This window comes from Macaca nemestrina, chromosome 20 (assembly GCF_043159975.1).
Source record: "Macaca nemestrina isolate mMacNem1 chromosome 20, mMacNem.hap1, whole genome shotgun sequence".
NCBI lineage: Eukaryota > Metazoa > Chordata > Mammalia > Primates > Cercopithecidae > Macaca > Macaca nemestrina.
The window spans coordinates 45,043,679-45,313,847 of NC_092144.1; the positions used below are offsets into that span (position 1 = coordinate 45,043,679).

General features: G+C 53.3%; 17 protein-coding genes and 1 pseudogene across 67 annotated transcripts; 10 read left to right on the top strand and 8 right to left on the bottom strand.

Annotated features, from left to right (window-relative positions):
• The first annotated feature begins 8,995 nt into the window (after positions 1 to 8,995).
• On the top strand, positions 8,996 to 22,213 carry LOC105495509 (zinc finger and BTB domain containing 32). Of its 10 annotated transcripts, XM_071086357.1 has the most exons (8): positions 8,996 to 9,146; positions 18,098 to 18,214; positions 19,696 to 20,367; positions 20,635 to 20,679; positions 20,929 to 21,002; positions 21,111 to 21,179; positions 21,305 to 21,469; positions 21,659 to 22,213. In XM_071086357.1, exons 3-8 carry the CDS (start codon positions 19,799 to 19,801, stop codon positions 21,931 to 21,933), a joined length of 1,197 nt encoding a protein of 398 aa, XP_070942458.1. In that variant the 5' UTR covers positions 8,996 to 9,146; positions 18,098 to 18,214; positions 19,696 to 19,798; the 3' UTR covers positions 21,934 to 22,213. The 10 variants fall into 10 exon arrangements, with proteins under 10 accessions (XP_070942458.1, XP_011763462.2, XP_024652958.1 ...); XM_011765160.3 differs by having other exon boundaries at positions 19,696 to 20,679; XM_024797190.2 differs by lacking the exon at positions 19,696 to 20,367 and having other exon boundaries at positions 8,997 to 9,146; positions 20,505 to 20,679; positions 21,083 to 21,179.
• Positions 22,214 to 23,182: 969 nt separating this feature from the next.
• Positions 23,183 to 44,671, top strand: LOC105495504 (lysine methyltransferase 2B). Of its 4 annotated transcripts, none has more exons than XM_011765152.2 (37): positions 23,183 to 23,562; positions 24,649 to 24,721; positions 24,961 to 26,984; positions 27,526 to 27,639; positions 27,742 to 27,892; positions 28,170 to 28,449; positions 28,622 to 28,677; positions 28,907 to 29,182; positions 29,807 to 29,901; positions 30,159 to 30,257; positions 30,390 to 30,503; positions 30,622 to 30,768; positions 30,866 to 30,961; positions 31,383 to 31,500; positions 32,280 to 32,393; positions 32,562 to 32,746; positions 32,822 to 32,911; positions 32,999 to 33,103; positions 33,216 to 33,289; positions 33,891 to 34,006; positions 34,102 to 34,193; positions 34,275 to 34,412; positions 35,085 to 35,243; positions 35,475 to 35,595; positions 35,671 to 35,749; positions 35,840 to 36,000; positions 37,043 to 37,270; positions 37,350 to 38,643; positions 38,732 to 38,821; positions 38,898 to 39,007; positions 42,126 to 42,263; positions 42,348 to 42,422; positions 42,522 to 42,699; positions 43,429 to 43,536; positions 43,652 to 43,735; positions 43,855 to 43,984; positions 44,075 to 44,671. In XM_011765152.2, the coding sequence occupies exons 1-37, from the start codon at positions 23,200 to 23,202 to the stop codon at positions 44,348 to 44,350; spliced, it is 8,151 nt and encodes a 2,716-aa protein (XP_011763454.2). In that variant the 5' UTR covers positions 23,183 to 23,199; the 3' UTR covers positions 44,351 to 44,671. The 4 variants fall into 4 exon arrangements, with proteins under 4 accessions (XP_011763454.2, XP_011763453.2, XP_011763456.2 ...); XM_011765151.2 differs by having other exon boundaries at positions 23,185 to 23,562; positions 27,499 to 27,639; XM_011765154.3 differs by having other exon boundaries at positions 23,185 to 23,562; positions 25,027 to 26,984; positions 27,499 to 27,639.
• Positions 44,672 to 44,820: 149 nt separating this feature from the next.
• Positions 44,821 to 51,890, bottom strand: LOC105495505 (splicing factor U2AF 26 kDa subunit). 16 transcript variants are annotated; one of them, XM_071086366.1, is made up of 10 exons: positions 51,811 to 51,890; positions 51,509 to 51,571; positions 51,041 to 51,153; positions 50,744 to 50,842; positions 50,445 to 50,566; positions 50,237 to 50,332; positions 46,809 to 47,013; positions 46,172 to 46,356; positions 45,505 to 45,880; positions 44,821 to 45,421 (listed from the first exon to the last, which is right to left on the bottom strand). In XM_071086366.1, exons 5-10 carry the CDS (start codon positions 50,454 to 50,456, stop codon positions 45,096 to 45,098), a joined length of 1,200 nt encoding a protein of 399 aa, XP_070942467.1. In that variant the 5' UTR covers positions 50,457 to 50,566; positions 50,744 to 50,842; positions 51,041 to 51,153; positions 51,509 to 51,571; positions 51,811 to 51,890; the 3' UTR covers positions 44,821 to 45,095. The 16 variants fall into 16 exon arrangements, with proteins under 16 accessions (XP_070942467.1, XP_070942466.1, XP_070942465.1 ...); XM_071086365.1 differs by having other exon boundaries at positions 51,041 to 51,365; XM_071086364.1 differs by having other exon boundaries at positions 51,732 to 51,821.
• Positions 51,891 to 51,913: 23 nt separating this feature from the next.
• LOC105495508 (presenilin enhancer, gamma-secretase subunit) lies at positions 51,914 to 53,374 on the top strand. Of its 3 annotated transcripts, XM_071086376.1 has the most exons (5): positions 51,914 to 52,072; positions 52,207 to 52,363; positions 52,790 to 52,894; positions 53,080 to 53,242; positions 53,284 to 53,374. In XM_071086376.1, exons 2-4 carry the CDS (start codon positions 52,303 to 52,305, stop codon positions 53,217 to 53,219), a joined length of 306 nt encoding a protein of 101 aa, XP_070942477.1. In that variant the 5' UTR covers positions 51,914 to 52,072; positions 52,207 to 52,302; the 3' UTR covers positions 53,220 to 53,242; positions 53,284 to 53,374. The 3 variants fall into 3 exon arrangements, with proteins under 3 accessions (XP_070942477.1, XP_011763460.1, XP_011763461.1); XM_011765158.3 differs by having other exon boundaries at positions 53,080 to 53,374; XM_011765159.3 differs by having other exon boundaries at positions 51,917 to 52,072; positions 52,245 to 52,363; positions 53,080 to 53,374.
• Positions 53,375 to 54,809: 1,435 nt separating this feature from the next.
• LOC105495502 (lin-37 DREAM MuvB core complex component) lies at positions 54,810 to 61,363 on the top strand. The gene is made up of 9 exons (XM_011765150.2): positions 54,810 to 55,130; positions 59,029 to 59,104; positions 59,287 to 59,337; positions 59,657 to 59,686; positions 59,767 to 59,852; positions 59,940 to 60,106; positions 60,863 to 61,003; positions 61,092 to 61,165; positions 61,239 to 61,363. The coding sequence occupies exons 1-9, from the start codon at positions 54,881 to 54,883 to the stop codon at positions 61,318 to 61,320; spliced, it is 957 nt and encodes a 318-aa protein (XP_011763452.2). The 5' UTR covers positions 54,810 to 54,880; the 3' UTR covers positions 61,321 to 61,363.
• A 48-nt stretch (positions 61,364 to 61,411) lies between these two features.
• Positions 61,412 to 64,932, bottom strand: LOC105495500 (heat shock protein family B (small) member 6). Of its 2 annotated transcripts, none has more exons than XM_011765146.3 (4): positions 64,778 to 64,932; positions 63,676 to 64,551; positions 62,626 to 62,748; positions 61,412 to 62,538 (listed from the first exon to the last, which is right to left on the bottom strand). In XM_011765146.3, exons 2-4 carry the CDS (start codon positions 63,871 to 63,873, stop codon positions 62,377 to 62,379), a joined length of 483 nt encoding a protein of 160 aa, XP_011763448.1. In that variant the 5' UTR covers positions 63,874 to 64,551; positions 64,778 to 64,932; the 3' UTR covers positions 61,412 to 62,376. The 2 variants fall into 2 exon arrangements, with proteins under 2 accessions (XP_011763448.1, XP_011763449.1); XM_011765147.3 differs by having other exon boundaries at positions 64,770 to 64,925.
• Positions 64,933 to 64,990: 58 nt separating this feature from the next.
• Positions 64,991 to 78,053, top strand: LOC105495501 (proline and serine rich 3). 2 transcript variants are annotated; one of them, XM_011765149.3, is made up of 11 exons: positions 64,991 to 65,088; positions 66,238 to 66,334; positions 66,619 to 66,821; positions 68,826 to 68,953; positions 69,061 to 69,164; positions 71,678 to 71,760; positions 71,850 to 71,989; positions 73,582 to 73,769; positions 73,887 to 74,880; positions 74,970 to 75,051; positions 75,213 to 78,053. In XM_011765149.3, the coding sequence occupies exons 1-11, from the start codon at positions 65,078 to 65,080 to the stop codon at positions 75,352 to 75,354; spliced, it is 2,172 nt and encodes a 723-aa protein (XP_011763451.2). In that variant the 5' UTR covers positions 64,991 to 65,077; the 3' UTR covers positions 75,355 to 78,053. The 2 variants fall into 2 exon arrangements, with proteins under 2 accessions (XP_011763451.2, XP_011763450.2); XM_011765148.2 differs by having other exon boundaries at positions 69,064 to 69,164.
• Positions 78,054 to 82,071: 4,018 nt separating this feature from the next.
• Positions 82,072 to 95,311, top strand: LOC105495498 (Rho GTPase activating protein 33). 9 transcript variants are annotated; one of them, XM_011765138.3, is made up of 22 exons: positions 82,110 to 82,229; positions 83,814 to 83,896; positions 84,213 to 84,310; positions 84,392 to 84,476; positions 84,849 to 84,929; positions 85,033 to 85,170; positions 85,603 to 85,695; positions 86,789 to 86,911; positions 86,999 to 87,076; positions 87,160 to 87,226; positions 87,332 to 87,394; positions 87,491 to 87,643; positions 87,721 to 87,823; positions 88,926 to 89,070; positions 89,150 to 89,232; positions 89,316 to 89,423; positions 90,672 to 90,817; positions 91,455 to 91,608; positions 91,691 to 91,836; positions 91,911 to 91,985; positions 92,905 to 93,564; positions 93,663 to 95,311. In XM_011765138.3, the coding sequence occupies exons 2-22, from the start codon at positions 83,870 to 83,872 to the stop codon at positions 94,922 to 94,924; spliced, it is 3,888 nt and encodes a 1,295-aa protein (XP_011763440.2). In that variant the 5' UTR covers positions 82,110 to 82,229; positions 83,814 to 83,869; the 3' UTR covers positions 94,925 to 95,311. The 9 variants fall into 9 exon arrangements, with proteins under 9 accessions (XP_011763441.2, XP_011763440.2, XP_070942485.1 ...); XM_071086384.1 differs by lacking the exon at positions 82,110 to 82,229 and having other exon boundaries at positions 93,663 to 94,054; positions 94,139 to 95,311; XM_071086388.1 differs by lacking the exon at positions 82,110 to 82,229 and having other exon boundaries at positions 93,663 to 94,054; positions 95,194 to 95,311.
• Positions 95,312 to 95,400: 89 nt separating this feature from the next.
• On the bottom strand, positions 95,401 to 98,158 carry LOC112429149 (uncharacterized). The gene is made up of 6 exons (XM_071086193.1): positions 98,147 to 98,158; positions 97,778 to 97,977; positions 96,787 to 96,993; positions 95,912 to 96,047; positions 95,656 to 95,705; positions 95,401 to 95,559 (listed from the first exon to the last, which is right to left on the bottom strand). Exons 1-6 carry the CDS (start codon positions 98,156 to 98,158, stop codon positions 95,427 to 95,429), a joined length of 738 nt encoding a protein of 245 aa, XP_070942294.1. The 3' UTR covers positions 95,401 to 95,426.
• A 2,098-nt stretch (positions 98,159 to 100,256) lies between these two features.
• On the bottom strand, positions 100,257 to 115,347 carry LOC105495496 (proline dehydrogenase 2). Of its 2 annotated transcripts, XM_011765133.3 has the most exons (10): positions 114,687 to 115,334; positions 114,415 to 114,611; positions 114,189 to 114,327; positions 114,017 to 114,103; positions 107,691 to 107,771; positions 107,455 to 107,610; positions 107,210 to 107,376; positions 103,498 to 103,608; positions 102,397 to 102,482; positions 100,257 to 100,491 (listed from the first exon to the last, which is right to left on the bottom strand). In XM_011765133.3, exons 1-10 carry the CDS (start codon positions 114,858 to 114,860, stop codon positions 100,307 to 100,309), a joined length of 1,383 nt encoding a protein of 460 aa, XP_011763435.1. In that variant the 5' UTR covers positions 114,861 to 115,334; the 3' UTR covers positions 100,257 to 100,306. The 2 variants fall into 2 exon arrangements, with proteins under 2 accessions (XP_011763435.1, XP_011763436.1); XM_011765134.3 differs by lacking the exon at positions 103,498 to 103,608 and having other exon boundaries at positions 114,687 to 115,347.
• LOC105495497 (NPHS1 adhesion molecule, nephrin) lies at positions 114,497 to 156,010 on the bottom strand. The gene is made up of 31 exons (XM_071086390.1): positions 155,289 to 156,010; positions 154,966 to 155,181; positions 154,771 to 154,893; positions 154,472 to 154,600; positions 153,876 to 153,957; positions 153,053 to 153,156; positions 152,739 to 152,866; positions 152,479 to 152,650; positions 152,137 to 152,294; positions 151,753 to 151,897; positions 151,546 to 151,670; positions 150,141 to 150,327; positions 149,784 to 149,913; positions 149,488 to 149,660; positions 148,047 to 148,187; positions 147,831 to 147,971; positions 147,193 to 147,314; positions 145,774 to 145,945; positions 145,519 to 145,675; positions 145,098 to 145,249; positions 143,259 to 143,370; positions 142,986 to 143,167; positions 139,520 to 139,576; positions 135,477 to 135,596; positions 135,338 to 135,362; positions 135,158 to 135,230; positions 134,915 to 135,008; positions 134,720 to 134,832; positions 128,895 to 129,214; positions 119,453 to 119,630; positions 114,497 to 114,611 (listed from the first exon to the last, which is right to left on the bottom strand). The coding sequence occupies exons 1-29, from the start codon at positions 155,467 to 155,469 to the stop codon at positions 129,083 to 129,085; spliced, it is 3,846 nt and encodes a 1,281-aa protein (XP_070942491.1). The 5' UTR covers positions 155,470 to 156,010; the 3' UTR covers positions 114,497 to 114,611; positions 119,453 to 119,630; positions 128,895 to 129,082.
• Positions 156,011 to 160,675: 4,665 nt separating this feature from the next.
• On the top strand, positions 160,676 to 172,619 carry LOC105495495 (kirre like nephrin family adhesion molecule 2). 2 transcript variants are annotated; one of them, XM_071085949.1, is made up of 16 exons: positions 160,676 to 161,012; positions 161,178 to 161,327; positions 162,231 to 162,380; positions 162,527 to 162,687; positions 163,628 to 163,778; positions 164,427 to 164,532; positions 164,647 to 164,795; positions 165,026 to 165,153; positions 165,239 to 165,371; positions 165,657 to 165,757; positions 165,921 to 166,140; positions 166,604 to 166,708; positions 167,038 to 167,147; positions 169,104 to 169,169; positions 171,620 to 171,658; positions 171,928 to 172,619. In XM_071085949.1, exons 1-16 carry the CDS (start codon positions 160,784 to 160,786, stop codon positions 171,997 to 171,999), a joined length of 2,070 nt encoding a protein of 689 aa, XP_070942050.1. In that variant the 5' UTR covers positions 160,676 to 160,783; the 3' UTR covers positions 172,000 to 172,619. The 2 variants fall into 2 exon arrangements, with proteins under 2 accessions (XP_070942050.1, XP_070942049.1); XM_071085948.1 differs by having other exon boundaries at positions 171,620 to 172,619.
• A 1,420-nt stretch (positions 172,620 to 174,039) lies between these two features.
• On the top strand, positions 174,040 to 186,260 carry LOC105495643 (amyloid beta precursor like protein 1). Of its 2 annotated transcripts, none has more exons than XM_071086393.1 (17): positions 174,040 to 174,250; positions 175,136 to 175,279; positions 176,342 to 176,474; positions 176,682 to 176,794; positions 177,054 to 177,187; positions 177,300 to 177,484; positions 177,935 to 178,065; positions 179,099 to 179,173; positions 179,962 to 180,120; positions 180,206 to 180,334; positions 182,660 to 182,759; positions 183,870 to 183,977; positions 184,235 to 184,261; positions 184,737 to 184,807; positions 185,360 to 185,422; positions 185,544 to 185,687; positions 185,810 to 186,260. In XM_071086393.1, the coding sequence occupies exons 1-17, from the start codon at positions 174,104 to 174,106 to the stop codon at positions 185,906 to 185,908; spliced, it is 1,962 nt and encodes a 653-aa protein (XP_070942494.1). In that variant the 5' UTR covers positions 174,040 to 174,103; the 3' UTR covers positions 185,909 to 186,260. The 2 variants fall into 2 exon arrangements, with proteins under 2 accessions (XP_070942494.1, XP_070942495.1); XM_071086394.1 differs by having other exon boundaries at positions 184,238 to 184,261.
• An 8,853-nt stretch (positions 186,261 to 195,113) lies between these two features.
• Positions 195,114 to 210,587, bottom strand: LOC105495492 (NFKB inhibitor delta). Of its 6 annotated transcripts, none has more exons than XM_024797186.2 (12): positions 210,245 to 210,587; positions 206,580 to 206,683; positions 206,334 to 206,394; positions 205,498 to 205,712; positions 204,760 to 204,905; positions 204,573 to 204,678; positions 204,239 to 204,385; positions 204,065 to 204,116; positions 203,824 to 203,972; positions 198,163 to 198,279; positions 197,680 to 197,844; positions 195,114 to 196,099 (listed from the first exon to the last, which is right to left on the bottom strand). In XM_024797186.2, the coding sequence occupies exons 1-12, from the start codon at positions 210,339 to 210,341 to the stop codon at positions 196,046 to 196,048; spliced, it is 1,413 nt and encodes a 470-aa protein (XP_024652954.2). In that variant the 5' UTR covers positions 210,342 to 210,587; the 3' UTR covers positions 195,114 to 196,045. The 6 variants fall into 6 exon arrangements, with proteins under 6 accessions (XP_024652954.2, XP_011763429.2, XP_011763428.2 ...); XM_011765127.3 differs by lacking the exon at positions 210,245 to 210,587 and adding an exon at positions 208,606 to 208,707; XM_011765126.3 differs by lacking the exon at positions 210,245 to 210,587 and adding an exon at positions 208,606 to 208,706 and having other exon boundaries at positions 204,760 to 204,950.
• LOC105495494 (hematopoietic cell signal transducer) lies at positions 207,972 to 212,319 on the top strand. Of its 3 annotated transcripts, none has more exons than XM_011765131.2 (6): positions 207,972 to 208,074; positions 209,655 to 209,778; positions 210,580 to 210,683; positions 211,399 to 211,422; positions 211,816 to 211,947; positions 212,166 to 212,319. In XM_011765131.2, the coding sequence occupies exons 2-6, from the start codon at positions 209,771 to 209,773 to the stop codon at positions 212,201 to 212,203; spliced, it is 306 nt and encodes a 101-aa protein (XP_011763433.2). In that variant the 5' UTR covers positions 207,972 to 208,074; positions 209,655 to 209,770; the 3' UTR covers positions 212,204 to 212,319. The 3 variants fall into 3 exon arrangements, with proteins under 3 accessions (XP_011763433.2, XP_011763432.2, XP_070942493.1); XM_011765130.3 differs by having other exon boundaries at positions 207,982 to 208,074; positions 212,163 to 212,319; XM_071086392.1 differs by lacking the exon at positions 207,972 to 208,074 and adding an exon at positions 208,606 to 208,712 and having other exon boundaries at positions 212,163 to 212,319.
• Positions 212,320 to 212,449: 130 nt separating this feature from the next.
• On the bottom strand, positions 212,450 to 216,712 carry TYROB (transmembrane immune signaling adaptor TYROBP). Of its 2 annotated transcripts, none has more exons than XM_011765122.2 (5): positions 216,558 to 216,712; positions 216,119 to 216,151; positions 215,836 to 215,970; positions 215,607 to 215,650; positions 212,450 to 212,683 (listed from the first exon to the last, which is right to left on the bottom strand). In XM_011765122.2, the coding sequence occupies exons 1-5, from the start codon at positions 216,616 to 216,618 to the stop codon at positions 212,618 to 212,620; spliced, it is 339 nt and encodes a 112-aa protein (XP_011763424.1). In that variant the 5' UTR covers positions 216,619 to 216,712; the 3' UTR covers positions 212,450 to 212,617. The 2 variants fall into 2 exon arrangements, with proteins under 2 accessions (XP_011763424.1, XP_011763423.1); XM_011765121.2 differs by having other exon boundaries at positions 215,607 to 215,653; positions 216,558 to 216,711.
• A 31,060-nt stretch (positions 216,713 to 247,772) lies between these two features.
• LOC105495490 (leucine rich repeat and fibronectin type III domain containing 3) lies at positions 247,773 to 259,209 on the top strand. Its single transcript, XM_011765120.3, has 3 exons — positions 247,773 to 249,765; positions 251,827 to 253,257; positions 257,140 to 259,209. Exons 2-3 carry the CDS (start codon positions 251,843 to 251,845, stop codon positions 257,609 to 257,611), a joined length of 1,887 nt encoding a protein of 628 aa, XP_011763422.1. The 5' UTR covers positions 247,773 to 249,765; positions 251,827 to 251,842; the 3' UTR covers positions 257,612 to 259,209.
• Positions 259,210 to 269,860: 10,651 nt separating this feature from the next.
• LOC105495489 (LYR motif-containing protein 2 pseudogene) overlaps positions 269,861 to 270,169 on the bottom strand; it is a 1,184-nt pseudogene continuing 875 nt past the window's right edge.

Sequence of the window (270,169 nt, forward strand, 5' to 3'; positions counted from 1 at the left end):
AATTCCTCACTTTGGGAGACCAAGACAGGAGGATCACTTGAGTCCAGGAGTTCGACACTGCAGTGAGCTATGGTAGCACCACTGGACTCCAGCTTGGGCAACAGAGGGAGACTCTGTCTCAGAGAGAGAGAGAGAGACAGAGAGAGAGAGAGAGACAGAGAGAGAGAGAGACAGAGAGAGAGAGAGAGAGACGGGATTGCACCTTGTCGCCTAGGCTGGAGTGCAGTGGCAGGACCATAGCTCTCCAGTGTCTTCTTGAGCCTAGCTAGGGACTTGCCACTTAACCCAAGAGATCTATTTAAAACATGAAGTGGAATCATTGTTTCTCACAGAATCAGCTGCCTTCTCAGATCCTCTGCAAACGGAAACAGAATCATGCAAAATGGGCAAAGTAAAGGGACAAGAAAATGGTCTTTTTGAAGAGCTGCTCCCAGCCCTGCTGGACAAAATGACCAAAATAGGATCCCTGGTATTAAAGTTCGTCTCATAAAAATCCATTCAGAAAATTGAGGACACTTTGGGAGGCTGAGATGTGAGGACTGTTTGAGGCCAGGAGCCTGGGCAACAGAACAAGGCCCTGTCTCAAAAAAAAAAAAAAAAAAAAAAAAAAAGATAGATACATATGTCTGTACCCAGAGTCAAGACAAGCGATATTTGTTGTCTAAAAACAACTTTGGTTCAGGGTACATCAGTTAGCTTTTTTTTTTTTTTTTGAGACGGAGTCTCGCTCTGTCGCCCAGGGTGGAGTGTAGTGACTCGATCTCGGCTCACTGCCAGCTCCGCCTCCCGGGTTCACGCCATTCTCCTTCCTCAGCCTCCCGAGTAGCTGGGACTACAGGCGCCCGCCACCACGCCCGGCTAATTTTTTGTATTTTTAGTAGGGACAGGGTTTCACGTGTTAGCCAGGATGGTCTCGATCTCCTGACCTCGTGATCTGCCTGCCTTGGCCTCCCAAAGTGCCAAAGTGCTGGGATTACAGGCGTGAGCCACCATGCCCGATCTTTTCTTTTCCTTTTTTTTTTTTTTTTGGACAGAGTCTTGCTCTGTTGCCCAGTCTGGAGTGCAGTGGTGCAATCTCAGCTTACTACAACCTCCACCTCCCGGTTTTAAGTGATTCTCTGCCTCAGCTTCCCAAGTAGCTGGGATTACAGGCTTGCACCACCACACCTGGCTAATTTTTCCATTTTTTGTAGATACGGGGTTTCACCATGATGGACAGGCTGGTCTCAAGCTCCTAGCCTCAAGTGATTCTCCCACTTCAGCCTCCCAAAGTGCTGGGATTCTAGGTGTGAGGTGCCCAGCCCAAGACAGATACTTTATTTTAAGAAAGTAAACTGGCCAGGCACAGTGGCTCACACCTGTAATCCCAGCACTTTGGGAGGCCAAAGCGGGCAAATCACTTGAGGTCAGGAGTTCAAGACCAGCCTGGCCAACATGGTGAAACCCCGCCTCTACTAAAAATACAAAACTTAGATAGGAGTGGTAGCAGGCGCCTATAAATCCAGCTACTTGGAAGGCCAAAACAGCATCATTTGAACCCAGGAGATGGAGGTTGCAGTGAGCTGAGATCCCGCCACTGCACTGCAGCCTGGGTGACAAAGCAAGGCTCTGTCTCAAAAATAAAATAAAATAAAGGAAAAGAAAATAAAGAAGGGAACTTAGGTTCAGTGAGGTCATAAGGGTGGGACCCTGATCCAATAGGACTGATGTCCTTATAGAAAGAGAGACACCAGGAGTGCACACACACACACGGAGGGAAGGCCATATGAGGTCACAGTGAAAAGGTGGCCTTCTACAAACCAAGGAGAAATGCCTCAGGACAAACCAACCCTGCTGGCACCTTGACCTTGGACTTCTAGTCTCCAGAACTGTGAGAAATACATGTCTGTTGTTTGAGCCACCCAGTCTGTGATATTTTGTTACACAGCCCTAGCAGACCATTACATTCAGTCTCTTCTTTGCTTCCCACTGTGTCCTTTCTACCAAGCACCATGCCTAGCACATAGTAAGTACCCCCAAAAAGATGTGCAAACATCATTGCCTCCTGTGGGAAGCTGTCCCTCACCCTTCTCCACTCCTTCTGCCCTTAGCTTAAGTGCCTCTTCTCAGCTTCAGTTCCTACACTTTCCACTTGGCTCTCGAAGAATATGTTTTGAGGTCTAATTCCTCTTTAGAAGGTGAAATGTTTGAAGGCAGGGGCTGGGTCTTCCCCAGGGCTCAGCACCAATGGCATGCACCATCAGAATTTTGTTTTGATTTGTTTTTTTGAGATGGAGTTTCCCTCTTGTCACCCAGGCTGGAGTGCAGTGGCCCAATTTTCAGCTCACTACAACCTCTGCCCTCCGGGTTCAAGCGATTCTTGTGCCTCAGCCTCCTGAGTAGCTGGGATTACAGGAGCCTGCCACCATGCCCGGCTAATTTTTGTATTTTTAGTAGAGACGGGGTTTTGCCACGCTGGCCAGTCTTGTCTGCAACTCCTGACCTCAAGTGATTAGCCAACCTTGGCCTCCCAAAGTCCTGGGATTACAGGTGTGAGCCACCGCGCCTGGCCAGGAGTTTAATAAATATTTGAGTGAATGTAAGTTTCTTGACCTTGATGCATGGGCCCTGGAGAGCTAGAAGACCTGAATTCTAAGCTTCATCCCTGTGCAGCTGTGGACACTGAGCCTCAAATGTAATCATGGTCTGGGGTTTTTCCAGAGATCAAAGCTTGGGGAAAGTCCTTTATTCTCTGAAAGGTACAGGGTTATTTTCACATCTGTTATGAACACTTGTGCCGTTGAGCTGAGCTCCTGAGTCTTAGTCAGCTGTCTGGCTCCAGTTGGACTTCCTGCTGTACCTCAGATACACTAAGCTCACTCCTGCCTTGGGGCTTTTGCGCTTGCTACTGCTTCTGGGAACACACTGCCCCCAGGCTCTCCCAAGGCCCCTTACTTTTCAGGGTCTATGCCAGGGCAGATGATACTGATTGCAAGGAAACAACTTGGTTGCAGGGCATTCGGGAACAGAAGAAATACCACTGTTCGGCCGGGCGCGGTGGCTCACGCCTGTAATCCCAACACTTTGGGAGGCCGAGGCAGGTGGATCACGAGGTCAAGAGATCAAGACTATCCTGGCCAACATGGTGAAACCCCGTCTCTACTAAAAATACCAAAAAAAAAAAAAAAAAAGCCAAGTGTGGTGGCGGGCGCCTGTAATTCCAGCTACTCGGGAGGCTGAGGCAGGAGAATTGCTTGAACCCAGGAGGCAGAGGTTGCAGTGAGCCAAGATCGCGCCACTGCACTCCAGCCTGTAGTCTCAAAAGAAAAGAAAAGAAGGCCGGGCGTGGTGGCTCATGCCTGTAATCCCAGCACTTTGGGAGGCCGAGGCAGGCGAATCATGAGGTCAGGAGATCAAGACCATCCTAACACGTTGAAACCCTGTGTCTACTAAAAATACAAAAACAAAATTAGCCAGGTATGGTGGCGGAGGCCTGTAGTTCCAGCTACTCTGGAGGCTGAGGTGGGAGAATGGCGTGAACCCAGGAAGTGGCAGGAGGATCACTGAGGCTAGGAGTTTGAGGCCACAGTGTGTTATGATTGCACCTGTGAATAGCCACTGCACTCCAGCCTGGGCAACACAGCAAGACCCTATCTCCAGAAAAAAGCAAAACAAAACACAGGAAACCCATACTGTAGACCAGTTTATTAAAATAGAAAGAAAATAACCAGGTGTGGTGGCGCATGCCTGTAGTCCCAGCTACTCAGGAGACTGAGACAGGAGAATCGCTTGAACCTGGGAGGCAGGAGTTGCAGTGAACCGAGATCGTGCCATTGCACTCTAGCCTGGGCAACAGAGTAAGACTCTGTCTCAAAAAAAAAAAAAAAGGGAAAAATATAAATAATAAAAAATTGTTAGCAATTATCACTAGGGCTTCTCAGTGAGAATCGGTGAGAAACTCCAAAGGTTCTGAGGCTGTAAAGTATATTCCCAACCACCTTTAGGGTCAAAGTTGGGACAAGATGAACTAACTATAAATGAGGCTTGTTGAGTGAGAGGACTTCTCAACCAATCCAACCCAGGACCTACCAGATAAGTACTTCCTGAAGGTAATGTGGTTTGGGGGTGATCTCTTGGGTCAGACAGATCTGGGTCTGAATTCCAGCTTTGGTTACTCCTCAGGGACTCAGTTTCTTCATCTTTCTTTTTTCTTTTTTTTTTTTTTGAGATGGAGTCTTGCTCTGTTGTCCAGGCGGGAGTGCAGTGGCATCATCTTGGCTCACTGCAACCTCTGCCTCCCAGGTTCAAGCAATTCCCCTACCTCAGCCTCCTGAGTAGCTGGGATTACAGGCACGTACCACCATGCCCAGCTCATTTTTGTATTTTTGGTAGAGACGGGGTTTCACCATGTTGGTCAGGCTGGTCTCGAACTCCTGACCTTATGACCCACCCGCTTCGGCCTCCCAAAGTGCTTGAATTATAGGCATGAGCCACCGTGCCTGGCCTAATTTCTTCATCTTTCAAATGGGAAAATGCAGTGTGAGGTGTGATGAACTCAGGCTTGGATTCAGAAGGTCTTGTATCATTCTACTCCTTGCTCAGCTATGGACCAGCTGTGTGAGCTGAGATGAAGAGCTGCACCTCTGTGAGCCTTGGCTGTCTATTCTGATGCGTGTTGGCATCATTCTGCTTCCTATGGTGGCTGGGGATTCCCTGGGACCATGTGTGCCTGCACTGTGGTCGCTGTAGTTGGCAGGATAGGAGGCTGTGTATTAAAATGTTTAGGAGCTTAGGTTCTGGAGTCAGACTGCAACAGGCCTAGTTCAAATTCCAGCTCTGATAATTACTCCCGGTGAGATCTTAGGAAAATCAGTTTCTTCTCCAAACCTCAGTTTTTGTTTTGTTTTGTTTTGTTTTGTTTTGTTTGAGACGGAGTCTTGCTCTGTCGCCCAGGCTTGAGTGCAGTGGCGTGATCTCGGCTCACTGCAACCTCTGCCTCCCAGGTTCAAGCGATTCTCCTGCCTCAGCCTCCCCAGTAGCTGCAATCACAGGCATGCGCCACATGCCCAGCTAATTTTTTCGTATTTTTAGTAGAGACGGGGTTTCACCATGTTGGCCAGGCTGGTCTCGAACTCCTGGCCTCAAAGAATCCACCTGCCTCATCCTCCCAAAGTGCTGGGATTACAGGCATGAGCCAATGCGCCCGGCCAAACTTCAGTTTTTGTATCTGTCAAATGAGCATAATAACAGTAAATATCTGATAGAGTTTACTGTGAAGAGTCAATCAGATGATGCAGGTAAAGCACTTAAAACTGGTCTGGGGCCTGGCAAAGTGGCTCATGCCTGTAATCCCAGAAATTTGGGAGTCCAAGGTAGGAGGATCACTTGAGCCCAGGAGTTTAAGTCCAGCCTGGGCAACATAGTGAGACCATCTCTACAAAATAATAATAAATAAATTAATTAATTAGTGAGGTATGGTGTTGTGCACCTGTAGTCCCAGTGAATTGAGAGGCTAATGTGGGAAGATCCTTTGACCCCAGGAGGTCAAGACTGCAGTGAGCCATGATCCTGCCACTGTGCTCTAGCCTGGGCAAGAGAGCAAGACCTTATTTCAAAATAAAAAAGCAAAGATATTATAAGACTGATTTTTAAAAATACCTTTCTCTAGATCGGGTGCAGTAGCTCATGCCTGTAATCCCAGCACTATGTGAGGCTGAGGCAGGAAGATCACTTGAAGTCAGGAGTTCGAGACCAGCCTGGCCAACATTGTGAAACCCTGTCTCTACTAAAAATACAAAAATTAGCCGGGTGTGGTGGCAGGTGACTGTAATCCCAGCTACTTGGGAGGCTGAGGCAGGAGGATGGCTTGAACCCAGGAGGCGGAGGTTGCAGAGAGCCGAGATTGTGCAACTGCACTCTAGCCTGGGCGACAGAGCAAGACTCTGTCTCAAAAATACATACATACACACACACATACATACATACATACATAAAATACCTTTTTCTACATGTCAGTCCATTTTCCCAAAACCAGGGCCAATGTGACCAGACTCCATCCCCATCTACAAGATCAATCCTACTTAATCATAGTGTAGCTTGAAGGTTGGACTCTCACCACAGCAGGGTTCACAGCAGGGTTCGAGTCCCTGCAATGCCCGTACCTGCTGCGGGACCTGAAATAAACGACTTCAGGCCGGGCGCGGTGGCTCACGCCTGTAATCCCAGCACTTTGGGAGGCCGAGGCGGGCGGATCACAAGGTCAGGAGATCGAGACCATGGTGAAACCCCGTCTCTACTAAAAATACAAAAAATTAGCCGGGCGCGGTGGCGGGCGCCTGTAGTCCCAGCTACTCAGGAGGCTGAGGCAGGAGAATGGCGTAAACCCAGGAGGCGGAGCTTGCAGTGAGCCCAGATCGCGCCACTGCACTCCAGCCTGGGCGACAGAGCGAGACTCCGTCTCAAAAAAACAAAAAAAACAAAACAAAACAAAACCAAAAAAAAAACAAAAAAAAAAAAACAAAAAAAAAAACGACTTCACCTCTTTGGCCCTCAGAGGTTAACCAGGCATAGTAATCGCCTCCCTCACGGGGTTATTTAGGTTTCAACGAGTTGATGCACAAGCGTAGCACATGGGAAGGGCTGGATAAACGCGAGGTGCTGTTACTCCCACCACAGCGCCAGTCCTTCTCCCCTTTTTACTTTACTTTTTATTTTTATTTTATTTTTATTTTTTGAGATAGAGTCTTGCTCTTTCGCCCAGGCTGGAGCGTAGTGGCGCCATCTTGGCTCACTGTAACTTCCGCCTCTCGGGTTCAAGCAATTCACCTGTCTCAGCCTCCTGAGTAGCTGGGATTACAGGCGTCCCCCACCACGTCTGGCTAATTTTTGTATTTTTAGTAGAGACGGGGTTTCACTATATTTGTCAGGCTGGTCTCGAACTCCTGAGCTCAGGTGATCTGCCCGCCTCGGCCTCCCAAAGTGCTGGGATTACAGGCGTGAGCCACCGTGCCCGGCCCCTTCCCCCATTTTAGCGGTTTCGCTCCCTATTGGGGCCAGGGACGCCTCAGGCTGTCTCTGTCAAGACCTACAGCTCTGGCTGTTGTCCCAGGCTCTTCCGCGAGGTGCTCTCCTGCCTCCTGACCACCCCCATTCCTCCCCGCTCGAACTCCTCAGCGAGCGGCTGCGAAGGACGCGCCAACACTCCGCGTAGCGGGAAGGGACCGAAATCGCATCGCAGCCTGAAATTGCTGCGCTAAACTCCCGCCCCGCTGCCCTCTGGTCAGTTTAAAGCGAAGACGAGCCTTAGGGCCAGTCAGAGGCGGCAGCGGAGGAGCCATGCCCGCCTCCTTGAGGCGCCCTGGCGTCTCATTGGCTGTGCTTGAGAATGAATCCCGGGCTAAGCCACTTAGAAAGGAGCGGAGCCAGCCAATCAGCGGTGCAACCGCCGCGGGGGCCGGGCCAGAAGGCCCGCAGACAAGCACCTCGGAAGATTGGCAAGGGGCGAGCTCGCAGCTTGTCAGCCCCGAAGCCCTGCCCAGGGGGAAAGCCTGCTGGAGGGAGTCTAATCCCCGGGCCAGTTAATGTTGGGGCAGCGCAATCGGCCGTTCCCTCTGCGGTGGGGTGGGGGGCGGGAGTGCTGACACGTCCGCGCGCCGTTACTCCTGGCTGAGCATACAGTCGAGGTGGCAGTGGGAATTGGAAGTGCGAGTGTCACACTGCCAATCACGGGGCAAGGTACTGCCCCCTCTTGTGTCTTCCTTGTCCCTGTACACGTCCAGGCGAGGCAGAGTGAGCTGTGCCAGCAGTCGTAGTGGAGTGGGACAAGAGGACAAGAGGAGAGAAAAGGGAGCTGTCCACAGGCACCGAAGCCTGGCTGACTTTTTTTTTTTTTTGAGGCGGAGTCTCGCTCTGTCTCCTAGGCGGAGTGCAGTGGTGCGATCTCGGCTCCCTGCAATCCCGGGGTTCAAGCGATTCTCCTGTCTCAGGCTCCCGAGTAGCTAGAATTACAGGTGCCCGCCACCACGCTCAGCTAATTTTTGTATTTTTAGTAGAGACGGGGTTTCACCATGTTGGTCATGCTGTTCTCGAACTCCTGACTCCAGATGATCCGCCCGCCTCAGCCTCTCAAAGTGCTGGGATTACAGGCGTGAGCCACCGCGCCCTGCCTGGCTGGCTCTTTTATTTTATCTTTATTTATTAGAGACAGGGTCTCACTGTGTCACCCAGGCTGCAGTGCAGTGATGTGATCATAGCTCACTGCAGCCTCGACCTCCTGGGCTCAAGGGATCCTACTACCACCTGGACCTCTCAAAGCGCTGGGATTACGGGCATGAGACACAGTGCCTGGCCTTGGCTTGCTCTTATGGGCCTCCAGGCCAATCAGGTGTGGCGGCAGCCTACACACCCCTACACACTTCCCAGATGGTAAAGGGTTGAGAGAAAGGTGACAGGGTTTGCAAATAGGAGCTACTTAGGGAGGCAAAATAGAAGCAAGAAAGGCAGGTCAGGCACGGTGTCTCACGGCTGTAGTCCCAGAATTTTGGGAGGCCCAGGCGGGAGGATTGCTTGAGCCCAGGAGTTCCAGGCTGCAGTGAACTATGATTGCACCATTGCACTCCAGCACGGGCAACGGAGGGAGACCCTGTTCATAAAATAAAAATGAAATAATTAAAAAAAAAAAAAAAAAAGGACAGTGGTACTCTGGAGCACTTGCTGAGGGAGCCTCCAGGGCTGTTCAGGTAAGGGAGAATCAGGGTCCAGTCTCTTCATGGAGAGAGTGGGAAAGGGCAGACTCCACAGCCAATCAACGCTGGAGCCCGGCTGGAAATCAATGAAATCTCAGCCTAAGAGGCCTGAAGCCTACGGACCAATGAGACTCAAGGCCCTGCCTCTTCACAGCCAATCAGCTGCAGGTCAGAGACAGACGCGCGGGAGTGGCGCTGTCCTAGGTGCCTCCCATGCTGCCCAGCGTGCTCAGCTGGCCTGAGCGGGGGAGTGCGACCCGCGCTGCAGCCAATCAGCGTCCGCCTCAGGATCTGGGGGTGACCACGTGCGGGAGCCTTGCGTCCCTGGCCTCGCTCCACTCCCCACTTTTAACGGTCACTCGGCCTTGAGCCATCCTGAGTGTATGTGAGGCTGAAAGGGAAGGAGGAACAGGGTCTGGGCCGGTGAGTGCCATAGTTTTTCTTCACTTTCTTGGGCTTGGGCCTGGCCCAGGCAAAGCTGGGGTGTGGGAGTTTGACTGGCCCCGTTGATGATTGGGAAGTGCGGGTTGAGGGCTTTAGCCCTTAGGGCTTTCCTCTGTCTTTGAGAGGCTGGAAATGCAGCCTCCTGGCCACCTTTAGGCCTAGGTTTGGCAGAGGCCAAGCCAGCTTGCCCTCTGGGTTGGTCCACGGCCCCTGAGGCCAGCCTGAGTGCGAAGGATGTTGTGGGGAAGTTGCAGGCCCTTAGCTCTGCACAGGGTCATTGACCATGAGGTATGGCCTCTGGACAATGAGAGGTTACGAGGGGTCTCTGGACTGAGCCTGAATCTGGTGACTGAAAGGAGAGGCCTGAGGATCTCCAAAGGTTATGTAGGGGCTGGGCACGGTGGCTCATGCCTGTAATCCCAGCACTTTGGGAGGCTGAGGCAGGTGGATCATTTGAGGTCAGGAGTTTGAGACCAGCCTGGCCAACATGGAGAAACTCTGTCTCTACGAGGTTTCCAAAAAAAATTACCTGGGCATGGGGGCACATGTCTGTAATTCCAGTTACTCAGAAAGCTGAGGCAGGAGCACAGCTTGAACCCGGGAGGTGAAGGTTGCAGTGAGCCGAGATTGTGCCATTGCACTCCAGCCTGGGCGACAGAATGAGACCCTGTCTCAAGAAAAAAAAAAAAAAAAAGAAAGGAAAAAAAAAGTTACGTAGAAAGTCACTGGCCAAGAGATGAAACTAGTGTTCACTTGAAGGTCTTCTGGGGTCTTTGGAGCCAGCCTGGGCTGGGAGTGAATGTTCTGGACTCCAGGTTGAGATGTTCTTGGGAGATTTCCCAGTATGGGGTCCAGGTTGGATGATGTGGCCAAGAGGTTAGGCCAGTAATCCTCTGGAGATTCTAGGGAGAAGGGTTCTGAATCTCAGCCAAGCTGTTTGCCCTGGATGAAGTATTATTACCCTGTGGTGGCTCTGTACAGAACTGGGATTGGGTGGCCGGGCGTGGTGGCTCACACCTGTAATCCCAGCACTTTGGGAGGCTGAGGTGGGCGGATCTCCAGGTCAGGAGCTCGAGACCAGCCTGACCAAGATGGTGAAACCCTGTCTCTACTGAAAATACAAAAATTAGCCGGGCGTGTGGCAGGCACCTGTAATCCCAGCTACTCAGGAGTCTGAGGCAGGAGAATCACTTGAACCCGGGAGGCAGAGGTTGCAGTGAGCCGAGATCATGCCATTGCACTCCTGCCAGGGCAACAGAGCAACACTCTGTCTCAAAAAAAAAAAAAAAAAAAAGCCGGGTGTGGTGGCTCAAGCCTGTAATCCCAGCACTTTGGGAGGCCGAGACGGGCGGATCACGAGGTCAGGAGATCGAGACCATCCTGGCTAACACGGTGGAACCCCGTCTCTACTAAAAACTACAAAAAACTAGCCGGGCGAGGTGGTGGGCGCCTGTAGTCCCAGCTACTTGGGAGGCTGAGGCAGGAGAATGGCGTGAGCCCGGGAGGCGGAGCGTGCAGTGAGCCGAGATTGCGCCACTGCACTCCAGCCTGGGCCGCAAGCAAGACTCTGTCTCAAAAAAAAAAAAAAAAAAAAAAAAATTAATTAAAAAAAAAAGAACTGGGATTGGGTCATGTCTGGAGCTTTTCAGTCTCCCTGTTCCACTCTTTCCCATGCCTGTTCTGATCATTCCCGGAAGATGAAGATATCAGGCTGTAGGTGTGGGACAGGTGCATGGGGAGGATGACGTCATAGTGGAGCACAGGAAGAGGTGTGTGAGATACTCTACTCTTTAGAAAATCACCCAGGTTGGGGCAGAGCGTGGTGGCTCACGCCTGTAATCCTAGCACTTTGGGAGGCCAAAGCAGGTGGATCACCTGAGGTCAGGAGTTCAAGACCAGCTTGGCCAACATGGTGAAACCCCATCTCTACTAAAAATGCAAAAAATTAGCCAGGCATGGTGGATGCCTATAATCCCAGCTACTTGGGAGCCTGAGACAGGAGAATCACTTGAGCCCACAAGGCAGAGGTTGCAGTGAGCCGAGATCATGTCACTGCACTCCAGCCTGGGCAACAAGGGCAAAACTCTGTCTCAAAAATAAATAAGTAGGCCGGGCGCGGTGGCACAAGCCTGTAATCCCAGCACTTTGGGAGGCCGAGACGGGCGGATCACGAGGTCAGGAGATCGAGACCATCCTGGCTAACACGGTGAAACCCCGTCTCTACTAAAAAATACAAAAAACTAGCCGGGTGAGGTGGCGGGCGTCTGTAGTCCCAGCTACTTGGGAGGCTGAGGCAGGAGAATGGCGTGAACCCGGGAGGCGGAGCTTGCAGTGAGCTGAGATCTGGCCACTGCACTCCAGCCTGGGCGACAGAGCAAGACTCCATCTCCAAAAAAAAAAATAAATAAAATAAAAATAAATAAATAAATAAATAAATAAGTAAATAACATAAAATAAAAGGAAACCACCCAGGCTGTCTTTATTGATGATCTTTTTATACTCATGGCACAGGGTGTTGATACCTAGTTTCATTCAGCTCTTCAGTGGTATTTATGCTTTCGGAGTACCTTCAGTACACCCAGAGTTCTTTAACCAGGGGTGAGGGTGCAAGGACTGGTTTATGAGTGGACTTCAAGGAAGTCTAACCCCCAAATCAGTTAATATTGGGGCAGCTCAATTGGCCATTCCCTCTATGGTGCAGTGGCGGTTGGGGGTGCTGGCACGTGAAGTGTACAGTTAAACCCAGCTCAGGAGACAGCCGCCAAGCATGGTGGCACATGCCTGTAATCCCAGCTACTGAGGAGGCTGAGATGGGGGAATGACTTGAGCCCAGGATTTCGAGACTGCAGTGAGCCATGATTGCACCACTGCACTCCAGGCTGGGTGACAGACCAAGACTGTCTAAAAAAAAAAAAAAAAAAAAAAAAAAAAAAAGAACAATTAATGGTATGCATGTATATTATGAGGAGGGGAGGGCAAAGAATAAGCAAGAGGATAGTTAACCTGTCCAGCCATGAGGCTCAGAGTAATCTGTCAATGTCTTGTCATGCATTCGTATGCAAAGTGGTATGAGTGTCTACTATTTTCTTTTCCTTTTTGTTTTTGTTTTTTTGTTTTTTTTTTTTTTTTTTGAGACGGAGTCTTGCTCTTGTTACCAGGCTGGAGTGCAGTGGAATAATCTCGGCTCACCGCAACCTCCACCTCCCAGGTTTAAGCAATTCTCCTGCCTCAGCCTTCCAAGTAGCTGGAATTACAGGCACGTGCCACCACGCCCAGCTAATTTTTGTATTTTTAGTAGAGACGTCGTTTCACCGTGTTGGCCAGGATGGTCTCGATCTCCTAACCTTGTGATCCGCCCACCTAGGCCTCTCAAAGTGCTGGGATTACAGGCGTGAGCCACCGCTCCCAGCCTGTGTCTACCATTTTCTAATGTCAGCAGTTGGTCCCAGGCTGGGTGGCTCACGCCTGTAATCCCTGCACTCTGGGAGGCCAAGGCAGGTGGATCACTTGAGGTCAGAAGTTTGAGACCAGCCTGGCCAACATGGTAAAACCTCATCTCTACTAAAAATACAAAAATTAGCCGGGCGTCGTGGTGCGTGCCTGTAATCCCAGCTACTCGGGAGGCTGAGGCAGGAGAATCGCTTGAACCTGGGAGGCAGGGGTTGCACTGAGCCAAGATCGTGCCACTGCACTCCAGCCTGGGCGACAGAAGGAGACTCTGTCTTAAAAAAAGAGGAGTTGGGGCCGGGCGCGGTGGCTCAAGCCTGTAATCCCAGCACTTTGGGAGGCCGAGACGGGCGGATCACGAGGTCAGGAGATCGAGATCATCCTGGCTAACACGGTGAAACCCCGTCTCTACTAAAAAATACAAAAAAAAACTAGCCGGGCGAAGTGGCAGGTGCCTGTAGTCCCAGCTACTCGGGAGGCTGAGGCAGGAGAATGGCGTGAACCCGAGAGGAGGAGCTTGCAGTGAGCTGAGATCCGGCCACTGCACTCCAGCCTGGGCGACAGAAGGAGACTCTGTCTTAAAAGAAGAGTTGGTCCCATGGCTGACACTCTCAACCTGATGGTGACTCCCTAAGAGATTTAGAACTATTGGAATAAAGCGGGCTCCTATATTATTTATGGGGCCCGGGCGAGATGACAGAGACTCCCTCTTTTCTTCCCACGCCTGGTGTTGGCCCATACTTCAAGGTGTCTCACATTCTAGCCTGCACATCCCAGCTCAGTCTACAAATCCCTTACACAAAATCAGGGTCTAGCATGTGCGTACATCAGTCAGAGTCCATTCTCATGAATACAGGCTGGGGTTGAGTCCTGTGTAGGGGGCCTCAGAGTCATTTGGTCCAGGAAATCCCGGGTGCTGAGTTCTGAGAGCACGGTCCAGAAGTGAGGTGGGAGCTCACAGTTCCCAGTAGGCACTTTCTAGATGCCTTTTGACTCAGCCTATGCGAAGGGATACAGCCAGAGGAGGTCCAAGTGGGACCCTTTGCCCAGGTTTAAGTCAACACTAGTATTCTGTACTGGTCTTGAAACAGCCCCTGTGAGGAAACTGAGGGTCTTGGAAGAGTTAGCTCTATATGAGCGCTGAAGAGAAGGGCCATTCACTGTGAATGGATGTAGTGAAACCTGTTTTCTGACTTCTAGTCTAGTTCTTTTCCCAGTTAATCTACAAAGGGTGTGCTATGAAGGGGTCTCTATGACCTAGATTCAGCTCACCTGGGTATGACTATATCTGCTTCTTGGGACATATAGAGCACAAATTTAAGGGAAAAAGGGAACTAATTCACTCCTTGTGGTGTCTCTTTTCTGGAAGTCTTGGATGTCCTTAATTAGAAAGAAAGACTGAACTTTTTTTTTTTTTTTTTTTTTTTTTTTGAGACAGAGTTTCATTCTTGTTGCTCAGGCTGGAGTGCAATGGCACGATCTCGGCTCACTGCAACCTCCGCCTCCCAGGTTGAAGCGATTCTCCTGCCTCAGCCTCCCGAGTAGCTGGGATTACAGGCATGTGCCGCCAAGCCCAGCTAATTTTTTGTATTTTTAGTAGAGACAGGGTTTCTCCATGTTGGTCAGGCTGGTCTTGAACTCCCAACTTCAGATGACCCGCCTGCCTCGGCCTCCCAGAGTGTTGGGATTATAGGCGTGAGCCACTGCGCCTAGTGAAAGAGTGAACATACTTAAACTTCATGTAAGATTTGGATAATCATTCTTAATCTATATAAAATGCTGTGGGGAATTTAACCACCTTCATTTGTGGAAAGAGATGGGTTCATGGGAAAGTGGCGAGTTCACATAATTTTTCTAAATTGAATGTTATTCAACTTGGCTTGGGAAGAGGGCTTGATATTTAAAATAAGTGAGATAGAAGGAAAACTTTTTCACAAAACAAATGATCATCCCTCTCATTGGTCTATTCTGATGGTTTGATTTTAATTATAATATTTAAGGAGAATTGGTATTTGTGTTGCTGTGTTGACCTTGTTACATCAAGCTGGGTTGTGCCTGAAGTTCATGACACAAGGATTTCTGGGAAGCTCTGACTTTGTAGCCAGGGTGTGCCCCGAGCCCCTTGCACATTTTCCCCTTAGTGTCCCATTGGTCAAGCCTATCAGTAAGAATAAGAAATATCAGATTTCAGGCCAGGCGTGGTGCCTCACACCTGTAATCCCAGCATTTTGGGACGCCAAGGCGGGCAGTTCATGAGATCAGGAGTTCGAGACCAGCCTGGCCAGCACGGTGAAACCCATCTCTATTAAAAATACAAAAAATTAGCCTGGTGTGGTGATGTACGCCTGTGATCCCAGCTACTCGGAAGGCTGAGGCAGGAGAACCACTTGAACCCAGGAGGTGGAGGTTGCAGTGAGCCGAGATTGTGCCACTGCACTCCAGCCCAGGCAATAGAGCAAGACTCTGTCTCAAAAAAAAAAAAAAAAAAAAAAGATTTCAAATTTTATTTGGTAATACGAGTATCAGGCCAGGCATGTAGGCTTATGCCTGTAATCCCAGCACTTTGGGAGGCTGAGGTGGGTGGATCACCTGACATCAGGAATTTGAGACCAGCCTGGCCAACATGGTGAAACACCATCTCTAATAAAAATACAAAAAATTAGTCAGGCATGGTGGTAGGCACCTGTAATCCCAGCTACTTGGGAGGCTGAGGCAGGAGAATTGCTTGAACCCGGGAGGCAGAGGTTGCAGTAAGCCGAGATTGCACCACTGCACTCCAGCCTGGGCAACAAGAGTGAAACTCTGTCTCAAAAAAAAAAAAAAAAAAAAGTAATGTAAGTATTAAAAACGACTGAGAGGCAGATATCATATCTCCTTTCCTTACATACTCCCTTTCCAACCATGCCCTACCTAATCTCTCTACTTACTCTACCCTCTGGCAGGACACAGGCTTGCGTCCGTATAACCTGTAGTTTCCTTGCTCTTCCCAGAGAGACAACTGCAGATGATTACTACCGAGTCAGCCAGGAAGAGGAAGAGGGGCAAGGCTTTTGAGTCTAGGGAGGGGGAGTCCTTTTAAGAACAGCAACAGACCAGGCACGGTGGCTCACGCCTGTAATCCCAGCAGTGGACCACCTGAGGTTAGGAGTTCGAGACCAGCCTGGCCAACATGGTGAAACCCCATCTCCAGTAAAAATACAAAAATTAGCTGGGTGTGATGGTGCGTGCCTGTAACCCCAGCTACTTGGGAGGCGGAGGCACAAGAATTGCTTGAACCCAGAGGCAGAAGATGCAGCGAGCCGAGATGGCGCCACTGCACTCCAGCTTGGGTGACAGAACAAGACTCTGTTTCAAAACAAAAACAAAACAGCACCAGCAGCGTCCCTACTCTTCCAAGTCAAAGTGCCGTCTGCTTCTGCTTCTGCCATCTGTGCTCAGTGGAGGATGGCTTGGGTTGCACTGTCAAGGCTAGAGAAGGGCTCAGGGTGTCATCAGCATAAGGGTTGCAGTGCAGAGGGCCCTGGAGATAACTCTAGGAGGCGATCTCTAAGGGGATATCCTTAGATGGGGTTCCCCATTCTTGGGGGCTTTTGTTCACTGAAAGGGGAGTTCCCTTGCCCCTCCTCCCTTTTAGGTTCCCCAAAAGCCCACCGATGCTCCCTGTCAACTACATTTGGCTTACACAGAATGCTGCCCTTTGAGCAGTCTCCAACTCTCTCGATCATTAATGAGCAAACCAGCGGGGGAGCTGAGTCACAGGCACATGATGTGGGGCTGGAAAGCGAAGGGGCCATACTTAGATAGACGACCACGTAATCGTCCAGACCCCTGTACCTTTCCTCTGTCCCTGGGGCTATTGAGGGACTCTGTATTTCTGTGTTGGAGGAAGGGTGTTTCCCTCTGCATACACACATATCAGAGGGATTGATGCTTTATGTGTCTTTTATATGGGTGTCTAATGCGTCCCTGGGTGTGGTGGTGTGAGGAATTAGAAAGCACAGAAATGGAAAATACTTAACGTTCAGAGTAGCAGATGAACACAGCTCTCACATTTGCATTTTCCCTTTCGTTCTGACTCATCTTCCCCTCTCCCCACTCTGTTGCCCCTCCACCAGCCTCACCCATTGACACACCCTGTCTGATCTAGGAAGGGTTAACATGTGCCCGCACCCATGTGGAGGGAAGGTGTGGTGGGTCTGGAGAGAGAGAGTGGGAGGCTAGTCAGAACATTTGGGGGTCCTGGAGCCAAAGAGAGAAACGGGAGCTTAGAGACACAATATTTGGGTCTGGGAGGGGACGAGGACTCTTAGATCCTTCTCCCTTAAGAGAAGCCTATGGGATGCCGGGTGCAATCCCAGCACTTTGAGAGGCTGAGGTGGGTGGATCACCTGACATCAGGAATTTGAGACCAGCCCGGCTAACATGGCGGAAACCCTGTCTCTACTAAAAATACAAAAATTAGCTGGGCGTGGTGGCGGGCCCCTGTAATCCCAGCTACTCGGGAGGCTGAGGCAGGAGAATTGCTTGAACCTGGGAGGCAGAGGTTGCAGTGAGCTGAAATTGCGCCACTGCACTCCAGTCTGGGAGACAGAGCCAGGCTCTGTCTCAAAAAAAAAAGAAAAGAGAAGCCTATGGGGAAGCAGACCGTGCCTTGTCACCAGAGCAGCTTACCAGTACCTGACTACCTGACTTGTTTATCTCCCAATAATTTACTGTGTATATGATACACCAGGCACATATCATAAATGCTTTATTAGCTGGGTGCGGTGGCTCATGCCTATAATCTCAGCACTTTGGGAGGCCAAGGCCGGAGGATCATTTGAGCCAAGAGTTCAAGACCAGCCTGGATAACATAGTGAGACCCCCGTCTCTACCAAAAATTAAAAATTAGCTAGGTTCGAACCCGTAGTCCCAGCTCTTAGGAAGCTGAGGTGGGAGGATCACATGAGCCCAGGAAGCTAAGGCTGCAGTGAGCTGTGATCGTACCACTGGGCAACAGAGCAAGACCCCGTCTCAAAATAAATATATCATCAATATTTATTGGATAAATGAAAATTTTGCTATAGGATCAGGGATAATAGAATAATAAGAAACAGAAAAAGAAACTTGAGCCTTTCAGACTTCATCCCTTCCTCAGATTGAAGAGTTCTAAAGTGTGAAAAGAGGGGAAACCTCCGGGGACCTTGACCCCTTGGGCAGGAAGTGAAAGAAACCCAAGTCCTGATTTCAGAGAAATGTCATTTGTCATCAGCCCAAGAAAAGGAGGTTTTTCTCTTCGAAGACCACCACAGGTCCTTCCTGGGGTTGCCCCTTTCAGAGCTTGATGGGAGGATCTGAGTCACTCACACATCCAGCCCCCAGGTCATTCCCAGCCAGCAAATGAGGTTTCCCAGTACCAAGTCAGGGAGAGGGAGGAAGCTGGCTTCTGGCTCCTCTAGTCTATTCTTGGGATCCAAATGTTTCAGTCCTTTTTACTTCCGCAGCTGTAAGCTCTGCCGTCATCTCTAAGAAACGACCATACCACTGAATGCTACTGTGTACTTACAAACCACGCTCATATTCGTCACGTCATTTCATCTTCACCCCCACCTCCAAATGAGGTAAGCAGATATTATCCCTATTTCATGAATGAGGTTACTGAGGCCCAGAGAAGTGACTTGCCCAAGATGACTCAACTAGTAAATGGCAGAGATGAAACTCAGAGGCAGGGTTGATTATTCCAAGGTCCTTGCTGTCACAGATACACTGCTTTGACTCTAGGAGTTCACACACAAAGTGAGGAGACAGGAGGCTAGGGGCAGAACGTGTGTGTTCTGGAGGTAGAGGGATGGTCTCTCCTGCAGGCAGAAGGCAGAGGCAGGGTTAGAAAACCACACCCTCTCGGGGGGACTGTGGAAGACTGATACTTGGGACATCCAATGGAGGCCTGTGAGGTCAGGGGCGGGGCTAGCTCCAGGGGGGGCCCCAGGAGCCCCAACAGTAGTTCAGAGCATGCGGTGTCCTGGAAGAAGCTACAAGCGGTGAGTGATGGCCTCTCCCCAGCTGAGGCCTTCTTCCCATCACAACTCTTTCTGTCCCCTCCCTGCCAACCTGGAGCCCTCTCCCTGAGGTGTCCAAGTGTGGCCCTCCCCACCCCAAGGGCCCTTGCTCACAGGGAGCCTGCACCTAGGACTCTGCCTGCTGGGTGCTAAGACACTGAGGTTCTGGTTCTTTTCGTATCTGGGTTCCCAGCTCTCTTTTTAAAAGCCAGTGTGGTGGTTCTGATGTGTGAGAAACTCCTGCCTGGTTGGGTGCTTTCTATTCTTCACTTTTTGCCTTATGAAAAACAAATTAAACCATCTCCTTACCCGAATCTTGAGAGGAAACAGCCTCCCTGTCTCCAGTCCCCATGTCCCTTCCTCCCATCTCCTCAGGGGTCCATTCTCCAAAACCTCTATCAATGGGTCAGGAGCCTCCACTCCTGTGGCTTCTGCACCTGCTCTCCTCATTCTCTGGATGGGAATGTCTGGTTCCTTCCCTGAGGACATGTTCTAGAAGCTTCAGCTTCACGGTGATGACTGCCGGATGCCTTAGCGTCTGCGTTCCTGCAGCCAGGATCCCTATCATGCTGCCCTCTCTGCCTTTCAGGCACAACGGGCTTTTGGGGGAGGACCCACCAGCTTTCTAAGCTCTCCCGTGAAGTTGTGTCATGCTCCATCCCTTAGTGCCGGGGTTGACTGGGTTTTGTGGTGATCCTCGTCTGTACTGAAGAAAGCCTGGCTTGTGCAGAGGTGTTTCCCTGCACAGGGGCTTGGAGAAGCAGAAGTGGCAGTATCTGATATCTTTTACGTCAGAGGCTGCTAACTGGAAGACTTCCCACATGCCTGTCTTAAAACCCACTACTAGCTATTTCTGTTAACTGACTGGCCCTTGCTCTTTAAGTCCTGAATTTGGTCTGATTTCCATTCTCTCGCCACCATGCCTACCTGCTATGATTCTGGATAAGCTCCAATCCTCTCTTGGGTTACTTTATTTGCTCACTCAGGACAGAGGGCTCTGATCTAGGACCAGCAACTCACACTCTCTCCCCTCACATCCACAGGCTTGAAATGAGATGAGATGTTCCTCCCTCCCCTTTCAACCATGGACCTCACACTGTGGCCTTTCTCTTAGAGCCTCTGAGATTGGTACCCAAGCAAGGCACAATGTCCCTGCTCCCCATAAGACTGCCCAGCCCCTATGGCTCTGATCGGCTGGTACAGCTAGCAGCCAGGCTCCGGCCAGCACTATGTGATACTCTGATCACCGTAGGGAGCCAACAGTTCCCCGCCCACAGCCTGGTGCTAGCAGGTGTCAGCCAGCAGCTGGGCCGCAGGGGCCAGTGGGCTCTGGGAGAAGGCATCAGCCCTTCTACCTTTGCCCAGCTCCTGCATTTTGTGTATGGGGAGAGTGTAGAGCTGCAGCCTGGGGAGCTAAGGCCCCTTGAGGAGGCAGCCAGGGCCTTGGGAGTGCAGTCCCTGGAAGAGGCATGCTGGAGGGCTCGAGCGGACAGGGCTAAAGAGCCAGATCCAGTCCTGAAGAAACATCAGGAGGAGCCAGAGAAACCCTCAAGGAATCCTGAGAGAGAACTGGGGGACCCTGGAGAGAAGCAGAAACCAGAGCAGGTTTCTAGAACTGGTGGGAGAGAACAGGAGATGTTGCACAAGCACTCGGCACCAAGAGGCAGCTCCGAGATGGCAGGAGCAACACAGGAGGCTCAGCGGGAACAGACCAGGTCAAAGGAGAAACGCCTCCAAGCCCCTGTTGGCCAAAGGGGAGCAGATGGGAAGAATGGAGTGCTCATGTGGTTGAGGGAGAATCCGGGGGGCTCTGAGGAAAGTCTGCGCGAGCTCCCTGGCTCCCTTCCCCCAGCAGGCTCCCTGCAAACCAGCGTCACCCCCGGGCCCTTGTGGGCTGAGGCCCCTTGGTTGGTGGGGGGCCAGCCTGCCCTGTGGAGCATCCTGCTGATGCCGCCCGGATATGGTATTCCCTTCTACCATAGCACTCCCACCACTGGAGCCTGGCAGGAGGTCTGGCGGGACCAGAGGTGAGTGGAGGGGCCTAGTTCCCGGCCTCCAGGCTGGGAGGGTGTGGCCCAGGAGGGGCAGCCCTGCTGGGTGGAAAGGCACTGCATCTCTACTGCACAGTTCCTGAGCTGGGGATGAGACAAGAAGCTGCCGCCACAGGGCATGCCGAAGCCCAGCCCCGGGGAGAGGACTTGGGACGCCCCCTCTTCAGGAAGAGGGCAGGCTCTCAGGTTTAGTCAAGGCTGTAACTCTTCCCCACCCTATCCCAGGATCCCACTGTCCCTTAATGCCCCCAAAGGGCTCTGGAGTCAGAACCAGTTGGCCTCCTCCAGCCCCACCCCAGGTAAGCCCCTCGATGCCCTGCATACACCTGTAACACGGTGCCTTCTCTGGGGTGGGGCTCCAGGAGTCCAGCCTGAGCAGGGCCCCTACCTCCCACTGTTCTCTCCAGGTTCCCTCCCCAAGGGCCCCGCACAGCTCAGCCCTGGGGAGATGGAAGAGTCTCATCAGGGGCACACAGGTGAGTCGGGCCGGGGCACTCGTGCCTCAGCCCCACTGTAGCCCTTGATTTCCTGCCTGAATGGTACAGTGAGTTGACGCTGGGATTCCTGGCCCTGCCCTCCTTTGCCTTCTCTGTCCCCACAGGTGCACTTGCAACCTGTGCGGGTCATGAGGACAAGGCAGGCTGCCCACCTCGCCCGCACCCTCCCCCGGCCCCTCCTGCTCGGTCTCGGCCCTATGCGTGCTCTGTCTGTGGAAAGAGGTTTTCACTCAAGCATCAAATGGAGACGCACTACCGAGTCCACACAGGTATGGGCGCCCCGCCCTGTGTGAACTGTCAGCTTTCTTCCCAACTCCGCTCCTGAGTCTCCCCCTGCGTCTCCACCTGCGTGTCCGGTTCCCGCGCAATCCCCTCACCCCGTGGCCCGATCCACCCCTAACTTGGCCAGCTTTCGCCCGCTTCCTTCCTTCACCCTCCTCCCCTTCCGACCGCTCTAGGAGAGAAGCCCTTCTCCTGTAGCCTTTGTCCTCAGCGCTCCCGGGACTTCTCGGCCATGACCAAGCATCTGCGGACTCACGGGGCCGCTCCGTACCGCTGCCCGCTGTGCGGGGCCGGCTGTCCCAGCGTGGCCTCCATGCAGGCGCACATGCGCGGTCACTCGCCCAGCCAACTCCCGCCAGGATGGACCATCCGCTCCACCTTCCTCTACTCCTCCTCGAGGCCGTCTCGGCCCTCGACCTCTCTCTGTTGTCCTTCTTCCTCCACCACCTGACGGGGTGTCGGTAGCGTCTTAGTCAAGAGTCCAATTAAAGAACGAAAAGCGGGCCGGCTAGGCTTCTGACCTGGCACCGCTGCTACGGCGGCCTAGCAAATTCCGCCCCAGAAAGGGCACCGAGTGCCCTCTCCTGGACGATCGCGGGTCGCAGAAGCCCAGGCCAGCGAGCCCTACAGGGTGAGGACACTGAAGTGTGCAGAAGCGAAGGTTAACAGTAGTGGGGGGGGGATTGTCGATCTCATCACCATAATAAAGAGTTTCCTGTGCTCTCCCTTCAGGACTAGAAAGCCAAGTTTAGTCTGTGCACACCCTCGCCCACGCCCCTTGTCCTGTAGCGGCCCCTGGTGGTCCTGCGTCCGCCGTCCAGCGGGGTGGACACTTCCTCCACCCCCGAGGCTCTCAGTCCTCCCCAGGAGGCAGCCGGCCGCGAGGGCTCGGTGTCCGGGCACACCTCGCGGCATGCCGGTCCTAGGCTGGTAGGGGCTGTGCGACCGCAAGTCACTCGCCCCTTCCACTGCAATCCACGGCGCGCGGAGTCTGATCTGGGAGCGCTCGGCCCGAGCGAGAGAGGAACGTGTGCTCCGACCCTGCTTTCGGCCACCCGCCTCCTCTCCGGGAGCACACAGACCCCGAGACCGCGGCCTCTCCGGCGTCTTCCCTCCAGGCCGTGCCGAACCGCCGCCGGATCGCGCCCGGAACGGAGACTGACTATGCCTTCCACCGCTCCTTCTCCAGCCCACGCCTCCTGCAACCGCGAACTGCATTTCCCAGGGCCTCGGGGTCCCGGGGCCCGAGCCCGCGGCACCCTGGGAGTGGTAGTCCACGCGGGCCGCCGGCCTCGCCAAGAACAATGGGAGGAGCCTGGGGCTAGGACCACACCTCCCGGAGACCCGGCAACCCGCTTTCCGGGTCCTGGCCGGGAACCCAGCAGTCCCAGCCCTCGCGCCTTGGCTGCCGGCGGAAGAAGCGAGGCGTCCAGACTACATTTCCCGGAGGCCCCCGCGGCTCGCCCCTCTGCGGCCGCAACACGGGGTCTGTGCTCCCCAGGCGCGGTCCGAGGGCGCCGGCCGGCCGCGGACTCCCTCTCCCGTGGTGCCCTGCGCGTGGCCGGCCCGGCCCCCGGCCTCCGGCGGCCCCGCGGCGGCGCTGGTTGTTGTCGTGCGCCGGTGCCGCCCCGCCCCGCCCCCGCTTTCTCCCCTCCCCCCGGCCCTGCGCACGGGCCGCCCCTCCCCCCGCCTCCCCGGCCCCTCTCACGGTGCCAAGATGGCGGCGGCGGCGGGCGGCGGCAGTTGCCCCGGGCCTGGCTCCGCGCGGGGCCGCTTCCCGGGCCGGCCGCGGGGCGCCGGCGGGGTCGGGGGCCGCGGCGGACGGGGCAACGGGGCCGAAAGAGTGCGGGTAGCTCTGCGGCGCGGCGGTGGCGCGACGGGGCCGGGCGGAGCCGAGCCCGGGGAGGACACGGCCCTGCTCCGTTTGCTGGGGCTCCGCCGGGGCCTGCGCCGGCTCCGCCGCCTGTGGGCCGGCCCGCGGGTCCAGCGGGGCCGGGGCCGGGGTCGGGGCCGGGGCTGGGGTCCGAGTCGGGGCTGCGTGCCGGAGGAGGAGAGCAGTGACGGGGAATCCGACGAGGAGGTGAGGCGGTCGGAGGCGTCCCCGGCGCCGGGTGGGGCGGAGGCCGGGGCTTCCAGGGGTCTGGGTTGTCCCGGGGGTGGCGTGGGCAGGCCGGGTCCTCAGGGTTCCTTCGGAGAGACGGGGCACGGAGGGAGGGAGGCTGCATGCAGCTTCCGGGGGAAAGGGCCTCTGGAAGTGGGTAGAGGAGCCCAGGCTGCAGCCGGGCACTCGCGCCCGATGTCGGTCCCGCTGAAGTGTCCTGGGCCGATCCTTTTCGGCAGCTGGCAGAGCTAGGGCGGTGGAGGTTTGGGCGAGGAGGCAGTGGGGACTGCATGCCCAGCCAGTCTTGGTTGACAGCGGCAGCGTGGCCTTGGCAGACAGGTTGGAGCTGTCTGGGCTCTTACCTGTGGGCCGCCCTGCCGGGCCTCGCAACCTTCTGGTTTCTCCAGGGCCCCAGTTCCTCTTGGCATCTCAGGTGGAATGGTGGAGGGTTTCCTCTTGGGGCTCGGGCTGAACAGGAGTGGGATGAAGGCCGGGACTGGGCACCCTGGCAGGTCAGAGCTCAGCTCAGGATTTCTCCCCCAGCCTTTCAGAACAGGCAGGAAGGTGTGGGTTGCTACTCTGGACGCTTAATAACCACCTGAGGGCTTGCAGTGGAGCCTGTACGAAAGCCATCTGATGCCCTCCCTGCCCCTCCACTTGCGGGCCCCTGTTCCCAACTTAATTCAGAAAGAAATTGTGGCCCGAGAGGGTGTCAGTGGAGGTCCCACTTTGGTCTCAGTTGGACTCTGAGGGAATCTGAGTATGGGGCCTGCTGCCTTCCCTGAGGAGACCCTGTCGTCGTCTCTCCTGAGCCAGTGAACCATGGCTTTGGTTGTGCTGCTGTGGTCCAGCACTGGGGATCGGGGTTCAGAATACCTGGCGCCTCTATTCCTGGGGAAAGACCCTCTCTTGCACTCCCCGTGACCTTTGAGTCTTTTTTGTTCTTTTTAAATAGGCAGGGGTATGTTAAGTGGGAACTGGGGATATTCCTCGATGCCTCAGGTGGAACGAGGGCTTTGGCACTGACTGCTGTTTCTCCCCTCCACCCCTGGTCCCCTAAATCAGGAGTTTCAGGGTTTTCATTCAGATGAAGATGTGGCCCCCAGTTCCCTGCGCTCTGCGCTCCGATCCCAGCGAGGTGAGTGACGGGGGAACTCCACCTCTGTAGCGTCACAGGAATTTATCGCCCTTCGTGTCAGCTCTTCCCTGTTCAACTAGTCTCTGTCAGTTGCCGAGTGTGTTCTGTGTTCAGAGTCCAAGCTAGTCTGGGCAGCGGGGGAAACACACAAGCAAGACTTAGTCCCTGCCCTCCTGGAGCGCTTTCCTCTGTCTGCAGGGCCGGCTTGATCCATCTCCCCACACCTATTCTCCTTTTAGGTCGAGCGCCCCGAGGTCGGGGTCGCAAGCATAAGACGACCCCCCTTCCTCCTCCTCGCCTAGCAGATGTGGCTCCTACCCCCTCAAAGACCCCTGCCCGGAAACGGGGTGAGGAAGGCACAGAACGGATGGTACAGGCACTGACTGAACTTCTCCGGCGAGCCCAGGCACCCCCAGCACCCCGGAGCCGGGCGTGTGAGCCCTCCACCCCCCGGCGGTCTCGGGGACGGCCCCCAGGACGGCCAGCAGGCCCCTGCAGGAGGAAGCAGCAAGCAGTAGTGGTGGCAGAAGCAGCTGTGACAATCCCCAAACCTGAGCCCCCACCTCCTGTGGTTCCAGTGAAACACCAAACTGGCAGCTGGAAGTGTAAGGAGGGACCCGGCCCAGGACCTGGGACCCCCAAGCGTGGAGGACAGTCAAGCCGCGGAGGCCGTGGAGGCAGGGGCCGAGGCCGAGGTGGTGGGCTTCCTTTTGTGATCAAGTTTGTTTCAAGGGCCAAAAGAGTAAAGATGGGACAATTGTCCTTGGGACTCGAATCAGGTCAGGGTCAAGGTCAACATGAGGAAACTTGGCAGGATGCCCCCCAAAGAAGAGTTGGATCTGGACAGGGAGGGAGCCCTTGCTGGAAAAAGCAGGAACAGAAGCTGGATGACGAGGGAGAAGAGAAGAAAGAAGAAGAAGAAAAAGACAAGGAGGAGGGAGAAGAGAAGGAAGAAAGAGCTGTAGCTGAGGAGACGATGCCAGCCGTGGAAAAGGAAGAGACAAAGCTGCCACCACCGCCTCTGACTCCTCCAGCCCCTTCACCTCCTCCGCCCCTCCCACCCCCTTCAACATCTCCTCCACCCCCACTCTGCCCTCCACCACCACCCCCCGTGTCCCCACCACCTCTACCATCCCCTCCACCGCCTCCTGCCCAAGAGGAGCAGGAAGAGTCACCTCCTCCTGTGGTCCCAGCTACGTGCTCCAGGAAGAGGGGCCGGCCTCCCCTGACTCCCAGCCAGCGGGCGGAGCGGGAAGCTGCTCGGGCAGGGCCAGAGGGTACCTCTCCTCCCACTCCAACCCCCAGCACCACCACGGGAGGCCCTCCGGAAGACAGTCCCACCGTGGCCCCCAAAAGCACCACCTTCCTGAAGAATATCCGGCAGTTTATTATGCCTGTGGTGAGTGCCCGCTCCTCCCGTGTCATCAAGACACCCCGGCGATTTATGGATGAAGACCCCCCCAGGCCCCCAAAGGTGGAGGTCTCACCTGTCCTGCGACCTCCCATCACCACCTCCCCACTTATTCCCCAGGAACCAGCACCAGTCCACTCTCCACCACGTGCCCCAACTCCTCCATCTACCCCAGTCCCACTCCCTGAGAAGAGACGGTCCATCCTAAGGGAACCCACATTTCGCTGGACCTCACTGACCCGGGAGCTGCCCCCTCCTCCCCCAGCCCCTCCACCTCCCCCGGCCCCCTCCCCACCCCCTGCTCCAGCCACCTCCTCCCGGAGGCCCCTACTCCTTCGGGCCCCTCAGTTTACCCCAAGCGAAGCCCACCTGAAGATCTACGAATCGGTGCTTACTCCTCCTCCTCTTGGGGCTCCTGAAGCCCCTGAGCCAGAGCCTCCTCCTGCCGATGACTCTCCAGCTGAGCCTGAGCCTCGGGCAGTGGGCCGCACCAACCACCTCAGCCTGCCTCGATTCGCCCCTGTGGTCGCCACTCCTGTTAAGGCCGAGGTGTCCCCTCATGGGGCTCCAGCTCTGAGCAACGGGCCACAGACACAGGCTCAGCTACTGCAGCCCCTGCAGGCCTTGCAAACCCAGCTCCTGCCCCAGGCGCTACCGCCACCACAGCCACAGCTGCAGCCACCGCCGTCACCACAGCAGATGCCTCCCCTGGAAAAAGCCCGGATTGCGGGCCTGGGTTCCTTGCCGCTGTCTGGGGTAGAGGAGAAGATGTTCAGCCTCCTCAAGAGAGCCAAAGTGCAGCTATTCAAGATCGACCAGCAGCAGCAGCAGAAGGTGGCAGCTTCCATGCCGGTGAGCACGGTACCCGGGCCAGCGGCACACCCAGCCATCCAGTCTCCATTCTCTGCAGTCCCTTAACCTCCCGCCTCCCTGGACACTTTCCAGCATTGCAGGGAACCCTCAGAATCTGACTTTCTGTGATCCCCCACCATCCTTTGTTCCTCCCCAGCCCCGGCCCTTCCCCATGCTAGTTCCCTGTCCCTGTCTTTCTTTTTTTTGGGATGGAGTGTCTCTTTGTCGCCCAGGCTGGAGTGCAGTGGCATGATCTTGGCTCGCTATAGCCTTCGCTTCTGGGTTCAAGAGATTCTCCTGCCTCAGCCTCCCGAGTAATTGGGACTACAGGTGCCCGCCACCACACCTGGCTAATTTTTGTATGTTGAGTGGAGACAGGGTTTCACCACTTTGGCCAGGCTGGTCTCGAACTCCTGACCTCATGATCTGCCCGCCTCGGCCTCCCAAAGTGCTGGGATTACAGGCATCAGCCACCACACCCAGCCCCCTGTCCTTATCTTTTTTCACTGTCCAGCCCCTGACCCTGTTTATTCCCTGCCAGCCAAGCCCTGGGGGGCCGATGGAGGAGGTGGCCGGGGCTCTCAAGCAGGTCTCCGACAGAGGCCCTGTCCGGCCCGAAGATGAGTCGGTGGAAGCTAAGAGAGAGCGGCCCTCGGTATGCATCGGGAGGAGGGCCCTGAAGAAGACTGGCGGGAGGAGTGGGACTGTGGGAGTGCAAGCAGCAGCTGCCCACCCACACTGCGATTTCTCCCCCCAGGGTCCTGAGTCACCTGTGCAAGGTCCCCGCATCAAACACGTCTGCCGTCATGCTGCTGTGGCTCTGGGTCAGGCCCGGGCCATGGTGCCCGAAGATGTCCCTCGCCTCAGTGCCCTCCCTCTCCGGGATCGGCAGGACCTCGCCACAGAGGGTAGGTGGGGAGACTGGACAGCCATGTCAGGTTTGGGGATGACCCCACACTTGGGTGACATGCACCAAGAGCCTAGGAGAGAGGGAGCCAAGTCAGGTGCTTGGGGATTAGGTGGCAAGCGGGCTTGAGTACTACGTCCTAGAGCAACTTCGTTTGGGGGCACCAGGAACCTGGCGCTGTGAGAAAGCCAGAGCCAGATTGTCGGAAAGCAGGGAAGTGAGGTATAAGGCCTGGTGGCTTTGTGGCTCCATCCCCTCCTCCCTGCCTGCTACAATAGATACATCATCGGCGTCTGAGACTGAGAGTGTCCCGTCACGGTCCCGGCGGGGAAAGGTGGAGACGGCAGGCCCTGGGGGAGACTCAGAGCCCGCAGGGTCTGGAGGGACCCTGGCCCACACACCCCGGCGCTCACTGCCCTCCCATCACGGCAAGAAGATGCGAATGGCTCGATGTGGACACTGTCGGGGCTGCCTACGTGTGCAGGACTGTGGGTCCTGTGTCAACTGCCTAGACAAGCCCAAGTTTGGGGGCCCCAACACCAAGAAGCAGTGCTGTGTGTGAGTAGCTGGGGCGTGGCCTCGCTCCCGTGGGTGTCGGTCCTGTAGGCTTCCTGCCTCGCTCCTCTTCTGCCTGGCCAGAGCAGTGGGGTTGGCATTCTTGTGGAGAGCTTCCTCTCTTCCCCCAGACCACCAGTCCCCTACCCTGGTGACGTGCTGCTCCCCTCCCCAGATACCGGAAGTGTGACAAAATAGAGGCTCGGAAGATGGAACGACTGGCTAAAAAAGGTGACGAGCTTTAAGGAGCATTTCTTCTCAAAACCGTGTTAGAGTTTGTGCTGTGGAGGGAGCTGTGTTTGTTTGCTCTCCTTCCTTGCAGCTCACCCTCTCTGTCTTCTCCGTTGTGTGCTTTCATAGCTCCCGCGTTCATTCCCTGCCCTGCTTCTTTCTGGCTTCTCTCCCAGTGTCCCGTGTCCCTGGCTGAGCTCAAATCCTACTAAGTCCCCTGTTCCCGCAGGCCGGACGATAGTGAAGACGCTGTTGCCCTGGGATTCCGATGAATCTCCTGAGGCCTCCCCTGGTCCTCCAGGCCCACGCCGGGGGGCGGGAGCTGGGGGGCCCCGGGAGGAGGTGGTGGCCCCCCCAGGGCCCGAGGAGCAGGACTCCCTCCTGCAGCGCAAGTCAGCCCGGCGCTGCGTCAAACAGCGACCCTCCTATGATATCTTCGAGGATTCGGATGACTCGGAGCCCGGGGGCCCCCCTGCTCCTCGGCGTCGGACCCCCCGAGAAAATGGTGCGAACTGCTTAATGCTTTCTCTGTTGATCCTTTACTTAGTCTTGTGTCTTTTGTGTAGGAGGGACAAGGCACCCAGACCCAGGGCTCTGTCAGTCTGATAGAGAAGGTGGCTGAGGGCAGGGGAGGAGGCAGTTTTTAGGTGGATGTACAGAACTGGCCTATGAGCTGCTCAGTGAGCCTAATGAGTGACACTTAAGGGTCATCCTAGGCCTGGTGCAGTGGCTCATACTTGTAATCCCAGCACTTTTGGGAGGCCGAAGTGGGAGGATCACTTGAGCCCAGGAGTTCAAGACCAGGGCAACACAGTGGGACCCCATCTCTATAAAAGCAAAAGTTAGTTGTATGTGGTGGCACGCATCTGTGGTCTCAGCTACTCAGGAGGCTGAGGCAGGAGGATCGTCTGAGCCTGGGAGTTCAAGGCTGCGGTGGGCTATGGGTCACGCCACTGCATTCCAGTCTGGGCAACAGAGCGAGACCCTGCCTCACAAAAACAAGAAAGAGTCGTCCTGGCAGGTCTTGGTTAGTTAAAGAAGGCCCGGGGAATCCAGGTAACATTTGGGGTTGTAGAAGAAGAGGGGCGTGGAAGGGGAGGGACCTCACTGCTCATTGTGTCCTGACTAGAGCTGCCACTGCCAGAACCTGAGGAGCAGAGCCGGCCCCGCAAACCCACCCTGCAGCCTGTGTTGCAGCTCAAGGCCCGAAGGCGCCTGGACAAGGTCAGCACGGCCCGCTCCGAGAGCCCCTTCCCTCCAGGAGCTACCTGGCAAGTCAGAGTGACAGACACACCTGAGTGTCGTGGTGTGTCCACACGAGAGGACAGGCCCTGAGGGATGAGGCGGGCCTTGCCTGTCTGGAGAGCAGAGGGGTCTGGATCAGGGTCTGGGTCCAGTAGGCTGGGGGAAGGGCGGTGAGGAGAGGAGTCTGCATCTCGGCCAGGCTGGCAGCTCTGAACTCCCCCACCTTCCCTCCCCAGGATGCTTTGGCCCCTGGCCCCTTTGCTGCTTTTCCCAATGGCTGGACTGGAAAGCAGAAGTCTCCTGATGGTGTGCACCGCGTCCGTGTGGATTTTAAGGTATGGCGTTGAGTGGGGTGAGTGACAGAGCCTTTGGTTGGAAGAACCTTGATGACTGTGTCATTGAGAAGTCAGGTGGGTCTGCCTTGTATGCCTGGCTGCCCTCTGATCCTGCGTCCTCTCTTCCCCCAGGAGGATTGTGATTTAGAGAACGTGTGGCTGATGGGGGGCCTGAGTGTGCTCACCTCTGTGCCAGGGGGCCCCCCGATGGTGTGCTTGCTGTGTGCCAGCAAAGGACTCCACGAGGTTAGATCTCCACCTTTCTTCACAGACCCCCAGATCTCTGTCGGTCCTCACAGCCTGATTCCTTGGGCCCTCTGGCCTCATGCTATGCCCATCATTCACTCCCTGACCCTGTCCCCAGCTGGTGTTCTGCCAAGTCTGCTGTGACCCTTTCCACCCGTTCTGCCTGGAGGAGGCCGAGCGGCCCCTGCCCCAGCATCACGACACCTGGTGCTGCCGTCGCTGCAAGTTCTGCCACGTCTGTGGACGCAAAGGCCGCGGATCCAAGGTTTGGGCCCAGGGGCCAGCTGGGGTGCGTGGAGGCCTGAAGGTGAGGGCATCGCTGTGCCAGCAGGTTTCGCCATCTCTGTCTCCACATTCAACAGCACCTCCTGGAGTGCGAGCGCTGCCGCCATGCTTACCACCCGGCCTGTCTGGGGCCCAGCTATCCAACCCGGGCCACGCGCAAACGGCGCCACTGGGTGAGAGATGATGTTCACCCCTTAGCTTTGTGTCTAATAAATATCACCACCACCCCCAAAGTTGCTCTAGGCTGAGGCTCTCAGGAAGAGCAGGGGTTGGGGATCCTCTTAATATTTTGATTAGTAACATTTTCTCTTTAAAAATTTCACATAGGTCAGATTTATATTCAGAATTTGTGTGGAGTGGTTTTAGGAGCTTATGAATCTCACGTTCCATGGGCTCAGAATCCCCTGCTCTAGCCTGATGTCCACTCCTGCCCTCCTCCTGTTCCTCCTCAGTGTCTGTCCTGTGTGTCTTCTCCTCTTACCTATCCCTCCTTGCCTGCTTCCTGCATATCCCCAACTCCTCCTCTCCCGTCTCCCGCTCATGTAGCTCCAGCCCAGTGTCTGGCTTTCCCCTAACATCGCCCTGCTCCCCCAGATCTGTTCAGCCTGTGTGCGCTGTAAGAGCTGTGGGGCAACTCCAGGCAAGAACTGGGACGTCGAGTGGTCTGGAGATTACAGCCTCTGCCCCAGGTGCACCCAGCTATATGAGAAAGGTGGGGACCGGGCAGGGGAACTGGACACTGGGGGCCACAGGGGAATGGCCAGGCTCCTCTACAGGCTTTAGCACAGACCCTCTTTTCTCATGGCTTTCCACCTTCTAGCTATGGGACTATCGCTTCAACTCAGGGAACTCTTCCACAGGAGTCCATCCAGTATGTAAAACAGGGACACATAGCCCCTCTGAGGGTGGTGGGAGTGGAAGGCCTGGGACCCCACTATCTTGGTGTCTGAGGTACTTCCTGGAACCTCACGTCTCCACTGAGCAGTTTGGAAGCCTTATTCAGGCAGTACATCTGCAAGGCCCTGTGTTCTGCAGAGTCTGAAAAGAGGTCTCATCCTAAGGCCGAGCACAGTGGCTTGGAAGGCCAAGGCAGGTGGATCACCTGAGGTCAGGAGTTCGAGATCGGCCTGGCCAATGTGGTGAAACCCCATCTGTACTAAAAATACAAAAATTAGCCAGGCATGATGGTGGTTACCTGTAATCTCAGCTACTCGGGAGGCTGAGGCAGGAGAATTTCTTGAATCTGGGAGGCGGAGGTTGCAGTGAGCCAAGATCTCGCCACTGCATTCCAGCCTGGGTGACAGAGCAAGACTCTGTCTCAAAAAAAACAAAAAACAAAAAAAAACTCATCCTCAAGCAGCTTTTAGGGACTGGTAGGGACTCAAAGCAGGGGCATAACAGAGACAGCTAAGGTACAGCTAATCCCTGAGCAGAGATGCTCAGGGCTGAGTGGGAACCCCATCACCTCTGACTCCTCTTCTTTTCCTCCAGGAAACTACTGTCCGATCTGCACACGCTGCTATGAAGACAACGACTACGAGAGCAAGATGATGCAGTGCGCACAGTGTGATCACTGGGTACATGCCAAGTGCGAGGGGCTCTCAGGTGAGTCAGTGGAGCACCTGGGCTGCAGCCTCAACCCTGTGGGGACCCCTACCCCCACCACAGGCCCCAAGAGGACAGGGGGGCTAAGGATCCTTGCTGGCCTAGAGGCTGCTGGGAGCCCTCACATTCTCTGAAACCACTTTTCCCTTTCCCACTCGGCTGTCCTAGATGAAGACTACGAGATCCTTTCAGGACTGCCAGACTCGGTGCTCTACACCTGCGGACCGTGTGCTGGGGCAGCACAGCCCCGCTGGCGAGAGGCCCTGAGCGGGGCCCTCCAGGGGGGCCTGCGCCAGGTGCTCCAGGGCCTGCTGAGCTCCAAGGTGGCGGGCCCACTGCTGCTCTGCACCCAGGTCTGGAGGGCCCTGGAGGCAGGATGGGGTGGGGCCAGGCCCACCCCCAGCCCTGCTAACTTCCCCGCTTTGCAGTGTGGGCCGGATGGGAAGCAGCTACACCCAGGACCCTGCGGCCTGCAAGCTGTGAGTCAGCGCTTCGAGGATGGCCACTACAAGTCTGTGGTGAGTGGGACACCAGAAGGAGCAGATGGGTGCCAGGAGGCTGGGGTTGCGCAGAGGTGACTCAGTCTCTGACAAACCCCCTTACAGCACAGCTTTATGGAGGACATGGTGGGCATCCTCATGCGGCACTCAGAGGAGGGAGAGACCCCAGAGCGCCGGGCTGGAGGCCAGATGAAGGGGCTCCTGCTGAAGGTGAGCTCTTCCGGGGACGCCTGTGGGGTGGGGGAGTGGGCCCTTCAGACCCTGCCCCTGCCAGCTCTCCTGGGGAAGCCGGCTCTTCTCATCCTGTTAACCCACTCTCCAGCTGCTAGAATCTGCGTTCGGCTGGTTCGACGCCCACGACCCCAAGTACTGGCGACGGAGTACCCGGCTGCCAAAGTGAGCAAGGCGGAGTAGCAGGAGGGAAGCCGGGAAGTTAGGGCAAGGCCAGGGCATGCAGGGGCCACGCTGGGCTAAGAAGAGATGAGCAGAGGTAGGGTCTGGAGCGGAGCTGGAGAGGAGGGTGGTGGAACCCGGGTGAGATTCCCTGGTGGTGCTAGACTAGCAAAGCTTTGTTTCTGCTTTGTGCAGGGCAATGCTGGGGACAAAGCAGTGAGTGAGTCAAATTGGGCTCTGCTTAAAGAGCTCACTGTGGGGCCGGGCAGGCACTGCAGACCCAGATGGTCAGGGCAGTGATGGAGAATACCAGGGGGCAGTGGGGACCCAGAGGTGGTACCTTCTGGAGCCGAGGTGTCAGGGAAGCCTTCCTGAAAGAGATGACATTGGAGCAGAGCTGGGGAGAAAGTATTCCAGGCGTGAGGAGCAGCATTCCATATGTCCAAGGTGCCACAAGAGGGCCTGGCTTATTTGGTGAACTGAGGGAAGTTCCACGTGGAGAGGGAGCAGTGGGTGTCATGGCAAGTTGAGGCTGGTTTGTGGATGGGCCCCCATTCAGCCGCTCTTGTTGGGCGCATCAGCTGCTAACCCTGTCTGTCCACAGCGGAGTCCTTCCCAACGCGGTGTTGCCCCCATCCCTGGATCATGTCTATGCGCAGTGGAGACAGCAGGAACCAGAGACCCCAGAATCAGGGCAGCCTCCAGGGGATCCCTCAGCAGGTACTGGGAAGTGGGGGTCCAGAAGCCAGGGCCCGGTGTTGGTGGCCTGGCTCCAGGTCCTGATTCTTAGACCTCCCTTCACGTTTCCTCTCTAGCATTCCAGGGCAAGGATCCGGCTGCCTTCTCACACCTGGAGGACCCCCGTCAGTGTGCACTCTGTCTCAAATACGGGGATGCAGACTCCAAGGTGAGGGCTGCTCTGTGACACACCAGGTTGTGGGGCCTGGTCCCTGGCGCCCCACATCATGCTACTCCTCTTCTGCCCCAGGAGGCGGGGCGGCTCCTGTACATCGGGCAGAATGAGTGGACACACGTCAACTGTGCTATCTGGTCGGCAGAAGTCTTCGAGGAGAACGACGGTTCGCTCAAGAATGTGCATGCTGCTGTGGCCCGAGGGAGGCAGATGGTGAGGGCGCGGGCCCAGAGAGGTGGGCAGCCCTCTGGCTCTTGGGGAGGCCTCCTCTGGTGCAGACAGCTGTTACTTCACATTCCCTACCTGGCATCCTTTCACTGCCAGGCTGAGGTCTCGGTTGCCCTGGGACGTTGGTGCTGATGGCAGCTTTTTCTTATGTGGGCCCTCTGGCCATAATCTGGGCCTGAAGCCTGGGAGTCTAAAAGTGAGAAGAGTGCCCATTGATTGAACCTGGGCTGCATGCTTTCCATGCTGGGTGGCGTTGAGCTCTCACTACATCCCCGTGAGGTTAGAATTCCCCCACTCCTCAGAGTGGTGCCTGGGCCAGGTACAGAGAGACCTCAAGCGCTCTTGGGCAATGGGGTGGTAGAGATTCCCACTGCAGGGGTATCTGTGAGGATGAGAATAACACAACCTCTACCTGAAAACAGTGTGACAAAGATGGTCAGTGCCATCAGCAAGCATTAGCTGTTGTCATTCTCGCTTCAAAGAACCAGAGAGAGTTTGGTGTGCACCTGGGCGTGGATGCAGCTGGGGAGAGGCTGCGCCTGGGGAGAGCCTGTGCCGTGCCAGGCTAGACAGGGACCCGTGCAGACTCAGTGGCAGTGGTGCCTGGCGCCTGTCCCCAGCCCTGGCTTCTCCCCTGAGCCGCCCTCCCCTACGCAGCGCTGCGAGCTCTGCCTGAAGCCTGGTGCCACGGTGGGCTGCTGCCTGTCCTCCTGCCTCAGCAACTTCCACTTCATGTGTGCCCGGGCCAGCTACTGCATCTTCCAGGACGACAAGAAAGTCTTCTGTCAGAAACACACTGATCTCCTAGATGGCAAGGTGGGCCAGAACTGTGGGGCACACAGCTCCTTCCCCACCTATCTTCCTGTTCACTTAGGGACCCCTGTGGCCCCCAGGCCTGGCCTTATTGCCTCTCAGTGTCTCCTGATCTGTTTTCCCAGAGGCCTTTAGGCCAAGCCCCTGACTACTCAGACTTCACCTATCAAGTTATCCCTGGTATCCACCTCCCCTACCAATTCAGCCACCTCACTTTGCCACCCCCTCTTCCAGGAAATCGTGAACCCCGATGGTTTTGATGTTCTCCGCCGAGTCTATGTGGACTTCGAGGGCATCAACTTCAAGCGGAAGTTCTTGACAGGGCTTGAACCTGACGCCATCAATGTGCTCATTGGTAAGCTGCCTATTCTCTGCCCTGTCCTCCTGCCCTGGCCTGCCTGCCTTTCCTGACCTCCACTTTGCACCACAGGCTCCATCCGCATTGACTCCCTGGGTACTCTGTCTGATCTCTCGGACTGCGAGGGACGGCTCTTCCCCATTGGCTACCAGTGAGCGGTCGGGGTGATCCGTGGGGCCAGGGGACTCCATAGCTGGATCTCATTGCCCAAGCATCCTAACCATCTTGTCCCACACGCCAGGTGCTCCCGTCTGTACTGGAGCACGGTGGATGCTCGGAGGCGCTGCTGGTATCGGTGCCGAATTCTGGAGTATCGGCCGTGGGGGCCTCGGGAAGAGCCAGCTCACCTGGAGGCTGCAGAGGAGAACCAGACCATTGTGCACAGCCCCGCCCCTTCCTCAGGTGTGGCATTGGCTCTGTCTTCTTCCTGAATGCCGTTCTCCCTAAACAAACCTACAGATCTCTGTTCCCTGCTCCCTTTTGTAAACTCTAGGAGGTTTGCTCTTGCTTCAGTTGCTGTAACGTAACGGCAGCTCGCTTACTGCCATGCCTTGCGTGCCAGGGGCTGTGCCCGGCTTTTCATGGGAAGTGAGGTGGGGAGAGCAGCACGCTGTCTGCTTGAGTCGGGTGCTGGCTCTTGGGCGACTGCAGGGAGCAGAGCGCTTATAGCTCCCTAACTTGGGGCTCGTGCTCATGTAATGCTCCCCAGTGTTGCCATACTACACCTCAAAGGGGACAGTGGCTAAACACAGTAACGTGGTGGGGGAGGTGGAATTGGACCTGGATCTGCTCAGCTCCCAAACCAGCCCCCTTCCAGCCATGCTGGCGGTGGGATGTAGCTGAGAGCTGGATGGCACAGGGCAAAGAATGGGCTTGGAAATGGGGAAGAGTTTGTTGTGGGCAGAGCAGGAGGCGGAAGAGATTTGGATGGTAGAAAGGGCTTAATTCCAGTTTGGAGCATGACAAGAAGTGGACAGAGGAGGAGGGTACACCCATCCCGTCTGGAAACGAGGGCGTGTTGGGTGGAGGAGGGAATCAGTTTGCAGAGGTTGGGTGGAGCCAGGTAATGGAGAACCTCCGGGCCAGGGCGGGCGGGGGCCTCTGATGTGGCGGCGGGGATGCACCAGGCAGGTAACAAAGGGGTAGGACTGGCCATGCTGGAGAGAGAGCATATCTCCATGGCATGCAAAGCCTGCAGCAGAGAGGAGATGGCAAGGAACGAGTAGGGAGAGGCCCTGAAGGGTCCCTGGCCCAGGTGTGTGCGGGTTTTGCGGACTCCACGTTGGGCTTGGCCTGGGTGATCGCTGGAAACTGGGGCCTGTTGTGACTGGGTCAGGGTCGGGGACTTGGGAGGTACAGTGGCTCAGGAAGAGGGCAGGAGGGCATGTGGGCAGGCTTTGGCGCAGAGCCCCTACCACCCCAATGCCGTTTCTCGCCTCTTCAGAGCCCCCAGGTGGTGAGGACCCCCCACTGGACACAGATGTCCTTGTCCCTGGAGCTCCTGAGCGCCACTCGCCCATTCAGAACCTGGACCCCCCACTGCGGCCAGATTCAGGCAGCGCCCCTCCTCCAGCCCCCCGTTCCTTCTCGGGGGCTCGAATCAAAGTGCCCAACTACTCGCCGTCCCGGAGGCCCTTGGGGGGTGTCTCCTTTGGCCCCCTGCCCTCCCCTGGTGAGCACTGGGCATGTGGGGGTTGGGGTTGGAGCTGGGGAGGTGGGAGCTGCTGGTAACACCGACCCTCCCCCCACAGGAAGTCCATCTTCGCTGACCCACCACATCCCCACAGTGGGAGACCCGGACTTCCCAGCTCCCCCCAGACGCTCCCGTCGTCCCAGCCCTTTGGCCCCCCGGCCGCCTCCATCACGGCGGGCCTCCCCTCCTCTCAAAACCTCCCCTCAGCTCAGGGTGCCCCCTCCTACCTCAGTCGTCACAGCCCTCACACCTACCTCAGGGGAGCTGGCTCCCCCTGGCCCGGCCCCATCTCCACCACCCCCTGAAGACCTGGGCCCAGACTTCGAGGACATGGAGGTGGTGTCAGGACTGAGTGCTGCTGACCTGGACTTCGCGGCCAGCCTGCTGGGGACTGAGCCCTTCCAGGAAGAGATTGTAGCCGCTGGGGCCATGGGGAGCAGCCACGGGGGCCCAGGGGACAGCTCCGAGGAGGAAGCCAGCCCCACCTCCCGCTACATCCACTTCCCTGTGACTGTGGTGTCCGCCCCCGGCCTGGCCCCCAGCGCCCCCCCTGGAGCCCCCCGCATTGAACAGCTGGACGGCGTGGACGACGGCACTGACAGTGAGGCCGAGGCGGTGCAGCAGCCTCGGGGCCAGGGCACTCCTCCTTCAGGGCCAGGAGTAGGCCGGGCAGGGGTCCTCGGGGCTGCAGGGGACAGGGCCCGGCCTCCTGAGGACCTGCCATCAGAAATTGTGGATTTTGTGTTGAAGAACCTAGGGGGGCCTGGGGAGGGAGGTGCTGGCCCTAGAGAGGAGTCGCTCCCCCCGGCGCCTCCCCTGGCTAATGGCAGCCAGCCCCCCCAGGGTCTGCCTGCCAGTCCAGCTGACCCCACCCGCACATTTGCCTGGCTCCCAGGGGCCCCGGGGGTCCGGGTGTTAAGCCTTGGCCCTGCCCCTGAGCCCCCCAAACCTGCCACATCCAAAATCATCCTTGTCAACAAGCTGGGGCAAGTATTTGTGAAGATGGCTGGGGAGGGTGAACCTGTCCCACCCCCAGTGAAGCAGCCACCGTTGCCCCCCACCATTTCCCCAACAGCTCCCACCTCCTGGACTCTGCCCCCAGGCCCCCTCCTCGGCGTGCTGCCCGTGGTCGGGGTGGTCCGCCCTGCCCCGCCCCCACCGCCCCCTCCCCTGACGCTGGTGCTGAGCAGTGGGCCAGCCAGCCCGCCCCGCCAGGCCATCCGCGTCAAGAGGGTGTCCACTTTCTCTGGCCGGTCCCCGCCAGCACCTCCCCCATACAAAGCCCCGCGGCTGGATGAAGATGGAGAGGCCTCGGAGGACATCCCCCAGGTTCTGGGGCTTGGCAGTGGCGGGTGAGTGTGGGTGCTGAGGCTGGCAGAGCAGGCAAGGGGGCGGATGGGTGGGAGATACGGCTCATCCTTCTCGGGCTCGCCCTCCCAGGTTTAGCCGTGTGAGGATGAAAACCCCCACAGTGCGCGGGGTCCTTGACCTGGATCGGCCTGGGGAGCCCGCTGGGGAAGAAAGTCCTGGGTGAGTGACCAGGCCTCTCTCCCTGGAGGGTCTGGGACCTCTGTCCTTCCCCTTCCTGACAGGTCTCTTCTCGCAGGCTCCTCCAGGAACGGTCCCCTTTGCTGCCACTTCCGGAAGGTGGTCCTCCCCAAGTCACCGATGCTCCCCCAGACCTGCTGCTTGAGTCCCAGTGGCACCACTATTCAGGTAGGGACCGGCCTTGCCCTCTCTCTCGCTCCTTGCCTGTGCTTGGCTCAGCTGGGTGACTCACAGATGCAGAATCAGTCGGCTTTGAAAACCAGTATCTACTCCTGGGGGCCAAGCCTGAGCCTCAGTGCTAGAGTTAGAGATGACCTTGGGGAGTCTCTGGCCTTGTGGGAGAAACAGACATGGACATGATATTTCAGCTCTGTGGGATCCTCTTAAAGGTCTTTGTCCAGCATGCCCAAGAGCCCAGGGGAGGGCTTCAGAGCCTAGCCTGTCAAGGGCTGAGAGTTAGCTTCGTAGAGTAGCCAAAGGTGAAGTTCTAGGATCATCCAGAGAGAATGCAACCCACCTAGCACCCAGATGATGGTCAGGGACAGGGAAGATCAGAAGACTGGTGTCCCAGAGGCCTGGGGAAAGGAGTCATCACATCTCAGCTGCCACAGAGACTGCCAGGCCTGTGGAGTCTAGGGTTGGTGTCCAGTGAGAGCAGGTGGCACAGGGTGGGATGTTGTGTCAGAGTCCAGAATTGAGACCGTGGTTGAGGAAGGCAAAACAGCCCAGGCACCTGGCCAGAGTTCAGCTAAGGATGGTGAGTGGGAGGTGGGCCAGTAGCGTGGAGGTGCTTGGTGTGAGGGCTGAGACAATGGAGGCATGGATGGCGGGGAATGGCAGGCTGGGATGGAAAAGCCAGTGGGAAGAGGCCTGGTGGCCGGTTTTGAACTGGTGACCTCTGAGGTAAAGGAGAGGAGGGGAAGCAGGTGTTTATGCAGAAACTGTAATAGGTAGAGGTGGAGATCCCTGGAGAAGGCGTGGCTGGTAGACTGCTTGAAGCTGGGGGGAGTTTTCTGTTGGTCCTTTAGGGCAGTGGTGGGGGGAATGGCTGCGGCCAGGTAAGCTGGTGGTCAAGCAGCCTGAGGCTGGGATTTTGTGGTGGCCCAATCCTGTCCAGATGTTTGGATTTTCTCGTGACACAGAGCTCAGTTGCTGAGCGGGAAGCAGAGTGACGTGGATTGAGACTGCTTAACTCAGAGGCTGCTTATGTCTCGAAGATGACATGAGAATATGGCAGTGGCCTTGGGAGGTCCCTGTCCTCAGGGACCAGACCACATTTTGGTGCAGGACACAGACACGTTAGCAAGGGCAGGTTAGAGTGGGCACTGAGAAAGCGAGCAGTGAGAGCACCTGCCAGGGTCCTGTGGTCAGTCCTGCCGTGTTCGGGAAACAGTGGAGGTGAGGGTTGGGGGACACGGGGAAGAAGTTGTCAGAGGTAGACTCTGGGGCACTGAGGCCTGGAAAGGACGGGAGTCACACGGCAGGAGTGTTGCTTTAGAGTCTCCCTTGGGGCAGGGGAGGTGGGGCAGGGTGGCCTGGAGAGGTGACATCGGGAGAGTGTGGCCATGTGGGTTTTGCCTCTCCTAAAGCCTGTTCCACTCAAGCTTTTGTGCCCCCAACTCCCAGTGGTCAGTCCCCAGCCCACATCTGCTTGAGCAGCAGCAGCGTTTTGTGCAGCGGATCCCTCCCGCCTTGAAGCATTGTCTTCCCTGGCTTCCAAGGCTGCTCCTGCTCTCACCTCTGGTCCTGCCTCCTTGCCCACGGCTGTCAGTCAAGATGTGTGCGGGGGCCCTGGCCTTGACTTCTCTGTATGCTCACTCCCAGGGGCTCCCTTCCAGCTTGGTGGCTGTACTGTCTGTGTTCTGATTGTCTCCACATTGCTCTCTCCAGCCTAGACCCTGTCCCTGAACTGTGGCCTCCTCCATCCCGTCCTGCTGCCTGCCCACCATCTCCACCAGCAGGTTGCAGGGGGAGGTTTCTTTTTTTTTTTTTTTTTTTTTTTTTGAGACGGAGTCTCGCTCTGCCGCCCAGGCTGGAGTGCAGTGGCCGGATCTCAGCTCACTGCAAGCTCCGCCTCCCGGGTTCACGCCATTCTCCTGCCTCAGCCTCCCGAGTAGCTGGGATTACAGGCGCCCGCCACCTCGCCCGGCTAGTTTTTTGTATTTTTTAGTAGAGACGGGGTTTCACCGTGTCAGCCAGGATGGTCTCGATCTCCTGACCTTGTGATCCGCCCGTCTCGGCCTCCCAAAGTGCTGGGATTACAGGCTTGAGCCACCGCGCCCGGCCTACAGGGGGAGGTTTCTAAGAGACCTCTCAAAGTCAGCCTGTCCCAAACTGAGCCCTCCACCTGCACGCCAAACCCATTCTTCTTTCACCTTCGCTATCAGTCCATGGCAGTTTTATCCTTCCAGGTGTTCAGGCCCAGCGTTGTCCTGACCCCCAACCCGCTGCTTCACATCCACATCTACTACGTCAGCATGTCCCATCTGCCCTGTTTAATCTGTTAACCCTCGAGAAATCCACTAAATAGCTCATAACATACAGTGTACTTGGTTCTGTGCATGTGAGCCTATATAATAATATATTTGTAGCTGGGCGCAGTGGCTTACGCCTATAATCCCAGCACTTTGGGAGGCCAAGGCAGGTAGATCACCTGAGGTCAGCCTGGCCAACATGGTGAAACCCTGTCTATACTAAAAATACAAAAATTAGCCAGGTGTGGTGGTGGGCGCCTGTAATCTTAGCTACTCAGGAGGCTGAGGCATGAGAATTGCTTGAATCTGAGAGGCAGAGGTTGCAGTGAGCCGAGATCGCGCCATTGCATTCTAGCCTGGGCGACAGAACGAGACTGTCTCAAAAAATGATAATTATATATTTGTAATAGTTACAGAAATTTGCTGCATCTAAAAAAAGACGTGCAAAATATAATTCTCTGGTATTTTAAATTTTGTGTGAGAAACAGAATGATGACAGGTAGATGGGATGTATGGGACACTGGGTTTGAGTGAGCCCTAGGCGTGTCCTGCCAAAAGGCCCCAAGCCTCCGTGGAACGCTCTTGTACCTGAGAAGTCCTGCAGAAGAGGAGCCGCAGGCTCCTTAGGGGAAGAAATGTTCATTCTGCAGCGCACACTGGGTAATTGGAGCAGAAGGAGGGCCATTAGACCCTAGTATCTGTGTCTGCGCCTAGGGGTGGAGAGAGTGGTGTCTGCTGGGAGCACAGCGGGGCTCAGGGGCTTTTGAGTCCAGGAAAGGTGATCTTCACTCCAGCCTGCTTCTTGGGACCAGGTGAGGCTTCAAGCTCTGAGGAAGAGCCTCCATCCCCAGATGATAAAGAGAACCAGGCCCCGAAACGGACCGGCCCACATCTGCGCTTCGAGATCAGCAGTGAGGATGGGTTCAGTGTGGAGGCAGAGAGCTTGGAGGGTGAGTTTGAGGGGTGCAGTGGCAGGAGGGAGAGTGTCCATAAAACACCATCCTGACTCAGCCCTGGCTCTGCTGTCTCCCCAGGGGCGTGGAGAACTCTGATCGAGAAAGTGCAAGAGGCCCGAGGGCATGCCCGACTCAGACATCTCTCCTTTAGTGGTAAGGAGTGGGCCCCGCAGGGGGCTGGGGACTGGATGTCTCCCTGAGGGCACCATGGGCCCTCCACATGACAGGTATGTCCTCAACATCTCCTCTCAGGAATGAGTGGGGCGAGACTCCTGGGCATCCACCACGATGCTGTCATCTTCCTGGCCGAGCAGCTTCCTGGAGCCCAGCGTTGCCAGCACTATAAGTTCCGTTACCACCAGCAGGGAGAGGGCCAGGAGGAGCCGCCCCTGAATCCCCATGGGGCTGCTCGGGCAGAGGTCTATCTCCGGTGAGAGGTCTAGGGTGTGATGCCTGGGTCAGGATGCTCCTATGAGAGCTCTTGAGGGTGGGACTTAACTGTGTAGTTATATATTTATATACTGTATATATACTATATATTTATATATATATGTGGAGGTTGGAAACTGAGGCCTGGGGAGGAGACACTAGGTCACTTCAAGAGTTATTTCTAGGCCGGGCGCGGTGGCTCAAGCCTGTAATCCCAGCACTTTGGGAGGCCGAGGCGGGCGGATCACAAGGTCAGGAGATCGAGACCACAGTGAAACCCCGTCTCTACTAAAAATACAAAAAATTAGCCGGGCGCAGTGGCGGGCGCCTGTAGTCCCAGCTACTCAGGAGGCTGAGGCAGGAGAATGGCGGGAACCCGGGAGGCGGAGCTTGCAGTGAACCGAGATCGCGCCACTGCACTCCAGCCTGGGCAACAGCGTGAGACTCCGTCTCAAAAAAAAAAAAAAAAAAAAAAAAAAGAGTTATTTCTAGAGTTGGCCATGCTCAGTGGCTCACGCCTGTAATCCCACCACTTTGGGAGGCTGAGGCAGGAGGATCGCATGAGCCCAGGGTTCGAGACCAGCGTGGGCAACATGGCAAAACCGCATCTGTAAAATAAAAATTTAAAGAAGAGTTATTTCTAGAGCTGACATAAGAATGAACCCCACCCATTTCCCTGTTAGCCCTGTCTTCAATAGTATATTCCTCCTTCCCCTGCTCCCACCTGCAGGAAGTGCACCTTTGACATGTTCAACTTCCTGGCCTCCCAGCACCGGGTGCTCCCTGAGGGGGCCACCTGTGACGAGGAAGAGGATGAGGTGCAGCTCAGGTCAACCAGGTATGGAGTGTGAGCTGGGGGGCAGGTGGTGGTCTGGAAGGGTCTTAGAGAGTGAGCACGGGTGAGAGAGGTCTTTCTGAGCACCAGCCTGGGTGACCCTGCTGTCCCTCACCAGACGTGCCACCAGCCTGGAGCTGCCCATGGCCATGCGCTTTCGTCACCTTAAGAAGACGTCCAAAGAAGCTGTGGGTGTCTACAGGTGAGTGGGGTTGGGGGGGAGGATGCCCCTTGGGTGGACGGACAGGTGCACTGGGTAGGGGGTACTGCCTGGTTTCTGTCCCCCTGCCCCCTGAGTTCCCTGTTTGTCCTGCCCTGCAGATCAGCCATCCACGGGCGAGGCCTGTTCTGTAAGCGCAACATCGATGCAGGGGAGATGGTCATCGAGTACTCCGGCATCGTCATCCGCTCCGTGCTGACTGACAAGCGGGAGAAGTTCTACGATGGGAAGGTGGGCTCCCAGTGGCCGTGGGAAGACAGTGGGTGAAGCGAGCCTGTCCACAGGGACAGAGCACCTGATCTTCCCACCTCATCCCTGCAGGGCATCGGGTGCTATATGTTCCGCATGGATGACTTTGATGTAGTGGACGCCACGATGCATGGCAATGCCGCCCGCTTCATCAACCACTCTTGTGAGCCCAACTGCTTCTCTCGGGTCATCCACGTGGAGGGCCAGAAACACATTGTCATCTTCGCCCTGCGCCGCATCCTGCGTGGTGAGGAGCTCACCTACGACTACAAGTTCCCCATTGAGGATGCCAGCAACAAGCTGCCCTGCAACTGTGGCGCCAAGCGCTGCCGTCGGTTCCTTAACTGAGGCCGTGGTTGCCCACCACGACCCCTCACACCTCCTGCTGCCGTCGCTGCCATCTTGCCCCTAGCCTGGGGGCCCCCCAGCCCCTCCCAGAGCATCTCACCCCCATCCTCATGTTCAGGGTGGATGTGGGCATGCAGGCGACAAGGGCCCTGCCTCCACCCCTCCAGCCCACCCAGCAATCGCCCCCTTTCTGCCCTGGGGGCCCAGGATGTAGATATTGTACAAAGGTTTCTAAATCCCTTCTTTTCTATGCACTTTTTTATTTAAGAGGTGGGGTCCCAGGTGGGAACCCCCCCACAATAAAGTCTGTCAATGTTTGGAGAGGTGGTCTTCCCATTTGTAGGGTATGGGGGCAGGTAGGAACCCCACTTCTACACACCCACCCATCATAAGCCAAGGAAGTTCATCAGCCTCAACAGATAGGTGAGGCCATCATTGAGAATTAGAAGTCAGCCGTGGGGTCTGTTACGGCTTCAGAACAACACAGAACACAGCACGTGTCTGTAGCAGGGCTGTTGCCCAGAGGGGATTCTGGTGGCCCAGAGGCACCTGGGGTCAACCCTCCCACATGTGGCCCTGTTTGTATGTTAGAATAGGCCCTTCTAGGGCAAAGAGCAGTGAGGATAGCTGTTGGGTCTTTGCCTAATTAGGATTGTACTTCAAGAAGTACTTTAGTGCTAATTGTATACTGGGCTTAGTAGTCAACAAAGTTCTTTATTGAGTGTTAAGCCCAACAGACCCCAGATCAGCCAAGCTTGGACAGCACCCGCAATGCATCTGCCCGCCCTAGCTGGGCGAGGTGTGTGCCAAGCTGGCCTAGAGAGGCAGAGGGCTCCCTTGCTACCACCATCTCAATCAGAGCCCGCAGCGGCGAGCGACTCGGCCGCAGCGAATAGGCAAAGGTGGACCAGGCAGCAGGCAGCCCATATCTCGCGGCCAGGTGTCGAGTAGTGCCATGGGCCATGCCCCCACCTGGCCCAGGCTCAGGGTCCAGCAGTACAATCAGCTCTTCCAGCACCTCCAGCTCATCCAGGAGGCGAGACAGGGGCTGTGACCCCAGACCGGGCAGTTCTGGAAGAAAGGGGAAGGGTAAAGGGGAGGAAGGGTGGGCGTCCAGTCCACCTTCCCCACCCCGGGGCTCCTCCAGGACTAACCCCTGCTCAGAAGTGGAAGTAGAGAGGCCTTCCATGTGTCCCCTGTCTCCAGGGCGCCTGGGGAGGACAGATGCGAGGAGGAAGGGGCGTGGGTGTTGGGGACTCCGCAGACCAAGCCAGGATAGGGATAGGGGTCGGCTTTCTCCTTGGGCCGGCAGAGGTGCCAGAGCAGAATGAACAGGAGGATCGCTATCACCGCCAAGGTCAGGAGCAGGACCAGCACCAACAGCGGGAGGAAAGTCGGCAAGGCCTGCTGAGGGATGGGCTCAGGGGTCCTCCAGGCAATGGAACTTGCTGGTGAGCTGCGCTCCTGGGAGCTAGGGCCGCCTGGGTTTCCAGTTGTGAGGGGGCAGGGCCCCTTGGCAGGGACCGGCCTCTGGGGATAAGGGGTTGGAGTAAAGCTGGAGGCCACACTCCACTCCTGCCCGCTCCCAAACTTTCCATATTTATACCCTTTAATGGGGCCACATCCCATCTGACATGGTACCTGATAAGGTAGTTGGGCCCCGCAAGGCCCAACTACCTTAACCTAGGAGCTCCCGACCCCTGCAGGCCAGTCACCTCCCGAAACCACGGCCCCACCCCTTACGTGGGGCTACGCCCTTTCCCTACATCTAGGCCCCCCACCTCCGGCACGCCCTTGCCCGGCCGGGAGTCCCATCCGCACCTCTCTGCAGCGCCTCAGGGTTCTGCCCCCGCCCGCGGCGGGAGTAGGGGTCACGGCTCCGCCGCCGCAGGGGCTACATAGCTCCGCACCGTCGGGGTTGCACTGCCCAGAAGAACACTCTCGGAACGGGAGCGTTACGAAATCGCCGTGGTCATTGAGCCCGCAGTTTTCCCGGAACTCATAGTCTAGCGGGAAAGCTGCTCTCCAGCGCGGCCGTCTAGCCCGCCCCTGCTCAGGCAACGCCCTCTCCCTTCGCCCTATCCCAGCGTGCCCCGCCCCTCCAGGACGCTCCCAGCCTATCAGCGTGCGCTCCGCTCCTGTCACTTTTCTCCGGGCTCGCCTTTTCATTCCCCGCCTGCTCGGCTCCGAGCTCCGCCCACTCCCGGTTTATCTACATAAAGCCCACCCTTTCCACCTGGCCCCTATCCCGCCTCTCCAGTCATATCCCTTCGCTGTTGCCTTGCGGTAGCCCGCACTATCTGCACAGGCTCTGCCTGCCATCCCTGTGTGATCTACATAAGGCCCACCGCTTAGACCCCTAAGCAAGACTCTCTGGCCCGTAGCCCACAGACCTCACGCCTTCCCCGCTCCCTATCACCTGCAAACTTCCAAGCAAGGCTGGGTCTCGGATTCTCACCCGGGCAGGGGGGCGGCCCGAAGCGATGCAGGCAGCTGCTGCAGCACTTGTTGTCTGGGTTCCAGTATTCAAGGCGGCCGCAGTACTGGGAGGCTTCCGGCAGTGACGCCAGAGCCAGAAGCAGCAAGGCCGTCAGGAGGCATCGTCCAGGCCCCATCTGGGGGGCCGTGATAGCGGGACCTCCAAACACAGAGCCTCTGCCACACTTTCCGGGGAAACCGAGCAGAAGAAAGGACGCGATGATGTCGGGGAACAGAATTCCCACGCCTCTTCGGAAGCCGGGAATCTACCCTCGAGTCCCCATCCCCCAACTGAGCCGGTTATCAGAGAAGCCCACAAAGCCAAAAGGGGACTAAGAGAGAGCACTGCGGATCTAGATTGCAAGAATGCATATCCCACCTCTGCCATTTCCTCACCCACCCACCTTCCCTTTTCCATCCCTAAAATGAGACAATAATAGCACCTGTCTCATAGGGTTATTGTGGAGAATTAGAATCGTTATTAGAAGTAAAGCAGGGGCTGGGTGCGGTGGCTCATGCCTGTAATCCCAACACTTCGGGAGGCCAAGACAGGAGGACCACTTGAGCCCAGGAGTTCGAGAGATCAGCCTGGACAACAAAATGAAACCCCGTCTCTTTAAAAAAAAAAAAAAAAAAAAAAAAAAGCAAAGCACTTTGCCAAGTGCAGTGGCTCACATCTGTAGTCCCTGCTACTAGGGAGGCCAAGGTGGGAGGATTGCTTGAGCCACAAATTATAGACCAGCCTGGGCAATACAGTAAGACCTCATCTCTAAAAACAAAACCAAAAAAACTGGCTGCCGGGCGCAGTGGCTCACGCCTGTAATCCCAACACTTTGGGAGGCCAAGGTGGGTGGATCACCTGAAGTCAGTAGTTCAAAACCAGCCTGGCCTACATGGTGAAACGCTGTTTCTATTAAAAATACAAAATTGGCCGGGCGCGGTGGCTCAAGCCTGTAATCCCAGCACTTTGGGAGGCCGTGACGGGCGGATCACGAGGCCAGGAGATCGAGAGACCATCCCGGCTAACACGGTGAAACCCCGTCTCTACTAAAAAATACAAAAAAAAACTAGCCGGGCGAGGTGGCGGGCGCCTGTAGTCCCAGCTACTCGGGAGGCTGAGGCAGGAGAACGGCGTAAACCCGGGAGGCGGAGCTTGCAGTGAGCTGAGATCCGGCCACTGCACTCCAGCCTGGGTGACAGAGCAAGACTCCGTCTCAAAAAAAAAAAAAAAATAAATAAAAATACAAAATTAGCTGGGCGTGATAGCGCATGCCTGTAAATTCCAGCTACTTGGGAGGCTGAGGCAGGAGAATTGCTTGAATCTGGGAGGTGGAGGCTGCAGTGAGCTGAAATCGTGCCATTGCACTCCAGCCTGGGCAACAAGAGTGAAACTCTTTTTTTTTTTTTTTTTTTTTTTTGAGATGGAGTCTCGCTCTGTCGCCCAGGCTGGAGTGCAGTGGCCGGATCTCAGCTCACTGCAAGCTCTACCTCCCGGGTTCATGCCATTCTCCTGCCTCAGCCTCCTGAGTAGCTGGAACTACAGGCGCCCGCCACCTCGCCTGGCTAGTTTTATGTATTTTTTTAGTAGAGACGGGGTTTCACTATGTTAGCCAGGATGGTCTCGGCCTCCCAAAGTGCTGGGATTACAGGCTTGAGCCACTGAGCCTGGCCAAGAGTGAAACTCTTTAAAAAAAACAAAACAAACAAGCTAAAGTGCTGGAAATAGCACCTCACATATAGTAAACTCAATGTTTAAGTGTAAGGCATTACTCACTCCCATCTCAATTTGGCAGGGACGGAGGAGACAGCCCTGTACTGACTGAGACCACCTCCCAGCACCTCACCTCACCTCACCTTCCAATCCTCATCTCCTTGGGGCTAGGACTCCTCCCACCTGCCACAACCAGGTCTCTCCCCCTTGAATAAGCCTCAGATGGAGGTGCTAAGGCTTTCAGCACAAAGGTGTCCCCACCCTACCAGTACCGTTAGGGTCCTGGGTCCCAAGCTGCCCGTGCCAAGTTCCTCAGCTGAAGTTGTGGCCGGGACCCAGTCTTGTTTCCCCTTTTCGTCACAAGTGTGGGTGGAGGGAAATGCCAAACCACAGCAAAAGCAAGTTGATACCGAAGCAAAACACAGAGCTTTATCAAGACAAGGGCGGTAGAAGAAAGTCTCCATGCTGAACAGATTACATTATGGAGCCCAGGAGCCTGGGAAAGATGGGCCAGGAGAGTGAAGGGGGCTTTGAGGAGAGGTCCTGCCAGAAATATTTGTCCCTGTCCGGGGTGAAGGGTAAGAGGGTAAGGGGGCCAGGGCCTCAGAAGCGGCCATGCCGGTGATCAGGGGAACGCCGACGGTTCCCCTCTCGGGGACAGTGGCTAGTATGGAACCTCGGGGGTGACCCGGGAATAGGAGTGTTGAGAGTTAGGTTAGAATGCTGAGGAGTGGTGCAGAGATCCTGCAGGCCTGCCTCTCTGCTCTGGGATGAGGCAGGAGGGTGCTGAAATAACTAGAGTTCTAAGACATGGCCTCAGTGGCCAGCATCGGGGTACTCAGTGGCCAGTATCAGACTGGTACTCAGTGGCCAGTATCAGGCCAGGCTAGTCGTGGATTAGGGGTTCAGGCTGGTTTGGGGATTGGGACTTAGGTACTGGTCTCCAGATGGGGCTCAGAACTACTCTTAGGGTGTAAGAGTCTTGGGAATGACCAGGCGCGGTGGCTCATGCCTGTAATCCCCACACTTTGGGAGGCCAAGATGGGTGGATTACCTGAGGTCAGGAGTTCGAGACCAGCCTGGCCAACATGGTGAAACCCCGTCTCTACTAAAAATACAAAAATTAGCCAGGCGTGGTGGTGGGCACCTGTAATCCCAGCTACTTGGAAGGCTGAGAAAGGGGAATTGCTTGAACCTGGGAGGCAGAGGTTGCAGTGAGCCGAGACCGTGCCTTTGCACTCCAGCCTAGGGAAGAAGAGCAAAACTCCGTCTCAAAAAAAAAAAAAAAAAAAAAAAGAGTCAGCCAGGAGTGGTGGCTCACACCTGTAATCCCAGCACTTTGGGAGAGTGAGGCAGGTGGATCACGAGGTTAGGAGTTCAGACCAGCCTGGCCATGATGGTGAAACCCCGTCTCTACTAAAAATACAAAAATTAGACGGGCATGGTGGCAGGCACCTGTAATCCCAGCTACTTGGGAGGCTGAGGCAGAGAATTGCTTGAACCTGGGAGGCAGAGGTTGCAGTGAGCCAAGATCGTGCCACTGCACTCCAGGCCGGGCGACAGAGCGAGTCTCCATCTCAAAAAAAAAAAAAAAAAAGAGTCTTGGGAACGTTGTTACTAGGGCTTAGGGTCAGGCTCATCTGAGGATATAGGGGCCTTAGGACATGAGGAGACATAGCAGGCTGGTCCTGAGGTACCTGCGCCTGGGTCCCCGCCCATAGAGCTGCCTCCGGAGGTTCTGGGAAATGGGCCGCAGATGCATGAAGTTGCAGAAGCCACCTCCGGTACATTCCCTGCGTAGAGAGATGGAGGAGGCCATTGTCACTGACAGTCCCTACCACACATTCAAAGTCTGGGATTCCAAGTGCCCATCCCACCCTTGAACTACCATACCCCATCTCATACTGGCGACAGCATGACTCCCGAAAGTCAGTGACAGGAGACAGTTCAGCGTGCACAGCCTGCCCATTGAACCAGCGGTTATTGAGTTCAGCCACGGCCCGCTCTGCATCCTCTTCCCGCCGGAACTGCAGGAAACGTCAGTCGGGGTCAGCAGGAGAACTCAGAGATCTTCAGGGTACTCATTAGCAGCTCTGGGGCTGGACTGGATTTAGTGATGAACTTCAAGCTGAGAGCCTTCAGTGGTCACCATCAGGCATTGAAATGCCTCCATCTCTGGGCCCTAAGTGGGGGACAGCAAGCACCTTGACATAGACGTTGCCCACGAGGTGGTCCCCAAGGTTGTCGCACATATTCATCTCTTCAATCTCCCCATACTTCTCCTGCAATTCTGTGAACACCTCCTGTGGAAGACGGAGAGGAACTCAGCTGAGCTCCCACAAGAAACCCAACCTACCCCTGCCAACCCTCACCTCGAAGAAGCTATCATAGTGCTCCTGCACCTCCACGTCGCTCACAAGACCTGGGGGAGGGGGGTAGGGTGGAATCAGGGCGTAGCCTACTGAGGACTATTCACCTTGCCCCCAGGCCTGGTCCCTTACAGTGTGATCCGTCTGCAGTTTGGGCTGTATTCTGTGGATTCCGGTACAGGTTGAGCAGCACTATCGTCTGCACAGAATTTAAAAGGGGCGGGGCCTGAGCTCATAGGGCAGGGCTGCATGCAAAGAGAGTGAGGCATGAAGGTTGGGGGTGGAACCTTGCACCCCAGCCTAAGCATGGTGAGTGCATCGGCGATCCTTTTCCCCTAAGAAACCAGAAACGGGATGGAGGGGACTGACAAGGACGAACAGCCGCGGTGTGTAGGGTGTACGCAGGGGGGCGCGACCAAGTTCCCAGGAGACTGGCAGGAAGACTGGTGGGAGGAGCCTGCAGAAAGGTCCAATCAGAAAAAAAGCCGGGCGGTAGGGAGGGCCTCAGGAACTCGGAATAGGCGGGACATGGTGACTACGGCCCCAGAAGAGGAAGGGCCAAGGAGGCGTTAACTCCAGAAGCTCCGTGCCGGGTCTCACCTGGCTGAATGTCGGCTTGTTGTGAAGCCGGGAGCACCGGTCTCCGTGCCGGCAGGCCCCGATCTTAAAGTAAAAAGAGCAGTTAACCCTGGAAGAGGTGCAAAGACAGAGGTGAACCGAGGGCTGGGGAGGCGGGACACCCCAGAAACACCGCCCCACCACCCAGGACCCCAGTACCCCGGCCTCGACCCCCCGAGAGTCCACTCCCAGCGCCCGTTCTCACTTGTCCTTCTCAGTTCCGAATATCGAAGCTAAATATTCACCCATTTTTACCCAAGCCCTCCAGTTCTGGCTGCTCTTACATCACTTCCGTTGCTTAGGAGCGCTGGGAAGTGTAGTTCGTTGCTCCCTCCAGGCGCTTACCAAGCTCTCGGAAACGCCCCAGGGCGCTTGCGCGTGGGAGACGCGCGACTCCCCGGCAGGAATTCTCTCAACGACGCATGCGTGCAGTGTTGCCTCGCCCAAAGAAGACTACAATCTCCAGGGAAACCTGGGGCATCTCGCGCATACGTCCGTAACTGAAAGTGGCTAAGGCATCCCAGCCGGAGGAAGTGAGCTCTCCCGGTAAGTTGGGGGTCGTTTCGCCCACCCTAGTAAATATAAAGAGCTCTTTAATCCAGCCAGCTTGCTAGTGGGGGCGGGGATGCTCTGCTTTTAGCAAACCCACCTTTACATTTATCTCTGATTTGTTGTAATAGGGGCGTGGTTGTTCGTGATCCTTGCATCTGTTACTTAGGGTCAAGGCTTGGGTCTTGCCCCGCAGACCCTTGGGACGACCCGGCCCCAGCGCAGCTATGAACCTGGAGCGAGTGTCCAATGAGGAGAAGTTGAACCTGTGCCGGAAGTACTACCTGGGTAAGGGCAGATCACTAGGGTCCCAGGAAAAGAGAGGGGACTGGACTAGAGCACCCGAGGGAAGAGGGCCTCGGGGCCTGGATTCGTGAGTCTAAGAGATGAAGCACCTGTGAACGCCAACTCCTGGATTTGAGCGGGGAGGGCCTGGGTCCTGAGGAATGAGGAAGCTGGGGCGTCAGTTTCTGGATCCCAAGAGAGGAGGGGGATTGAGGGCCTGGACTCTTGGGTCCAGCGAAAGAGATGGTTGAGGAATCAGATTGCTGGATCCCAAAGAGGAGGCAGATTCCTGAGTCCCTGACAGCAGAAATCTCCATTTGAACTTGAGTGTGGGAGAGTTTCTTCCAAATAGATCTGGGTGGGAGTTGGAGATCTTCATTGCCTTATGAGGTTTTAGGGTTTGTGTGTTTTTTTTTTCTTTCTCCCTAGGTGGGTTTGCTTTCCTGCCTTTTCTCTGGTTGGTCAACATCTTCTGGTTCTTCCGAGAGGCCTTCCTTGTCCCAGCCTACACAGAACAGAGCCAAATCAAAGGCTGTGAGTCCAGAGTACAGAGGAGGGAGGCCAGTGGCTGGGGAGACGGGGAAGCGGGGGAGTCTTGGTGGGAAGGGACAATGGAGGATCCAGAATTTTGGGGCTCTGGGTGAGAAGGGAAGGCTGGTCTAGGGAAGTCTGGAGAGCAGCAGGAGGCCAACCCTTCCCACTTCTGTTTCCCATGACAGATGTCTGGCGCTCAGCTGTGGGCTTCCTCTTCTGGGTGATAGTGCTCACCTCCTGGATCACCATCTTCCAGATCTACCGGCCCCGCTGGGGTGCCCTTGGGGACTACCTCTCCTTCACCATACCTCTGGGCACCCCCTGACAACTTCTGCACAGACTGGAACCCTGCTCATTCTCCCAGGACAGGCTCCTTAGAGCAGAGGAGCCTGTCCTGGGAGCCCCTTCTCAAACTCCTAAGACTTGTTTTCATCTCCCCTGTTCTCTGCTGACATCACCCAATAAAGGACCCTAACTTTCGATACTGACTTCCTGGGATCTTTTAGAGGTTGAGGCATAAATGATTATTAACATTTAAAAACATTTGTTGAGTGCTTTGTGCCAGGCTTAGTATTTAGACATGATGTACATTTTTTACAGTAAATACTACTCATAATCTTCTGAACTAGGAACTTTCCTGCGCAGGAAACTATTAGATGAGGAACTAAGAAAGAAATAGTGCTTCCGTTGCTTTTTTTTTTTTTTTTTTTTGAGACAGTCTTGCTCTGTTGCCCAGGCTGGAATGCAGTGGTACAATTGGTCTAGTGCTTCCATTTCTAGGGGCTGTTACCCTGTACTGGTAGTCGTGAATTCAAAAACATAACTTTCCTACTGTGGGCTTCAGTATTCTCATCAGAAGTGTAGATCACAATGCTACCTCCTAGGATTTATTTGGACCAAGATGTGTGATAAATCCAAGTTTCCCGTTTTCTGAAGGAAGTGTTGTCTGCAAAAATAAAAATAGTCAAGAGCTTTCTCAGAGAATCCTTCCTTGACCATCCATCTTATTTAAAATTCAATCACCACCTTGATATTCCTATGTCTGTTTAAGGCTACACTTTTTTTGTGGGTTTGTTTTTTTTTTTTTTTTTTTTTGGTGGGGGGCTGGGGATTTGTTGTTGTCTGTTTTTCGAGATGGAGTCTTGCTCTGTCACTCAGGCTGGAGTGCAGAAGTGCGATCTCCGCTCACTGCAACCTACGCCTCCCGGGTTCAAGCGATTCTCCTGCCTCAGCCTCTGGAGTAGCTGGAATTACAGGGGCATGCCATCAGTCCCGGCTAATTTTTGTATTTTTGGTAGAGACGGGGTTTCACCATGTTGGCCAGGCTGGTCTCGAACTCCTGGTCGCAGGTGATCTGCCCACCTCGGCCTCCCAAAGGGCTGATACTTACAGGTGTGGGCCACCATGCCCTGCCCAGACTATATTCTTTCTCCTATTACATTTCACTTAGAATGTTTTACTTGTTTACTGTTTATCTTCCATCCTTTAAAAGATAAGCCCTATTAGGGCAGGGATTTTTGTCTGTTCTGTTCCTCAAGTTGTCCCCAATGCCTAGAAGAGTGCCCGGCATACTAATAAATATTTGCAAAATGAATGAAGTTGTACCTGCAAAGAGATTAACTGGTACCTGTCACCTAGAGAGTGCTCAGTGAAAGGGAACCCAACGTTATTTTACATTAGTCTTCCTCTTAGGGATGAAGGGACTCCAACGGTTGGTTAAATATGGTAAAGAGCTAAATTGGTGTTGCTCAACCCTTCTAACACTACAAGTCCCGGGAAGCCTCGCGATGCCCTAATCCTTTGTTTCCCACCGTGCCCCGCGCGGCGCAGGCGCTGTTACTCCGGGTGGGTCTGGGAACCTGGAACTACACCTCCCAGGAAGCTTGGTGGTCGATGGTTTGTTTCCGGAAGCAAAGCCCCAGGAGGGTGGGACCTAAAGCTGGGAGACTACGGAGGCAGCTCTCAATTGGTCAGGATGTAAGATTGATGACTGCATTAACTAATAGGAGCAAGCTGCTGCCGAAGGGGCCCGCCCACAGAAGGGTGGTGGCCAGGGTCCAGGCTGAACACAACCAAAGGCGGAGGAGCTGTGGCCCACGAAGCTCATCTTTGAACTGTCCCCGCCCGCCTCCCGCCTTGATTTGTGACCCTAGGCCCTTTGGGGCGCCTCTGACCCAGCTAGCCAGATCCTGGACCCAAACCATGTTCCCCGTGAAGGTGAAAGTGGAGAAATCAGGTGAGGACCCTGACGTCGGGGGCCTGTCGGGACCATCGGGTTGACAGGGTGTGGAGTCCCGGTAGAAGGGAGTATCGCGGAAAGGGGACTGCACGACTTTTCCCTGCAGCCCACCTGACAATCGCTGTATCAGGCAGCGAGCGTTGGCTGCCACCTTCACACCCTCCCGGTCTGCGCTTGAAGTCGCTTTGAGATTGAATGGTGGTGGCTCAGGCAGTGCGGTGCGTGGTAAGATATGGGGAATCCTGAGCCGGTAACTCTGAGAAGGGCCCTTTTCTCTTTTTTTTAATCTAAATTTTTTAAATATTTAAGTAGGGTCGGAGTATCGCTATATTGCCCAGGCTGGTCTCGAACTCCTGACCTCAAGTGATCCTCCCGCCTTAGCTTCCTAAAGTGCTGAGATTACAGGCGTGAGCCCCCGCGCCCGGCCGAGAAGTTCTCTTTTCTTGGCTTCCCCTCAGTTTCCCCATTTCCAGCAGTGATCAGTCACACATACTTGCTGTGAGCCTGAAGTACAGGCACTCTTAATCCTCACAGTCACTATATTCCAGTAATCCTAGGAAATAGGAATTGTGGTCATTGGGGAAACTGAAACTTAGATCATTTTGGGTTGGGGCAGAGCTGACCGGATCGCAGGCCTGGCATGGTAAGGGCAGTGGGAGGGGTGCAGAATTTAGACAGAAAGATAATAGTAAAATGATGTAGGATGTCCCATGGCAAAAGTGTTATCAAAACAAAGTGGCAGGCCAGGTGCGGTGGCTCACGCCTGTAATCCCAACACTTTGGGAGGCCGAGGCCGGCAGATCACTTGAGGTCAGGAGTTTGAGACCAGCCTGGGCAACATGGCAAAACCCTGTCTCTATAAAAAATACAAAAAAAAAAAAAAAAAAAAAAAAAAGAAAGAAAGAAAGAAAGAAAATTAGCCAGGTGTGGTGGCACGAGCCTCTAGTCCCAGCTATTCAGGAGGCTGAGGCAGGAAGATCGCTGGAGCCGGGGAGGTGGAGGTTGCAGTGAGCTGAGATCACACCACTGCACTCCAGCCTGGGTGATAGATTGAGACCCTGAAAAAACAAACAAACAAACAAAGAAAAAACCAAAAAACGAAGGGAGAGAGAGAGAGAGAGAAAGAAAGAAAAGGGAGGGAGGGAAGGAAGGAAGAATAAAGGAAGGAAAAAGGAAAGGAAAGGAAAAGGAAAGGAGAAAGAAAGAAAAGGAAGGAAGGAAAGAAAGAAAAAGAAAGAAAGAAGAAAAGAAAAGAAAAAAAAAGAAAGAAAAGTGAAGTGGGTCTGACCACAAATGATGGTGAGGGAAGGTATACATCTCTTAGTCCCAGGCTGAGGAGTGCAGACTCCACCCCTGGGTGCTGTAGAGTCATGGAAGGTTCCAATGGAAGGTTCCAAGCAGGGGAAGATCAGGGTCAGGTTTGTTATTTTTCTGGAAGATTCCCCTGGCTGCCTTGTGGAGGGTGGATCAGAAGGGGACACTGAGGTGGGAGCCCAGGGGGAGCAAAGGTCTGGACCAGCATGGGTAGAGTGGAGAGGAGGTAGGTGGGAGAGACACTAGGGAGGCCTAGTGGACAGGTCATGGGATTGCTGGGCTGGGGTAGGGGAGAGAGAGGGGTATTCATGGTGAGGTACAGGGAGGAACTAGGGGACAGTGAGGCGACCCTTGAGAGGGAGGCTTCAGGCCCAAGTCGGGGGTTCAGGAGAGAAGCTGGGCCTGGGGAGAGATCCGTACCCTCTGCATCCGCCCAAGGCTTTGCTGCAATCTCAGCTACTCCCTTCCCCACCCTCACTCTGTCTTTCCTCTGAGCTATGTTTGAATCCCTGTGTCTCCTGACCTTCTCAGGAAGTCCCTGGACTGGTCAGGCAAGTTCCCAGGTGTCCCCTCCTGGCTCTGAGCACTAGAGCCAGAGCTCCCACCAGTCAGAAAGGCAGAGCAAACACCTCTCAAAGGTAGGACAGCATAACATCATCACTCCCTCAAGTTCTGTGATGATGGGAGGCAGCCACAGGCTCACTGGGCAGGAGGTTGGGCCTAGATCTCATTTCCTGAGGGGGAAAAAAAAGTCCAAACAGGATGTTTTAGGTGAAATCTCCTAATTTTGGCCGGGCATGGTGGCTCATGCCTATAATCCCAGCACTTTGGGAGGCTGAGGTGGGTGGATCATGAGGTCAGGAGTTTGAGACCAACCTGGTTAATATGGTGAAACCCTGTCTGTACTAAAAATACAAATATTAGTTGGGCATGGTGGCACACGCCTATAGTCCCAGCTGCTTGAGAGGCTGAGGCAGGAGAATCACTTGTACTCGGGAGGCAGAGGTGGCAGTGAGCCGAGATCACGCCACTGCACTCCAACCTGGGCAACAGAGCAAGACTCTGTCTCAAAAGAAAAGAAATCTCCCAATTTTTAAATGTCAGTTCATTCAAATTGAATTCAGATTTAAAATTATACCACTGTTGGCCGGGTGTGGTGGCTCACGCCTGTAATCCCAGCACTTTGGGAGGCCGAGGCCAGCGGATCACTGAGGTCAGGAGTTCGAGACCAGCCTGGTCAACATGGTAAGACCCCATCTCTACTAAAAATACAAAAATTAGCTAGGCATGGTGGCGGGCTCCTGTAATCCCAGCTACTTGGGAGGCTGAGGCAGGAGAATCGCTTGAACCTAGGAGGTGGAGGTTGCAGTGAGCCAAGATTATGCCACTGCATTCCAGCCTGGGTGACAGAGCAAGACTCCGTCTCACAAAACATAAATACATTAATTAATTAAAATAAAGTTATACCACTGCCTCAACCAGATTCTGCACTCAGGTTGAGCCTCTGTCTCATAACTTCAGCTTTGGAACCAGACAGCCTGGGTTCAAATAATCAGCTCTGCAATTTCTTTGCTGTGTGCCTTTGAGCATGTGGCCTAACATCTCTGTGCCTCAGTTTCTTTTTTTTTGAGACGGGGTCTCGCTCTGTCACCCAGGCTGGAGTGCAGTGGCCGGATCTCAGCTCACTGCAAGCTCCGCCTCCCGGGTTCACGCCATTCTCCTGCCTCAGCCTCCCGAGTAGCTGGGACTACAGGCGCCCGCCGCCTCGCCCGGCTAGTTTTTTGTATTTTTTAGTAGAGACGGGGTTTCACCGGGTTAGCCAGGATGGTCTCGATCTCCTGACCTTGTGATCCACCCATCTCGGCCTCCCAAAGTGCTGGGATTACAGGCTTGAGCCACCGCGCCCGGCCTCAGTTTCATTCTTTTTAAAATACGAATAAAAATAATATCTATCTGAGCCAGGCTCTATGGCACGTGCTTATAGCCCCAGCTATTTGGGAGGCTGAGACAGCAGGATCACTTGAGCCCAGGAGTTCAAAACCAGTCTGGACAACATCATGAGATCCTTTCTCAAGGAAAAAAAAATCACATCTACCCCTAAGAGTTATTGTGATAATTCAGTGAGTTATCATGTATAATACATAGGTATTTAAACCTTGCCACTGGGACAGGCACAGTGGCCCACACCGGTAATCCCAGCACTTTGGGAAGCCGAGATGGCTCACTGGAATCCAGGAGTTCAAGACCAGCCTGGTCAATATCGTGAGACTCCACCTCTATATAATTTTTTCTAATATATTTATATCATATTAAAACACATTTTTTTAAAACCCAAAAGGCTCATAAGGTAAGGTGATTGGCTTTGCCTCCTGTCACAGTGCGATTGGGCGGGACAGCTCTGGAACTCAGAGCTCTTGGCATCACTCCAGCCATCTCTGCCTGCTGCACCCTTTCAGGCTGCCTGGGCCTGGCTCTGAGATTGGCCAGGGCAGATGGCACGCATGCCCCTCCCTGACCCAGTCCGCTGTCCACTTAGCTGGGGCCTGGGACCTGACTCCTGCTGGGTTCCCTCTTGCCCCAGAGCTGGAGATGGCCAAAGCCCGGAACCAACTGGATGCCGTCTTGCAGTGTCTGCTGGAGAAGAGTCACATGGACAGGTAGGCCAGCGTGGGGTCACAGGGCCAGGCACCGTGGCAGGTTGGGGCCTCTGATCTTGGGTGGATTGGGTGGGACCCCAGAGGCTGACTTGGGGAGGAAGGTGCTTAATGGAGAGGCTGCTCGGTGCCTTCCTTCTCTGGGGCCCTGGAACCCTGAGCTGAGAGATCGCTTCTGCCTCTAGGGAGCGTCTGGATGAGGAAGCTGGGAAAACGCCCTCAGACACCCATAATAAGTGAGTTTTTCTGATTGGATTTGGAGCTGAGAGTTTGTGGTTGGTAACTTCTTCCCTTATCCAAGCCCTGACCGCTCAGCCCAGCACTACCTCCATCAAAGTCCTGACCACTCCACCTGTACAAAGACCCTGCGGCAGGAGAAGCTTAGGTCCCCTCGCATTTGCCTCCTAGACCCCCACGGGTATGGGTGGGACAAAAGGCCCAAGAGGCAAGTGGGGTTCATGTGAGCATCTCAGGTTTGATACCAGTATCCCCAGGGTGCCCTCTGCAGGGTTTTGCACAGGCATTTGTCTGAGGGTCAACTGTCTTTCCCCACAGGGACTGCTCCATCGCAGCCACTGGCAAAAGGTAAGGTGGCAGGGTCCCAGCCAGCTGACTAGAGGCTCTCAGCTCCTACCCCAGTCCTGACACTCCCTCTCCCTACGCAGGCCATCTGCCCGCTTCCCCCACCAGCGGAGGAAGAAGAGGAGGGAGATGGATGACGGGCTGGCTGAGGGAGGGCCACAGCGATCCAGTGAGTAGACGGTGGCCCTAGAGGGTCAGCAAGGAGCTGAGGGCCTACGGGAGGATGCTCACACACCTCCCATCCCCACCCTCCCAGACACATATGTGATCAAGCTGTTCGACCGCAGCGTGGACTTGGCCCAGTTCAGCGAGAACACGCCACTGTACCCGATCTGCCGTGCCTGGATGCGAAACAGCCCCTCTGTGCGCGAGCGCGAATGCTCTCCCAGCTCACCCCTGCCCCCGCTGCCTGAGGATGAGGAGGTGGGATGGGTAGTGGACCCCAGCCCAGCAGCCTGGTGCCAGGGCAGTGGGTGGATAGGCTTAAAGGATCCTGCCCCTAAGCTAGAGGGGTAGACAGACACAGGTCCCTCACATGAATCCTGGATCAGGCCAGGCACACAGATGTGCACCCTTAGGCTGGGGTGTGGATCGAGGTCCCTAGGGAAGACATACATAGCCACCTGGCCTGGGGGACAGGGAACAGGGTTACCCTGGGCAGTTAGATGTGGATCTCCAAGATCAGGGGTTCCCAAGAGCCGAGGGGCTAGACAAGGGTCCTTAGTACAGACAGAAGTGGCCACCAGGCCTTGAGGAGCAGATGGGCTGGGCAGGAACGGATGGGGGTCTATAAGCCATCTGGCCCAGGAGGGTAGACAAGGGTCCCCAGGACAGACATATAGGACCCTTCACGCTGTCAAAAATGGACAGAGCTTCCTAGGTGGCACAGATGTGACCCCGTGGACAGGATTCCCTGAGGCAGGCAGACGTGACTCCCTGGGCTGACAGGTGTAGATGGAGTTTCTGGGCTGGATAGGAGAAGACAGGGGTCCCTGGGGCAGGCGGACTTGACCCCCTGGCTGGTTGAGGTGTCTGCCCTTCAGACATGCCTCCTGTCTGAGTCCCTTAGTGAGCCCCTCATGCCATTTGTTGCTGGGAAAGGCAGGAGGGATGAATGTGGATTCCCAGCCCCTCTGCTTTGACTCTCTTGGGCCTGGCTTGGGGCCCTTGTGTCCCCAGGGCTCAGAGGTCAACAACAGCAAGAGTCGTGATATGTACAAGCTGCCGCCACCCACACCCCCCGGGCCACCTGGAGATGCCTGCAGATCCCGCATCCCATCCCCACTGCAGCCTGAGATGCAGGGCACCCCTGATGATGAGGTGAGTATGCCAGGCTGGCCCAGGGTTATGGGACACATGTGGTGGGGCTCAGGAATGTCTACTCAACCTGGCCTCTCTGTCCATGCAGCCCTCTGAGCCCGAGCCCTCACCCTCCACACTCATCTATCGCAACATGCAGCGCTGGAAACGCATCCGCCAGAGGTGAGCGTCCCCCAACCTGCTTGCCCCTCCTAGGGCCTTTTGCAACTGCTGAGTCTTCCCTCTGCCTCCCCAGGTGGAAGGAGGCCTCTCATCGGAACCAGCTTCGTTACTCAGAAAGCATGAAGATCCTACGAGAGATGTACGAACGACAGTGATGTTCCCAGGTCCCCCCACCCCAGTAAACATCCCCCAACTCCACACTGGTGTCTGCTCCGGTCCATCCTTCCTGGCCCAGACACAAAGCAGTTGGCAGAGCTCTAGCACATTTATTGGGAGAGTGAGCCTGGGAAAGAGTAAGGGAGTGGTGGCAGGGAGAAAGGCTGTAGGGAATCAGAGCCGGTGCTCAGCTGGGTCTTGAAGGAGAAGAGGAGGAGGGTGAGAGGTGGGTTGCCGAGGATTATCTGGTTGAAGAAGACTTGGGGGTCAAGACAAAGGGACTTAGGGGGACGGGGTCTGGTTAGAGTTAGGGAGGGGGCCTAGGACATTCGTGCAGAGTCTGGGGAGGTTTGGGTGGGAGAGTCTGTACAGTTTGGGGTTGGGTGTTCTGGTTGGCCTGGGATAGGTGTCCAAGAATTAGGGTGGTCAGAAGAAGGTTCCAGAGTCTGGTGTGGCTGGCTGGGGTTTCACAGCAGAAAATGGGCTGGAGCGGGGCAGTTGTGGACTGTCTGGTCGTAGGGGAAGGATCAGGTCTTGGGAACCAGGCCTGGATGGTCTGGAGTGGGAAGTCTGTGCAGTCCAGGACATTTGGGAGGTGGGGGGGATTGTGCCTGACAGGCCTGGGGTTGGGGGAGGGCTGTCTACACCATAATTTGGTGTCAAAATAGGGAAGGGATGGAAATGTAGTACCCAGATATCTTCGTAGAGGACTCAGAAGGAAGTAGAGAAGGGGTCTTAAGTGGGGCTATATGCCAAGAAAGTGGGTCGGTGGGGCTGAGACTGTTGGCTGAGGGTTAGGGTAGTGCTGGTAGGGTCTGGAAGCCGGCGAGGTGTCGGTGTGGGGTCCGAAAGCTGGAGGAGGTGTGAGAGCGAGGGTGTCAGTGTAAGGGTCTAGGTTATCAAGGCAGTGTCCAGGGTGGAGGTCAGGGCAGAATCCAGGAGTGGGTGAGAGGACAGTTCTTGGCGCGCTCGGGACATCTGGCTGGGCGGAGTCAGATCGGCTTCAATAGAGGGAGCCTGAAGACGCTCCCGGGGTGCGGGCGCGGCCCAGCCCCCTACTTGGCTGCGGCTGGCGGTGGGGCCTGGGTCGACGCTGGTGCGGCCTGGATGGACAGGACGCCCTCGGGGGACAGCGCAGACGTCACGGCAGCCGGATCCACGCCAGGCGGCAGGCGGTAGCGGCGGTGGAACTCGCGCGCGACGAATCCGTGCTCATCCTGGAGGGGAGGGAGGCTTGAGCGGCCCCGCCCCTCTGGCCCTGCTGCGCGCGTACTCGCTCCAACCCCGCCCCCGCCGCGGCTCACCGGGCGTTCCTCGTGGCGCGCGTGCACCTCCACGTGTTCGCCCACCACCTTGACAGCAATTTCCTCCGGCGAGAAGTGCTTCACGTCCAGCAGCACCGAGAAGTGGCCGGGGTCTGTCGGCACCTGCGCGCAGCGGGCGCGGGCGGGACTGTTACCCGGCCGGGCCAGGCTCGCGGGACCCACCCAGGGAGACCCCACCCCCGTCGGTTCCGTGCCGCGGCTCACTCTGGCCTCCGGAGCTGAGCAGTCCGCTTTCCTACTGGGAGTCACCCAGTACCTCTTCACCCTGAATAACGAGGATTCGCCCTCCCCCTGTAATATCTGGGGTTGCCCTATTCCCTGCAGTGATAAGGCTCCCTTCCCCTGCAAGGTCAGGAACCTGTGCCCTCCCCTGGTGTCAGCGAATCCGAAGTCATCGTGCCCCCCAGGGCACTGATTCCCCAGCTCCCTCCTCAGAGCCCCGGGTCCCTTCTCCCCCAGTCCCACCAAAGTCGCCGAGATGACCCTTCCCCCGTCTCCAGGATCCTCTGCTTACTCTCCCAGTCGAGTCACCGGACCTCAGCACCTACTGGTAGCCTTCCCCCACTTCATAGTGGCCAGGAACCCTTCCTCAAGTCGCAGGGCCCTCCCCTCCTCTTCTGGAGATACCAGGCCACTGCACACAGTCTGTCAACTCTTCCCTGAGGCTAAGAACATTCCTTCCCCTTGGGAGTCACTGCCCGCCTCCTTTTCCCCAGATTTCCCGTGTCACCAGCCTCCTTCAGAGTAAGCAAGACTCCCCTTAGAGTGACCCAGGCCTTCTATTCTCTGGAGCTGAGACCCCCCGCCACACACACACACACACACCCCCCTAAGAGCGACTGGGACCTCCCACCCGCTGCAGTGAGCCGGCCTCTGAGATTCCCCAGGAACTCCGGAAGCCCTTCGGAGCTGCGGACTCTCCACCCCGCCCAAGGCCAAGGAACATTCTCTCACACGTTCCTACCCCAGGCTGCCCCAGACCCCTGGCATTGGAAGTGGTCGAGTTCGCCCCCTCCCCAGGCCTGGCACCTGGGCGACAGGCAGCGCCACGCTGGGTGCGCGCAGGTAGTAGGGGGCGAGGGTGGTGGGGCAGAGCGCAGCCAGCTCGGCCTCCAGCAGCCCCTCGCCGAAGCGCTGGTCAAAGAGGCGTCCGGGCGCCGAAAGTCCGGGCAACGGGGCCGAGGCACGGCGCAGCCAAGACGGTTGCACAGGCACCGGGATCTCCATCCTGTTCCTCCGCGTTGCAGTGCTCCTGCGTGCGCAGCCGCCGATTTATAGTTCGCCCTGTGCCGGCCCCTCGGAGGGCTGCCCAGGGACACTGGGACCGTGGCCAGACCCGGCCATTAGGAGAGCCTTATTTAGAAACCCAAACAATGACTTGGCCATTTATTAAGCGCTTGCTGGATGCCTGGCAAATGCTGTCAAGAAGATGTCATGAAGATTCCCCAATTTCCAGAAGGGGAAACTAAGGCTGAGGCAGCGGAGCCTTGAGGGTGTGGGGAGCACAGCGCGGTGATTGGGGCCCAGAGCCCAAGAGGCCCACAGAAGAGTTTCCAGTCCCTTTAATCCATTGCCTCCCCGCTGGCAGGTCTGAGGATGACGCAGATGGAGGTCTTAGGAGCAGATTCCTGGGGAATGCGGTAGCCCGGCCAGGATGTCAGGAGGACATAGAACAGGCCCTCCCTACCCTCATCCTCAGCCGGGCCTTGGGCCCAGTCCCCCGGCAGGCCGGGCCTAATTCTGTGCCTCTGACTCAGCCTCTGGTGTGCACCGGCCAGGGGGCGCGAACATGAACAGTTCAGGCTGGCCCCCCGGGGGCCGCGCGCTGGGGCTCGAAATAGCTCATTTTGATCCCGCTACCTCGGCCAGGAGCCCAGACCTGGCAACTGATGCAACCAGCTGCTCCTGCAACAAGAAGTAAGTGGTTAGATGACCACCAGGACGGTCTGATTGGCCCAACTGATGGGGGAATAGCTGTTAGAGAGGGAACACAGCGCCCCCCGCCCCCACGCCATTGCCCCTGCAACAGAAAGAATGGTAGTTAGACCGGAGTCGGGACAGGACTTCTGCAGCAAGAAGGCGCTTAAAAACCTGGACTTTTAAGCAAGGGTACTTTAGATCACCTCCTAACCTCAGGCCCAGCCTCAGATCCTTCCCATTGGTGCACGATCTTGCCAATTACTGCTACACGCGGCAGGTTCTCCAATCAAACGCGCCCTGTCGGGCAGGCAGTCGTCCCAGCCAATCGTGAAGCACCTCCCTCCGGGTACTTTTGTTTCCTCTCTTTCATTGGTCGCCTTGGAGGCCGCTCACCGCCTGCGCGGGCACAGAGAGGGGCGGGGCTGACAGGGCGTTGCTAAGCGACGGAGATGCGAGCGGGGCCTATTTGGTGAAGGAGCAGAGCGGACCGAAGCGCGGAGGGAGCCGCGGGATGGATCCCAGGTGAGGCCGATCGCTCTTCCAGGGAATACAGGAGGCTGGGGAGGACCAAGGGCGAGAGCAGCACAGCCTGGGGACGGGCGGGATAGGGTCTGTAGTCGCTAGGGCTCCACCGCACTGGAACTACAACTCCCAACATGCTCCACAGCCGTTGGCTGCTCCAGCCGTAGCCTTCAGCATTCCGGGGGTCCCCGAAGAGTCTTATGTTCCTTTCTGAGTGGCCCCAAGGGATTATTTCCGCTAAAGGTGTCCAAGGAAGGCTTGAGATCTGAATTTCTTAATTTTGAAATGGCCCCCAGACACGCCTGGGCGTTGTCTTTGAACTTTCTCGGGGAGGCGGAGCCCAGTGGATCCTGGGGCTTGTAGTCCATCTACCCTTTGCCTTCGTGTCCCCAAGAATTTATGGGAAATGCTCGGTGATAAAGTCCAGCCGTGTTGTTGTTTTTTTTTTTTTTTTTTTTTTTGAGACAGAGTCTCTCGCTCTGTTGGCCCAGACTGGAGTGCAGTGGCACAATCTTGGCTCACTGCAACCTCTGCCCCCTGGGTTAAAGCCATTCTCATGCCTCAGCCTCCCAAGTAGCTGGAGCTACAGGCTCCCGCCACCACGCCTGGCTAATTTTTTATATTTTTAGTAGAGACGGGATTTTGCCATGTTGGTAAGGCTGGTCTCGAACTCCTGACCTCAAGTGATCCACAGGCCTCGGCCTCCCAAAGTGCTGGGATTGCAGGCCTGAACCACCACGCCCGGCGAGCCCCGGTTCTTAACCTGAGCTCCACTTCACAATCATCTGGGACGCTGCGAAAAAGACACGGAGGCCCAGCCCCACTAATAGATGTCCTGATTCTGTTGGTCTGGAATGGGAACCGCGCGTCTGTAACGTTGAAAAGCCCCTCCTAGACTGGATCCAGGGTTGAGAACTACCGGCTACTAGTTCCTGAGTTGCTCCCTATTAAGACTGCTCCAGGGGCGGGCTTCCAGGACTCACCCTTCCACTGTCGCTATCCTGAGTGTGCAGTGGTGCTTCATGGAAATGACAGCCCCTCTCCTCCAGGAATCTATGGCAATTGTCCGGTTCTGCCCTCCTCTAATGTCCCCCTCCCCAGGGCTGCAGCAAAATCACATGCTGCCTGAACTCCACTTTCCTCTTGCAGCCTGCCAGTTTTCTCCATTCAAGATAGTCCCTTTGGAGATGCGCCCCTGGATCGAAGCCACTACTGGCCATCCCGGAGCCAGACCTGGTGTCCCAAGGTGAGGACCCCCCTCAAAGAGTGCTGAGTGCCGGCCCAGTAGCAAGAGAATGACCTCTAGAGGGTAGGAAGACATGTGACCTTCTCCCCTCCCCATGGCCCTGCCCTTGTCCCCCTCTCTACCACCTAGATTCCTCATCCGAGCCCCCATCACACTAGGTTGTTATCATTACAGGATGTGTTTCTTCCTCTCTGGACTAAGACTTCGTGTGTGTCTTGGTTCCCCTGCAGGGATGACCCATCAGGCCTCATACTTTTTCTTTTTGTGCTTTTCCCCCATCTTAGACCCTGAGCCCATCCAGGTCTCAGAGATCCAGGCTCCCACAAGTTCCCAAGGCTCTAGCCACAGGTCCCAACTCCCCTGAGCTGTTTGAGGAGTCCTGGCCATCCAGTTCAGGGACGCCTTCCCCGCCCAGCACCACTGAGGGACAGATGGGGGCCTCCCCAGCACCCACCCTGATTGACAGCGGGGACTCCGTGGTGGCCAAGTAAGTACCAGCGGCCCTGGGGGAAAAGGAGGCTTTGGGTTAGAGGGAGGGAGAAGGCATGCAGTAATAATCATCATCAATAATCAAAAAACAGAGCTGTTTCTGCAGCACTCTTTTAGAACCAGGCACTTTGTGTGTGTTAAGAACTCTGGCGCTAGACTGCCTGAGTTCAAATCCCAGCTCTGTCATTTAACTCTATGTATGATCTTGGCCTCAGTTTCTTTATCTCTTTTCATTTATTTATTTATTTATTTAGAGAGAGGGTCTTGCTCTTATGCTCAGGCTGGAGGTCAGTGGTGCAATCACAGCTCACTATAACCTTAAACTCCTGGGCTCAAGCCATGCTCCCACCTCAGCCTCCTGAATTGCTGGGATTACGGGTGCATGCCACCACACCTAGCAAATCTCCCGCCTTGGCCTCCAAAAAGTGCTGTGATTACAGGCCAGGCTTACGTGCCCAACCTCAGTTTCTTTATCTCTAAATTGGTTGTTTTTTTTTTTAATGGAGTTTCACTCTTGTTGCCCAAGTTGGAGTGCAGTGGCATGATCTTGGCTCACTGCAATCTCTCCCTCCTAGGTTCAAGGGATTCTCTTGCCTCAGCCTCCCAAGTAGCTGGGATTACAGGTGCCCACCACCATGCCTGGTTAATTTTGTGTATTTTTAGAAGAGATGGGGTTTCACCATGTTGGCCAGGCTGGTCTCAAACTCCTGACCTCAGGTGATCCGCCTCAGCCGCCCAAAGTGCTGGGATTACAGGTGTGAGCCACTGCCAGGCCTAAATTGGGTATACTAATAGTACACCTCCCCTAGGGCTGTTTAAGCTTTCAATGAGTTGCTATCTGTAATGATCTCTAGCAATGCTTCTCACATAGTGACCACTTAGATTTGTAGAATACAGGTTCAGCTGCTGTAACAAAGAGTCCCAAATTCATTATGGCTGAAACAAGATAGAATTTATTCCTCCCTCACCTGCAGTCCAGGCAGAAGCCACCAGGGATGACGTGGCAGCCCATAGTTGAGATGTCAGGGACACAGGTTTCTTCTGTCTTGTTGCCATCCCAACTCTAGACCGTTGCCCTTTCCTTCATGGTGCAAATGGCTTTCAACCACATCAGCTTTCCAAAATCACATTTCATACCCTGTTTGTCAAGAACTTAGTCACGCGTTCACAAGGCTACAAGGGTACCTGGTAAATATAGTCCATAGGAGAGTGGCTGTGTGCCCAGCTAAAAGTTACATTCCTGGTCGGACACAGTGGTTCATGCCTGTAACCCCAGCACTTTGGGAAGCCAAAGCGGGAGGATCCCTTAAGCCCAGGAGTTCCAGATCAGCCTGGGCAACATGGCAAGACCCCGTTTCTACTAAAAATACAAAAATTGGCAGGGCTGTGGTGACTCACGCCTGTAATCCCAGCACTTTGGGAGGCCAAAGTGGGTGGATCACTTGAGGTCAGGAGTTTGAGACCAGCTGACCAAAATGGTGAAACTCCGTCTCTACTAAATTAGCTGGGCATGGTGGCACACATCTTTAATCCCAGGGACTTGGGAGGCTGAGGCAGAAGAATCACTTGAACCGGGGGGCGGAGGTTGCAGTGAGCCAAGATCACACCATTGCACTCTAGCCTGGGCAACAAGAGCAAAACTCCATCTCAAAAAATAAACTAATTAATTACAAATAAATAAATAAAAATACAAAAATTAGCCAAGCATGGTGGCATGCACCTGTGTCCCAGCTACTCAGGAGGCTGAGGAGAGAGGATTTCTTGAGCCCAGGAGTTGGGGGCTGCAGTGAGCTATGATTGTACCAGTGCCCTCCAGCCTGGGTGACAGAGTGAGACCCTGTCTCAAAAACAGTTATGTGACTATATAAGAAAGAAAAGCAGATATTGAGGAATAGCTACCAGGCTCTGCCATGGTGCTCGGTAAACGTTGGTTGCTATGATTATTCTTATTATTATTTGGCTCTCCTCACTCTACTCACTTGCTATCCCCTGATGTTCACAGGTTTATAAATAGGTTCCGCCAGGCTCAGCCCACCAGTCGAGAGGAGCGCCAGCCTGCAGGCCCAACCCCAGCTGACTTTTGGTGGCTGCGGTCTGACTCTCCAGACCCTAGCAGTCAAAGTGCAGCAGGTACCTCCTTCAGTGCCATCCACCACCCGCACCCCTAAACCTTTGCTGATCAATGCCCCCAGCAGCCACTCCTCCTGGCCCTCATACCCTTAACTGGGGCTTCTCAGCAGGAGCCAACAAACCAGAAGGAAGACCCCATACAGCTGTCCCTACTGTGGCCAAGGCGACCAGTGCATCCCACGCTGTGGCTCCGCTTCAGGAAATAAAGCAGGTGACATCCCCATTCACTCCCTCCCTTGTGTGCCTGAACTGACAGCACCAGCCCTGGGATAGAATTAGATCAGGAGCAGCGGCTCACACCTGTAATCCCAGCACTTTGGAAGGCCAAGGTGAGAGGATTGCTTGAGGCCAGGAGTTCAAGACCAGCTTGGGCGACATGGTGAGATTCTGCCTCTACTTAAAAAAAAAAATTAAAATAAAAGAGCCAGGTGTGGTGGTATGCACCTATAATTCCAGCTACTTGAGAGCCTGAGGCTGGAGGATGGCTTGAGCCTAGGAGTTCAAGGCTGCTGTGAGCTGTGATTGTGCCACTGCACTCCAGCCTGGGCAATAGAGCAAGACCATGTCTCTATTTAAAAAAAAAAAAAAAAAAGAGGCTGGGCATGGTGGCTCACGCCTGTAATCCCAGCACTTTGGGAGGCCAAGGCAGGCAGATCACGGGGTCAGGAGTTCAGGACTAGCCTGACCAACATGGTGAAACCCCGTCTCTACTAAAAATACAAAAATCAGCCGGGCATGGTGGTGCGCACCTGTGATCCCAGCTACTTAGGAGGCTGGGACAGGAGAATCACTTGAACCGGGAAGCGGAGGTTGCGGTGAGCTGAGATATAGCGCCAGTGCACTCCAGCCTGGTGACAGAGCAAGACTCTGTGTCAAAAAAATAAAATAAAATAAAAAGAATTAGAGCTGATCCTCATTTCAAGGAAGCTAAAACAGAAAAGGAGGATTTGCTGGCTAATGTAATTGAGAAATCCAAAAGTAGATATTTCCAGAAATGCCTGGATCCAGGTGTTTGAATAATGTTGGGAGAGACCCAACTCTCTAGGCTCATGCTTTTTTTTTTTTTTTTTTTAAGAGACAGAGTCTTGCTCTGTCACTCAGGCTGGGGTACAGTGGCGCCATCTTGGCTCACTGCAGCCTCTGCCTCTTGGGTTCAAGCAATTCTCCTGCCTCAGCCTCCCAAGTAGCTAGGACTATAGGTGCACACCACCACACCCAGCTAATTTTTTTGTATTTTTTTAGTAGAGATGGGATTTCACCATGTTACCCAGGCTGGTCTCGAACTCCTGAGCTCAGGCAGTCCGCCCGCCTCAGCCTCCTAAAGTGCTAGGGTTACAGGTGTGAACCACCAAGCCTGGCCTTTTTTATTTATTTATTTTTTTTATTAGATAAGGTCTTACTCTTAGGCTGGAGTGCAGTGGCACAGTCATGGCTCACTGCAGCCTTGAACTCCTTGCAACCTTCGCCTCCTGAGTACCTGGGACTACAGGCATGCGCCACCATGCCCAGTTAATTTTTTGGTTTTTTTTGTGGAGATGGGATCTTACTTTGTTGTCCAGGCTGGTTTCGAACTCCTGGGCTCAAGCAATCCTCCTGCCTTGGCCTCCTAAAGTGCTGGGATTGCAGGTGTGAACCACTGCACTCAACCTTTTTTTTTTTTCTTCTTCTTTTTTATTAGACAGGATCTTACTCTGTCACCCAGCCTGGAGTGCAGTGGCACAATCATGGCTCACTGCAGACTTGAACTCCTTGAACTCTTTGCAACCTTCACCTCCTGAGTACCTGGGACTACAGGCATGCGCCACTGTGCCCAGCTAATTTTCTGTGTTTTTTGTTTTTTGTTTTGGTAGAGATGGGATTTTACTTTGTTGTCCAGGCTGGTCTCGAATTCCTGGGCTCAAGCAATCCTCCTGCCTCGGCCTCCTAAAGTGCTGGGATTGCAGGACTGAGCCACCACGCCCACCTCTGTGCTCCTCTTTTTTGGGCTCAGTCCCAGGCGGGCTTTCTCCTCATGGTAGCCAGGATGGCCCTCGGGGTCTCTAGGCTCCCACGGTCCCAGCTCCATGACTCCAGTGGAAAGTGGGGGCTTTTCTAATTGCTCCATCCGAAGCCCTAGGGCTCACTGTGATTCACTCATCCTTGAGCCAACCACTGTGAACCAGAGGAGAGAATGCTCTTATGAGTCAGCTCTGATCTGGGAGGTGGGATCCATCCTACTCCAACCATGATTTGTCCATGAAAGGTGCTGATCCGCCGGGCTTGGTGGCTCACGCCTGTAATCCCAGCACTTTGGGAGGCTGAGGTGGGTGGATCACCTGAGGTCGGGAGTTCGAGACCAGCCTGACCAACATGGAGAAGCCCCGTCTCTACTAAAAATACAAAATTAGCCGAGCATGGTGGCACATGCCTGTAATCCCAGGTACTTGGGAGGCTGAGGCAGGAGAATTGCTTGAACCCAGGAGGTGGAGGTTGCTGTGAGCCGAGATCATGCCATTGTACTCCAGCCTGGGCAACAAGCGAAACTCCATGCCCCCCGCCCCCCAAAAAAGGTGCTAATCCAAAGGGCAAAACTGGGTCTGCCCTCCCTGAGGAGGAGGAGCAGATCCTAAGCTGACACGTGAGGTTACCAAGGGTGACACAGCCTGCATTCCAGGCCCTCTGTTTAGAACGCTTTTCCCAGCAGCCTTTGGGTTGGGGCTGGCGTCTGACCCTGTCACCCTGCAGAATCTCAACACATGGAATTCATCCCTGCTGGACCTGGAGACGCTGAGCCTACAGAGCAGAGCTGCCAGGCTGCTCAAACGCAGGTGCCTGTACCCCCGCCCCCATCACCCTTCCCACTGCAGATCCACATGGCCCAGACCTCCATTGCCTCACTCCTGCCTTCTCCCTGCAGCAAAGCCTCCATCTCCTCCTCCTCCCTCAGCCCCAGCGATGCCAGCACTTCCTCATTCCCCACCCGTTCCGATGGCCTCTCTCCCCTCTCGGAGACCTTCATCCCTGACTCCAGCAAGGGCCCTGACCCCAGGGCACCCGGTAAGGGCTGAGAGGCAAGGACTGAGGGAAGCCTGGGTGCAAATCCGAGCTCTGCCACTGACCAGCTATGGGACTTTGGGCCTCTCTGGGCCTTGTTTCTCCAGCTGTAAAACAGGGATAAAAAGGCCAGGTGCAGTGGCTCAGGTGTGGAGGCTGAGGCGTGAGGATTGCCTGAGCTCAGGAGTTTGAGACCAGCCTGACCAATGTGGCGAAACCCAGTCTCTACTAAAAATACAAAAATTAGCCGTGTGTGGTACATAGTGGTGCTTGGTGGTGCATGCCTGTAGTCTTAGCTACTCAGGAGGCTGAGGCAGGAGAGAATCACTTGAACCCAGGAGGCTGAGATTGTAGTGAGCTGAGATTGTGCCATTGCATTCCAGCCTGGGTGACAGAGAGAGACTCTGTCTCAAAAGTAAAATAAATAAATAAATAAATAAATGGTGCCATCACAGTGTAATTGCTGTGCTCAAGCAATCCTACAACCTCAGCCTCCCGAATAGCTGGGACTACAGGCATGCACCACTATGCCCAGCTAATTGTTTTTTTTTTTCATTTGTTGAGATGGGGGTCTCACTGTGTTGCTCAGGCTGATCTTGAACTCCTGGGCTCAACCATCCCCCCCACCCCCTCGGCTTCCCAAAGCACTAGGATTACAAGAATGAGCCCAGCTGGTTTTGAATAGGGAAGCCAGGGAAGGTGACCAAGATCTGATGGATGTGAGAGAATGCACCGTGCGATAATTGAGGGAAGAGCATTCCAGGCAGACGGAGCCACAGGTGTAAAAGACAAAGCCTTCGCCTTTTACCAGGAGAGAGGTGCAGCTAAGGGAGGGTTCCTAAGCACGAAGGGCCTGGTCTGACTCGGGTATTCACAGGCTCCCTCTGGCTGAGAGTAGGGAACAGATTTGGAGGAGAGTAGAGAGGCCAGGGAGGTTGCTTGAGAGTCCAGGTTGGGTGAGTGGGGCTGGACCAGGGCGAGGGCTATAGAGGGTGGGGGAGTGGGTGGTTTCTGGGGAATATGTCTTCTGGTCACTGCTGTAACTCCAATGTCCAGAACAGCTCAATAAATATTTGTTGAATGAGACCAGGCGCTGTGACTCACACCTGTAATCCCAGCACTTTGGGAGGCCCATGTGGGACGATGATGGCTTGAGCCCAGGAGTTTGAGACCAGCTTGGGCAACAAAGCAAGACCGTCTCTACAAAACAATAAAAATTACCCCGGTGTGGTGGCGCATGCCTTTAGTCCCAGCTACTCAGGAGGTTAAGGCAGGAGGATTGCCTGAGCCCAGGAGGTCGAGACTGCAGTGATCTCACCACTGCCCTCCAGCCTGGGTGACAGAACAAGACTCTCTCTATATATATATAACAAAGACTTGAATGATGACAGGTGGAGAAGCCCAGGAGTGCTCTGCTCCCCTGACTTTGACCCCTTCCCTTCTTCCCACCCTAGAGAGGAGCTGGGACGGTATCGGGAGAGCCTATCTGAGTAACCCCCTGCACAGTTGGAGGGCGTGTGTGCAGGCTGTCATGGGGTTGCTGATCTCCCTGGCCCCTGCCTCACGCTGTCCTCTCTACCTCCCATCCCCTATAGCATCCCCGGCACCAGCCCAGGCCCAGACCCCCACCCCTGCTCCAGCCCCAGCCTCCTCCCAAGCACCCCTTCGGCCAGAGGATGACATTCTGTACCAGTGGCGGCAGCGGCGGAAGCTTGAACAGGCTCAGGGAAGCAAGGGTGACAGAGCTTGGGTGCCACCTCTGACCCCTGCCCTTCGCACTCTGGTGAGTTGAGGGAGGGAGAAGCCTGGTGGGAGCTGGAGGAGGGGCTGGATCTGAGGGGGACTGAGGACTCTCCACCCTCTCTAGAGAGGGTCTCAGATCTCTCTTATCTGTCTACAGACCTCTCCTGCTCCAGTGGAGACCCTCGGTTCTCTGGGGACACAGCCTAACCATGTCCCACTGTGGAGCAGTGTGGCCGGACCTGGTCCACCAGAGGCCTTCTATATGGAGAGACCTCCTTTTCCCTCAATGTCCTCTCCACACATCTTTTGGGCCCCCAGCCCCCACAGGTTCTTCTGCACCCCACAGTCTGGGCCTTGGGTATCCCTTGGGGCTGTTCCTCCCACGCAGTCGGCCTCCACCCTAGCACATCTGGGCTCCACCCTCATGCCCCCAGCTCCCCTGGCCTCCACCCTTGCACCCCCGGCCTCCACCCCGGCTCCCCTGGCCTCCACCCCCGCTCCCCCAGCCTCCACCCCGGCTCCCCCAGCCTCCACCCCTGCACCTCCAGCCTCCACCCTCGCATCCCCAGCTGTTCCCCAGGGCTTGCCCATCCCTGAGCCAAGCAGCTGTGCCCAGCCTAAGAGCCTGAGGTCCACGTCTCGGAGGAGCAGAGCCCCTCGCCGAGAGGCTGCCGAGGGAGTCACTGCAGCTGGCCAAGGACCTGGCCCTCAGCTCAGGGGTGTCCTGGGCCAGGTAGTGGCAGCTCGGCTGTTCCCTGACAGCCTGGAGGACGCTCCTTCTCACTTCGAGGGCCCGCCTCCACCTGAGGCTGTATCTCTGAAAGTCAAGGCCACACAACCCCAAACCAAGGCCACTCCCCCTCCATCTGAATCCCGGTGTCGGGCCAAGGCCGAGTCTCGGAAAGCCAAGGCCTTGCCGCCAGCAGCGGGGTCAGTGATCTGGAAGAGCGAAGCCACTCCTTCCTCTGGATCCTGCCGGCAGCCCGAGGTCCCACCCTCTCCAGCTGAGCAGGCATCCACAGTCAAGGCCTCGCCGCCTGCCTTCCAGGTGGGGTCTCCGGAGGCCCTGGCCCCGCCCCCTCCCTCTGCTGACCACGCCCCCTCGGAGGCCCTGCTCTCCCAGGCCGCCCGGCTGCTGCAGGCTGCAGAAGGTGATGTCCGCTCCCTCCCGGATGTAGGTGGTGGGCCAGCCCCCTAAGAGACCAGCTCCTTGGAGCTCATTCTTTCCTCCCTCCACCAGACTCCGACGGCAGCGAATTCCAGGACGATCCCGTGCTGCAGGTGCTAAGAGCCCAGAGGGCAGAGCTGAGACGGCAGAAAAGGTGACTGATCCTCCATCCCCAGAGTCTATGACACTGGGCCCCCGAGTCCTCTGAGACCCGGTTAGGCACCCAGCCCTCCTCATCCCCTGTTCCAGCACTCCGTCCACAGCCCCAGATCCTAAGCACATATCCCAGCCTCTGCTCTCCCGGCCTTTCTCCAGGGAAGCGGATGCCCGATTATCGTTCCTGTTGGACCAGGCCAAAGACCCGGGATCTTGCTCCCCTCCAGCCAGGTCGCCCCCCAGGTCCCCAAGGAGGCTGCTACGAAGGGAAGGAGCTTCCCTGGAGGCCAGACGACTTTGAATTGTACATAGAGATTCTATTTTACGCAGCGAGGTTTTTTTTTGTTTGTTTGTTTTTGTTTTTACACGGTTACTGGTTATCTGTGAGAAAGGGGTTGTTTGGAAAGGCCAAGGGGTCGTGCCAATTTAAGGAAATGCCCCCCACCCTCCTCCGCCCCGTGGCTCTGCCCTGCACCCCCCTTTCCTGACCATGGAAACAAGATCTCCTTTCTGGTTATATCTTCCTTGGGGCAGAGGGGGTTTCAGACAAGACTTCTGGCAAGACTGGGGACCCACCTTATCTAACTTCACTCAGGAACCCTGGCTCAAATGGGACCAAAGGACTGTCCTCTGGGGAAGAAGCTACTAGGGTCATTGGAGTGTTGGATGATGGTCAGTCTGTAGCCCACACCTGCTTGAGCAGCAGCAGCGTCTGATGCAGCTGACCCCTCCCTCCTTGAAGCACTTTCCCTCCCGGCTTCCAGCACTTCTCTCTGCACCTCTCTGGTCAGGCCTCATCACTAGCCCAGCATGTCAACTTTGGCATGACCCAGGGCCATAGCGTTGACATCTCTATCTACACCCACCCACAGGTGCTCTTGTCTAGCTTAATGACACTAAACCCCATCTGTATTCTGATAATCCTCAAATATCTATCTCTAATCTAGACCTGGCCCCGAAACCTTGGGCTCCTACCTCATCACCATTTCTACCCAAGCGTTTAAAAGACATCTCAAATTCCATAGGTCCTAAATGTTTCCAATCTTCCCCCCTAAGCATGCTGCTCCCCAACTTTCTTCAGCTCTGTCCTTTGCTGCTCAGACCAAAAACCTTAGAGTTGTCTTTGACTTCTGTCTTTCCCTTCCACCCACAGTTAACCAGCAAATCCTGCCATCTCCACCATTGTTTTATTTTATTTTATTTTATTTTATTTTTTGAGATGGAGTTTCACTCTTGTTGCCCAGGCTATAGTGCAATGGCGTGACCTCGGCTCACTGCAACCTCCACCTCCCGGGTTCAAGTGATTCTTCTGCCTCAGCCTTCTGAGTAGCTCGGATTACAGGCGCCTGCCACCACACCTGGCCAATTTTTTTGTTTTGTTTTGTTTTGTTTTGTTTGAGACAGAGTCTCGCTCTGTCGCCCAGGCTGGAGTGCAGTGGCCGGATCTCAGCTCACTACAAGCTCCGCCTCCCGGGTTTACGCCATTCTTCTGCCTCAGCCTCCCCAGTAGCTGGGACTACAGGCGCCCGCCACCTCGCCCGGCTAGTTTTGTTTTTTTTTAAGTAGAGATGGGGTTTCACCGTGTTAGCCAGGATGGTCTCGATCTCACGACCTCGTGATCCGCCCATCTCAGCCTCCCAAAGTGCTGGGATTACAGGCTTGAGCCACTGCCCCCGGCCAATGCAGCTTAACTTCTAAAGTTCAGTTAGAAAAGGTGATTTCTCAGCTGGGCATGGTAGCTCGCACCTGTAATCCCAGCATTTTGGGAGGCTCAGATGGACAGATTACTTGAGGTCAGGAGTTCGAGACCAGCCTGGCCAACGTGGTGAAATGTCTCAACTAAAAGTACAAAAATTAGCCAGGCATTGGTGGTGGGTGCCTGTAATCCCAGCTACTCGGGAGGCTGAGGCAGGAAAATTGCTTGAACTCAGGAGGCAGAGGTTGCAGTGAGCCGAGATCATGCCATTACACTCCAGCCTGGGTGACAGAGTGAGACTCCATCTCAAAAAAAAAAAAAAAGATAATTTCTCTTTCTCTCTTTCTCTCTCTCTCTGACACTTGCTTTAGAGGGCCACATTAAAAAAAAACTAGTTGCCATGCTGGGAAGAGGTTTGGGTTACACAGGTGTATGCACTTATCAAACTTAGCGAAGTGTGTGAATTTCATTGTATGTAAAGTTTACCTCAAAAGAAAATATTGCATGCCAGTTAAAGATACGCCTGTAATCCCACTTCTTTGGGAGGCCAAGGCGGGGGGATCACTTGAGGCCAGGAGTTTGAGACCACCCTGGGCAACACAGCAAGACGCGTCTCTACAAAAATAAATAAGCAAATAAATAGCCAGGTGTGGTGACACACCATTTGTAGTCCCACCACTGGGGATGGAGAGGGGCACTGAGGCGGGAGGTTTACTTTGAGCCCAGGAGTTCAAGGCTGTATTGTAGTGAACTAAGATCATGCCACTGCCCTCCAGCCTGGGCTACAAAACTAGACCCTGTCTTTAAAAAAAAAGAAAAGAGAAAAAAAGTATGTACACTGAGATATTTAGGGAACAATATGCCAATGTTGGCAATTTATTTTGAAATGCATCCAGAGATGAGTTGGGTTGATGGATAAATAGGGTAATAGGTAGATGTGAGATAAAGCAAATATAGCAAAATGTTCATGGTAGGATCTAAGTGGTGGATCTAAGTGATGTCCACTGTAAAATTTTTCAACTTTGCTGTATATTAGAAACTTTTCATAATAAAATGATGGAGAATATATGATTGGGGTTGTTTTGATATCTGCATTTATAAAATGGAGGGATGAGATGGATAGCTAGCAACTTCTGTATGTCACAGACATGGTAAATACTTGTTTCCAACCTTTCTTTTTTTTTTGAGATGGAGTCTTGCTCTGTCACCCAGACTGGAGTGCAGTGGTGGAAACTCGGCTCATTGCAACCTCTGCCTCCCGGGTTTAAGCGATTCTCCTGCCTCAGCTTCCCAAGTAGCTGAGATTACAGGTGCATGCCACCACGTGTGGCTATTTTTTTTTTTTTTTTTTTTTTTTTGTATTTTTAGTAGAGACAGGGTTTCACCATGTTGGTCTGGCTGGTCTTGGACTCGACCTCGTGATCCACCTGCCTTGGCCTCCCAAAGTGCTGGGATTACAGGTGTGAGCCACCACACCCAGCCAGTTTCTAATATTTCTAAGGAAACCATACATTTAAATGAAATCAGAGTGGGCACAGTGGCACACGCCTGTAATCCCACCACTTTGGGAGGCCGAGGCGGGCAGATCACTTGAGGTCAGGAGTTAGAGACCAGGCTGGGCCATATAGTAAAACTCTGTCTGTACTAAAAATTAGCCAGGCGTGGTGGCGGGTGCCTGTAGTCCCAGGTACTTGGGAGGCTCAGGCAGGAGAATTGCTTGAACCCGGGAGGCAGAGGCTGCAGTGAGCTGAGATGGTGCCACTGCACTCCAGCCTGGGCAACAGAGTGAGACTCCATCTCAAAAACAAACAAACAGTGTAATCGACGAGAAAAATAGCTGTTGAGATATAAGGAGAAATGAAAGATGTTACAGTAGCAGAACCTGATCTAGCTGGGTCACTAGTGGAGTCTAGAAGCATTCCTGAGGAACTTACACGGAAGCTGATAGAAATTATCTAGTTAACAAAGGGCTGTCCTAATTACTCTTATTGGATAACCGCTCCCAAAACTTAGTGACATAAAACAATTATTTTATTATGCTCATGGATTCTGGGAGTCAGAGGTTTGGACAGGGCTCAGTTGGAATCAATTTTTGTCTGCTCCATGATGTCTGGGGATTCAACTGGAAGGACTCAAAGGTGACTTGATAGACTTGATGGCTGTGGAGTGGAATCCTCGGGAACTTCTTCCATGGTCTTCTCCCAGTCTGACTGGGACTACTGACTGTAATGCCTATACACAGCTCCATTGGTTTGGGCTTCCTCAAAGCATGGCTGCTTCAGCATAGTCACACTTCGCATATGATGCACCATGGTTCTATAGCTCATTCCAGTGGACAAGAACATTGGTCAAGAAGCTGCATTGCCTTTCATCGCATAGCCTTAGAAATCACTGTGTCACTTCCACTGTTTTCTATTGGTTGAAGCTATCCCAGTCCCACCCAGATTCATAGAAAGCAGTCATAGACTCTGCATCTTGATAAGAAGAGTGTCAGATAATTTGCAGCTGTTTTAAAATCACTGCAGGACCCCATTCTCCATGATGTGATTATTACACATTACATGCCGGTATCAAAACATCTCATGTACCCTCTCAATATATATACCTAAATATACCTATTTTGTACCCAGAAAATTAAAAAATTTAAAAAAAAATCACTGCAGGGGTTGATGGGGAAACACTCCAGACAGAGGTAATATCGTGTGGGAAGTCCCTGTGATGGGAGTGAGGTCAGCAAATTTAGTACATAAGTAACTGCACATTCACCCCTCCCTCAGCACTCCCTTTCACCAGCCCTTGCTTAATTATTCTCCATAGAATGAATCACCTTCTAATTTTTTTTTTTTTTTTTTTGAGATGGAGTCTTGCTCTGTCTCCCAGGCTGGAGTGCAGTGGCAAAATCTCGGCTCACTGCAACCTCTGCCGCCTGGGTTCAAACAGTTCTCCTGTCTCAGCCTCCCCGATAGCTGGGATTATAGGCACCTGCCACCACGCCTGGCTAATTTTAATTTTTGATTTTTAGTAGAGATGGGGTTTTGCCATATTGGCCAGGCTGGTCTTGAACTCCTGACCTTGTGATCCTCCCACCTCAGCCTCCCAAAGTGCTGGGGTTACAGGCGTGAGCCACCGCCCCGAGCATTTTTTTTTTTTTTTTTTTTTTTTTAGACAGAGTCTCACTCCAACACCCAGGCTGAAGTGCAGTGGCGTGATCTTGGCTGACGGCAACCTCCCGGGTTCAACCAATTCTCTTGCCTCAGCCTCCCAGGTAGCTGGGATTACAGGCACACCTGCCACCATGCCTGGCTAATTTTTGTATTTTTAGTAGAGATGGGGTTTCTCCATGCTGGTCAGGCTGGTGTTAAACTCCTAACCTCAAGTGATCTGCCCGCCTCAGCCTCCCAAAGTGCTGGGATTACAGGTGTGAGCCACAATGCCTGGCCTAATACTCTATGTATTTTTTATTTATTTATTTATTTATTTATTTATTTATTTTGAGACGGAGTCTCGCTCTGTCGCCCAGGCTGGAGTGCAGTGGCCGGATCTCAGCTCACTGCAAGCTCCGCCTCCCGGGTTTACGCCATTCTCCCGCCTCAGCCTCCCGAATAGCTGGGACTACAGGCGCCCGCCACCTCGCCCGGCTAGTTTTTTGTATTTTTTTAGTAGAGACGGGGTTTCACTGTGTTAGCCAGGATGGTCTTGATCTCCTGACCTCGTGATCCGCCCGTCTCGGCCTCCCAAAGTGCTGGGATTACAGGCGTGAGCCACCGCGCCCGGCCCTCTATGTATTTTTTAATGTTAATTTTGTTCATTGTCTTCTCCCAGTAGCTTTTGAGCTCCAATGTGGGTAGGGTATGTTTTCTTCTGGTTTGGTTATTGGTGTATCTACAAATTGATCAGAGTTTGAGTGAATGAATGAATGAATGAACAGACCAAGACCCTCTGAGGCGAGAATCTTGTCGAGGGCATGACCAAGGAGAGACCCTCTTGTGAAGGGCGTTATTACAGTGTTATCTGGACTTGCTCAGTAGTAGCAGGTCTATTGGGATTGCTTTATGGGGGGCATAAGTATGCTCTGGCATTTTCCCCTAAACGTTTTCCTAGGGGGAAAAAAAAAATCAAGGCTGGAGATTGGCCCGTAATAAGCAGTAGAAGGGGAAACAAGAAAATGTCCAGTGGGCAGGGGGAGGCCAAGTCGCAGAAAGCCTTGGGTATGGTATATGAGGCAATGAGAAACGTCCATGGGCGGAGCATCCTCCGCATTATGTGAGCGGGGTCGGGATCAGGACTGAAAAGGTGAGACTTGGGACTGGGACTTTGAAAAGCTGCTTGAGGAACGGGGCACTGCTCTGAGGCCGTGGGAGAATCCAATTAAGAATATTAGGCCAGGCCCGGTGGCTCACGCCTGTAATCCCAGCACTTTGGGAGGCCGAGACGGGCGGATCACGAGGTCGGGAGATAGAGACCATCCTGGCTAACACGGTGAAACCCCGTCTCTACTAAAAAGACACACACACACACACACACGCACACACACACACACACACAAGCCGGGCATGGTGGCAGGCGCCAGTAGTCCCAGCTACTCGGGAGGCTGAGGCAGGAGAACGGCGTGAACCCGGGAGGCGGACCTTGCAGTGAGCTGAGGTTTCGCCACTGCACTCCAGCCTGGGCGACAGAGCGAGACTCCGTCTCAAAAAAAAAAAAAAAAAAAAAAAGGAATATCGGGGCTGGCGTGGTGGCTCACGCCTGTCATTCCAGCGCTTTGAATGGAGGCTGAGGCGGGAGGATCTGTTGAGCCCCAGAGATCAAGACCATCCTGGGTAACATAGTGAGACCCCCATGTCTAAAAAAATTAGCCAGGCGTGGTGGCGCGCGCCCGTATTCCCAGCTACTTGGGAGGTATCGCTGGAGCCCAGGATGTTGAGGCTGCGGTAAGCCGCGATTGCAGGACTGCGCTCCAGCCTGGGCGACAGAGCGAGACCCTGTCTCTTAAAAAAATAAAAATAAAAAGTCAGAAGAATGGCCACCGGGAGTGGACGAAGGGGAGGGTCTGTTGCTTGGTGTTGGAAGTGTCGGAAGCAAAGCATAAAGAACCTGGGGGCATGTCTCAGGAGGGCGATGACAGCCAATGAAAAGCAGTCATGGGCGTGGCGCTGTCAAACTTCGAGGGGTGGGACCGAATATATATAGAGCCGGGGGCGGAACCCAAGGTAAAGCCAATGAGAAGCCGCCTTGTGGGCGGGGCATCGACCAGGGCCAAGGGCGGAGCCAATGAGAGGCAGCGCCGCGTTCCCGCTGCCCCCCGCCCCCGTGGGGCGCGCGCCGGAGCCACGGGCAGCCGTTAGGGGCGGGGTCTGCAGCCGCCCGCGCGCGGCTCGCGCCCTCCCCTTTGTGTCGCCATGGCGGCGGCAGCGGCGACAAGAACGGCGAGCGAGGGGTCGAGCGCGGCCGGGGCCTGAGGAGGCTACGCGACCATGGTGGTGAGGGTCCCACGCGGCCGTCAGCCTGTCCGTCCGCGTGTCAATCTGTCCGTGCGCAGCCCCGCCCCGCGCGCCCCGCCCCCGGCCCCGCCCGAGCCCGCGGCCTGTGCTCAGCCGTGGTCCCTCCAGTCCTGCGGCCCCATCCCGGGTCCCAGCCCGTACCTCGACCCCGCCCCCTCAGCGCGCATCCCCTTCTGCCACGCCCTGGATGGGGTGACAGGGACCTAGGGCCCGGGCTGGGAGGAGGCGGGGCTGGTTCAGGAAGGGACCCGCGCTACCCAAGTGGCCCCCGAAGAGGCCTCCTGAGGCTCCTGGGTCTTTCCCCAGCCCCCATCCCAGGACCTTCCTCGGCATCCTTCTGCCAGCCCTCAGCCCTCCCCGGCGGATCCCCCTCCTCCTCCCCACAGCCCCTTTCTCATTCCTGGCCCCACCCCCACCCGCTCCATCCCCAGCCTGACCCTTTTCTTCTGCTTCTCCCTCATTTTCACCCCATCCTGGTTCCTCTCAATCCCCCCCGCCCAGCATCAGTCTGAGCCTTTGCCTCATCTCTCCAGCCACTCCCTCCTTACTCCACCCCAACAGGCCAGCACTCTACCTCCCTTGATCCTCGGGTCCGCTCCATCTCCTTGTCCTCATCCCCCTCCCCCACCATCTCCCTCTCTCACCATGCTGCTCCCGCTCATTCATCCATTCATTCCCTCACTTAGCAGACATTCACTGAGACCGCCTCTGTGCAGGCTCCATGCTCCAGGCACAGAGAGAGTCAGCTCCCATCCTGCCTTGGGGAACCTCATGGGCTGGAGGGGGAAAGACCCTGAGGGTGAGACCCTGAGGGTGACTCGGGGTTGCAGGGACATGGAGGAGGGAGATGCTACAGCCCAGTCTGGTGAATCTGTCTGGCAGCTGGTTAATTTATTCATGAGATTTTACCCAGCCCCTGCTGTGCGACTGGGCTGGCACTGGGGACCCAGAAAATAATCAGGAACAATCCTGTCTGAACATCAACTCCATGCCTGGCTGTATGCTGGGGAGCTCAGTCTGGGGCCCTCCTTCTGGGAGGCCAGTCATAGTCCAATGAGAGAGATGAACTTGTCACCACCAGTGCCATCTCAGAGTGATCAGAGCTGTAAAGGGAGAAGCTCAGGTCAAGGCATGGAACCTGGGATGGGGGAACTTCAGGGGATGGAGAGAGTCCAGAAGAGATGCCAGGCATAGCCTGAAGGGTCAGGGAGAACTTCTTGGAGGAGGGCACATGTGAGTTGGGACCTAAGGGGTGGGAATGAGGTGAATGTACCCCAGGGAAAGGGGGGGCAAGTGTTCCAGGTTGAGGGAACAGCCTTTGCAAAGGCCTAGAAGGAAATGCGAAGAGGGTGCTTGTTTTGGACTCTTAGAAGTTCAAGAGCTCTGCGAGCGGGGGCAATGGAAAGAGATGGGACTGGAGAGGTAAACAGAAATCAGCTCAGGGAAGTCTTGATGATCAGACCAGAGAATTCAGACTTCATCTTGAAGACAACAGGGAGTCATTGAAGGCCCAGGATCTATGGAGAAACAGAGCTAGATTTGTGTTTTCTGAAAACAATCCAGGCTGTTGCAGAAAAGCTGGCAGGAGGGGAGAGGCTGGAAGCAAGAAGGCTGATGAGATGGGAGCCGTGATTGTCCAGACAGTGGTAGAGGTCACTGTACTCTGCAGGGGCTATGGAAGGGTTTTCAGTAGGGAGAGATAGGACCAGCATGCTCTCCGTCCTGTTGCCCTGCCTCACGTCTGGTCCCTGCTTCTCCAGTCCACCACCCCAGATCACACACGAAGAAGCAGTCCTGTCCTCAGCCCAGCCCTAACCTCCCCCGACCTGCCCTCCTGCTTCATGCTCAGGGCGGTGTGTGGAGCACCCCGGGCTCTGGGCCCTGTGCTGCCAGATAACAATGCTCTCGTTGTCTCTTTGCTCCCATCTCTGGGGGCCTCTGATTCTTCTCTCTGCTCTACAGGCACGCAGCACTGACAGCCTGGATGGCCCAGGGGAGGGCTCGGTACAGCCCCTACCCACCGCTGGGGGGCCCAGTGTGAAGGGGAAGCCTGGGAAGAGGTGAGGGTGAGGGAGGAAAGGGCTCAGCTAGGAGCTGGGGAGGCTCAAGGAGCCGCTGGTGACGCATCCCCTGTCTCCCAGGCTCTCAGCTCCTCGAGGCCCCTTCCCGCGGCTGGCTGACTGTGCCCATTTCCACTACGAGAACGTCGACTTTGGCCACATTCAGGTATGGGGGCTTTGCATTTGCACCCAGGAGGGAAGACAATATCCTACGCAACCTTGCAATGATATCAACTGCTGTGCTTCTGAAACCTGTCCCTGTGACTGGCTGCTGCATGCATCTGAGCAGTCAGTAGCAAAAGTTGCAGGAGCCACAGCAGATGGGGAGAGCTGCTCATTCATTCATCCATTTGTTCTTTTATTCATTCAACGACAACTTTTGTTAGGTATCTGCTCTGTGCCAGGGACCAGCACATCACCGGGCCCTGTCCTCGGGGAGGTCCAGAAAGGGGACACAAACCTATCCCTAGAGATCGCCATCCCGGGGAGGTCAGGAAATGGGACAAAAGTCCACCTGGGCCTTGCTTTCCCTCTGCAGCTCCTACTGTCTCCAGACCGTGAAGGGCCCAGCCTCTCTGGAGAGAATGAGCTGGTGTTCGGGGTGCAGGTGACCTGTCAGGTGAGGCCACCCCACCTCTCATCTAGCCTGGGAGACTGGCCGCGGTAGTCCTCGGCTCGGTGTCATGGGGCCCCTGCTCCCTTCTGTCCCTTTGCTCCCACAGGGCCGTTCCTGGCCGGTTCTCCGGAGTTACGATGACTTTCGTTCCCTGGATGCCCACCTCCACCGGTGCATATTTGACCGGAGGTTCTCCTGCCTTCCGGAGCTTCCCCCGCCCCCCGAGGGTGCCAGGGCTGCCCAGGTAACCTGCTTGTTGTCTCAGCCCCTGCCTCGTGAGTGTATCCTCATCCACAGTGTGTGAAATCATCAAGGCAGCAGGATAGAAAAATATTTAAATACTGGTATGGCCCAAGTCCCAACCAATCTGAATGAATGGAGAAACCTTAGAAATGTAGTAGGCTTCTGCTACATTTAGCTTCACTAAGTTTTAGGATCATGGGGAGTTCCAGGGGGTTCCATGGGAGGGTCACCATGGTCATACCAACCAGGGCACTCAAGAGCTTGGCCCAGCCTACTTATTCATTCATATGCCCATGTCTCAGTACCTAACAGCTGAGCAGCACCCATGCGTTCAGGATGAACTTCAGCCCAGAGGCAAACTAGGGCAGTGTGGGAGGGCAGTGGGCTCTCTCACGTCCACTCACAGAGGCCCACCCTGACAACCTGCCCCCAGATGCTGGTGCCACTGCTACTGCAGTACCTGGAGACCCTGTCAGGACTGGTGGACAGTAACCTCAACTGCGGGCCTGTGCTCACCTGGATGGAGGTGGGCCTGGGCAGGGGGCTTGGAGTTCAGAGTGGGTGAGGGGGTGTATGAGGGGCGAGAACCAGCCTGGGAGTGTGTGTGGGCATAGAAAAGAAAGGAGCCAGAGTGGAGGAGGCATTGATATTTTAGTGTCTGTGTGGGCGCATGCCTGTGAGAGAATGTGTATGAGTGTGTGTGTGCACATGTGTGTGTTAGCAGGTGTTCGGCTGTGAGGATACAAGGATTTAAATGTATATCAGTTAGAAATGGGTTGGGCTGTAACTCACAGAACACCTGGCTATGAGTGGCTTAAACCGGAAGGTTTTTTTTTTTTTCTTTTGTTTTTGAGACAGAGTTTCACTTTTGTTGCCCAGGCTGGAGTGCAGTGGCATGATCTCACTCACCGCAACCTCTGCCTCCCAGGTTCAAGTGATTCTCCTGCCTCAGCCTCCTGAGTAGCTGGGATTACAGGCATGTGCCACCACGCCTGGCTAATTTTGTATTTTTAGTAGAGATGGGGTTTCTCCATGTTGGTCAGACTGGTCTCGAACTCCCGACCTCAGGTGATCTGCCCACCTCAGCCTCCTAAAGTGTTGAGATTATAGGCGTGAGCCACTGTGCCTGGCCTCTGGCTAATTTTTTTTTTTTAAATGTTTTGTAGAGACAGAGTCTTGCTTTGTTGACCAGACTGGTCTTAACCTCCTGGGCTCAAGCGATTCTCTAGCCTCGCCCTCCCAAAGTGCTGGGATTACAGGCGTGTGCCACCACGCCCAGCACAGAGGGTTTTTAGATGGCAACCATGCGGTATCTGCTGTGGAGGATGAAGGTGCAGAGGTGGATGGGGAAGCCTTCAGGTGGGGAAGCCTTCGGGTGGGAGAATCCTGGGACATGTGAGGGGAAATAAAGGGGTTTGTCTTAGAGGTTTCCCTACCCCCAGACGGTGCCAGGGCTGCATCCCTACAAACAGGAATTTAGGTGTTTGACCAATAGCTCTGTGTGACAGGGGCTCTTGGCAGGGGACAGGCAGTGGCCTCGCCGGGCTTGGAGGAGCTTGGTATGCCTGTACTAACACCGTCTCCTGACCTGTCCTTGCCACATCCCACCTCCATTTCAGCTGGACAATCACGGCCGGCGACTGCTCCTCAGTGAGGAGGCGTCACTCAATATCCCTGCAGTGGCGGCCGCCCACGTGATCAAACGGTACACGGCCCAGGCACCAGATGAGCTGTCCTTTGAGGTGAGGCTGTGGGGAAGCAGACTGCAGCTGGGTTCCCCACACCCCCTGCTCCTTCTGACCCTTCTCCTCCCGCCCGCCCCCTCCCAGGTGGGAGACATTGTCTCGGTGATCGACATGCCACCCACGGAGGATCGGAGCTGGTGGCGGGGCAAGCGAGGCTTCCAGGTGAGTCCAGCTGGGTGCGGACAGGTGGGGCTAGGGCACCTGCCAACTGGGGTGGCCCAGCCACTGACCCTGGCCTTCCTCAGGTTGGGTTCTTCCCCAGTGAATGTGTGGAACTCTTCACAGAGCGACCAGGTCCGGGCCTGAAGGCGGGTAAGTGCCATGGACAGACAGGAGGGGTGAGGAGGGGTGGGGAAAAGTGGGGCCTCCTGCGTCTTTTGCCTCCCACTCATCCCTTCCACCCCATTGTTTGCCCAGCAGATGCCGATGGCCCCCCATGTGGCATCCCGGCTCCCCAGGGTATCTCGTCTCTGACCTCAGGTAATAGAAACAGGCTGCCAGATCCCTGCCCCTGCCCCGCCAGGCCCCTGGCCATGCTGACCCCACAAGGCCTGCCTTTGCCCTTTGCCCCGACAGCTGTGCCGCGGCCTCGTGGGAAGCTGGCCGGCCTGCTCCGCACCTTCATGCGCTCCCGCCCTTCTCGGCAGCGGCTGCGGCAGCGGGGAATCCTGCGACAGAGGGTGTTTGGCTGCGATCTTGGCGAACACCTCAGCAACTCAGGCCAGGATGGTGAGGCCTGGGCCCACCCACCCCACCCGTCACACCAGGGCTGCGGCCCACCCAGCCCTGACCTTGCTTTCTCTCAGTGCCCCAGGTGCTGCGCTGCTGCTCCGAGTTCATTGAGGCCCACGGGGTGGTGGATGGGATCTACCGGCTATCAGGCGTGTCTTCCAACATCCAGAGGCTTCGGTGAGGGCCCTTAGCTAACCCTGTCCTTCCACAGGCACCAGCACCTCCACTCCAGCCCCGTGCCGCATGCTGGGGACACAGTTACCAGGAGTCAGGAGTTGCAGGATCAAGGCTGGGGTCAGGGACAGCTCTCTTGAGAGTAGAGTTCACAATCTAAGCGAGGACTCTGTCTTCACGGAGCACCTGCCACGTGCCAGGCACTGGGGACACAGCAGTGAGTGAGACAGCCAGAAACGCCTGCCCTCACAGGGCCCACAGGCTAGAGGAAGAGACAAACAGGGGAGGGATAGAGTTCACCAGAAGATGACAGGTTCTGTGGAGGAAAACAGACTGGGGTAGGAGGATGGCGATAAGGAGCCAGGAGGGAGGCCTGCAGTTTTGGATGGCAAGGGCAGAGCCACCTCATTTGAGAGCCTGGAGGCGGGGAGGGGCAGGCCATGCAGAGGGAGCAGCGGAGCAAAGGGAACAGCGACAGGAGGCCATGGCCAAGGAGTCCCCATGCCAGTGCAGGCAAAGCCTTCATGTTAGGGTTTTGGCTTGTACTATAAGTGAAGGGGGAACCACAGGAGGGCTCTGAGCCAGGGCGGGGTCTAGAAGTGGGGAGGAGCCAGGCGAGATCTTGGCCTGCAGGAGGCTGAGAGGGGAGTGCTTGAAGCCTGCGGGGGTGCCAAGAGGGAGGCAAGAAGTGGCAGTGGGTGGGAGACTTTACCACAGGCAGTGGGGCCCCACCAGAGAACTGGGAGCAGCAGGGTGCTGGGATTTTGTCCACATTTTCCAGTGCCCTCTTACAGCCAGGAGAATGGCGGCTGCTTGGTAGGAGCTGCTCATGCTCTGGAGTCAGTCAGTCTTGGGTAGCTGCAGGCAGAGGCACATCTGCCTGAGCCTCAGCATCCTCCTCTGTAAATGCAGCACCCTTCTCTTTTGCCACACAGGCTTGCTGGGGAGTTCAGTAAGGTTCTGCCTCTGAAGAGCCCAGTGTAGGACCTGGGGAAGAGGGTTCCATCCACCTGCAGGCACTTGGGGGTAGGGGCAGGGGGAGCACGGCCAGGTGAGTGAGCCCCTCTGACCTGGATCTTCCTCCTCCTTGACATGGTGGTCTCAGGCATGAGTTTGACAGCGAGAGGATCCCAGAGCTGTCTGGCCCCGCCTTCCTGCAGGACATCCACAGCGTGTCCTCCCTCTGCAAGCTCTACTTCCGAGAACTTCCGAACCCTCTGCTCACCTACCAGCTCTATGGGAAATTCAGTGTGAGTAAGGGAGCTGGCGGGACGGAGGGGGCCGGGACGCCTCTGACCCAATCCTCATCACACCCACCCACCATCTCAGGAGGCCATGTCAGTGCCTGGGGAGGAGGAGCGTCTGGTGCGGGTACACGATGTCATCCAGCAGCTGCCCCCGCCACATTACAGGTAAACCAGGAGGGGCGGGGTGGGACTTGGTGGGATTCCAAGGGGGTTGAGGCTCAGGTGTCCCCCTCTGCTCCCACCCCCAGGACCCTGGAGTACCTGCTGAGGCACCTGGCCCGCATGGCGAGACACAGTGCTAACACCAGCATGCATGCCCGCAACCTGGCCATTGTCTGGGCACCCAACCTGCTACGGTGAGCTGCTTGCTCACCTGCCCACCCCTCAGGTCTTTCCCCAAAACCACGCCAGGAACCCACCCAGCTTTTCTTTTGTTTATTCATTGAATACATGTCTATCAAATACCTTCCGTGGACCTGGCCCCATCCCCAGCACTGGGGACACAGCACAGAGCACGGCCCTGTCCTCCTGGGACTCATGTTCTCATGGAGGAGATGGACCGTGAACATCAACAGGAGAATACAGAGTAAGGTCTGATGGTGATGAGTGCTGAGGAGGAGAGAGGAGGAGGGAAGGGCAGTGTGCAGGGTCAGGGCAGTGTGAGGTTTTTAGTGAGGGTGGCAAGGGAGGTTTTGGCAGGTCTTCTGTGGCCAGCAGCAGAATAAGCCTGGAGGACTTGATGGTGAACGAGACAGGCATGATCTCTGCCCTGCAGGAGTTCACATTCTCCTGGGGGCACAGATACATAATCAAGTAAAACAGGTGATATGTCAGAGGGCGGGCATATGATGGATGAAGAAAAATAAATGAGAAAGGCCAGGGGCACAGAGAAGAGAGTGTACAGTTTTGAATAAAGTGGATGAGGAAGACTGCACTAAGAAGGCAACATTTGAGTCAAGACCTGCAGAGGATGAGGGAGGGCCCTGGGGGTGCATCTGGGGAGTGCCAGGTTGAGGGAACGGCAGGTGCAGACATCTGGGCCTGGGCTGGTGCCTGGTGCGTTGAAGGAGCCGCAGGGAGGCTGGTGTGGCTGGAGCTAAGTGAGTGAGGGGTTGAAGGAGAGGAGATAATGAGGTCAGAGAGGTGACAGGGACCAGACAGGGGTGACTCACAGGTCATGGGTCACAGTGAGGACTTTGCTCTTGCCTGGAGCGAGGTGCAGCCAGGGCAGGGCTCTGAGCCAGGTAGGCCCTGATGGGACTCAGGTGGTCCCAGGATCCCTCTGGCTGCAGGTGGGGACAGTAGCAGGAGGCCAGGAAGGAGGCTCTGGGATGTCCAGGCTGGGGAAGACAGAGGCTGGGCCAGATGGGGCAGTGGAGGGGGTGACAGACTGAGCCACAGGAAGAACCACACTGACTGAGATGGGGAAGGCAGGAGGGGCGGCTCTGGGGGAAGGTTGAGAGCCTAGTGAGGTGTGATCAGTTTGAGAAGATCAGAGGTATTGAATAGACAGTCACTGCCTCCACTGGCTCCCCACATTGCCCTGCCAGAACCTGCTGGCTGGGCTCAAGGCACCCGGCCTCCCTCCTGCTCCTCCCATCCAGGTCCATGGAGCTGGAGTCAGTGGGAATGGGTGGTGCCGCGGCGTTCCGGGAAGTGCGGGTGCAGTCGGTGGTGGTGGAGTTTCTGCTTACCCACGTGGACGTCCTGTTCAGCGACACCTTCACCTCCGCTGGCCTCGACCCTGCAGGTATGCCCTCCCACCCGCTGAGGTCCTGGCTACTGCCCACCACGGTCAGGGCTGCAGAGGGAGGGCAGGTGGGCTCCCAGTCCCATCCCCACCCCACTGAAGCTGGGCCTCCCTTCCGGCTCCTTGAGGACCCCGCCCCGGCCTCTCCCTCCCCGCGCCCCCCCTCCTTCTCATTTCAGCTCCTCCGCTCAGGATTCCCACCTCTTGGCCCGGACGCCGCTCTTCCTTCACCCCTTGTAGCTCCTGGGGGCGCTTGGGGCCATGGGTCCACCTGGGAGGAGGTGGGAGGTCCCCAGACTTGACCCCTCCCCGGCCCCGCCCAGACTCCCCGCCCTGCCCCGGACCCCAGCCCAGTCAGGACTCTGCTCGTCGGAGGGCCCTCTGGCCCGAGGTAACTGAAGCCAGAGCCGCTGCCCTCGCTGGCTGCCGGGAGCTGCCTCCTCATCAGCTCGTCCTGCCCCACCCTCCTCCCACCTGCCTGCTGCCCGCCCGCTCCCTCCTGATCCGCCCCGGCCCCCTGCCTTGCCAGCCCGGGTGGGCATGCTGCGGGGCCGGGGCTTGGGCTGTGGCGCTTGGCTTTGCCCGTGGCCTTGGGCGGCCCCAGAGCTGACAGGTGCCCCCTTTCCACACTCCCCAGGCCGATGCCTGCTCCCCAGGCCCAAGTCCCTCGCGGGCAGCTGCCCCTCCACCCGCCTGCTGACGCTGGAGGAAGCCCAGGCGCGCACGCAGGGCCGGCTGGGGATGCCCACAGAGCCCACAACTCCCAAGACCCCCGCCTCACCTGCGGAAAGGTGAGTGGGATGCTGGGGGTGGTGAGGGGCAGGTGGAGGCCTGGTTCCTCAGACGACCTGCCATTTCTCCCCCAAACCGCAGGAGGAAAGGGGAGAGAGGGGAGAAACAGCGGAAGCCAGGGGGCAGCAGCTGGAAGACGTTCTTTGCACTGGGCCGGGGCCCCAGTGTCCCTCGAAAGAAGCCCCTGCCCTGGCTGGGGGGCACCCGCGCCCCACCGCAGCCTTCAGGTGAGAGGCTGGGCCATGGGCTGGTGGGCAGCGGTGGTCGCTGGAGTGCCCTCCTACCTCTTCGTCTCCTGCAGGCGGCAGACCCGACACCGTCACACTGAGATCTGCCAAGAGCGAGGAGTCTCTGTCATCGCAGGCCAGCGGGGCTGGTGAGCAAGGGGGGGAAGTGGGGGGGCACTATCTGCACCCAAGTGGAGCCAGGAGGAATTGGGGCCCTGGTTTGGCCTCCAAATTTTGTACTTCACATTTGGGGGTCCTGGGGCTTTTGAAAATTTTAACCTGGCCTTTATGTACAATGAGTTGGATACAGTATCACCTTTGGTTCACCACACACCGAACTTAACTTATTGGTCCATGACAGGCCCTTTAAAAAGTCTTTATTATTCCTGTTGAACATTTTAAAATAACATTATGGACATCCATGAACCCACCAGCCTAGAACTAAAGCAGCTCCATTCCTTCTCCCGTTCAAGTTCCTCCCCACTGGAGGCATCCTCTCAATTTGCAGACTACCCTGCCCTTGCTTTCCGGGTTTGATCATACACAGGTGTGTGTGGAAGGATCATACTGCTCAGTTCTAGTCATTTTGGAAACTTTATTTAAAGGGTGTCATAAGAAAGGGGCACCGCGCTTGGCTTTTTCCCCATCGCTACCTCACAGCCTGCCGCGCTGCTGGGTGCCGCTTTCCGGCCTCTGCCAGGGGCTGCTTATCCATCCCACCCAGCCATGCCTCTGGGGGCTCTTCTGAACCACCGCGCTGTCCTCACACTCCTGGGGTACTGCTCTCCCATGTACCCAGGAGCACAGGCACTGTCCTGCCGGCTCAGCAACTGTGTGTGAATCTGTTGGTCTCGTGCCCACAGCCTGTGGGGCGGCCACAGGACCTTCGTGCTTTGGGCCGGAAGTGTCCTCTTCATGGTCTCCACCGTGAATCTGAAACAGCTTTTCCTGGCTTCACAGCTACTGTGGCACTCTCTGGGGAGGTGCCTCTTCATGTCCTTTCCCTAGCTTTCTGTGGGGCTGTGCGCCCTGTTCTCAGGGATGGTCTCACTGACTCCACCCCTCCAGGCCTCCAGAGGCTGCACAGGCTGCGGCGACCCCACTCCAGCAGCGACGCTTTCCCCGTGGGCCCAGCACCTGCTGGCTCCTGCGAGAGCCTGTCCTCGTCCTCCTCCTCTGAGTCCTCCTCCTCGGAGTCCTCCTCTTCATCCTCTGAGTCCTCAGCAGCTGGGCTGGGGGCACTCTCTGGGTCCCCCTCACACCGTACCTCAGCCTGGCTAGATGATGGTGATGAGCTGGACTTCAGCCCACCCCGCTGCCTGGAGGGACTCCGGGGGCTGGACTTTGATCCCTTAACCTTCCGCTGCAGCAGCCCCACCCCAGGGGATCCCGCACCTCCCGCCAGCCCAGCACCCCCCGCCCCTGCCTCTGCCTTCCCACCCAGGGTGACCCCCCAGGCCATCTCGCCCCGAGGGCCCACCAGCCCTGCCTCGCCCGCTGCCCTGGACATCTCAGAGCCCCTGGCTGTATCAGTGCCACCCGCTGTCCTAGAACTGCTGGGGGCTGGGGGAGCACCTGCCTCAGCCACCCCAACACCAGCTCTCAGCCCTGGCCGGAGCCTGCGCCCCCATCTCATACCCCTGCTGCTGCGTGGAGCCGAGGCCCCGCTGACTGACGCCTGCCAGCAGGAGATGTGCAGCAAGCTCCGGGGAGCTCAGGGCCCACTGGGTGAGTCCTGCTCGGCCTACCCCACCCCTGTCCCCGCCTGCTCTCACTGACCCTGAGGGCCTGGCCCCAGCTGAACCCCTCTCCATTCATTTATATAGGTCCTGATATGGAGTCACCATTGCCACCCCCTCCCCTGTCTCTCCTGCGCCCTGGGGGTGCCCCACCCCCGCCCCCCAAGAACCCAGCGCGCCTCATGGCCCTGGCCCTGGCTGAGCGGGCTCAGCAGGTGGCCGAGCAACAGAGCCAGCAGGAGTGTGGGGGCACCCCACCTGCTCCCCGATCCCCCTTCCGCCGGTCGCTGTCTCTGGAGGTGGGTGGGGAGCCCCCGGGGACCTCAGGGAGTGGGCCACCTCCCAACTCCCTAGCCCATCCGAGTGTCTGGGTCCCGGGACCCCCATCCTACTTACCAAGGCAACAAAGTGATGGGAGCCTGCTGAGGAGCCAGCGGCCCATGGGGACCTCAAGGAGGGGACTCCGAGGCCCTGCCCAGGTCAGTGCCCAGCTCAGGGCAGGTGGGGGGGGCAGGGATGCGCCAGAGGCAGCAGCCCAGTCCCCATGTTCTGTCCCCTCACAGGTTCCTACCCCCGGCTTCTTCTCCCCAGCCCCCAGGGAGTGCCTGCCACCCTTCCTCGGGGTCCCCAAGCCAGGCTTGTACCCCCTGGGCCCCCCATCCTTCCAGCCCAGTTCCCCAGCCCCGGTCTGGAGGAGCTCCCTGGGCCCCCCTGCACCACTCGACAGGGGAGAGAACCTGTACTATGAGATCGGGGCAGGTGAGGGGTCCCCCTATTCTGGCCCTACCCGCTCCTGGAGTCCCTTTCGCTCCATGCCCCCCGACAGGCTCAATGCCTCCTATGGCATGCTTGGCCAATCGCCCCCACTCCACAGGTCCCCCGACTTAGTGCTCAGCTACCCGCCAGCCCCTTCCTGCTTTCCCCCTGACCACCTTGGCTACTCAGCCCCCCACCACCCTGCTCGGCGCCCCACACCGCCTGAGCCCCTCTACGTCAACCTAGCCCTAGGGCCCAGAGGTCCCTCACCTGCCTCTTCCTCCTCCTCTTCCCCTCCTGCCCACCCCCGAAGCCGTTCAGATCCCGGTCCCCCAGTCCCCCGCCTTCCCCAGAAACAACGGGCACCCTGGGGCCCCCGTACCCCTCATAGGGTGCCGGGTCCCTGGGGCCCCCCTGAGCCTCTCCTGCTCTACAGGGCAGCCCCGCCAGCCTATGGAAGGGGGGGCGAGCTCCACCGAGGGTCCTTGTACAGAAATGGAGGGCAAAGAGGGGAGGGGGCTGGTCCCCCACCCCCTTACCCCACTCCCAGCTGGTCCCTCCACTCTGAGGGCCAGACCCGAAGCTACTGCTGAGCACCAGCTGGGAGGGGCCGTCCTTCCTTCCCTTCACCCCTACTGGATCTTGGCTCAACCAAATCCCTTGTTTTGTATTTTCTTGAGCCCCGACCACTACCCCAGGTTTCTAACTTTGTAACTTGCTTCTGATGTGGGTCCCTAACCTGTAATCCCAGCTTCCCTACCCTGGACTGAAGGGTCCGCCCATCCCCCCCCTCCATCCTGGGGGCCCTTGCACAAATCTGGGGTGGGGGGACTAGGCTGACCCCATCCTCCTCTCCCTCCAGGAGCCCCCAGCATGTCCTGACCTGTGCACGGGGATGGGGGGACAACTCCTACCCTTCCTTCCCCACATGCCCCACTAAACCATCTGACAACATTAATGAATAAAATGGTGAAAATGTGGCTGCTGAAGTCGTGCTGGGGCCAAACTCAGTGAGTGAAGACAGACAGAGGGGGCGCTCTATCATTCTATTTCCTTCTGGGGAGGCACCAAGGCAGGAGTTACTCCTGGGAGCCTCTAAGAGGTGGTATCCGCAGAGCGGGAACCATGGGCACCCTGGGAGTCTAGGTCAGGAGTGGGGCTCAGGCTGGGCTTTTCTCCAAGCTGACATCCTTTTTGCAGCTCTGCTATGATCTCCAGCAGGTCCATCCTGGGAAGCAGTGGGGCACAGGCAGACCTAGGGTTACCTCAGGGATAAAGACCTAGGGTTACCCAGGGTCCTCCCATCCGAGGCCTCAGGTCTCACTTCTGCAGGCTGGGGAAGATACCTTCTCCAGTCAGCTCAGTAGCGGGTACCTGCAGGAGAGAAGGCTGGAGATGCCACCTGGTAGCCATGGCGCTCCAGCGGGCCTCGGAGGGCAGATGGGGCACAGACTGGGCTCGGGGTCCCCTGCTTAGCCTGCCCTCGTGGCCTTCCAGCAGCCTCCCAATGTGTGGGAAGCCTCCCTGTGGGTCAGCAGGCTGGGGATGGGCTCATAGGGCTGGGGCTCCAGCAGAGTAACCCTGTGTGTGTGCCACAGCAGCCCCTGCAGGCCTGGAATCTTGGCTGAGCGCTTCCTCAAACTGCTCCATAGAGCTCTGGGTCCCCAGCAGGGAGGCTGAGTCCTGGAGGCTGGAGGTGGAGTGCAGGGAAGGGCCCTGGGGGAAGCAGGGTTGGTTAAGGGTCACAGGTGAGTGAGGGGACAGTTGGGCGACCCTAAAGTTCCCTCGTCAAAGGAGAGGCAGCCAGAGAACTTGGGGTTGGTGACTACTGGAGGGTGGGCAGAGGTAGTCACAGGTTAGCAATGGGACAGTTGTTCAAGGCTCTGGGGGTATCTGTACTGTTGGGCTGGGCTCCAGGCAGCAGTGCAGGCTGACCCTGGCTGTGGGGCTGTGGCCAGACCCAGGGCTGGGGCCTGAGCTAGGCCCAGAGCTGCTGCCTAGAGTCAAGCTGCTGCCCAAGCTCCAGGCTGCACCCTGCTGTGGCCTGTGACCGCAGGAGTCTCTGGGGCCTGCAGAGAGGGATGGCAGAGAGCTGGCATGGGTTGCCCAGGTGTCCTACAGCTCCCTTGGTCCCCCACAGCCCCATCCTGGCTCCTACCTGGAATGGGATGGGGTCTGGGGACATCACAGGGGGCACACACCTGGGTGTGGTCTTGGCTCTGTGAGCCACTTCACGGCACACTTTCTCTGTGGGGACAGACCAGTTGGTCAGACCGGGGGCGGACCTGTCCACCCTGTCCAAGGGTCATGTTCACCCTTAAATTCCCATCAGGGACTGCAGAGCTCGGGACACAGTCAGTGCTCGGTACCACTGCTGACTGGCCAACTGAAGCCACACCTTCCATACAGCTCCTTGATCCTGCCCCCACAGATGTACCAGCAACCAGGCCCTCACCTCTCAGCAGGAGCCTGGCCGGGCCCCATCCTGGGCTCCCCCGCCACAGCCACGTGGTGCAGAAGGCCCACCTGGGTGTCTAGATCCCTCTTGGAACCCAGCTCCACTGGGAAGCGAAAGGGCAGTGAGGGCGTCTGTGGGGTCCGGTTCCGGGGCAGGGATCTGCTAGGGGGTCTCATGAGGGAAGGGGGATGTGAAGGACCGGAACTTTGGGGACAAGAAAACAATACAGAGTTGGCTGGGGGTTTTGGGGGCGCAGTCTAGAAGGGAAGGGGATTCAGGAGGGGTCTGATGGGAAGGGAGGCGGCTGAATGAGAAAAGGGGGTGGCTCTGGGAGGGCGACATACCAGAAGGTCTGGGGTCGCAGGGAGACTGAGAGCTGAGGGGGATCTAAGGCAATTGGAGGGCTGGGAGGGGGCTTAGGGCTGGGGTCGGGCGTGCCAGGGTGGCAGAAGGGCTGCGAGGATAGAATCTGAGCCTGGGAAGGGAGTCGAAGGGCTTGGGAGGAGGCTCTGAAGGCTGCGGTGGGAGGAAGAGGCGTCTGTGGTTTAGGATTTGAGAGGTGGTGAGAGGGGTCGTGGGGAGGCTCTGGGGACAGCGTCTGTGGGGTCCGCGGGGTGGATGGGGTCTGAGGGCAGCCGGCGGGCTCTGAAGGAGGAGAGGGCACTGATGGCAGGATCTGCCGACGGTTCGAGGGTCCGAGAGTGGGACGCCTGGACTAAGGACTAGGGAAGTGTCTGTGTGTTGGGGGTGGGGTCTGCAGGCTGGGAAAGGGGGCTCTGAGGACAGTGTCTGGGGCTGGGGAAGGGGTCAGCGGAATGGGGACAGGGTTTGCTAAACGGGTGGGGGCGGGGTCTGAGGGCCGCGGAAGAGAATGACAGGGTGGGAGGGGCTTGAGGGCTCGCGGAAGGGTCTGAGGGTGATCTGTGGAACCAGAAAGCTCTGGGAAAGTTCTGGGCCCAGACCCCAGTCCAGGTGGCTTTACACTCACCGTTGGGCTAGACAGTGGTCGCCACGTGACTGCCACGTGATTCGGCCGGCCGTATGAGCGGGAATCCGAGGTGCTTGAGCCCCAGTGGCCTCCCGCAGCGCCTGCGCAGTAGCACCCCCTTCCCCAACACAGCCCAGCAACTCGGCCTGGGACCCGTCGCCTGACCAGTCGGGGTTGTCACTGTCTGAGGATGGGGCTGTCTACCCACACCAGACTAAGCTCTGTAAGGCAGGACCTGGGGTCGTTCTTGTCACTGTTGTGTTCACAGCCTTGTTCACCCCAGAACCTAGCTCAAAGGAGGCCTCATTCAGTGCTTTTATTCTCACTCTGTTGCCCAGGCTGGGGTGCAGTGGCGCGATCTCGGCTCACTGCAACCTCCATCTCCCAGGTTCAAGCAATTCTACCTCAGCCTCCCGAGTAGCTGGGATTACAGGCTCACACCACCACGCCCAGCTAATTTTTGTATTTTTAGTAGACACGGGGTTTCACCATGTTGACCAGGCTGGCCTCCAACTCCTGACTTCTGCCCATCTTGGCCTCCCAAAGTGCTGGGATTACAGGCATGAACCACTGTACCTGGCGTTTTTCTCAGACAGGATCTCAATCTTGCCCGGGCTGGTGTGCAGTGGTGAGATCATAGCTCACTCCAGCCTCCACCTCCAGGGCTCAAGCCAACCTCCTGCCTCAGCCTCCCAAGTAGCTGGGACCACAGGCACAGGCCACACACCACACCTAGCTAATTTTTTTTTTTTTTTAAGGTGGAGTCTCGCTCTGTCATCAGGCTGGAGTGCAGTGGCACTATCTTGGCTCACTGAAACCTCCGCCTCCCAGGTTGAAGCGATTCTCCTGCCTCAGCCTCCCAAGTAGCTGGGACTACAGGTGAGTGCCACCTCGCCAGGCTAATTTTTGTATTTTTAGTAGAGACAGGGTTTCACCACGTTGGCCAGGATGGTTTCGATCTCTTGACCTCGTGATCCATCTACCTCAGCCTCCCAAAGTGCTGGGATTACAGGTGTGAGCCACCGCGCCTGGCTAGCTAATTTCTTTCTTTCTTTTCTTTCTTTTTTTTTTTTTTTTTTTTTTTTGAGACGGAGTCTTTTGCTCTGTCACCCAGGCTGGAGTGCAGTGGCGCGATCTAGGCTCACTACCAGCTCCGCCTCCTGGGTTCACGCCATTCTCCTGCCTCAGCCTCCCGAGTAGCTGGGACTATAGGCGCCCGCTACCACGCCCGGCTAATTTTTTTGTATTTTTAGTAGAGACGGGGTTTCACCGTGTTAGCCAGGATGGTCTTGATCTCCTGACCTTGTGATCCGCCCGTCTCGGCCTCCCAAAGTGCTGGGATTACAGGCTTGAGCCACCGCGCCCGGCCTTTTCTTTTCTTTTTTTTTTTTTTTTGAGAGATATGGGGTTTCACTATGTTGCCCAGACTGGTCTCAAACTCCTGACCTCAAGCAATCCACCTGCCTTGGTCTCCCAAAGTGCTGGGATTACAGGCATGAGCCACTGCGCTTAGTTTCATTCAATGCTTATTAACTGACAGAATGACTTGGCTCTTTCTTCTGTCCCTCCCTGGCCACTTGGCCTAGGCCAAGCCCCTTGACTTCAGTGCCTTGGTGTCTGCTCTCCATGTGTGCCCTTCCTTTAGGCATCCCCTGGGATGAAGAAAGTTCTGCATCAGTCGCTGGTCAGACCCAACCCAGGATGGGCTGCCTCAGAGGTGGGGGAGGCTTCCTTAGTCCTCCGTCAGTGCCCTTACTATTCTCAGTGGGTGTCTAACGATCTTTTTCTTTTCTTTTCTTTTGAGACGGAGTCTTGCTCTGTTGTCCAGGCTGGAGTGCAGTGGCATGATCTCAGCTCACTGCAAGCTCTGCCTCCTGGATTCATGCCATTCTCCTGCCTCAGCCTCCCAAGAAGCTGGGACGACAGGTGCCCACCACCATGCCCGGCCTTTTTTTTTTTTGTATTTTTAGTAGAGACGGGGTTTCACTGTGTTAGCCAGGATGGTCTCAATCTCCTGACCTCATGAGCCACCCGCCTCAGCCTCCCAAAATGCTGGGATTACAGGTGTGAGTCACCGCGCTCAATCTTTTTTTTTTTTTTTTTGAAACACAGTCTCTTTCTGTCACCCAGACTGGAGAACAGTCTGGATACAGTCATAGATCACTGCAGCCTCAAACCCCTGGGCTCAAGTGATCCTCCTGCCTCAGTCTCCTGAGCTGGGACCACAGGCACGCACCACCATGCCTTACTGATTTAATTTTTTGTAGAGAAAGAATATTGCTATGTTGCCCAGGCTGGTCTTGAACTCCTAGACTGAAGGAAGCCTCCCACCTTGGCCTCCTAAAGCACTGGGATTATAGGCAAGAGCCACCACTCCCAGCCTAACGCTCTCTCTTGAATTGCAAAACCCCTAGCTTGGACTGGCTGAGGTCAAGATGAGCCCTTCCACAAGGAGGCGGCGTCAGTGCAGGACAGCAGCTTTGGCAGTGCCTAAGGACTTTTATTGACCACATGACCCCCTCAGGGGTGCTAGTGGGGTATCCTTCGGCGTCCTGGCAGCAGCCGCCGCCACAGTTCTTGGCTGAGCAGCTCCTGTTCCCTGCGGACACCCTGAAGCACGCTCCGGTTTTCCTGGGCCCTCCGGATCAGGTAGGGGATTACCTCCTCCAAGGAGCCATAGGGGATGGACTTATACACTACATAGCCGGCCTGCCCTGCAGGGAGAGTGGGTTTTGTTTTTTCATTTTTGGTGTTTTTCTGAGACAGAGTCTGTTTTTTCATTTTTGGTGTTTTTCTGAGACAGAGTCTCACTCTGTTGCCCAGACTGGAGTGCAGTGGCATAGTCTCCGCTCACTGCAACCTCCGCCTCCCAGGTTCAAGTGATTCTCCTCCTGCTTCAGCCTCCTGAGTGGCTGGGATTATAGGCGTGTGCCACTATACCTGGCTAATTTTTATATTTTTAGTAGAGACGGGGGTCTTACCATGTTTGCCAGGCTGGTCTCGAACTCCTGACCTCAGGTGATCCGCCTGCCTCGGCCTCCCAGAGTGCTGGGATTACAGGCGTGAGCCACTGCACCCGGCCTATTTATTTTGTTTTTGAGACAGAATCTGGCTCTGTCGCCCAGGCTGGAGTGTAGTGGCATGATCTCAGCTCACTACAACCTCCGCCTCCTGGGTTCAAGTGATTATCCTGCTTCAGCCTCCCCAGTAGCTGGGTTACAGGCATGCACCACCATGCCCAGCCAATTTTTGTAGTTTTAGTAGAGATGGAGTTTCACCATGCTGGCCAGGCTGGTCTCGAACTCCTGACCTCAAGTGATCCACCCACAATGGCCTCCCAAAGTACTGGGGTTGCAGGTGTGAGCCACTACGCCCTGCCCCAGCTAATTGTTCTTATTGTTTGAAGAGGTGGAATCTCACTATATTGCCCTGGCTGGCCTCAAACTCCTGAGCTCAAGTGATCCTCATGCCTTGGCCTCCCAAAATGTGGGGATTACAGGCGTGATCCACTGCATCCAGCCTGCATTTTTAAAAATCTTAGTTATTAAAATGGTGCCAAGAGAGTAAGGAATTTACTAATCCAAGAATCAAGAGAAAGTGAGGCCAGGTATGGTGGCTCATGCCTGTAATCCCAGCACTTTGGGAGGCTGAGGTGGGCAGATCACCTGAGTTCAAGAGTTCGAGACCAGCCTGGCCAACACGGTGAAACCCGTCTCTACTAAAAATACAAAAATTAGCCAGGCATGGTGGCAGCTGCCTGTAGTCCCAACCACTTAGGAGGCTGAGGCAGGAGAAATTGCTTGAACCCAGGAGGCAAAGGTTGCAGTGAGCCAAGATGGCACCACTAGACTCCAGCCTGAGTAACGGAGCAGGACTCTGTCTCTAAATAAATAAATAGATAGATAGATAGATAAATAAATAAGAAAATGAGAACCCAGAGAGAGAAGGGACACACAGTAAGCCACTTCTGCCCTGAAAGCAAAACCGAGCTGCTATTTGATGACTTCACAGAGTTTTGGGAGGACATTGAGTCAGACTTCAAGCCTGACTGAGGTGAGAGTTATAAGGGAGAACTTCCCCAAGTTAAACCAGAACCCAAAAAACTATACCCTCAGAGTAAGAGCTAATAAACAGTCAACACTGCAACCTTCCCCCAGTCCCAGGAAATGGTCTTGGTCATAAACAGATCAAGGAACAAAACAGAAAAATCCACCTCTGCGAAGTTGGGGCTATGGGTTAACCCCCTTATGTATTTGTAGTTCCAATTTGCACCAGTGGGGTGTCTCAAGAAACCTCAAGCTGTGAATTTAGGATAAAGTGATTTTGTTCTGCTTAGCACCTGGCAGAAGGAAACGTTAATTATCTGGTGTCAGGCTCTGAGGAGCAAAAGGAGTAAAGATAACAAAACACACAAGAAATAATACACCATGGTCAAGAACCAGCAGAAATGACAGACGGCAGACACACAGACACAGCCTGGGAAGGCCCGCAGACACTGGAATGACAGATCTCTCTGGAAGGATCTGGAGGCTGGGCCTTGGTTGGGAATAGGAGAAGGGCTCTGGCTGGGAGGGAGTGAGGCCTGGGGCTTGGTGGGGATGGGGGAGACATTCACATACCCAGTGCCAGAGAGACGTGGTCACACATGCCCAGAAGTTGTCCGAAACAGACAGTCCCGTCCAGAGGAATGCCCAGCTCCCACATGCTGCAGAAAAGACCACATCATCACTTCAGACCGTGGCTGCATCTAGAGCTTAGAGTCAGTCACTAAGCACCCATATGGCAGCTCCAGTAATTCAAATATTGAAGTATTTCCAAACTCAATGATACATAATAATAAGTCCTTTGCATTCCTTGAAGGTCCCCCAGGGACTCCCAGCCACTTCCCTGGAGCTCTCAGACCTCCTTATGCCCCAGCAAATAAGGGGCGACATCTTGTCCATCTGGAACCTATAAGGACCTACAGGTATAGCAGGGGTTAATGTGTTTATTTGTTTTAAGAGGTAGGGTCTTGCTTTGTTATCCAGGCTGGAGTGCAGTGGCTCAAGCACTGCTCACTGCAGCCTCAACCTCCTGGGCTCAAGTGATCCTTCCACCTCAACCTCCCAAATAGCTGGGACTATAGGTGTGCACCACCACACCCAGCTTTTTTTTTTTTTTTTTTTTAATTTGGTATAGAAATGGGATCTTTCTGTGTTTCCCAGGCTGGTCTCCAACAGTCCTCCACCTCAGCCTCCCAAAGTGCTGGGATTATAGGCATGTGCCAACCATGCCTGGCTATAAATTTTTGTTGTTGTTGTTGTTTGTTTGTTTGTTTTTGAGACAGTCTTGCTCTGTCACCCAGGCTGGAGTGCAGGTGCGCGATCTCGGCTCACTGCAAGGTCCGCCTCCCAGGTTCACGCCATTCTCCTGCCTCAGCCTCCCGAGTAGCTGGGACTACAGGCGCCCGCCACCACACCTGGCTCACTTTTTTGTATATTTTAGTAGAGACGGGGTTTCACCATGTTAGCCAGGATGGTCTCGATCTCCTGACCTCGTGATCCGCCCACCTCAGCCTCCCAAAGTGCTGGGATTACAGGTGTGAGCCACCGCGCCCGGCTTTAAATATTTTTAAAGTTCTCCCCAGAACACCGCTGTCCATCTCTGGCATTCGAGCAAGGGAGAGGAAGCGAAGGCCCTTTTGTGGGCACCTATTTCCCGCCCGTCCCTCCACCTCATACCGCTTGGTTGCCTGGCGAACAGATTCCTCATTGTGGGAAGCCACCATGAGGTGGCACATGGGGCCATGGCAGGCCACACGCGTCAGCATCAGTTCCAGGCAGCGGCTGTAACTGAAGGGAGATGCTCTGTTCAGCTCACCTGGTGAGCAAGGCTCAGGCCCCAGGGACTGGGGTGGGTGGGGTGCTCCTAAGTGAGGGATCTCTGGAGCCAGTACCCTGTTCCATCTGCACCAGTTGTAAGGGACATCCCTTCTCTGAGCCACTTTCATCTTTTGGGGTTTTTTGGGGGGGAGTTTGTTTGTTTTTGAGATGGAGTCTCACTCTCTTACCCAGGCTGGAATGCAGTGGTAATCTCGGCTCACTGCAACCTCCACCTCCCAGGTTCAAGTGATTCCCCTGCCTCAGCCTCCTGAGCAGCTGGGATTACAGGTATGCACCATCACACCCAGCTAATTTTTGTATTTTTAGTAGAGACGGGGGTTCACCATGTTGGTCAGGCTGGTCTCGAACTCCTGACCTCAGGTGATCTGCCCACCTCAGCCTCCCAAAGTGCTGGGATTACAGGCGTCAGCCACCGCGCCCAGCCCTGTGTTAGTCTCTTGTCACTGTGAGTTTCCGAGCAGCACTGTTGTGAGGATGGTGTGAGATAAGAGGGGTATGAAGTCTTTGGGACAGTGGCGACGGTCTCACAGGAGAGGGTCGCATCATGTGCAGGAGATGACATTTCCCCAAGGTTATCACTGCTGCGTTGTCAACAGAACATCACTAGCAACAGCCCAGATGTCCATAAATGGGGAACTGGCTAAGGAAACTGTGAAAAGGAAGGAGGACACTGTCTGGGTACTGATATGGAAGAAGAAAAAGATTGGCAAATGCCTTGCAAGCATGCTGCAGGCCACGGGCCACCCTATGTACTTCACATCCTCTGTGGGTCTTCCCCATCGCCCCCCAGACCTGTTTTCCACCCTTCTCTGCCCCTCAGGAAGAGACACTTTTGCCCCACATCCCCCATGGAGTCATGTGCAGGAAGGAGTGTGAGTGTCTCACCTCGGCCCCTCCCTGCTCACCCTGACTGTGCTCTCTGTGTGACCACAGCTCCCTAAGGTGGCCCCTCTCCTTCAACTACAGCATAAGGGTCGAAATAGCTTCCTAGGCCAGGCGTGGTGGCTCACGCCTGTAATCCCAGCACTTTGGGAGGCCGAGACGGGCAGATCACGAGGTCAGGAGATCGAGACCATCCTGGCTAACACAGTGAAACCCCATCTCTACTAAAAATACAAAAAATTAGCCGGGCGTGGTGGTGGGCGCCTGTAGTCCCAGCTACATGGGAGGCTGAGGCAGGAGAATGGCGTGAACCCGGGAGGCGGAGCTTGCAGTGAGACGAGATCACGCCACTACACTCCAGCCTGGGCGACAGAGCGAGACTCCGTCTCAAAAAAAAAAGAAAAAAAGAAATAGCTTCCTAATAACTTCCCTGACTTTGCCTACACTTCCTTTTCGTTTTGTTTTTTTTTAGAGACTGGGTCTCACTCTGTTGCCCAGGCTGGAGTGCAGTGGCGCGATCTCACCTCACTGAATCCTCCAACTCCTGGGCTCAAGCGATCCTCCCACCTTGGCCTCCCAAACTGCTGGGATTACAGGTGTGAGGCCCTGCACCTCGCCCCCGACACTTCTATAAACAGCCCCTTCACCAAATTTCCTTTAGTTAAAACCCTTTGTGTGGAATTCTGTTTCCTTTGGAAAAAGCTAATCACTCATCTAATTCTCAAATCAGCTCCGGAAGGCAATGTTCCTATTCCCTTTTTACAGAGTGGGGAGACTGAAACTGAGAAGGGTCCATCTCTCGTCCCCAGGTCACACAGCTAGAGGTGACCAGGCTGGGATTTGAACTCAGGCTGTCTGATGCTCCAGAGCCCAGGCTCCTTATCGGTAGGCTATTCTGCCTTTAAAATGCACAGTCGAGGCAGGACATGCTGGCTCACGCCTATAATCCCAGCACTTGGGGAGGCCAAGGCAGGAGGGCTGCTGGAGCCTAGGAGTTTGAGACTAGCCTGGGCAACATAGGGAGACCCCACGTCTACAAAAATTAAAACAAAAATTGTTGGACACGGTGGTGTGCGCTGGTGGTCTTAGCTACTTGGGAGACTGAGGTGGGAGGATGGCTTGGGCCTGGGGAGTCAAGGCTGCAGTGAGCCAAGATTGCACCACTGCACTCCAGCCTGGGAGACAGAGTGCGACCCTGTCTCAAAAATAAGTTAAAAAACAAATGAAAAAAGCCAAATATACAAGGTCACATATTGTGTGATTCCATTTATATGAAATGTCTAGAATAGGCAAATCCACAGAGACAAAAAGTAGGTTAGTGGTTTCCAGGGGCTGAGAGGAGGAGGGAACAGAAAGCGACTGACTTCTCACTGGTATGAGGTTACTTTTTGGGGTGATGAAAATATTCTGGAATCAAAGAGTGGTGACGGTTGCACAATTTTGGGAATATACTAAACTCCGCTGAATTGTACATGTTAAAATTGTGAATTCTATGATATTTGAATATATTTCAATTTTTAAAATAATAGTGCAAATTATTTTTATTATTTTGAGACAGAGCCTCACTCTGTCACCCAGGCTGGAGTTCAGTGGCGCAATCTTGGCTCACTGCAACCTTTGCCTCCTGGGTTCAAGTGATTCTCCTACCTCAGCCTCCCAAGTAGCTGGGATTACCAGTGCAAGCCACCACACCTGGCTAATTTTTGTATTTTTAGTAGAGACAGGGTTTCACCATGTTGGCCAGGCTGGTCTCAAAACTCCTGACCTCAAGTGATCTGCCTGCCTCAGCCTCCCAAAGTGCTGGGATTACAAGCGGAGCTACCATGCCTGGCCGTAATTTTTTATTTTTAATGTTTTTACAGATGGGATCTTGCTATGTTGCTCATATTGGGCTCAAGCAATCTTCCTACCTTAGCCTCCCAAGTAGTTGGGATGACAGGCACACACCACTGTGCCTGGCTTGGTACCAGTTAAGCCGATGGTACACAAACGTGCCCTGGAGCCCCTGCAGATCTCGGACATGAGCCTAGATTCCAAACATGGCTAGGCCACCTGCTCTGTAACCTGGGTGAGTCCCTGTGGCCCCCAGAGAAGGTACCAAGAAGTAAAGATATAAGGAGGTGAGGGATGGGGCCATGCTGCTGTCTGCAGTGGGAATGTCCCAGGCAGTGGGAACAGGAAGTGCCAAGCCCCTGGGTATCATGCAGGAGGCCACTGTGGCTACAGTGGAGTGAGGGAGAGGAAGAGAAAGTTAGGGAAGTGACAGGGACCAGAGCATGTGGGGCTTAGAGGCCACTGCAGGCGTTTCTTTTTGGTTTTTTGTTTGTTTGTGTGTGTGTTTGTTTTGAGACAGAGTCTCACGCTGTTGCCCAGGCTGAAGTGCGGTGGTGCAGTCATGGCTCACTGCAGCCTTGAACTCCTGGCCTCAAGTGATCCTCCCACCTCAGCCTCCTAAGTAGCTGAACTACAGGCACGTGCTACCACACCCGGCTATTGTTAAAATTTTTTAGAGATGAGGTCTCCCTATGTTGCCCAGGCTGGTCTCCAACTCCTGTTCTCAAGTGAATCTCTAGCCTCAGGCTCCCAAAGCACTGGGATTACAGGTATGAGCCACTGCACCTGACCATTAGGTGTTATTTCCTGCAGAAGCCAGCTGGCCCAGGCCTACCTCTGACTGGTGGCCTCATAGTCAGGCTGAGTGGGGTCCTTCATCCCATGAAGCTGGGCCACCGCTCTCTCCTTGTCCAGATAGGCACCTCGTACCAGCTTCACTCCGAAGGCCAGGCCGGCCCTGTGTGCAGCCTCTGCGTCCCTCCCCAGCCGCTCGAATGTGTCCTGTAGGGCACACGGGCACGTTCTGGTAGGTCAGGGTGTGCGGACCCCGGCCTGCACCTCCCAGAACACACTGCACACCTTTAGACAGGCCTGGTAGGTGTTCCACACCCAGGGCCCGCCTTCCCCTGGGCTGTTCCAGCGCACGGCCAGGGCAGCCACCAGCAGCGAGAGCGCAGGGTTCAGTGAGGTGTACTCCGCATCCACCAGGAGCCGCACGTGCTGGGCCCGGGCATACTGAGGGTGACAGAGACGGCGGTCAGGGTCCTGGGTGTCCAGCAGGGGCAGTGGAGCCAGACCCCAGCAGGAGGGGTTACCTGGGCCACCCGATGCAAGCGGCTGAGGGAGGCCTGGAGGTGCTGGTTCTGCTCATCGTTGAGGCAGGAGACCTGGAGGTTCTAGGGGGCAGCAGGGGAAGTGGAAAAAAGCTTAGAAGTTGCTAGAAATCTAAAAATGAGCAATATCAGTTAGGTACTTTTTTTTTTTTTTTTTTTTTTTTTTGAGACGGAGTCTTGCTCTGTCGCCCAGGCTGGAGTGCAGTGGCGCGATCTCGGCTCACTGCAAGCTCCGCCTCCCGGGTTCACGCCATTCTCCTGCCTCAGCCTCCCGAGTAGCTGGGACTACAGGCGCCCACAACCGCGCCCGGCTAATTTTTTGTATTTTTAGTAGAGACGGGGTTTCACCGTGGTCTCGATCTCCTGACCTTGTGATCCGCCCGCCTCGGCCTCCCAAAGTGCTGGGATTACAGGCGTGAGCCACCGCGCCCGGCATGTTAGGTACTTTTAATTGAGGGACTTATGAGCCTAGAATCAGGGTTTGAATCCAGGCTCCACCACCTATTGTGTGACTTGGGTAAGTTATATAACCTTTCTGGGCCTCAGTTTTTGTTTGTTTTTTGAGATGGAGTATTGCTCTGCTGCTCAGGTTGGAGTGCAGTGGCATGATTTCAGCTCACTGCAACCTCCGCCTCCTGGATTCAAGTGATTCTCCTGCTTCAGCCTCCCAAGTAGCTGGGATTACAGGTGCTCGCCACCATGCCCGCCTAATATTTGTACTTTTAGTAGAGACGGGTTTTCACCATGTTGCCCAGGCTGGTCTCGATCTCCTTACCTCAAGTGATCCACCCACCTTGACCTCCGAAAGTGCTGGGATTACAGGCATGAGCCACCATGCTCAGCTCTCCCTGCTACTCTTTGAACATGACGGGCAACTTCCCACCTTCAGGCCTTTACCTGCTGCCATGTTTCCTTCAAGTATTTGCTCTAATGTCACTTTCTCAACATGGTTTCCCAGCTATACATTGGCAACTTCTTTTCCTGTTCCTCAGCCTTATTTTCCCCTACTTGTTACGTACTGATTTTTGTTTTGTTTTGTTGAGACAGAGTCTTACTGTATTGCCCAGGCTGGAACGCAGTGGTGCGATCATGGCTCACTGCAGCCTCTACCTCCCCAGCTCAAGCAATCCTCCTGCTTCAGCCTCCCAAGTACCTAGGACCACAGGCACCCACCACCACGCCTGGCTAATTTTTTACTATTTGTAGAGTCAAAGTCTTCCTATGTTGCCCAGGCTGGTCTCAGACTCCTGAGCTCAAGCGATCCTCCCACCTTAGCCTCCCAAAGTGCTGGGATTCTGACTTTGGTTTTAATTATTGTCTCTTGCCCCTGACTTGCAAGGAAGTGCCTCGAGGTCAGGGATTTCGCCTTCACGCCTCCTCGGCCCCTAGCACCGTGTCTGGAACAAGACAGATGTTCAGCAAACACTTCGGGAGTGGATAGGCTTGTAACATGGAAGTAACAATTATTCCTAACTCACAGTCTTACGTAGATTCATCTGGCTGAATGTGAGCTGCTGGTGACTCCAGGGAGTCTGGCTGGGCTCAAAGAAGTTGGGAAATGGAAGAAAGAGGAACAGGTGGGGCTGAAAGCTTTATTATATCCAATAAGGTCGATACGGATGACAGGCCTAGGCTTGCTCATGGAATCTGGAGGCAGGTTGGGCTGGAAGCTGCAGCCCTCCCATGGTGGGGAGAATGCTGCCACCTGGAGGAGGGAAAAGCTGGGGGCAGCAGCCTCGTTTCCTCTTCCCCCGACAGAGGATTGTCTCCCCCTTGACTTGGGGCATAGTCTCAGGCCCTCAGGGAGCTATTTCAGACACCCACCAAATATTTAACTCATTTAATCTTTACCACCCTCTGATGTAGCAACTGTTATTGTCCCCCATTTTCTAGATGGGGAAACTGGGGCACAGAGCAGGGAAGTCACTTGTCAAAAGTCACACAGGTAACTCAGGGCAAACGTGAGGTTTGAACCTCAGCCTTTCCAGAGCCTGGGTCTTTCTCTCTTTCCCTTCTCTCCCTCCCTCCCTTCCTTCCTGCCTCCCTCCCTTCTTTCCTTTCCTTTTTTTTTTTTTTGAGACAGGGTCTCACTCTGTCTCCCAGGCAAGAGTGCAGTAGTGTAAGTTCAAGTGATTCTCCTGCCTCAGCCTCCTGAGTAACTGGGACTATAGGCAAGTGCCACCACTTCTGGATAATTTTTGTATTTTTAGTAGAGATGGGGTTTTACCACGTTGTCCAGGCTGGTCTCAAACTCCTGACCTCAAGTGATCCACCCCCACTTAGCCTCTCAAAGTGCTGGGATTACAGGCATGAGCTACGGCACCTGGCCCTCTTTCTTTCTTTTTCTTTTTTCTTTTTTTTTTTAGAGACGGGGTCTCTCATTCTGTCGCCCAGGCTGGAGTGAAGTGGCACAATTTTTAGCTCACTGCAGCCTCAAACTTGCCAGCTCAAGCAATCCTCCCACCTTAACCTGCCGAGTAGCAAGGATTACAGGTGCCTGCCACCACATCCAGCTAATTTTAAGAATGTTTTTGTAAAGACGAGGGCTTACGGTATTACTCAGGCTGGTATTGACCTCCTGAGCTCAAGTGATCCTCCTGCCTTAGCCTCCACACCAGGTGTGCACCAGCACACAGGCTAAGTTTTCAATTTTTTGTAGAAATGGGGTCTCACTATGTTGCCCAGGCAGGTCTTGAACTCCTGGGCTCAAGTAAGTAAGCCTCCAATTTCAGCCTCCCAAAATGCAGATTACAGGCATGAGGCACTGCACCCAGCCTGTTTTAATCCTTAAAACCACCAAGAACTTAATGTCACTCTCCCCACAGGAATAAACTAAAGCTCATGAAGAGATGAACTCCTTACTCTCCAAAGCTGAGTTTCTGAACCATGAAATCTTGTTTCTATGTGTTCTCTGACACACTTTATAAATTACAAATAAGGCCAGGTACAGGGGCTTACGCCTGTAATCCCAACACTTTGGGATGCCAAGGCAGGTGGATCACGAGGTCAGGAGTTCAAGACCAGCCTGGCCAACATAGTGAAACACCATTTCTACTAAAAATACAAAACTTAGCTGGGCGTGGTGGCACGCACCTATAGTTCCACCTACTCGGGACGCTGGAGCAGGAGAATAGCTTGAACCTGGGAGGCGGAGGTTGCAGTGAGCCGAGATCGTACCACTGCACTCCAGCCTAGGCAACAGAGCCAGATGCCATCCTCTGCCCCTGACAAAAAAAAAAAAAAAAAAAGCCGGGCGTGGTGGCTCAAGCCTGTAATCCCAGCACTTTGGGAGGCCGAGACAGGCGGATCACAAGGTCAGGAGGTCGAGACCATCCTGGCTAACCAGGTGAAACCCCGTCTCTACTAAAAAATACAAAAAACTAGCTGGGCGAGGTGGCGGGCGCCTGTAGTCCCAGCTGCTGGGGAGGCTGAGGCAGCAGAATGGTGTGAACCCAGGAGGCGGAGCTTGCAGTGAACTGAGATCGCGCCACTGCACTCCAGCCTGGGCGACAGAGCAAGACTCTGTCTTAAAATAATAATAATAATAATAAATAGATAAATAAAAATTACAAATAAAAAATTAGAAGTAGAAACATCAGCATATCCACTGTAGCATTGTTTGGGAGGGTGGAGACACAGAGGCCACCCAGGGGTTCACCCCAGGAGAGGTAAACCATGCAGCAGCCAGTGGCAAGAGGATTCTTGAGGCACCAGCCCATGCAATACAGTGCGACTCTTTCTCTACAAAAAATTTTAAAAATTAGCTGGACATGGTGGCTCATTCCTGTAATACCAGCTACTTGGGAGGCTTAGGTAGGAGGATTGCTAGAGCTCAGGAGTTCGAGGCTACAGTGATCTGTGATCATGCCACTGCACTCCAGCCTGGGTGACAGAGAGAGACCCTGTATAAAAACAAAACCAAAACCAAAACAAAACTTTGTGTGGATCTTAACATCAGTGGAAAAAATAAGAAGTAGAGTGAGATAGCTGATAAGATGCTTTTGTGTAAATTTAAAACATTCTCTCGATTGATGGAGATGGGCAGGAGGGAACTACGCAGTGATGGAAATGTTCTAAATCTTTTTCTTTTTCTTTTTTTTTTTTTTTTGAGACAGAATTTTGATCTTTTTTGCCCAGGTTAGAGTGCAAGGGCATGATCTTGGCTCATTGCAACCTCCGCCTCCCGGGTTCCGGTGATTCTTTTGCCTCAGCCTCCCCAGTAGCTGGGATTACAGGCGCACGCTACCACACCCGGCTAATTTTGTATGTCTAGTAGAGACAGGGTTTCACGATGTTGGCCAGGCTGTTCTTGAACTCCTGACCTCCAGTAATCCATCCACCTCAGCCTCCCAAAGTGTTGCGAATACAGGCGTGAGCCAACGCTCCCGGCCATGTTCTAAATCTTGATAGGGATTTGGATTGCTCAAGTGTGTGTTTTGGTCAAGGTTCATTAAGGGGCACATTTACAATGTGTGTAGTTCATTGTTTTACCTTGAAAGAAAAAAGTACTGGGAATAATTTTTGGGCTCTAATTAATGAACCCATTATTCACATCATGAGGCATTCAGGGGGAAAACATACTGATGTCTGCAATTTACTTTGAAATGCACCAAAAAATAAGATGGATTGATGGATGGATAGAGGAATAGAGGGATAGATATTATTTAAAACGAAGGCCGGGCGCGGTGGCTCAAGCCTGTAATCCCAGCACTTTGGGAGGCCGAGACGGGCGGATCACAAGGTCAGGAGATCGAGACCATCCTGGCTAACATGGTGAAACCCCGTCTCTACTAAAAATACAAAAAACTAGCCGGGCAAGGTGGCGGGCGCCTGTAGTCCCAGCTACTCCGGAGGCTGAGGCAGGAGAATGGCGTGAACCCAGGAGGCGGAGCTTGCAGTGAGCTGAGACCCGGCCACTGCACTCCAGCCTGGGCGACAGAGCGAGACTCCGTCTCAAAAAAAAAAATAAAATAAAATAAAATAAAATAAAATAAAATAAAACGAGTATAGTTAAAGGTGGCAGGTACATGGATGTGCCTGTACAATTCTTTTTACTTTTCTGTATATTTGAAAATTTGCATAATAGAATATTGGGGAAAATATGCCCCCCACAAATGGTATACACTTGGCAAAACAAAATCATAGAAACAAAAAGATATGCCGGGTGGGTGCGGTGGCTCAAGCCTGTAATCCCAGTACTTTGGGAGGCCGAGGCGGGTGGATCACGAGGTCAGGAGATCGAGACTATCCTGGCTAACATGGTGAAACCCTGTCTCTACTAAAAAAAAAATACAAAAAACTAGCTGGGCGTGGTGGCAGGCGCCTGTAGTCCCAGCTACTTGGGAGGCTGAGGCAGGAGAATGGCATGAACCCGGGAGGCGGAACTTGCAGTGAGCGGAGATGGCGCCACTGCACTCCAGCCTGGGAGACACAGCGAGACTCCATCTCAAAAAAAAAAAAAAAAAAAAAAAAAAAAAAAAGATATGCATTATACAAGATAGGAGGCTGGGTGTGATGATTCACACCTATAATTCCAGAACTTCGGGAGGCTGAGGCTGAGGGACTGCTTGAGGCCATGAGTTAGAGACCAGCCTGTGCAACACAGTAAGACAGACAGAGAGAGAGAGAGAGAGAGAGAGAGAGAGAGAGAGAGAGGAGGGAGGAGAGAGAGAAGGAAGGAAGGAAGGAAGGAAGGAAGGGAGGGAAGGAGGGAGGGAGGGAGGGAGGGGGGAGGGAGGGAAGGAAGGAAGGAGGGAAGGAAGGAAGGAGGGAAGGAAGGAAGGAGGGAGGGAGGGAAGGGAGAGAGAAGGAAAAAGAAAAGGAAGGAAGGAAGGAAAGAGAGAGAGAGAAAGGAAGGAAGAAGAGAGAGAGAAAGAAAAAGGAAAGAGTGAGAGAGAAAGAAAGCAAAAAAGATGGAGTAGGGTTGAAATAGAATATAGAGATAAAAAGGAAATAATGATTGAATGAACAAACTAAGATCCCATTGGCCTAATCAGAACTTACACCCAGCCAGCTCACACCCGTGCGGCTGTGTTGACTGAGGACACATTGATGTACCTCCTTCTAGTTGATAAACAGCTTCTATCCCAGTCCCTCCTCTGAGAGCCTCCAGCCTCCAGGCTCCTCCCTGAGAACCCAGATGACCCTGATTCCATCCATTTCAACCATGCCTGGGAGCTACAGCCGCATTTCTGCTGGCTGTTCCAAGGCTGGAGGTGGCCGTGAGCATTTTGAACATCTGGCGTGCCATGTGGCCGCATCTGAGTCCAAGGCACTCTGTCCCCGACAGTCCCGCTTGAGATCCTTACCTGCCCAGAGTCCATGGCTTCAGCCAGCCTCTCGGGGCTCAGCTCCAAGGGAGCTCCTGGCCTTCTGACCCATGAGGCTAGCTCCTTCTGAAATGGGGTGGTAGGTGGGGTGGTGAGGGAAGCCCAGTGGGCAGCCACGCCCTCCTGGCACCCCCATCTTTGCACTCCTTACACAGAGCCGAGCGCTGGTCAACGCCGTCACCTTCAGCTGCATGAGGCTGGCCTCAGCCAGGCTGGGGGGCTCCAGGAGGTCCCGCGACAGGTCCACACACCGCAGCATAGCACCGAGGTTCCCCTCATACCAGGCCTCACTGCCCAGCCAGCAGGCGTCAGGTCCCGACCTGCGAAGTCCCTTCCTGCGTCCTCCCAGCCTCCCTGGGCCCTGGCTCCCTACTCACCCGCTCTTGGCAGCAGAGTCCGGCTCCTCCTCAGTGGGCACTGCCAGCAGTGGTCGGAGGCTGAGGGTCCGAAGCTGCTGCACGCAGCCCCTCACCTCCTCTGCCGTCTCACCAGCCACAAACTGCCCATAGACAGATGCTCGGAGAAACGCGCCTGAGAGCCGGGAGCCCAGGAGTCGCTGAGACCAGGCCTGGAGCTGGGTGAAGGAGAGCGAGGGCTCAGCACCAGGCTATGGGGAGCCTCCAGGCTGGTCCTCGGGATCGCTGCTCACCGCCAGCCCGTGAGTGACGAGTGGGGGCCAGGCACACAGCCGGAGAACCAGCAAGGCCCGTGTCAGCTCTCCTGTGCCCTTGAGGTGGAAGGCGCCACCATCAAAGCTCAGGGGCTGCCAGCCCCTCGCCAGGGGACCAGCTTGGGAACAGAGCGGGTAACAGGTCCAGAGCATCCTGGGTCCCTGGCTGCCTCCACACCAGGGAAGGTGCTCTGGAGGCAGCAGGTTCACCAAGTGCCCCTTGCCCAGACTGGGGGCAGTGACTGATTAACTGGGCAAAGCCTCAGGATCACAGGCTCCTTGAGGGCAATTAATTATTAACAAATGGGGACAGAGTTCAGAGTAACGGTAACGGGAGGCGAACCCCCAGTAACAGCCCCCAACAATCCTCAGCACAACAGCCTGCACTTACTAGGTAATCACCACGTGCTGGGGAAAACAGGGGCTCCGGGGCAAGGATCCCTGGGTTCAGGACATTGGGCTTTGTGATCCAGGACGAGCTACTTAACCGCTTCTGTGGCAATTGCTTCCTCCCCCTCCCAAGTAGCTGGGATTATAGGTGCGTGTGATCACACCGAGGGTAATTTTTAATTGTTTTTTTGGTAGAGACGGAGTCTCACTGTGTTATCCAGGCTGGTCTTGAACCCCTGGACTCAAGCAGTCCTCCCACCTTGGCCTCCCAAAGAGCTGGGATTTCAGGCATGAGCCACGGCACCCGGCTCTCACATTGTAAGTCTTTTTTTAAAGCTATAACCTATGTTCATACATTCCTGAATGTACATTTCACCAAAAAAGTTAAAAAAAATTAATCATAGTATCCATTTCCCAGAGCTGTTGTGTGGATCCAGTTAATGGACACATACAACCTGGTACACAATCTGTGTTCAGTAAGCACTGGCTGTGGTCATTAAGTGCTGTGTGTATACAATCTCTTTGATGCTTGTCTTCATGATGAAGCATGTACCATTAATCACCCCTGTTTTGGGCATCCCCAAGGCCACGTCAGGTTCAATCATTCTCTAGACAGACTCACAAAACTCAGAAAAGCCATGAGACTCACGGTTATGGTTTTTTTTTTGTTTGTTTTTTTTTTTTTTTTTTTGAGACGGAGTCTCGCTCTGTCGCCCAGCCCAGGCTGGAGTGCAGTGGCGCGATCTCGGCTCACTGCAAGCTCCGCCTCCCGGGTTCACGCCATTCTCCTGCCTCAGCCTCCCGAGTAGCTGGGACTACAGGCGCCCACAACCGCGCCCGGCTAATTTTTTGTATTTTTAGTAGAGACAGGGTTTCACCGTGGTCTCGATCTCCTGACCTTGTGATCCACCCGCCTCGGCCTCCCAAAGTGCTGGGATTACAGGCGTGAGCCACCGCGCCCGGCCACGGTTATGGTTTGTTACAGTGAAAGGATACAGATTAAAGTTAGCAAAGGGAAGAGGCGCAAGGAGACGCTAGGAGCAAGCTTCTAGTCATCCTCTCCCAGTGGAGTCAAGAGATCAGCGCTCAATTTTCCCAGCATGCATGGATAATTGCAATCAGGGAAGCTGACCAGAGCCTTGATGACCAGGGTTTTTATTGGGGTCAGTCACATGGGCATGGCTGACTGCCTGCATGACCGATCTTGTCTCTAGCTCCTCTGGAGGTCAAGCTGATACTGCATGGCCCAAGGTCCCCAGATAAACAGAGATACTCTTTTAAAAACTTTTTTGAGACAGAGTCTCACTCTGTAACCCAGGCTGGAGTGCAGTGGCACGATTTTTGGCTCACTGCAACCTCCGCCTCCCAGGTTCCAGCAATTCTCCTACCTCAACCTCCCAAATAAAAATACTTTTATCAAGCAGGATAGTACAAAGGCTTAGAGGTTACCTCCCAGGAGCTGAGTGAGGTTAAACCTTTACTACACAACCCCCAATTCACAGATGTTAAAAGTGGAGGCTCAGCCGGGCAAGGTGGCTCACGCGTGTAATCCCAGCACCTTGGGAGGCCGAGGCAGGTGGATCACCTAAGGTCAGGAGTTCAAGACCAGCCCAGCCAACCTGCTGAAACCCTGTCTCTACTAAAAATACAAAACTTAGCTGGGTGTGGTGGCATGCGCCTATAATCCCAGCTACTCAGGAGGCTGAGGCAGGATAATCACTTGAACCCAAGAGGTGGAGATTGCAGTTAGCCGAGATCACGCCACTGCACTCCAGCCTGGGCAACAAGAGCAAAACTCTGTCTCAAACAAACAAACAACAACAGAAAGTGGAGGCTCAGAGAGATGGAGACACCTGCCTAAAGTCACACAGCCAGTTGGTGGCCAAGTGCAGATTTAAGACCTCTTTCCCTGAGACGCCAGACTGTAAATTTTTTTTTCTTTTTCTTTTTTTTTTTTTTTTTTTGAGAAGGAGTCTTGCTCTGTTGCCCAGGCTGGAGTACAATGGCATGATCTCGGCTCACTGCAACTTCCGCCTCCTGGATTCAAGTGATTCTCCTGCCTCAACCTCTTGAGTGCCTGAGATTACAGGCCCGCGCCATCACGCCCAGCTAACTTTTGTATTTTTAGTAGAGACAGAGTTTCACCATGTTGGCCAGGCCAGTCTCGAACTCCTGACCTCAAGTGATCCACCTGCCTCGGCCTCCAAAAGCGCTGGGATTACAGGCGTGAGCCACCATGCTGCCTGTAAGATTTTTACTATCTTTTTCTGCTGTCTTTTCTTTAGTACATGATCCACAGAGCCGAGTGACAACAGCCAGGTTAGAATCCAGCAAAGCCTGAGCTTAAAAAGTCTTTTCAAATTTTTTTTTTTTTCTGTAGAGACAGGGTCTTGCTGTATTGCCCAGGCTAGTCTCAAACTCCTGGCTTCAAGGAATCCTCTCACTTTTGCCTCCCAAAGTGCTGGGATTACAGATGTGAGCCACCACGCCAGCCCTTTGAGCTTTTTTTTTTTTTTTTTGAGACGGAGTCTCGCTCTGTCACCCGGGCTGGAGTGCAGTGGCCGGATCTCAGCTCACTGCAAGCTCCGCCTCCTGGGTTCACGCCATTCTCCTGCCTCAGCCTCCCGAGTAGCTGGGACTACAGGCGCCCGCCACCTCACCCGGCTAGCTTTTTGTATTTTTTAGTAGAGACAGGGTTTCACCGTGTTAGCCAGGATGGTCTCGATCTCCTGACCTTGTGATCCGCCCGTCTCAGCCTCCCAAAGTGCTGGGATTACAGGCTTGAGCCACCGCGCCCGGCCATTCTTTAGGAAAGGCTGCTGTTGGCCCGGCCTGGTGGCTCACGCCTGTAATCCCAGCACATTGGGAGGCCAAGGCGGGTGGATCACCTGAGGTCGGGAGTTTGAGACCAACCTGGCCAACAGGGTGAAACCCCATCTCTACTAAAAATACAAAAATTAGCCGGGCATGGTGGCAGGCTCCTGTAATCCCAGCTACTCGGGAGGCTGAGGCAGGAGAATCGCTTGAACCTGGGAGGCGGAGGAACCTAGTGGGCCGAGATCGCACCACTGTACTCCAGCCTGGGCAACAGAGCTAGACTCCATCTCAAAAAACAAAAAACAAAAAACAACAACAGAAAAAGAAATGAACTAAGAGTGATGTGTCACTCATCCCTCTGACGCTTTCCCATGAGTGAGTGTCCCTCTCCCCGTCCCGCCCTCACTGATGGTTCCCAGGAAGGCTCCTATCCCAGCGGCACTCTCCAGTGCTCAAGAATAAAGAAAAAAAACTCCTTATATACTCTGCCACCCCCAATATCAGTGTCTCACCTGGGCTGCCCACTGAGATCACCTGGGGAGCCTCTTTCTTGTTACTTTTTTTTTTTTTTTTTTTTTTTTGAGATGGAGTCTCGCTGTCCCCCTGGCTGGAGTGCAGTGGCGCGATCTCGGCTCACTGCAAGCTCCGCCTCCCGGGTTCCTGCCATTCTCCTGCCTCAGCCTCCTGAGTAGCTGGGACTACAGACACCCGCCACCGCGCCCAGCTAATTTTTTGTATTTTTAGTAGAGACGGGGTTTCACCGTGGTCTCGATCTCCTGACCTTGTGATCCACCCGCCTCAGCCTCCCAAAGTGCTGGGATTACAGGCGTGAGCCACCGCGCCCGGCCTCTTGTTACTTTTTAAATGATTATGCAATAAAAATAATTTTTTCCCTTTGGTATACAGTTCAATGAATTTTAGCACGTGTATAGATTCCTTTAAACACTGCCCTCATTTGTAATCAGGATAAGAACAGTTCCATCATTCCCAAAACTTTTTTACAGTCCTACCCTCACCCCATCCCTAACCCCTGACAACCACTTATCTCTTTCCATTGCCATAGTTTAGTCTTTTCGAAAATGTTAAATATATGGAATCACACAGTGCAGAGGCTAAAGCAACTCGATTTTTTTCTTTAAGAGACAGTGTTTTGCTCTGTCACCCAGGCTAGAGTGCAGTGGCATGATCATGGCTCGCTGTAACCTTGAACTCCTGGGCTCGAGCGAGCCTCCTGCCTCAGCCTCCTGAGTAGTAGAGACTACAGGCACACACCACCATGGCTGGCTAGTTTTTAAATTTTTGTAGAGACGGGGTCTCCCTCTGTTGCCCAGGCTGGTCTTTTACTCCTGACCCCAAGAGGCAATCCTCCTGCCTCAGCCTCCCAAAGTGTTGGGGTTACAGGCGTGAGGCACTATGCCCCACAAGCAGCCCCATTTTGGATGCTAATCCATCTTACTGGCTTCTGTACCCTCAGTTCTGGGACAGCCTCCGAGATTTCCAGTTCATCTGCTGACCCCTGTGTAAAAGCAGGTACTTACTGGAATCCTGCCCTCAGGTCAAAGCAATCTTGATGTTATTTTACTTTTCAATTGTCCTCCACATCCCCTCTGAAGCAGATATGCCCTTTCCCGCTTGTCTACAAGCCCTGCGCCTCAGGGGTAATGATAGGGACCCACCATCCAATCTTGTTACGGCAAGAGAGGTTTCTTGGATCTCCTGCAAGAAAGAATTCAGGGCGAGTCCACAGTGCAAAGCAAAAGCAAGTTTGTTAAGAAAGTTTATTAAGAAAGGCGGTGGCTCATGCCTGTAATTCCAGCCCTTTGGGAGGCAGAGGCAGGCGGATCCCCTGGTGGTTCAAATGTTCACCCAGGTGAAGAGCCGTGGCCCCTACAATCGGGCACCTTAGCCTCTCTAACTGGGGTTCCCCCTCCCTCTTTGGTTTTTCACTGTCCCTGGAACACACCCAGATTCCTGCTGTTGCATTTCCACTGTTCCTTTTCCCTGAAAATTCCACCCTTCCTTCTTTCCCTAATTAACTCCCACCTGCCCTCAGGTGTCAGGGTTTAAGACACCCCCTCAAGGAGGTCTGCCCTGAGCAGCCCCTCCCAGATGAGGGGGAGTTTTACCCTTTCGCATTTTAACACCAGCCTTGTAGCTCTTGTCATGTTTATTCATCTGTGAGTGAAGACTCAGTTTCTCTCCCCACACCCCTGGCTAGACTGTGAGCACCATGAGGTCGGGGGGTCACATTTGGTTTTGTCATTAATTTATCCCTACTTCTTAGCACAGGACTTATTTTTGTTGAATGGACTTATTTTTGTTGAATGGGTAACTAATTTATGGATTTCTTTGGCATTTGCTGGACAAGGGACTTGTAGATTGCATCACATCAATTCAAGTAGATGCTGGATAAGAGCCACCTTTTTTTTTTTTTTTTTTTTTTTTTTTTTTTTTTTTTTTTGAGACAGGGTCTCACTCTTTCGTCCAGGCCCAGGCTGGAGTGCAAGATGTCGGCTCACTGTAACCTCGGCCTCCCACATTCAAGCATTCTCCTGCCTCAGGCTCCTGAGTAGCTGTGATTACAGTCGCAGGTGGCGCACGCCACCACGCTCAGCTAATTCATATATACACAAATATATATATATTATTATATATTTTAGTAGAGACGGGGGTTTCACATTGTTGGCCAGGCTGGTCTCAAACTTCTGACCTTGTGATGCGCCCGCCTCGGCCTCCCAAAGTGCTGGGATTACAGGTGTGAGCCACCGCGCCCAAATTGGTTTTTTTTTTTTTTTGAGACAGAGTCTTGCTCCATCACCAGGCTGGAATGAATGCACGGCGCCATCTCGGCTCACTGCAACCTCCGCCTCCCGGTTTCAAGCAATTCTCCGCCTCAGCCTCCCAAATAGCTGGGACTACAGGCGCGCGCCGCCACGCTCAGCTAAGTTTTTGTATTTTTTTTTTAGTAGAGACGAGGTTTCACCATGTTGGCCAGGTTGTCTCAAACTCCTGAGCTCGGGCAATCCGCCCGCCTTGGCCGTCCAAAGTGCTGGGATTACAGGCGTGAGCCACCACGCCCGGCCTGGAGGTTTTTGTTTTTAAAGCAGCTTTTAGAGCCAGGCCAGCAATCTTTAATATGCAAATGCCGGCCGTTAGAAAGTGGGTCCACCCAAACATGGCATTCCCCAGGCCTTCTTGCCCTTGCCCCACATATTCCTGGCAACATGGCCGCCCCCACATATCCCCATGTGTGTAGAACATCATGGCGCATATTAAAAACTAGGGTGAGAGGGCCAGCTTTTTTCGTTGGCTACATGAATACCATGCCTGGTCAAACCAATCCCCTGAGCCCTGTGCAAATCAGACACCGCCTCCCCCAGCCTCTATATATACCTGGCTGGTTTCCACCCCACTTGGGGTCTCCTCTTTGGGCTTTGGAGCCCCTCATCCGTTTGTCTCTGTATGGAGGAGCTTCTTCCTTCTGCCCTCTCCCTTCTTTCAGGCCTATTAAACTCTCGGCTCCTTAAAACTACTCCAGGTGTGTCCGTGTCCTTTTATCTAATTGAACTCCAGAGGAAGAACCTGGTGTTTCTCCATTCATCGGAGCTGTATCAGAATGATCCAGCACAGAGAGACAAAGAGTTGGACATATGAAAGGGGGGCATACATCAGGTATTTATGAAAGTCTCAAACTTACAAATTAGCCTGGGCGTGGTGGCTCACGCATGTAATCCTAGCACTTTGGGACACTGAGGCTGGTGGATAACCTGAGGTCATCAGTTTGAGATCAGCCTGGCCAACATGGTGAAACCCCGTCTCTACTAAAAATACAAAAATTGGCTGGGCGTGATGGCGCATGCCTGTAATTCCAACTACTCAGGAGGTTGAGGCAGGAGAATCACTTGAACCGGGGAGGTGGAGGTTGCAGTGAGCCGAGATGGCACTACTGCACTCTACAGCCTGGGCGACAGAGTGAGACTCCGTCTCAAAAAAAAAAAAAAAAAAGGTAGAAATTAGAAAGAATAGAAGAGAGGCAATCTTGGAAAAAATAATGGCTGATAATTTTCCAGACTGATGAAAAATACAAATTCACAAAGAAGCAAAGATATCCTAAGCTAGATAAAACAAAAGAGGCCAGGTGTGGTAGCTCACACCTGTAATCCCAACACTTTGGGAAGCCGAGGCGGGCAGATCAGGAGGTCAGGAGTTCGAGACCAGTCTGGTCAATATGGTGAAAACCCGCCTCTACTAAAAACACAAAAATTAGCCAGGCGTGGTGGCACGTGCCTGTAATCCTAGCTACCCGGGAGGCTGAGGCAGAAGAATCGCTTGAACCCGGGGGGCAGAGGTTGCAGTGATCTGAGATCGCCCATTGCACTCCAGCCTGGGTAACAGAGTGAGACTCCATCTCAAAACAAACAAACAAACAAACACTAAAGAAATCCATGCCTAAACACATCATACTGAAATGGCAGAACATTGAAGATACCGAGGTCTATTATTTATCTTTGCATCCTCCAGCATGTATCCTGGACTAGATGCTCCACCAATTCTATCGAATCAAGAGGGTGGGTATCCCAAGTTGAGACCACAAGGGCAAGGAGGTAGAAACAAATATGGCAAATATGGCTAGAGGAAGGAAAAGCATTTTTCTCACCTATCTGAAGCACACAACCTGGATTAGGGGAAAGTGAAGTTGAAAATGAGAGTGTGGGAGAGGGAGAGACTAGGTGAGGAGACTTTTATTTTTATTTTTAGAGACAGGGTCCTGTTCTGTCACCCAGGCTGGAGTACAGTGGTGTGACTGATTATAGCTCACTGCAGCCTTGAACTACTGGGCTCAAGGGATCCTTCTGCCTCAGTCTCCCGAGTAGCTGGGACTACAGGAGTGTGCCACCACAGCTGGGTAATTTTTGTATTTTTTGTAGAGATGGGATCTCTCTGTGTTGCCGGGGCTGGTCTGGAACTCCTGGTCTCAAGTGGTCCTCCCGTCTCAGCCTCCCAAAGTGCTTGGATTACAGACATGAACCACCCACACCTGGTCACTGGAGAACCCTGAGTGCCCAGCAAAACAGGTAGAACACAAAGGGCTGCTCGACAGTAGCCATGGAAGGTTCTGGAATAAAGTTCCCAGCCGGTCCTTCTGTGGGCGATCATCCATTTTGTGGTAAGAGGCAAAGGGGCTCTAACACTGGCACAGAGGTGGGAGAGTCCACCTCTTATTCGCTCTGATTGGGTCACCAGGTGACCCCATACCAATCACTGGGGTTGAAGAATAAGGTATTTCGGCCAGCTCCGGTGCTGTGCCTGTTTCTGGAGCCTTGAGAGTGCTCAGCCAATGCACAAAACCTACCTGGGGCACGGTGGCTCACGCCTGCAGTCCCAGCACTTTGGGAGGCCGAGGAGGGTGGATCACCTGAGGTCAGGAGTTTGAGACCAGCCTGGCCAACATGGAAAAACCCCTTCTCTACCAAAAATACAAAAATTAGCTGGGCGTGGTGGCGGGCACCTGTAATCCCAGCTACTTGGGAGGCTGAGGCATGAGAATCGCTTGAACCGGGGAGGCGGAGGTTGCAGTGAGCTGAGATCGCATAACTGCACTCCAGCAGCAACACAGGTGCACTCTGTCTCTAAATAATTAATTAATTAAAAACAAAACGAAACAAAAAACTGGACTCATGCGTGACTCTGATGGTTCCAGGAGGTGATACATATACAGAACATAGAATGTGGGCTGGCATGTGTGAGCAGCTCATAAATGCTGTCACTGCTGCCGCAGCAATTCAGTAGCTTCCTGCCACCCACAGGATAAAGCACAAACCCATAAGATGATCTTTGTGGTTTATCTTTGACCATCCCACTAGCCTTAATTCCTACCACTCCCTGCCTTCGGGGTTATTCTCCAGCAACAATTTTAGGGAAATCCCTTCCCACACTGTGTTCCTGGAGTCTTCTTTGCCTCAACCCCCTGCACAGCTTCTTATCCCTTAATACTGAAGTTTGGTGACAGCTTAGGTGCAGAGGACACCCCAGCCAGTTTGAATCTTCAGCACAGACCTCTCCCCTGAGCTTTGGTACGCAATGTACACCCACACACACCCCCCCACACCCACACACCCACACACACACCACACAGGCTCATTCAGAATCCCCTCATGGATTGGTTCCTCTCCAATGGGACACTACCGCACCCTGGTGGGAGCTTGGGAAATTTGCATAATTGTTTTTGGCTGCAGCATTGATTGGAGGGTATTATAGGCGTCTAGAGGTAGGGACCAGGAATGCTGGAGGCTGAAATCTGCGTCCAGAACAATTTGTAAATGTCTTTACAGGCACTTCTGTGGGTAAAAAAAGTTTATAGTTATCTGAAATTATTAATTAATATAACACATCTACACATACATACAAAATTTTGGTATGGTTTAAAATATATTGACATCTTCTGAAATGAAACTATGATGTAAATTCATTTTAATTTATTTATTTATTTTGGAGACAAAATCTCGCTGTGTTGCTCAGGCTGGAGTGCAGTGATGCCATCTCAACTCACTAGAACCTCTGCCTCCCGGGTTCAAGTGATTCTCCTGCCTCAGCCTCCCGCCTGTGCCACCACGCCCAGCTAATTTTTTGTATTTTTAATACAGATGGGGTTTCACCATGTTGGCCAGGCTGGTCTCGAATTCCTGACCTCAAATGATCCTCCCGCCTTGGCCTCCCAAAGTCCTGGGATTACAGGCATGAGCCACTGTGCCTGGCTTCTAATTAATGTAAAGAAAGTGAAGAGTGTGTACTTTTTTGTTCAGAATGGTACCAACGTTTGTACATCATATCAGAAAAATCGTAATTCCAACCACAATGCCACCTATGAGATGTAATGTAAAATTCTGAATGAAGTATAGCACACATAAAGAAATGTGCCCTGGCCGGGTGCAGTGGCTCACACCTGTAATCCCAGCACTTTGGGAGGCTGAGGCAGGCGGATCACGAGGTCAGGAGATCAAGACCATCCTGGCTAACACGGTGAAACCCCGTCTCTACTAAAAATACAAAAAATTAGCCAGGCATGGTGGCAGGCACCTGTAGTCCCAGCTACTCCGGAGGCTGAGACAGGAGAATGGCATGAACCCAGGAGGCGGAGCTTGCAGTGAGCCGAGGTCGTGCCACTGCACTCCAGCCTGGGCAACAGAACAAGACTCCGTCTCAAAAAAAAAAAAAAAAGAAAGGCCGGGCGCGGTGGCTCAAGCCTGTAATCCCAGCACTTTGGGAGGCCGAGACGGGCAGATCACGAGGTCAGGAGATCGAGACCATCCTGGTTAACACGGTGAAATCCCGTCTCTACTAAAAAAAATACAAAAAACTAGCCGGGCGAGGTGGCGGACGCCTGTAGTCCCAGCTACTCGGGAGGCTGAGGCAGGAGAATGGCGTGAACCCGGGAGGCGGAGCTTGCAGTGAGCTGAGATCCGGCCACTGCACTCCAGCCTGGGTGACAGAGCGAGACTCCGTCTCAAAAAAAAAAAAAAAAAAAAAAAAAAGAAAAAAGAAATGTGCCCATATCATGTGTTCAGTATGAATTTTCAGAGAGTGACCAGAAAGTAAATTTGACGCAAGTGACACTTGATAACTAACACCCAAGTCAAGAAAACAACTTCGTAATCCCAGCACTTTGGAAGGCCAAGTCAGGAGGATCACTTGGGCCCAGGCATTCGAGACCAGCCTGGACAACATAGCGAAACTCTGTCTCTACAAAGAAAAAAAATAGCCATGTGTGGTGGTGCACACTTGTAGTCCCAGCTACACAGGAGGCTGAGATGGGAGGATCACTTGAGCCCAAGAGTTGGAGGCTGCAGTGAGCCATCATCGCACCACTGCACTCCAGCCTGGGAGACAGAGCAAGACACCATATCAAAAAAAAAAAGGAAAAGAAAACAACATTATGAGCATTCTCACCCCAAGCCTTCCTGGTGTCAGTTTCAATAACCATTCCCCTCTCTCCCAAAGGTAACCAGACTCTTTGTTTGTTTGTTGAGACAGGGTCTGGCTCTGTTGCCCAGGATGGAGTGCAGTGGTGTGATTATGGCTCACTGCAGCCTTGAATTCCTGGGCTCAAGCAATCCTCCCGCCTCAGCCTCCTGAGTAGTTGAGACTACAGTCGCAAACCACCACGTGCAACTGATTTTTGTATTATTTTGTAGAAATGGGGTTTCACCATTTTGCCCAGTCTGCTCTCAAACTCCTGGTCTCAAGCAATCTACATATCTGGGCCTCCCAAAGTGCTGGGATTATAGGCATGAGCCTCCACACCTGGCTCAGGTTATGCACTTTTATAGTCAGTAGTATTAGTAACATGTGGTTGTATCCTTCTCCATAATTTTTTTTTTTTTTTGAGACAGAGTCTCACTCTGTTGCCCAGGCTGGGGTGCAGTGGCATGGGTTCGGCTCACTGCAGCCTCTGCCTCCTGGGTTCAAGCGATTCTCCCACTTCAGCCTCCCGAGTAGCTGGGATTATAGGCATGCGCCACCACGCCCAGCTAATTTTTATATTTTTAGTAGAGACGGGGTTTTGCCATGTTGATCAAGCTGGTCTTGAACTTCTGACCTCAGGTGATCTGTCCACCTCGGCCTTCCAAAGTGCTGGGATTACAGGCATGAGCCACCATGCCCAGCCTTTTCTTTTTTTTTTTTTTTTTGAGACAGAATTTATCTCTGTCACCTAGGCTGGAGTTCAGTGGCATGATCTCGGCTCACTGCAACCCCGGCCTCCTCGCTTCAAGCAATTTTTGAAACTCGGCCTCCCAAGTAGGTGGAACTACATGTGTGTGCCACCACACCCAGATAATTTTTGTATTTTTATTCTTTTTTATTTTATTTTTGAGACAGAGTCCACAGCCCAGGTTGGAGTGCAGTGGCGTCACTTCAGCTCACTGCATCCTCTGCATCCTGGTTCAAGAGATTCTCTTGCCTCAGCCTCCCGAGTAGCTGGGATTACAGGCATGCACCACCACACCCAACTAATTTTTGTATTTTTAGTAGAGATGGGGTTTCGCCATGTTGGCCAGGCTGGTCTTGAACTCCTGACCACTTTGGGAGGACAAGGCAGGCGGATCACAAGGTCAGGAGTTCGAGACCAGCCTGACCAACATGGTGAAACCCCGTCTCTACTAAAAATACAAAAAGTTAGCTATGCGTGGTGGTGGGCGCCTGTAGTCCCAGCTACTCGGGAGGCTGAGGCAGGAGAATCACTTGAAACAAGGAGGCAGAGAATGCAGTGAGCTGAGATCGCACCACTGCACTACCAGCCTGGGCGACAGAGTGAGACTCTGTCTCAAAAAAATAATAATAAAATAAAATAAAAACTGTTGTAGGTTTTTTTCTTTGAAGAGGAAAATATACAATTACATGTTGTTGGCTGTGGATTTATTTGAAAAAAAAAAGAAAAAATATATGATTAGAAAATTCTACTTTCGGAATGAAGTCACCTTTTAATTATGGGGAAATCATTTAGATCTTAATGTATTTGTGTATTCCAGAGCTGTGGTGTAAAAACTTATTTTAGTCTGTGCTGATAAAAAATAACGTTGTCATTCAACAGTTGGGGTGTATTTGTAAAAAACAAAACCAAAGAAAAATAAATATATTGACAAAAACGTGAACTAGAAAGTTTTGATAATATGGTTAATCAAGTAGAAGTGGTGGAACCCCATCTCTACTAAAAATACAAAAAACTAGCTGAGCCTGGTGGCAGGCGCCTGCAATCCCAGCTACTCGGGAGGCTGAGGCAAGAGAATTACTTGAACCTGGGAGGTGGAGGTTGCAGTGAGCTGAGATCATGCCATTGCACTCCTGGGTGACAAAGCGAGACAAGAAAGGAAGGGAAGAGAAAGTAAGGGGAGGGGAGGGAAGGGAAGAGAAGGAAGGGGAGGGAAGGGGAAAGAGAGAGAGAGAGACGGAGGGGGGAGAGAGAGAGACAGGAAAGAAAAGAAAAGGAAGGGAGGGAGGGAGGACTCCTCTTACTGGGCTTCTATTATGAAGCCTGTTTTTAAAATCACTTTTATTGAGACAGCATTTATGTATAATAAAAATGCACCCATCTTAAGTGTACAGTTCTATGAGTTTTGACAAATCTGTGCGTCCGTGCAACCACCACCACAATAGTGATATAGAACATTTCCATCACCTCAGAAAGTTCTCCCATGCCTTTTTGCAGTCAACCCTCCTCTCATGGCCCCAGGAAACCTCTGCTCTGCTCTCTGCCACCATAGATTAGTTTCACCTATTTTAGAATTTCTATAAACGAAAACATACAGTATGTATTCTTTTCCTCTAGCTTCTTTTGATTGTCTGTTTATTTTAATGCTTATAGAGCAAACTTATGTTTACATGTGTCATAGTTTATGTCTCCTGTGTTAGATAACTGTGGGAAATAATAAAATAATAGGTAGGATACATGGGTTCATAAATTCTACTTATTATTAGCTATTTTAAATGTCATGGAATACAAAATGAACAGAGTTTTTAATATGTCTTTTCCCACTTCTGTAAACTTTACTTCATGAAGCACATAGGGACCCTCAGAATAGCATTTTATTTTTTATTTTTATTTTATTTTTATTTTTTGAGACAGAATCTCGCTCTGTCACCCAGGCTGGAGTGCAGTGGTATGATCTTGGCTCACTGTAACCTCCACTTCCTGGGTTCAAGCGATTCTCGTGCCTCAGCCTGCCAAGTAGCTAGGACTACAGGCATGTACCACTATTCCTAGCTAATTTTTTATATTGTTAGTAGAAATGGAGTTTCACCATGTTGACCAGGCTGGTCTCAAACTCCTGACCTCAGGTGATCCACCTGCCTCGGCCTTCCAAAGTGTTCAGATTATAGGCGTGAGCCACCGCACCTGGCAGCATTTAATTTTTGAGATGCCGTTTACAATCTGCCCTATCCTTTTGGAGAAGTTTAGTTTCTAAAGCCAACCCCAGGATATACCTTGTTTCTAGTCTGGTACCAGCTGAACCATCTTCTGTCACTCAACCCCCTCCACGTCCTCTCCTGACAAAGCCGAGTCCCTTTGGGTTTTATGGAGCTCACCTAACCAGCTCGGCCCAGGCTGTAATGCGAGGAACCAGTGGAGTGTAAATTCCTGCAGGTGCAGGACAAGGGGGTTGAGAGGGCTCTCACACCAGATGTCCCCTCAGCTCGAAGGGCAGAGAATCAGGTTCCAGAGTGTCCAGGTCTCCCGCCACCCGGTCATAGATTCCTCTTGGATCCTGATATGCGTCTTCAGGCCAGCGGAGGTCCCAGGGGCTCTGACAGGCAAAAAGTGGAGTTAGAACCATGGAGAGATGCCCTGTAGGTCTTCACTGAAGATCTGGGGGATACATGCCCCTGCTTAACTTCCCAGAAAAAACTGTTTTAGCTTTTACTAAACCCCCAAAATATACAAAAAAGGAGTGTGTTATAATGAATGCCTATGATGAACCCCATGTGCTTATTGCCTAACTTAATAATATCAGGCCAGGCACGGTGGCTCATGCCTATAATTCCAGCACTTATAGGCCAAAGCAGGAGGATTTCTTGAGACCAGGAGTTCAAGACCAGCCTGGGCAACATAGTGAGATCCTGTATGTACAAAAAATAATTTTTTTTTTCTTAGACAGGGTCTGGCTCTGTCACCCAGGCTGGAGTACAATGGTTGCTCCCTGCAACCTCCACCTTCTGGGCTCAATCCATCCTCCTACTTCAGCCTCCCAAGTAGCTGGGACTACAGGCACGCACCCCCACACCCAGCTAATTTTTGAATTTTTTTTTTTTTTTTTTCCAGAGACGAGGTTTCCATTACTGCTCAGGCTGGTCTTGAACTCCTGAGTTCAATTGATCCACCCTTCTCAGCCTCCCAAAGTGCTGGGATTGTAAGTGTGAGCCACTGCACCCAGCCTATAAAAAACTTTTTTTTTTTTTTTTTTGAGGCGGAGTCTCGCTCTGTCGCCCAGGCTGGAGTGCAGTGGTGCGATCTCGGCTCACTGCAAGCTCCGCCTCCCGGGTTCCCGCCATTCTCCTGCCTCAGCCTTCTGAGTAGCTGGGACTACAGGCACCGCCACGCCCGGCTAATTTTTTTTGTATTTTTAGTGGAGACGGGGTTTCATTGTGTTAGCCAGGATGGTCTCGATCTCCTGACCTCGTGATCCGCCCGTCTCGGCCTCCCAAAGTGCTGGGATTACAGGCTTGAGCCACCGCGCCCGGCCTAAAAAATATTTTTTAAAAAATTAGCTAGGTGTGGTGGTGAGTGCCTATAGTCCTAGATACTCAGGAGGCTGAGGTAAGAGGATCGCTTGAGCCCAGGAGGTCAAAGCTACAGTGAGCCATGATCATGCCACTGTACTCCAGCCTGGTTGATAGAGTGAGACTGTCTCAAAAAAAGAAAAAAGAAAAAAACAGTAGCAACCCTTGGTCAATTGATTTATCTATATTTCTATCTTATTCCCCTCCCACACTAACTGGATTATTTCGAAGCAAGCCCAAGATATCCAATGATTTCATGTTAGAAAAATAGGCCGGGCGCGGTGGCTCAAGCCTGTAATCCCAGCACTTTGGGAGGCCGAGACGGGCGGATCATGAGTTCAGGAGATCGAGACCATCCTGGCTAACACGGTGAAACCCCGTCTCTACTAAAATACAAAAAAAATTAGCCGGGCGAGGTGGCGGGCGCCTGTACTCCCAGCTACTCGGGAGGCTGAGGCAGGAGAATGGCATGAACCCGGGAGGCGGGGCTTGCAGTGAGCTGAGATCCGGCCACTGCACTCCAGCCTGGGCAACAGAGCTAGACTGTGTCTCAAAAAAAAAAAAAAAAAGAAAAAGAAAAATAATGTAAATGTCAGAAATATAAAACCTTTAGGCTGAGCATGGTGACTCATGCCTGTAATGCTAGCATTTTGGGAGGCCAAGACAGGTGGATCACTTGAGGTCAGGAGTTCGAGACCAGCCTGGGCAATGGGTAAAACCCTGTCTCTACTAAGAATACAAAAATTAGCCAGGCATGATGGTGCATGCCTGTAATCCCAGCTACTTGGGAGGCTGAGGCAGGAGAATCGCTTGAACCTGGGAGGTGGAGGTTGCAGTGAGCTGAGATTGTGCTACTGCACTCCAGCCTGGGTTACAGAGCGAGCCTCCATCTCAAAAATAAATAAATAAAAAAAATTTTTTAAAGTGAAAACTTTAAAAGTCCATGTTATCAGCTATGGCAACTATGGAATGTAAGTTATGATTCTATTGTCCTATGAATTTCCAAAACAGTTCCCTAATCATAATAGAAGAGAAAAATAAAAGAAAAGAAAACAAACAAACAAACCAAAAATATGAAAGGTGGCCCTAACTGGGGATGTGTTTTGTTCTAGGGCTGGGAGAAAATGATTATTTTAGTTCAGCAGACTTTAGAGCAGATTGGCCCATGCTCCAAATATGGCCTGCCACCTGCTTTTTTTTTTTTACTGCCCAAGAGCTAAGAATGGTTTTTATTTATTTTTCTTTTTTTCTTTTCTTTTCTTTTCTTTCTTTCTTTCTTTTTTTTTTTTTTTTTTTTTTTTTTTGAGACAGAGTCTTGGTCTGTTGCCCAGGCTGGAGTACAGTGGCACAATCTTGGCTCACTGCAACTTCTGCCTCCTGGGTTTAAGCAATTCTCCTGCCTCAGCCTCCCAAGTAGCTGGGACTACAGGTGCCCGCCACCACGCCCGGTTAACTTTTTGCATTTTTAGTAGAGATGGGGTTTCACCATGTTGGTCAGGTTGGTCTGAAACTCCTGGTCTCAAGTGATCCGCCCGCCTCGGCCTCCCAAAGTGCTGGGATTACAGGCGTGAGCCACTGTGCCTGGCCCTGTTTTTCATTTTTTAATTGTTGGGGAAAAATAAAAAGAGATAACATTTGTGACACAGAAAAATTACATGAAGTTCAAATTACAGTGTCCAAAAATAAAGTTTTGTAGGAACATAGCCACACTCATTCATTTATGCATCGTCTATGGCTGCTTTTACTTTACAGTGGCAGAGTTTGTGTAGAGTTTGAAGAAGACCGTATGTCTCTCACAGCCCAAAGCGTTTACTATCTGGCCCTTTTCGGAAAAAGCCTGCAGCCTCCATCTGCGCTTTAGAGAGCGCATATGGTCCAGCACCACGGACAGCGCTTTGCACCATGCTGGTGAGGAGCTAGGATCTGATAACAGTACCCTGTATCGGAGGTCGTTCACAGAGACAGAAGGAAATCCTTGGATCAGAGGTGCCAGAGCATCAGCCAAGGCCACACAAGAAATCAGGGGTCCTGTCCCATCTCCCTAACTGTGCAGCAATGGGTGGGGGTTGGCTGGTGGTCAAAGTGCCGGTCTGTTGTTTTTGCCTGTACAGCCACCATCCTCACTTCCCTGCGAGCTCTCTGTCCCTCTCCCATTCTCAGCCCAGTGAACTGAGTGGGGCTGGCCCCTACTCCCTGATCCCATGGCGAACTGACCCAGGCCTCTCCTGTTAGCATATTCCATCACCTGACTTAGGGATATGTTCACTGATGAGAATGTGACCCAAACTAGACCAATAAGTGTCAGCATTGGGCATTTGGGGCCACTGGAAAACAGGCATTCTCTTTCTTTGAAGATTTCTAATCTCGTAGGATACAAATCTAGATTTTCTTTTTTTTTTTTTTTTTTTTTTTGAGACGCAGTCTTGCTCTGGCGCCCAGGCTGGAGTGCAGTGGCCAGATCTCAGCTCACTGCAAGCTCCGCCTCCCGGGTTCACGCCATTCTCCTGCCTCAGCCTCCCGAGTAGCTGGGACTACAGGCGCCCGCCACCTCGTCCGGCTAGTTTTTTGTATTTTTTTAGTAGAGACGGGGTTTCACCGTGTTAGCCAGGATGGTCTCGATCTCCTGACCTCGTGGTCCACCCGTCTCAGCCTCCCAAAGTGCTGGGATTACAGGCTTGAGCCACCGCGCCCGGCCCTACAAATCTAGATTTTCTTTTTTTTTTAATTTTTTTTTTTTTTTTTTTTTTTGAGACGGAGTCTTGCTCTGTTGCCCAGGCTGGACTGCAGTGGCCGGATCTCAGCTCACTGCAAGCTCCGCCTCCCGGGTTTACGCTATTCTCCTGCCTCAGCCTCCCGAGCAGCTGGGACTACAGGCGCCCGCCACCTCGCCCGGCTAGATTTTTGTATTTTTTAGTAGAGACGGGGTTTCACCGTGTTAGCCAGGATGGTCTCGATCTCCTGACCTCGTGATCCGCCCATCTCGGCCTCCCAAAGTGCTGGGATTACAGGCTTGAGCCACCGCGCCCGGCCCAAATCTAGATTTTCTAGGAACATTTTTTCCCTTTCTTTTTTGAAACATGGTCTCTCAGGCTGGAATGCAGTGGCACAATCAGGGCTCACGGCAGCCTCAACTTCCCTGGCTCAGGCGTTCCTCCTACCTCAGCCTCCTGAGTAGCTGGGACCACAGGCATGCACCATTATGCCCAGTTAGTTTTTTAAACTTTTTTTTTTTTTCTGACACAGAGTCTTGCTCTGTTGCCCAGGCTGGAGTGCAGTGGCATGATCTCCGCTCACTGCAACCTCCACCTCACAGGTTCAAGCGATTCTCCTGCGTCAGCCTCCTAAGTAGCTGGGATTACAAGTGTGTGCCACCACACCCGGATAATTTTTGCATGTTTTGTAGAAACAGGGTTTCACCATGTTAGCCAGACTGGTCTCGAACTCTTGACCTCAGGTAATCCACCCGCCTCAGCCTCCCAGAGTGCTGGGATTACAGGCATGAGCCACCATGCTTGGCTTAACTTTATTTTTTTCTTCAAGATGGGGTCTTATTATGTTGCCCAGGCTGGTCTCCAACACCTGGGCTCAAGCAATCCACCTACCTCAGCCTGCTGAGATTAGAGATGTGAGCCGTGACCATGCCTAGCCATAATAGCATTTTTGGGGAGGAAAATTCTGGGCCCAGCTGGGCCTGATGACAATTGTATGCCTTGATTTTTCAGTTGAATGGGCCCCCAAATTCTCTCTTTCTCTCCCTTTAATCAGTGGAGTAGATACAGCTAATTATCTAGAAAAATTCATGTCTACTTCCTTCCACAGCAGCAGAATTGCAGCAAGGCACATCGCTGCCAAGCTAGACCATATTTTACAGCCTCCTTTGCCATCAGGTGTGACCGTGTGACTCTATTCTCATCAGGGGAGTGAGAGCAGAGTGGTGTGCACCATTTCTGGGCCTGGGCCACAAGGCAAGGTTGTGCCTTCTCCACATTCTTTCACCTTTTCCCATTGGTTGAACCCCCAGTGAACTGCCTCATTCATGTAGACTTGGATGACTTGAGCAGGGCCGCTTGTGTCTGACTGTGAAAAAGAAATAGATTGCCGTCTTTTTTTTTCACAGACAGGGTCTTGCTCTGTTGCCCAGACTGGAGTGCAGTGGTGCCATCATGGCTCACTGCAGCCTCCAACTCCTGAGCTCAAGGGATCCTCCTGGCTCAGCCTCCTGAGTAGCTGGGACTATAGGTGCACACTTCCATGCCTGGCTCATTTTTTAAATTTTTTGTAGAGACAAGTCATTATATTGCCCAGGCTTGTCTCAAACTCATGCACTCAAGCGATCTTCCTGCCTTGACCTCCCAAAGTGTTGGGATTACAGGCATGAACCATCATGCCCAGCTGACTGTCTTCTTTAAACCACTGGATCATGGTCAGGCCTCTTTGTTACAGCAGCTAGCTGGCCCTAACTAATACAAGCAGTAGGAGGTAGGCTTCCAGCACTAGCCAGGAAGGATGGCTGCTGATGCAAAGCTCCTCACCATCTGCACTTCATCGTAGAGGGGTCCCCAGGCTCCAGATGGGGGGTACGTTCTTTCTACCTCATCATACAAGTGCCCAGGGAAGGCCATATCCTCATCTTCACCTGTGAAACCTGGAGTTGGAGTGGAAGGGAGACACGATCAAGGCACCCAGTCCAGGCGTCGGGGGTACCTCTGAGTGGGGTCCTAACTCACCTCGGGAATAAGACACCTCCTCCTGTGTCGGGGGCAGCTGGGGGCTGAAGTCCCTCAGGGAGCGGTAATACGGCTCTGCCTCTGTTGTGCTGACCTGTTCCCCGCACGCAAAACAGACAAAGCCGTTTCCATCCTCTGACCCCACGGTCCCAGGAAGGGCAATGATCAACCTGATGCTAACGGCAGCGTTTCAGTCGCCGTCGGTGCCCTGACTGTGAGGTCACCAGGGCCACCCCCACTCACCGTGGAGCTCCGAGTGTCCTGCTCTCCCGTCCACTGGCTCTCCTCATATTCGTTCCTGACTCGGTCCTCCGACCTTCCAGGATGGAGGTGTGGAGGGCAGTTGAGTGCTGCCCCCCACCACCCATCTCCCCCAAACCTCCTCCCTCAGAGCCTTCTTTACAGAAAAATATCCCCACTTACTCTGCCTCTGTCTTCCCTGAGACGCCTGAAGGAAACAGGAATAAAGGGCTCAGTGACCCCATACAAGCCCCTCCCCCGGTCCCAGGAAGTTCCCCATCACCCTCAGGTCTCCACCCCCGCAGGGAAGGTCCCTCCTCACCCTCAGCAAGACGCCTGAGTCTCCGCTGCCAGAGGACCCCCCCGACACAGGAGGCATTGGAGAGGAGCAGAAGCCCCCCAAGACCGAGCAGCACAGGCAGCAGGGGCAGCCCCGAGGGTCCTAGGGGTGGAAGATACCCCTCAGTGAATCCCAGACAACAGACTGTAGGCCAGGAGTGGGTCTCCCCGAGAAAGCCTACTCCTGAACCAAGTCCCTCCCCCAGGGTCAGAGAAACAGATGGGGAGGGGTCTCTGTGCCCAACCCTTCTGCCATCCAAGGGCAGGTGGCTTCTTAAGTCAAGCCATTAACAAAATGTCCTCCCTTTGCTTGAACTCTGCAAACTCAGAACTGAACTCCGGACTCAGGAGGGAACTTTAGCTCCTTAGCTGGGCACTGAAGACTTTATGTGGTCCAGCCTCTTCCAACGCCTCCAGCCATGTCCACCGAACTTAGACCCTGGTACTGGACTGTCCAGCCACACAAACCAAACCAACCACTAGCTGTTTCCGGAATCACTGAAGCAAATTCGCACCTTAGAGCTTTGGAATAGCTAAGTGTTTGTCCTCAAATGTCCTTTCCTCTCAAGCAAACTTCTGTTTGCCTTTCGAATTCCATCTCAAGGTCAGGCGCTGCGGCACATGTGTGTAATCCCAGCATGTTGGGAGGTCAAGGTGGGAGGATCGCTTGAGCCTAGGAGCTCAAGACCAGCCTAGGCAACATAGCAAGGCCACTTCTTTACAAAAAATTTAAAAGTTTAGCAGCATGGTGGTGCATGTCTATAGTCCCAGCTACTCGGGAGACTGAGGCAGGAGGATTGCTTGAGCCCGGGAAGTCAAGGGTCCAGTGAGCTATGATAGCACCACTGCACTTCAGCCTGGGCGGCAGAGCAAGAGCCTGTCTCTGGAAAAAAAAAAAAAAAATCCCATCTCAAGGACTTCTTTATTTTATTTTATTTTTTAATTAAGATAGAGTTAGCTGGGCACGGTGGCTCACATCTATAATCCCAGCACTCTGGAAGGCCGAGGCAGGTGGATTACAAGGTCAGGAGTTCAAAACCAGCCTGGCCAACATGGTGAAACCCCGTCTCTACTAAAATACAAAAAATTAGCCGGGTGTGGTGGCAGGCATCTGTAGTCCCAGCTACTCAGGAGGCTGAGGCAGGGAAATCACTTGAACCAGGGAGGCGGAGGTTGCAGTGAGCCGAGATCACACCACTGCACTCCAGCCTGGGTGACAGAGTGAGACTCTGTCTCAAAAAAAAAAAAAAAAAAAAAAAAAGTTTCACTCTGTCACCCAGACTGGAGTGCAGTGGCACAATCTCAGCTCACTGCAACCTCCACCTCCCAGGTTCGAGTGATTCTTCTCCCTCAGCCTCCCAAGTAGCTGGGACTACAGGCACATGCCACCACACCCAACTAATGTTTCGTTTTTTATTTTTAGTAGAGACGTGGTTTCGCCATGTTGGACAGACTGGTCTTGAACTCCTGGCCTCAAGTGATCTGCCCACCTCAGCCTCCCAAAGTGCTGGAATTATAGGCATGAGCCACCGTGCCTGGCCTCAAATGACTTCTTTCCACTAACTTCCATCCCAGTCAATATCAGGCTGACTTGGCTGCTGTATCGCTGAGGACAAGTCTGAATTCCTCTAAGTAGGCATCTGTTAGGTGGCCATCTCCCCTATCTTCTACTAACAGCACTTTTTTCCCCTGGAGAGAACAGCCACTCCCCACTCTTAGTCTTGGGCTCAGGGAGGACTCCATAGTGGGCACATGGCCTGGCCTGAACAGTAAGAGTCTCCATTCCTCTCTCCACAGTGATTGTTTAGACACAGGCATTTGACCCAACGTGTGTTTTTAACAAAACATTTAGGACAATTCTACTAGCTATCAAGAAGACAGAGGTTGGGGAGGGCTTCTCTGCCCCTCTGATTGAAGAAACTCAGAAAGAAGCCACCACAGATGAAGGCAAAGTTGAGAGAGGGTGAGAAACAGATCGCTGGTGAGATTTTTGAGCACCTGAAAGTGGCCACACTTGGAAGGTTTTATTTCATGTACCAAGCCTTTTTTTTTCCCTTGAGACAGGGTCTCACTCTGTTGCCCAGGCTGGAGTGCAGTGACGTGATCTCGGCTCATTGAAGCCTCAACCTCCTGGGCTCAAGAAATCCTCCCGCATCAGCCTCCTGAGTAGCTGGGACTACAGGTGTGCACCACCACGCCTGGCTAATTTTTTTGTTTTTGTTTTATAGAGATGGGGTTTCACCATGTTGCCCAGGTTTGTCTCCAATGCCTGGGTTCAAGTGATCTACCTGCCTCAGCCTCCTGAAGTGTCAGGATTATAGGCATGAGCCACTGTGCCCAGCCAAGCCATTCTTTTATGTGTTGACAAAACAGCTGTATTTCTGTCACTTGCAACCTTTTTCTCAGGCTCTGAAGGGGATTGTTTGCCAAACGGTTGCAATCCTCTCCTGGTAGTCACATCCTTGAGTGCAGGGCCTTTCCACACTGACTCTGTGTTGAGCCATGTGACTTGCTTTGTCCAATGAGACAATAGCAGCTGTGACAGAATCAGTTAGTAAATTGGAATGTACTCTCTTGCTGCTTTTGACCCCTGTGACCACCTTCATGTGAAAAAGTCAAGAAGAGACACATGCCCAGTTATCTCCATTGTTCCAACCAAGAGGCCAGATGACCATCAGACGTGTGGGAAGGGGGCAACCCTAGACCACCCAGTCCAGTGGAGCTGCCCCTGACTGCAGAGATTACTTAAGCCAGCCCAGACCAGCACCGTTCTGCCAGACTCTTAGAATCATGAGAAAGAATGTTGCTATAAGCACCCATGTTTGGGGTGGTTTGTTATACAGCAAATGCTAACTGATGCAGGCTTCTTACAGGACATGGAGTGAGCCAATTTTTTCAGAATTAAACTAAATTTGGAAGAGAGAAAAATTTATCACTCCAGGCAAGAGAAAGATCAAAGAAAAAGAAGTGGCCAGATGCAGTGGCTCACCTCTGTAATCCCAGCACTTTGGGAGGCTGAGGTGGGCGAATCACGAGGTCAGGAGTTAGAGACCATCTGGCTAACACGGTGAAACCCCATTTATACTAAAAACACAAAAAATTAGCTGGCTGTGGTGGCACACGCCTGTAGTCCCAGCTACTCAGGAGGCTGAAGCAAGAGAAGAAACTGGGAGGTGGAGGTTGCAGTGAGCCGAGATCGCACCACTGCACTCCAGCCTGGGTGACAGAGCAAGACTCGGTCTCAAAAAAAAAAAAAAAGCTGGGTGCCGTGGCCCATGCATGTAATCCTATAATCCCAGCACTTTGGGAAGCTGAGACAGGCAGATCACTTGAGATCAGGAGTTTGAGACCAGCCTAGTCAACATGGCAAAACCCCGTCCCTACTAAAAAAGTACAACAATTAACCAGGTGTGATGGCAGGTGCCTGTAATCCCAGCAACTCGGGAGGCTGTGGCAAAAGAATCGCTTGAATCTGGGAGGTGGAGGTTTCAGTGAGCCAAGATTTTGCCACTGCACTACAGCCTGGGCAACAGAACGAGACTATGTCTCAAAAAAAAAAAAAGAAAGAAAGAAAGAAAAAAGAGGAAGCTCTAAGGCGTCTGCAAGTCTGCAGGGAGAGAACTAAGTCTTTTTTTTTTTTTTTTTTTTTTTTTTTGAGATAGGGTCTCCCTCCATTCCCAAGACTGGAGTGCAGTGGCTCAGTCGTAGCTCACTGCATCCTCCAATTCCTGGGCTTACATAATCCTCCCACCTCAGCCTTCTGAGTAGTCGGGACTACAGGCACATGCCACCACAGCCAGCTATTTTTTATTTTTGCAAAGATGGAGTCTCACCATGTTGCCCAGGCTGGTCTCAACTCCTGGGCTCAAGTGACCACATGCCTTGACCTCCCAAAGGCTTGAGCCACTGAGCTCGGCCAGAACTAAGTTGTTAAGCAGCTGTGACTACAAGCAGAGCAGGTAGGGTCAAAGACAAGGAGGTCCCATCCTTTGGGGAGACGGGAGGGATCGGGGACAGAGGACTTGCCTGCAGGCGGCTCTGTGGGCAGCTGGTCTTCAGGTTCTCCGGAAGGCTGGTCCAGACCTGGGGAGTGGATATCAAGATTTCAACTTAACACTAAGTCGGTGAGCTGAGATTGTACCACTGTACTCCAACCTGGTTGACAGAGCAAGACTCCATCCGCCTGCCTCAGCCTCCCAAAGTGCTGGGATTACAGGCCTGAGCCACTGCGCCCAGATAATTTTTATTTTCCCTAGACAGAGTCTTGCTCTGTCACCCAGGCTAGAGTGCAGTGGCGCAATCTCAGCTCACTGCAACCTCCATTGCGCAGGTTCAAGCAATTCTCCTGCCTCAGCCTCCCAAGTAGCTGGGACTACAGGCGCCCGCCACCACACCCGGCTAACTTTTTTAGTAGAAATGGGGTTTCACCATGTTGGCCAGGCTGGTCTCGAACTCCTGACCTTGTGATTCACCCACCTCGGCCTTCCAGAGTGCTGGGATTACAGGCATGAGCCGCCGTGCCTGGCCAATTTTTTTATTTTTTATTTTATTTTATTTTTTAAAGAGACAGAGTCTCACTCTGTGGCCCAGACTGGAGTGCAATGGCATGATTATAGCTCACTGCAGCCTCGACCTCCTGGGCTCAAGCTATCATCCTGCCTCAGACTCCTGACTAGCTGGGACTATAGGCATGTACCACCATGCCTGGCCCAAAAATTAATTGTTGATGAGCACTTTCGGTGTGCAAGATCCTTTTCACCTGAATTATCAATTTGTTGAGTTAACCAAAAAAGACTTTGGGCTCTCGATCCCTTAATAGAAGTATAAGTTCTAAAGCAAAGGAGGCAAGTGTCATACTTTATGTTTTAGTGCTCAAAGGGAAGACAGGAATGGGGTGGGGGAAAGAGCAGGGAAGATTGTAGAAATGAGAAAGTGTCCTTCCTTACATCGAGAAAAAGCCTGCTCTGTCAGGAAGAGGAAAACAGAAAGAAGAAGCTTGCAGCTGGGAGTGGTGGCTCACGCCTGTAATCCCAGCACTTTGGGAGACTGAGGCAGGTGGATCACCTGAGGTAAGGAGTTTGAGACCAGCCTGGCCAACATGGTGAAACCCCGTCTCTACCAAAAATACAAAAATTAGCCAGGTGTGGTGGCATGCACCTGTAATCCCAGCTACTTGGAAGGCTAAGGCAGGAGAATCGCTTGAACCTGGGAGGCAGAGGTTGCGGTGAATGGAGATCATGCCACTGTACTCCAGCCTGAGTGACAGAGCAAGATTCCATCTCACAAAAAAAAAAAAAAAAAAAAAAGGGAAAAAAAACAAAAGAAAGAAAGAAAAAAGAAAGAAAAAGAAACTGAGCCACAAAGATCTGTGCTATATATTATATATTTTTAGAAACTGAGACACTTGCCTACGGTCACACAACTAGGAGGTAGTAGAGAGGGGATTTGAACCCAAGCTTCTCTGAACCAGGCTCTGTGAGGATTAACCATTACAATACTGTACCTATCAGAATTGTAACATATTCATCATATTCAAGGAATTTGTCCTTCTCATCCGACTTGCTGAATTTATTGGAATAAAATCATTCATAATATTCCCTAATTATCCTCTTAATGTCTGTGGAGTCTGTGGTAACATCCCTTCTTCCATTCCTGTTATTGGTAACTTGTATCATCTCTCTTTTTTTGTCTTAATCAGCTTTATAAATGTTACTAATTTTTTTCAAATAACCAGCTTCTGGTTTCATTGATTGTCTCAATTGTTTTTCTGTTTTCTAATTCATTCATTTCTGCTCTTACCATTATTATTTTCTTCTTTTTACTTTGGGTTTAATTTGTTCTTTTATTAGTTTCTTTCTTTCTTTCTTTTTTCTTTTTTCTGAGATGGAGTTTTGCTCTTGTTGCCCAGGCTGGAGTGCAATGGCATGATCTCCGCTCACTGCAACCTCCGCCTCCCAGGTTCAAGCGATTCTTTTGCCTCAGCCTCCCAAGTAACTGGAATTACAGGTACGTGCCACCACGCCCGGCTAATTTTGTATTTTCAGTAGAGACAGAGTTTTTCCTTGTTGGTCAGGCTGGTCTCGAACTCCCAACCTTAAGTGATCCACCCGCCTTGGCCTCCCAAAGTGCTGGGATTACAGGCGTGAGCCACGCTTTCTTAAGATGAAAACTTAGAATATGCATTCGAGGTTATTCTCAAGAAAAAAACAAAACAAAAACTAGGCCAGGCGTGGTGGCTCACACCTGTAATCCCAACACGTTGAGAGGCCAAGGCGGGTGGATTAATTGAGGTCAGGAGTTCGAGACCGGCCTGGCCAACATGGTGAAACCCTGTCTCTACTAAAAATACAAAAAATTAGCCAGGCATGGTGGCACATGCCTGTAATACCAGCTACTTAGGAGGCTAAGGCAGGAGAATTGCTTGAGCCAGGGAGGTGGAGGTTGTAGTGAGCCAAGATCGTGCCACTGCACTCCTGCCTGGGTGACAGAGCGAGACGCCATCTCAAAAATAAAAAATAAGACCGGGCATGGTGGCTCAGGCCTATAATTCCAGCACTTTGGGAGGCCGAGGCGGGTGGATCATGAGGTCAGGAGCTCGAGACCAGCCTGACCAACATGGTGAAACCCCGTCTCTATTAAAAATACAAAATTAGCTAGGCATGGTGGCACATGCCTGTAATCCCAGTTACTCGGAAGGCTGAGGCAAGAGAATTGCTTGAACCCGGGAGATGAAGGTTGCAGTGAGCCAAGATCGTACCATTGCACTCCAGCCTGGACAACAAGAGTGAAACTCTGTTTCAAAAAAATAAAATAAATAAATAAATAAAATAAAATAAGCACTTAATGCTATAAATTTCCCTCTAAGTACTGCTTTAACTGCAACCTCAAATTTTTATATGTTTTCATTTTCATTTAATTCAAATTATTTATTTTATTTTATTTTATTTTTTGAGACGGAGTCTTGCTCTGTCGCCAGGCTGGAGTGCAGCGACCGGATCTCAGCTCACAGCAAGCTCCGCCTCCCGGGTTCACGCAATTCTCCTGCCTCAGCCTCCAGAGTAGCTGGGACTACAGGCGCCCGCCACCGTGCCCGGCTAGTTTTTTGTATTTTTTAGTAGAGATGGAGTTTCACTGTGTTAGCCAGGATGGTCTCGATCTCCTGACCTCGTGATCCGCCCGTCTCAGCCTCCCAAAGTGCTGGGATTACAGGCTTGAGCCACCACGCTCGGCCTAATTCAAACTATTTTCTAATTTCCCTTGGTCATTAATCACATTCAGACAGTATGGGTTGTGGTTAACGGCTGGTCTCAAGTTCATCTGCCGGAGTTTCAGTCTCGTCTTTATCTTTTACTAGCTGTGTGACTTTGGACAATTTGCTTAACAGCTCTAGGCCTCAGTAACTCATCATAAAAAGGGAATAGTATTGACTTCACTGTACTACCCTACACATCCTCTGAGGCACACTCCAACCTGCCCAAGCCTTCCTTCCCACCTGGGGTAGTGATGGGAAGCTGGGTCCCCTTGTCAGCCAGTCCACTGTCTCCCAAGGCATTGCTGGCCAGCAGCCAGACCTTGTATCGTGTAGAAGGCTGCAGACCAGTCAGTGTGAAGGTGGTGGCCTGGGGTGGTAGGACATCCACATAGTGGAACCCTGGAGTCCCCAGGGCCTCATACCTGCAGGACAGGGGGGATAGTAAGTTCAGGGAAGTGCCCCAGCCCATTGGCTGCCCCAGCCCACTTCCTTCCTGCCTCAACAAGGACCCACCTGATGTAGAACCTCTGTGGCAGGCCCCCATCAAAGCCAGGCTTCCACTCCAACTCCACAGAGTGTGGGGTCAGACTCACAACCTTTAATCCTGATGGAGGGTCAGGGCGGCCTATGGGGAGAAAGATGGGAAAGCAGACAGAGGACACAAAAGAATCCCAGAAGATTCTGTCCAAGTTTTCCCTAGGAATGATTTTAAATATACAATCGCTTCTCATTGTTCACGGTATAGTCATGTTCTATAAGGTCACTGTGAACACTCCTCTGGCAAACACCAAACTGTTCCTAAAATCCCAGTACTTTGTGAGACCAAGGCTGGAGGATTGCTTGAGCCCAGAAGTTTGAGACCAGCCTGGGCAACATAGCAAGACCCTGTCTCAAATTAAACATTACAATTAAAAATAATTTTAAGAAGTGAGTGAAAACAAAACCAAAAGAAACAGCAAAAAAATTCAAGACCAAATGGTTGCTTCTGTGGAAAATAAAGATTAGGTTTCTTTCTTTTTTCTTTCTGTCTTTTTTTTTAGATAGAGTTTTACTCTTATTGCCCAGGCTGGAGTGTAGTGGTGCAATCTTGGCTCACTGCAAACTCTGCCTCCTGGGTTCAAGCAATTCTCCTGCCTCAGTCTCCCAAGTAGCTGGATTACAGGTGCCCGCCACCATGCCCAGCTAATTTTTTGTATTTTTAGTAAAGACGAGGTTTCACCATGTTGGCCAGGCTTGTCTTGAACTCCTGACCTCAGGTGATCCATCCGCCTTGGCCTCCCAAAGTGCTGGTATTACAGGCATGAGCCACCACGCCTGGCTTGGTTAGGTTTCTTTTCTTCTTCTTTGAGATGGAGTCTTGCTCTGTCACCCAGGCTGGAGTGCAGTGGCCCAATCTCAGCTCACTGTAACCTCCACTTCCTAGGTTCAACAATTCTCCTACCTCAGCCTCCCGAGTAACTGGGATTACAAGTGCACGCCACCACGCCCAGCTTTTTTTTTTTTTTTTTTTTAGTAGAGACGGGGTTTCACCATACTGGTCAGGCTGGTCTGAAACTCCTGACCTTGTGATCTGCCCACCTCAGACTCCCAAAGTGCTGGGATTACAGGCGTGAGCCACCACACCTGGCTAATCCTAGTATTTTCATACCACTGTTAGGAAGAGAAAGAATGCTGTTTCCTCTAGGAATTCTAACAGACCACTGTGAGGGCCCTTAGAATAAAGCCAACACAAAGGCATGCAGACATAACAATGGAGAGGGCTGGGTGTGATGGCTCACACCTGTAATCCCACCACTTTGGGAGGCTGAGGCAGGCACATCACCTGAAGTCAGGAGACCAGCCTGGCCAACATGGTGAAACCCCGTCTTTACTAGAAATACAAAAATTAGCTGGGTGTGGTGGCGGGCGCCTGTAATCTCAGCTACTTGGTAGGCTGAGGTGAGAGAATCGCTTGAATCCAGGAGGCGGAGGTTGCAGTGAGCCAAGATTGCGCCACTGCACTCCAGCCTGGGTGACAAGAGTAAAGGTCTGTTTCAACAACAACAAAGAATGGAGAGTTGCTGATGACAGCTGAACCTAGCTCCAGAAATTCCTGAAAATCCATTTTTCAGTTATTTGAGCTAATAAGTACCCTATCTCCATCTTTTTGTCTTTTCTTTTTCTTTTGCCTTTGTTGTGGGTCTCCCTGAAGATCCAGTCTCCACTAGGATTTTCAGGGCAGGCAAAAACTCCAGCCTCACACATACACATATTCTCAGGTTTCAGAAACGTGGGCAGCCCGGGGCCAATCAGGGATGTGAGAATGGATCCAAGGAGCACCCCCTCCCCAACACCCTCACAGCCCCTCCATACTGATGCTGACGAGTTGAATGTTGGTTTGGTCCGAGCCTAGGGGGTTGGTGGCTGTGCATGTGAAGAGGGCGTAATCCTGGGCTGCAGACACGTTGGCAATGGTCAGGAGGCTGCTGTGGACACCACCCTGGTGGTATGTGTGCTCTGTGTACCTAGAGAGAAGGTAGGGCACCACTCACCCTTTCATTCACCCAACCACTTATGCTTGGAATCATCTATACAGACATCCATTCATTTAACCATCTGCCTCTCTATCCATTCATCCATTAATCTTTTCATCCACTCATCCATTCACTCACTCATTCCTCCAGGCATTCATCTTCCTTCTCTGCGCCCTTCTCTGCAGGGACTCGGGGAGGGGAAATGGGGCTGGAGGTCCAGACCTGGGGCTGGAGTGCTGCCTGGCTGAGCCTGGGCTCACCTGGGATCTTGGAGATCCAGAGGGACCCCATTTTTGGTCCAAGTGAAAACGATGTTGGGGACACCTCGGGCACGGCAGTGGAGGGTGGCAGAACTGGTGCTGTCTCCAGCTGCAGCCACCTTAGTTAGGGGAGTGGGGTGTTCCACCTGGGGGGCAACTGGGAGGGGATGGGAGGTCAACATGAGCTATGTGGGAGACATGAGGGCTGTGGGTTCAGTGGCAGGTTTTAAAGTCAGGTGTTTGGGTGATACCCACATCTGACAACAAGACGGACCAGCCCTCGTGCTGGAGGCGCCACCCCGTTGTCCACGATGCACTGGTAAGCACCAGCCTGGGCCAGTTTGGCCTGGTGAATCCGCAGGCGCCCCGTGGGTCCCTTGGATATCTTCTCCATGTCATCCAGGCTCTGGTCCTCCTCATCTTCTCCCTGGAGGCCCAAGTCAAGAATTGGCCTCCCAGTCTAGCCCCAGATCCATCACTGCCCAAACTGTCCCTTTTGTAGCCTCATTCTCCTAGACACAATCACTCTCCACAGAGGTATTGAAGAAAAAAAAATAATTCTTCCGCCGGGTGCGATGGCTCAAGCCTGTAATCCCAGCACTTTGGGAGGCCGAGACGGGTGGATCACGAGGTCAGGAGATCGAGACCATCCTGACTAACACGGTGAAACCCCGTCTCTACTAAAAAAAAAAAAACAAACAAAAAAAACTAGCCGGGCGAGGTGGCGGGCGCCTGTAGTCCCAGCTACTCGAGAGGCTGAGGCAGGAGAATGGCGTGAACCCGGGAGGCGGAGCTTGCAGTGAGCTGAGGTCCGGCCACTGCACTCCAGCCTGGGCGACAGAGCGAGACTCCGTCTCAAAAAATAATAATAATAATAATTCTTCTGTCATCCATCTATTCATTTACCCAATCCATCTTTTCATCCACCAATCCAGGCAACCACCTACCCATCCATTCACCCAACCACTTATGCTTGGAACCATCTATCCATCCATCCATTCATTTATCCATCTGCTTATCTATCCATTCATCCATTTATCTTTCCATCCACTCATCGGTTTACTCACTCATTTCTCCACTCATTTGTCTTCTTTCTCTGCACCCATGTATCCACCTTTGTAGCTCTCCACCCATTCACACAACTATTCACTCATGCTTGCACATCCATAAATACATGCATCTGTTCAGACATTTACCCAGCTACCTATTTATTCATCTCTCCATTGATCTTTCCACCCATCTATCCATCAATTCATCCATCATCCTTCCATAGATATCTTTCCTCTGCTGGTGTATCCATCCATCCATCTACCCTCTATCTATCCACTGATTTTTCTCCTTCAATCATCTTCTCACCCATCCACTCACCCATTTATCCATCCTTTCACTTGTCCATCTGTTCCTCCATCCACTCACTCATTCATCCACCTGTTCATCCACTTACCTACCTATCCACCCATCTATCCATCTACCCACCCACTCGCCTGACTGTCTACCATTCATCCATCCATTCATTTTGCCACCAACAGTTATTCGTTCTGGGAGCATGCCCTGACGAGTATATAGTTATACAGGATCATACAGATGTACGTGGTCCCCACTCCCAAGGAACTCACAGTCAAGAAACCACAACCCTTTGACCCCACCTCCATTCACCAAAGGCTGGGTCCTCACCAGTCTCTCCCAGCTGAACATGCCTGGGAGGATGGGATTGGCATCAACAGTGCAGACTATATCCACAGAACCCCCGACATTCACCTCAGTGGGGTCCTGGAGGGCACGGATGGTGGGAGCATCTGGTGGAAGGCAGAGACTTGGGGAAGGCACTTGGGACCAGACAGGTCTCCGTGGGAGAGGGCCCCAGGTGGGAGGGATGTCTTAGGGGTTCCAGGAAAGTTAGAGATATGAACACAATCTGTCCTTAATACGAAACAGTTGGAGGAGAGTTCTCAAGGTTGGTGAGTTGTCTCCACCCTCCACTATGCCTCTGTGATAATTAGAGTGGGTTGGGTGGGCTTCCAGAATTGTGCGGGGGAGGGGGGCCTTCTACAACGGGCTCCCATTCCTGACGGGAGCAGCTTCCGTGTCTAGGTGGGTCCCCTCTCTGGGCAGAGATTTCACACTGGGTCTCTCTAGTGGAAGGGGTTCCGCAGTGGGCGTGGTTACACCGTGGCGGGGACTTCCAGAGCCAGAGCGGGAGGGTTCCAGGATGGGTGGCTATCCCCGAGTGGGCGGAGCTCCCACAATAAGGAGACTCCACACTGGGCAAAGTTCCTTGGATGGGTGTGGTTTCCATGGTGGGCGGGACTCACAGTGCACGTCCAACCGCAGCAGCGCTTCCGCGGTGCCCTCAGAGTTCTGGCAGTGCAGCTGATAGAGGCCGTCGTCCGCGCGGGTCACATTCCACAGATGCAGAGCCCCACTGGACAGGATGCGATGCCGGGGGCCGCCCGCTGGGGAAGGCCAGAATAAAGGACCTGGCAGGCCCTCCCATTTCCGGGACCCTTCTCCATGCCCACTTCCCTCACCTGGGCTGAGGCGATAGCCGCGGAAGGTCCAGTTGAAGGCCTCGGGGGCGGGGTTAGCGGACACGGACACGGGCAGCAACGCCTCGCCCTGCTCCACCGCGGTCACCACCAGCACCTGCTCCCCCAGGAACTCTGGACGGTCTTCAGAGGAGGCGCCGCAGGGAGTCAAGATTGTTGTCAAGGTCAGGGTCAAGGACAAATTGGAGATCAGGCACAGGTTCAAGGGTTAAAGTTGGGGGATCACGACAGGGTTTAAGGTTGTGGACAAGGTAACAAGTTCAGAACTGAATTCAGGGGTAAAGTTCGGGATAGAAATTAGAATACAGTTTAGGCAAAGAGTAGAAGCCAGCATCAGGTTGAAGGATGGAAAGAGGGGTCATGATAGGGATCAGGGTTAGGAGAGAGGACAAAGGCAATATGGGAGTGGACAGGATAGGAGTTGGCCCAGGACCACTGGTCAGGATGAAGGTAGGGAGTTTCAAGTTTCAGGATGGGGTTAATGATAGAGTGATAGTGTCAAAGCAAAGACCCAGGCCAGTCTCAGTGGCTCACCCCTATATTCTGAGAACTTTGGGAGACCAAGGCAGGACGATCACTTGAGTCAAGGTGTTCAAGATCAGCCTGAGCAATATAGAGAGATACCATCTCTATTTAAAACTAAAAGTACAAAAAAGCAGCCTAGTGTAGTGGGATGCGCCTGTAATCCCAGCACTTTGGGAGGCCAAGGCAGGAGGATTGCTTGAGCCCAGGGGTTCGAGACCAGCCTGGGCAACATAGTGAGGCCCTGTCGCTACAAAAAAATTAAAATAAACTAGCCAAAAGTGGAAGTGCACACCTGTAGTTTCAGCTACTCAGGAGGCTGAGGTAGGATCACTTGAGCTCAGAAGTTGGAGGCTGCAGTGAGCTATGATTGCACCACTACATTGCAGCCCAAGCGACAGAGGGAGATTCCATCAAAAAAAGAAAGAGAGAGAGAGAGAAAGAGAGAGGAAGGAAGGAAGGAAGGAAGGAAGGAAGGAAGGAAGGAAGGAAGGAAGGGAGGGAGGGAGGGAGGGAGGGAGGGAGGGAGCCGGGCACGGTGGCTCAGGCCTGTAATCCCAGCACTTTGGGAGGCCAAGGCGGGCGGATCACCAGGTTAGGAGATGGAGACCATCTTGGCTAACACGGTGAAACCCCGTCTCTACCAAAACTACAAAAATAAAATTAGCCGGGCATGGTGGCAGGCGACTGTAGTCCCAGCTACTCGGGAGGCTGAGGCAGGAGAATGGCGTGAACCATGGGAGGCGGAGCTTGCAGTGAGCCGAGATCTCACCACTGCACTCCAGCCTGGGTGACAGAGCCAGACTCCGTCAAAAAAAAAAAAGGGGGTGGGGAGGGAGACGCAAGGAGTAGGTTAGGGTCAGGAAGGCATCAAGAGGACCTTTCAGGCCAGGGCACATACACAGCACGTTGAGGCGATAGAAGGAGCTCACGGTTTCGCGGAGCTCGGCGCTGTGGGCGCGGCAGGTGACGCGTTGGCCATGATCGCGGGATGACACTTGCAGAAGGACGCTCCTGGCCACGGCGGAGCCTCTGAACGGGGCTCTCCGGGGCGGGGCGGCCAAGCCCTCCAGCCTGTGGACCCGGGGTGAGGCCAGGGCTGCGAGCAGAGCCAGAGGCTGGAGAGGGGCTAGGCGGGGGCAGGACACGAGTGGAGTGGGCGAGGCCAGAGATGGGCGGGGTCCCTCGCACTCCCACCTCTCGCCTTCCTTGTCCCAGGACAAGTTGACCGGCGGGTTGCTGCTAACGCTGATGCATGTCAAGTTTAAGGCGTCCCCCGGGCGCAGTGTGGATGCGTTGGCCAGGATCGTCACGTTAGTTGGGGGAACTGGGAGAGGGGGTTGGAGGAGCGAGACTCAGAGGTTAGGGGCGGCCTGGTCTGCATCCATCCCGCCTGCACTCCAGGCTCCGTCCTGTCTCGGGTCCCCCACCCCGCCACCGCCCGCACCCCTCGAGTCCAGGGTTCGCTGGGTCCCTGCCCCACCTGGCTCTGTCCCCCACCCCGTCCTGCCCCCGCGGAGTCCGCCCCCGGGCCTCAGCCGTGCGCGCCCTCACACTGCACCGCCAGCTGCGTGGACGCGCTGAGCTGACCAGCCTTGCACGTGAACTTGGCCTGGTTGTCCGACGGCCCTGTGACCAGCACCAGCTCTCGGGAGAAGGTGCTCCCAGATTTCTCCACGTTGCCGAGCTGCATGCGCCGCGGCTCCTGCGGCAGCCGCGACTCAGTCACGGTGCGCGAGTCCTATGGGCGGGGAGTGACTGGGGGCTGCAGGCAGCCCTGCCGCTTCCACCAACCCCCAACTCCCACACCCTGCCCACTGGGTTGGTGCCGCCAGCCCAGACAAAGCCTTTTGGTGATAAGGAAAAACACCCCCATCAGCGCCACCCCCCTAGGGCAAAGCAGTGGGGAGTGGAACTGAGTGACCCCCGCCCTGGAGTCTCTCCCGCCTCCCCGGGTCCCTGTGCACGGCAGTTTTGGGGATCTGAATCTGCCTTCTGTACCACACCCAACCCCCGCTCCGCCTCTGCAGCCACCTGCAGGCCCTCAGCGCACTCCTCAAAATCTATTTCTGCTCTGTTTACCCAACACCACGTGCAGGAAACTCCCTTGAAATTCCCAGGCCTTTCCCAAAATGCCTCAGTTCCTTTTCTTAAAATTCCCACTGTCCCCAAAGATTTCCTTTGAAATTTTCCTTAATTCCAGTGTCTTTCCATAGATTACTTTCTTTTTTTTTTTAATTGTTGCTGCTGCACAAATTAAACTTTCCATAGATTCTGAATCTTTCCCGATATTATATCTTATAATCCCAGTCTTTTAACAGATTCCTTTATATTGCCCAGATTCTCAGCACTTCCCCAGAATTTTATCCTATTAAAATGAAATTCCATGGTCATTTCTATAATTCCTAGTCTTCCCCCCAAATTTTTCAACTAGCTCCCGAACTTCCCAGGATTTTCCTAGAATTAGGCTTCTCTTTCATTTTAATGAAATTTCATTTTCTTACCTCCGAATCCCAAGAATTCCATTTTAATACTAATGAATTTTTGATAGTCTGTGGAATTACTAGCTTTTCTCCAAATTTTCTTTTTCTTTTTCTTTTTTTCTGGGATTCAAGTCTTTCCCTAAAATTCCTGACATTTCACCTGAATTCTGAGATTTTTCACTAGAATTTTCCATAATTTTAACAAAATTACCTTTTCTCTAGAATACCTAATCTTGATTCAGAATTCCAATTTTTATCCTGGAATTCTCACTGTTTCCCCAGAATTTTCCTAGGATTCCATTTAATTCTCATGGCATTTGTGTCTTTCCTGATTCCCTGCCAAACCTCAGAATCTCTAGTACTTTTCAAGAAATTTAATCTTTTTCCAAGATTGCCCAAGATTCTGAAGGAGAGAAGGGGGCCTGGTCCTTCCCCCACATTCCTGGCCACCCCCATAGCCCTGGCGCGGCACCAACCTTGTACCATGTGAGGGAGGGCTCTGGGTTGCCCCCGATGGCCAAACACACCAGCCTCACCCGGGTCCCAGCCCGGAGCTTCTGCCCCTCTGGGGCACCCTCAATCCACAGTTTCTGGGCGGGATCTGAGAGGAGAGGCAGGGATCCACAGTTTCTGGGCTGGGTCCTGAGGCTTGGGGGCATTGTTGGGCAAGGGCAGACACTCACATTTTATGTTCAGGGTGAGCGACTTCTTGAAGGTCTCCTTGGTGAAGGCTTCACTGAAGGCCTCACATGTGAGGGTCAGACCGTTGTCCTCCCTCCGCGCCAGGAATGTCAGGTTGGACATGGAGATGTAACCACCATGCAGTCCCTGGCAGGGAGTGAGCTTCAGATGTAGGGACTGCAGCACCCCCATCCATCGTGCTAGAGGCCTGAGTCCATCCCAGTCCCCAGCAGGGACACATGAACCATCTCTACCTCCCCCTCTGTTGGACCCATGGTCCTCAAGGAGAAAGCCCCCAGGCTGCTGGACCCATCCCCTTCCCAATCCACGAGTCATGCCTTCAGCACCCCCCATGCTCAAACCCAGGAGCCTGGCCCCAGCCTCACATCCATGATCGTCTCCTCCATGGGCAGCAGCTGCCGCCAGCCCAGCCACCATCGTAGCAGGACCCGTGGGCGACTGGACTTGCTGACACAGGAGAGTGTCACGTTCTTGTTCTCAACCTGGGATGCAGATCCCAGGATAGTAATGGCACTAGGGGGAACTGCAGGGACAGTGAGGGAAGACACTAAGCTGGGCTGAATTTCTCACAGACCAGCCCAGACAGAACAACAGGACTGGAGACAGATGCTGAGATCTTTGGCATCCAGTAGGCATAATTTGGGGACACACATAGATGGTTCTCTGAGGCACAGACCGACAGGTGGGCAGCTGGCACCAGGACTCACAGGTGACCTGCAGCATGATGCTGCGCTCCTGGGTCCCTGCAGACACGCTGTTATGGGCCTCGCAGCTGAGCCGCGCTCCATGGTCTTCTGGCCTCACGGTCATCACCAGCACACTGCGGGCCACGGCCTGGGTGTGCTCTGTGCCCCACGCTGTGGACACCGGCTGGCCATTCTGGAGACAGGGACAGGCCTGGGCCAGCTCAGGACCAGCTCCCGGCCCCCGCTCTCCCCACAGTTCCCATGCCCGCGTCTGCCCTCACCTTCAGCCACTGCAGTGTGGCTAAGGGATTCCCCCCTTGGGCCACGCATGGCAGCTCCAAGCTCTGTCCTGCCCGCACGTGCCCCTCATCCAAGCCTGGCCACTCGATGACAGGGGGTCCTGGAGGGACTGGGGGATATCAGTCACTCAATGGGCCTGGAGTAGCCCATCCACTCTTTCCAGGCCCCACAACCTGCTTTTGAACCCCCATGTTTCTCTGAGTGCCTGAATTTCCATAATCCCTGTGATTCCCCTATACCCCCCAATGCCTGCTCCCCATCCTCAGCGCCCTAGTTGGCCCAGTTCTCCACTTACACAGAACATTCACGGTGAATGAGGCCTTGATGGGGGCCTCCAGTGCTGGGCTCGATGCCTCACAGACCAGCAACTGCCCATTATCCGAGCTCTGCGGTGTCACCCTGGCATGAGAATTCACGGTTCTGGAGTCAGAGTCATCATCCAAAATTTGGGGAGTCAGGGAGAAGAGGTGGGGATGCCACCTCTGGTCCCCACACCTGGTCTAAGTCCCCATGCCAATCTCCTCTGGGATCCGGGGTTCCATGGAAGAGGTTCTGGGAGTGAGCAGTGAGAACTGGAGCCTAGAGAGACCCACATCTGATCAAAACTTCAGTGCCTGGGACTCTGGAACTGAGGTTCCCATGAAGTTTTTTTGTTTATTTGTTTGTCTTTTGAGACATAATTTGGCTCTGTCGCCCAGGCTGGAGTGCAGTGGTGCGATCTCAGCTCACTGCAACTTCCACTTCTTGGGTTCAAACGATTCTCCTGCCTCAGCCCCCCGAAGAGCTGGGAGTATAAGCATGTGCCACCACGCCAGGCTAATTTTTGTATTTTTAGTGAAAACAGGGTTTCACCATGTTGACCCAGTTGATCTTGAACTCCTGACCTCAGGTGATCCACCCACCTTAGCCTCCCAAAGTGTTGGGATTATAGGCATGAGCCACCGCCCCTGTTCCCCGCGAAGAAGCTTTGAGAGTCAGCTTTGAGAGTTCCCCATGAAGAAGCATTGGGTCGCAGATGTTCATACCTAGCCCAGGCTCCATGCTTGCATCCCTGGGGTCTGTGGTTCCCATGGGGAAAATTAGGGGTCATGGTTGGGGGGTTTTTTCAGTTTCCACACCTGGCTGTGGCCTCCACAGTGAAGAGCTTCTGCTGGGAGCCCTCGTTCATGTTTGCAGAGATGTCGGATATTGTCCGTCCACCTTGGGGCAACAAGAGGGCTAGAGGGGTTCTGGGCTCCCTGCAAGATAGATTCTGGGGAGCATGGCCTGGAAGTCCTCAGGGTGGATGTGATGCCCCCTCCCTTCTGGTTCTAGAGGAAAAGGGCCTGGGGCACAGCTGCATCCCCTCCCGACTTTCTGGACTGCCTGAAGGCTGCAATCTTCAGTGCTGGGTCCTGGGCCTCCCCACTCCTCTCAACTCCTTGTTGGGTTGTACCATGCACCCCATCCCTCAGCTTCTCATGTCTGCACCAGCGCTACTGTCCATATCTCTATCTGGTCCTCAGCCTTGTGCTGGATGCCACCTCCTCAATGTGCCCTCCCATCCACCGGGTTCCACACTGGCCTCGGCATCTCCCCACACCTTCTCCTGGGTCCCCGTCCCAGGGGTGACATCTTTTCTGGGGCCCTTAGGAGGGCACTGGTCAGGAACACACACTCTTCCCACTCCAGAGGCTTCATGCTGCCCCCTGCCCCCAAGTTCACCCTCACTCACTCAGGAGAATGGTGATGTCAGGTGCTGGCTTCGCGTCCCCAGACAAACAGCTGACCACGTACTCTTGCCCAGCTACCCAGGTGACCATGGTGCCTGCCTCCGGGGTCAGGTAGAGCAGCTTGGGAGGAACTGGTGAGAAGGGTCTGGGGTAAGCTTCCAGCACTGAGAAGGATTTGAAGATTGGAGCTCGGTACCGAGGGTCTGGGAGAGGAGAGGCTGGGGGCTTGGACTCCTGGGTCCTGGGGTAAGGAAGGGCTTGAAGCCCAGACTCGTGGGTCCTGGGGGTCTGTCACCCATACCCAGGACGGAGAGGATCACTCTGGGAGACACAAGCTCTGGCCCCATCTCGGAGCGGCCGACCTGGCACTCATACTCCGCGTCATCGCTGAGGTCACAGGCCTCGATGTGCAGGTGGAATTCACCTGCAGGGGGAGCCGGAGGTCAGGGTTGCAGCTTCGGCTGGTGGCTGAGGGTCTCAGGCTCTGATCCCTTACCTCTAGCAGGGTCCCCTTCCAGGCGGTACCTTGGGAAGCCTGGGATCCTGGGGTCGGGGCCCAGGAGCAGCCCATCTTTGGCCCATTGCACCGCACTGCCAGGGGTGCTGACCCCACACCGTAGCTCCACCGAGGCCCCCTCCACCACGGTCAGGTTTTCAGGCAGGGCCCAGAAGCCCCGGGGGACGGAGGCAGGAATCGCCAACTGCGCCAGGCCTGGGGACACAGCAGGGTGCAAGGAAAGGGCAGAGGGTTTGTCTAGGGAAGGTAAGTGGGAAATGGGGGCCACTTGGCGATGGGTACAAGGCTGGGATCCCACTCACCTTCAGTCAGCAGCCCCAGGAGCAGGAGAGGAGCCTTGAGCATCGTCCCCAGGGCCATCACAGGTACCCCCACTGTTACCCCCGCAGTGCCCGCAGCCAGCCACCTGCGTCTGTCTGGCTCTCTCTGGGTCCCTCTCTCTGTGTCTCTGCCATCTGCTTTTCTTTTTATCTCTCTTTCCATTACTCTCCTGCCTTTCTGTTTTCCTCTCCTCCTGTCAGTGTCTCTCTATCTCTGTCTTGCTCTCAGTCTCAATCTCTGAGTCTCTTTCTCTGTCCCTTTAAAATAATTTTTTTTCTTTTTTTTTTTTTTAGAGATAAGGTCTCACTATGTTGGCCAGGTTGATCTCAGACTCTTTCCCTCAAGCCATCCTCCCGCCTTGGCCTCCCCAAGTGTTGAGATTACAGGCATGAGCCACTGCCCCCAGCCTGTCTCTTTATCTTTCCATCTTTCTCTCCTTGTCTAAGGCATTCTCTCTCCTTTTGTCTTCGTCTCGTCCTCTCTTTCTCTCTCTCTCTCTCTCAATCTCTATCTTCTCTCCTGCCACCCCTCACCCCTGCTCCTTGTCTCACTACTCACGGCCTCTCAAGAAGGACCTGCAGCCCAGAGTCCAGCAGGCCAGGAGCCCAGGACAGCAATGAGGCTGATGCAGGCACTGGCAGAGTCGGCCCTGCTCTCCGACCCAACTTGAGCTCATCCTCACAGTGCAACCTCCCCCAGGTGCCCTCCAGAGCCCCCAGCTCCGGCCTCTGCCCAGCAGGCTCCTCCCAGCCAGCTGGGCCGGAGCATAAAATCCCCTGTCAGCACATGCCAGGCGTGTTCCTCGGTGCCTCCCCAGCCTCCATGACCCCAGGGCCTGGCTTAGGCTGGGAAGACGGGAGAAGTCAGACCTAGGTGGTCTCCCAGCTCAGCAGGGGAGCAGCCAGCTGGGCCCCCAGCTCTTCCCTGCCCTGATACATGACCTTGGGAAGTCTCTTTCTTTCTTTTTTTTTTCTCGAGGTAGTCTTGCTCTGTTGCTCAGGCTGGAGTGCGGTGGCATGATCTCGGCTCACTGCAGCCTCCACCTCCCATGGCTTGAACCTCCCAAATTCAAGCAATTCTTCTGCCTCTGTCTCCCAAGTAGATGGTACTACAGTCGTACACCACCAGGCCTGGCTAATTTTTGTATTTTTACTGGAGACGGAGTTTCATCATATTGGCCAGGATGGTCTTGAACTCCTGACCTCAGGCGATCCATTTGCCTCAGCCTCCCAAAATGCTGGGATTACAGGCATGAGCCACCGCACCTGGCCTCCCTTCCTTTCTTGAGTAGACATTAGCAAGTAAATGATGTCAGGGATCTCTGCTGGGGAGTATGCAAGAGTGAGTGTGAGAGACTGGGAGAGTGTAGGAGAGAGGGAAGATATCCGTGTGTGTACGTGGGTGTGAGTGGGGAAGGTTAGAGTGAACTGTGATCTGTAATAAGCACATGGAGAGCGTGTGTGTGTGTGACAGTGTCTTACGTGGGAGTGCACAGGGTGTGGGCAGGAGTAAAAGACAGAGTCCAATTCTGCCGGCCCTCAGTATGGGTGCAGTGTGAGCCCAGAGTAGGCACCCTTTGGCAAGGACTGCATGAGCTTTCTTCTGTCTCTTTTTCTTGCCGTCTCCCCCATCTCTTCTTTCCTTCTCCATGTCTCTCCCTCTCCCTCCCTCTATCCATCTTGATTTATCTTTCTTTCTTTTGAGATGGAATCTTGCTCTGTTGCCCAGGCTGGGAGGGCAGTAGCATGATCTTGGTTCATTGCAGCCTCAACTTCCTGGGCTCAAGTGATCCTCCTGCCTCAGCCTCCTGAGTAGCTGGGACTACAGGTACGCACCACCACTCCAGCTAATTTTTAAAAATTTGTTTGTAGAGACAGGGTCTTGCTCTATTGCCCAGGCTGGACTGCAGTGGTGTGGTCATGGCTCACTGCAGCCTCAAACCACCTGGACTCAAGTGTTCTTTCTGCCTCAGCCTCCTGAGTAGCTGGGACTACAGGCCCACATCACCATTCTGGCTTTTTTTTTTTTTTTTTTTTTTTTGAGACGGAGTCTCGCTCTGTCGCCCAGGCTGGAGTGCAGTGGCGCGATCTCGGCTCACTGCAAGCTCCGCCTCCCGGGTTCACGCCATTCTCCTGCCTCAGCCTCCCGAGTAGCTGGGACTACAGGCGCCCACAACCGCGCCCAGCTAATTTTTTGTATTTTTAGTAGAGACGGGGTTTCACCGTGGTCTCGATCTCCTGACCTTGTGATCCGCCCGCCTCGGCCTCCCAAAGTGCTGGGATTACAGGCGTGAGCCACCGCGCCCGGCCTTTTTTTTTTTTTTTTTTGAGAGGGAGTCTTGCTCTGTCACCCAGGCTGGAATGCAATGGTACGATCTCAGCTCACTGCAACCTCTGCCTCCCACGTCCAAGGGATTCTCCTGCCTCAGCCTCCTGAGTAGCTGGGAATACAGGCATCAGCCACCACACCAGGCTAATTTTTGTATTTTTAGTAGAGATGGGGTTTCACCATGCTGGCCAGGCTGGCCTCGAACTCCTGACCTCAGGTAACCCACCTGCCTTGACCTCCCAAAGTGCTGGGATTATAGGTGTGAGCCACTGCGCCTGGTCACTTGGCTAATTTTTTAAAAATGTTTTTACAGAGACAGTGTCTTGCTATGTTGCCCAGGCTTGTCTGGAACTCCTGGGTTCAAGCAATCCTCCCATCTCAGCCTCCCAAAGTACTAGGATTACAGGCATGAGCCACCGCACCCAGCCCTTGATTTGTCTTTCTTTTTTTCTTTTTGTTCTCTTTTCTTTTCTTTTCTTTCCTTTCTTTTTTTTTTTTTTTTTTTTTGAGATGGAGTTTCATTCTTGTTGCCCAGACTGGAGTGCAGTAGTGTGATCTCGGCTTACTGCAACCTCTGCCTCCCGGGTTCAAGCCTCCCGGGATCTTGGCTTACTGCAACCTGCTGCCTCAGCCTCCCTAGTAGCTGGGATTACGGGCATGCGCCACCACGCCTGGCTAATTTTTTGTATTTTTAGTAAAGACGTGGTTTCTCCATGTTGATCAGGCTGGTCTTGAACTCCTGACCTCAGGTGATCCGCCCACCTCAGCCTCCCAAAGTGTTGGGATTACAGGTGTGAGCCATCGTGCCCAGCTGATTTATCTTTTTATGTTTCTCCATCTGTTTCTCCATCTCTCTCTCTGTATTAAGTGGTTAAATCTCAGTCAATCTTTATTTCACTGTCTCTCTGTCTCTACATGTCTCTGTTCTGTTTCTCTGTCTCTGTTCTCACCTCTGTCTCTCCCCTCACCCCACACTCTGTCTTACACACACAGGAGCTCCATAAATATTTGTTCTTAGCCGCACTCTGACCACGCCTCTTTCTCTTATGTGTCTCTCCATCTCTGAGTGGCTCCCCTCATCACATCCCTGGATTTTATAACCATATGCTGGTGGGCCTGCCCTCCCCGCATGCACATACACTAGCCTGGGATAAGCTTCTTCTGCCTGCTTATCTCCTGCGGGAATTGGAAATGCTAGTTTTCTCCCCACCTCCCCAAGACCTCCCCCCAACCTGCCTCTCGTTCCCCAGAAGGAGATGAGGCATCTGGCCCCAGCCCTCAGCTTCATCCTCCATGCTGGCCTTCCCTCTTCCCTCACATGCTTGACTCCTTGCCCTCCTCCCACCTCCCCTCTCCCAACTGCCCCCTATACCCCCTGGGAAATGGGCTGGATGCCGAGCTTGGTGGGGGGTGGCTCTGTCCTGGGGGCCCTTGCCAGATGGTGTCCCTAGAGGCCAGAGCATGGAGCTGTCCCTTGCTGGGGCCTTTAATTAGCACAAACCTTCCACCCTCCACCTTGTCTGTTTTCTTTCTCCGAGTGCTCTTGGGACCTTGGGCTCTCCGTCTTTCCATGTACGTCACCCCAGAGAGCCAGGAAGGGGAAGCGGCATCAAGTGCCTGGAAAAACAGTCCCACTACTTGAGTTCCTCCCCAAGACTCAGGAGTTCCGGCCTCATGCCATCGTATATCAAAATCCAGGCACTAGATATGCCACATAGAAGCCAGGAGTGTAGGCCCCCAGATCCCTCCCCTCTCAGACCCTGGGGTCTCAGTCCCTTCTCTCCAAGGACTCAGGAATTTGGGCCTCTGATCCTCCTGGCCACCCTACCTGTCCCTGCATCCCTCCCACCCCCCGCACCGGCCGCATACACACACACACACACACACACACACACACACAGGACTTAGGACAGATGTTCACCGTCTGATTTCCAAATCCTCCTGGGCCCATGTGGGGGTGGGGAGAGATTGGCAGTTAAATCCACCGACTCTAAGACTTAAGACCAGATATTCTGACCTCTGTCACCCTCTTCCAAGTGCACCATGCTGCAGGCAGGAGACCTAGGAGTTGAGTCTCCAGCCTCTCAAGGAACCAGGAGATCAGGCCATCAGCGTCTCAGCCAGCAAAGGCCTGAACCACCAGTCCCTTACAATCCTGTAAGTCCAACCCCTACTCCCAACCCCACCCTGCCATTTAGGGACACAGAGTCTGAGCCTAAGAACAGCGTAGAATCTGAATGTGGACCCCCCAGTTCTTACAGATCCAGGAATGTCAGATCAGGGTCCCAGCCCCCCAGCCCTCCTTCAGGCTGCTCGAGGTCCCTCCCACCTGCTCGGCCAGCTGCGCAGCGTGGGAACGCCCCAGCTGGGCTGCATGGAGCCGTCAGGACAAGCTGCGCGGTTCCCAGCCTCCCTGCCTGCCCCGGCCCGGCACCGCCGCCTCCCAGCCGTCGCCCGGCAACCAGGCCGAGGGGCCCGGCCGGCCGAGTGGGGAGAGGGGCTGGGCCGGGACTGCGGGGTCCTGGGAAAGGAGGGGCCAGGGTCCTGGATTCCTCGGTCTTAGGACGTTTGCAGCAGTAACAAGGGAACAGCCCTCTGTTCCCCACTTTGAGGAGGGGTTTTGAGGCTGGGGGAGTCAAGGCAGGGGTCTCAACTGTCCCCCAGGTATCGGCGTGCCCTATTCCCGACCCGCAAGCCAGGGGAGGCCCGGACCCCGCCTCCCCCAGGGCGCGGAAACTGGTGAGGCCCCAGGGGCCCCCATTTATAGCTCGGTTTCCACTGAGCGCAGTCCCTCCAGGACCTGGGCTGAGCAAGTTTCTTCCACTCTTTCCCTTCCCTCCTCTTCACCCCCATGCCTGCCCCTCAACCTCGACAGGGCGCAGGTGTCCAACCCAGCCGGGACTCCCTCCTCGAACCCAGGTGTTCCGGCTCCCAGACCCCAATTGAGCTGGGGGCGCCCACCCGCCGGGGGACCCCGCCCTGCATCCTCCATTCATCTGCGTCCAGCGGCGGGAGTTTCTCAATGGGAAGAGGGCGGAGCTCCTGGGAGGCGGACCCGGGCGGGGCGAGCTGGATCGGGCCCTCTAGGGGTCTCCCAGAGACCCAGGGCGCGGAACTGGCAGGCGTTTCAGAGCGTCAGAGGCTGCGGATGAGCTCACTTGGAGGACTCCAGGCCAGAGACAGGGGTTCTCTAGGCTGGGGAGAAGAGTCGAGCGCGACGGGGGCTCCGGGCCAGAGTGACAGGAGGAGGGCTTCCGAGGAAGAAGTTGACCGGGAGGCCCATGCGACGGCAGATCTCGTGAACCTTGGGGGACACACGCTCAAGATGCGGGTCCCCGCCCTCCTCGTTCTGCTCTTCTGCTTCAGAGGGAGCGCAGGTACCGCACGAGGGGAGCGGATGAATATGGGGTGGGTGTGGGGGGATTGCTTGCAGGCTGCCCCTTCACTAGAGAGAAGGGAGTTGGGGGCTGGGACCCCTGGGTCCTGAATGAGGGGGCTCTTGAAGGTGCTAAGCTCAGCCCTGCTGCCCCCAACTTTCCTAGGCCCGTCGCCCCATTTCCTGCAACAGCCAGAGGACCTGGTGGTGCTGCTGGGGGAGGAAGCCCGGCTGCAGTGTGCTCTGGGCGCCTACTGGGGGCTAGTTCAGTGGACTAAGAGTGGGCTGGCCCTAGGGGGCCAAAGGGACCTGCCAGGTAAGACGGTTCTCTCCACGCTGGCCAGATGGGCTGGCTAGGGGTAGAGTTGCTGGGCTCGGCTGTACCTGCAGTTTCTATTTTGACATTTTAAGTTTGGGAAATTGATGGACTTGGGTAAACATTTAGGAGTCCTGATTTTTGAGCTGCTTCTTTGGGGGTGACCCATAGAGTTTTGGAATTATTATGTTATTGTGAAATAGTAAACAGGCCAGGTGCGGTGGCTCACGCCTGTAATCCCAACGCTTTGGGAGGCTGAGGCCAGAGGATAGCTTGAAACCAGGAGTTTGAGACCAGCCTGGGCAACATAACAAGACCTTATCTCTAGAAAAAATATATATATTTTAAACAAATTAGCCAGGCATGGTGATGTGCATCTGTAGTCCCAGTTACTCAGTAGGCTGAGGTGGTAGGATTGCTCAAGGATAGCCTTGAGCCCAGGAGTTCAAGGCTGCAGTGAGCCATGATCAAGCCACTGCACTCCAGGTAATGGTGAGACCGTGTCTCAAAAAAAAAAAAAAAAAAAAAAAAAAAGGAAAAGAAAGAAAGAGAACATAAATACAAAAAAAGTACAGTAAACATAAACGGAAGGTTTACCAAATAATATAGACACTCACACAGCCAATACCCAAGTCCACTGCTAGCTCCCCAGAAGCCCCCGTATTCCTTTCCCCTATCATAGCCCCCCTCCCCCTCACTCCAGAAGTAGTATCTAACCTAACTTTTATGGCAATCATTTTCTTGCTTTCCTTTCTGAATTTATTACCCCCAAGTTTGCAGTGACTCTGGGTTGGGAGGGAGTTAGAGTCTCTATGGGCACAGTACCCACTCTTTAATAGTGTCTTACCACCAAATGTGTGGACCAGTCAGAACCATGGCGTGCTGCCTCCTCCCTGACTCCAGGGTGGTCCCGGTACTGGATATCAGGGAATGCAGCCAATGGCCAGCATGACCTCCACATTAGGCCCGTGGAGCTAGAGGATGAAGCATCATATGAATGTCAGGCTACACAAGCAGGCCTCCGCTCGAGACCAGCCCAACTGCACGTGCTGGGTAAGGACCTCGCCCACTTGTCCCCTGGGAGCCCAAGGGGGCAACCAGTACTAGCTGTGAGTAGCGGAGTCCAGGGAGCCCAGGGGAGTGGTCAATTGGAGCTGAGAGGATCCGGATCCATCTCTGACTCCAAATCCACCTTGCAGTCCCCCCAGAAGCTCCCCAGGTGCTGGGCGGCCCCTCTGTGTCTCTCATTGCTGGAGTTCCTGTGAACCTGACATGTCGGAGCCGTGGGGATGCCCGCCCTACCCCTGAATTGCTGTGGTTCCGAGATGGGGTCCGGTTGGATGGAACCACCTTCCATCAGGTGAGGTCCAAATTCCTGTGCTAGCCTTTGCCCATTCAGGAAAACTTGGGGTACACTCTGACTGCAGGCTCATCCCGAGGAGAAGAAGACATGGGAGGGCAGGGGTTCAAGGGTTTGGACTCTTGAAATATGATGCCGGGTAAAGATTCTAGGGCCAGACTACCTGGGTTCAAATCACGTCTCAGCCACTTGCTAGTTGATTGATCTTAAGTTAGTTAACCTCTCTGTGCCTCAGTTGCCTTATCTATACAATTGGAATAATAATAGCATGCATGTCATAGGGTATTGTGAGGATTAAATAAATAAATACCTATAAGTTCCCAGAAGAGTGCCCAACACATAGTGAACCGTATATAAGTAAGGCAAGCTTATCCAACCTGTTGCCTGTGGGCTGCATGCAGCCCAGAACGGCTTTGAATGTGGCCCACCACAAATTCATATACATTCTTAAAACATTATGAGCCTTTTTTGTAACTGTTTTAGCTCATCAGCTATCATTAGTGTTAGTATGTGTGGCCTAAGACAATTCTTCTTCCAATATGGCCCAGGGAAGCCAAAAGATTGGACACCCCTGATGTAAGGGGTAGATGGCATTATTATTCTTTTTTTTTTTTTTTTTTTTTTTTTTTTGAGGCGGAGTCTTCACTCTGTCGCCCAGGCTGGAGTGCAGTGGCACCATCTCGGCTCACTGCAAGCTCTGCCTCCCGGGTTCACGCCATTCTCCTGCCTCAGCCTCCCGAGTAGCTGGGACTACAGGCGCCCGCCACCGCGCCCGGCTAATTTTTTGTATTTTAGTAGAGACGGGGTTTCACCGTGTTAGCCAGGATGGTCTCGATCTACTGACCTCGTGATCCGCCCGCCTCGGCCTCCCAAAGTGCAGGGATTACAGGAGTGAGCCACTGCGCCCGGCCGGCATTATTATTCTTATCCATCCCTCCAGACCCTGCTGAAGGAAGGGACCCCTGGATCAGTGGAGAGCACCTTAACCCTGACCCCTTCCAGCCATGACGATGGAGCCACCTTGGTCTGCAGGGCCCGGAGCCAGGCCCTGCCTGCGGGAAGGGACACAGCTATCACACTGAGCCTGCAGAGTGAGTGCAGCTGGCCCTGGGGAAAACGGGTGTGGGGCCCTGACTCCTGGGTATAAGGAAGGAGGGGACTGTGGCCCCTGGGGAATGAGGAAACTGGGACCTGGATTCCTGGATCTAAGAGAGTAGGAGAGGGCCGGGTATGGTAGCTCATGCCTGTACTCCCAGAACTTTGGGAAGCCGAGGTGGGTGGATCATCTGAGTTCAGGAGTTCGAGACCAGTCTGGCTAACATGTCGAAACCGTCTCTACTAAAAATACAAAAATTTGCCGGGCGTGGTAGCACATGTTTGTAATCCCAGCCACCTGGGAGGCTGAGGCAGGAGAATCACTTGTATCCGGGAGGCAGAGGTTGCAGTGAGCTGAGATCGTGCCACTCCGCAACAGGGTGAGACTCGGAGCAGGAGAGGACAGATGGCTGGGGTCCCTGGGGAAAGAGGAAGCTGGGTCTTGACTCTCACATCTTGGAGAGTAGGAAAGGATAGAAGTAACTGGGGGAATTGGGAACTGAAAGCCCAGACTCCTGACTCAAAGGGAGAAGGGGATTAGGGGCCCAGACTCCTGGGGTGGAGGAACCAGGAACTGGACCCCTAGGCCAGTGACAGAGGTGTTCCTGGTCCTTGCCCACCTGACCATTGTCCCACCCTCACAGACCCCCCAGAGGTGACTCTGTCTGCTTCACCACATACTGTGCAGGAGGGAGAGAAGGTCACTTTCCTGTGCCAGGCCACAGCCCAGCCTCCTGTCACAGGCTACAGGTGAGGACAAAGACCACCTCTCCCTAGCCCCAAGAGTGAGCTTGGGAAGGGCTGGGACCTGAGTAAGTGTGACGGAGAGCAGGGACAACGCTAACAGCGCCACCATTTCCTCAGGTGGGCAAAAGGGGGCTCCCCGGTGCTCGGGGCCCGCGGGCCAAGGTTGGAGGTCGTGGCAGACGCCTCGTTCCTGACTGAGCCCGTGTCCTGCGAGGTCAGCAACGCCGTGGGTAGCGCCAACCGCAGCACTGCGCTGGATGTGCTGTGTGAGCTGGGGCGGGGCTGTGGGTGTGGTCAAAGGTGGGCGAGGCTTTCAGGGTTGCTGAGGGGCTTGGAGGGGCGGGGCTGGGAGAGTGGGCGTGGGGTATTAGGAGGAGGAGAGAGTGGACTTGGGGCATATTCTTGCGCCCTAGAGGGTGTGGTGTTTCTATGGGGCTGATTCCGGGTCAGGGGCTATTCCTCCCTGGCCTTGTGACCCCTCATCTCCTTCGTCCAGTTGGGCCGATTCTGCAGGCAAAGCCTGAGCCCGTGTCAGTGGACGTGGGGGAAGACGCCTCCTTCAGCTGTGCCTGGCGCGGGAACCCGCTTCCACGGGTAACCTGGACCCGCCGCGGTGGCGCGCAGGTGCAGCCCTAAATCTGAGGCGGTGGCTGACGGGGGACCAGGCTTCCTTGCAAATCCGGCTTCTGACGCCCCTTCTCTGTCGCAGGTGCTGGGCTCTGGAGCCACACTGCGCCTTCCGTCGGTGGGGCCGGAGGACGCAGGCGACTATGTGTGCAGGGCTGAGCCTGGGCTCTCGGACCAGGGGGGTGGCGTCGCGGAGGCTCGGCTGACTGTGAACGGTGAGAAGGCGGGGCTTCCCAGGGGACCTAGCCCGTCCTGGGATAGGGAGTGGACAGAGGGGGCAAGGGCTAATGCAGTGGGAGTGACCTGGAAGGAGCTTTACACCCAGCGGGGCCTGGAGACCGACCTATTGAAGGCGAGGCTTTTAGGGGAATTGGAGTTTGGAGGCAGCATGGCCTGATTGATTAAGGTTAGCGGAGAGTGCGCTAGCCAGACCCGGCTTTGTTACAGCCTTTGGGGAGGGCAAGGCCTCTCCTCTGAGTGACCCACCGTCTCCATCCCAGCTCCCCCAGTAGTGACCGCCCTGCACTCTGAGCCTGCCTTCCTGAGGGGCCCTGCTCGCCTCCAGTGTCTGGTTTTCGCCTCTCCCGCCCCAGATGCCGTGGTAAGGAAATGTCACTCCTCCCGTGACCCATCCAGCTGTGATCCCTGACCTCCCACCTGGCCCCCTGAAACTACTGTGACCATCTCTGACTTCCCAGACATCCCTCCTGCTTCTTCCTCCCCTCCTCAGTCTCCTCGGTGTCCTCCCTCTTTTATGCCTCCAGGTCTGGTCTTGGGATGAGGGCTTTCTGGAGGCGGGGTCGCGGGGCCGGTTCCTGGTGGAGACATTCCCTGCCCCGGAGGGCCGCGGGGGACAGGGTCCGGGCCTGATCTCTGTGCTACACATTTCGGGGACTCAGGAATCTGACTTTAGCAGGAACTTTAACTGCAGTGCCCGGAACCGGCTGGGCGAGGGAGGTGCCCGGGCCAGCCTGGGCCGTAGAGGTGAGACCCCAGCCCTAAGACCCCAAATCTGGAGAGTCTAAACCCCACAAACTCAGGGATCCCCCAGCCGATGGTTGCAAAACCTCAGACCCTCAAATGCAGAGACATCCAAACCTTGGGAGTCTCAAAACTGTGGCTCGTTGATTCCCAAGACCCCCCCAACCACAAATGCCTTCACATTCTGAATCCTAAACCGAGAGACTACTCACACCTAGGGACCCCAAAAAGAGAAACTCCAACGATTGCAAAGCAAATTGCAAAGTAAAGGACCCCTCAAACTCCAAGACTTCCTAAAGCCAGGGAGTTTAAACTCACTCTCAAACTTGGGGAACCCCAAATTCAAGGGCCTTTGAATTTCCAAATGTGCGACCTTTTGAACCCAGGGATCCCAAACTCAATCCCTGAGCCCCCGCTTCCTGGTTCCCCCTCAGCCTTCTCAGGATGTCCCCTCTGCTCCCTGCAGACCTGCTGCCCACTGTGCGGATAGTGGCCGGAGTGGCCGCTGCCACCACGACTCTCCTTATGGTCATCACTGGGGTGGCCCTCTGCTGCTGGCGCCACGGCAAGGGTTAGTGCCTGAGCCCCGCCCCAGCTCCTCAGGCCCCAGCCCCACACACACCCTGCCTGCCCAGTGACCTGACCTGGCCTTGGGCCTTGGCTCCAGTCCCATTTCCAGCTCTGCTCAGGGCTTAGCTCGCCTTCAGGTTCTGGTTCCCTCCTTAAGCCCTAACCAGACCTTCCTAGGGTCACATTCCTAGGTGGGAAGGATTCTTATCGGTTTCCAACATCCCCACCCGATCTGCCTCATTGGTTCCCAGTCCTCTCTCTTCCCGCTTATTGGTCTGCATACATTGTGACCCCGCCCATCGCTTAACTCCACCCGTCGCTGTTCCTCAGCCTCAGCCTCTTTCTCCGAGCAAAAGAACCTGATGCGAATCCCCGGCAGCAGCGACGGCTGCAGTTCGCGAGGCCCTGAAGAAGAGGAGACAGGCAGCCGCGAGGACCGGGTAGGATGCCAGGGTCTCCAGACCCGACTGTGCCTTCAGACCCAAATAATAGCCCAGTCCCAAGAGGGCCCCCAAATTCAAACAGGACTCTAAGGCCGGGCATGGTGCCTGACCTTGGTAATACCACTTTGGGAGGTGGAGACACAAGGATCACTTAAGGCCAGGAATTCGAAGCCAGCCTGGGCAGCATAGCGGGACCCCATCTCTACAAAAATACAAAATAAAATGAAATAAAATAAAAAATGAACCGGGTATGGTGGCACACACCTATAGTCCCAGCTACTCAGGACACTGAGGTGGGAGGATCCCTTGAGCACAAGAGGTACAGGCTGCAGTGAGCTATGACTGCACCACACACTCCAGCCTGGGCAACGGAGCAAGACCCTGTCTCCATTTTTTTTTTTTTTTTTTTTAAAGTAGGAGGGTTCTAGTTTTTTTTTTTTTTTTTTTTTTTTTTTTTTAAACAGAATCTCACTCTGTCACCCAGACTGGAGTATAGTGGCACAATCTCGGCTCACTGCAACCTCTGCCTCCCTGATTCAAGTGATTCTCCTGCCTCAGCCTCCTGAGTAGCTGGGATTACAGGCGTCTGCCACCACACCTGACTGATTTTGTATTTTTAGTAGAGATTGGGTTTCACCATGTTGGCCAGGCTGGTCTCGGACTCCTGACCTCAGGTGATCCACCCGCCTTGACCTCCCAAAGTGCTGGGATTACAGACATGAGCCTCCACGCCCAGCCTGAGGGCTCTAGTCTTAACAGTGACCCCGCACCCAAATGTCACCCAAGTCCATGCCCCTGACCCGATTATTCCCTAGGCCCACTATATCCTCACAGCCCTTTTTTTTTTTTTTTTTTTTTTGAGGCGGAGTCTTCACTCCCTCGCCCAGGCTGGAGTGCAGTGGCGCGATCTCGGCTCACTGCAAGCTCCGCCTCCCGGGTTCACGCCATTCTCCTGCCTCAGCCTCCCGAGTAGCTGGGACTACAGGCGCCCGCCACCGCGCCCGGCTAATTTTTTGTATGTTAGTAGAGACGGGGTTTCGCCGTGTTAGCCAGGATGGTCTCGATCTACTGACCTCGTGATCCGCCCGCCTCGGCCTCCCAAAGTGCAGGGATTACAGGCGTGAGCCACCGCGCCCGGCCTTTTTTTTTTTTTTTTTTTTTTGAGACGGAGTCTTGCTCTATCGCCCAGGCTGGAGTGCAGTGGCGCGAACTCAAGCTCCACTGCAAGCTCTGCCTCCCGGTTTTACGCCATTCTCCTACTTCAGCCTCCGGAGTAGCTGGGACTACAGGCACCCACCATCACACCTAGCTAATGTTTTTTTGTTTGTTTGTTTGTTTGTTTTTTTGCATTTTTTAGTAGAGACGGGGTTTCACCATGTTAGCCAGGGTGGTCTCGGTCTCCTGACCTCGTGATCCGCCCGCCTTGGCCTCCCAAAGTGCTAGGATTACAGGTGTAAGCCACCACACCTGGCCTTTTATTTATTTATTTATTTATTTATTTATTTATTTATTTAGAGACAAAGTCTTGCTTTGTTGTCCAAACTGGAATGTAGTGGTATGATCCTGACTCACTGCACCCTCCACCTCCCAGTTCAAGCGATTCTTGTTCCTTAGCCTCCTGAGTAGCTGGAATTACAGGCTCCTGCCACCATGCCTGGCTATTTTTTGCATTTTCAGCAGAGACAGGGTTCCAGCGTGTTAGCCGAGTTGGTCTCAAACTTCTGGCCTCAAGTGATCCTCCTGCTGCGGCCTCCCAAAGTGCTGGGATTATAGGCATGAGCCACTGTGCTGGCTTCTCACAGCCCTTTTATTGTCCTGAGTGCAGTCCCCAGCTCTCGGGTGCTCTTACTGTCTCCTGCCTGGCCTCCACTGGCTGGCTGAAGGTCCTTGGGGTCTGGCATTGGGGCGGGGAGATCCTCTGACTATTCCTTCTCACTAAGTTCCCTACCCCAGGGCCCCATTGTGCACACTGACCACAGTGATCTGGTTCTGGAGGAGGAAGGGACTCTGGAGACCAAGGTGAGTATGGGGAGGGGTGGGGCTCCCTTCGCTGTTGGGAGAGGCGGGGCTCCCTTCACTGTGTTTCCATCTCTCTCCCACGCCTGTCCCCTCCTTTTTCCTTCTGTTGTCCTCAGAACTGGGACTCAGCTCCTCACCCCACTCCTCCTGCCCCCTGGACCAACTCACCTAGCTCCCAGCCTCAGTTTGCCTATCTGCAGACTCTGCCCACACATCTGTCCCAGCCCCAGATGGGGCTCACTGTGCCTGTGCTCTCCTCATCATGGTCAAGCCCCCTTTCAGCCCCTTTACACTGGCCCCATATCTCCCCAAACCTGTCCTTCCTCTGGGGTCCTACCTCAGGACAGCCACATTGACTCCAGGCCATCCCCAGGCCAGAGCACTTCTCTCTCTCCTCTGTACCTAGCACATGCCATTCTCTCTCTTTCTCTCTCCTTTTTTTTTTTTTTTTTGAGACAGAGTCTCACTCTGTTGCCCAGGCTGGAGTGCAGTGGTAGAATCTCGGCTCACTGCAACCTCTGCCTCCTGGGTTCAAGCCATTCTCCTGCCTCAGGCTCCCAAATAGCTGGCTAATTTTTCTTGTATTTTTAGTAGAGATGGGGTTTCACCATGTTGGCCAGGCTGGTGTTGAACTCCTGACCTCAAGTGATCTGCCCACCTCGGCCAAATTGCTGGGATTACAGGCGTGAGCCACCGTACCCAGCCGACATGCCATTTTCTTGGCCTGAAACACTCCTACCTTCCTTCCCATGTCTACCTAATTCCCTCCTTTAGTCCTCCAGTCTCAGCTCAGACATTTCTTGTTCCAGGAAGCCCATGCTTCTATTGGGGGAATCCCCCCCAGTATTTCAACATAGGTCCTTTCTATTTTCTGTAAGTATCAACTGGCTGAGAAATAAAAAGAGACCGTATAAAGAGAGGAATTTTACAGATGGGCCACCAGGGGTGACATCACATATTGGTAGGACTGTGATGTCCACCTGAGTCTCAGACCAGCAAGTTTTTATCAAGAGTTTCAAAAGGGGTGGGGTGTAAGAACAGGGAGTAGGTACAAAGATCACTTGCTTCAAAAGGCAAAAAGCAGAACTACTAGAAGGGTCTAACAAAGATTACATGCCTCTGAGGGAACAGGACAAAGGGCAAAAGTAGAACCACTGATAAGGGTCTATGTTCAGCGGTGCACATATTGTCTTGATAAACATCTTAAATAACAGAGAACATTGTTCGAGAGCAGAGAACCGGTCTGACCACAAATTTACCAGGGCAGAGATTTTCCCCACCCTAGTAAGCCTGAGGGTACTACAAGAGACCAGTGCATATTTCAGTCCTTATCTCAACCACATAAGACAGACATTCCCAGAGTTGGCCGTTTACAGACCTCCCCCCAGGAAGACATTCCTTTCCCAGGGTATTAATATTAATATTCCTTGCTATGAAAAGAATTTAGTGATATCTCTCCTACTTGCACATCCGTTTATAGGCTCTCTGCAAAAAGAAAAATGAAGCTCTTTTTGCCCAACCCCGCAGGCAGTCAGACCTTATGGTTGTCTTCCCTTGTTCCCCAAAAATAGCTGTTATTCTGTTCTTTTTCAAGGTGCACTGATTTCATATTGTTCAAACACACATGTTTTACAATCAATTTGTATAGTTAACACAATTATCACAGTGGTCCTGAGGTGACATACATCCTCAGTTTATGAAGATAACAGGATTAAGAGATTAAAGACAGGCATAAAAAATTATAAAAGTATATTTGGGAACTGATAAATGTCCATATTAAAGTGATCACAATTTATGTTCCTCTGCCGTGGCTCCAGCTGGTCCCTCTGTTCAGGGTCCCTGACTTCCCGCAACATGCTTCCATCATGACAGCCCGATCCTTCTGCCTGTGTTCCACCCATCACAACTATGACCACTCTGATCTGGGCTTCCTTATCCCGCTCGCTATGCTGAGGGCTCTGCCATCACAGCCCCTGTCACTGCCTATGACTTTCCCAGGCATGGCCCTGACCCTTCTGGGTACTGTCTCATGATTTGTCATTTTCCCCTTGGTGTGAGGACAGGGTTCAGTTCTATCTTAGTGACATGCCTTGTAGCAGCAACACAGGGCATGACACTGAATCAAAGCCTAGAGGCTGTTGGGCAGGTGAGTGCCTCTCTCCTGTTCCTTCTGCATCTTCCACACTGACACCCCTCAGCAGGCCTATATCCCTCTGTCTCTACCTTTCTCTGCCCATGTCCTATCCCTTTGCCTCTCGTCACTGTTCTTCTGTCTCACTTTCTCTCTCTCCCAGTCCGTGTGTGTCTCTGTGTCTCTGCCCATTCCTGTCACTTTTTGTTTCTCTCAAGGTCTGGTGTATTTCAGTGTGTGACTCTCAGTGTCACCCATCAGTGACCCTCATCCCCCCTGCATGCTCACAGACCTTACTGAGTCCCATTTGTCCCCTCAGGACCCAACCAACGGTTACTACAAGGTCCGAGGAGTCAGTGTGAGCCTGAGCCTTGGCGAAGCCCCTGGAGGAGGCCTCTTCCTGCCACCACCCTCCCCCATTGGGCCCCCAGGGGCCCCCACCTTCTATGACTTCAACCCACACCTGGGCATGGTACCCCCCTGCAGACTTTACAGAACCCGGGCAGGCTACCTCACCACACCCCACCCTCGAGCTTTCACCAGCTACATCAAACCCGCATCCTTTGGGCCCCCAGATCTGGCCCCCGGGACTCCCCCTTTCCCATATGCTGTCTTCCCCACACCTAGCCACCCGCGTCTCCAGACTCATGTGTGACATCTCTCCAGTGGAAGAGTCCTGGGATCTCCAACTTTCCATAATGGATTGTCCTGATTTCTGAGGAGCCAGGATAAGTTGGCGACCTTACTCCTCCAAAATTGAACACTAGGGGAGGGAAAGATCATTACATTTGTCAGGAGTATTTGTATACAGTCAGCTCAGTCAAAGGGGATGCCCCAAGTGGGAGCAACATGGCCACCCAATAGGCCCACCTATGTCCCAGTGTAAAAGAGATTCAAGATGGCAGGTAGGCCCTTTGAGGAGAGAGGGGGACAGGGCAGTGGGTGCTGGGAGTTTGGGACTGGGATGGAAGTTGTTTCTAGCCACTGAAAGAAGATATTTCAAGATGACCATCTGCATTGAGAAGAAAGGTAGCATAGGATAGATGAAAATGAAGAGCATACCAGGCCCCACTGTGGCTCTCCCTGAGGGGAACTTCGCTCGGCCAATGGAAATGCAGCCAAGATGGCCGTGTACTCCCTAGGAACCCAAAATGGCCACCATCTTGATTTCACTTTCCCTAAAGACTCAGAAAGACTTGGACCCAAGGAGTGGGGATATGGTGAGAATTAGCACTGTTGGGGCAAAGGGGAATCTTGGGATAAAAATATTTATGTTTAATAATTAAAAAAAAGTCAAAGAGGCAAGTGTGTCTTAGGGAGTCTACTGGCATTATTACCCTCCATCAAGGAAGGGGTCCATTAGACCTGTCCCAAGGTCTCTCCTCTACCCTAGCCTATAAGGTGGCTGTAGAAGCAAAACTGTGAGCCACCTCTCAGCCTCTTGCTACCTGCAAAGCACTCTAGACTCTTTATTTATTTTTTTTTTCTTGAGACAAGGTCTGGCTCTATGGCCCAGGCTGGAGTGCAGTGGCACCATCTCAGCTCACTGCTACATCTGCATCCTGGGCTCAAGCCATCCTTCCACCTCAGCCTCCCAAGTAGCTGGGACTACAGGTGCACACCACCACACCCAGCTAATTTTTGTATTTGTTTGTAGAGACAGGATTTCATCCTGTTGGCCAGGCTGGTCTCAAACTCCTGACCTCAAGTGATACACCTACCTAGGCCTCCCAAAGTGCTGGTATTACAGGCGTGAGCCACTGTGCCTAGTCATGGACTCTTTTAATATACATCTTCATACACACACGCACACACACACACACACACACGAGTTGCAAACAGAAAAGACACACACATTGGCATGTATGCACAGACACACGCATAGATGTCCACACAGTTGCACACATGTGACAGGGCTGCCCCAGGGGTCCTGGGAAAGACAGAGTTCTACACTCTCATTAGAGGAGACAAACGAGTGAGCCCTGAAGTGGGACAGAGAAGGGGAGACTATGGGCATGAAAATGGCAATCCCCTGGTCCTTACAGCAAGGGTGGAGATCCAGATCCTAATCCTGGGGCGCTGCATCCACAGTGGGCATGGTGCTGGTGCCTGCTTGGGTGATCCTTAAAGAAAGGTCCCGGGGGCTTTGGTTCATGGATCCTTGAGCTAGGAGTTAAAGATCCAGGCCCCTGGGACCCTTGGGAAGCAGAGCAGGAAGACTGAACTCCTGGTTCTGAGGGAGAATGGGCTGGGGGCTTGGTCTCTGGTCCTGAGAGAGAAGGTGCCCAGACTTCTGGATCTGAAAGAGGAGGGGACTGGGTCTCAACTACTGCCATCTTGACGGGACATTTTGGAGGCCTGTATTCCTGAGCCCTCAACAGAGGAATTTACTAGGGGACGGGGGTCTCTGATGCTTGCATCCTTGGAGAAGGACAAAACTGTGAGTGTCTGGGTCTAAAGAGGGTGAGAGTCCTGCGGGAGGACTCAAAATCCACAACGGGCTGAGCCCATAGCAGGACTCCTGGCTGGGCCCTTCATGGGGCGGGACGCCTGGAATCTCCAGGGGCGGGGGCCTGGCGCAGGCTCCCGCCCGGGGTTCCCGAGCTGCTCCACTCTGCGCGGAGCCGCCACGCTATTGTCCTGGCCAGGAAGGCGGGGCCGGCGCGGGGCGTGGCTGGCGGCGCCGGCGCAGCCCGGGGGCGGCGGGAGGAGGAGGTGGCGGCGGTGGCGCTGGGAGCTCCTGTCACCGCTGGGGCCGGGCCGGGCGGGAGTGCAGGGGACGTGAGGGCTCAAGGGCCGGGACATGGGGCCAGCCAGCCCCGCTGCTCGCGGTCTAAGTCGCCGCCCGGGCCAGCCGCCGCTGCCGCTGCTGCTGCCACTATTGCTGCTGCTTCTGCGCGCGCAGCCCGCCATCGGGAGCCTGGCCGGTGGGAGCCCCGGCGCGGCCGAGGTGAGGCCGGGCCGGGTCCTGGGGGATGGGGGAAGGGGCGGGACCGGGTCTTTGGACGCCAGCGCGGACATGTACAGGACAGAAAGCGCGGTCTTTCCAGCCAGGTGGTCAGCCCCCAGGCGCCCCCAACCGCATTTATGAACCCAGGGTTCCAGGCCCCAGCTCCCCCATCCTCCGACGTCCCAGCCCCCTCCCACCCCGAGCATAGGAACTGGTCTATTCAGAGCCCCTGGTCCCAGAAGTCCAGCCCCCTCTCCAGACCCTGGTGACTAGGTCCCAACCCCCTCCCTCCTGGACATAGGACCCACCAAGCAGCGAGGCACTTAGATCCAATAATCCAGACCCCTTGTATTCTCTGGACCCATATGGAGGCCCTTGCAGCCTCCCAGGACCCAGGAGTCCGGTCCTTCAGTCACCACCCACCCCAACCAGATGTAGCTCTCCAGTCCTCAAGGACCTGGTGTCCAGGACTGTAGGCCCCTGAAGCCAGGCCTTATCAGCTTTGCACCCTGCAACCGGAGCCTGAGCAAGGGATGGAGGGAGGAGGGGCCAGAACGCCTGGGTTCAGGCCTCCTCCGCGATTCAGGTTTAACCCCTTCGGGCTCCAGAGCGGCTGAGCTGGGGTCGGGGCGGAGTCTGTCTCCGCGGCAACAAGGCAGAAAGAATCCCGGGGGACCCGGGTCGCCATAGCAACGGGAGAGCTAGGGCGCCCCCGCCCTACGGGAGCTGTTTCCCAGGGAACGGTGCCTCCATGGAGGCGGTGTGCACAACGGTGCTTGGGGGAGGGGGCTGGTGCTGGGGGTCTCGGTCCTAGGGAGCAAAGAACCAGGGGACCCTCATGCCAACGCCCCCCGGGCCCTCATTATCCCCTCCACTTCCATCCAGGCCCAGGGGTCGGCCCAGGTGGCTGGACTATGCGGGCGCCTAACCCTTCATCGGGACCTGCGCACCGGCCGCTGGGAACCAGACCCACAGCGCTCTCGACGCTGTCTCCGGGACCCGCAGCGCGTGCTGGAGTACTGCAGACAGGTGGGCGGGGCCGAGCGGGAGGGGCGGGGCCAGCGGGAAAGCGGGCCCCAAACGAGGCGGGGCCGCCGGTAGAAAGCTACACTTGAAAAAGGCGTGGTCCAAGGTGCCGCGGGATCTAAGACGTGGACGCTAGCGGACGTGGCCAATAAAGAGGCGCAACTATGCTAGGGCAGGGGACCTGTTTTGAGATACTAAGTCAGGAAAGGGGGAGAACCGCGAGATAGCCAGAGAAGAAGTGGAATTTAGGAATCTGGTGGTCTTTGTAAAGAGCAGAGGTGTAGTGGGGAGTGGCGAAAGGATAGGCGGGGCTAAGACAGAAAGAGACCTTAAGGACCAGCGAGATGGGGAAAGGGGTGGAGCCCAATGAAAGCGCGGAGAGCTGAGGGGCGTGGCCACGAAAAGACAAGTCTGTAATGGGAAGGGAGAGCTTTGGAGAGGCGAAATAGAGGAAAAGGCAGGGCTAAAAGGAGGGTGAGACCTTTGGGGAGACGAATCTGACTGCGGGGAGGGGTGACCAGAGAGGTGGGCTTAGAGGGACCTTCAGAAAGAAACAGCACAGGACAAAAGATAGCCTTGAAAACGGACCTGGCCGGGCGCAGTGGCTCACGCCTGTCATCGCAGCACTTGGGGAGGCGGAGGCGGACGGATCACCTGAGGTCAGAAGTTCGAGACCAGCCTGGCCAACATGGCGAAACCCTGTCTTTACTAAAAATACAAAAATTAGCCGGGCATGGTGGTGCGTGCCTGTAATCCCAACTACTCGGGAGGCTGAGACAGGAGAATAGCTTGAACCTGGGAGGAGGAAGTTGCAGTGAGCCGAGATTGTACCATTGCACTCCAGCCTGGGCGACAAGAGCAAATCTCCGAAAGAGAGAAAGAGAGAAAGACAGAGAGAGAGAGAGAGAGAGAGAGAGAGAGAGAGAGAGAGAGAGAGAGAGAGAAAGGAGGGAGGGAGGGAGAAAGGAGGGAGGGAGGGAGGGAAGAAAGGGGACCTGACTACTGGAGAGGGGTGGCTGGCAGAGGCGGGGCTGTGGGCTGATTGCCCCCATCTGATCCCCCCAGATGTACCCGGAGCTGCAGATCGCACGTGTAGAGCAGGCTACCCAGGCCATCCCCATGGAGCGCTGGTGCGGGGGTGCCCGGAGCGGCAGCTGCACTCACCCCCACCACCAGGTTGTGCCCTTCCGCTGCCTGCGTGAGTCCCAGGCGGGGAGAGGGGAACTGAGGTGGGAGTTTCCGAGGGGCAAAATTCTGAGCCCCTCTCTCGGGCCCACATTAAGGGGGTGGGTGCTTGTGTCCTAAGTGGGGCAGAAAAGCCTCTGAGGATAAAATATCTGGATTCTGAGGAGGGTGGGGTTGGTGCTGTAGGAGGGTCTCACCCTGGTGTCCCGCACTTCCCCAGCTGGTGAATTTGTGAGCGAGGCCCTGCTGGTGCCTGAAGGCTGCCGGTTCTTGCACCAGGAGCGCATGGACCAATGCGAGAGTTCAACCCGGAGGCATCAGGAGGCACAGGAGGTCAGGACCTTGGCCCACCCGTCCCCAGCCCCCAGAACCCAGGAACCAGGACCCCAACACCCTCCTCCACCAGAACGGAGGGTCTGGGCCACCAGCATCCTCTTCCCACTTGGGATCTAAGAATTTCATCCCCCAACCCCTTCCTCCAGAACCAGGAATCCAGGCTCCCAGCCTCATCAACCCCCAACCCAGGCAGCCCAGCTCCCCATCTACCCCTCCTACCCCACAATCCTGGCATCTGGGTCCACTCTTCCTACAGGCCTGCAGCTCCCAGGGCCTCATCCTGCACGGCTCGGGCATGCTTTTACCCTGTGGCTCGGATCGGTTCCGTGGTGTGGAGTATGTGTGCTGTCCCCCTCCAGGGACCCCCGACCCATCTGGGACAGCAGTTGGGTGAGTGAGAGGGAACCCTCCATGCCCATCCCAAGGTTCCTGAGGCAGGGGATGGAAGCCTGGGAGCCTGGGCCTGGGTTCTTATTGCCTGGGTCCTCTCCTGCTCCCTCAGTGACCCCTCCACCCGGTCCTGGCCCCCGGGGAGCAGAGTAGAGGGGGCTGAGGATGAGGAAGAGGAGGAATCCTTCCCACAGCCAGTAGACGATTACTTCGTGGAGCCTCCACAGGCTGAAGAGGAAGAAGAGGAGGAAAGGGTCCCACCCCCAAGCTCCCATACACTTGCAGTGGTCAGCAAAGGTGAGGCAGTCTCTGAACCTCTGGGGCCTCTCCACCATAGAGGGAGAAACATCTGGGGGAGTGTTGCCGGGGGCTGTTTTTGGGAGGGACCTATGAGGGAAAGGCCCAACTGAGGAGAAAAGATGAGAGTATCTTTAGATAAAACAGAGGTAGAAGAGCTAACCTGCCAAGGGAGGGGGTGGTTTGAGGGTACTTGGGAGTAGAGGGGCCATTGGGTAGGTCCTGAGGATCATTTCAGAAAAGCTTGGAAGATGGTGTAATGGATTCCTAAGCTTTGCAAGAAAAGGTAGGCCCAGTCTAGAACTACATCTCCCATAATGCCAGGCAGCAGAGGTGGCTAAACTGGGTGCGTGATGGTCTCCGGTGCACTCTAGGAAATGTGGTTCTCTAAGTAGAAAAGGCGACCTGGAGGTGGGCTGCAGACTGACCTCCTGATCCCTGGTCTTGCAGTCACTCCCACCCCGAGGCCCACAGATGGTGTGGATATTTACTTTGGCATGCCTGGGGAAATCAGTGAGCACGAGGGGTTCCTGAGGGCCAAGATGGACCTGGAGGAGCGTAGGATGCGCCAGATTAATGAGGTGATGATACCGGGGGCCCCAGGACCCCCTACAGTACAGAGCTCCCTAAATACCAGGAAACTCCTCCAGGACACATTGATACTACCTCCAAAGGCTCCCTAAGCCCCTTTGACCTTGAGCTCTCAACACCATCCCCTAAGATGACCAGAGATCCATGGCCCATCTATAATCCTACTGAGACGCCACCAGATTCTATGGAAACTCTGGTCTATGATACGCTTTCACTTTACTGGTTTTTGTTGTTGTTGTTGTGATGGAGTTTCGCTCTTAACACCCAGGCTGGAGTGCAATGGTGGGATCTCGGCCCACTGCAACCTCTGCCTCCTGGGCTCCAGTGATTCCCCTGCCTCAGTCTCCTGAGTAGCTGGAATTACAGGCACCTGCCACCACGCCCAGCTAATTTTTGTATTTTTCGTAAAGACAGGGTTTCACCATGTTGGCCAGGCTGGTCTTGAACTCCTGGCGGGAGGAGATCCACCCGCCTCGACCTCCCAAAGTGCTGGGATTACAGGCATGAGCCACCACGCCTGGCCTCTCTTTCACTTTAAACTCCTTCTGCATCTTCCCTCTTGGGAACCCAAGAGCCAGTAAGACTTAAGGGATCTAGGGCCTCTAAAATCTTTTTTTTTTTTTCTTTTTTTTGAGACGGAGTTTCGCTCTGTCGCCTAGGCTAGAGTGCAGTGGCGCGATCTCCACTCACTGCAAGCTCCGCCTCCTGGGTTCACGCCATTCTCCTGCCTTAGCCTCTACTCCCAAGTACTCCCGAGTCCCCAGCTGGGACTACTGGTACCCACACCGTGCCCAGCTAATTTTTTGTATTTTTTGTGGAAATGGGGTTTCACCATGTTAGCCAGGATGGTCTCGATCTCTTGACCTCGTGATCCACCCACCTTGGCCCTGTAATGTGCTGGGATTACAGGCATGAGCCACCGCGCCCAGCCATGGGACCTCTAAAATCTTAAAGAGGGGTTGGGGGACTTGCCAGGTGGATGAGGGTGGATTCTGGGATCCTGAAGCTCCCCTCCGTACGCAGGTGATGCGTGAATGGGCCATGGCCGACAACCAGTCCAAGAACCTGCCTAAAGCCGACAGACAGGCCCTGAATGAGGTAGGACAGCCCCAGTGGGTCCTACTCATGCCTGTCCGCCACCTGGAGCATACTCAGTTTCACCTGGCTCTGGCTGTGTCCTGCCCATCCAGTTCCACCCCTTTCCACCTATTTTAGCCTTTCCTGTCCCCATGCCTACATGCAGCTCTGCCTCTCTTAGCCGCCATCTGACCTGACACTGCTCTGCTCCTCAGATTGGCCATATTTGGCCCCATCTACACTTGACTTGCCTGTCAGGGCTGGCTCTGGAGTCCTGTCCCAAGCCGGGGCCCCTGCAGATGCAGCCAGGGCCTTCTTGGTCTCTCTTTGATGCATTCATGTCTCTATCAGGCCCTGCCCCCTGATTCTGGCTCTGCCCGGCCAATCTCACCTCTTTCAACCTGACCTACCCCATGGAGACCCCACTCATGTTAGCCCCCATTCCAGCTCTTGGTCCCACCCCTATCGTGTCATTTATGCACAGCCTGTCTCTAGTTTGACCCTGCCCAGGCCAGGAGCCCTGCAAGGCTTTGTCCCTTTCACCTTAACATTGGTCAGTTCTGCTCCCAGATTGTTTCCACTCAATCTTACAGTTTACATCCTCACATTGGCTCCCAGTGGGCCTAGTCCCACCTCCACTCTGCCTGGCCCTGTAGCCCACCCCTTCCAGTCCGTAACCTTTGGTTCTGCCCAGGCCTGGACCCCTGGAACACCCCCTAACCCCATGTAGCCCTGCCTTTCCAGGCTCTCTTTGACCAGGCTTTGACCCATCTTCTCTTCTCCTGACCCTGTGCCTACCCGCTCCCCAGCACTTCCAGTCCATTCTGCAGACCCTGGAGGAGCAGGTGTCTGGTGAGCGACAGCGCCTGGTGGAGACCCATGCCACCCGTGTCATCGCCCTTATCAACGACCAGCGCCGGGCCGCCTTGGAGGGCTTCCTTGCGGCCCTGCAGGGGGATCCGCCTCAGGTGCGGAGACCATGGGGGCAGAGAGCAGAGAGCAGAGGGTGACAAGGATCAGGGTGGGCTTGGGCAGCCTGTGTCCCTTCCACAGGCGGAGCGTGTCCTGACGGCCCTGCGGCACTACCTGCGTGCGGAGCAGAAGGAGCAGAGGCACACGCTACGCCACTACCAGCACGTGGCTGCCGTGGATCCCGAGAAAGCACAGCAGATGCGTTTCCAGGTGCTCACATCCTTCCAGCTCCCAAATGCACCACTATTCCTCAGACGCCAGCACCTCAGGCTCTTCTCTTGTCCCTTAGACCCTTTTTCTGTCTTTTGAAGCCCTTCCTATCCCTTGAACACCGCTTCTCTGCCCCTTCCCAGTCTCTCAACTCTGCTTCCTGACCCTGAAACATGGACCCTCACACACTGTGCCTTTGACGCGTTTCTTGTCCCTTGGATTCTTACTCCCCCTGCCCTTGATCCTATGTTCTTTTTTTTTTGAGATGGAGTCTTGCTCTGTTGCCCAAGCTGGAGTGCAGTGGCCAGATCTCAGCTCACTGCAAGCTCCGCCTCCCGGTTTACGCCATTCTCCTGCCTCAGCCTCCCAAGTAGCTGGAACTACAGGTGCCCACCACCTCGCCCGGCTGGTTTTTTGTATTTTTTAGTAGAGATGGGGTTTCACCGTGTTAGCCAGGATGGTCTCGATCTCCTGACCTCGTGATCCGCCCATCTCGGCCTCCCAAAGTGCTGGGATTACAGGCTTGAGCCACCGCGCCCGGCAGATCCTATGTTCTGTCCCTTGGATTTTCACTGCCTTTCCCAGAGTCCTCTTTTTTTTTTTTTTTTTTTTGAGACAGGGTCTCACTCTGTCACCCAGGCTGGAGTGGTGCAGTGCAATCTTGGCTCATTGCAACCTCTGCCTCCTGGGTTCAAGCAATTCTCCTGCCTCAGCCTCCCGAGTAGCTGGGATTACCAGCGCGTGCCACCATGCCTGGCTAATTTTTGTATTGCGTTGGTGCAAAAGTTATTACGGTTTTTGCTATTGAAAGTAATGGCAAAAACCGCAGTAACTTCTTTTTTTTTTTTTGAGACAGTCTTGCTCTGTCACCCAGGCTGGAGTGCAATGGCGTGATCTCTGCTCACTGCAGCCTCCGCCTCCTGGGTTCAAGCAATTCTGCCTCAGCCTCTTGAGTAGCTGGGATTACAGGAGCCTGCCACCATGCCAGGCTTTTTTTTTTTTTTTTTTTTTTTGAGACGGAGTCTCACTCTGTCGCCCAGGCTGGAGTGCAGTGGCCGGATTTCAGCTCACTGCAAGCTCCGCCTCCCGGGTTCACGCCATTCTCCTGCCTCAGCCTCCCGAGTAGCTGGGACTACAGGCGCCCGCCACCTCGCCCGGCTAGTTTTTTTTTTTTTTTTGTATTTTTTAGTAGAGACGGGGTTTCACCGGATTAGCCAGGATGGTCTCGATCTCCTGACCTTGTGATCCGCCCGTCTCGGCCTCCCAAAGTGCTGGGATTACAGGCTTGAGCCACCGCGCCCGGCTTTTTTTTTTTTTTGACAAGAGTCTCATTCTGTTGCCCAGGCTGGAGTGCAGTGACGTGATCTGGACTCACTGCAACCTCCACCTACCGGGTTCAAGCTATTCTCCTGCCTCAGCCTCCCGAGTAGCTGAGACTACAGGCAGGTGTCACCACATCTGGCTGATTTTTGTATTTTTAGTAGAGACGGGGTTTCAGCACATTGGTCAGGCTGGTCTCAAACTCGACCTCAGGTGATCCACCCTTGGCCTCCTAAAGTATTAGGATTACAGGTGTGAGCCACCACACCTGACCACAGCTAATTTTTGTATTTTTAGTACACACTGGGTTTCAGCATTTGGCCAGGCTGATCTGGAACTCCTGAGCTCAGGTGATCTGCACACCTTGGCCTCCCAAAATGCTGGGATTACAGGCACGAGCCACCATGCCTGGCCAGAAACCCCAATAACTTGCACCAATCTAGTATTTTTAGTAGAGGCAGGGTTTTGCGGTGTTGCCCAGGCTGGTCTCGAACTCCTGACCTCAGGTGATCCGCCCACCTCGGCCTCCCAAAGTGCTGGGATTACAGGCATGAGCCACTGTGCCCAGTCGAGAATCCCCTTGTTCCTTGAACCCTCTTCCTGTCCCTTGACCTCCTTTCTCCATAACTCCCCTTGTTTTCCCTGGAACCCCTGTTCTGTGTGCTCAAATTTGAATTCCCCTTTCCTGGATGTTTTCTTTCTGTCTATGGAATCCGTTCTGTGCTCTTGAACTCCAAATCTTGCCTTGAACTATGTCATCTGTATGACCCTCCAGTCCTCAATCCCTGTCTCTGGAATCCCCTCAAACCCCGCTTTCTGTTCCTTGGACCTCATTCTTCAATTTCCTTCTCCTATGGCCCAGTTCCTGACCCTTGTGCCACACGTCCTGTCCATTGCATGTGCCGCTTTTCCTTGGCCGCTATTGAATTCCTCCTTCATACTGCCTCAGTTTCCTCGTGTCCAGCCTGCATTGCCCAGCTCATCCTTCATGTCCACTCCCCACAGGTGCAGACCCACCTTCAGGTGATTGAGGAGAGGGTGAATCAGAGCCTGGGCCTGCTTGACCAGAACCCTCACCTGGCTCAGGAGCTGCGGCCCCAAATCCGTGAGTGCCTATTACCCCGGCCCCCATTCCAGAACTCTGAGGGCAGATCTTGACTCCTAAATATTGATCCCCCCAATTTCATTTATTTCTCTGTAACAAACCAGCCCAGAACTTAGCAGTGAAAATCAACAGCCATTTTTCTTTGTTCATGATTCTGCCATCCAGTCTGGGCTTAGCAGAGTGGTTCTTCTAGTGGTCTTGCCAGTGGTCAAGCATGCAGTTGTATTTAGCTAGCAGATCATCTGGGGGCTGGGAGTCTAGCACAAACGGGCCTTTCTCCCTCTCCAAGGAGGCTCACGGCCTCTCTTCTCCATGGAGCCTCTCCATGTGGTCTCACCAGCAGGGTAGCTGGATTCCCTACTTGGCCGTTCATGCTCTCCAAGACATCAAAGTGGAAGTTGCTAGGTCTTAAGGCTTGGGTGCACATTCTATTTGTTAAAACAAGTTACAAATCCAGTCCAGATTCAAGGGAAGGAACCTATATGCATACCAGAAAGTGTGACCTACCACAGCCCCCAGATCTATTGTGGCTTCCTCCTGGATATCTCACACATAACCCTGATTCTCCTGGTATTTAAGAAAGCTATCATCTTGAGCTGGGCGCAGTGGCTCACGCTTATAATCCCAGCATGTTAGGAGGCTGAGGCAGGCAGATCACTTGAGGTCAGGAGTTCGAGACCAGCCTGGCCAACATGGTGAAACCCCATCTTTACTAAAAATTAAAAAATTAGCCAGGTGTGGTGGCACTTGCCTCTAGTCCCAGCTACTCAGGAGGCTGAGGCAGGAGAATCACTTGAACCCGGGAGGTGGAGGTTGCAGTGATCTGAGATCACGTTATTGCACTCCAACCTGAGCAACAAGAGTGAGACTCTGTCTCAAAAAAAAAAAAAAAAAAAAAAAAAAGCCATAATCTTGAAACTTCAGCCTCCATCCTTCCTGCCAGCAGTGCCTCCCTCCAGCTTCCCACTTTCTCAGATCACACTTCTGGCTATCCCACACTTGGGGCTGACTCTGCTGTCTGCACGATCCCCCAGTTGCTCTACTGTTAGGGTGCCCTTCACTCACCCCAATGCTCACTACCTCAGCCACCTTTCTGCATCTCCCCCTCAGAGGAACTCCTCCACTCTGAATACCTGGGTCCCAGTGAATTGGAAGCCCCTGCCCCTGGGGGCAGCAGTGAGGACAAGGGTGGGCTGCAGCCTCCAGATTCCAAGGATGGTGAGTGAGCCCACATATAGGTGACCCCAGACATTGGGGAACATGCCCCAGCTTAATCTGTAATCCCCTAGAGTCTGAGGGTGTCTTCACCACCACAGTGACTGGGAGAGGATGGGGAGGAACGTCTGAGGTTGCGGAGGCCTCTGTAGGATCCCCCATCCTCATTCTTGGTCCCTGGGAGGATGTTTCTCCACCTTTCTTTGCTGATAACCCTCCTCTCTTCACTCTTCCACTGCCTTGCTTCCTCTGGCTTCCAGCAGACACCCCCATGACCCTTCCAAAAGGTGAGTGTCTCGTAGTTAACCCCAGCCTCCAAATCCCACTAATCCGTGAACCCAGAAGGAAACAGGGTCCATCCATTGGGAACCTCAGACTCCCTGGGGTAGAGTCCGATATACTTTCCAAGCCCCTCCTCTGAACCCTAAAGAATGAAATAGGGCCAGGCGCTGGTGGCTCACACCCGTAATCCTAGCACTTTGAGAGGCTGAGGCAGGAGGATCCCTTGAGGCCAGGAGTTTGAGACCAGCCTGGGCAACATAATGGGACCCTGTACATACAAATAATTTAAAAATTACCTGGGTGTGGTGGGGCATGTCAGTAGTCCCAGCTGCTCAGGAGGCTGACATAGAAGGATCACTGGAGCCCAGGAAGTTGAGGCTGCAGTGAGCTGAGATCATGCCCCTGCACTCCAGCCTGGGTGACAGAGTGAGATTCTGTCTTAAAAAAAAAAAAAAAGAATGAGATCAGACTTGGGGGTAGGGTCCACAGAACAAGACGCTGCATCCCCTGAGAAAGAGAAGATGTCCCCGCTGGAACAGTATGAGCAAAAGGTAAGTTGGTCAGACCTGTGGGCTCCCAAAGGGGAACAAGAGCGGGGCCTATACTGCTGGGTATGAGGGAGGAGATGCTGGGGGCTTAGATTCCTTGTCCTGAGGGAAGAGGGAGCTGAGGACATGGAATTGAGATCCTAGAAAATGAGAGGGTTGGCCGGGCGCGGTGGCTCAAGCCTGTAATCCCAGCACTTTGGGAGGCCGAGGCGGGCGGATCACGAGGTCAGGAGATCGAGACCATCCTGGCTAACACAGTGAAACCCCGTCTCTACTAAAAAAATACAAAAAACTAGCCGGGCGAGGTGGCGGGCGCCTGTAGTCTCAGCTACTCGGGAGGCTGAGGCAGGAGAATGACGTAAACCCGGGAGGCGGAGCTTGCAGTGAGCTGAGATCCGGCCACTGTACTCCAGCCCCGTCGACAGAGTGAGACTCCGTCTCAAAAAAAAAAAAAAAAAAAGAAAATGAGAGGGTTGGGGGACGCTCTCTTGGGCCGCTGGGGAGGAGGAGGCGGGCGCCAGGCTTCTGGGTCCCTGACACCTCCTGCTCCACCAGGTGAATGCGTCTGTTCCAAGGGGTTTCCCTTTCCACTCATCGGAGATTCAGAGGGATGAGCTGGTAAGAGGAGGAACAGCCGGGTACCTAGGGGAAGAGGCCAGAGGTCAGCAGCCAGGCTGTGATTCCCAAAGCCACACGGGTCCCTCAAAGACGCCCTCTGCCCCATCTCCTCTCCCTGCAGGCACCAGCTGGGACAGGGGTGTCCCGTGAGGCTGTGTCGGGTCTGCTGATCATGGGAGCGGGCGGAGGCTCCCTCATCGTCCTCTCCATGCTGCTCCTGCGCAGGAAGAAGCCCTACGGGGCTATCAGCCATGGCGTAGTGGAGGTGAGACCCACGAGGGCGGCGTGTGGGAAGAGTTCCTGAGCCCGGGTGTGGGCAGGCTGAGAGGCCTGCGGGCAGTCCCGCCCCCGCACCCCACTGTCCTGTCGTTCCCCTGCCGGTTGCAGGTGGACCCCATGCTGACCCTGGAGGAGCAGCAGCTCCGCGAACTGCAGCGGCACGGCTATGAGAACCCCACCTACCGCTTCCTGGAGGAACGACCCTGACCCGTCCCCCTTCACCCCTCCAGCCGAACCCAGACCTCCCCTCTTCCTGGAGCCCCAGAACCCCAACTCCCAGCCTAGGGCAGCCGGGAGTCTTGAAGTGATCATTTCACACCCTTCTGTGAGAGGGCTGGAAATTCTTATTTCCCCTTTCCAATTCCAAATTCCATCCCTAAGAATTCCCAGATAGTCCCAGCAGCCTCCCCATGTGGCACCTCCTCACCTTAATTTATTTTTTAAGTTAATTTATGGATCCTTAAAGTGACCGGCACCTTGGTCCGAGTGTCTATTTCCCTGGAATTCACCCTCTCATGTTTCCTTACTAACATCCCAATAAAGTCCTCTTCCCTACCAAGCCAGCCTGAGTCTCTGTGGGAGAATTAGTCTGTAACCACAGCTGGATGCGGTGTCATCCCCGCCCAGGCCGCCTTGGTCTCTTTAAACGGGATGACGAAGCTTTACATCTGGGCGGGGCCTGCGGGAAGGGCTGGGAGCGCCGGGGACTGGGCTCAGAGGCCCGGGATCAGCGCCTGTCCCGGAGCTCTCCGCGGTGCTGAACTGGCCGCACCTTCTAACTCTCATTCTGCTGGGTACCAGGGTGGACCCCAAGGAGGCTGGGCTCCAGCGAGTTTCCCCTGCCATCTGCTTAGCCTCACACACAATCACACGCAGCGCCCACCCCAATCTTCGAGAGTCCTGTAAGATACTATGAATCGTGAACCACCTTCCCATTCCCCAAAGTCTTCATTCCTTCTTGGGCAATCTATAGAAACCCTCTGGAGTGTGGAGATTCCAGTCACGTGTCCCAGAAAGGGATCTATATCTGCACGTGCCTACTGAACTTCGTTTTATTTTCTCCCCCTACTGCCCATATAAATGCAGAAGAATTTATTTTTCTTTCCTTTCCCCACCTCCCTTTTTTTAAGAGTCAGGGTCTCACACTGTCACTTAGGGTGGAGTGCAGTGGTGCAATCATAGCTCACTGCAGCTTCCAACTCTTGGGCTCAAGTGACCCGCCTGCCTCAGCCTCCTGAGTAGCTGGAACTATAAGCACGCACCACCACCCCTGGCTAATTTTTTTAAAAAAAATTTAGGCCGGGCGCGGTGGCTCACGCCTGTAATCTCAGCACTTTGGGAGGCTGAGGCGGGCGGATCACCTGAGGTCAGGAGTTCGAGACCAGCCTGACCAACATGGTGAAACCCCGTCTCTACTAAAAATACAAAATTAGCCGGGCTTGGTGGTGCATGCCTGTAATCCCAGCTACTTGGGGAGCTGAGGCAGGAGAACCGCTTGAACCCAGGAGGTGGAGGTTGCTGTGAGCCAAGATCATGCCACTGCACTCCAGCCTGAGCAAGAAGAGGGAAACGCCATCTCAAAAAAATAAAAAATAAAAAAAATAGAGATGGGATCTTGCTATGTTGCCCAGGCTGCTCTGCAAGTCCTGGCCTCAAGCGATCCTCCCACCTTAGCCTCCTGAGTAGCTGGAATTACAGGCGTGCAGCACCGTGCCCAGTATTGGAATTTATACCCTCACATGTCCCATTATGCTGGCTGGGGTTAGCCCTCCACATATGCTGTTATCTGTCCCAAGAGAGTTGTTAGGAGGATTAAAAGGGTTAATATTTGTGGAGATGTTACAACTGCACCTGCCACTTAGCAAGTATTTGTTAAGTAAATTTTAAAGTATTAAGGTAGCAAACACTCATATGGTGTTCACCCTGTGCCAGACACTACTTTGAGGGCTTTATATGCACTGGCACACTTAATCATTACTTCTGTGAATGGAAAATAAATCTTGGGGGCCCCAAATCACTAAGTTAAAGGGAAAAGTCAAGCTGGGAACTGCTTAGGGCAAACCTGCCTCCCTTTCTATTCAAAGTCATCCCTGTGCTCACTGACAGAGGCATACTCTGATCGCCTTCTTTGGAAAAGCTAACCAGAAACTCAAAAGGAGGCAACCGTTTGTCTTTCACCTACCTGTGACTTGTAAGCCTCCTCCCTGCTTTGTATTGTCCTGCCTTTCCAGACAGAACCAAAGTACATCTTAACATATGTTGATCGATGTCTCATGTCTCCCTGAAATATATAAAACCAAGTTGTACCCCGAACAACTTGGGCACGTGTTGTCAGGACCTCCCAAGGCTGTGTCACAGGTGCACATCCTCAACCTTGGCAAAATAAACTTTATGAATTCATTGAGACCTGTCTCAGATATTCGGAGTTCACATTTCCATCCAATGGAATCGGTATTATGACTATTCTTATCTACAGATTGGGAAATGAGACTGAGGGTCGTTACATCACATGCTCTATGTCATCATCTAGGAAGAGTCAGAGCTAACAATTCAACCCAAGAAGCCTGGTTCCAGCATCCACTCTCCTGGCCAGTTTGCTAACCTCCTGTTTAATACTCCAAGATTGTCCCATATGGTGTTCCGATTGTGCGCTTCAAAATTCCACGTGGCTGGGCACAGTGGCACACTGCTGTAGTCCCAGCTACCTGGGAGGCTGAGGCAAGAGGATTGCTTGAGCCCAGGGCTTCTGGATTGTAGTGCACTATGCCAATTGGCTGTCCACACTAAGTTCAGCATCAATATGATGACTTCCTGGGAATGGGAACCGGCCCAGGAAACATAGGTCAAGACTCTCATGCTGATCAGTGGTGGGATAGCACCTGTGAATAGCCACTGCACTTCATCCTGGGCAACATAGAGAGACCCTGTCAATAAATAAATAAATAAATAAATAAATAAATAAATAAAATCCAAGTGATACCATTCACCTCCCGTTGTAGATTTGCTTTTTTACCACAGCTTCCCAGCAGATGGCAGTAAAGTGTCATGTTCTAATGTCAGTATCTCGCATGATTTTCTGACAGATGGTTTGGGGAGGGAGCATCTATTTCTAATTCTCCCAAAGGGCCTGTGAGTTAGCTGTGGTTCTTCATAATATATAACTGTAAATATAGCTCGTGTATATTAAATATACACCTGGTAGATGTTAAGAGAAGACGCTTCATGGTGCAAGTTGGACGCAATGCCAGTTTCTGTAGAGAAGTCAGTTTGCACAATCATTCTGATACTGGTTATATCTTTGGTTATATTTGGATAAGCCCAGCGGAAATCTATCACTAACACCACAGGAACCACAGGGGTTGAAAGCTGCCTTTGTATTTTCACAACCAAGAGTGATCAACAGGCTAACAATAAGTAAGGAGCTCCAAGCAGGTGAAACAGAAAAAGTAAGGCAGTTTTGCTCAATATGGTCAGTGTGTAAAGTTTAATGGTAATACTTCGAGTACTTAATTTTAAAATGTTGTTACTCAAATTACAGCAGGAAAAATAATTTTGCTGTTACTTATCTGATGTTCTTGCACCCCTAAACCATTCTTTTCCCACTGAAGATGATCTTGGTAATTCTTCTTTTTTTAATTTTTAATTTTTTTTTTTTTCGACAGAGTCTTGTCAGGCTGGAATGCAGTGGTGCGATCTTGGCTCACAGCAGCCTCCACCTCCCAGGTTCAAATGGTTCTCCTGCCTCAGCCTCGCAAGTAACTGGGATTACAAGCACCTGCCACCATGCCTAGCTAATTTTGGTATTTTTAGTAGAGACGAGGTTTCACCATGTTGGCCATGCTGATCTTGAACTCTTGACCTCAGATGATCCACCTGCCTTGGCCTCTCAAAGTGTTGAGATTACAGGCGTGAACCACCGGGCCCGGCCAATTTTTCTTATAATAATTCAATTTCTACCATGTGCAGTGGCTCATGCCTGTAATCTCAGCAATTTGGGAGACTGAGGTGGAAGGATCACTTGAGTCCAGGAGTTCAAGACCAGCTTGGGCAACATAGTGAGACACAGTCTCTAAAAAAAAAAAAGAAAAGAAAAGAAAAAAATAATTAGCCAGGCATGGTGGTAAGTGCCTCTAGTTCCAGCTACTCAGGAGGCTGAAGTGGGAGAATTGCTTGAGCCTAAGAGGTAGAGGCTGCAGAAAGCCAAGGGTGACAGATTAAGACCCGGTCTCAAAATAATAATAATAAGTATATATGGCCAGATGCAGTTGCTCATGCCTGTAATCCCAGCACTTTGGGAGGCCGAGGTGGGAGGATTCCTTGAGCCCAGGAGTTCAAGACCAGCCTGGGCAACATAGTGAGACCCTGTATCTACAAAAATAAAAATGAAAACAATTAGCCGGGTGTGGTGGCACACACCTATGGTCCCAGCTTCTCAGGAGGCTGAGGCAGGAGGATCACTTGAGTCCAGGTAGGAGGTGGAGGCTGCAGTGAGCTGACATTGCACCACTGTACTCCAGCCTGAGCAACAGAGTGAGACCCTGTTCTTATTTTTAAAAAATGTATATATATATATACAAAGTTTCTGAGGGACATTTTATCATGCTAGTGGGGTGGGTGTGTGCACTTGTGTGTGTTGATATGCATCTTAGTTTGGGTTATAGAATACCGTGGGCTGGGTGGCTTAAACAATACACATTCATTTCTCACAAGTGCTAGAGGCTGAGAAGTCCAAGATCAAGGTGCCAGCAGCTCCAAAGTCTGATGAGGGCTCTCTTCCTGGTTTGCAGATGGTTTTCTTTCTTCTTCTTTTTCTTCTTCTTTTTTTTTTTTTTTTTTTTTTGACAAGGTCTTGTTCTGTCACCTGGCTGGAGTGCAGTGCAATCATAGCTCACTGCAGCCTTGATTGCCCAGGCTCAGGCAATTCTCCCGCCTTACTTTCTCAAGTAGCTGGGACCACAGGTGTGCACCATTACACCCGGCTTTTTTTTTTTTTTTTTTTTTTTTTTTTTAATAGAAACAGGGTTTCACCATACTGCACACGCTGGTCTCAAACTCCTGAGCTCAAGCTATCCTCCCATCCTCCCATCCCAAAATGCTGGGATTACAGACATGAGCCAGCGTGCCCTGCCCACGATGGCCATCCTCTTACTGCATCTTCATATGGCAGAGTAGACAGCAGAGAAGCAAGCTGTTTCCTGTCTCTTCTTCTTTTTTGTTTTTTTGTTTTCATTTTTGTTTTTGTTGTTGTTTTTGTTTTTTGAGATGGAGTTTCATTCTTGTTGCCCAGGCTGCAATGCAATAGCGCGATCTCGGGTCACGGCAACCTCCATCTCCCAGGTTCAAGCGATTTTCCTGCCTCAGCCTCCCGAGTAGCTGAGATTACAGGCATGTGCCACCATGCCCAGCTAATATGTATTTTTAGTAGAGACAGGGTTTCTCCATGTTGGTCAGGCTAGTCTCCAACTCTGGACCTCAGGTGATCCATCTGCCTCGGCCTCCCAAAGTGCTGGGATTACAGGCATGAGCCATCATGCCCGGACTCTCCCATCTCTTCTAACAAGGACATTAGTTCCATTCATGACGGTTCCACCCTCATGACCTAACTACCTCCCAAAGGCCCATCTCCAAATACTACCCCATTGGGGCTTATGGTTTCAACAAATGAATTTTAGAGGGACACAACCATATACTCCATAACAATACAAATTGAGATATACATCTTATATGTCAACAAAACCTCAGATGCCATCAGTGATAAAAAATAGCATTATTTTAGGTACCACAAAAGGGAAAAAAAGGCAAAGTATAAACTATGTCACACAATTGACTATAAGATTATCCCAATTAAGTCCTTCTGAATTTTTTATTTTATTATTATTATTATTTTTTTTTTTTTGGAGACGGAGTCTCGCTCTGTCACCCAGGCTGGAGTGCAGTGGCCGGATCTCAGCTCACTGCAAGCTCCGCCTCCCGGGTTTACGCCATTCTCCTGCCTCAGCCTCCCGAGTAGCTGGGACTACAGGCGCCCGCCACCTCGCCCGGCTAGTTTTTTGTATTTTTTAGTAGAGACGGGGTTTCTTTTTTTTTTTTTTTTTTTTTTTTTTTTGAGACGGAGTCTCGCTCTGTCGCCCAGGCTGGAGTGCAGTGGCGCGATCTCGGCTCACTGCAAGCTCCACCCCGCTGGGTTCACCCCATTCTCCTGCCTCAGCCTCCCAAGTAGCTGGGACTACAGGCGCCCGCCACCTCGCCCGGCGAATTTTCTTGTATTTTTAGTAGAGACGGGGTTTCACCGTGTTAGCCAGGATGGTCTCGATCTCCTGACCTCGTGATCCGCCCGTCTCGGCCTCCCAAAGTGCTGGGATTACAGGCTTGAGCCACCGCGCCCGGCCTGAGACGGGGTTTCACCGTGTTAGCCAGGATGGTCTCAATCTCCTGACCTCGTGATCCGCCCGTCTCGGCCTCCCAAAGTGCTGGGATTACAGGCTTGAGCCACCGCACCCGGCCTATTACTATTATTTATTTACTTACGTTAGAGACAGTGTTCACTGCAGCATAAAACTCCTGGGCTCAAGTGAGCCTCCTGCCTCAGCCTCCAAAGTAGCTGGGACTACAGGTGTGCACCACCACACACAGCTAATTTGTTTTTGTTTGTTTATTTTGGTAGAGTGTGTCTCACTAGGTTGCTGATCTCAAATTCCTAAGCTCAAGTGATCCTCCCACCTCTGCCTCCAAAAGTGCTGGAACTACAGGCATGAGCCACCACGTCCATCTCAATCAGGTTCTTCTTAGAATCAATGAAATACTGCATATTTGTAGGAAATTTTCCTAGACCCGCTGCCAATGTGTGAATACATATGAGGGCGCATACCTGCTGGTATAAGACAGCTGATATGGGAAACCTAACATCAGGAGCTCCTGATGACTCCTTCCCTCCCTCCCTCCCTCCCTCCTTTCCTCACTTCCTCCCTTCCTTGTTTCTTTCTTTCAGACGGAGTCTTGCTCTGTTTCCCAGGCTGGAGTTCAGTGGTGTGATCTCACCTTACTGCAACATCCATCTCCAAGTTCAAGCAATCCTCCTGCCTCAGCCTCCCAAGTGGCTGGGACTACAGGCACCGGCCACCATGCCCAGCTAATTTGTATTTTTAGTAGAGACAGGGTTTCACCATGTTGACCAGGCTGGTCTCCAACCCCTCACCTCAGGTGATCCCCCCACCTCGGCCTCCCAGAGTGCTGGGATTACAGGAGTGAGGCACCTTGCCCAGCCCCCAGATAACTTTGTCTCCCAATATTCAGACCCTTGTGTAATGCCTCCCACACTGATCTGTGATCAATGACATGTCAACAAGCATGATACAAGCAGGAGCTTGTCTCCTTGAACCTCTCTCTCTTGGAGAACTGAGCCACTATCTGAAGTGAAGAGATTCACCTGCCCTCCTGGACTGCATGGAGAAACTCTTGGCCACTCCTGGAAGCTCCAGTATCTCCGCTGAGCTATCAGGCATGTGAGTGAAGGCGTCATGGATTTCCAGGCCAGTTGGGCCTCAGGTTGACTGCATCCACATAAGGAACAAAAGGGAGACAGCAAAACAGCCAGCTGAACCCGGCCTAGATTTCAGTCAGAAACAATTAAGAGGGGCTGGGTGCAATGGTTCACACCTGTAATCCCAGCACTTCGGGAGGCCGAGGTGGGCGGATCACTTGAGGTCAGGAGTTAGAGACCAGCCTGGCCAACATGCTGGAACCCCATCTCTACTAAACAAATTCAAAAATTAGCCAGACGTGGTGGCGGGTGCCTGTAATCCCAGCTACTCGGCAGGCAGAGGCAGGAGAATCACTTGAACCCAGGAGGTGGAGGTTGCAGCGAGAGGAGATCGCGCCACTGCATTCCATCCTGGCAAGAGAGAGACTCCGTCTCCGATCTCAAAAAAGAAGAAAAAAGAAAAGAAACAATTAAAAGGGTGTTGGTTTAAGCCTTAAGTTTTAGGGTGGAGACACTGGCCAGAGCTCTGGAGTGTGCTAATATGTACATTCGGTTTGTGGTTCATGAAAGGTTCCTAGCTGCGGGGGCTATGATGGGTTCGAGGGCTTTCTGGGATGGGGGCTCTTTTGCAGAGGCCAGAGCAGAGGCTGTGGAGCGGGTATGAGAATGGGGTTTGGGGCTTTGGGTTTTTTTTGTTTTTGTTTGTTTTCTTTTGTTTTGTTTTTGAGACGGAGTTTTGCTCCTGTTGCCCAGGTTGGAGTACAGTGGCACGATCTTGGCTCACTGAAACCTCTGCTTCCTGGGTTCAAGAGATTCTCCTGCCTCAGCCTCCTGAGTAGTTGGGGTTACAGGCGCCCACCACCACACCTGGCTAATCTTAGAGACAGAGTTTCATCATGTTGGCCAGGCTGGTCTCAAACTCCTGACCTCAGGTGGTCTACCTACCTTGGCCTCCCAAAGTGCAGGGATTACAGGCGTGAGCCACCGCGCCCAGTCTTGGGTTTTTTTGTTTCTTTTTATTGAGACAGTCTTGCTCCGTTGCCCAGATTGGAGTGCAGTGGCATAATCTCAGCTCACTGCAACCTCTGCCTCCCAGGTTCAAGTGATTCTCATGCCTCAGCCTCCCGAGTAGCTAGGATTACAGGCACATGCCAACACGCCTGGCTAATTTTTGTATTTTTAGTAGAGATGGGTTTTTGCCATGTTGGCCAGGATGGTCTCAAACTCCTGACCTCAGGTGATCTGCCTGCCTTGGCCTCCCAAAGTGCTGCGATTGTTAAGTGTGAGCCACTGCACCTGGCTGAGGATGGGGTTTTGTGGAGGTCTTAATTTGGGTTTCTCCAAAAGCAGCTGTGGAGGGAAGGATTGGAGGGAAAGTTGGAAGGGATGGAGAACATTGGTAGGGGAGGCAGGAAGAGACACAGATAAGAGAGAGCAGACGATAAAGGGTATTTTATCAAGCCCAAACCACTGTGGGGAACTGGGGATTCATCCACTGGGGAACGCTGGAGCTCGCAGAGGCCATGCATTTCCAAGTTAGCCCAACAGACAGGTGGGGGACCATCTCCTATCGGTAACTGGCTGAGGGCTGCTGGAGTGGGAAGTGGGCACGAACCCCCTGGCTTCCAACACTTGCCACGCCCATACCAGGGCAGAGCCGCACCAGTGGTCTGAAACTGCCCAAAGGCAAATATTTTGGGGCTGACACCTAGGCTGGTCTCAAACTCCTGACCTCAAGTGATCCTCACCCCTTGGCCTCCCAAAGGCCAGTCCTACTTGTGTCACCAGGGTGAGGGTGATGGGATATGGACCTGGCACCCATGGTGGCTGCTACGTCCTCCCTCCTCAGGCACATTCATCCCAATATGACCCCTCGGCGGGCATCACAGCCACTCTCCTGTGCCAGTGCCCCCAGAGATCAGACAACAATGGTTCTAGTCCAAATTGAGTTTATTTTTATTTCATTTTCATTTTTTTTTTTGAGACAGAATTTTGCTTTGTCACCCAGGCTGGAGTGCAGTGGTACAATCTTGGCTCACTGCAACCTCCACCTCCTGGGTTCAAGCAATTCTCCTGCCTCAGCCTCCCAGGTAGCTGGGACTACAGGTGCGCGCCACCATGTCCAGCTAATTTTTTTTGTATTTTTAGTGGAGACAGGGTTTCACCATGTTGGCCAGGCTGGTCTCAAACTCCTGACCTCAACTGATCCACCCACCTCGGCCTCCCAGAGTGTTAGGATTATAGGCATGATCCACCACACCTGACCCAAATTGACTTTAATAAAGAGCTTGAGAGATGTTCAGATTAAGGAGGGAGTGACCAGGAATGCTGGGGTCTGGAACGGGGCCCAGCTGAGTTCTGAATCAGAGAGCAGTGGGACCTAAGGGTCCCTGATCTCAGAGGGTCCCTCCTGTCTCAGGGTGAGGACCCAAAGGATGTGAGTCCTGGCGAGGGCGAGGAGGCCATCGTAGGAGCTTTACTGAGATGGTATTGAGATGCCCCAAGCACCACGTAGGGGGATTACATTTGGGTTTCTGGGAACGAAGAGCTGAGTTACGGGAGAGAACCCGAAGGATCTCAGCGGGGAAAGGACTAAGGGTGCAGGGTGTTTCACAGAAACAAACAAGGGGCCTCGATTTCACAGAAATCATCAAGAGGGCTCCTTGTGGGTAGAAGAGGGGTATCACAGCACCCCAAATATTGGGGCCTGTTCACCCCTCTGCAGCCATTCTGGGGTTTTAATGTAAGACCCCAATGGCAGGATATTCCACATACATTATCATGGTTTTGCAACATTAGCATACGCTGGCTGTCCCGCAGGACGGTGGGGACTGGAAAATCAGTCCAGGGTCTGGGTTTGAGTCCTAAGAGGACAGGCCTGGCGGCGCCACACGGCTCCTCTTCAACAGCTGCCGGAGCTGTAGACAAGGCAAAAGAGGGAGAGAAGTCTGTCAGGTTGGAAGCAGAGGTGGGGAAGGCACGCCATGCAGAGGGAGGGGTTAGAGAAGAGAGGTTAAGTGGGGCCCGTTGGATTTGCAGGTCAGAGGTCCAGAGTCAAGACTTTGGAAGAGGCCGGGCGCGGTGGCTCACGCCTGTAATCCCAGCACTTTGGGAGGCCGAGGCGGGCGGATCACAAGGTCAGGAAATCGAGACCACGGTGAAACCCCGTCTCTACTAAAAATACAAAAAATTAGCCGGGCGCGGTTGTGGGCGCCTGTAGTCCCAACTACTCGGGAGGCTGAGGCAGGAGAATGGCGTGAACCCGGGAGGCGGAGCTTGCAGTGAGCCGAGATCGCGCCACTGCACTCCAGCCTGGGCGACAGAGCAAGACTCCGTCTCAAAAAAAAAAAAAAAAAAAAGACTTTGGAAGAGCCAGGTGCAGTGGCTCACGTCTGTAATCCCAGCACTTTGTGGGGCTAAGGTGGGCAAATCACCTGAGGTCAGGAGTTCAAGACCAGCCCAGCCACCATGGCGAAACCCCGCCTCTACCAAAGACACAAAAATTAGCCGGGCATGGTGGCGCGTGTGCCTTTAGTCCCAACTTGGGAGGCTGAGGCAGGAGAATCACGTGAACCTGGGAGGTAGAGCTTGCAGTGAGTTAAAATTGCACCACTGCACTCCAGCCTGGGTGACAAAGCAAGACTCTGTCGCCAAAAAAAAAAAAAAAAAAAATTAGGGAAGGAGGCTGGGAGAGTGATAGTTCATGCCTGTGATCCCAACACTTTGGGAGGCCAAGGTGGGAGGATCAATTGAGGCCAGGAGTTTGAGACCAGCCTGGACAACATGTGAGATCCCATCTCAAAAAAAAAAAAAAAACAAAATTAGCTGGGTGTGGTGTTGCCTGCCTGTAGTACCAGCAACTAGAGAGGCTGAGGTGGGAGGATCCCTTGAGCCCAGGAACTCGAGGCTGCAGTGAGCTGTCATCATGCCACTGCACTCCAGCCTAGGCCACAGAGCAAGACACTGCCTCAAAATAAATAAATAAATAAAAATAAAAATAAAGATGTGGGAAGAAGGTCAAGGCCTGGGTTCATACACTGAGAAAGGGTCAGGAAGCAGAACTTCAGTGAAGGGAAAGGGGCTACTGGCTGGGGGTTCCCACCTGGGGGTGAGCAATGAGAGGGAATTGAAGGGAACAGGTAAGAGGTCAAAAGTCACATCTGAGGTCAGGAGCCAAGGTTAAGGGGAAGGGGACAGGAGGTCACACTTGGGGATCAAAGGTCACACCTTGAGGTCAAGCAAGATTCAGGATCACAAGCAAGATACAGGTCACACTGTGAGGTCAGGGTTGGGGTAGAGATCAGAGAAGTCACCATTCTTGGGTAAGGGATGAAACATTGAGGTCAGAGGCACATTATAGAGTCAGAGTTGCCTGACTGAAGTCACCTTCCGAGATTAGAAGTCATTCTCTCAAAGTGAGCACTGGGTGGGGCAGGGAGGTCATCCCGCGCCCGAGAGCTCAGAGGCCACTCTACAGGCAGGCTCAGTGCTTACTCACCCCCTCAGGGCCCGGCCCGGGCCGCAGCAGGTGAATGGGCTGCTCATTCTCTAGGTTGCGCAGTGTGGGGTCCGCCCCAGCTGCCAACAGGTGCCGCACGATGGCTTCCTGGGCTGGCCCAGGGGGCAGGGCAGCCGCCATGTGGAGGGCTGTGTTCCCGTGGGCCTGGAAAAGTAAGGGGAGGGCTGATGGGGATCTGGGCTCGGCTGGCCCAGGCCTCTAAACTGCACTTCAATTTCTGCCTTGTCCACGTCCTGTACTTGTCCTTTCACATCCCAGACCTCCCCCAGCCACAGCCACGCTGCACGCATCCCTGTGTCCATGGCCTACACGTTCCGGGGCAATCTATGTCTGCTTCCTACACATTCCCCTGCAAATCCCACACATCGTCCCCTCCATGTCCACAGCCCCCAGGACCCCTAACATCCCATTGCCCCTCTACTGTAACCCACACAAACTGCACTTCCCAGCCCCAGCTCCCACCTTCATGTTGACAAAGGTCCGCAGGTCTCCCCGGGGCAGCTCCAGCAGCAGCTGAACCAGAGTGGGGTTGGCAGCCTGCACGGCCAAGTGCAGAACTGTCTTGTTGCTCTTGATCTCCTAGGGGGAGGGGAATGGCAGAGGTCAGGGCCAGCCTCACACCCACGTACCTTCCCACTGAATCCAGGAGCCTTTAGACACCCTGATCCTTGGCGGAGTGCAGTGGTTCACACCTGTAATCCTAGCACTTTGAGAGGCTGAAGGAGGAGGACCACTTGAGGCCAGGAACTGGAGACCAGCCTGGACAACACAGCAAGACCTCATCTCTACAAAAAATAGAAAAATTAGCCAGGTGTGCTGGTGCACACCTGTAGCCCCAGCTGCTTGGGAGGCTGAGGCAGGAGGATCATTCGAGCCTAGGAGTTCAAGGCTGCAGTGGGCCATGACCATGCCACTACACTCCAGCATGGGTGACAGAGTGACACTCTATCTCAAAATAAATAAACAAATAAATAAGTAAATAGGATGCTGGCCCTCCTCTGCAAGCCCCACCAAGAGTGCCTTATTCAGTTGTATGTCTTGTGCACTGCACAACACCCGTCTCAGGGTGTACCATTCACACCATACACCTCCCAGAACTGTACATTTCTTATGACAATTTTCACACCAGTGTCTGGGAAAGAGATTCTTTTTCCAGTTCTTCAAAGCAACTGCCTTGGCTACCTGCCCTCCATTCAACACATTAAACTGCATCCCGACCCACACAGACTGTACTTTATCTACAAGCACAGGAGTTGGCAGCATTAATCAGTGGACTAGCTAATATTGCAATACTGCACCACAATATTGAGCTGTTCCCGTCATATTTGGGGGAAAATAAAAGACATTTTCTAAAATGAAACCTTTTTATGTGTCTTTAAGGAGTTTGCAAATGATAATGAATGTTAAACATTTTATGTGCTGATGACAGGGCTAAACCACCTAGTTTGCTCATCCAAAAAATGAAGACAAAACCAAAGCTCTAGATTAAGAGTGATTTGAAAAGATGTAACATCATAATATGTGTGCTTACTTGGATCTTGATTTATTTTTTAATGAAAAAAATTATCATTTTATAGCCAAAAGCAAATTTGACTACAGCCAGGATATTTGGTATTGCAAGAAAATCTTTAATTTTTTAAAGACAGAGTAATGATACTGAGGTTTAAAAAGTTCTTTTTTTTTTTTTTTGAAGGGCACAGGGGCTCGTGCCTGTAATCCCAGCACTTTGGGAGGCCGAGGCAGGCGGATCACTTGAGGTCAAGAGTTTGAGACCAGCCTGGCCAACATGGTGAAACCGTCTCTACTAAAAATACAAAAATTAGCCAGGCGTGGTGGCACGTGCCTATAATCCCACCTACTTGGGAGGCTGAGGCACAGGAATAGCTTGAACGTGGGAGGCAGAGGTTGCAGTGAGCCAATATCACACCATTGCACTCCAGTCTGGGCAACAGAGCAAGACTCCGTCTCAAAATACAAAAGTTATTTTTTTGTTTGTTTTTTGAGACGGGGTCTCGCTCTGTTGCCCAGGCTGGAGTGCAGTGGTGTGACCATGACTCACTGCAGCCTCAACTTACTGGGCTCGAGTGATCCTCCCACCTTAGGCTCCCCAAGCACTGGGATTACAGGGAAAGAGTTCTTATCTTTTATTATTATTATTACTATTGTTGTTGTTGTTGAGAGACAGGGTCTTGCTCTGTTGCCCAGGCTGGAGTGCAGTGGCAACACCATGGCTCACTGCAGCCTTGACCTCCCCAGGTTCAGGTGATCCTCCCACCTCAGCCTCCTGAGTACCTGGGACCACAGGCACGCGCCATCAAGCCCAGCCAATTTTTGTATTTTTTTGTAGAGATGCGGTCTCCCTATGTTGCCGAGGCTGGTCTCGAACTCCTGAGCTCAAGCAATCCACTCACCTGGGCCTCCCAAAGTGCTTGGATTACAGGCATGAGCCACCGCACCCAGCCATCTTTATTTTTTTTTTAATTTATTTGTTATTATTACTAAAAATACAAAACTTAGAGGGGTGTGATAGCACATGCCTGTAGTCCCAGCTACTCGGGAGGCTGAGGCAGGAGAATCACCTGAACCCGGAAGGTTGCAGTGAGCCGAGACTGCACCACTGCACTCCAGCCTGGGTGACAGCGAGACTCCATCCCAAAAAAAAAAAAAAAGAAATAAAAATTTATTTGTCCTGTTTTCAGAGAAATACTCCCTGATTTCTGAGTTCTCCCAGAACCCTACCACACAGTTAATTCTTCCTCTTCATCATCTCTCACTCAACTTAAATGTAATTTCCTCAGAACGACCTTCATCGTGAGCCCCGCATCCAACATAAAGCCAGTCTTTTCATTGTCTAGGAGCTCCTATATTTCCGAGGCAGCTTTCATCCCGATTTGTAATTATGTTCAGTTCTTTGTTTACTTATCATCTCCCCTCTTTTCGATTAAATTGTAATGTCTAAAAGTACAAGAGAGTGGTCTTTTCTTATTAAAACATTATAGGTAGCTGGGCATGGCAGCTCACACCTGTAATCCCAGCACTTGGGAGGCCAAGGCTGGGGGGTCACTTGGGCCCAGGAGTTCAAGACCAGCCTGGGCAACATAGCAAGACCCCATCTCTACAAAAAATAGAAAACAATTAGCCGGGTGAGGTGGCTCATGCCTGTAGTCCCAGCTACTTGGGAGGCTGAGGTGGGAGGAATGCTTGAGACCGGGAGGTCGAGGCTTCAGTGATTCATGATAGCACCATGGCACTCTAGCCTGGGTGACAAAGCCAGACCCTGTCTCTAAAAAACAAACAAACAAAAAGCAACTTTATGCCCCATCACAGCACACTGGTAGCCACATCATACGTGTCCAAAATTCTGAGTGAAGAAAGGAATGAATTACCAAAGTATCAATTCCACCTTCTCTGTATTGCCCAAATGATCACTTAGCTCTACTTTGCAACCATTAAGAGCCTAGACTGCCATCATTCATTTCCAGACCCCGCTAATAATGCCTTATCTTGTCTCTACTCAGCCATGCCCGTCCCTCCTACAGTCCATCCCCACCATCTAGCTAACTCTGCTAAACACCGCTATTCTTTAAAGACATACAAATATTTATTGAAAAAAATATGTGTTTGAATTTGCTTAAAAATCACATGAAAGTGAGAGGCCGGGCGTGGTGGCTCATGCCTGTAATCCCAGCACTTTGGGAAGCCAAGGCAGGCGGATCACGAGGTCAGGAGATCGAGACCATCCTGGCTAACACGGTGAAACCCCGTCTCTACTAAAAATGCAAAAAATTAGCCGGGCATGGTGGCGGGTGCCTGTAGTCCCAGCTACTCGGGAGGCTGAGGCAGGAGAATGGTGTGAACCCTGGAGGTAGAGCTTGCAGTGAGCTGAGATCACACCACTGCACTCCAGCCTGGGTGACAGAGCGAGATCCGTCAAAAAAAAAAAAAAAAAATCACAGGACAGTGAGAGAGTGGATGGGGGCAAGACTGGCCATGAGTTGCTGGTTACTGATGTTGGACACAAGGAGTTCATTCTACGATTTTCTATATTTTATTGGTGTTCAATATTATTTAACTAAAAAAACATTTTCTGGCTGGGCGTGGTGGCTCATGCCTGTAATCCTAGCACTTTGGGAGGCCAAGGTGGGCGGATCACCTGAGGTCAGGAGTTCGAGACCAGCCTGGCCAACATAGTGAAACCCCGTCTCCACTAAAAATACAAAAAAATTGCTGGGCGTGGTGGTGCATGACTGTAGTCCCAGCTACTCAGGAGGCTGAGGCAGAAGCATCACTTGAACCCGGGAGGCAGAGGTTGCAGTGAGCTGAGATCACACCACTGCACTCCAGCTTGGGTGACAGAGTGAGATTCCATCTCAATAAATAAATACACATTTTTTATGGATGTTTAATTATCTCAGCCAGCCTATGAAGGAGCTACTGTCACAAGAAAGGAATAGAACATATTAAAAGCTAGGTTCTACAGTCAGACTACCTGGGTTCTAATCCCCTCTCTGATACTCACAAGCTGTAAGATTTTTTAGGCTGGGTGCAGTGGCTCACAACTGTAATCCCAGCACTTTCAGAGGCAGAGGTGGAAGGACTGCTTGAGCTCAGGAGTTTGAGACCTGCCTGGTCAACATAGTTAGACCTTACCTCTACAAAAAAGTAGCCAGGGGTGGTGGTGCATGCTTGTGATCACAGTTACTTGGGAGGCTGAGGTGGGAGGATCACTTAAGTGCACAAGGTCAAGGCTGCAATAAGCTGTGATCATGCCACTGCACTCCAGCCTGAGTGACAGAGTGAGACCCTGTCTCAAAAAGATTTTTGAGGCCAGGTGCAGTGGCTCACGCTTGTAATCCCAGCACTTTGGGAGGCCAAGGCAGGAAGATCACCTGAGGTCGGGAGTTCGAGACCAGCCTGGCCAACATGGAGAAACCCTGTCTCTACTAAAAATACAAAATTAGCTGGGCGTGGTGGTGGGAACCTGTAATCCCAGCTACTCGGGAGGCTGACACAGGAGAATCACTTGAACTCAGGAGGCAGAGGTTGCAGTGAGCCGAGATTGCACTATTGCACTCCAGCCTGGGCGACAAGAGCAAAACTCTGTCTCAAAAAGAAAAAAAAAGATTTTTGATTTCCCGTGCCTCAGTTTCCTTATCAGTAAAATAGAGAAAATAGAAAGAGTACACATGTCAAAGGGTGTTTGTGAGGTTTCAAAAAGCTAATCTGAAACTCAGTGCTTGATGAATGAATAGTAAGTGCTTGATAACATACCCTAAGGTCAGTAATATTATTCCCAGTTAACGACTAGGGGCCGGGCAAGGTGGCTCACGCCTGTAATCCCAGCACTTTGGGAGGCCAGGGTGGGAGGATCATTTGAGGTCAGGAGTTTGAGACTAGCCTGGCCAACACGATGAAAGCCCACCTCCACTAAAATACAAAAAAAAAAAAAAATTGCCGGGTATGGTGGCATGCGCCTATAGTCCCAGCTATTCAGGAGGCTAAGACAGGAGAATTGCTTGAACCTGGGAGACAGAGATGGCTGTGAGACGAGATTGCATGACTGCACTCCAGCCTGGATGACAGAGTGAGACCCTGTCTCAAAAAACAAACAAAACAAACAATAACAACAACAACGACAAAAAAAAAAAAAAAAAAAAAAAACCCTGCTGGGCGTGGTGGCTCACGCCTGTAATCCCAGTACTTTGGGAGGCCAATGCAGGTGGATCACCTGAGGTCAGGAGTTCGAGACCAGCAGGACCAACATGGAGAAACCCCATCTCTACTAAAAATACAAAAAATTAGCCAGGCATGGTGGCTCATGCCTGTAATCCCAGCTACTCAGGAGGCTGAGGCAGAAGAATCACTCAAACCCGGGAAACGGAGGTTGCAGTGAGCCGAGATCACACCATTGCACTCCAGCCAGGGCAACAACAGCAAAACTCCATCTCAAAACAAACAAACAAACAAACAAAAAACCCCCAAGGCACAGAGAAGTGAAGTAACATGTTCAAGGGCATGCAGCAAGGAGGAGGCAAAGTCAGCATTTGTCTGGAGCTCCCGGACATCAAAGTGGCCCCATTCCACAAAATCTCCCAGGGACCGACTGCCCACATCCCAGCTCACCTGGCTGGTGTGATTAGCACCCATTTGCAGCAACATGTGGACACAATCCAGTCTGTCTCGGGCCTGCGTGCTCAGCACCCGGGGGCAGAGGTCAGAAGGGCGCACAGCAACGTTAAGGGCCAGGATGGCCGTGTGGAGCGGGGTGAGGCCTGCAGAATGGAGACAGTGAGGGACCTGCATCTGCTGCACCCACCTCGCCCAGTCATACCAACCACACCAGCCCTGCCTACACCCAACTTACCCTCGAAGTCTCTGGCTTCCAGGTCAACCTGGACCCCGGAGTTAAGCACAGCCTGGGAGGAAGAGAAGACAGAGTGCTGGGTAAGGTTATCCCCTGGCCTCCTGACCCTGGAAGCCAAAATCCGGGCAACCAGTCTACCCCCCAGACGAACCCCTGCCTGCCAGTTGGCCGTACCAAGAGAACTCCTGGAAGCCCGTAGGTAGCGGCCACGTGCAAGACCGAACGTCCCTGATGGTCAGTGGCGTTGGGCTCTGCTCCCAGGTTCAACAGATCCTCCACAATCAGGGGCTGGTTGGCAGCAGCCGCCACCAGGAGAGGGGTCTGCAAGTCACAGGAGAGGTCAGGCGGGGCTCCTGGCTCCCTCCTGTCGGAAAACCAGGCTCCCAGCCCCGTCTCCCATCAGCCCCAGGAGCTAACCCCTGATTCCCCTCTTCTCTAGGATCCAGGGGTCCAGGCCCCAGGCTCCCTCCTCCACTGAACCCAGGAGAGTTCAGGCCCCAGGCCTCACCTTGCCCTTATGCTCACGAATGTCAAGACGCCGGTACACCTGGAGCACCTCAGCCGCAGCATACGCCGCCCAGCGCAGCCCCCGAGCCGCAAACAGGTGAAGGAGCCTGAGGACAGACGGGGGACAGGCGTGAGAACAGCCCCCACCAAGCCAAGAGTCTGCAGACAACCCCATCCCCTATACTCACGTGTCCCCCTCCTCATCCTGGGCCAGCAGCTGCTGTGGCCCCAAAGCCAGTATGTGAGCTCGGGCCGCCTCCAGCGATGGTCCAGGGACCACAGCGGGGAACTGTGGGGGTCCCGAAGGGAGTGTAGAAACTCTCCAGGGTCCTGCCTGTGGTAGGGAAGATTCTGCATAGAACCGGGTGTCCGGGGCGTCCTGAAGGGTGCAGGTGGTGGGGAGAGCCAGTCAGCTGAGAACTTTCCCATCCCAAGCCACCACACACACACCTGCCTGCAGAGCCCCTGGGTATCCCATCTATGCCAAGTGACTTTCGACCTTTAGGCCTTAGTTTTGCCCATCTGGAAAAGGAGATTTTTTTTTTTTTTTTCCGGAGACAGAGTCTTGCTTTGTCACCCAGGCTGGAGTGCATCGGTGCAATCTCCACTCACTGCAACCTCTACCTCCTGGGTTCAAGCAATTCCCCTGCCTCAGCCTCCCGAGTAGCTAGGATTACAGGCGTGCGCCACCACACCCAGCTAATTTTTGTATTTTTGGTTTCACCATGTTGGCCAGGCTGGTCTCAAACGCCTGACCTCAAGTGATCCGCCTGCCTTAGCCTCCCAAAGTGCTGGGATTACAGGCGTGAGCCACCACACCCGGCCTGGAAAAGTGGACTGAGCTCCAGACATCTCAGAATACTGCAGGAGTGCAAATGCAAATTTTTAGGGGCCCTTCAGCATCCTGTACCCACTCTGTATCTCACCTCCATGCCCTGGGGAAATGGGCACGGCTGCCCTGGGTCCGAGGGTGGGTAGAAGTCAGGAGGCAGGAAACTTTCGGCAGCAGAAGCAGGGCAAGAGTAGGGGCTGTCTGTGTAGGCAGCATGCGTGTTGGGGTCCCAGTCTGGAAAGCCCATGGGGAGACCCAGGCTGCTAAGTCCAGAACCCACCGTCTCCGAGGGTGGGAAGGGAGGGTGGCCTGCGTGTAAGAGGAGGGGCAGGGGCAGGTCTGGTTACCAGAGTTGGGGACTTCACATCCAGGGGTAGAGGGCCTGGTGTCTCCCAAGGTACTGAGAATTAGTACTTCTGGGACACCAAGTGCCTGGGATCTGGATTCCTAGGACACTGAGGAATTGAGGGCCTGGACTCCTGGGGCACTAAAAAGGCTGGAGCCTGGGCCCTGGGGTTCTGTAGGACTATGTGCATAGACTACTGGACTCAGAGAACCTAGGAAATCAGACTGCTACTGAGTTCCAGCAAGAATGAGGGCCTACCAGCCTGGGCAACATAGCCAGACCCCGTTTCTACAAAAATTTAAAAAATTAGCCGAGCAAGGTGGCATTGCCTGTGGTCCCAGCTACTTGGGAGGCTGAGGCAGGAGGATCACTCGAGCCCAGAAGGTTGAGGCTGCAGTGAGCCAGGTAGCGCCACTGCACTCCATCCAGTGCCAGGGCAACAGAGTGAGATCCTGTCTCCAAAAAAAAAAAAAAAAAGGGAAGAATGAGGGCCTGACTCCTAGGTGTCCCAAAGTTCTGAGAGCTGGGATGTCTGAGTCCCTTAGGGAAGGGGGATGGGGAGGCTGGGAGCCCAGAGAACTTACCAGTCACAGCCTCATTCACAGATGGGGTCAGGGGCTGCTCTGGGGGAGGTAGAAATTGTCCCTGCAGAGACAAAAGCAAAAAGGAACCCAGGTGACTATCTGGCAGATTCCCCCGTTCTGTCTCGGATCTATAGGACATTTCGGTCAGGACCACCCCTCTCATCAGCCCCGAGTGCCCCCGGCAAGCCGCTGAGTCCCTACGGGACAGCACGGGGCCTCCTGAGAGCTGTGGCTCCCTGGCCTCACCTGCACCCCGCCAGCGTCCGGCTGCTGCTGCTGGCGGCGCCTCTGCTCTTCCAGAAGCTTCTTCACGGTTTGCGTTGGGCAGTGACTGCGCTCACCCCTGCTCACTGTGCGGGAGAGGGCGGGGGGAGAAGTCATCAAGGGTCCTTAAGTCACCTAAATGTGGTGGGGGTGGCGCGGGGGGAGTGGGTTTGAGCACCCTCCTCGCCCTCCCGAGCGGAAAAACTGGCACATAGATGCCGCCTGACTCCTCCAAAGCCATTAGAAGATTTGGGGTGGGGCATCCGCCTCCGCCGTTTCCTTCCTTTTGCTCCGCACTTTCCCTCTGACCCAACTTTCCACCAGCGTCGCGGAAAGTGAGGAAGGGGGAGGAGGGCACCCCTCTGCAGCAACCACCCAACTTCCGTAAAAAAATTCCACCCCCGGCCGGGCGCGGTGGCTCACGCCTGTAATCCCAGCACTTTGGGAGGCCGAGGCGGGCGGATCACAAGGTCAGGAGATCGAGACCACGGTGAAATCCCGTCTCTACTAAAAATACAAAAAATTAGCCGGGCGCGGTTGTGGGCGCCTGTAGTCCCAGCTACTCGGGAGGCTGAGGCAGGAGAATGGCGTGAACCCGGGAGGCGGAGCTTGCAGTGAGCCGAGATCGCGCCACTGCACTCCAGCCTGGCCGACAGAGCGAGACTCCGTCTCAAAAAAAAAAAAAAAAAAAAAAAAAAAATTCCACCCCCAGATATCCCAGTTTTGAAGTCAGCGGGTTGGTGGGGGTCGGACCCCAGGCATCACTCCCTAGACGCACATCCAGGTTCCCAACATTTTTTTGCCCTAGAACCTGACTCGGAAATCAGGAGTCCCCAGCGCTCCTCCTCGAGAAGTCAAAGGCATCACCCTGGGCCGGGAGCGGTGGCTCACGCCTGTAATCCCAACACTTTGGGAGGCCAAGGCGGTTGGATCACCTGAGGTCAGGAGTTCGAGACCATCCTGACCAACATGGCGAAACCCCGTCTCTACTAAAAATATAAAAACTGGCCGGGCGTGGTGGCGGGCGCCTGTAATTGCAGCTACTTGGGAGGCTGAGGCAGGGGAATCACTTGAACCCAGGAGGCGGACGTTGAGGTTGCAGTGAGCAGAGATCGCGCCACTGCACTCCAGCCTGGGCGACAGAGAGAGACTCCATTAAAAAAAACAAAAAAAGTCCCATCCATACAGTCTCGCTTTCAGGCCCCAGGAGTCTGTACCCTCAGTTCGTTCCTCTCGAGGACCTGGGAGCCCCGGTTGCCAAACTCCTTCTCACGACCCAGAAAGACAACCCTCACCCTTGAGCCTGGGTTCCGGCGGACGAAGGGTTAAGCGGGGATTGCTGGGGGCGGGGGCGGGAGGAGGCGGCTCGGAAACCGCCCGGACGCGGCGCAATGACGCCAAGGCGCTCACGCAAGGGAATCTTCCATCCTCCCCTTCCCCCTAGGCCTGTGCCCCAGGTGTCCTGCTCCGAGGCGAGGTGCGCGGCCGAGCGTGGCGCTCGTGGAATCCCCGCGCAAGGGGAATTCCTGCTCAGCCCCGCACGGGTGGCGATCCGGAAATCCCAGGGCGGGGCAGAGGCAGGGTCACCGCCAGCGTAGACCCCTGAAGCCAGGCTCCGGACCCTTCCCCACCGAGACCCGCGCCGATTTTAAGCAACCACGCCCCCCAGCGCTCAGCCCAGTCCCTCCTTCTAGGGTTAGGAGTCTCGGCTGCCAGCAACCCTTAGCACCTCCAAGGACCCAGGGGTCCAACCTCCCAGCCCTTTCACCCTCGGGGCACCGCGATCCTAGATCCCCAGACCCCTGCACCCCCAGGACCCAGAAGTCCGAGATCCCAGCCGCCCCTCCGTCACGATCCACGATCCCCTCCTCCTCCAAACACCTAGGACCCTCACTCTCGGGACACAGGACTGACGCTCCAGCTCCGTCCCTCAGGGCCTCGGGAGTCTTTCGATCCTCAGTCCCTCACTCTCTTAGCGGGCCGAGCGTGCCCTACCCGCACCCGTTACCTCGGGGATTCCTTGGCGTGGATTGCGGGCCCCCAGGGCCGCGGCCTCGGCGCTGCGCCAGCCTCGCTGTTTCCCCCGCGGAGCCGCCGCCGGGTCCCCGATCTTAGGTCCGGTACCCGCGAGTTTTTAAACTAGGGGTTCTGGCACCGCCCAGTCCTGGGCAGGGCCCGCCCACAAGCCTGGGAGTCCCCGGGTCGCGCTCCGGCGAACGCAGTCCCTGAATGGGCAGGGTGGACTTGGGAGGCGGACTACTAGGTCCCTGGGGAAGGAGGGAGCTGGGGTCCAGATCTTTGGTCTGAAGGAGCCTAGGGTACTGGGCTCCAAGAGGAGGGGGATACTGGGGGGCCTGGATTTCTTTTCTAGTGATTCTCTCGCCTCAGCCTCCGGAGTAGCTGACACTACAGGCGCCGGACACCACGCCTGACTAATTTTTGTATTTTTAGGACAGACGGGGTTTCACCATTTGGCCAGGCTGGTCTCGAACTCCTGACCTCAGGTGACCCACCTGCCTTGACCTCCCAAAGTGCTGGGATTACAGGCTTGAGCCGTCGTGCCTGGTTGGGGCCTGGATTTCTGAGTCTGTCCTAGGGGGTGCTGGAGGCTTTGTCTCCTGGGTCCTGCCCATGGAGGTAGGGGTAGGAGTGGGAATGGAGATAGGGGTGGGGGCAGGGAGAATATTACTGGGTCCAGAGGGAGGGGAGGACTGGGGGTCTAGACTCCCAGAGAAAGGGCCTGTGGGTAAGGGTATAGGGTGTGGCTCAATTTCTTCCTCTCCCCTACATCACCCTTTTCAGAGGTCTGGTTTCATTTACTCATCCATCATTTAAAATAATTCATTGCAGCAGAGGAGGCATTTTGCTGGGTACTGTGAACTAAGTAGACAGGAATTCCCAGCCCTGGAGCTGACATTCCAGTGGGAGGCCACTGTCAGTTTCACTTGGTGACCTTTCATAGCACTGACCACGTTGGCCCTATTTCTCCCCTGCTTGTTTGCTTGCTTGCTTTTCTTTTCTTATTCTTTTTCTTTTTCTTTCTTGTTTTGGAGACAGGGCCTCACTCTGTCACCTAGGCTGGAGTGCAGTGGCAAAGTGGCGAGATCTCAGCTCAGTGCAACCTCCACCTGCTTCAGTCTCCCAAGTAGCTGGGATTACAGGAGCCTGACACCATGCCTGGGTAATTTTTGTATTTTTGTAGAGATGGGGTTTCACCATGTTGGCTTGAACTCCTGACCTCAGGTGATCCTCCTGCCTTGGCCTGCCAAAGTGCTGGGATTACAGGCATGAGCCACCACGATGGTCTCTCCCCTGCTTTCAAGATGCCAAGCTCTCCGGTGTCCCCTCCCTTACTCCCTCTTTCTCCATTTCCCTGGCAGAGTTCCTCCTCTTCCCCCGTTCAGTGTGTGTTGGGATGGAGGCAGAATCCTGTCTGCACTCACTTCCTTGGTGATCTCACCCAGTCTTGTGGCTTTAAGTAGCATCCATAAGCCATCAATCCCCAGATTTACATCTCCAGACCAGCCTTATCCCCTGAACTCCTAAATGCAGTGAGGTCATTCAGCATCTCCACAGGGAGATTATCAGGCATTTCCAACTCCGTGTGCCCAAACCTCGTCACTTTCCCCGCAAACCCACTTCCCCACCTTTCATCTCTGCCAGCAGACACTCCCATCTTAGCTTTTCACGCCAGAAGGCTTGGCTGTCTAGGATCCCTCTCAAACACACCCACATCCATTTCATCAGCAAATTTTGTTGGCCGTACCTCCAAAATATTTCCAGATCTCCCTAGCCTGCACCGCTGGCCACCTGTCATTCCCACTTGGCCAGGCCAGCAGCCTCCCTGGTCTCTCTGACCCTCCCCCTGAGTCAGTTCACCAAAGGCAATAACGGAGACACCCCCTCAACAGACACAGGAAGCAGATGGCCTTGACACCAGCAGGGTGACATCCGCTATTGCTACTTCTCTGCTCCCCCACAGTTCCTCGGGACTTCTCTGGACCACAGTCCTCTACCAGACCCCTGCCAGACCCCAGCCCACCATGATCCATCCGGGTCACATCCTCTTCCTGCTTTTGCTCCCAGGTGAAGCCAGTGGTTACAGGGGATGGTAGGCAGAGTGTCTGTGAGATGGGTGCTTGGGTGACGTCTGTAGGGACGGGTGCTGAAAGTGGGGTTCTTTTCCCTGCACCCCTTCCCTTCTGGGAGATCCATTTGGCTTCAGAGCCTGGGTCCTTGGGGGCGGGAGGAGGTGAGGCAGGGAGTTCTGGAGGGGCTGCCTGTTAGCATCCCCTTCTCGTGGCTGGGTCTCTGCTGCCAATTCCAATTTCTTGTCACTCTCCATGTCTCTGGGAGTCCCCTTCCCATGTGGCCCTGTTCCATCTCTCCAACATGGAGATTACTTCTCAGGACACTACCTTTCCTTCCGTACACCATATTTTTTGGTTTGTTTGTTTTGAGATGGGGTCTTGCTCTGTTGTCCAAGCTGGAGTGCAGTGGCGCAATCATGGCTTACTGCAGTCTTGACTTCCTGGGCTCAGGTGATCCTCCCACCTCAGCCTCCCGAGTAACTGGGATTACAGGTGCGAACCAACACCTTCAGCTAATTTTTGTATTTCTTGCAGAGATGGGGGTCTCACTATGTTGTCTAGGCTGGTCTCGAACTCCTGGGCTCAAGTGATCTTTCTGCCTCCGCCTCCCAAAGTGCTAGGATGACAGGCATAAGCCACCGCGACGGACTGAGCATTCTGTTCTGTGGACCTTCTCTCCATCCTCATCTACCTTCTTTCTCTTTCCACAGTGGCTGCAGCTCAGACGACCCCAGGTGAGAGATCACTCCTTGCTTTTTACCCTGGCACTTCAGGTGTCACTTCCATCCCAGAAGCTTGGCCAGAGGCTCCCAGAACACCCCAGTGGCTCTCCAGGTCACCATCCCACCTCCCGTCCCCAAATCAGACAATCCGTGTCCTTCTCCAAGTCCCAGAATCGGCGACCCCCAGCCTCTGTTCAGGAGTCCCCCGTGTGCCCGCCGCACAGCCCCGAGGGTCCTGGGACACCCAGCCTCTCCGCATCTCTATCTCCTGTTTCATTCCCCAAGCGCAACCCTAGGGAACCTGGGACCCACCCCTCACAGGGGACTTCCTGTCTCCCTGTGACCAAAGCATAGCCCCAGGACGCAGAGCCTGACTGTCTCCCTGTTCCGGCCCCTGCTCTCCAGGCTCCTGTTCCGGATGTGGGTCCCTCTCTCTGTCGCTCCTGGCAGGCCTCGTGGCAGCGGATGCGGTGGCGTCGCTGCTCATCGTGGGGGCGGTGTTCCTGTGCGCACGCCCACGCCGCCGCCCCGCCCAAGGTAAGGGCAGGGATGGGCGGGGCCTGGAGGGTGCATGGTGTCCCTAGGGAGGGGGTCCCAGGGAGGGGGCCCTTGGGGAAGCCCTGGAGGAGGTGCTGGGGAAACCCTGGAGGAGGTGCCCGGGGGAACCCCTGAGGAAACCCCTGAAGCAGGGGGTCCCCAGGGAAGTGGAGATGTGGGTGGTCAGGCTTCATGCTTTCTTTCCCTACCCCCAGAAGATGGCAAAGTCTACATCAACATGCCGGGCAGGGGCTGACCCTCCTGCACCTTGGACCTTTGACTTCCAACCCTCTCATCCTGGATGATGTGTGGTGCCACAGGAACGCCCCCCCCCCCACACCTTTTGGATTGTAATAAAACAATTGAAACACCTGTAGTCGTATTCTTCCTCAAAGAACCCCAGCGTTCCCAAAGCCTCCCTCCCATGAACTGTTTCTGGATCCAAGGCCCCCTCGGGACCCCCACATGTCCCCCATCCCATCAGCCTAAGGATCTGGCATAATGTTTTTGTGCTTCATGTTTATTTGAGGGCAGTATTGGGGAGAGGTCTGGTCTCTCAGGGACGGTATTCTGTGGTTCTGTATCACGGTAGGAGTTGGAATGAGGTGCGGGGTGGGCTTCAGGAATGGCTGGATCCAGGTATCAGGTTGCTGACTGTCATGATTCGGGCTCATTTGTAATATGGCCTCTGTGTGTTGAGGTCGCTGTAGACATCCGACCTCTGACCCTGGAGCTCCTAAAAGGATGGGGACCATCAGTGGAAGGGACCCACCAAATAAAATCCAGCCTTCAGCCTTCTCCCAGTGGCCTACAAGGCCCCGGCAGCTTCTTCAGCTTTATAGCCATGGAAGAGATCTGGGTTTTATTCAAGCGCGTTCAATGTTCCCCCCTTCTCCTCTGCCTCATCAGTGCGCCCTGGCCTCAGGGCCCCTGCATGTGCTGTTCCCTCCACCTGAAACTCTGTTCCCCTAGATCTCCTCTCCCTTCAAGTCTCAGTTCACGTCACCTCCTCAGAGAGGCATTTCTCAATTTCCCCTCTGTAGTTTCTTCCCCCCACACTCCAGTCACTGTCACAAAAGCCTGTTTACTTCCTTTACTGCGCCTCCCAAAATTATTGTATTAGTTCATTTGCTTCAAGTTTGTCTTAACTATGACATAAACTCTGTCACTGTGTCCCCAGCATCGAGCACTTATAGGTGCTGGACACGTCCACAGAGGGAATGAATACATGAATACAAAGCGTAACGCTTTGCCCTAAAATTTCACTGCCACCAGTAACTGGAAAGGCCCCTCGGTCTTCTGGATATCACAGAGCCAAACCTGAGATTCTTAGACTTCACAAAGAAACTTTATCCACAAGTGAGGTGAATAGGCAAAGCTGGTTGCAGATAATACATCAGACTCCACACAGCGGGGTTCACACTTGGGGTGGGGAGAGGATCTATGTGGCCCCCAGGGGCAAGCCTCACACAGAAACCCTAAAATTATATATAATGACTAGTCTGGGCATGCATTTTCAGGGGAGAGGTCTTAGAGGATCTCATGACCCCCTAAAGGGTTAAAAAGGAACATTGACAGAGAGGAGGATAGATGACTAGATTCTCTTGTACACACCATAGTTTTTAAAAAGAGTTTCAGCCAGGCATGGTGACTCATGCCTATAATCCCAGCACTTTGGGAGACCGAGGTAACAGGATCTCTTGAGCCCAGGAGTTTGAGACCAGCCTGGGCAACATAGTGAGAACCTATCTCTACTTTATTTATTTATTTATTTATTTTTTATTTTTATTTTTTTTTTTTGAGACAGAGTCTCGCTCTGTTCCCCGGCTGGAGTGCAGTGGCGCGATCTCGGCTCACAGCAAGCTCCGCCTCCCGGGTTCCTGCCATTCTCCTGCCTCAGCCTCCCGAGTAGCTGGGACTACAGGCGCCCGTCACCGCGCCCGGCTAATTTTTTGTATTTTTTGTAGAGACGGGGTTTCACCGTGGTCTCGATCTCCTGACCTTGTGATCCGCCCGCCTCGGCCTCCCAAAGTGCTGGGTTTACAGGCGTGAGCCACCGCGCCCGGCCCCTATCTCTACTTTAAAAAATAAATAAATAAATAAGGTTGGGTGCAGTGGCTCATGCCTATAATCCCAGCACTTTGGGAGGCCAAGGTGGGCGGATCACGAGGTCAGGAGATTGAGACCAGCCTGGCCAACATAGTGAAACCCCATCTCTACTAAAAATACAAAAATTAGCTGGGTGTGGTGGCATGTGCCTGTGGTTCCAGCTACTCGAGAGGCTGAGGCAGGAGAATCGATTGAACCTGGGAGGTGAAGGTTGCAGTGAGCTGAGACAACGCCATTGCACTCCAGCCTGGGTTACAGAGTGAGACTCCATCTCAAGAAAAAAAAAAAAAAAAATTAAAGAAAAGAAAGAACGAAGAGCTTCAAGAATAGGCAACCAGCACGTTTGCTTGTGCCTGTAATCCCAAGATTTTTGGAGGCTGAGCTGGGAGGATCACTTGAGACCAGGAGTTTGAGACCAGCCTGGGCAACATAGTGAGACCCCTCTTTTCTTTTCTTTTTTTTTTTTTCTTTTTGAGACGGAGTCTCACTGTCTCCCAGGCTGGAGTGCAGTGGCATAATCTCGGCTCACTGCAACCTCCAACCCCCGGATTCAAGCGATTCTCTTGCCTCAGCCTCCCAAGAAGCTAGAATTACAGGTGCCTGACACCATACCTGGCTAATTTTTGTATTTTTAGTAGAGATGGGATTTCACCATCTTGGCCAGGCTGGTCTTGAACTCCTGACCTCGTGATCCACCTGCCTCAGCCTCCCAAAGTGCTGGGATTACAGGTGTGCGTCACCATGCCTGGCCAAAAAAACTTTTTTTAAATTATAAAAAACACTTACACTGCTCTCAGATTATATACACAATTCTGTATTTTTTGTGTCGATTTTGCTGAGGATTCTAGATTTTCTTAGTTTCTCAAAGGGATGCAGGGTCCTCAAACCCCAAAAAGAAATTGTAGGACTCCTCCCTTTAGAGTTACCAAGGTAGGGCTGAATGATATTCTCTGCTCTACTGAGAGCATCTCCCAGAAATCAGTCGTCCTAGGGCTGGGTTTCTTCCAGCAAATTCCTGGCCTGACTTCTGGCAAGGTCTGTGCTTGCCCGTACAAAGGTAAAGACACCCTTTTTTTTTTTTTTTTTTTTTTTTCCAGACAGAGTTTCCCCCTTGTTGCCCAGGCTGGAGTGCAATTGCGTGATCTTGGCTCACTGCAACCTCCGCCTCCCGGGTCAAAGGATTCTCCTGCCTCAGCCTCCCAAGTATCTGGGATTACAGGCATGTGTTACCACGCCCAGCTAATTTTGTATTTTTAGTAGAGACAGGGTCTCACTATGTTGGTCTCGAACTCCTGACCTCAAGTGATCCACCCGCCTCAGCCTCCCAAAGTGCTGGGATTACAGGCTTGAGTCACTGTGCCCAGCCCCTCTTCACACATTTTAAGTTGACCATAAGCTTGTCAGTTTTGGACAGATGTCCCATGTGCCCTCAAGGTTTGGGGGTGCTTCAGGGAGAGTGGCTTTGAAGTCCCTCTGATGGCATGAAGGAGTATTGGGCAGATATCCCCAGACAGGAGTGAAATGTGAGGAGGACCGTCTGGTTTTCTCACCTGATAAGGCGACTCCGTCTCAGTGATACGCTGTTTCCGGGTCGCTGCTGGAGGTGAGGGGTGTTGTGAAGTGCAGACACAGGCAGAGTGGTGAGTTGAGCGTGTTTTGTCATTTCCAAATCAGCACCTCCATTACCATCCCTTTGGGTGTTTGAGATCTGGGAGCTTACCCAGCTGCCCACCCCCATCTAGGCAAGTCCTCAGGATGTCCCCTGCTAGCCCCACTCACCCTCCGCAGCCCCTCGCCCCCGAGGGACCAGCCGGCCCAGGAAGTACACAGCCAGGGCGATGAGCACTGTCAGCACCAAGTCCCCCAGCACGATCCCTGCCAGCACGCCCGGGCTCACCGTAGAGCAACTGCAATCTGCAGCACAGGGGTCGGGGAAGTCAGTGTGCGCTGGGAACTGTGGGGAGGGGGTCAGAGGCGGGGAGGTTTGGAAAGGGTGAGGGAGGGACGGAGACAGGGAGGTCTTTGGGAGGAAGGGAGAGGGGACCGCTGGGTCTAGGCCTACCGCTCTGGGCCTGGGCCTGGACAGGACGGAGACCTAAGGAGGAAAAAGAAGGTAAACTGAGGCACAGAGTTATGATGGGGGTCGAGGAGGCAAGTTTAGAAGCTGGGGAGGGTGGATCCTGACAGCCAGGAGGTTAGCAAGGGGGAGAGTGTGTCTGGCGGGACTCAGGGGGGCTGGCGTCTGGGCCACTGGACTATGTGTGTTACTTCTGCACAATGTGTCCTGTGGCAACACCCTTAGATGTCTCTTCCCCGCTGCTTGTAGCGGACGACGAAACTTGGGAGCTCCGGCTCTGGGAGAAACCCCCAGGCTTTGGGAGGCTGGGGACCTGCTCCCATCCCAACACCCACTTTTCGTTCTCTCGTTTCACCCCGCTCCCCGCCCTGCCCCAAGCTGAGCCCAGGGACCCGGGAGGCAGGCGCGGAAGCCCCCAACTCACCACCTACAGCCAGCAGGAGAGGCAGGAGCAGGAGCCTGCTGCAGGGTTCAAGGCCCCCCATGAAGCCGGATGCTGCTGGACACCACAGTGTAAAGGCCCGTGGGATGTGGCGCAGCGTCCAAGCAAGTGAAGGAGGAAGTCTGAGGCGGGTGGTGGCAAGAGGGAGGAGGGGACAGGGGAGGAGAGACAGAAACAACAGCCAAGAAAGAATCAGGCCCAGACACCCAGGGGCCATGCCACAGCCCCCCAACAACTGGACGTGAAGGGCAAGGGGTACACGAGGTACAAACTTCATTTCCATCCCCATCAGGGGTCAGACATCGTCTTAACAGGAGGGTCAGTGTCATGACCTTCCTCTGGCTGATTGAAACCAGCTCTGCCTCTACCTGGCTGGGCAACCTCGAGCAAGTCACTCCATCTTTTTTTTTTTTTTTTTTGAGATGCAGTTTTCCTCTCTTTGCCTAGGCTGGAGTGCAATGGCACGGTCTCGGCTCACTGCAAGCTCTGCCTCCTGGGTTCAAGTGATTCTCCTGCCTCAGCCTCCCAAGTAGCTGTGATTATAGGCGTCTGCCACCACGCCCAGCTAATTTATATATATATAAATTTTTTTTTTTTTTTTTTTTTTAAGTAGAGACAGGGTTTCACCATGTTGCCCAGCTGGTCTCAAACTCCTGACCTCAGGTGATCCACCCACCTCGGCATCCCAAAGTGCTAGGATTGCAAGTGTGAGCCACAGCACCCAGCCCCAACCTTCCTGAGCCTCAGTTTCTTCATCTGTAAAACTGGGAGTAAAACGGGACCTACTTTTTACACTTGTGGGGATTAAATGAATTAAACTTCCTAGAACAGGGTCTGACACTCATTAGTTTTTTTAAAGCATCAGCTATGATGATTATCATTTAATCATCAGAACCTTGTGCTGTTTAAAGGATATTAAAAGAGCCATCAGCATGTGGGCACTAATGACATGGCAGGCACTCTGTCCCAAGCATTAAATCATTCAGTCCCCGCAATGCCCTTCTGGGGCACATGCTGTTATCATCCCCATTGTTCAGAGAGGTAGAGACACTTGCCTAAGGCTGCACAGCAAATCAAGGTGGAAATGGAACCCAAGACCCAAAAGCGGGTTTTTGACTAGGGGAGAGTTGGGGTAGGGGGGAAAGATGAAAGATGGGAAAGGAGAAAACAGCGGCAAAGCTGAGAAAGAAGGTGAGAGGAAGGCAGTGGCACAGACACAGAGGCGTGGCTGGCGGCTTGGGGAGAGGCAGGTGGCTGGCTCTCCTGCTGAATGAGGAAGTGGCTAGGAGCAAGGCCCGAGGGAGGCCACCCCAAGGAGACGGGGACTTCTAGCCCCCAGCTGGAGCCTGGGGCTGGGGCAGGAGGAACCTGAGGTTAGGGTGCTGGGAGATGAGACAGCTGCAGGAAGCCTCCCTCCCCCATCCACACGTCACATCCACCGCTCCTTGGGCCTGGGACCAGGAGAAAAAAGGGGAAACTGGATTCTGGTCACAGGGCAGATGCCCAGTGGCCCATGGGGGAGGGGAGGGGAGGATATTTGGAGCCTGGAGGAGGGTCAGGTCCCAGCTCAGGCCACAGTCACCACTGTTCAGGCCTGTCCGAGTCCCGTCCCTGAAAAACCCAAGCCTCTCCCATTGTGTCCAGAGCGAGCATGGAGGGAACAGACCCTGTACGTCCTCCCGGGCACACCAGGCCACCCAAGGTGATGGAGCAGAGTGGGCGAGGGGGCAGTCGGAGACCAGAGCAGGGCTCTGAGCCAAGAGGGCCCTGACCTGACTCAGGGGTTCACGGTTCCCTCCGGCTGCAGGTGCAGAGCAGACTGTGGAGGCAGGGACTGGAGCAGGGAGGCCAGGCTGCTGGGATATTTGTGAGGATATTGTGAGGTCTATTAGCATAACGCCTGGTTGAGTTCAAGACCAGCCTGGCCAACATGGTGAAACCCCGTCTCTACTAAAAATACAAAAATTAGGCTGGTCACGGTGGCTCACGCTTGTAATCCCAGCACTTTGGGAGGCTGAGGCAGGCAGATCACGAGGTCAGGAGATTGAGACCATCATGGCTAACACGGTGAAACCCCATCTCTACTGAAAATACAAAAAATTTAGCTGGGTGTGGTGGTGGGTGCCTGTAGTCCCAGCTACTCAGGAGGCTGAGTCAAAACAATAGCTTACACCCGGGAGGTGGAGGTTACAGTGAGCTGAGATTGCGCCACTGCACTCCAGCCTGAGCGACAGAGCAAGACGCTGTCTCAAAATAATAATAATGACGATAATAATAACATTAATAATAAAGGGCCAGGAGCGGTGGATCACAACTGTAATCCAATACTTTGGGAGACCGAGGTGGGCAGATCACCTGAGGTCAGCAGTTCAAGACCAGCCTGACCAATATCGAGAAACCCCATCTCTACTAAAAAATACAAAATTAGCCTGGCGTGGTGGCACATGCCTGTAATTCCAGCTACTCAGGAGGCTGAGGCAGGAGAATCGCTTGAACAATAGCTTGAACCTGGGAGGCGGAGGTTGCAGTGAGCAGAGATCGTGCCATTGCACTCCAGCCTGGGCAACAAGAGCGAAACTCAGTCTCAAAATAAATAAATAAATAAATAAACAATAATAAACTTTCACTCCTGCTCTAAAACTTACCTTGGTTTCTCACTCTGCCTTATGCCCCTTGGTCAAATTCATTTTTAAAGGCCGGCACAGTGGCTCACGCCTGTAATTCCAGCACTCTGGGAGGCCGAGGTGGGCAGATCACGAGGTCAGGAGATGGAGACCATCCTGGCTAATACGGTGAAACCTCATCTCTACTAAAACTACAAAAAATTAGCCGGGCGTGGTGGTAGGCACCTGTAATCCCAGCTACCCGGGAGGCTGAGGCAGGAAAATGGCATGAACCCAGGAGGCAGAGCTTGCATGAACCAAGATCACGCCACTGCACGCTCCAGCCTGGACGACAGAGTCAGACTCTGTCTCAAAAAAAAAAAAAAAAAATTCATTTTTGAGGAGGCAAAGATTGAGGTTGCTACAGACCCCTATGGATTCACTGCTGCGAACACACTTCAGTACTGTGCGACTTGGATATGTTCCATTGCTAAAAGTCTCGAGTCCTGGGCTCACTTTGATAAAAATCCTCCCTCGGCCAGGTGCAGTGGCTCACGCCTGTAATCCCAGCACTTTGGGAGGCTGAGGCAGGCGGATCACGAGGTCAGGAGATCGAGACCATCCTGGCTAACACGGTGAAACCCCATCTCTACTGAAAATACAAAAAATTAGCTGGGTGTGGTGGCGGGTGCCTGTAGTCCCAGCTACTCAGGAGGCTGAGTCAAAACAATAGCTTACACCCGGGAGGCGGAGGTTACAGTGAGCTGAGATTGCGCCACTGCACTCCAGCCTGAGCGACAGAGCAAGACGCTGTCTCAAAATAATAATAATGACGATAATAATAACATTAATAATAAAGGGCCAGGAGCGGTGGATCACAACTGTAATCCAATACTTTGGGAGACCGAGGTGGGCGGATCACCTGAGGTCAGCAGTTCAAGACCAGCCTGACCAATATCGAGAAACCCCATCTCTACTAAAAAATACAAAATTAGCCTGGCGTGGTGGCACATGCCTGTAATTCCAGCTACTCAGGAGGCTGAGGCAGGAGAATCGCTTGAACAATAGCTTGAACCTGGGAGGCGGAGGTTGCAGTGAGCAGAGATCGTGCCATTGCACTCCAGCCTGGGCAACAAGAGCGAAACTCAGTCTCAAAATAAATAAATAAATAAATAAACAATAATAAACTTTCACTCCTGCTCTAAAACTTACCTTGGTTTCTCACTCTGCCTTATGCCCCTTGGTCAAATTCATTTCTGAAGGCCGGCACAGTGGCTCACGCCTGTAATTCCAGCACTCTGGGAGGCCGAGGTGGGCAGATCACGAGGTCAGGAGATGGAGACCATCCTGGCTAATACGGTGAAACCTCATCTCTACTAAAACTACAAAAAATTAGCCAGGCGTGGTGGTAGGCACCTGTAATCCCAGCTACCCGGGAGGCTGAGGCAGGAAAATGGCATGAACCCAGGAGGCAGAGCTTGCATGAACCGAGATCACGCCACTGCACACTCCAGCCTGGATGACAGAGTCAGACTCCGTCTCAAAAAAAAAAAATTCATTTTTGAGGAGGCAAAGATTGAGGTTGCTACAGACCCCTATGGATTACAGGACGGATGGGCTACAGGACGGATAAAACTCTCTCTTTGACTGGACATAGTAGTTCACACCTGTAATCCCAGCACTTTGGGAGACTGAGGAGAGTGGATCACTTGAGGTCAGGAGGTTGAGAGCAGCCTGGTCAACATGGTGAAACTCCGTCCTTACTAAAAAATACAAAAATTAGCCAGCCATGGTGGTACACGTCTGTAATTCCAGCTACTCAGGAGGCTGAGGCAGGAGAATCGCTTGAACCTGGGAGGCAGAGGTTGCAGTGAGCTGAGATCGCATCACTGCGCTCAAGCCTGGGCAACAGAACAAGACTCCGTCTCAAAATAAAACCAAATGAAATAAAAAACCCTCCCTCTTTGGATGAAGAAAGAAGCTGAGATTCAGGGCACCAAGCGACGAGGCGCTGCCCCGAGACAGTGCCAGACTCCTGGAAGCTGAGCTGAGGGCCTCCACACACGAGCAAGAGATGAGTGTCTCAGCCTCTCCAGGCAGCAGGCCAAGAGCTGGGGAAGCCGGCGCTGACTTTCCCAGAAACCAGGCACTGTGTCGGCCTGTGACCAGCTCACTTCTGTGGAAGCTACAGTCCCTCCCCACTCTCCAGCTTCCACACTGGCCCCTCCACAACCTGTCCTCCTCAAAGCAGCTGGACGCTTTATAAAACATCAGATTAATAGAGACCAAGGCAGAAGGATCACTTGAGGCTAGGAGTTCAAAACCAGCCTGGCAACATAACAAGACCCTGTCTCTAATTCTTTTATTTATTTATTTTTTTTTTGAGAAGGAGTTTCACTCTTGTTGCCCAGGCTGGAGTGCAGTGGCGCGATCTCTGCTCACTGCAACCTCTACCTCCCGGGTTCAAGCAATTCTCCTGCCTCAGCCTCCCAAGTAGCTGGGGTTACAGGCATGCACCTCCATGCCTGGCTAATTTTGTATTTTTAGTAGAGACAGGGTTTCTCCATGTTGGTCAGGCTGGTCTCGAACTTGCAACCTCAGATGATCCGCCTGCCTTGGCCTCCCAAAGTACTGCGATTACAGGCGTGAGCCACCGTTCACAGCTCTAACTCTATTTTTAAAAATAGGCCAGGCATGGTGGCTCATGCCTGTCATGCCAACACTTTGGGACACCAAGGCAGGCATATTACTTGACCTCGGGATTTCAAGACCAGCCTGGGGGCCAGGCGTGACGGCTCAAGCCTGTAAATCCCAGCACTTTGGGAAGCCAAGGCAGGTGAATTGCTTGAGCCCAGAAGTTCGAGACCAGCCTGAGCAACAGGGCAAAATCCCATCTCTTCAAAAAATACAAAAGTTAGCCCAGCATGGTGGCACCCACCTGTAGTCCTAGCTACTCGGGAGGCTAAGGTGGAAGGATCACCTGAGCCTGGGGAGGCAGAAGCTACAGTGAGCTTTGATTGCGCCACGGCAGTCCAACCTGGGCCACAGAGTGAGACCCTGTCTCAAAAGAGAAAAAAATTAATTAATTAATTAATTAAATTTAAAAAGCAGACAAATAGCCTAATTTTTTAAATGGCCAAAAGATTCGAACAGACACTTCACTCAAGACGAGACGTGAAGGCCGGGCGTGATGGTTCACTCCTATAATCCCAGCACTTTGGGAGGCCAAGGTGGGCAGATCACCTGAGGTAAGGAGTCCGAGACCAGCTTGGCAAATATGGTGAAAGCATATCTCTATTAAAAACACAAAAATTATCTGGGTGCGGTGGCAGGTTCCTGCAATTTTGTCTACTCTGGAAGCTGAAGCAGGAGAATCCCTTGAATCCAGGAGACAGAGGTTACAGTGAGCCAAGATTGCACCGCTGCGCTCCAGCCTGGGCGACAGAGCAAGACTCCATTAAAAAAAAAAAAAAGAAGAAGAAGAAGAGGCCAGCACAGTGGCTCACGCCTGTAATCCCAGCATTTTGGGAGGCCAAGGCGGGCAGATCACCTGAGATCAGTTCAAGACCAGTATGGCCAACATGGTGGAACCCCATCTCTACTAAAAATACAGAAATCAGCCAAGCACGGTGGCAGGCATCTGTAATCCCAGCTACCTGGGAGGCTGAGGCAGGAGAATCGCTTGAACCCGGGAGGGAGAGGTTGTAGTGAACCAAGATTGCGCCATTGCACTCCAGCCTGGATGACAAAAGTGAGACTCCATCTCAAAAAGAGAAAAAAAAGGCCGGGCGCGGTGGCTCAAGCCTGTAATCCCAGCACTTCGGGAGGCCGAGACGGGTGGATCACGAGGTCAGGAGATCGAGACCATCCTGGCTAACACGGTGAAACCCCGTCTCTACTAAAAAATACAAAAAACTAGCCGGGCGAGGTGGCGGGCGCCTGTAGTCCCAGCTACTCGGGAGGCTGAGGCAGGAGAATGGCGTGAACCCGGGAGGCGGAGCTTGCAGTGAGCTGAGATCCCGCCACTGCACTCCAGCCTGGGCGATAGAGCGAGACTCCGTCTCAAAAAAAAAAAAAAAAAGAGAGAGAGAAAAAAAAAAAAAAAGAAGAAGAAGAGATGTGAATGGCCAGGAAGCCTGTGAAAAAGTGCTCAACACTATTAGTCATTAGGGAAATACAAACGAAACCTCAATGAAATGTCACTGCACACCCACTCAAATGACTAAAATTAAAAAGACTGACCCTATCAAGTGTCAGCAGAAATGTGGAGCAGTTGGAAATCTCAGACATTGCCGGTGGAAATGCAAAACAGAGCAACTGCTTTGGAAAATAGTTGGTTGTTTCCTTTAAACATTCTGCAGTAGCTCACACCTGTCATCCCAGTGCCTCAGGGGACTAAGGTGAGAGGATCACCTGAGGCCAGAAGTTCAAGATCAGCCTGAGCAACATAGCAAGATACCATATTACAAAAATTGTTCTTTTTTTTTTTTTTTTGAGACAAAGTCGCATTCTGTCACCCAGGCTGGAGAGTAGTGGCACTATCTCAGCTCACTGCAACCTCCGCCTCCTGGGTTCAAGCAATTTTCATGCCTCAGCCTCCTGAGTAGCTGGAATTACAGGCGTCCACCACCACACCCAGCTAATTTTTTTGTATTTTTAGTAGAGGCGGGCTTTCACCATGTTGGTCTGGCTGGTCTCAAATTCCTGATCTCTGGTGAACCACCCTCAGCCCCCCAAAGTGCTGGGATTACAGGCGTGAGCCATTCGCTGTCCTAATTTTTCTATTTTTCATACAGATGGGCTTTCACCATGTTGGTCAGGCTGGTTTCGAACTCCTGACCTCAAGTGATCCACCCACCTCAGCCTCACAAAATGTTGAGATTATAGGCGTGAGCCACCATGCCCGGCCCAATTTTTTTTTTTTTTTTTTTTTTTTTTTTTTTTGAGATGGAGTCTCGCTCTGTCACCCAGGCTGGAGTGCAGTGGCTCGATCTCAGTTCACTGTAGCCTCCACGTCCCAGATTCAAGTGATTCTCCTGCCTCAGCCTCTGGAGTAGCTGGGATTACAGGCATAAGCCATCATTTTTGTATTTTTTTGTTTTTTTTGTATTTTTGTATTTTATACAAATACAAAAAAGCTAATTTTTGTATTTTTTTTAGTAGGGACAGGGTTTCGCCATGTTGGCCAGGCTGGTCTCACACTCCTGGCCTCAAACGATCCTCCCACCTTGGCCTCCTAAACTTCTGAGATTACAGGCATGAGCCACCATGCCTGGCCCCCAAAATTGTTTTAAATTAGCTAGGCATGGTGGAGCACACTTGTGGTCCCAGCTCCTCAGGAGGCTGAAGCAAGAAGATTGCCTGAATCCAGGGATTGGAGGTTGCAGTGAGCTATCATGGCACCACTGTCCTCCAGCCTGGGTGACAGAAGGAGACCCTGTCTCAAGAGAAAGAAAAAAGGAAGGAGGAAAGAAGGGAGGGAGACAGAGAGAGAGAGAGAGAGAAAGACAGAAGGAAAGAAAAGAAAAAAGAAAGAAAGAGAGACAAAAAGAAAGAAAAGAAAAAAACAGAAAAAGAAAAGAAAAGAGGCTCGGCACGGTGGCTCACGCCTGTAATCCCAGCACTTTGGGAGGCTGAGGCGGGTGAATCACGAGGTCAGGAGATCGAGATCATCCTGGCTAACACAGTGAAACCCTGTCTCTACTAAAAATACAAAACAATTAGCCGGGCATGGTGGTGGGCACCTGTAGTCCCAGCTACTTGGGAGGCTGAGGCGGGAGAATGGCGTGAACCCGGGAGGCAGAGCTTGCCGTGAGCCGAGATTGTGCCACTGCACTCCAGCCTGGATGGCAGACTGAGATTCTGTCTCAAAAAAAAAAAAAAAAAGAAGGATATGTGTGATGTGTTCAACGATATTAGGGAACCCACTGAATCTCTAGGACGGCCAAGAAATCAGTCCCAGAGCTACACAGATCAGATCCTACTCCTGCCATGGGGAGCAAACGCCTCAGCTCCACTGCTAAAGCGACCTGGGACCTTCTGTGAAGACCTTATTTGCATCACACACTGGGGGAAGTTCGACAGTTTCTAAGAAATTTAAACATATACACACCATGCAACCCAACACTCCCACTCCTAGGCATTTACCAAAGAGAAGTGAAAACGTGAGTGTGTACAAGAACTAGTACAATATATGAATAGTGGCTTTGTTCATAATTGCCCCAAACTGGAAACAACCGAATGTTCTTCAGTGGATGAATGGATAAACAAGCTGTGGTAATCGACATGGTGGGCTACTACTCAGCAATAAAAAGGAATGAACTATTTTTACTTATTTTCTTATTGGAGACAGGGTCTTGCTCTGTTACCCAGGCTGGAGTGCGGTGGTACAATCATGGCTCTCTACAGCATCAACTTATTGGGCTCAAGTGATCCTCCCACTTCAGCCTCCCAAGTAGCTGGGACTATAGGTGCGCACCACCACGCCCAGCTAATTTTTATATTTTTCGTAGCGATGATGTTTCGCTATGTTGCCCAGGCTGGTCTTGAATTCCTGGCCTCAAGCGATCCGCCTGCCTCATTCTCCCAAAGCCCTGGAATTACAGATGTGAGTCACTGCACCTGGCCCCACCAATATTTTTTTCTTCCTTTCTTCTTCTATAGGTGTGAGCCACCATGTCTGGATTTTTTTTTTTTTTTTTTTTTGAGATGGAGTTTTGCTCTCGTCACCCAGGCTGGAGTGCAATGGTGCAATCTTGGTTCACTGTAACCTCTGCCTCCTGGGTTCAAGCGATTCTCCTTCTTCAGCTTCCTGGGTAGCTGGGATTACAGGCATGTGCCACCACGCCCAGCTAATTTTTGTATTTTTAGTAGAGACAGGGTTTCATCATATTGGTCAGGCTGGTCTCTAATTCCTGACCTCAGGTGATTTGCCAGCCTCGGCCTCCCAAAGTGCTGAGATTACAGGCATGAGCCACCGTGCCCGGCATTCTAATTTTTATTTTTATTTTTTTAGAGATGTGGTCTCCCTCTGCCACCGAGGCTGTAGTGTAGTAGCAGGAACATAGTTCACTGCAGCCTCGACTTCCCAGGCTTAAACAATTCTCCCACCTCAGCCCTGCAAGTAGCAGAGACTACCGGCAGGCACCACCATGCCGGCTAATTTTTAAAATTTTTTTGTAGAGATAGTGTTTCACCACCTTGCCCAGGCTGGTCTCAAACTCCTGAGCTCAGGCAATCCACTGGGATTACAGGTGTGAGCCCCCTTGCCCGGCCACCCCTTCCTCTATTGAAACAGAATTTGTAATTAGGCATCAGATTCCCTAGCCAAGACTGTCTCTCATCCTCTTTGGAGCCTGGTGGGGCCATGTATCTGTTTTCTGGCCAATGGAACGTGGGAAGAAATGATGCGGGCAACTACTAGATTGTGTCCCTGAAGTCAAAGAGTATGCTCTCTCCTTTTCTGCTCTTCCTGCTGGCTGGAATGTGGCCCTTATTCTGGCTGTGGGCACGCACTTTCACCACAACAGCTAACATTTTAAAGGCTTTTTAAGTAGAATCCAAGAAATGCTTGATGGTTTCATCAATTGTGGTTCATCCATAACATAAATGCAGGCATGGCCAGGCATGGTGGCTCATGCCTATAATCCTAGCACTTTGCGGGGCTGAATCGGGAACCCCAATTGTGGCCAGGAGATCGAGATCAGTCTGGGCAACATAGCAAGACCCTGTCTACGAAACAAACAAACAAACAAACAAACACAGTAGCCGAGTGTGGTGCTGCATGCTGGTAGTTCCAGTTACGTGGGAGGCTGAGATGGGAGGATCACTTGAGCCCAGCGGGTTGAGGCTACAGTGAGTCATGATTTGATTGGGCCATTGCACTCCAGCCTGGGCAACAAGGACAGAGCAAGACTCTGTCTCAAGGAAAAAAAAAAAAGAACTTGCCACAGTGGCTTATGCCTGTAATCCCAGCACTTTGGGGGGCCGAGGCAGGAGGATTGCTTGAGGTCAGGAGTTGTAGACCGGCCTGGGCAACACAGAGAGACACTCTTTCTACAAAAAAAATTTAAAATTAGCTGAGTGTAATGGCACACACCTGTGGTCTGAGCTACTCAGGGGGCTGAGGTGGGAAGACCACTTGAGCCCTGGAGGTCGAGGCTACAGTGAGCCCAGATCACACCACTACACTCCAGCCTGGGTGACGGAGCGAGACCCTGTCTCCCAAAAAAAAAGAAGTAACATTCACCAAAAGATATCTTAGAATGATAATGTGGCTGTATATTTAGATCCATACTTTAAAAGGTCATTATTACTTAGAGATATGTACTTCCTATAAATTTGGGAGGTAAAATAATAAGACGTCTGGAATGTGTTAAAAGCAATCCAATAAAGAAATAGGTTCAGGTAGAGAGGGAATAAGATTAGCCATGAATTGACAATTATCAAAGCTGGCAATAAGTCTATGGGAATTCATTATACGATTCTCTCTACTTTTGTGTATGTTTGAGATTTTTTATTAAAAAAAAAGATAACCATTAGAAAATGGTTACAGAGTAGGAGAAGAAATTTGTAACACACAATACAATGAATCTAAACATATCCTGCAAACATAAGTAACTCCTTAAAAACAAACAGCAACCCCCAGAAGAAAAATTGTCAAACTCTCAAGTAGACACTTAATTAATTAATTAATTTTATTTTTTGGAGACAGTCTCACTCTGTCACCCAAGCTGGAATGAAGTGGCACGATCTTGGCTCATTGCAACCTCCGCCTCCCAGGTTCAAGCGATTCTGCTGCCTCAGTGTCCTGAGTAGCTGGGATTACAGGCACGCGCCACCACACCTGGTTAATCTTTGTATTTTTAGTAGAGACAGGGTTTCGCCATGTTGACCAGGCTGTTCTCAAACTCCTGAGCTCAGGCAATTGGCCTGTCTTGGCCTCCCGAAGTGCTAGGATTACAAGCATGAGCCACTGCGTCTGGCCAATTAATTTATTTATTTGAAACAGGGTCTCACTCTGTCACCTAAGCTGGAGTAGAGTGACATAATGCTAGCTCACTGCAGCCTCGACCTCCCTGGCCTAAGCCATCCTCCCACCTCAGCCTCCTGAGTAACTAAGACCATTAAGTATGGGCTACTGTGCCCTGCTAATTTTTAATTTTTTTAGAAACAGGGTCTTTTTTTTTTTTTTTTTTTTGAGACAGAGTCTCGCTGTCTCCCAGGCTGGAGTGCAGTGGCGCAATCTCGGCCCATGCAAGCTCTGCCTCCCGGGTTCACACCATTGTCCTGCCTCAGCCTCCTGAGTAGCTGGGACGACAGGCGCCTGCCACCACGCCCAGCTAATTTTTTGTATTTTTCGTAGAGACGGGGTTTCACCATGTAAGCCTGGATGGTCTCGATCTCCTGACCTCGTGGTCCACCCGCCTCGGCCTCCCAAAGTGCTGGGATTACAGACGTGAGCCACCGCGCCTGGCCTAGAAACAGGGTCTTGCCCAGGCTGGTCTCAAATTCCTGGGCTCAAGGTGTCCTCTGGCCTTGGCCTCCCAAATTTCGGAGATTGCAGGCATGAGCCACTTCCAGCAAGCATTTTAGAAAAGAGGAACTCTAAATGGCAATAAAGCTGTGAAAAGGTGCTCATCCTCAGAAGGAGAACGAACATTAGAACAATGCAGGGCCCAGTGCGGTGGCTCACACCTGTAATCCCAGCACTTTGGGAGGCTGAGGTGGAAGGATCACCTGAGGTCAGTAGTTCAAGACCATCCTGACCAACATGGCAAAACCCCGTCTCTACTAAAAATACAAAAATACCCGAGCATGGTGGCACATGCCTGTAATCCCAGTTACGAGGCTGAGGCAAGAGAATCGCCTGAACCTGGTAGGCAAAGGGTGCGGTGAGCCAAGATTGCACCACTGCACTCCAGCGTGGGTGACTAGAGTGAGACTCCATCTCAAAAAAACAAACAAAACTGGTAGCGCAAAATCACTCCACACCTTTCCCTCTACCCCTAGAAATGTCAAAACTTTCAAAATCCGACACTATCAGATGTGGTGAAATGTGGAGCAACAGAAAATCTCATACACCTCTGAAGGAGGCAGAAGAGTTGAACCACTTTGAAAAACAGTTTGGCACTTTCTTTCCCAGGGATCCAGAACTTCCGCCCCTATCTGTATCTGAGAGAGATGGGTGCAACAGATGCCAGGAGCCTTGTGTAAGGATTGTCACCCTATTTGTAAAGCCTTTCAAAGGAAACAACCCAAATGCCCATCGCAGGAGAAAGGATACATACCTTGGGGCATATAACACAATGGACTACCATGTAACCGTGGGAATACATACCCTAGATCCATTTGCCACAGCATGGACTTATCTCTCAAAGATAATGTTGAGTGGAAGAAGAAAGAAGCCGTGGAGGGGCGCGGTGGCTCACGCCTGTAATCCCAGCACTTTGGGAGGCCGAGGCGGGTGGATCACGAGGTCAGGAGTTCAAGACCAGCCTGGCTAACACGGTGAAACCCCGTCTCTACTGAAAATACAAAAAATTAGCCGGGCGTGGGGGCGGGCGCCTGTAGTCCCAGCTACCCGGGAGGCTGACGCAGGAGAATGGCATGAACCCAGGAGGCGGAGCTTGCAGTGAGTTAAGTTTGCACCACTGCGCTCCAGCCTGGGCGACAGAGCGAGACTCCATCTCAAAAAAAAAAGAAAAAAAAAAAAAAGCCACATACAACGGTATATACAATATGGTTCCTCCTTACATAGAGTTAAAAAATAGTCCAAATGGCCGGGCGCGGTGGCTCACGCCTGTAATCCCAGCACTTTGGGAGGCCGAAATGGGCGGATCACGAGGTCAGGAAATCGAGACCATCCTGGCTAACACGGTGAAACCCTGTCTCTACTAAAAATACAAAAAATTAGCCCGGCGTGGCGGCGAGCGCTTGTAGTCCCAGCTACTTGGGAGGCTGAGGCAGGAGAATGGCATGAACCCGGGAGGCGGAGCTTGCAGTGAGCCGAGATTGCGCCACTGCACTCCAGCCTGGGCGACTGAGCGAGACTCCGTCTCAAAAAAAAAAAAAAAAAAATAGTCCAAATTAGGCTACACTAATTTGGAAGCATACCTAGGTGGCAACATTATTATTATTAGTGTTATTATTATTATTGGAGACAGGTCTGGCTCTGTCACCCAGGCTGGAGTGCCATGGCACAATCCCTGCAGCCTCAAACTCCCAGGTTCCAGCAATCCTCCCCTCAGCCTCCCAAGTAGCTAGTATACAGGTGCATGCCACCACTCCTGGGTAATTTTTATTTTTTGTAGAGATGAGGTTGTCACTATGTTGCCCAGGCTGATCTTGAACTTCTGTGCTCAAGGGATCCTCCTGAGCCTCCCCAAGTGCTGGAGTAACAGGCGTGAGTCACCTCGCCCCACCAATAGGTAGCAACATTATTAAGAAAATCAGAAGTGTTCCATCAGAACCAACATGGTGGTTGCCTTTCAGGGAACAGTACACTTTGTGAATAAAAAGGAACAAAAGATGAATGTTCTAGAATACATCAGTGACATTTATTTATTTATTTATTTATTTATTTATTTTTAAGACAGAGTCCCCCTCTGTCACCCAGGCTGGAGTGCAATGGCACAATCTCAGCTCACTGCAGCCTAGACCTCCCGGGCTCAAGGGATCCTCCCACCTCAGCTTTCCAAGTTGCTGGGACTACAGGCGCACACTACCATGCCCAGCTAATTTTTTGTATTTTTGGTAGAGATGGGGTTTTGTCACATTGCCCACGCTGGTCTTGAACTCCTGAGCTCAGCTGATCCGCCCACTTCTGACTGCTTTCTTCATGTGGAAATAGATGCCTGAATAATTTTACTCAATGATTCACTGTGCTGTGCATTTGCCTTCATCTATAGGCATTCTGTATGTCACAACAGATAAAGTTTAAAAGATCTAGCCAGGCATGGTGGCTCATGCCTGTGATCCTAGCACTTTGGGAGGCTGAGGCGGGAGGGTCACTTAAGCCCACAAGGTCAAGACCAGCCTGAGCAACATAGCGAGACCCTGTCTCTACAGAAAAATTTAAAAATTAGCTAGGCATAGGCATGGTGATGTGCACCTGAGATATCAGCTACACAGGAGGCTGAGGCAGGAGGATCCCTTGAGCCCAAGATGTTGAGGCTGCAGTGAGCCGTGTTTGTGCCACTGCACTCCAATCTGGGTGACAGAGTGAGACCCTGTCTAAAAAAAAAAAACTATACAAAAATTAGCCGAGCGTGGTGGTGCACACCTGTAGTCCCAGCTACTTGGGAGGCTGAGGCAGGAGAATCGCTTGAACATGGGAGGCAGAGGTTGCAATGAGTCAAGATCGTGCCATTGCACTCCAGCCTGGGCAACAGAGAGACTCCATCTCAAAAAAAAGACCTAACTAATAATGCTTGCTCATTATAAAAAATTTGAAAAAGCAGCAAAATACAAAAAAAAAAAAAAAAAAAAGAAAATTCACCTACCTCTAAGAGACAGCTTCTATTAGTGTTTCATTATATTTCTTGTCTTTTACTGGGCATATTTGTATGTATTCTGACCATCCTGTATATGCAAATTTGCATCCTGACCATACTCTATATGCAAATTTGCATCTGGCACATTTTTGCAAACAATTTTTATTAACTTGGAATGAACAGCTATGTTTCCTTCAACTGCTCAAATATGACCCGACCTCACTGTTGTACACCACCTTTTTGCTCTGGAAAGTAACCAAAGAGATGATCCTCACAGTCCTTAGGGCAGAATAAATTATGTTTTTTCTTTTATTTATTTTTTCTTTTTTTTCACTCTGTTGCCCAGGCTGGAGTACAGTGGCGCGATCTTGGCTCACTGCAACCTCTCACTCGCGGATTCAAGTAATTCTTCTGCCTCAGTCTCCCCAGTAGCTGGGGTTATAGGCGTGTGCCACCACACCCGTCTAATTTTTGTAGTTTTAGTAGAGACGGGATTTCGCCATGTTGGCCAGGCTGGTCTCAAAGCCCTTGACTCAAGTAAGCCACCTGCCTCAGCCTCCCAAAGTGCTGGAATTGCAGGTGTGAGTCACCACACCTGGCCAGGGCAGAATAAATTTTTTGGTTTGGTTTTGTTTTTTGTTTTTTGTTTTTTGTTTTTTGTTTTGTTTTTGTTTTTGTTTTTGAGACAGAGTCTGGCTCTGCCGCCCAGGCTGGAGTGCAGTGGCCGGATCTCAGCTCACTGCAAGCTCCGCCTTCCGGGTTCACGCCATTCTCCTGCCTCAGCCTCCCGAGTAGTTGGGACTACAGGCGCCCGCCACTGCGCCCGGCTAGTTTTTTGTATTTTTTAGCAGAGACGGGGTTTCACCGTGTTAGCCAGGATGGTCTCGATCTCCTGACCTCGTGATCCGCCCGTCTCGGCCTCCCAAAGCGCTGGGATTACAGGCTTGAGCCACCGCGCCCGGCCTGTTTTTTGTTTTTTGAGACAGAATATCACTCTGTTGCCCAGGCTGGAATGCAATGGTGTGATCTTGGCTCACTGCAACCTCCGCCTCCCAGGTTCAAACAATCCTCCTGCCTCAGCCCTGCTAGTAGCTGGGATTACAGGCACGCATCACTATGTCCGGCTTATTTTTGTATTTTTAATGGAGACGGTGTTTCGCCATGTTGGCTAGGCTGGTCTCAAACTCCTGACCTCAGGTGATCCACTCGCCTCAGCCTCCCAAAGTGCTGGGATTACAGGCGTGAGCCACCTCACCCTGCCTTTTTTTTTTTTTTTTTTTTTTTTTTTTTTTTTTTTTTTTTTTGAGACGGAGTCTTGCTCTGTCGCCGGGCTAGAGTGTAATGGCACAATCTCGGCTCACTGCAACCTCTGCCTCCCGGGTTGAAGCAATTCTCCTGCCTCAGCCTCCCGAGTAGCTGGGACTACAGGCGTGCGCCACCACACCCAGCTAATTTTTGTATTTTTAGTAGAGACTGGGTTTCACCATGTTGGCCAGGACTGTCTCGATCTCTTGACCTCATGATCTGCCCACCTCGGCCTCCCAAAGTCCTGGGATTACAGGCTTGAGCCACCACGCCCAGCCCAGATTAAATTAAGCATTAAAGCTTAGATTTCATTTCTCAGTTCACTTGTATTTGGAAAGAGCTGTGGAGGCGAATCTGTTTCCCTTTTCATCTTTCCCCCCACTGGGAGCCATCCTGGATCTTTCAGGCCAGTGCACTCCCAGGGATAGTAGCACAAAAGTGGAAGCCACCTGGATCTCTGACGCCATGAATCCTTCACACCAATTCTGCATTCTTTATGTTTGGCCTATTTGTGAGAGAGAAATAAAGTTCGACTTTGCTTAAGCCACTATTATATTGAGTTCTGTTTCAGGGTTCATATCCTACCATTCCTATATCTTGTCTAGCAAATGGTGCTCGTGAAACATGATCCATTTCTCATATTCCCGAATCTCTTTAGAAACACCAGTCTTAAGGCTGGGTTCAGTGGAAGAATCACATGAGGCCAGGAGTTCAAGACCAGCCTGGGCAATATAACAAGACCCCCATCTCTACATACATGAAATAAAAAAAATTACGAGGTGGATGGATCATCTGAGGTCAGGAGTTCAAAACCAGCCTGGTCAACATGGTGAAACCTAGTCTCTACCAAAAATAGAAAAATTAGCTGGCATGGTGGTACACACCTGTAATCCCAGCTACTCGGGAGGCTGAAGTGGGAGAATTCCTTGAACCTGGGAAGTGGAGGTTGCAGTAAGCGGAGATTGCACCACTGCACTCCAGCCTGGGTGACAGAGTGAGACCCTGTCTGAAAAAAATACTTAAATAATTTTTGGCATCATAAAAATCCTTGTAGTGAAATCTTTTCCCACTTGCTGGAGTACTTCCAGAAAGTAAATTCCTAGAAGTAGAAATAGTGGATCAACAGATGTGCACATTTTCAGGCTTTGGGTGCAGGCTGCCCAGTTCTTCAAAAAGGTCATCCTCGTTTGCAGCCAGCAATGGGAGTGGTGTCTCCCATGCCCCTGTGCTCTCCTTGGCTATAGGGAACCAGATTTCTAATATCTTTGCTGATTTGACAGGCAAAGAGGAGGGCTTCAGTACTTCAAGTTCAGTTATTACTGGGGGTAAACTTGGCTTTGATCACTTTTGGCTATTTGTATTTATTTTGTGAATTGTCTTTTCCTGTCATTTGCCCATTTCTCTTTTGGTTGATTGGATTCTCATATTAAATTTATTACTGTTTTCATTACCTTAAGGATGTTAACTATTTTTGTTTTCCTTTAAAAAAATTTTTTTTTAAGAGACGCAGTCTCACCCTGTCACCCAGGACTGGAGTGCTGTGACAGATCACAGCTCGCTGTAATCTCCTGGGCACAAGAGATCTTTCTGCCCCAGCCCCCCGAGCAGCTGGGACTACAAGCATGCACCACCACACCCTGCTAATTTTCATATTTTCTTTTTTAGAGACAGGGTTTCACCAGGTTGCCCAGGCTGGTCTTGAACTCCTGAGCTCAAGGGATCCTCTTGCCTTGGCTTCCCAAAGTGCTGGAATTACAGGTGTGAGCCACCACACCCAGCCTCTTCCCACATTTTACTCTAGTCCATCTGGAATTTATTTTCATTTATCAATCTCCAAATTAATATTTGTACCTCAAATGGCTAAGACAGAAATCCAACTGCTGTGACATTATGCTTCTGTTCTATAATGCATTCTTGCTCTTCTGCTCTGTCTTCGGCCAGTCATTCTGGTACATTACCCAACAAGATTGTTCTTACTCTGAAACACACTTTAAATTATGTGAGCTTCATGATGTTACTATCTTGTCACCAGGCTCTATCTACAGCACCTAGAACCTGGCACGTGGCAGGATCTCTAGAAATATCTGGCAAAAGAATGAATGAGTGCATGAATAAATGGGAAAATAAATGAATAAATACAATATGCAGCTGGGTGTGGTGGCTCACACCTGTAATCCCAGCACTTTGGGAGGCCAAGGCAGGAGGATTGCTCAGCCAGTTCTAGCTCTAGTCAACAGCCCAGCTGAGCTTGAAACCAGCAGCCAGTGACATTGCCAACCATGTACATCAGCCACCTTGGACATCAGCTACCTTGGACATCAGCCTGGTTGAACTTTCACATGACTCCAGCTCCCTCCAACATCTGACTTCACCACATGACTAACACCAAGCAAGAACCACCCTGCTGAGCCCTTCCTAAATTCCAGACCCAAAAACTCAGAGGGAAACTAAAATAGTTGTTTTAAGCCACTTAACTTGGGGATAATTTGTTGCACAGCAATAGACAACTGAAACACTGGGTTTGCAAACTCAACCCTCACTCTAATCCTACAGCATCCAGATGTTTAATGTAAACAGTGAGTTGGGCCTGGTGCAGGTGAGCAGGTGAGCAGGTGCGGCGGGAGTCCTGAGGCACTGGGGAACCTGTGCTGCACTGCCCTGAGCCATATGTGTCCCCGGATTTGTTCCTTGCCCTCCCCTTTTTTCCTGCATCGTAGGCTGCTATATCCAGTCTTCCCTCCAGCTGGGATTCGACCAATGGGAAGCTCAGGCAGGAGGCTGGAGGATCAGAACAAGCAGCCAGGGTCATTCCACTCCCCAAGGGTCATTCTCCTCCTTCTCCTGGTGGTTGTGCCTCCTCCAGAGCCCCAGCTCCTGCCAGCCAGACAATCCCACTGTGTTCCCAGCTTCTACTAGAAAACCTTATCTCTGGGCTCTGGTGACACCACCTCCTCCCTTTGTTCCTCCAGACTACAGTGGAGGCAGCTTCCCTCTGCTGCTAATTTCCAGTTTCCTCACTGACTCCCGCTGGGCCCTCAGCTCCTCCTTCCCTACTTAACAATCTCCATCTCCAGGTGTTCATGTCCCTCTGTGTTTTTGTTGCTGTTGTTGTTTGTTTGTTTATTTATTATAGACAGTTTTGTTCAGTTACCCAGGTTGGAGTGCAGTGGTTCAATCATAGCTCACTGCAGCCTCTAACTCCTAGGCTCAAGTGATCCTCCTGCCTTAGCCTCCTGAGTAGCTGGGACCACAGGCACAGGCCACCACACCCAGCTATTTCTATTTTATTTATTTATTTATTTATTTATTTATTTATTTATTTATTGTAGAGACAGGATTTCACTATGTTGCCCAGGCTGGTCTCCAACTCCTGGCCTTGAGTGATCCTCCCACCTTGGCCTCCCAGAGTGCTGGGATTACAGGCATGAGCCACCATGCCCAGGCTGCAAATTCCAATGAAGAGGAAGAATAGGATGCGGGATGTGCCATGCAGAGAATGAAAGGTGGGTGCTGTGTGAATGTGGGTACAGGGAATTTGGGCTTTCATTGGGGTGGCACAATGGCAGCTCTGAGGTGAAGGCATCAGAGCAAAAGAGAAGGAAAAGAGGGAGCCTGCCCTGCAAAGATCTGGGAGAACTGTATTCTCAGAAGAGTAATGGCCATCACAAAGACCCAAGGCAGGAAAGAGCTGGGAGTGCCTGAGGAACAGGGAGAAGGTTGACATGGCTGGGGCAAAAAGAGCAGGGATGATGGGGAGATGATACGAGGATGGAGAAGTTGCTGTGGTCATAGGATGGAGGGCCAAGGGAGCCACAGGCAGGAGTTTGTGCAACCGGTTTGTCCATTACCCGATGCATACAGCAAATCAAGTCAGCCAGTTGCAGCCGAGAAAGAGGATTAGTTGTAGGGTCAACAAATAAAAACATTGGAGAGAAGCTCAAATTCATCTCCCTCAGGAATCTGGGGCAAGGATACATACATATGTGTGTGTGTGTGTGTGTGTGTGTGTATTTTTTTTTTTTTTGAGACGGAGTCTCACTCTGTTGCCCAGGCAGGAGTGCAGTGGGGCAATCTTGGCTCACTGCAAGCTCCTCCTCCTGGGTTCACACCATTCTCCTGCCTCAGTCTCCCGAGCAGCTGGGACCACAGGTGCCCGCCACCATGCCTGGCTAATTTTTTTGTATTTTTAGTAGAGACGGGGTTTCACCATGTTAGTCAGGATAACCTCGTGATACGTCCGCCTCGGCCTCCCAAAGTACTGGGATTACAAGCGTGAGCCACTGCGCGGGGCAAGGATTTTTAAGGATTTTGGAGTGAGAAAAAGTGTGGATATCGTTGGTGGAAGACTGCAGGGTGAAGTTTCGGGACATGGAGAGGAAGAAGCAGTATTCTCATACCACTCGCAATCCTCTGTGGGGGTCTTCACACTGGTTGCTGGAATTTGGGGGTCTGAAAAACAACTTAAGTGATCTTTTTAAAAAAAAAATCTTAAGATTCTAATGTCAGAGATTCTGTCTGTGGGAACAATGGAGATGCAAGTCAATTAAACGATCTTACGACCCTAACGTCAGAAATCCTATCTATAGGCCGGGCACAGTGGCTCACCCCTGTAATCCCAGCACTTTGGGAGGCCGAGGAAGGTGGATCACCTGAGGTCAGGAGTTTGAGACCAGCCTGGACAACATGGTGGTACCAGATCCCTACTAAAAATACAAAAATTAGCTGGGCATGGTGGCAGACGCCTGTAATTTCAGCTACTCAGGAGGCTAAGGCAGGAGAATCGCTTGAACCCAGGAGGGGGAGGTTGTAGTGAGCCGACATCATGCCACTGCACTCCTGCCTAGGTGACAAGAGCAAAACTTTGTCTAGAAAGAAAGAGAGAGAGAGAGAGAGAGAGAAAGAAAGAAAGAAAGAAAGAGAGAGAGAGAGAGAGAGAGAGAGAAAGAAAGAAAGAGAAAGAAAGAAAGAAAGAAAGAAAGAAAGAAAGAAAGAAAGAAAGAAAGAAAGAAAGAAAGAAAGAAAGGAAGAAAGGAAGAAAGGAAGAAAGGAAGAAAGGAAGAAAGGAAGAAAGGAAGAAAGGAAGAAAGGAAGGAAGGAAGGAAGGAAGGAAGGAAGGAAGGAAGGAAGAGAGAGAGAGAAAGAAGGAAAGAAAGAAGGAAAGAAAGAAAGAAAATCCTATCTATAGGAACAATGGGGGTGCAAATGGTATCTAGTACCACCTGACTTTTAGCAACAAGGAAGTGGACCGAAGTACAGCCTGATTATGCTTAATTATAATATTTCTGGGGCTTGATGGCTCACGCCTGTAATCCCAGCACTTTGGGAGGCTGAGGTGGGCGGATCATTTGAGGTTGGGAGTTTGAGACCACCCTGGCCAACATGGTGAAACCCCATCTCTACTAAAAATACAAAAATTAACCAGGCGTGGTGGCAGGCACCTGTAATCCCAGCTACTCAGGAGGCTGAGAAAGGAGGATTACTTGAACCCAGGAGATGGAGGTTGCAGTAAGCAGAGATCGCACTACTGCACTCCAGCCTGGGTGACAGAGTAAGACTCAAAAAAAAAAAAAAGACAGGCATGGTTGGCTTGTTAACATGCAGGCTGCTGGGTCCCTCAGAGATTCTGGTTCAGTAGGCCTAGAACAACAGAGAATTTGCATTTCTGACAAATTGTCATGTGATGCTAATGCTGCTGGCAGGGGTCACACTTTGAAAACCACTGGTCTGGAAAAACACCTTTTTTTTTTTTTCTGAGACAGGGTCTTGCCTCACCCACGCTGCAGTGCAGTGGTGCAATCACGGCTCACTGTAGCCTCAATCTCCTGGGCTCAAGTGATCATCCTACTTCACCCTTCTGAGTAGCTGGGACTACAGGGTGCACCATCATACCTGGCTACTTTTTTAAAGATTTTTTTTGTAGATATGGGGTCTCACTATGCTGTCCAGGCTGGTGTCAAATTCCTAGACTCAAGCAATCCTCCTGTCTGAGACTCCCAAAGTGCTAGGATTACAGTTGTGAGCCACTGGGCCCAACCACAAGTGAAAGTAATAAAATATTTCACTTGAATTTAATTATTTTGCTAATAATTAATAGATATGCCAGGCACAGTGGCTCACGCCTATAATCAGCACTTTGGGAGGCCAAGCCAGGCAGATCACCTGAGGTTGGGAGTTTGAGACCAGCCTGATCAACATGGAGAAACTCCATCTCTATTAAAAATACAAAAAATTAGCTGGGCGTGGTGGTACATGCCCAGTACTCAGGAGGCTGAGGCAGGAGAATCACTTGAACCCAGGAGGCGGAGGTTGCGGTGAACCGAGATCGTGCCATTGCACTCCAGCCTGGGCAACAAGAGTGAAACTCCATCTCAAAATAATAATAATAATAATAATAAATAGACAATATATAAACATATCCAAAATACTATTTCAACATGTTATCTTTTTTTTTTTTTTTTCCCAAGATGGAATCTCACTCTGTCACCCAGGCTGGAGTGCAATGGCGCGATCTCGGCTCACTGCAAGCTCTGCCTCCAGGGTTTACGCCATTCTCCTGCCTCAGCCTCCCGAGTAGCTGGGACTACAGGCGCCCGCCACCTCACCCGGCTAGTTTTTTTGTATTTTTCAGTAGAGACGGGGTTTCACTGTGTCAGCCAGGATGGTCTCTATCTCCTGACCTCGTGATCCGCCCGTCTCAGCCTCCCAAAGTGCTGGTATTATAGGCTTGAGCCACCGCGCCCGGCCTATCAGTATTTTATAAATGACTAATGAGCTACTTTACATTCTTTTTTTCTTTTTATTTGAGACCAAGTTTCTCTGTAGCCCAGGCTGGAGTGCAGTGGCATGATCTCAGCTCATTGCAACCTCTGCCTCCCGGGTTCAAGTTATTCTCCTACCTCAACCTCCTGAGTAGCTGGGATTACAGGCACATGCCATCATGCCCAGCTAATTTTTGTATTTTCAGCAGAGTCGGGGTTTCACCATTTTGGCCAGGCTACTCTCGAACTCCTGACCTCAAATGATCCACTCACCTTGGCCTCCCAAAGTGTTAGGATCACAGGCATGAACTGCCCCGCCTGGCCTACATTCTTTTTTTCATACTGTCTTTGAAATTCCTGTGTATATTTTATATTTGCAACACATCGCAATTAAGACTTACTTGTCTTCACTAGCCACCTGTGCGGCTAGTGGCTACCATACTGGACAGCACAGGACAGGCCTTGAATGGTGGCTGCTGTTGCGGGGACAGTGAGTTGAAGGTGGAGACTTGCCTCTTGAATTTAGCAACAAGGATGAGCTTTGGCAATAAAAAGTTTCACTTTTGAGAAGCAGAGGGAGAGGAATGGAGAGAGAGTATATGAACACTCCCTTCCTGAAGTTTGCCTGTGGTTTTAACACCAATAGAGACATCTGGCTAACAAAACTGAAAATCAACACGAGATACTAGCAGCATAAAAAAAGGCAACCACACATTATGTCCCTTGTGATAGATCTTAATATTATCCCTAAAGTATACTTAACCCTAAATTGAATGTGAATCTGACTCAGCCTCTAGATCTACCCAGTTTGCAAGATATACAGGGGATGGCAGAACATATTAAAGGACACCAAGAGGGGAAACCAGTCAAATCAGACTGAGAAGAGATTATTTACAGGTGGATAATGTCAAAAAGAAAGGAAAAAAATTAAAATTTGTAAAAAAAAAAAAAAAAAAAAAAAAATCACACTTTGGGAGGCCGAGGCAGGAGGATAGCTTGAGCTCGAGTTTGAGACCAGCCTGGGCAACATAATGAGACCCTGTCTCTATTAAAAAAGAAAAAAAAAAAAGTATAAAATTTTGGCCAGGTGCGGTGGCTCACGCCTGTAATCCTAGCACTTTGCAAGGTCAAGGCCAGAGAATCACACGAGGTCAGGAGTTCGAGACCAGCCTGGCCAACATGGTGAAACCCTGGTGTGGTGGTGCATGCCTGTAATCCCAGCTACTCAGGAGGCTGAGGCAGGAGAATCACTTGAACCCGGGAGATGGAGGTTGCAGTGAGCCAAGATCATGCCATTGCACTCCAGCCTGGGTGACAAAAGCGAGACTCCATCTTAAAAAAAAAAAAAAAGTATAAAATTTAAAAAAATTTAAAAATTAGACTGAGATGAATGAGAGGGAGAGGGAACAGTTATAAAACAAAATACTTGAAAAGGTAACATTAACAAATACAATGCAGGCACCCTGTTTGGATTCTAATTTGAACAAGCCAACAGTTTAAAGACATTTCTATGACACTTAGGGAAATGTGGAGACAGGAAGAATGTTAAGACACCACTAAGGATTTGTTAGTTTTTCAGGTGTGATAAAAGCGTTATAGTAATTTCTTTTAAGAACCTGATATTGGCCGGGCGCGGTGGCTCAAGCCTGTAATCCCAGCACTTTGGGAGGCCGAGACGGGCGGATCACGAGGTCAGGAGATCGAGACCATCCTGGCTAACATGGTGAAACCCCGTCTCTACTAAAAAATACAAAAAAAAACTAGCCGGGCGAGGTGGCGGGCGCCTGTAGTCCCAGCTACTCGGGAGGCTGAGGCAGGAGAATGGCGTAAACCCGGGAGGCGGAGCTTGCAGTGAGCTGAGATCCGGCCACTGCACTCCAGCCTGGGACAGAGCGAAACTCCGCCTCAAAAAAAAAAAAAAAAAAAAAAAAAAAAAGAACCTGATATTTTAGAGATACATAATGGATGAAATCATATGCTGTCTGGGATTTGCTTTAAACTTATTCTGGGGGAGGTGGAATAAATAAAACAAGATTGGCCATATGTTGGTAATTGTTGAAGCTGGGTGATGGATACTTAGACGATCATTATTATATTTCTGTGTACGACTGAACATTACCATAATAAGGCTTTAAAAGGGGGACTGCTGTGAAAAGAGAAAAAAGTAGGGGAATTGTGTGTGTTTTCTTCCCCCAAGATCGGAGCGCCTTGAACGGGCTCCAGAGCTGACAAGGACGTTGAGATGCAAGAGAGTGAGAAGGCGCCGGGGTGGCTGCAGGGCAGTCAATAGTCGATCTCGCTCTTGCTCCCGCGGCTGCCTTCTCTGCAGCTCCGGAGGTTGCAGCTCCATGTCCTGGACCCGGACTTGGTCCCCACCCACGTTCTGAGGCCGGGCTAGCTCAGCGCCTCCCGCGCCTGCGCAGCACCGCCCTTTCGGGAGCAGCGCCCAGTCCCTACACCCCACAATCCCCCGCGCCGTTCCGGAGGCGCGCTAGGAATGGGTGCGGCCTCTGCCTCCACATTGGAGCAAGGTGAGGCAGAGGGTGTCGCGTGGCCTTCTGGGAAATGTAGTTCGTCTCCCAGGCTGGAACCACCGCTCAACCCCCTCGCGAGACTATGCACCCCACAATGCGCCGCGCGCGCAGCGGCTGAGCGATACGTTGCTGCCCCCACGTGGTGGCTGAGCGATCATGCTCCGGTTTGGGAATGATACCCAGAGAGGTAGGGGCGGGGACGATGCTGGGGATGCTGAGGGTCGCCCTGGGAACCTCTGGGAAGATTTTCCAGAGGGTAAGGCCCTTGGAGCTGGCCCAAGAAAGGGCAGTAGCAATGAAGAAATCGGAGGTGGGGCCCGCTATGAGGACTGAATGACAGAGCAGCACCTGTTGGCTGCATATGATAATCAGGCTACTGTTACACCTAAGACTTACACGGTAGGCACTTCCTAGGCCATGTACCGCTCCCTGAGCTTCAGATGTCTTAGCCCATTCAATCTTCCCAGCTACCATTCGAGGTTTTATCAGCCCTCCTTTCTAGGAGTGAAGCCGAAGTCCAGAAAAGCAAATCACTTGCTCAAAGTCATTCAACATGTCAATGGCAGAGCTGGGATTTGAACCAGGCTATCCGGCTTCCAAGTCTGTGCTCTTCTTCACAGGAATATCTGATCACCCTATTCAGTTATCCTAAAATTGTAATTAGCACATGAATCAAGTCAAGATGGTCATTAACATGTGAATCTCTTTGAGTCGCTGATTATCAGCACTTGTTCCTGCCCAAATTTGTGACTTAGACCTGCTTCAGGACAAAGTTGACAATCAACATAGATTTATAGTTAGCACATGAATCAGTGCAGGTTTCTGTTCACAGAGATCAGATTTCTGATTAGCACTTGAATCAGCAGTGGTTTGTGTCAAGAGCTGGAGTCTTTAAATTCCTGATTTGCACTGGGATCTCCACCCAGGGATTATTTTCTTGCCTAAATAGGCCTGTTCCTTTATGTCCAGGTGACCTTCTCCTCAAATGTAGTCCCAGCTGGGTGCAGTGGCTCACGCCTGTAATCCCAACACTTTGGGAGGCCGAGGTGGGGAGATTGCTTGGGTCCAGGAGTTTGAGACCAACCTGGGCAACATAGCGAGACTCCTGTCTCCATGAAAAATAAGACAATTAGCCTGGAATGGTGGCATGCTCCTGTGGTCCCAGCTACTTGAGAGGCTGAGGTGGGAGGATCCCTTGAGCCCAGGAGTTCGAGGCTGCAGGGAGCTATGATCGTGCCACTGCATGGCAGCCTCAGTGACAAAGCAAGACCCTTTCTTTTAAAGAAAAAAAAAAAATGGCCAGGCGCAGTGGTTCACGCCTGTAATCCTAGCACTGTAATCCCAGGCTGAGGTGGGCGGATCAACTGAGGTCAGGAGTTTGAGACCAGTCTGGCCAATACAGTGAAACCCCATCTGTACTAAAATTTTTTTTAAAAATGGCCAGGCACAGTGGCTCACGCCTGTAATCCCAGCACTTTGGGAGGTTGAGGTGGGTGGATCACCTGAGGTCAGGAGTTCGAGACCAGCCTGGCCAACATGGTGAAACCCCATCTCTACTAAAAATACAAAAATTAGTGGGGCCTGGTGGTGGGCGCCTCTTGTCCCAGCTACTCAGGAGGCTGAGGCAGGAGAATCGCTTGAACCCAGGAAGCAGAGGTTGGAGTGAGCCGAGATTGTGCCACTGCACTCCAGCCTGGGCAACAAAGTAAGACTCTGTCTCAAAAGAGTAAATAAATAGGCCGGGTGCAGGTGCTTACACCTGTAATCCCAGCACTTTGGGAGGCCAAGGCAGGCAGATCACGAGGTCAGGAGATCGAGACCATCCTGGCTAACACGGTAAAACCCCGTCTCTAATAAAAATCCAAAAAAAAAAAAAAAAATTAGCCAGGCATGGTGGTGGGCGCCTGTAGTTCCAGGTACTTGGGAGGCTGAGGCCGGAGAATGTCATGAACCTGGGAGGCGGAGCTTGCAGTAAGCCAAGATCACGCCACTGCACTCCAGCCTGGGCAACAGGTGAAACTCCGTCTCAAAAAATAAATAAATAGATAAATAACTAATAATAATAAAGTAGGGTTATTTGTTTTTTGCTTGTTGCATTGTTTAAGTCCCTTGTAGACTGAATTCCTCTTTATGTCTCTAAATACGTTTGTCTCTTCGGTACACATGTGGGGTGCTATATCCCTTCAACACACCAGGTTTTAGCATAGCTGTTGTGGTAGACAGTCCCATGTGCAGTGCAGATAGCCCTGGTTTAGCCCAGCTGTTCTCAAAATGTGGTCCCTGACTAGGTATAGTAGCTCACGCCTGTAATCACAACACTTTGGGAGGCTGGGAAGGGAGGACTGCCTGAGGCAAAGAGTTCAAACCAGCCTGGGCAGTATATTGAGACCCTGTCTCTATAAGAAATTTTAAAAATTAGCTGGATGTGGTGACGCATGCCTGTAGTCCCACTTACTCTGGAGCCTGAGATGGGAGGATTGCTTGAGTCCAGGAATTTGAGGTTGCAGTCAGTTATGATTGCACCAATATACTCCAGCCTGGGTGACAAAGCAAGACCCTGTCTCAAAAAAAAACAGTGTGGTCTTTGAAATGTCACATTGGCATCACTTGTTAAAAATGCAAATGCTTGGGTCCCACCTCAGACCCACTGAACCAGAAACTCTGAGGTTGGGACCTGGAGATCTATGGTGCTCCCAGGTGATCCTGGTGGGCTGCACTGCAAGGACACCTGGCCTAGCTCCTGCAAGGCAAGGCATCCCTCTCTGCTTTTCTTTCTTTTCTTTTTTTTTTTTTTTTGACAGAGTCTCACTCTGTCACCCAGGCTGGAGTGCAGTGGTTCAGTCTCAGCTCACTGTAACCTCTGTCTCCCAGGTTCAAGTGATTCTCCTGCCTCAGCCTCCTGAGTAGCTGGGATTACAGGTGCCCGCCACCAGGCCCAGCTAATTTTTGTATTTTTTTAGTAGAGACAGGGTTTCACCATGTTGGCCAGGCTGGTCTTGAACTTCTGATGTCAAGTGATCCACCTGCCTCGGCCTCCCAAAGTGCTGGGATTACAGATGTGAGCCACTATGCTTGGCCCCTCTCTGCTTTTCTACCTCGGATTTCAGATGGCTCTCATGTGGGTGTGGGGGCTCATGCCTGGAATTCCAGCACTTTGGGAGGCCAAGTGGGGAGGATCACTTGAACCCAGGAGTTCGAGACCAGCCTTGGCAACATAGGGAGGCCTCATCTCTACAGAAAATCAAAATATTGGCTGGGCATGGTGGCACACCCTTCTGTGGTCCTGGCGACTCAGGAGGCTGAGGCAGGAGGATTGCTTGAGTTGCAGTGAGCTGTGATCACACCACTGCATTCCAGCCTGGGCTACAGAGCCAGACCCTATCTCAAAAAACAAACAAAAAAACCCCAGATGGCTCTCAGTACCACTGCCTCCTCCCACAGGGATAACCATCCCCCAAGGGGGTTAAGAATTGAAGGATAAATGCCTCCGTCTCTCTGAACTTGCTGGGAGAGTAGGGGAACAATTCTAATGTGTTCCAGAAGATTCCTTCAAGTTCACCAGCACAACTGAGCCCCAGTTGCCCAGGGAAGTGACCCATTCCTCATCAGTGTGTCCTCTGTTAGCTGTCTGTCTCCTCTGCTTCCCTCTTCCCTCTCCCTTGCCCCTGTTTCCCAGGATCACCCCCCAAATCAATCAGTTCTACTGAATTCTTTTTTTTTTTTTTTTTGAGATGGAGTTTCACTCTTGTTGCCCAAGCTGGAGTGCAATGGCGCAATCTCAGCTCACTGAAACCTCCGCCTCCCAGGTTCAAGTGATTCTCCTGCCTCAGCCTCCCAAGTAGCTGGGATTACAGGCACCTGCCACCACGCCTGGCTAATTTTTTTTTTTTTTTTTGCATTTTTGTATTTTTAGTAGAAACAAGGTTTTACCATGTTAGCCAGGCTGGTCTCGAACTCCTGACCTTGGGTGATCTGCCCACTTCGGCCTCCCAAAGTGCTGGGATTACAGGCGTGAGCCACCGTGCCTGAATTCTTTTTTTTTTTTTTTTTTTTTTTTTGAGACGGAGTCTCGCTCTGTCGCCCAGGCTGGAGTACAGTGGCCGGGTCTCAGCTCACTGCAAGCTCCGCCTCCCGGGTTCACGCCATTCTCCTGCCTCAGCCTCCGGAGTAGCTGGGACTACAGGCGCCCGCCACCTCGCCCGGCTAGTTTTTTGTATTTTTAGTAGAGACGGGGTTTCACCATGTTAGCCAGGATGGTCTCGATCTCCTGACCTTGTGATCCGCCCGTCTCGGCCTCCCAAAGTGCTGGGATTACAGGCTTGAGCCACCGCGCCCGGCCTCGTGCCTGAATTCTAATTCCACTGAATTCTAATCCCAGTCCTGCTCTTGGGTTTAACTCTATGTCTTTCCCTCTGTCTCCGCCACCTCTGTAGCAGCCCTGAAGCTTCTGCATCCTTTTTCTGAGTGTCTGAGTGACCAGTAGCCGCTGTGCTTGGCCAGGAGCACTGACGAACTTTGCTAATGATCTGGAAAGGCGGGCCCTGGGGCTGAGTTAATTTTAGCTCCAATTTTTCAATATATAAGTGAAAGGAGTCAAGAGCCTATTCTGAAACCTTCAGCAGAGCTGCCAGGGTAGAAGGACCCATAAACTCCTCCCAAGGTCACTTTACTCCTCCATTCAGATGGGAGATCCTGGGGTGGCTTCCAGGACCACTCAGGTTCCCCAGAGTAAGGCCACGTCCCCTTCAGACCACCCAGGCCAAGGTCATGTCCCCTTTGGATCAGGTTCCTAAAATATCATGTCCCCCATGTTGCTATAACCAAGTTCCCAGGCCAGGCTTGTAGATGGTCACTCACAGCCAGCTTTCTGTGACACATCTGCCAGGAGAGCCTGTGACCCGAACCCAGCCTTCCCTCCTCCGTTCTCTCCCAAGCATCAGGACAGGCAGACCCCATTCCTGCAGAGTCAGTTCCATCCAGGGTCTTCTGTGGGGCGGTGAACCTGAGTGGGAAGGGGAGAGGAAGACAGTAGACACATTATAGGGTCAATCTGGCCAGCCCCCATCTCTACCCCATTTCCTATCTTCTCCTCCATCTCGAGCATATTTGGTCAATGTGTCTTTCTTTTCTTTTCTTTTTGAGACAGAGTCTCACTCTGTTGCCCATGCTGGAGTGCAGCGGTGTGATCCCGGCTCACTGCAACCTGCGCCTCTCAGGTTCCAGCAATTCTCTTGCCTCAGGCTCCTGAGTAGCTGAGATTACAGGCATGTGACACCACGCCCAGGTAATTATTATTTTTATTTTTATTTTATTTATTTATTTAGAGACAGAGCCTCGCTCTGTCCCCCAGGCTGGAGTGCAGTGGCATGATCTTGGATCACTATAATCTCCACCTCCCGGGTTGGAGCGATTCTCCTGCCTCAGCCTCCCAAGTAGCTGGGATTACAGGTGCCGCCACCACATCAGGCTAATTTTTGTATTTTTAGTAGAGACAGGGTTTCTCCATGTTGGCCAGGCTGGTCTCCAACGCCTGACCTCAAGTGATCCGCCCACCTCGGCCTCCCAAAGAGCCAGGATTACAGGCGTGAGCCACCGTGCCCGGCTGTCAGTGTGTCTTGAGGTCTTTCTCTAATCCCAGATCGCACAAGTTTTCCCTCTTGCAGCCAGAGAAAGGAGCCTTGGGAAGGAGCCCCTCTGGCCTGAAAGATCAAGCCTGTTGCTGGGCATGGGCAGGTAAGGAAACTCCACCCGTGGAAAGGACATTCCAGGGAGGTGGTGCTGAGATAGGGGGGCAGAAAGAAACCGGTCTGGGGGGCCAGTGGCTCTGGAATGAAGCGCTACACTCAAGGCTATGAATGGTTACTGAATGCACATACACACATACCATTCTTACAGCCCAGGTGCTGCGTCTTAGAGCGTGTGAGTGTGTGTGTGTGTCTGTGTGTGCGCGCGCACGCACGTCTCTATCTGTTTCTTTCTCTGACTTGTCCTTATCTCTTGTCACTCCATCTCTCTCTGTGTCTCGCTGTCTCTGTGCATTTCCATGTCTCGAATATGTGTGTTTCAATCTCTCCCTCTGCCTCTTTCCAGTTACTCCTCTCTGTCCATCAATCTAAGCCTGCCCATCTTTTTGTCTGCCTCTCTGTATCTCTGTTCTTCTCTGTCTCTCTGTCTCACAGTCTCTCCATATCCAGGGATTCTCGTTCCCAGCAGCGCCAGGGCGACTCCATGGGAGGTGGGGCCGGGGTGCGTCTTTGAGAGAAGGGGCGGGTGCCTACGCCTTTAAGCGCGGGTGCGCGCGGAGCCTGCGCCTTTAAGCGCGGGTGCGCGCGCGGCCCTGGGTTCCCGGCGAGGAGGCCGCGGGAGCGCCCGGACCCGGCCCTCCAGCCCGGCCCCCGTCCGGCCCCTGCCCCGGCCCTGGCGGGGGAGGGGTCTCTGAGCGCGGCCCCTCCCCCCTGCGCCCCTGCCTGCGCTGCGGTGCCTCCATCCCGCGTGTCCCAGTCTGTCTGTCCGTCCCTCCGCTCCCAGGCCTCGCCCCACCCGGCCCTGGGGCTGCCCGGTCGACCCCCTCCCCACCGCAGGCGGTCCCCTCCCTCCGAGTCAGCCTCCGCCGCAGCCCAGGAAGCCAGCCGGGACGCTGCCGCCCCGGACCCCGCGCCCTAACCTCCACCTCGGGGGCCTGCACCCCGAGATTGAACCGGGAGTTCCGGAAACCCGAGCCTGGAACCCTGATCTGGGACCAGCACCCCCAGATCCGGCCGTGGAACCCCAAGATCTGGAGCCTGAACCCCAATATATGGAGCTGGAATCTCAACATCGGTCACTGGGACCTCAACATTTGGAGCCGGAACCCCACAATTTGGAACACAGACCCCAATATTTGGCGCAGAACCCCAATATTTGACATATAAAACCTCAAGCCTGGAGCTGAACTCTCAATTCTGCGCCTGGGACCTTGAAATCTGGGGCTGGATTTCCAGTACTGTACCCTGGAACCCACTCTTGGGGACCTGAACCCTGGGATTCAGGCCTCAAATTCCAAGATCTGGACTGTGGGATTCCAAGGGGCCTGAACCCGAGTTTGGGCCTGAAGTCCTTGCTGCAGACCTGAATGCTGAAATCTGGGACTTGAGACCTCCTAATCTTGACTCAGCACCCCAATATCTGAATGCACCACCCCGGGGTCGGATCTCAGACTCTAAACCCCACCGTTTGGCTGCTTAGCATCCCAAGACTGGACCTGGGAGACCCTGACCCTGAACAACCCAAACTGGACCCCTAAAACTGGACCCCAGAGGCCCGATATTTTGGGGTCTGGGACCCTGAGTATTAAAGTCTGGAGACTCCGTTGCCACAGATTTGAGCCTAGTCAGGACACAGTCCCTCTACAGAAGCCTTGGGGACAGGAAAGGCATGACCAGATGCTCCCTCCAGAGTCCTGACCTCTGACTCCCCTGGAGCTAGAACTCTGCTCCCTGGGGCAGCTTCTAGCTCAGGTAAGGCTGCTGAAACCTCCAGGTGGGGAGGGGCTGGGAGGAGTGTTGTGGCTGCGGGTTACAGTACCAGGCACCCTTTGGCACTCTTGGGGTTTCTCCAGAAAAAAGACATTTCCCTGTGGGTCTGCCTTCAGCTCCTGCTCTGCTCCAAACACTCTCTGGACACTGGCCAGCCCTGCCCCTCTCTGACCTCCCCTGCCCTAGTTCATGGTACCTCCAGGTCTCTGACCCCTGCAACCTTTACAGCCTCTCGCTGTCTGTCCTACCATCTCCACCACCTCTCTTGTCCACCACTCCTCTCTCTGGTCTCCTTTCTCCACCTGTCCTCTCAATGGCCATCTCTGTTCCCCTTTTCTCTCTCTGATCATCTTTGTGACACCTCTGTCCACAGGTCCTCTCTCCAGTCGCCTCTGCCTGCTGCTTCTTAGTGACCATTGCTGACATCTGTGTCCACTGTGCCTCTCTAATCATCATTCACCAGATGTCTTGCTCTTTCTCCACCCCTGAATCTAAGCCTGGGTCTGTGACCGTCCCCATCCATCTTTGACATTGCTGTCCACCACTCTTCTCTCCAGCCGCCTCTGTCCATCTCTCCTCTCCAGCTTCCTCTGGCCACCTTTCTCTTTCTCTAGCCATCTCTCCCACTGCTCTTGCCCTCTTCCCACCCCTGACCCTAACTCCCAGTCTGCAACCCTCTTACCATCTCTGGCCACCTCTCCTCTCTCTCGCTCGCTGATACCCTCTGATCGTCTCTGGCCACCTCTCCTCTCTCTCACTCTCAGCGCTGATGCTTTCTGACCATCTCTGGCCGCCTCTCCTCTCTTTCTCATTCACTGATGCCCTCTGACCATCTCTGGCCACCTCTCCTCTCTCTCTCACTGGCCGATTCCCTCTGATCATCTCAAACATCTCTGCTGCCTTTCCTCTCTCCGATGACCTCTTCCCGCACCATCCTCCTGAGCAGCTGTCCTGGACTCCCACTGACTCTGCCATATCTGTCCTTTTCCTCCTCTCTGACCGCCTTGCTGGCTTTGGGCCGTTTCTGACCACGTGTCTCTGACATGGTCATCTCCCCCAGATCTGAGCCCAACCCATGCCCTCCCTTCTCTTTGTCCACCACTCATCTTCCTGACCATCTCTAACCCCTTCTCTTCTGTGGTCATATCTGACCACTTCTAATCATTCCTGCCACCCTGGCTGCTCCGTCTCCCCATGGCCAGCTTTGACCATCTCTGACCATGTCTAAAGCCCTCTGGTTTTCCTGCCACTCACCCAAACCAGCTGTCATTTCTCTGACCATTTTTTTTCTTTTTTCTTTTGGAGAGACAGAGTCTCGCTCTGTTGCCCAGGCTGGAGTGTGGTGGCACAGTCATAGCTCGCTGCAACCTCAAACTCTTGGGCTTAAACTGATCCTCCCACCTCAGCGTCCCACATAGCTAGGGCTACAGGTGGGCGCCACTATGCCCAGCTAATTATTTTTTTTTTGAGACAGAGTCTCATTCTGTCGCCCAGGCTGGAGTGCAGTGGCGCAATCTCAGCTCACTGCAAGCTCCGCCTCCCAGGTTCACATCATTCTCCTGCCTCAGCCTCCCAAGTAGCTGGGACTACAAGTGCCTGCCACCATGCCCGGCTACTTTTTTGTATTTTTAGTACAGACGGGGTTTCACTGTGTTAGCCAGGAGGGTCTCGATCTCCTGACCTCGTGATTCACCCGCCTCAGCCTCCCAAAGTGCTGGGATTACAGGCGTGAGCCACCGCTCCCAGCCAACCCCAGCTAATTTTTGAGAACTTTTGTATAATAGATACATGGTCTCACTTTGTTGCCCAGGCTGGCCTTGAACTCCTGACCTCAAGCCATCCTCCTGCCTCAACCTCCCCAAATGCTGGGATTACAGGTGTGAGCTACTGCGCCTGGCCTTCCTCTGGCTTTTGGTCACATCTGACGGTCTTTGACCAGCCCTTCTGCCCTCAGCCCACTGTGACCTTCTCTCCTGGTCTCAGACCACCCCCATCTGCTGTAGAACCCCTCTTCTGCCCTCACGCCTCCCCTCTTCCCCACAGGACACTCCTGCCCGCGATGGCCATCCTCCCGTTGCTCCTGTGCCTGCTGCCGCTGGCCCCCGCCTCATCTCCACCCCAGTCAGCCACACCGAGCCTGTGTCCCCGCCGCTGCCGCTGCCAGACACAATCGCTGCCCCTAAGCGTGCTGTGCCCAGGGGCGGGCCTCCTGTTCGTGCCACCCTCGCTGGACCGTCGGGCAGCCGAACTGCGGCTGGCAGACAACTTCATCGCCTCCGTGCGCCGCCGCGACCTGGCCAACATGACGGGCCTGCTGCATCTGAGCCTGTCTCGGAATACCATCCGCCACGTGGCCGCTGGCGCCTTCGCCGACCTACGGGCCCTGCGTGCGCTGCACCTGGATGGCAACCGGCTGACCTCACTGGGCGAGGGCCAGCTGCGTGGCCTGGTCAACTTGCGCCACCTCATCCTCAGCAACAACCAGCTGGCAGCGCTGGCAGCCAGCGCCCTGGATGACTGTGCCGAGACGCTGGAGGACCTCGATCTCTCCTACAACAACCTCGAACAGCTGCCTTGGGAGGCCCTGGGCCGCCTGGGCAATGTCAACACATTGGGCCTTGACCACAACCTGCTGGCTTCCGTGCCCGCCGGCGCCTTTTCCCGCCTGCACAAGCTGGCCCGGCTGGACATGACCTCCAACCGCCTGACCACAATCCCACCTGACCCGCTCTTCTCCCGCCTGCCCCTGCTTGCCAGGCCCCGGGGCTCGCCCGCCTCTGCCCTGGTGCTGGCCTTTGGCGGGAACCCACTGCACTGCAACTGCGAGCTGGTGTGGCTGCGTCGCCTGGCGCGGGAGGATGACCTCGAGGCCTGTGCATCCCCACCCGCTCTGGGCGGCCGCTACTTCTGGGCGGTGGGCGAGGAGGAGTTTGTCTGCGAGCCACCCGTGGTGACTCACCGCTCGCCACCCCTGGCAGTGCCCGCAGGTCGGCCAGCTGCCCTGCGCTGCCGGGCAGTGGGGGACCCAGAGCCCCGTGTGCGTTGGGTGTCACCCCAGGGCCGGCTGCTGGGCAACTCGAGCCGTGCCCGCGCCTTCCCCAATGGGACGCTGGAGCTGCTGGTCACCGAGCCGGGTGATGGTGGCATCTTCACTTGCATCGCGGCCAATGCAGCTGGTGAGGCCACAGCTGCTGTGGAGCTGACTGTGGGCCCCCCACCGCCTCCTCAGCTAGCCAACAGCACCAGCTGTGACCCCCCGCGGGACGGGGATCCTGATGCTCTCACCCCACCCTCCGCTGCCTCTGCCTCTGCCAAGGCGGCCGACACTGGGCCCTCTACCGACCGTGGCGTCCAGGTGACTGAGCACGGGGCCACAGCTGCTCTCGTCCAGTGGCCGGATCAGCGGCCTATCCCGGGCATCCGCATGTACCAGATCCAGTACAACAGCTCAGCTGATGACATCCTCGTCTACAGGTGCAGGGTCCAGGCACTGGGGTAGCTTGGGTGGGGGAGTGAGGCAAGGGGGAGGGTTGAGGGTACACCTACTAAAACCCTACACTGAAGCACAACTGATAAATGGTGTTGGAAGGTTCCAAAAGAAATCAGGCAGCAAAAGTAAAAGAAATCAGGCAGCAAAAGTAAAAGAAATCAGGCAGCAAGGATAACAAGAATCTGGCAGAAAGGGTCAATGAAATCTGACAGCAGTGATAAAAAGAAGTCAGACAAGAAGGACGAAGTAAATGAGACAGCAAATGTTAAATCAGGCTATAGGGCTAAAAAAGATCAAGCAATAAGGATAAAAGAAATCAGGCTGCATGGGTAAAAAGAAATTAGGCAGCAAGAATAAATAGTAGTAGCAAACATAAAAAGGAAACCAGGCAGCAGGAGGAGAAAGTAATCAGGGCAGAAAAATAAAATGTTAATGGGCAAGGGTGGGTGGGGGAGATAAGGGGATAAAAATAAATTTAAGTTGTAAAGATAAAGAGAGAAACACCAGGTTTTCCAGATGACAGGACTAGATACTAGCTGGGCTGCAGGAAGAAAAGGAGATCAAACAGGAAAGCACAGGGAGCCCAGAAAAAATGAAATAAGCAGCTCGGTTAGAAAAAGAAATCAGACCAGAGGTTAGAATGAAAATTGCAGGGAGGAGGTTCGATAGAGACTGGGCTTCGGGTGTGTGTGGTGTGAACTATTCCATGTTTCAAGTTCTAATATAGTGACATCCAGACTTTTTTTTTTTTTGTATTTTTAGTAGAGACGGGGTTTCACCGTGTTAGCCAGGATGGTCTCGATCTCCTGACCTTGTGATCCGCCCACCTCGGCCTCCCAAAGTGCTGGGATTACAGGTGTGAGCCACCGCGCCCGGCCCAGATTTTTTTTTGAGACAGGGTCTCACTTTGTCACCCAGGCTGGAGTGCAGTGGTGCAGTCTCTCACTACAACCTCCGCTTCCCGGGTTCAAGCAATTCTCGTGCCTCAGCCTCCCTAGTAGCTGGGATTACAGGCATGCACCACCACACCCAGCTAATGTTCACATTTTATTTTTAGTAGAGATGGGGTTTCACCATGTTGGCCAGGCTGGTCTCGAAGTCCTGATCTCAGATGATCCCTGCCTCAGCCTCCCAAAGTGCTGGGATTACAGGTGTGAACCACCGCACCCGGCATAGATTTTTTATTTTCTAAATCAAATCAAACCTAGTTCAAGTTCCTTTTGCCAGGTAAACAGAAATACCCAATTTGCCACACTTGGGGGGGATTTTCTTCTCTCTTCTGTTGTTGCAAACACAGAACCTGGGGTTTACATACTCCAAGAGGTGGCTCAGTCCAACTTGTCCCTCCAAGCTGGAGAGCACTCAGCACATCTGCGGTGACCACACGTGGTCAGCAGTGGTGGCTGTGGACCCAGGTGCTATTGACACCTCTTACCAAAGTTCAACCTTGCATGGATGGACTGCGGCTGTGGGTGAGTCCCTGTCCTCACGACCAGGCTGGGCCAAGGGTGCAGTCCCAAGGCCTGGCTGTAAAGACTGGACCTCCCCAGGGCTGAGGTCTGTGCCCTGGGGACCCAGATACTTGGGGACCTAGTACCTGGATGTCCTTTCCCTCCCTTGGGGCCAACACCTCAAGAAAAGGCCACATGATTTCCATTTCAGTCCTGGCAACCCACTGAGCTCATTCTACACCGTTTCTCAGACATGGAAGATTCCATGAAAGCCCTGCCCCTGAAAATCACACAGGTCGGCCGGGCGCGGTGACTCACGCCTGTAATCCCAGCACTTTGGGAGGCCGAGGCGGGTGGATCACCGGGTCAGGAGTTCGAGACCATCCTGGCTAACACAGTGAAACCCCATCTCTACTAAATTAGCTGAGCGTGGTGGCATGCGCCTGTAGTCCCAGCTACTCAGGAGGCTGAGGCAGGAGAATCGCTTGAACCTGGGAGGCAGAGGTTGCAGTGAGCCGAGGCTGCGCCACTGCACTCCAGGCTGGGTGACAGAGTGAGACTCCATCTCAAAAAAAGAAAAAGTCACACAAGTCCTGGCCACCTTGCCAGGTGGGGAACGGCCTGCTCTCCTAGACAGTCACCCTGCCCCAGGCAACCACGGAGTTCCCTGTACCTCTCTCATTAGAATAGCCTAGGAATAAAACAGGTGACAAGACAAGTCAACTCTCCAACAGCGTGCCTAGCTACAAAAGAAACTATAGTGAAATTGGGTGGTAAGGATTAAATGGAAACAACAAAGAAAAAGATAAATAGAAACCTGCCAACAGAGATAAAAGAGAAGCAGGTGACAGAGCTGGGAAGAAATAAGGCAACAGGGAGAAAAAGAAAGCAGCAGTGATGGAGGCACATTAGTTTAATGAAAAGGGAATCAGACGACAGGACTCATTGGAAAATAGGCTATTGATACAGTCATAATAATAAGGCAATAGGGCTACGGGGACATTTATTGGCAGGTTACAAGGAAATCGGTCAGTAGGGGTACAGGGAGATCAGGTGGTTCGATTGGAGAGAATCCTAGCTGTACACTAGAGGAAAATCAGGCAGCTGGAAAAGGGAAATTTGGCATAGGCTGCAGGAAATAGGGGAACCAGAGGGAAATTGGCAAGGGTCTGGAGGAGACTGGGAGGTACAATGGGAGGGAAATTGGATGGGGGGTGGCTAGAAGACAAAAGGATTAAATTAGAGGGAAATTGGACAGGGTTAAAGCAGAACTGGGTGGTGAACTGGAGAGATGACTGGCAGTGGGGCCAGAGTGAAATCAGGCAGAGGATTGGGGCAAAATTGGGCAGGGAGGCTAGAGCAGAGCTGGGCTGCAGACTGGAGGGAAATTGCATGGGCAGTGCAAAAGGAAAATTGGGCAGTTGGGTATAAAATGAAACTGGCAAGGTGTGGTGGCTCACGCCTGTAATCCCAATACTTAAGGAGGCCAAGGCAGGAGGCTGGACTGCTTTGAAGCCAGGAATTTGAGGCCAGGAGTTTGAGACCAGCCTGGGCAATATAGCAAGAACCCATCTCTACAAAAAAAATTTTTTTAATTAGCTGGGCATGATAGTGCATGCCTGTAGTTCCAGCTACTCAGGAGGCTGAGGCAGGAGGATGACTTGAGTCCAGGAGTTAGAGGCTGCAGTGAGCCATGATCATGCCACTGCACTCCAGCTTGGACAACAAAGCAAGACCCTATTTCTAAGAAAACAGAAAAAAAGAAAAGAAACAGGATGGATTAGAAGAACTCATGTGGTGAGCTGTTAAAGAAACTGGGCGGTGGGACTAGAGTGAAATTGGGCAGCAGGCTATGAGGATATGTGAGAGGATGGGCTAGAGTGAAATTGGCCAACACTGGAGGGATATCAGTCAGGTGGCTGAATCGGATGTCAGACCGAAGGGAAATGGGGTGGTGGTGAGAGGGAGCTCACTGGGTAGAATGAAATGAGGCAGGCCGGGCGCGGTGGCTCAAGCCTGTAATCCCAGCACTTTGGGAGGCCGAGACGGGCGGATCACTAGGTCAGGAGATCGAGACCATCCTGGCTAACACGGTGAAACCCCGTCTCTACTAAAAAAAAAATACAAAAAACTAGCCGGGCGAGGTGGCGGGCGCCTGTAGTCCCAGCTATTCAGGAGGCTGAGGCAGGAGAATGGCGTGAACCCGGGAGGCGGAGCTTGCAGTGAGCCGAGATCGCGCCACTGCACTCCAGCCTGGGCGACAGAGCGAGACTCCGTCTCAAAAAAAAAAAAAAAAAAAAAAGAAATGAGGCAGTAGACTGGTGGGAAGCCTAGCCCCGCGGGGAGTTTGGTGAGGGAAGCACAGGATGGGGGCTGGGCAGCCTGAGACCTGACCCCCACTTGCCTGCCCTGCAGGATGATCCCGGCGGACAGCCGCTCGTTCCTGCTGACGGACCTGGCGTCGGGCCGGGCCTACGACCTGTGCGTGCTCGCCGTGTACGAGGACAGCGCCACGGGGCTCACAGCCACACGGCCTGTGGGCTGCGCCCGCTTCTCCACCGAACCCGCGCTGCGGCCATGCGGGGCGCCGCACGCTCCCTTCCTGGGCGGCACGATGATCATCGCGCTGGGCGGCGTCATCGTAGCCTCGGTACTGGTCTTCATCTTCGTGCTGCTGATGCGCTACAAGGTGCACGGCGGCCAGCCCCCCGGCAAGGCCAAGACTCCCGCGCCTGTCAGCAGCGTTTGCTCCCAGACCAATGGCGCCCTGGGCCCCCCGCCCACACCCGCCCCGCCCGCCCCTGAGCCGGCGGCGCTCAGGGCCCACACCGTGGTCCAGCTGGACTGCGAGCCCTGGGGGCCCGGCCACGAACCTGTGGGACCCTAGCCAGGCGCCCCCCCTCTAAGGCTTCTCTGGCCCCACGGACAGCAGGACCCGGACACCCTGTGGGACCTGGCCTCAGACTCACCAAATTGCTCATGGTTTTTAAAACTCTGATGGGGAGGGTGTCGGGGACACAGGGCACAACAAGAAAGTCCTATTTTTCTAAGCTTGGGCCTAGACCCTTGCCCTCGTCTCTGTCTATGGGGGTTGGGGGACGGAGCGGGGGTCTGGAGCTGGGGAATGCCTCCTTTGGGGAGAGACATCCTCCACCCCACCCTGCCCAGTTCAGTCTGAGGACGCTGGGGGAGGCTGAGGATGGCGATCCATTCAGACAATAGATGTTCCCTGTGTGTTCGCTCTGGGCATGCCCTGGGTTGGGGAATGCTGTGGTGATCCAGACAGGCCTGAGCCCTGCCCGCAGGGGCCTAAAGTCAAATGGGAGACAGACACATCCCCAGACAGTGACAGCCCAGAGTGACCAGGGATGTGGGGATGAGGGAAGCCTGGGGGATTGTGACAGTCCAGAAGAGGTACCCTGCTCAGCCCCAGGTGTGGTCAGGGAGGGCTTCCTGGAGGAGGACACATGTGATCTGAGAATGACATTTGAAGGAGATAACTGGGCAAAGAGCAGAAGGAAAGCTCTTTCAGGCAGAGGGCACAGCACAAGCAAGGTGGTGGTGTGCCCTGGGCACTGGGGGTGCTATGGTAGAGGTGAGGCAGGAGGGTTGAGCAGGGTCTAGGACCTCCAGGCTGAGGAGCTCAGACTGTGGCCTGATGGTACTGGGGAGCCATGGAGGGTTGTATGCAAGGGAGTGATGGGGTCAGATTGGGGCTTTAGGAAGATCCTTCTAGTGCTCTGAGGAGGGTGGACCCAAGGGGAAGACTGAAGCTGGGAGCTCCAGGGGAGGCTGGGGCAGGGACCTGGGTGCGTGAGGACAACGTTGGATCAGCTGAGCTGGGGGACAAGAAAAGGGAGTGGGTTGATAGAGACACTCGGGAAGCTGTGGGAAGCTGAGGCAGTGGGTTATGGAGCTGCGGGGCCGTGGGGTGGGGCAGGGAGATGGTGGGGACTGCCTTGATATAGGACCAGGGAGGAGGAGCAGGTTTGGGAAAGATGATATGCCTGGTGGGGAACTTGGTAGATGTAGGGGCCCTGAGGATGTCCAGGGTGTGGCATTCAGGAGGCTGCAGGAACCCTGGTCTGAGGCTGAAGCTGGGAACAGAAATGAGGGCTTTGTCAGCAGAGACAGGAACTGACACTGCTGGGGTTAAGACGACCTCTTGTGGGGGGTGGTTCCAAGTCCCCACTATGGGACTTTTTTTTTTTTAAAGAGATGGGGTCACGCTATATTGCCCAGGCTGATCCCAAACTGGCCTCAAGTGATCCTCCCTCCTCAGCCTCCTGGATTGCTGGGATTACAGGTGTGAGCCACTGCCCCTGGCTAGGGACTTTCCATATTTAAGGGTGATGCAAAGAAAAACCCAACAAAGACTAAACAGGAACAGCAGGGAGAGGGGCAGGGGGAAGAAGACCAAGCAATTCAGACCCAAGAGACTCTTGTGTGCAATGATATAAATAAAGGCTGTGGTGACCCCCCGGAGATCAGTGTTAGGGGGTCAGTTGGGGCAGACAGCAGATTCAGCTGATTTGAGAGCGGGGGGTAAGAAAGTGTAACTAGAGGGTGCAGCCCCTGTCAACCTGTGGGCCTGGAGTCTGGGTTGATCTGGAACTTTCAGCCTGATGTCTCTGCAGGGCGGGCCCTTACTCTGTCTTGGGCTGCCCTAGGCCCCATGGCACACCAAGCCTGGAGGTTTGTAGAACCAAACCCTGGCCTAGGAGATGTTGAGCATCCTTGGAGATCCAGGAATGGGGTTGGCAGTAAGAAGAATAGCATCCCCTGAACTCAGGGCTTCACTAGTGATATCCCCAGAGGCAGGAGTGTGGAGGGAACCTGGGGTCTGTCACCTGGAGGGACACTGGCGTGAGGGCATGGTAAAGAGAGCCCAAGATGAACTGGCCCTACTCATGACCTGGGGCACATGACCGTGACCTCACGCGATCACACATCCTAGATTCTGCCACAGCTTTTCTGGGGGATCTAGGCCTTGAACATACTATGCCATGAGTCGTGGGGCCAGCCTGAGTCCTGGGGTACCTGGTCTGACCACCCCTCACTCCCCAAGGCCCCAGCAGCATCATGAGGTCCTTCTTCTTGTTCGTTAGCCTTGGACAGCTGAAGTCAGGTGAGGTCATCAAGAAGAGTGAGGGCATGAGTCTTGGAGAAAGGGGCCTAGGAGCGGGGACATGGTGGCTCGAGCCTGTGGTCCCAGCTACTCGGGAGGCTAAGGCAGGAGGATCACTTGAGCCCAGGAGTTCGAGGCTGCAGTGAGCTAGGATTGCGCCACTGCACTCTTGCCCGGGCCATAGAGCGACACCCTGTCTCCAAAAAAATAGAAAAGGAGGCTGGGCGCGGTGGCTCAAGCCTGTAATCCCAGCACTTTGGGAGGCCGAGACGGGCGGATCACGAGGTCAGGAGATCGAGACCATCCTGACTAACACGGTGAAACCCCGTCTCTACTAAAAAATACAAAAAACTAGCCGGGCGAGGTGGTGGGCACCTGCAGTCCCAGCTACTCCGGAGGCTGAGGCAGGAGAATGGCGTAAACTCTGGAGATGGAGCTTGCAGTGAGCCGAGATCCAGCCACTGCACTCCAGCCTGGGCGACAGAGCGAGACTCCGTCTCAAAAAAATAAAGTAAAATAAAATGAAAAGAAAGAAAGAAAAGGAGCTTAGGGAGGGAGGAGAGTCGTGGGGGCCTAGGGCTGTCTACAATTACCAGTTGCTCCCATGAGGGGGAGCCAGAGGGCACTGTTCCTAAATCCTTTTTTTTTTTTTTTTTTTTTTTTTTTTTTGAGACGAAGTCTCGCTCCTGTCGCACCCGGAGTGGAGTGCAATGGCGCGATCTCGGCTCACTGCAACCCCCGTCTCCTGGGTTCAAGCGATTCTTCTGCCTCAGCCTCTCGAGTAGCTGGGATTACAGGCGCCGGTCACCACGCTCGACTAATTTTTTTATTTCTCCGTGTTGGCCAGGATGGTCTTGATCTCTTAACCTCGTGATCCACCCGCCTCAGCCTCCCAAAGTGCTGGGATTACAGGTGTGAGCCACCGCGCCCGGCCCTAAACCCTCATTTTTAAATGTGAGCAATCCTTGCTGTGTGCGGTGTGCTGGGGATTCATTGCTGAACAAATACAGCACAGGTGCTGCCTTCGCAGGGCTCAGCATTTGGTGGTGACAAATGGTTTCTGAGGTTTTTTTGGTTTTTTTTTTGTTTGTTTGTTTTGTTTTTTTAAGACAGAGTCTCGATGTCGCCTAGGCTGTAGTGCAGTGGCGCGATCATGGCTCACTGCAGCCTCCACCTCCCAGGCTCAAGTGATCCTCCCACCTCAGCCTCCCAAGTAGCTGGGATTATGGGCATGTGCCACCATACCCAGCTAATTTTTGTATTTTTGTAGAGATGGGGGTCTCACTATGTTTGCAGACTGGTCTTGAACTCCTGACCTCAAGTGGTTCTCCTGCCTTGGCCTCCCACAGTGCTGGGATTACAGATCTGACCATAGATGTTAAATAATCACACCAGCAAGTGTAAGCATCTGCGGTGACCAAGGGGCGCCATGCAGGAGACACATACAGAAGTGCGCGACCCTGTAACCAGAGGCCCTGACCCAGCAAGAGAGATTGAGGAGGCTTCCTGGAGGAGGGGAGGCCTGGCTGAGACCTGAAGGATGTGCAGGTTGGAGTTAACCACGAAAGGGGTGGGAAGGGTATTCCATGCAAATGGAACAGCCTGTGCTAAGGGAAGTAGAGGAGGGAAGGGAAGAGAGTGACCTTGGGTTGAGGCTGGAGAGCAGGAAGGGAGCCAATGACGCAGGACCCCATAGGCTGCTGGGAGGAGTCTGGATTGTCCTCTTAAGTGGCATGAGAAGCTGTTGAAGGGTTTTTTGGGGTTTGTTGTTTTTTTTACACGGAGTCTCATTGTCGCCTAGGCTGGAGTGCAGTGGCACAATCTTGGCTCACTGCAACCTCTGCTACCTGGGTTCAAGTGATTCTGCCTCAGCCTCCCGAGTAGCGGGGATTACAGGTGCCCTGCCACCACGCCCAGCTAATTTTTGTATTTTTAGTAGAGACTGCTTCACCATGTTCGCCAGGCTGGTCTCGAACTCCTGACCTCGTGATCTACCTGCCTCGTCCTCTCAAAGTGTTGGGATTACAGGTGGCATGAGCCACTCTGCCTGGCCCATTGAAGGTTTTTGAGGTCTAATGAGAGTAGCAGTCTCTGATCTCAAGGAAGCTCTGGCGGGTAGGAGGATACTGCAATAGTCCAAGCAGAAGGGTGATCGGGACCAAGTTGGCGCCTAAAGTGGTTGAAGAGAGATTTGAGACGACCTTACCAGAGGCCCCTGCCCCCCACGCAGCAGAAAGTGTACCCTACTGTACGCTACCCAGTTCTCCAGAAAGATTGCAGAGAGACAAGGAGAAGAGTCGTGAGACACTGGGCTCTGATATCCACAGCCCCACCCCTTAGATGGGGGAGCTGACTTCTGTGTAGCATGGGAATGACGGACCTTTTCCAGGCTCAAGTAGCAGGCAGACAGTGGATGGAGGCTGAGAGGCAGTGGCCATGGGTGGTCAGGGGGAATGTGGACACAGGAAATGCAGGGCTGGAAGGGGGACACACACTTGGTAGTAGCTTATTACAAATTTGGAAGCAGGAAGGATGGGAGGAGGGCAGGCTGGTCCCTCTAGCATGGGTCCCCCATGTTCCCCCACAGCATGCCTGGACCACCCCACCCCCCTGCAAAAACACATACACACCATCACGTGTATCTAGGATTTAAAGTCAAAATGTTGCTTGTCACCGGGACTGGTGGCTCACGCCTGTAATCCCAGCACTTTGGGAGGCCGAGGTGGGCGGATCACGAGGTCAGGAGATTGAGACCATCCTGGCTAACACGGTGAAACCTCGTCTCTACTAAAAATACAAAAAAAATTAGCCGGGCGTGCTGGCGGGTGCCTGTAGTCCCAGCTACTGGGGAGGCTGAGGCAGGAGAATGGCGTGAACCCGGGAGGCGGAGCTTACAGTGAGCCGAGATCACGCCACTGCACTCCAGCCTGGGTGACAGAGCGAGACTCCTGTCTCAAAAAAAAAAAAAAAGTTACCTGTCAGCCAGGCACAGTGGCTCATGACTGTAATCCCAGTGCTTTGAGAGGCCACCATCAGGGAGGATTGCTTGAGCCCAGGAGTTCAAGACCAGCCTCTCAATTCCGTGGACCCCCTGAGGCGCACTTCACTCTCCCCAGCCCTCTGGATAAAACAGCAATTCCTTAGGGACTTTAACTTCCTCCAAAATGCTGTGGCCTCCCAGGCAACATAGCCATATCCCATCTCTACAAATAATAATAATTAGCTTATCCAACTGCCCAGCTAAGTCCATCAATTTCCTGAGCTCAGGGAGTACGACTACTTCTACTGTCAATTCCTCATCTGCCTTTGACCCTGCAGTTTTTAGACCAAAGCTCTGGCTGCTGGAGCATTTTCTTGAAGTGACTTTAGTCCCAATGCCAGGATTCTCCCCTGTCTATGTACTGCCAGATCCAACCCGTGTGTCTTGGGGTGGCTAAATCTGACAAAGACCCTGAGTATCTGGGGACACCTGTGATCTCCTGCAAGGCTGAGGCTAATGCCACGTTTTTGTAGCTCTTTGCATGGGCACATATGTGAGAGAATCAGATAAAAGGTGCTCCCAAAAAGCATTCTGTTCAGGGTGGAACCTGGGCTTGCCTCCTGCCTTTGGGTCCTCCCTGATGGGGAGGACCTTGTACCTCGCAAAAGCAAGGAGAGGTATCAGTGCTTCCTGTTGTCCTGACCTGTGCGGAGTGACACTGGGAACATTGTGGTGACCAACACAGCCCTAGCCCTTGCCCTCAGAGTTCTAGTTCAAGGCTGGGAGCAGTGGCTCACGCCTGTAATCCCAATACTTTGGGAAGCCGAGGCAGGTGGGTCACTTGAGATCAGGAGTTTGCAACCAGTCTGGCCAACATGGTGAAACCCCATCTCTACTAAAAATACAAAAATTAGCCGGGTGTGATGGCAGGCGCCTGTAATCCCAGCTACCTGGGAGGCTTGATCTTAGCCAAAAGGCCAAAAACCTTCTGAGGTTTCTGACTGGGCCTGGGATGGGAGGTGGGGAGACAGTCCAAATGTCCTGAGGCAGGGCTAACTTTATGGCAGTGTGACTGTGGGGTTGCACCATGCCCCAAACTTAGAAGGACCCTATGCTTGTTTTAATGCCCTGCTGTCAGTATCTTAAAATTATTACAAAAGCCAAGAGAGGGCCAGGCACAGTGGCTCACGCCTGTAATCCCAACACTTTGGGAGGATGAAGCGGGTGAATCATCTGAGGTCAAGAGTTCAAAACCAGCCTGGCAAACATGGCGAAAACCCGTCTCTACTAAAACTACAAAAAATTACCCAGACGTGGTGGCAGTAATCCCAGCTACTTGGGAGGCTGAGGCAGGAGAATCGCTTGAACCCGGAAGGCGGAGGTTGCAGTGAGCCCAGATCCCGCCACCACACTCTCTCCTGGGTGACAGAGCAAGACTCCGTCTTAAAAAAAAAAAAAAAAAAAAGCCAACAGAGGAAGAGGAAGGGAAAGGACTGCAAGCTCGAAGAATGAGCCAGAATTCAGTGTGGCCGGAGCACCATGGGAGAAGGGCACTGTGGGGCCATGGAGGGTGGAGGGTGATAAGGTGGAGGGACAGGGTCAGGCTTGCACTTTAGAAAAATCCATCTGAGCTGGGCGCGGTGGCTCAAGCCTGTGGTCCCAGCACTTTGGGAGGCCAAGGTGGGCGGATCACGAGGTCAGGAGATCGAGACCATCCTGGCTAACGTGGTGAAACCCCGTTTCTACTAAAAATACAAAAAAAAAAAATTAGCCGGGTGTGGTGGCGGGCGCCTGTAGTCCCAGCTACTCGGGAGGCTGAGGCAGGAAAATGGCGTGAACCCCGGGGGCAGAGCTTGCAGTGAGCCAAGATCGCGCCACAGCACTCCAGCCTGGGCGAGAGTGCGAGACTCCGTCTCAAAAAAAAAAAAAAAAAAAAAGAAAGAAAAATCCATCTGGCAACCGGGTGGAGTGGCTCACACCTGTAATCCCAGCACTTTGGGAGGCCAAGACGGGCAGACCACCTGAGGTCGGGAGTTGGATACCAGCCTGACCAACGTGGAGAAACCCTGTCTGTACTAAAAATACAAAATTAGCTGGGCATGGTGGCACATACCTGTAATCCCAGCTACTTGGGAGGCTGAGGCAGGAGAATCACTTCCGGGAGGCGGAGGTTGCGGTGAACCGAGATTGCACCATTGCACTCCAGCTTAGGCAGCAAGAGCGAAACTCCGTCTCAGAAAAAAAAAAAGAAAGAAAGATCCATCTAGCTGCCATGGAGAGGGTGGATGGGGGCACGTGGCCAGGGAGAAGATGGGGGACTCGGCTTCCTGTGGAAGGGGCTGGGAGTGTCGGTGATACTGAGGAGGAGAGGCCAGCGTGGCCAGGTTTACCAGAACCTTAACTGCTTGGGTAACAGACATCCCAATGCAGGAGATGGGCTGGGAGACCCCAAAACCACAGGATGAACCCAGAGCCTCATTTTCACTTGCAAATTTGTACTGTGGGTGACGGGGGATGCAGAAGGGTAGGTTACAGAATGTCACTCACTGGTAAGTACTTGAAAATCTTTTTATATGAAAACTCACATGGATAGACTGATGGAGGTGAATACAAAATTGGCAAGAATTTTGAGTATAAAATGTGAGATTTCAAAGGACTTTCTTCTGGGTATGTTCTGGCTTCAACTCCATGGACCCCGTGGGGGTCACTTCACTCTCCCCAGCCCTCTGGGTAAAACAGCAGTTCCTTGGGAACTTCCTCTTCAGCTTCCCCCTAACTGCTTTGGCCCCGGGGAGCTGGGAACGAGCCCCTTCCTGCTTCTTTACTCACATTCGGGGACATCGACCCCTAACACCTGTTTTTCTTCTCTGTTGACAACCTTCATATTTCTTTTCCTTTTTTTATTTTTTGAGACGGAGTCTGACTCTGTTATCCAGGCTGGATTGCAATGGTGAGATCTCTGCTCACCACAACCTCCGCCTCCCTGGTTCAAGCGATTCTCCTGCCTCGGCCTCCCGAGTAGGTGGGACTACAGACGTGTGCCATCATGCCTGGCTAATTTTTGTATTTTTAGTAGCGACGGGGTTTCACCATGTTGGCCAAGCTGATCTCAAACTCCTGATCTACCCGCCTCAGCCTCCCAAAGTGTTGAGTTTATAGGCCTGAGTCAACTCACCATGTTACAACCTCCATATTTCCATCCTCAACCCCAGTATCTCTCCTAAGCCCAGACCTGGCTTACCTCAGCTTCCCAGACCCCTCTTCTTGGACATCCCCCGGGGCCCCACACACCCACTGGATCCCACACCCACCTCAGCTTCTTCCTGGACCCATGCCTCCTCCTAGGTCCTGTCTGGGAGAGCAACCCCCATTTAGCCTCCTGAATGTCTCCCACCTCCCCTTACTCCCTGCCCTGGCCCCATCCTGGGCTAGCCCCATCTGGGTCCTTGCACTGGGCTTCTGGCCTCAGTCTCTTCTCTGGTCCAGGATCTTCCTAAAGCCAAACCCTCCTCTGCATAGACACCCCCATGGCTCCCGAGGGTTCCTGGGACAGTCTGAGCTCCTCAGCCTCTAGCATCCCAGCCCTTCCCACGCCATCCCTCCTCTCCAGCTCTGTTTCTTTTTTTTTTTGAGACGGAGTCTCGCTTTGTCGCCCAGGCTGGAGTGCAGTGGCGTGATCTCGGCTCACTGCAAGCTCCGCCTCCCGGGTTCACGCCATTCTCCTGCCTCAGCCTCCCGAGTAGCTGGGACTACAGGCGCCCACAACCGCGCCCGGCTAATTTTTTTTGTATTTTTAGTAGAGACGGGGTTTCACCGTGGTCTCGATCTCCTGACCTTGTGATCCGCCCGCCTCGGCCTCCCAAAGTGCTGGGATTACAGGCGTGAGCCATCGCGCCCGGCCCCCAGCTCTGTTTCTAGCACATATGTTTGTTCCCCACCTCAGGCTGGAAGGAAACACTAACCACATCCTCTGCTTGTGATGAAGGAGGATCTTAAGCAAGTGACATATGAAGCTATTGAAGGAAAGTGGGTTCCGGCTGGGCGTGATGGCTCACGCCTGTAATCCCTACACTTTGGGAGGCCAAGTTGGAGAGATCACTTGAGATCAGGAGTTCGAGATCAGCCTGGCCAACATGGTGAAACCTTGTCTCTACTAAAAATACAAAAATTAGCTGGGCGTGGTAGCACGTGCCTGTAATCCCAGATACTCAGGAGGCTGAGGCAGGAGCATTGCTTGAACCCAGGAGGCGGAGGTTATAGTGAGCTGAGATCGCCCCATTGCACTCCAGCCTGGGTGACAGAGTGAGACTCTGTCTCAAGAGAAAAAAAAAAAAAGAACATGGGTTCCTTCTTGAATGCTCCCCTTATTCCCCCCACCAAAGGTAATGTTCTGGGGGAGAAGGAAGCCTGAGTGCACCTCCTAGCATCTGGGGGAGAGGCAGTTGGAAACTGTACCCAGGGTCCCTTGCTTCTCAATTTCTAGAGATCCAGCCTTGCCCTCCTCTCTGAGATCCTCCTGGAAGGCTGTAGCTCCATTGTTCTCAGCTTCTGGGAAGCTGAAAGGAGGTTCTGGGAAGAAGAAAGTGATGTACAGGCCGTTGTTTTCCCACGGGAACCTCTGTCCTCAAATCCTCCAGACCTCCACATCCAGGCATCTGGTGCCGTCTCCTGCCTCTGCCTCTGGTCACTTCCACAATCCAAGAGCCCAGGCCTCTAGCTTCCTCCTTCCCCAAACTCAGGAGTTCAGGTCTGCAGTCCCCTCCTTCCTCAGGCACAGAAGCCCCATCTCCACTCCCCTCCGTCCTCAGAACACAGGTTCCCAGCCCCCTTCCTAGGATCCTCAAGTTCAAAAGAGGCTGAAAACTTGTCTCTCAGCAGGCTCAGGAGTCCTGCCCCTCTCCCCACCGGGCCCGCCGCCTCTTTTCTAATTTTTTAATTTATTTTTATTTTTATTTTTTAGACAGAGTCTCGCTCTGTCACCCAGGCTGGAGTGCAGTGGCACAATCTCAGCTCACTGCAGCCTCTGCCAGGTTCAAGCAATTGTCCTGCCTCAGCCTCCCAAGTAGCTGGGACTACAGGCAGCTGCTGCCAAGCCCAGCTAATTTTTTTGTCTTTTTAGTAGAGACGGCGTTTCACCTTCTTAGCCAGGGTGGTCTCGATCCCCTGACCTCATGATCCACCTGCCTTGACCTCCCAAAGTGCTAGGATTACAGGCATGAACCACCATGCCTGACCTTTTTTATTTTTGGAGACTGGGCCTCACTCTGTGACCCAGGCCAGAGTCCATGGCACTATCTCAGCTCACTGCAGCCTTGATCTCCCTGGGTCAAGCGATCCTTCCACCTCAGCCTCCCTAGTAGCTGGGACTGCAGGTGTGTGCCACCACACCCAGCTGTGCCCCTCTTGTCTTAAGATGGTCTTCAGGTCTCAGCTTCTTCAGCTTGTGCCTTCAGTCCCTTATTCTGTCTGAGAAACTTAGATCCCTCACTCTCTCCAAATGCAACCACTTCCCCAATATTCAAAGGGCTTCCTCCGATGCTGGGTGCGCTGGCTCACACCTGTAATCGCAGCACTTTGGGAGACTGAGGAGGAGGGTGGATCACCTGAAGTCACGAGCTCGAGACCAGCCTGGCCAACATGTGACACCCTGTCTCTACTCAAAATACAAAAATTAGATGGGCATAGTGGCACCCACCTGTAGTCTCAGCTACTCAGAAAACTGAGGCAGGAGAATTGCTTGAACCTGGGAGACAGAGGTTGCAGTGAGCCAAGATCACGCCACTGCATTCCAACCTGGGCAACAGAGCAAGATTCCATTAAAAAAAAAAAAGGGGGCCAGGCACGGTGGCTCACACCCATAATCCCAGAACTTTGGGAGGCCAAGGTGGGTGGATCACCTGAGGTCAGGAGTTCGAGACCAGCCTGACCAACATGGAGAAACCCAATCTCTTCTAAAACTACAAAATTAGCGAGGCATGGTGGTGCATGCCTGTAATTCCAGCTACTCAGGAGGCTGAGGCAGGAGAATCGTCTGAAGCCGGGAGGCAGAGGTTGAGGTGAGCTGAGATTTCACCATTGCATTCCAGCCTGGTCAACAAGAGCGAAACTCCGTCTTAAAAAAACAAAAAAGGCTTTCTCGGAATAAATTGCTTTCTTGTCTGTCTTTGGTCTTTTTTTTTTTTTTTTTTTTCAGCTTTATTGAGACACAATTCAATGGATTTGGGTATTTTCAGAGTTATGCAACCTAACACCACAGGCTAACTGTAGGATATTTTCATCACCCTGAAAAGAAACCCTACACCCGGCTGGGCACGATCATTCATGCCTGTAATCCCAGCACTTTGGGAGGCCAAGGCGGGTGGATCACAAGGTCAGGAGATCGAGACCATCCTGGCTAACATGGTGAAACCCCGTCTCTACTAAAAATACAAAAAATTAGCCCGGTGTGGTGGTGGGCATCTGTCGTCCCAGCTACTCGGGAGGCTGAGGCAGGAGAATGGCGTGAACCCAGGAGGTGGAGCTTGCAGTGAACCTAGACTGCACCACTGCACTCCAGCCTGGACGACAGAATGAGACTCCATCTCAAAAAAAAAAAAAAAAAAGAAACCCTGCACCCATTAACAGTTAATCCATTCCACCTACAGCCAGCCTAGGCAACCACTAATCTTTCTGCCTATTCTGGACACTTCATATGAATGGAATCATCATGTGATCTTTTGTGACTGGCTTCTTTCACTTAACGTTTTCAAGGTTTATCCACGTTTAGCATATATCAGTATATCAGTCCTTCGTTTCTTTTTAGTGCCAAATAATGGTTATGGGCCTGGGGTAGAATTGCTAAATCATGCAGCAGCTGTGTTTCATCTTTTGAGGAACTGACAGTCTGTTTCCTGAAGTGGCTGCACCATTTTACATTCCCACCAACAATGTATGAGGGTTCCAATTTCTGCACATCTTCATCAACACTTGTTATTATTTCTCTTTTTAATTACAGCCATTCTAGTGAATGTGAAGTGATATCTCATAGTTTTTTGTTTGTTTGTTTGTTTGAGACAGAGTCTCACTCTGTCATCCAGACTAGAGTGCAGTAGGTACAATCACAGCTCACTGCAACCTCCACTTCCTGGGTTCAAGTGATTCTCCTGCCTCAGCCTCCGGAGTAGCTGGGACTACAGGCATGCACCACCACACCCGGTTAATTTTTGCATTTTTAGTAGAGATGAGGTTTCACCATGTTGGTCAGGCTGGTCTCTAACTCCTGACCTCAAGTGATCCACCTACCTTGGCCTCTTAAAGTATTGGGATTACAAGCGTGAGCCATTGCACCTGGCCTCATA

Bases quoted from the DNA above. Each gene is read 5' to 3' on its own strand.
- LOC105495494 (XM_011765130.3), top strand. The intron at 211,423-211,815 runs GTGAGAGATCAC...CCTGCTCTCCAG, and splicing joins TGCAGCTCAGACGACCCCAG to GCTCCTGTTCCGGATGTGGG. The intron at 211,948-212,162 runs GTAAGGGCAGGG...CCCTACCCCCAG, and splicing joins ACGCCGCCGCCCCGCCCAAG to AAGATGGCAAAGTCTACATC.
- LOC105495497 (XM_071086390.1), bottom strand. From the start codon at position 155,469: ATGGAAAGAGAGATAAAAAGAAAAGCAGATGGCAGAGACACAGAGAGA. The intron at 154,894-154,965 runs GTAAGGGATCAG...CTCCCCCTGCAG, and splicing joins GGAAGGGGACCCTGCTAGAG to GTGAATTCCACCTGCACATC. The intron at 153,958-154,471 runs GTGAGTGAGGGT...TGTTGCCCCAAG, and splicing joins TGACATCACCATTCTCCTGA to GTGGACGGACAATATCCGAC.
- LOC105495492 (XM_024797186.2), bottom strand. From the start codon at position 210,341: ATGAAATGGATGTGGGTGTGTTTGAGAGGGATCCTAGACAGCCAAGCC. The intron at 205,713-206,333 runs GTAAGTTCTCTG...TCTTACACGCAG, and splicing joins TGTGAATGAGGCTGTGACTG to GCCACCCTCCCTTCCCACCC. The intron at 204,679-204,759 runs GTGAGTATAGGG...GTCTGTCCTCAG, and splicing joins CAGGATGAGGAGGGGGACAC to GCTCCTTCACCTGTTTGCGG.
- LOC105495498 (XM_011765138.3), top strand. From the start codon at position 83,870: ATGGGAGCCGTGATTGTCCAGACAGTG. The intron at 84,311-84,391 runs GTGAGGGTGAGG...CCTGTCTCCCAG, and splicing joins AAGGGGAAGCCTGGGAAGAG to GCTCTCAGCTCCTCGAGGCC. The intron at 84,477-84,848 runs GTATGGGGGCTT...TTCCCTCTGCAG, and splicing joins TCGACTTTGGCCACATTCAG to CTCCTACTGTCTCCAGACCG.
- LOC105495490 (XM_011765120.3), top strand. From the start codon at position 251,843: ATGGCCATCCTCCCGTTGCTCCTGTGCCTGCTGCCGCTGGCCCCCGCC. The intron at 253,258-257,139 runs GTGCAGGGTCCA...CCTGCCCTGCAG, and splicing joins GATGACATCCTCGTCTACAG to GATGATCCCGGCGGACAGCC.
- LOC105495495 (XM_071085948.1), top strand. From the start codon at position 160,784: ATGAGCTCACTTGGAGGACTCCAGGCCAGAGACAGGGGTTCTCTAGGC. The intron at 162,381-162,526 runs GTAAGGACCTCG...TCCACCTTGCAG, and splicing joins AGCCCAACTGCACGTGCTGG to TCCCCCCAGAAGCTCCCCAG. The intron at 165,154-165,238 runs GTGCAGCCCTAA...TCTCTGTCGCAG, and splicing joins CCCGCCGCGGTGGCGCGCAG to GTGCTGGGCTCTGGAGCCAC.
- LOC105495643 (XM_071086393.1), top strand. From the start codon at position 174,104: ATGGGGCCAGCCAGCCCCGCTGCTCGCGGTCTAAGTCGCCGCCCGGGC. The intron at 176,475-176,681 runs GTGAGTCCCAGG...GCACTTCCCCAG, and splicing joins TGTGCCCTTCCGCTGCCTGC to CTGGTGAATTTGTGAGCGAG. The intron at 178,066-179,098 runs GTGATGATACCG...CTCCGTACGCAG, and splicing joins GGATGCGCCAGATTAATGAG to GTGATGCGTGAATGGGCCAT.
- LOC105495502 (XM_011765150.2), top strand. From the start codon at position 54,881: ATGACTGCATTAACTAATAGGAGCAAGCTGCTGCCGAAGGGGCCCGCC. The intron at 59,105-59,286 runs GTAGGCCAGCGT...TTCTGCCTCTAG, and splicing joins GAGAAGAGTCACATGGACAG to GGAGCGTCTGGATGAGGAAG. The intron at 61,004-61,091 runs GTGAGTATGCCA...CTGTCCATGCAG, and splicing joins AGGGCACCCCTGATGATGAG to CCCTCTGAGCCCGAGCCCTC.
- LOC112429149 (XM_071086193.1), bottom strand. The intron at 96,994-97,777 runs GTGAGTGTAAAG...TTGTCCCCAAAG, and splicing joins GACCACTGTCTAGCCCAACG to TTCCGGTCCTTCACATCCCC. The intron at 95,706-95,911 runs GTTACTCTGCTG...TCTCTCCTGCAG, and splicing joins TGCTGTGGCACACACACAGG to GTACCCGCTACTGAGCTGAC.
- LOC105495501 (XM_011765149.3), top strand. The intron at 66,335-66,618 runs GTGAGGACCCCC...CCCCCATCTTAG, and splicing joins GCCAGACCTGGTGTCCCAAG to ACCCTGAGCCCATCCAGGTC. The intron at 74,881-74,969 runs GTGATGTCCGCT...TCCCTCCACCAG, and splicing joins GCTGCTGCAGGCTGCAGAAG to ACTCCGACGGCAGCGAATTC.
- LOC105495509 (XM_011765160.3), top strand. From the start codon at position 19,799: ATGTCCCTGCTCCCCATAAGACTGCCCAGCCCCTATGGCTCTGATCGG. The intron at 20,680-20,928 runs GTGAGTGGAGGG...ACCCTATCCCAG, and splicing joins GAGGTCTGGCGGGACCAGAG to GATCCCACTGTCCCTTAATG. The intron at 21,180-21,304 runs GTGAGTCGGGCC...CTGTCCCCACAG, and splicing joins GTCTCATCAGGGGCACACAG to GTGCACTTGCAACCTGTGCG.
- LOC105495508 (XM_011765158.3), top strand. From the start codon at position 52,303: ATGAACCTGGAGCGAGTGTCCAATGAGGAGAAGTTGAACCTGTGCCGG. The intron at 52,364-52,789 runs GTAAGGGCAGAT...CTTTCTCCCTAG, and splicing joins GTGCCGGAAGTACTACCTGG to GTGGGTTTGCTTTCCTGCCT. The intron at 52,895-53,079 runs GTGAGTCCAGAG...TTCCCATGACAG, and splicing joins ACAGAGCCAAATCAAAGGCT to ATGTCTGGCGCTCAGCTGTG.
- LOC105495500 (XM_011765146.3), bottom strand. From the start codon at position 63,873: ATGGAGATCCCGGTGCCTGTGCAACCGTCTTGGCTGCGCCGTGCCTCG. The intron at 62,749-63,675 runs GTGCCAGGCCTG...CGCTGCGCGCAG, and splicing joins TGGCGCTGCCTGTCGCCCAG to GTGCCGACAGACCCCGGCCA. The intron at 62,539-62,625 runs GTGAGCCGCGGC...CCTCCCCTCCAG, and splicing joins CGCGCCACGAGGAACGCCCG to GATGAGCACGGATTCGTCGC.
- TYROB (XM_011765121.2), bottom strand. From the start codon at position 216,618: ATGGGGGGCCTTGAACCCTGCAGCAGGCTCCTGCTCCTGCCTCTCCTG. The intron at 216,152-216,557 runs GTGAGTTGGGGG...TTTCCTCCTTAG, and splicing joins TCTCCTGCTGGCTGTAGGTG to GTCTCCGTCCTGTCCAGGCC. The intron at 215,971-216,118 runs GTAGGCCTAGAC...CCTGTGCTGCAG, and splicing joins CCAGGCCCAGGCCCAGAGCG to ATTGCAGTTGCTCTACGGTG.
- LOC105495505 (XM_071086362.1), bottom strand. From the start codon at position 49,003: ATGGAGACTTTCTTCTACCGCCCTTGTCTTGATAAAGCTCTGTGTTTT. The intron at 47,014-48,811 runs GTACTGGTAGGG...TTCCCCGGAAAG, and splicing joins TGGGACCCAGGACCCTAACG to TGTGGCAGAGGCTCTGTGTT. The intron at 45,422-45,504 runs GTTAGTCCTGGA...CCTTTCTTCCAG, and splicing joins ACTTCCACTTCTGAGCAGGG to AACTGCCCGGTCTGGGGTCA.
- LOC105495504 (XM_011765151.2), top strand. From the start codon at position 23,200: ATGGCGGCGGCGGCGGGCGGCGGCAGTTGCCCCGGGCCTGGCTCCGCG. The intron at 29,902-30,158 runs GTCAGCACGGCC...TTCCCTCCCCAG, and splicing joins CCCGAAGGCGCCTGGACAAG to GATGCTTTGGCCCCTGGCCC. The intron at 34,413-35,084 runs GTGAGGGCGCGG...TCCCCTACGCAG, and splicing joins TGGCCCGAGGGAGGCAGATG to CGCTGCGAGCTCTGCCTGAA.
- LOC105495496 (XM_011765133.3), bottom strand. From the start codon at position 114,860: ATGCTCTGGACCTGTTACCCGCTCTGTTCCCAAGCTGGTCCCCTGGCG. The intron at 107,772-114,016 runs GTAAGGATCTCA...GCTGCCCCCTAG, and splicing joins AAGCCATGGACTCTGGGCAG to AACCTCCAGGTCTCCTGCCT. The intron at 107,377-107,454 runs GTGTGCAGTGTG...TGTGCCCTACAG, and splicing joins CCTACCAGGCCTGTCTAAAG to GACACATTCGAGCGGCTGGG.